Source organism: Melospiza melodia, chromosome 3, assembly GCF_035770615.1.
Source record: "Melospiza melodia melodia isolate bMelMel2 chromosome 3, bMelMel2.pri, whole genome shotgun sequence".
Classification (NCBI taxonomy): domain Eukaryota; kingdom Metazoa; phylum Chordata; class Aves; order Passeriformes; family Passerellidae; genus Melospiza; species Melospiza melodia.
The window spans coordinates 103,198,153-103,450,581 of record NC_086196.1 but is presented as its reverse complement, the minus strand read 5'-3'; the positions used below and the strand labels follow the sequence as shown (position 1 = coordinate 103,450,581).

General features: G+C 47.8%; 6 protein-coding genes across 17 annotated transcripts; 3 read left to right on the top strand and 3 right to left on the bottom strand.

Annotated features, from left to right (window-relative positions):
- The first annotated feature begins 433 nt into the window (after positions 1 to 433).
- Positions 434 to 25,506, top strand: HNRNPLL (heterogeneous nuclear ribonucleoprotein L like). Its single transcript, XM_063152402.1, has 13 exons — positions 434 to 726; positions 9,535 to 9,653; positions 9,767 to 10,004; positions 13,444 to 13,529; positions 15,378 to 15,474; positions 15,566 to 15,638; positions 19,561 to 19,632; positions 21,114 to 21,331; positions 21,500 to 21,621; positions 22,250 to 22,451; positions 23,332 to 23,389; positions 23,503 to 23,601; positions 24,732 to 25,506. The coding sequence occupies exons 1-13, from the start codon at positions 523 to 525 to the stop codon at positions 24,785 to 24,787; spliced, it is 1,644 nt and encodes a 547-aa protein (XP_063008472.1). The 5' UTR covers positions 434 to 522; the 3' UTR covers positions 24,788 to 25,506.
- Positions 25,507 to 45,640: 20,134 nt separating this feature from the next.
- ATL2 (atlastin GTPase 2) lies at positions 45,641 to 85,876 on the top strand. Of its 6 annotated transcripts, XM_063152396.1 has the most exons (15): positions 45,641 to 46,266; positions 65,395 to 65,672; positions 70,153 to 70,287; positions 71,913 to 72,017; positions 72,746 to 72,796; positions 74,881 to 74,937; positions 75,522 to 75,614; positions 75,871 to 76,009; positions 76,842 to 76,969; positions 79,091 to 79,147; positions 79,935 to 80,006; positions 81,669 to 82,100; positions 83,324 to 83,338; positions 83,449 to 83,559; positions 83,969 to 84,198. In XM_063152396.1, the coding sequence occupies exons 1-14, from the start codon at positions 46,137 to 46,139 to the stop codon at positions 83,554 to 83,556; spliced, it is 1,800 nt and encodes a 599-aa protein (XP_063008466.1). In that variant the 5' UTR covers positions 45,641 to 46,136; the 3' UTR covers positions 83,557 to 83,559; positions 83,969 to 84,198. The 6 variants fall into 6 exon arrangements, with proteins under 6 accessions (XP_063008466.1, XP_063008465.1, XP_063008470.1 ...); XM_063152395.1 differs by having other exon boundaries at positions 83,449 to 85,876; XM_063152400.1 differs by lacking the exon at positions 83,324 to 83,338 and having other exon boundaries at positions 45,643 to 46,266.
- Positions 85,877 to 87,821: 1,945 nt separating this feature from the next.
- Positions 87,822 to 94,465, bottom strand: EIF4A3 (eukaryotic translation initiation factor 4A3). Its single transcript, XM_063152394.1, has 12 exons — positions 94,291 to 94,465; positions 94,045 to 94,117; positions 93,214 to 93,280; positions 92,307 to 92,369; positions 91,740 to 91,872; positions 90,971 to 91,051; positions 90,532 to 90,673; positions 89,592 to 89,730; positions 89,018 to 89,133; positions 88,343 to 88,450; positions 88,130 to 88,257; positions 87,822 to 88,022 (listed from the first exon to the last, which is right to left on the bottom strand). Exons 1-12 carry the CDS (start codon positions 94,454 to 94,456, stop codon positions 88,006 to 88,008), a joined length of 1,233 nt encoding a protein of 410 aa, XP_063008464.1. The 5' UTR covers positions 94,457 to 94,465; the 3' UTR covers positions 87,822 to 88,005.
- A 152-nt stretch (positions 94,466 to 94,617) lies between these two features.
- LOC134416121 (ninein-like protein) lies at positions 94,618 to 110,215 on the top strand. 2 transcript variants are annotated; one of them, XM_063152392.1, is made up of 13 exons: positions 94,618 to 95,260; positions 96,240 to 96,314; positions 96,744 to 96,927; positions 97,078 to 97,427; positions 97,631 to 97,769; positions 98,827 to 98,937; positions 99,505 to 99,594; positions 101,521 to 101,617; positions 102,131 to 102,198; positions 107,311 to 107,562; positions 108,571 to 108,783; positions 109,409 to 109,525; positions 109,615 to 110,215. In XM_063152392.1, the coding sequence occupies exons 1-13, from the start codon at positions 95,157 to 95,159 to the stop codon at positions 109,801 to 109,803; spliced, it is 1,989 nt and encodes a 662-aa protein (XP_063008462.1). In that variant the 5' UTR covers positions 94,618 to 95,156; the 3' UTR covers positions 109,804 to 110,215. The 2 variants fall into 2 exon arrangements, with proteins under 2 accessions (XP_063008462.1, XP_063008463.1); XM_063152393.1 differs by lacking the exons at positions 94,618 to 95,260; positions 96,240 to 96,314 and having other exon boundaries at positions 96,806 to 96,927; positions 97,078 to 97,212; positions 97,290 to 97,427.
- Positions 110,216 to 110,993: 778 nt separating this feature from the next.
- GINS1 (GINS complex subunit 1) lies at positions 110,994 to 113,308 on the bottom strand. The gene is made up of 7 exons (XM_063152391.1): positions 113,231 to 113,308; positions 112,986 to 113,050; positions 112,782 to 112,877; positions 112,422 to 112,512; positions 112,124 to 112,240; positions 111,683 to 111,757; positions 110,994 to 111,446 (listed from the first exon to the last, which is right to left on the bottom strand). Exons 1-7 carry the CDS (start codon positions 113,303 to 113,305, stop codon positions 111,378 to 111,380), a joined length of 588 nt encoding a protein of 195 aa, XP_063008461.1. The 5' UTR covers positions 113,306 to 113,308; the 3' UTR covers positions 110,994 to 111,377.
- An 11,091-nt stretch (positions 113,309 to 124,399) lies between these two features.
- On the bottom strand, positions 124,400 to 248,090 carry SLC8A1 (solute carrier family 8 member A1). 6 transcript variants are annotated; one of them, XM_063152384.1, is made up of 12 exons: positions 247,934 to 248,090; positions 232,230 to 232,332; positions 218,287 to 220,125; positions 138,476 to 138,582; positions 135,931 to 135,951; positions 135,185 to 135,202; positions 135,061 to 135,075; positions 134,421 to 134,489; positions 133,472 to 133,602; positions 132,756 to 132,855; positions 128,960 to 129,235; positions 124,400 to 126,911 (listed from the first exon to the last, which is right to left on the bottom strand). In XM_063152384.1, exons 3-12 carry the CDS (start codon positions 220,116 to 220,118, stop codon positions 126,535 to 126,537), a joined length of 2,946 nt encoding a protein of 981 aa, XP_063008454.1. In that variant the 5' UTR covers positions 220,119 to 220,125; positions 232,230 to 232,332; positions 247,934 to 248,090; the 3' UTR covers positions 124,400 to 126,534. The 6 variants fall into 6 exon arrangements, with proteins under 6 accessions (XP_063008454.1, XP_063008456.1, XP_063008455.1 ...); XM_063152386.1 differs by lacking the exons at positions 135,931 to 135,951; positions 138,476 to 138,582 and adding an exon at positions 138,029 to 138,132; XM_063152385.1 differs by lacking the exons at positions 232,230 to 232,332; positions 247,934 to 248,090 and adding an exon at positions 229,858 to 229,934.
- Between the last annotated feature and the right edge of the window lie 4,339 nt (positions 248,091 to 252,429).

The following is a 252,429-nucleotide window of genomic DNA, read 5'->3' as shown; positions in this document are numbered from 1 at the left end:
CACCGGCCGCGCCGCTCGGGCGGACCGCAGCGCCGGGGTCCGCGTCCCGCGCTGCCCCATCAGCCGGTGGCTCTAGGAAGGAGACAAAGGCGGCGGGGACAGCCGGAGGCGGTGAACGGCAAGGAAGAGGCCCCGGGGCCAGGGGCGCAGGGCGGGCGCTGCGGGACCCTCCGAGCGTCTCCCGCCGCCTCCCCCCGACCGAGCCCTCAGGCACCGCTGCGAGGGGGCGGGGCCGAGGCGGCCCCAAAGCGCGGTGACGGGCACGCTCTCCGCCCAATAGAACCGCGCTGTTGCCTGATGGACATGCGCACTAACCAATCATCCTGGCCCGCCCGTTCCCTCCTCGGCTTAGAGCCAATCGCGGCGCCTGCGGCGGGCGGGGAGGCGGGGCCGCGTGCGGCGCGGGGCGGGCCGCGAGCGGGGGCCGGGGCTCAGAGCATCGCTCGGGCTCGGTGCCGCCGCCGGCTCCGTCTCTGCTCCCGCGTCGCCTCCCCCGCCAGCAGCCCCTTCCCTCCCGCGGACATGTCGTCGCCGTCGTCCGGAGAGCGGTACGAGGAGGAAGAGGAGGAGGAGGAGGAAGACGGCGCCTACGAGAGCCAGGCCAAGCGGCTGAAGCCCAGCGCCGCAGCCGAGGAAGGCGAGATCGAGTACAGCGGCGCGGAGGAGAGCGAGGGCCGGCGGGACAAGCCCCCCGCATCGCGCGGCGGCGGCGGCTTCTCGGGCGGGGTGAGGGACGCGGGGCCGGCGGGCAGGGGGCGGCTCCCCTCAGGCTGCCGGCGGGGGGAGGGGACCCGTCCCGCCCCGCCCCTACGGCGGGCGAGCCCGCGACCGCCCCCGCTGCTGCTCCGGGCAGGGGTCCGTGCTCGGAGGGCCGGGGGGCTTCTCACGGCCGCGAGGCCTTCCCGGGGTCGCGGCCCTGTGCCCGCTTCCCAGGCATGGAGGCGCTTCCGGCGGGTGGGAATGGCGGGGGCTCGGGGCCGGGTCCGCGCTGCCGCCGCTGCCGGTGTGCGCTCGTTCCTCACGGCCCGCGGGCACGGGCCGGGCCGGCAGCCCGAGGGAGCGATGGGGGTGAGGGTGCGGGGTCGGGATTGCCCCCGTTCCGCGGGCGGCTGGGCGCCTCTCGGGGTATCGCCGTTGCAAGTTTGGTGGCGGCCCTGTTGCTGAGCGTAACTATAGAAACGCCGAGCGGGGGGGCGGCGGCGGCGGGGGCTGAAAGCGCGGCCAGCGATCCTTTCATCCTCCGTTCCACCTTTGTTTCTGGCACCGCGCGGCGATAAGGCTGATCTTAAACCATTGCCTCCTTTTAAAATTAATTTCTAATTCTACTTTCTCCATCCCCACTGCTGAGAGCACGATGGTTCACTTCGGGTTTGGGGTTTTTTTTTGCTACGTACCTTTTTCTCGTGAATTTGCATTAACGTAGTCCTTGACCCATAAATTTGAGCTAACGAGACTTTTCTGTCTACTGTTTGATTCCTTATCTAACTAATTGTCCGTCTGATTACAACCATTTTTCTCCTTGATGGCTCTTTCCGTTTCTTACTTGAATAAGCCAAATCAAGAAAACATTGATTTAATGTCAAAGCTTGTTTTGTGGTAGGTTAAAATGAACTTGCTTATCACTGGGATGAGTTAATGAGGGAGCATTTGCTGCTACCATTTCTCTATCAGTTAAATCTACTGATAGAGAAGATGCCTGCCAAATTTATTGTCGTGGTTTGACCCTCTCCTGCAGCCAAGCACTGCGCTGCTGACTCCTGCCCGGCTGATGGGGGAGGGAATCAAAAGGGTACTTGTGAGGAAAATCGTGCTCTCCTTTCTTCTTTCCACATGCTGAGTGGGATTTCACAGGGTCTGGGATATCCCTTAGGTCGCTTGGGGTCACTGTCTCGGCTGTGCTCACGTGTGGAGCCACAGGAGAAGCAGAGAAAGCCTTGATTCTTACCCAGCACGAGGGAAAACCTCTGTATTATCAACACTGTTTCGAGCACGTACCCAAAGTATTGCCCATACTACTGTGGAGAAATTAATTTTACCTTAGCCCAAAGCAGCACATTATTACAAAAGTTTCCTGATAAACTGTAACAGAATAAATTTCTGGAGAGAACTGTTTTAACTCTCAAGTTTCTTGTGACAGAGCATCATCTCTGTTGCAGTCAAGACTTGGTAATGTGCTCTGTCTTAAAGGGCAGTGCTGAAAGAAATCCTTACACTTGCTTAAATTATCTGGGAAATTTGTCATGCAGGAGAGCTGAATGTCATGCAGGGAGTGTTTCAAGTAGAAAGGAAATTCTGCTTTTGCCTTTCTTCTTTTCTGCACCTTTATGAAATCAGCTAGTTCTTATATGTCTCCTTTTCCTTCTTCCTGGGCTCTGGCTCAGAGTGTCTTCATGATGTCTCAATGTCTCAGTTTATTCAAGTTTACCCTTCATGGTAATGACACCATGGGGCATCTGATTTCACCTTTTGCATCTCAAGTATGGCATGTGCTGAGGCTTGTGAGTAAAGAAACTGAAACAAATGTGCAGCAAGTGGAGAACACGAGGGGTTTTCAGCAGCTGGTTGTGGCAGTGGCAGTGTCATTGACAATTTATTGGCAAAACTGCATTCACAGGTTCAGTGTTGGGGAGGCAGGAGTTGTCTTGAGGCTGGAGATGGAACTGGTTTCTCAAACATAAGCTGTAACATCAAATGGAGATATGGAAAGTGAATGACCAAGTGCTTTTGTTAGTAATTCTATGTGAAGCTTTTAATAGCAAAATGCCAACTTCTATGAAGTGAGTTAGTTAATATAAAATTTCATTTTTTTTCTCTCTAACAGATACAAAAATGGGCAGGAAATGTACGTATTCTGTGAGGTATCTTACTGATTCCTCTGCAGGGAAATGTTCTCAGCTTATAAAAGTTGTATGTGGCTCAGACATACAATATGAAGAAGGTAGGCTGAGAGGAGGGAAGAGATGTCAGTGTCCTGGATTCCTCAGAAGAGAGCAGAAAAATAAGTAGGAGGAACTACAGCGAATGGGGAATTAGGGGGAGAAATGGGAAATGATGGTGAAATGATGATAGGGAGTGGATGGTCTGGGTAAGCAGTGATGTGAGTCTGGCAGCCATATGATTTGTTGGGTGGGGTTTTTTTTCTAATTATTTTTTATTTTATTTTAATTTATTTTTCCCTCACATATGCACTGAAATATCAGTCAACTGTACACTCATATGGGTTATATGCCCTTGTATAAAAGCTCTTTTGTGCTAGGACTCCTCTGGCAGGTTGGTGGGGTCACCCTCCTGGGCTGTATTTATTATTGTGGCAGTTTCCTGTTCAGGGATTGTTGCATTTGGCTGAAGAAGCCCTTCATGCCTCTGTTTTTTTGTTTTGTGTCTTTTGTTGTTGTGGGGCTTGGTTTGGTTTGATTTTTTGAAAAGGGTACCTAGAAATCTCTATGTGAGATCCAGAGGGAATCCAACATTTATTTTGCTCTTTGATTTTCTGTTTCCCACTTCTGGGGAGAGCTCTCATAAGCCAGAGGTGTCCCCTCTCCTTCATGGCTCATCTCCAGGCTGAGGAGCCAGGAGCAGACCAGGATGTTGACCAGGGAAAGAGCAGGATGTGTTCTGCAGCAGTATTCAGTGGGAGAGAGTGTGATTTGGAAGAATGACCTTTACAGAGGCAGTGTTGAGTGGTGGTGAAGCCCTGTCAGGGGAATCAGAATTGCAGTGTAGCAGAGGGTCAGGACACTGGGATAATGTGGGCTGAGAGCTGTGTTAGAGGGAATTTTGAGGCCCTTTCAGCTCCATCCCCTGTCCCTCCCTTAAATGCTGGTTCTATGGATTAATGTCATATTTGTACCACCTGCAGCATTCACCTCCCTCACTGTCTCTGACATACTCCTGAGCATTCTTGTGAAGTCAGGAAGATCTGTTATCTCTGTTCTTGCAGCTGGGGAAGTGAGATGTGGTGTCTGAATACACAGACAGCCATCAGCTGCTGCAAGGTAAAACAGGGATGTGATCTTGCAGCTTCTCAGCCACTGTCGAAAGCTCCTGGGTGGAGCTAAATGGAAAGCAGCTGTCTTTGCAACTGTGAAAAATGCCAATCACTTGTTTTTAAAATTTTAAAAGTTTTATAATAATAAAATGGTTATAAAAATAGCAATATAATTAGAGTAATAATAATTTGGACAGTTTGGATTAGGACAATATGAGACAATAGAAACAAAGAGTTACTGACGTCTGGGTTCCTCTTTCTGAGTAAAACAAGCCTGAAAAAGGACACCTGTTAACAGAGGATTAACCCTTAAAAACAACAGCCTGTTGCATATTCATGCACCTCACACATGATGCATAAATTCCATTCAAGCACAGGATTCTGTCTGGTCAGTGTCAGCTTCTTCCTCTGAATCCTAACAGCAGCATCCTGCCCGAGCAAGGTGGGAAGAAGTTAATTTCTTCTGATAATGGGGCAATAAATTCTCTTTTTCTGAAAGATTCAGGTGTCCTGTGGCTGCTATCTTGGTGCGAGTTACTTTTTTTAAAGAAAGATCCTACATAGCATAGTTTCTATTTTAACCTTATGTTATAACCTAAAACTGTATTTAACACACTACTTAGGAAAAGTATTACAGCGTAACTTATTAACATAACACATAATATTCATTTTAATATTTGCAAAAAGCCAATCATAAAATACACATTTTTCACACAACTCAGTTGCTTTGTGTCTAACACAGGCAGTGTGGTAACAGCAGCTAAATGCAATGCGTTCAGATCTTCACCTACTTTGCACTGACTTGTCCATTTCTTCAATGAACTCCTTCCTAGAAGCTGGTTTTGAGTAAATGTAAATAATTTTCCCTCGTTTGTCCTCCCTCCAAAAAAAAAATCCAAACTATTACCTTCAGGCTGGTTCTTCTTCCAGTATCTCAGGCTGAATCTCCTGATGTTGTGTGCTGTAGGCTTTTGGTTTGGGATGATGTTTGCTTGGTTTTATTTATTTATATATTTTAAAGGATATTCAGATTGTCATGAGGAGAGAGGAAAATAGAATAGACTGTTTCAGATGGAAGGGACTTTGACAATGATATGCTCCATACCTGATATACCTGAGCATTTTAGGTCAAATTCAGAGTTAACAGGAGGGGTCATTCTTTCTGTAGCAGTTGAAATTGTTGAAAGGGCACAGTGGTAGAGAACAAAGAGAAATGATACCTAAACTCCTCATCCAAAACAAAACTAAATTGCCAGATAACTTTCCAGAGTATGGGTGTGATTAATCTTAACCCCCTTCTGTGTAGCCCTGCCCCCCAGGCCCCTAAACCAACCAACAACAATTTAAAAAGCAGAAATCCAGGATACACAAAACCAATAGATTCTTCCACTGTTGTGGAACCTTTACTTAGTCTGCTTGGTTCTTCTGAGACACTTCCCCCCACCCACCACCATTCCTGTTGTATCTGTAAAAAGCAAATTCCAGACCAGTTAAGAGGGATTCAGAAAGAGGAGAAAGTTGAGAATGAATAAGATAATCTAAAAGGTGGGAAACTAAATATAGGTACTTGGCAGAGGGAATATGAAGGAGAAGTGCCATCCTTTTGCAGTGAGGGGAAAAAAGAGAGATGGAGGAGGTAAATAGTGAAAGACAAAGAAGCAGATGCTCAATAAAAAGTAGTACAAATTAATAGGGCTAATATGAGTGTACTGACTGGAAGGTGTCTGACTGGAGAAAGGATAAAGGACACATTTTTGTGCAAACAGTTGGTGAGGAAATTTTGATCTGGAGTTGGTGAGCAAGACAGGCATCATCCTACAGCCCATGATGATTTTCTTCCTTTTTGGAATGGCAAACTGTAATTAGTTGGCAAGGAACCATTGATATGTTTCAAATGTTGTCTAGAGGTATGTAGGTCACAAAAAATGGGTGTTAAAACGCCACATCCATTCTTTGAAGCTGCTTCTGTTGCAGTCTTAGGGATGTGAAGTCACTTGTTTGTACTTCATCTGCTTGAATATGTCAGTGCTTCCCTTTGTGTCTCAGCTTTGCTTTAGGGTAAGGATTTTTCTGCTCCTCGTTTCTTTCTTGAGGGAAACCTTTTCTGTCCTTGTTACTGGTCTTGAGCAGGAAGTCTGTTCCATTATTTGTTTAAATTACCTGCATTTTCTGTCCAGCCTAATGATTCTTCAATAAATCATTACTGAGGTTTCAGATCCCCTTAAGATATATATATATTAATGGTACAGTTGTAACATTGGCTACTCTGTTCTCCTGGCTTTGGTGGAGTGCAAGTGTGATGTTGGAGTTTTGCATGGGGCTTTTGTGCTCTGGTGGGAGCTGAGTTACTGAAAGACTCCTTTGTAGGCAGAGAAATACTGGTGGTTGTTAGTCAGTGTGTGAGCAGATGCTTTGATGTAACCTTTGTCTGTGTGCCAGCAGTAGCACATGTAGCTTTCAGGATACAGTAGCTGTGAGATCTTGGTCAGAATCCTGCATTGTTCTTCTCTGGGGAGAAATTCCAGCAGCACTTGGATGAGCTGTGAATGTTCTGACCTTAGCTGTGCACTTTACACTCTGCAGACACTTTGGATTTTTCATGTGGTCTGGTGGTTTTATTTTAATCCAGGGTCATTCTAGATTTGCCTGATGCTGCAGCTTTGTAGCTGCAGAACTTGTTTGACCATAAGATGTGTGTCTGCCCCTTGTGAAGACTTTCCTTGCACCTGTGTCCCCATCCTTCACCAGCCCATGTGCTCTGTGAATGTTGGTTTGAGGCTTGCTGGCTGATTTGTGCTTGGTTCTTGTGCTGCTGTTCACTGCTGCTGGCTAGGAACTGTTTGGAGTAAAGCAGAGACCCTGTGATTTGGCCACCTCAGTGGTTTTATGTGAATAAAAGTCGTTCTGAAATTCTCTGTAGGTAAGAGAAGTTCATGTCAAGTGGCCAAGATACCACTTGTTTGTGTTTGGGTTTTTTTTGGGGGTGGGTGGGTTGGTTTTCTGTTGTTTGTTTTAGGGGAGTTTTTTTTTTTTTTTTTTTTTTTTTTTTTTTTTTTTTTTTTTTTTTAATTCTATGCTTCTCAAGCTTCTGCACAGGTTGCTATAATGGCAGGTTTTGGTTCTTCCTAAATCTCTTGCTAAACCTTGCTAAAAGAAAGTCTTCTCTATGGTGTTCTGGGAGAAGGAAAATTTGTTTGGAAAGCCAAATATTGCTTTAACAATAACAGAAAGCAACATTTGTATTTGTTGATATTCTGCAGAAGTGCAGATGCCAGTACACGTTCATGTAACTCATGGATAAAGGATTTGAAGATGCAAGTGTAAAAGTCTTAATTTTTGAGAGAATTTGCACTATTAGAAAGATTTGTATCTACTAGTACCTGCTAGTAGATAAAAATACAAAGGGATGTGCATAGCAGAGAAGCATGAACTGAAACTAAACCAGAAGTTTGAGCTGGGAAGGGGAGGGAGAGAGAAATGCTTTTCTGAGTATCCATTCTCTGAAAAGCTTAATGTGATTTCTGGAGATATTCGTTCAAAAAGGCAGTAAGTAGCGAATACTAAGTTGGTAGTAACTCTTCCTTGTGGTGAGTCTGCTTCAATGAGTAAATCATTGCTTGTATTCACCATGTGATTAAACACAAATAATTTTAGATGGGATTTCTTGAGTGTATTAAAGGAACCTAAAAGGAAATGCATCCCCCTAGCACTAACTGGGGTCTTAATATAGTAGCAAGTATGCAGGGCAATGAATAATTGATGTAATCATTTTTGATTGTTCTGTAGACTGTAAATAAAGTAAAGGTGCCTGTTATTTCAACATCTTAGAGTAATAGGGTTTGCAGAAAAGAGTGGTAGTTATTGTTAGTTTTCTCTTGAAGATTTCCTCAGGTGCTTTTTTCAGCTTTGAAAAATGTGTATGTGGGTTAAGAACATACAATCTGAAAATAAAATGTCTCTGTAGTTCTGTTCTTTCTGCAATTGCCTAAGCATTTGCAGTTCAAAGTATTAACCTTTCCTGGCTACTTTGATCACTGCTCCTGCTGTACGCAGAGCTGATTGATTCAGGATACAAGGTAACTTATACAAATATCACAGTGGAGTTTTCCTAGCATTGCCTCTGTTCTTATTCAAAGAAATGTGTTTCCACTTAAAATGCTTTCCTACTGCAAACAAATAAAATGTAAGGTAACCTTAAAATATTACACAAGTGATTGTTCTGATGTGTGAGGAAGCCTGAAGTGCTGATTTTTGATTCAAACAGAATGGTCAAATCCTTGATTTAAAGAAAAAATCTGTAATTGTTCAGTGACATCTGTGCATGGAACTACAGGAGTTAAACACCAAGACTCAATTTGTAGTTATCTGGAATGGTTTTTTTTTCTGGCATCTGTAGTTCAAATGAACAGTGAAGAGAGGAATGTCTAACAGTAATAGCAATCATTGTGGTTACTTAATTATTGGAGCTCAATGCTCCTTTGTGCTGCAAATGAGAATCTCTGTCATGTTCCAGAAAATGTTGTGCTGCTGCTTAAATGAAAAATCAACAAGACTTGATCTGTTAGATGGGAACACATTGATGTAGTCACTAAATTTGAGTACATCAACTTCACACTGCTGTTATGAATATAAAATTTGGGTGCTGGGTATTTGCAGTATATTTTAGCGTGCCCTTTATTATCTCTAATCTTTTTTTTATAATCTCTCATTATTGGCTTACTGTTTTTTTTCTTTTACCCTTTGTGTCCTAGAATATTTAAGGTAAATTTCAGCCTTACTTCAGGGTTTTCATGGAAAGGGTTTTCATGATTCCAGCCCAAATTCTTCAGCTGCACAGAACTGAGCCTGTCTGAAAGTAGCTCTGAAAAATATTTATGGTGGGAGCTCTGTGTGCTAATGTATGATGTCTGGATCCATTAATAGTAGTCAGCCTTGGGGTGAAAAGAGCCCCATATGTGCAGAAACTGTGAGTTTTTAAAAATGTGTGTTCAGAATTAGAAGGGAAGTTGGATTTATTTCAACTGTAATCCAGAGCTGGCATTTTCTTGCATTGTGGAGCATTGGAAAAATTCTCAATTTGTGTTCAGTTTACAGTTGGGGGATGGCCCTTGTTTGTTCTTGCTTTTTTATTCTCCAAGCCTGTCTCAAAAAAATACCAGCATCAGCAAGCAGAGTGTCAGAAATATTTTAGCTGTTGGACATGTCCTAATTTTTTTTTTAATGCTTCTAATGAATAGGGTGTATGTAAGACCTCCTGCAATTCAATCAGCGTTAAATGGCTGCTTTTTTTTTTAATCCAAGAAAAATCCAGTGTGTGCAAACAGATTAATTAAGTCTGAAAAGCTTTGTATTTTAAGTAGACTTCAGCAACTGAACTTGGCAATCCATTTGGAAAGAAAAGTTAAATTATTTAACACTTGCTTAGACTGTGCATTTAGATGGCTGCTTCTGGGCCCAGTGTAGTGTCTACCAAGTATTTAATTTTAATTAATGATAGAAGTGTTCCTAGCTCTGTGTTGAATTTTAAAATGTCATTTTGTTGCTAGGATGCTGGGGGAAGCCATCACAAAGTCTCCGTTTCTCCTGTCGTCCATGTCCGAGGGCTGTGTGAGTCTGTGGTGGAAGCAGATCTTGTGGAAGCTCTTGAGAAGTTTGGAACCATATGGTATGTCTTTGTTAGGAATGATTTGGAGAAAAACATGTCATAAATGACCATCATGGGGCCTGGGAGCTGTTTTGGGTGAGCAGGAAACCTTAGTGTGATGTTTCCCTCACCAGCTATGTCATGATGATGCCGTTCAAGCGCCAGGCTCTGGTGGAGTTTGAAAACGTGGAGAGTGCAAAGAAATGTGTGACCTTTGCAGCAGATGAGCCTGTGTACATTGCTGGGCAGCAGGCCTTCTTCAACTACTCCACCAGCAAGAGGATCACTCGGCCAGGGAACACTGATGACCCATCTGGAGGGAATAAAGTTCTCCTGTTGTCAATTCAGAATCCTCTCTACCCAATTACAGTGGTATGTTTTGTCTTCTTCTTTTGTTTATTTTTTTGTATATTCACATAGGTAGCACACATATTCTTAAATAAAGACAATTCAGTCTCATGCAGATGTTTTGCACTATGTTTGAAGACTTTGGAAGTGAGGATTTTGAAATGTTTAAGTTGCTGCATGCTTCTGGAATACCTTCAAGTGTGTTGCCACAACATCAAGATTGTTATTGAGCCTTTAGGCTCTGAGTGGTGTATGTTTAAAGAGCAAGGATTTTTTAAAGTAGGGAGGGGTTATTTTATTGCAGTCCTTCTTAAGTGTTTCCTTTGCAGAAAGGTGAAACCTTTATCTTCTGATGATCAACTCCAGCTTGATGGAATCTTCCTCACTTTTATTTGGGCCAACATATTTTCCTTTTTCGTGTTTCAAGTTGTATAATTTATACAGTTGCATCTTAATTTATTGCCATTTATTAATAGCACCTGTACATGGTTTTTTAAGATACAAGGGTTTTTTGCTGTTGAGTGGTGTATGTTTAAAGAGCAAGGATTTTCTGCAGTAGGGAGGGGTTATTTTATTGCAGTCCTCCTTAAGTGTTTCCTTTGCAGAAAAGTGAAACCTTCATCTTCTGCTGATCAGCTCCAGCTTGATGGAATCTTCCTCACTTTTATTTGGGCCAACATATTTTCCTTTTTAGTATTTCAGGTAGTACCATTTATACAGTTGCATCCTAATTTATTGCCATTTATTAATGGCACGTGTACATGGTTTTTTAAGACACAGGGTTTTTTGTTGTTGTTGTTATTTAAGCATTTATGTTTTATCATGCATTAAATGCTTATATTTTTCATAGGAGATTTTATAGTAGGTGTTAAATTGCACAGAAATATTTCAGGAAAAAAATTAATTTGCATACTATGATACAAGTATGAGTCACTTTTCTTAGGGATGTAGGATGGTATGGATCAGTCAGAGTGTTTGGGGTGTGTGCAACCAAGTAACTTAATGCAAGCATTAAGTTTTATTTAATGTGCTGTATGTTATGAGAGCAAATTGACTGCAACTTAGTATTCCTGAAATAACCTCAAGTAGTCAGTTCCACATCATGCTTTCTCCTTCACTGTCTTGAGAGTATTGGTTGCTTTTTGTCTGTTGATTCATCAGTGAGTGATGAGTTTTGTTTTTCCTGTCAATTTTCTTTATAGAAAACCATGCCATGGTATGAGTTGCATTTTTTGGGTTTAAAAACAAACGTGCTCTGAGCTGTGTGAACAAATCCACTGAGTTAAAGTATTCTTTGCACATGACTGTAATACAAATTTTGGAAACTGTTTCATTCATGCATTTTAAATTTGCCTTGCATGAGCTGCTCAGTTAAAGGTGGATGCTTGAAGAAACTGGGAGCAGGAGCCTGGTTCTGGGCTAGGAGAATTCCATGGGAATTCTGAGGATGAAGCCTCTGGCACAGTAGCTCTCTTTTAAAAACAAACAACCCACCCCTAACCTCTTCCTTCCCACTGCCCCCAGCTGTTTCTTTAGCATATACAAATGAGTGCTGGGAGCAGGCAGAGTTCCAGAATTACTGGCAAGCAGCAGAGCTCATTGAAGGCAGCATAGTCTGGGGAGAGCAGCTGTGCCCATGACAGCTAAAAATGTGAGAAAAATACAAATTTTGCACTTGTCCAGTGGGTTAAAAACTAGTTAATTTAAGAATGCCTCAGGCAAAGTCTACATTATTTTAAAAACCCACCCCCAACAAAAGAAAACAAAAATGAACAACACATCCTTCCCTCTCAAAAAAAAAAAAAGACATAAAGCCCAATACTGCTTTTTCCTCTTCAACACTCTTCTTAAATTTGAACTACAGTGAGAAAAAAGAGATGAAAAATTGCAACCAGTTTTAAGTGGCAAGTCTGAATATCTGCAGTAAACTGTTGTAAAGTTTTCAAGAGCTTCACTTTCAAAACAAGATTGAGTTTTTGGAGAGAAATTGGCCTGTTCAAAGGCTTCTTTTGGCAGAATCAAAATTCTAAAGTTACAATTGTGATCAGCTTCTCTCTGTCACAGAACATTTTTGGTTTCTTTGAGAGCTGTAACAGCAAAGGGCAAGAAGGGCAAATTAACTGTAATTAATTCCTAATTGCTTTTCATCCCTATGTGATAGGGGGTGTTGGTGTTTTGAAGAGTTTTGCCCAAGATGTCATGTACAGGTCTTTGAAGTTCAGTTTCCTTGTTTCCTTACCTGGGGGCAGAACTTTTTCAGGGATTTGCCTGTTCAAAGAGGCTTTCCCACATGCATGAGGAAGGTGTGATGTACCTTGGCAACTGAATTATGATATTCTAGTGTGTATATAATACAAGTGCTTAAATTCTTAATAAATAGCCCTCATTACTGTGTCTGGTGAACCACTTGATTGATTTGGTAATATAAAGTAGCTGAATTATGAAACATAATTAAAAAATCCAGCTGTGAGTGTGACTGCTGGCTAATGACACTGATAGGGTTTTGAGTCAATCTTATGTTTTGAAAGACAATTCTTTTGGTTTTAATTAAGTGGCTATGAAGAATTTTTTTGAGGGACAAATTATGAAGGAAAGTCATATGAAAATTAATGTCACCTGGAGCTGGTGACATTAAGTTTCTAAGAATCTTTTCTCTCAAACAGGAGAGATGGTGGGTAGCCCTTTGTGCTGCCAAGCATGCTGTAAGTGATGTCACGGGTCTTATTTTTTATGGGTTCAGGCTGTGTGCACTGTGTTTGTTTTTGTTTTAAGAAATCCACATGCCCCCTACTCCTTTGCCTCCCAATTGCTCCTCTACTCTGCAAAACATAATAATAAATATTATTCCTACTTCCTTTGCCACTTCTCCCTCTTGACCCCCAAGTAAACCTGAGGATGTACACCAAAATCTTGGAATGATAATTCTGGAGGTATTTGGTTTAGATAAAAAGAAAGGAAGGAACACAGCACCCACTTGCTTCAGGTGGATGAAAACTCTTGAAATTCTCATTTTGGTAAGCTAAGTTTACATTTTGAACTATTCCCAGTTACTCCCTGAAAAAGAACATGAGCTCAGCTGCTGGAAACCTACGAAATGTGTTACAGCTATAAGTGTCACTTTGTCTCTGCTGTGGTAGAGCTACTGCAGGGCAGTGCTTCAAAGGTAGCAGAGCTTGAGACATGGATGCAGTTACTGGGTTTTGACACTTGTTAAACCAGTATTTGCTTGAGTACCTCTTATGGAGGTCTTTTCCTGGTTTTCAGATTTGATTGCCTGTAGCATGATTGATAAAAATGCCAATCATGAATGTATTAATTGTAGAGGGGAAAATAAGAAATGGAAAGTTAACAAGCCTTTTCTTTGCTCTTTGGCACTTAAATGCCACTGGAGGAGAATGTTCTGTGGACCATAAGTGATTGGAATTTCAAATCTGACTAAAATTTTTTTTTCCTTGTTCCTTAGGATGTTTTGTACACTGTGTGCAACCCTGTTGGGAAAGTTCAGCGCATTGTTATATTCAAGAGAAATGGAATACAAGCCATGGTTGAATATCCTTTTGGAGGGGTTTTGGTTTTGGTGGTTTTTTTTTTTTTTTGTTGTTTCTTGACTCCAAATGGGTTTAACATGCAAATATCAGAAAAATACCATGTGATTTTGAGACCAAATTATTTGTGTCTAAGGCATGGTATGATAGCTTCTAATTTTTGTATGTCTGTAAGACAAAATAGAACTTGCACATATCATCTTTTTAGGAAAATGGCATTGTCAACAGTGGTTGATAACCATGTTTATAGTCCCTCAGGCCTAATAATTGCAGACATGAATTATATCATAGATTGGACAACCCCTAATATGCACCTTTCTACACAAAAGTTTAATGGCTTCTGCCTGTGTTGATACTCAAGAAATGGATAGGGGATTGCAGAGGTGCAGTTTGTCTTCTTCAGACTCTTCTAAAATAGTCCCAGTGTGTACTGCTTGTCTTGCTATTTTGACTTCATAAAGCAAATGCCAACTTAGGCATCCTTGACCTTGATTCTTGGGCATCATGTGTTGAAGAAATTCCCTGCTCTATTATCCTACTGTTTACTCTCTTTGCAGCCTTAAGTCATTCTTGGATTGAATGTTCAGAATTGTACTGTGTTGCTGTAGTTTGTGAAGTCCAAAGTCTGATATGATTAGGCCTTAATTTATGAAACTCTGTTAGTCCTCTTCCCAAAGCTTTATTTGCATCCATTTTTGAACTGTTATCTGGACCAAATTTGCCAAATTATTTGGCATTATTTTGTGATTTCCAAAGTGGTGCTGCCAATGTGATGGCTACACTGATGATTTTCCAGGCAAAGCAAACTACCTAACTTCTATTAAATCAAACTAATTGCTATTTATCTATGTAGAAAACCTAAACTGTGTGGCCTAAAAGACAATAATTTGACTTACTGTATGTGTTAAGTTTGTCATAAATGGAATTGTCCCATCAGATGACTTGCACAATTGGGGGTTAGTGTTCATCTTGTGAGAGATTAGGGAAGTTGTGGGGAGGGTCCTTCAGAAACTACCATCCTTATGTCCTGTGAATTAAATTCTGTAGCATGGCTTTTATTGAAAATGAAATCAGCCAGCAATTGAAAGAAACCTCACAAATGTGAGTGAAGTAATGCAGCAGCAAGGTAAACAGTTGGGGGTGGTAAGGAAAGTGAGCTTCATGACAAGCCTTATCTGAAAAGTTCAAAAATTTGCTCAAATTGAAATGCTACTTGAAGTACCCATTATTTCTCCAGTTCTGGCCTTATAGGTCTGGGAAGCTTCACTTTGCTAAGTTTTAAGTTCCCCAGTGAACCTGTGTCACTTTGGAAGAAGCTGGGCTGCAGGAATGTGGTAAAACCAAGGCACGTTCTGTTGTTTCAGACTTTTTCTAAAATGTCACAAAATTATATCAAGACATGGTGCAAAAGGTCTGTTCTGCTGCAGAGTTCAGGCTTTCTGACACCATATGTTATTGAGTATGGGTGAGGTCATGGGTTGTGATGTGCCAAGGCTCAGGCACATTTTTCTGCTAATCACAAAACTAATCTTGGAGTATGAACAGCATATGAAATAACCTGGGTGCTGGAGCCTGGTGCATGCATCTGCCTGTTGTATTTTTTTAGGCAAGATGAGTATTTGTTCACTCCAAGTCTCTCTTTTAGTAATGTGGGGTTTTTGGGCTCATGAGCTAAAAAGGGTGTACACTTAATCCTTTTGATGTAAAGTAACTTCTGTGATGAGTCTCTGTGGAGTTCTTGTAGTGTATACAATAGTGAAATACCTGCAGGCTACAAAAGTAAAAAGGCCCTATCAGATAAAAGGGAGTGAATGAGACACCTGGGGAATAAGATCCTTAACATGATGTGTATGTTTGAATCAGTGTTTTGTGCCCAGAAGGCGAAGGCTGCACTCAATGGAGCAGATATCTATGCAGGATGCTGCACACTAAAAATTGAATATGCAAGGGTAATGCTTGGACCTTCTCTTTTAATTTTACTCATAAAAAAATACATTTAGTCAAGGCTTAACCTCTTTCACTTTTACTTTATTTGAACAGCCAACTCGACTTAATGTCATTAGGAACGACAACGATAGTTGGGACTACACTAAGCCATATCTGGGCCGCCGAGGTAGGTTCTGATCCATTCTCGCTGTAGCTCTTTGACTGTACTAATGCCAGCCCTTGACACGTGTCAGGCCGTGTGGCAGCAGTCCCTCCAAAGCAGGCCAGTGCTGCTGGAGGCTGTGCCACGGCAGGGAATTAACCCTGAGCCCTAGTGCCCCCTACTGCCGTGTGCTTGAGCCACTTAGTGCGACAAGGAGCCCACACCTCCAAGCACCTTCGCAGTTCTCAAGGACTTGCATTTCTCCAAGCAGCTCTCTCTCTTTGGAGGAGAGGAAACCTGGCACAGACTATTCCTTATAAACTACAAACTTGCACACTGCTTCTCCTTCGAAAGGACTCTTTTCCCCTATGTTGGACAAGGCATTAAGAAGGATAGAGGACTTCAGCAGGCTGACTCTACACTTCATCATGCACCACATCGGCATCAGCAAAAAAACCCCAAACAAACAAAAAAACCCTCTGAAAAACCTCAGACTTGCAGTTCACCTTGTCTGCATACTGCATGCACCACCACCACAAGTTTTTAAAGGAGGACATTTTCAGTACTTCAGATTTGTGTGGGATGAATAACATGATAGACTGTACCCATTCTGTTCAAGTTTGTATGTATGCTGGTCTTATTTCCCTTAAAATTACTGAAAAATTGAGAACCTACAACATTAAGAACCTTTTGTTGATATCATTGACATTGTAATCTTTTTATTACTTGCTGTATGTGAGAGTTGCATTCAGACTTAACAATGTAAATATTGTTTAGTAGTAGGGAAGTTCAATCCTTATATGCAGATAATTGGAACTGAGCAGTGCAATACCAGTAAGTCCCCTCAGCTATACTTAAGTAATAAAATAGGGAGATTCATAATTGGTACAGACATACTGTCTCTTGAGTACTCAGCTGTAAAATTCTCAGGGCTTAACTCATTGTCAGTGGAAACTATGATTATATATGTACAGTCAAACTGCTGTCTAGCCTAACTCCTGTGAAGTGTTTATTTAAAAATAACCAAAGATTTGTAACTATTGAGTGCAGTGTTCAGTAACCTATGTACAATATGTTCAATGTCAAGTTAGAAAAGTGAAGACAATGTGACCAAGATAGAATATCTACTTATCAAAGGCTACATGAGAACCAGGGCTTTGGCTGTCTCAAGAGATTTGCACTTTCAGAGTAATTCTGCAGAGACACTGGGCTTGTGAAACTGTTGTACAACTAAAACTTAGGGCTTGGCTTTTCAAAATGAAGTTCTTGTAAAAAGTTAACAAGGGAGCTACAGTATTGGTTGCAGCTTGTAGGTTATGACTATTTGTATTGGGATTCAATTTTTTTTCTCAAATTCTTGAGTCAAAGAAAAGGGATTCTGAAGAAACCCAAGGGCAAGAAAAAAAAAATCTAAGGGTTTGAATTTGAAAAATTGAAAGGATTAATTTGACCCCTGTATCTTGGGACCATTGCAGTGTTTGGAGGCTGACTTGTAACACTGTGCATCTAAATGCATGATGTAATTGGCCTGCAGATAGGTATGACTGTATGAACTGAAACTTCCCCAAACTTGAGCAAACAGTGGAAAATGAAAAACTTAGGATAGGTGTGGCTTGCTCTTTTCAAGAACTCTGCTCTTTTGTTTTTCTTTTATTACTGTCTCTATTCTCTATACATAGGCACCCTACTACACATAAGAGAAAAAAATTAGACTTGTATTTTATATATATATCTATCTCAATCATTACATATTTTATGTAGTATGATTTTTCATTTACTATGATCCACATCCATTTATGTGGACAATGGGAATACAAATTGTTGAATGAACAATAAAATGTACTTGACAAAACAGGCATCTAGAGCAGTTTTGCTCATAAAGTAATCCAAGAGTTGAGGTTTTCTTTGAAAGAGTTTATGTATTTGTCCTTCAGCTCACTCTTGCAAGAGCACTATTTGGGTTTTGAACATAGTGTGACCTGAGCTGTAGGGCTCTCACTGCAGCAAAGATCTTATGCCAAAGGAATTTCATTCCAAGGGCAGACATGCCAATAAATCCTTTCAGAATTTCACACCTGCCCTTCAAATGTTAGAAAGGAAATGCATTTTACTAATGATTTGTTTTAAGAACTGTTTTTAGTTCTTTATGGTAATAAATTGCCCATAGTCTTTCTTCACTAAAGTAAACTTCCTAACAAGTGCCTGCTGCTATGAACTCATATTGCATTAGATTGAATGAAATAAACCCACCTGATTTAGTATTCTACTGACCTTTAGCCAGAAATCTCTAATTGTCATTTGCAGCATTTCTTTTGGTGGTGATACCAGCTTGCTCAGTGACTCAAGGACCTGATGTAAAAACAAAACTAAAAATCAAGGAACTCAAGCTTAAAGAAGATCATAAAGAACCTTTCCTTTCAGAATTATTTTTAACACAGGTTGGTTCTTGTGTTTCAGTGCTTGTTTACACAAGTATTTGTACTGGCACAATCCAGGGGCATTGTTCAAGGAAGGAATAAGCATGGGCCAAGGAGAGACTTGCACCACCACGAGGAGAAAATATTTGTCAAACTTTTCTCACAGAATTCTTTATTTGAAGAATGTGATTCTTGACTATATTTTACTGTGGGCAGTTTCAAAGCATTTAGTTCCACTGATTGGAATTACAAAACTGATTTTTCTGAAAGATGATGACTGCATACAGTTTAAATGCTCAAAATACTTGATCTGACTGCTCATTTGCTTTTCAGAGCCAAGAAGCAGAGCTGTTACCCTGAAAAGGGAGTGAAAAAGTAAACTTGACAACAGTAATCTTTCTTCTCTATATTTGAAAGTATTCAGGACTTCTCTCTCTTCAGATTTTACTGCCAAAGTAAATATCTGACTTGGAACCTGGCCTCAAACTCCTGAGCAGAAAGGGCCACATGTGTTTTCATCTACCACTGTTGTGTAATCAAATAGTTTCTGTTTTTTGGGGAAAATACCTCCAACTGCATTGGGCTGGAGTTACTCTTTTCAGCAGTCATACTTCACTTTCCTGAGAATTGTTGCAAACTGATAAATGCCTTGCCCCATCTTTTCAATGTGGCTTTTTTTTTTTTTTTTAATTGTAAGAAAAGAATTGTTGCTTACCACAAAGAAATCTGGAAGTTTAGATTTTTTTTTTTTTGTCGTGCAGCATGGATCTGATTGAAAAATCCAGCTTTGGCTGTGAGGCATTGCTTCCCTCCATTAATGTAGACCCCTTGCTTAACTTTATATCCTAGAGAACTGGGTTTTCTTAAAGGATTGACTGTTGTGTGAGTGCATTACTCAGTGATGCTTTCCCTCAGTTGAACTGTTATGTGCTGCTGGTAATGCCACAATGTACAATCCTTTCAGCACGCCCATAAATCAGTAGGTGTTCTGTAAATATATATGTACACATATGTAATGCTCTCTGTTTACTGATTATGAAACCATGTAATACAGGTTGTTGTTGGCTTATGCTGAAACTTCTTGAAAGAAGCCCACTTTGAAAATGTGTTGCTGTTGAAGCTAATATTATGATTCAGGTACTGTCTTTCAAAAGTACTGCATTTCAAATTTGTTTTAAGAGACACATGGGTAAATCCTGCTGTATGGTGTTTTCTATACTAATGTGTGATGTCTGTTTAGGAGAACTATTGGGTATCTCCATAAACTTTAAATGTCTGCATCTCCTCATTGGCCACTGCCCCCAATCAACTTAAGTGCAATTTGTTATACAGATGGCAGTCTTTTAATTTTGGTGTCCCAGGGCTACAGCTTGTATTTTTAGACATAGAGTGAATGAGAAATTGTTTATAAAATTAACAAGGACTCAAATTACTTTTTCACTTCTTAACTAGAAGCTTTGTGTCTTAACTGGAGAAATCAAGTGCCTGGTTGTGCATACTAAACTGATTTCTTTCCCTTCCCACGTCAGACAGAGGGAAGGGCCGGCAGAGACAAGCTATTTTGGGAGAGCACCCATCATCCTTTAGACATGATGGCTATGGTAAGTAACATGGGGTGACAGCTGGTTATGATTTCTTACATGCTCTGTGGAATTGTAAATATTTAATCAATGCTTGGCTGTGGTTCCTTCAGCATGAGCAGTTCACCTGCAGTGCTGTCAGTCTCCCTACTGAAACACTGCTGGTTCAGTGAAATCCATGTGCGCTCATTGCCTCACCCCTTCCTGTCACCCAAAGCATTCAGCTCTACAGGTTTATTCCTTGGAAGAAAGTTTCCTTTCACTTGCCATCAGCCTGGCAATGGGTAGAAAATGATATCTGGATTGGGAAAGCAGCTTTCTTTTAGAAAATGGTAACATAGTGTGACCAGTAGTTTGGTACAACAGAGAGCTCGGATGTTTTTGCATGCAAAGCTATGAATTATTGGCATCTGCACTTCTCATTTAGGTGGTTCAGAAAAGGTACAGCTCTGTGATGTAGAGGAATGATGTTTTGCAATCAGTGCTATAAGGTGCTGTGTTTGTTACCAGTGCTCTCTATAAGGCAAGATCTGCCGTCACTTTCATGTCCTGAGCCAAGACCTCAGGGTGGAGAAACAAATGTCCCCACTCACATGTGACTTTTCTAGTTAGTTACTCTCAGCTGTCAGGTGCGATGTTATTTGTCTTGCCTCTTTCTTTGCAAAGGTATTTGTGATATTTTACAATGTAGGTTGACATCCTACCTACTCCTTCCAAAGGTTCTTCAAATCTCCAGCATTTCCAAGTCCCACCTTGATTCAGTGATGTTCTTTTTAATTCTTCTGATACATCCTTCTACCTTAAGTAATGTGTCCATCTCCTCCTATACCACTCTTTCTCTGTCATTACTGCTTTTTGCTGGGAAAAAAAAAGACAAAAAGTTCCTTTTATACTTGGCTTATGCGAGTTTCACACAAGCCAGAAAAAAACAGGGATCCTCCCCTTGGTCTGTAATACTGACATTTTCTATGAACAGAGGTATTGCTTACTAGTAGTGCCTCATCACTAAAAGGAAAAAAAAAAAGAAATTGTCTATTTCAGTGAAACTTGTCACTTTATCTATAGTGGAAAATAGGACCACTTCATTTTGCATTAGTGTGGAGGTTTAAGTGTTCCTGTTTCTTCCAAATGAGCATTTTGTAGAAAGGCAGGCTTCTGATTTAATCTCATGTCTCTGGGAAAAAGAGCTGTGTCATCTCCTGACCTCTGTCTCATTCCTTTTGGTTTATTATCCCGACCTTGTAATATTCCTTCTTGGTGCCACGTAGCTCTGTAACTAGATGGGAATATTTCTGAATGTTGATTTGAATTATTTCCTCTGATGCGTTTATGTTGAAATATTTTGCACGCTGCAGGGAAGATAATGATTTTTGTAATTAGTGGAATATCTGTAACCTTCTACCCCTCCTTTAAATATACATTATGTGTGCAGGCTTTGATGCATGATTAATTAGTGCAAATGATTTCAAACAACATGAAAACATGGTTTCTCATCTCCTCAGGCTCCCATGGTCCTTTGTTGCCCTTGCCAAGTCGGTACCGAATGGGATCTCGGGACACTCCCGAACTCGTGGCTTACCCATTGCCACAGGCATCCTCCTCCTACATGCACGGGGGGAATCCTTCTGGGTCAGTTGTCATGGTTAGTGGCTTGCATCAGCTCAAGATGAACTGCTCAAGGGTATTCAACCTGTTCTGCTTGTATGGAAACATTGAGAAGGTAAGGCATAATTGATTAGAAACTTGGAAACTGCTGTAGTTCTTTCAAATGCTTTGGAAAAAGCCTGCCTGAGGTTGTCTAAAAATATATCATAATGTTTTATAAAACTATTGGTTGAGTTCTTTGTTCCAATGTATATATATATTTTTTTAACCTTATCTGTCCTAGGTGAAATTTATGAAGACTATTCCAGGCACAGCACTGGTGGAAATGGGTGATGAATATGCTGTCGAAAGAGCGGTCACACATCTCAATAATGTCAAGTTATTTGGAAAGAGACTCAATGTCTGGTAAATATTTTTATCAGATTAAAAGTCTACCAGTGGGCAGATGGAATGAGGTTTCAAAGGGACAATATCACACTACTCTGTTATTATTGTTGGAGTTATGATTTCCAATTTGGGACTGTTTATTTTGGCTTTCAGCTGAAGGAGGGTGAATTTAGGTCAGATATTAGGAAGAAATTCTTTACTGTACTGGTACTGGCACAGATTGTCCAGAGAAGCTGATGATGCACCATCCCTGGAAGTGCTTGAGGCCAGGTTGGAGGGGGATTTGATCAACCTGCTCTAGTAGAAGCTGTTCCTGCTCATGGCAGGGGAGTTGGAAGGAGTTCATCTTTAGGGCCCCTTTCAACCCCAACCACTCTAAGATTTATTACTATTTAAAATTTTATTTATTTACATTAAGAAAGCATATTGTCATTGTATGGATTGGCCACTGATAAACTGTATTCCCTAATATGTCTTATCCATTCTTTCTGCATTCTTTAAGGAAGGTGTCAAATCCAACCCATCATATTCTTACTTTATTTATTTCAAATTATTATAAAGAAACATCAGGTCTTTTCTAGTTAGATAATAACCTGCAAAGTATGATAGCCCTAATGATTTAAGAAAATTTATCCTTAAATTCCAGTGTTTCCAAGCAGCACTCAGTAGTTCCAAGCCAGATATTTGAACTGGAGGATGGCACGAGTAGTTACAAGGATTTTGCCATGAGCAAGAACAATCGCTTCACCAGTGCTGGCCAAGCATCCAAGAACATCATCCAGCCACCCTCCTGTGTGCTGCATTATTACAATGTTCCCCTGTGTGTGACTGAGGAAACATTTGTAAAGGTAAGCACTTGGAGTGGCTGACATGCAGTGCTCTCTGGGCCCTGTCCTGGTTTTTCCTGGTGCTGCTTTAAAAAAGAAGTAACTGGGAGGCTTGTAGCAGAGCCACTGGAAGAGAGCTGTTCCTTAAAATATATTTATAGCCCATCTGGATATGTTTACAATTCTGGAGTTACTGTCTCAATTTTATTTATTTATATTCTTTTAATGTGAGAAACAAAATCTTGAAAATAAAGTTGAGGAGCTTAATGTGGGGAGTTTTTGGAGGAAAAGGAAAAGACACAAAGCCAAATACATGAAAGTTAGGATTATAACTCACAAAGGATTTACTGATTGCCTCTAATGAACTGCTAGGATGTTTTGGAATGGAGACAAGCATGCACCTGGGACCCTTGGCACAGTTGTATCCTAAATGAACTCTGGATGCTTAAAACATGCAATACTGGGCCTCTTTAAGTGGAGGCAGTGGCAAGATTGCTGACAGTTCAGTGAGTTCTTTTTCAGTTCCATGAAATATATTTTTGCAACTCTGTCTGAAAGTGAACTCTGGTTCCCAAGTGGTGTCCTTGTATGAACAACTTCAGAGCTACTGTATGGAGTAGGAATGCCAAAAAGGAGAACTTGTTATTATATTAATATGTTTTTTGGATATAGCAGTGATATCACAGATAAAAGGGCCTTGTTTTACATACTACAGAATGGTATTCTAAAGAGTTACCAATCTAAACATATTTTTTAATGATTTGCTGTAAATTCTTGCAAACTCTCTTAAAAAGTCAGAATCTTCCTTTTTGTGTGTCTCTTCCAGGAACTTGGAATTTTTGCTAATTTGTTTGTGTGCACTTTTGCTGGAGTTTTATCTCTTATTTTATTTTTGTGACAGTTATGTGAGGATCATGAAGTTCTCAGCTTTATTAAATACAAAGTGTTTGACCCAAAACGTAAGTAAAATTTGATCTTTTTGGGAAGTGCCTTGATTCTAGTTTTGATCTGAGTATCCACTGTCAGATGTTACTGATCCCCTCCTTTCCCTTTTTGTTTCTCATTTTGACAGCTTCTGCCAAAACACTGTCTGGCCTGTTGGAATGGGAATGTAAGACAGATGCAGTGGAAGCTCTCACTGTACTTAATCACTACCAGATAAGAGTCCCAAGTAAGTAAATTTTCCTGATCTTACTGCTGGAATTTTTTTTCTGTGGAGAAGGAGTTGAGGGTTCTGGTAGCCAAGACAATGATCAGAGGGCTGGAGCACCTCTCCTGTGAGGAAAGGCTGAGAGAGCTGGGGTTGTTCAGCTTGGAGAAGAGAAGGCTCCAGGATGACCTTATGGTGGCCTTTAAAAGTGGGCCTATAAAAAGAGGGGGAGTGACTTTCAACATGGGCAAATAGTCATAGGAGAAGGGGTAAGGGTTTTAAACTCAGAGAGATTTAGGTTTTAGATGTTAGGAAGATCTTCCTGACAGTGAGCTGGTGAGGCACTGGCACAGGTTGTCCAGAGAAGCTGTGGATGCCCCATCCCTGGAAGTGTTCAAGGCCAGGCTGGATGGGGCTCTGAGCAACCTGGTCTAGTGTGTGCCATCCCTGCCCAAGGCAGGAGGTTGGAATGGGATGATCCCTTCCAACCAAACCCTTCTGTGATTCTTTCACAATAAATACAGAGAAATCTGCAATGTCTGGAACAGAGGATCCTTTAAGTTACTCAGCTCATTGCTCTCAATTTACTGCTCCTGTAGCACGTTCCCTTTGAAGCCAGAAATTGTGAAGCCAAGCTGAATTTAGCTCCAAACTAGCAAGAATAGAGTGGGGTGAGTTCACCTGCTAAACAAGTACACAATAGGTCAGATCTGCACTGAACAATTAAGATAGTTTACTGAATTAAATGGAATCTTTCCAGGTGTTCCCAGAAATAATATTGAATCCAGGCCAGTGTCTAATATTATTTTAAACTACCTCCTCCTAACTGTTATGAGTTTGTCTGCCTGGGAGGTGTTAACAGGTTAAATCTTTTCTATTCCCCCACACATTTGGTCCACTTTATTAATAATGGACCTTAGGGACAAGATATTTTTGAAGATAGTATGGATAACACACTGTTCACAATTTCAGTTTTATCTCAGTTTGGAGAGCTGGTAGCAGCAGAAAAGCTTTCTCTTTCAATGTGAAAAGGCAAAGCCCAGTGGATGTGTGAGTGTGCAATACACAGAGCTGGTGAACGTGCCAGGGTGTGGAAGGTGGATCAGCAGGAGAGCTGTGCCCATGGTGTGTTCTGTGTTGTCTCCTCACAGATGGCTCCAACCCTTACACCTTGAAGCTTTGCTTCTCTACTTCATCCCATTTATAGAGAAGAGGAGAGCATGTTAAGAGCTACGTTCACCTGGATTTGCAAGTTAAAAACTACACTTCGTTCACAAAGCTCTAAAGTGGTTCTAATGTTGCCTTGTTTCAACTTAATTCTAATATCTTTTGTCTTGTTTTATAATAAATGGATGTTCCTTCATAAATACAAACCAGATTTTTTTTATTTTTGCCTCTGAGAAGTACATGTTGTAAGCTTACTACAGAGTTTGTATTTTGTTAGTGTAGTATCTTCAAATGTCTAAAGAAGCACCAGTAGGATAAACAAGATTGTTTCTTTTCAAAAAATGAAATATATTTGCATTTTCAAAATGTTAAAGATTAGCAAGTATTTTTCCATTTGTAGTCTTAATTGGCAGATAGAATTATTCTAGCAGATTTTTAAATGTAGAACTTGTTTTTCAGTATGTTAAGTAGTGAAGTATGTTGCAATACTAAAAAGGAGCTTGTATTTATAAAATGCTTTGATTGGGTTAATGTTGCACATACTGAACTTTTAGTAGTACAGACTTGATTTATAGTTTCAAACAGAGCTAATGTAGAAAATTATTAAGTATGTACACGTGTATGGTATGGATTCATACTTATTTAAAGTGCTTTTGTTTGGTTTTTTTTTAATCCTATTTTCCATTTGCATTAGCATGATGCCATCTACAGCTAGTCCCACCGTAGGGGCCTTCTAAAAATTAAAATTGCAAGCTTGTATCAATGTGTTCATCCTCATTTTCCATGATTTAAACTTAAATCTTTGGTGTTTAACATATCCTTTTGACTCCTTTTTTTTTAAAGCAGTGGTTATGACATACTAAATGGTAAAAGTCATGGGGGAGGATCACAATAGAAAACAAGGTGGTAAAATATTTAAACAAAAAGAAAACCCTCAACATATCCTTTCATACCTGGACAGTTAATTCAACGTTTTCTTCTGTCTGATTTACCGTAACCATTTATTATGACCATGAAAGAATTCATTGAGTGAATAGTCTTGGCTTGTCTTTAGCTTAAGATGAAGTGATCTCAGTGGGATTCAGGCAAAGTGACTGACTGTGTGATGTGAAATTACTGAGGTGAGAAATCTTTCACTTTGGAGAAGATGATTTGTTCTGTCCCAGTCCTTTGAAACCTCTCTTGTGGAACTGGATTTGTCTTGTTTGGGCTAAGCCCCCAGAAAGAGGAATCCAAGAAGTGGAGTCTGGGAGCTGTTGTCCTAGGCTCTGTGTGTGTTCTCCTTTCTGAATTTGCAGTGGATTGTTGAGGGCTTCTTTCAGGTCTGTTCTTAGTCATTGCAGAGAAGTTACTTTATCAGCTATTTTATGCTTTCTCCTCATACAAGTTATTTGTTCTGTCTTTTTGGATTTTATCTATATCGATCCTTTGTGCCAGATAATTTGTGCAGAGTGCTTGTCCTGTTGAAAGCGAAGGGAGACGACCCATCTTGTTGTTGATCAGCATCGACTCCGATTTATTGATCAAATCAGTCATCTTTTATAATAGTGTTAATTAACTTCATGCATATTGCAAAATCCGAGCTCATAATAGGTTACAGAGAAAACTCTAACCCCTCCTTTTGTTTACAATACCCGTGGTTGTTTATTGAAACCAAAATTAGTGATATGAAAAGTTCTCAAAACCTTCATATCTGTTCCCAGAGCAGCCAAGGACTGTTATGAGAAGACTGTCTGAGAATCCTGCTGTTTATAGAAAAGGTGCCTGAGAACCTAGTTATTTACAAAAGCAAGCCTGGGAACTGCTGCTTTACAGCTGCCTTTTACTTTTCCATCAGCTGTATACTTTCATGGCCTCTTTCTTTAAGCCATGCTTGAACCAGGCTCTCCACACTTCTCCCGTTTTTTTTTTTTCTTTTTGAGAAAGGAGGTTAGTTTGCCAAGTTTTCTCTATCATCCTACCAACCATATTTTGGATACAACTACAAAGACAAGGTAAAATAAGTAAAAGCATTTAAAAGCACACTCAGTATCTCTGTAAGGTTCCCCAGCCACGGTCTGAGCAATGGCTTTTACCCCAAAGGGTTAAAACCACCCCCAGCTGAGCCACAATGTCCCGCCCTATCAGGCATCGCACGCAAGGTAGGTGGTAATTGGACTAAGAAAAGAAGGCTGTTAGCTGTTTTCATTCATGCAAACCGGGAGAGGAGGCGAACGGCGAGCCTGAAAATGATCCTTTCTGTCCTTGAGATTTTCACATCCACCCTTTTCTTGGGTTTCTCAGAAAAGTTCAAAATCAGTTTTACAGTCTGTAATCCTTTAGTCATTTGGCTCAAATGGCATCAGCTGGGCGATTCTCAGTCCTTTGTTGATTTGGAGTGGTGGGAAAGTAGTATGCACTTAAAGCACTTAAAATATTTAAACTTAACAGACTTATTTGTCAATAATGTAAAATCACTTAAATCTAATAAAACTTTAACAAAATCAACTGACTTTAAATTCTACACAACTTAAACCAAATATAATTCAAACTTAACAGAATCTAACTTAAACCTAATATAATTTAATCTTAACAGTATTTAATATTTAATGGCACTTAATAGACAATCCAACTTCAACTACTTAACAACAAATAAAACTTATAAAAATAAAATATAGCATTTACTATAACTTACTTACAGGCCAGATTCTAAAATACTAAGCTAAAACAACTTTTTTCACATTTTTGCTGCAGCATTTATACCAAAAAGCACACTCATACAATCTCACTCATACAATCAATCCAACACATCTTAACATTTTTAAATTTTTCAAAATACAATTTTGGAGTCTGATGTTCCACCGATTAAAGTCTATGCTTCTGATGTTTAAAGTCTATGTTAATACAGGTGGTTTCAAGACAGCATAACCAATGCTGAGCCAAAATCGACCGAAATTTGACTCCCGCATTCATTTACGCTGATTTCTGTTTCACAGTCTGCTGGGAAGAACAAAAGTCCTTTTGACTTAGGTGAAAAACGTCCTGATAGCCTTTGGTCTCGTTTGTTTATTATCACTGGTTTCCCATTTGCAGCAGGGATCTTTTCTTTTGTTGACAGGAATCACATTTATTATGCTGTTAGGTCTCACACTGAAGCTTTAGCCGGCTGCGGAGCGGAGGGAGAAGCGCTCCCGCTGGAAAAGCGCTCTGGTCCCGCGGCGCTTGTGTCAGAGCGGGTGAAAAATCCCCCCCCGCGCTGGGCTGATTGTTTCGCAAGATTCGCCGGCGGGCTGGATCACAGCAGGCGCTGCAGACACCGCTGGTCGGGTCGCTCCCCCCGCGGCAGCTCCGCTCCCCTCCCGGGGCGGCTCCGCTCTCCCCGCCGCTGCCTCCGCTCCCGCCGCCACAGCGCAGCATTTCAGGCGGTCGCTCGCCGCGGCTGCTCGCCATGGCGGAGCGCCCGTGCCGAGTTCGGAGTAGCGCAGCGCCGCAGGCGCCACGAGCTGCGGCCGCTGTCTTGCACTCAGAGACATGCTGAAACAGTGCACCGTACATCACCCGCCATGGCTTGCTTAGCTTCTTGGCAGTTTTATCACTCTCTAAAGTAGCCTCCCATAATAAATCACCGAATTCACGCCATTCCGTTAACTCGTAAACCATATGGGGTTTAAGGAAAACCCCTTTACCTAAGTCCAAAGTCCTGTTAAATCCTTTTGCCAATCTACCCCCTTAATTTGCCTTTTTTGTAAAAAGACAGTCAATAATTCATATGCTGCTTGCCTTTCCATACCTAATTAATCAGCGCTGAATGCAGCCTCTTCAAGGTCGCGGCAGCACGTATCAGTCAGGCTCGCCTTTACGATCACCTGAGGCACGACGCGTCTTCAGCTTCTTTTTTATCCCTTTTATCGCGTTTCTGCCGTCCCGCTGCTTAGGACCTGACCCGTTTTCTTCGCTTCGTCGTGGTGCATTGCCGTATCACGTCCGGGAGGTCACCATTATGTTGAAAGCGAAGGGAGACGACCCATCTTGTTGTTGATCAGCATCGACTCCGATTTATTGATCAAATCAGTCATCTTTTATAATAGTGTTAATTAACTTCATGCATATTGCAAAATCCGAGCTCACAATAGGTTACAGAGAAAACTCTAACCCCTCCTTCTGTTTACAATACCCGTGGTTGTTTATTGAAACCAAAATTAGTGTTCTCACTGTGATATGAAAAGTTCTCAAAACCTTCATATCTGTTCCCAGAGTAGCCAAGGACTGTTATGAGAAGACTGTCTGAGAATCCTGCTGTTTATAGAAAAGGTGCCTGAGAACCTAGTTATTTACAAAAGCAAGCCTGGGAACTGCTGCTTTACAGCTGCCTTTTACTTTTCCATCAGCTGTATACTTTCATGGCCTCTTTCTTTAAGCCATGCTTGAACCAGGCTCTCCACATTGTCCTTAAGAGGTTATGTTGTAGGATGTTTACAGGCTGTGAGCATTGCACATCTTTCAATAGACTGGATTTTCCCCATTCTTAATTTCAAGGCAAATACTCCTTATCATACAAGGGAAAATGTGTCAGATGTCTTTCGGGTTTTCTCATCAACACTGATTCATTTTTGCCCTGTGTACCTCCATGTTGTTCATGTTTTAGGTATTCCCATCAGGCTTTTAATATGTCTGAACTGGGAACTGAAAACCAGCTGCTTTTTGGCAGGTCCTCCAGCACAGGGTTTGGAACAATCCCAGCCTCCTGTCTGTGAGGTAGCAATGAGACTTTCATTCTAGGGGCACTGCTAAGACACTTTCAGCCTCAGTGCTCGTTCCCCAGAAATTGCTTCCAGACAGCTCCAGCACAGAATTCCACGTGCCATATCTTGCTGCTGGTGAAATGCTCTGTGCTGCTTAGTGTTTTAACTGTAAAAGATCTCTCCCAGTCTCTCATTTCTCTTTTATCACCTTGAATGTTGTGTGGAACTCTGTTTCTTCTGTCACAATTTCCATTGCTGGTTGTGTTAATGTAGTTCCAGAAGTTGTTTGTAGTTGAGCATTAAAAATAATCTGTTTTCAAATTGCTGTGTGGGATGAGTGACCCTTAAAGCATTCAGGTTTCATTAAACAAAAAAAAAAAAAAAAGAAAAAGAAATGCACTTTAATGTTTTGGTTTCCTCAGTGGATCACAGCATTCAGTGCCTAAGATGTTCAGGTGAAAGGCTTCTTTCCTGTGTCTTCCCAGATCAAATGGAGCATGGTTCTGGGTGCATCATAGAGGACTTGATAGTAGCTGGAAGGCTCATGTGCAAAATGAGTAGCCTGTGACATGTAAGGCAGAAAAGAGAGGGGAGAGTGAAGAATTGTGCAAGCTTCTTTCTCCACAAAATAATCATCTTATTCATGTCTTCATGAGAACAGGAAAGATTTTTGTTGGTGTTTTGCTGTTAAAAGAAAATAATGTTTTCTCTTGGGCCTACAAGAGTGGATGCTTGTCCTCAGGAAGGAATGAGGTTGATCTTCCACACATGAGATCTGTGTTCACTTTTAATCTTGCTCTAGACCAGAGCCCAAACAGTGGGGCACATGGGGAATCAGTTGCTACATAGGGAATGAAGTTTGTCTCTCATTTGGCAGTGGTATTACCATACTTGTTAGATTGAAATTAAACCTTCAAGGTCTCTTAATGCAGGGCTTTTTCCTGTCTCTTTTGCCTAAGTCACACAAGTAAAACATTGAACATGGCTATGCACGTTCCCTGCTTGTAAGCAGCTGTCATTCACAATGCAATATCTTCATGTCTGTCCCACTGTTTGTTTTATTGGGTTCTGTTTTTTGATGATGTTTGGTTTGTTTTTCCAATTGATCACCTTTCATTGGGGGTAAAGGTGTGTTCAGGTGGAGATATCTTCTTCTTCTCACCATACTCTAATTCTTGTTTATATTTATTTTTCCTTATATGCAAGAAGTGTGAAGAGTTGTTTTTTGACTTTCTATACCACCACAGCAAGATAGAGTGTACTCCTAGGGTCATGAAAGAGAAGAGTTATAAGAAAACATGGAGGTTGTGTTTGGGTGTCCTGTTTTGTGAAAGGAATGATACAACTGGATGTGGTGTCACTAAGTCTGTCTTTTAGAAAGGGGTAATGTTTGGGGCAAGCTGGCTTGTTACTGGCTGAAACCCTTTTGATTTAATTAAATGCAACTTGCTCCTTTTCCTGCTGTGTGTTTTCTTGTGAACAGCTCTTGAACTTGTTTGAATGTGCTGGTGGCTTAGCAGGAGATATTCAGTCTCTTCTGTTCAATAATGCATCAAGGTCTGGGACATGAACACTTTTTGCTCAATAATTTTGTAGCTACATGTGGGTTTTTTAGCCATTCCAGGGGTTTGTGTCTATTTTATGTCAAACCAGTCAGAGAGAAGTATGCTGACTGATTTGTTGTGAAATTCAAATATCTTCTCAGTTGCACCATTAATACTGACACTTGTAGGGAGAGGTGATCAGATGTGCTTGCTCCTGTGATAATGTGATGTTTCTAGGCTGCCATTTGGTTTCCTTAAAACCAGAGTCAGATAAAAATAACCTGAACCAAATAGGTGTTCAGGCTTTTTGGGATGATGAGGCCCCCAAGTTCTACTGCTAAAGCATCTGATTTGATAAAGGGTCAATCCATTTCTAGACAGCTGCATGATCAAGTTAAAAGAACAAAATATTTGTGTTCTGTTTAGTCTCCTAATGCATAATGGCCTTTCTCTGTTAAAAATAGAGGATTTCTTCCTCCAAGGACTGTAATTCTCACAGGATGTGGGGGAACCTAATGCAGCCAGATTACTTGTGCTGTGCTTTGACCATGGCTCTTTGAAGGAAGTAACCTCAGTCCCTTTTCTTGTATTCAGAAAGCTTTATCTGCCCTGTGCCAAGCCTTCCTGTCCTGGCCTTTCCCAGGCAGCTCCCTGGGCTGGAGCCACACATGAATTCAGATGAGTTCCCTGCTCTTCCTTCTCACTGTTGCAGCTGCTGAAGCGTGGTCTTAATTTCTGGCATGATTTATTTAACTTTTCCTTCTCTGGTGTTCATGGAGCAGCTGCAGCCTGAGTGGGTCTTCATGCAAGGGAGTGAGTCCTGCAGGAATGTGCCAGGAAGCCAGCAACTATGGCAAGATAATTAACCCTCTTTTCCAAAGCATCTGGGATCCAGGAAAACAAATTAATCCTGGCAGGGGCACTGTAGCAATATTCAGAATTAAACACTGGAATGGGATTGTAGGATGGGGGATGGCTGAGGATGGCAGTTGAAGCACAATGCAGGATGTAATTACTCAATTTCATATAAGCCATTATCTGTTTATTTTCTCTTGCCATCTTTCCATTTGTGGTTTCATCTTTCTTCAAGCTACTAAAAAAATTAAATTGCTTGTGCTCCATTCAAAATTCAAGTGGGTAGTAGTTAAATAAGCCTCTAGAAGTTATTAGAGTGCTTCTTACTGAAAATCCTAAATTTTCTGTCTCTTAGGCTGTTAATACAATAGACTTTGGATGTGTCAGGAAGCACAGTTTGTATTTTGGTGATGCTTTCTCTATCAGCAAAGTGCAAACTTCTGGCCATTTTAAACTCAATGGCATGGATGCAGGGATTTGCATGTAATATAGATTATGCTTCTATTTTCTCTTCTGTTAACCACAGCACTGTAACTGCTAAATCAGATTAAATCAGTGAGCTTTAGATAAGCATCCTGTCAAAAGGCTTCAGAAGTGTCTAAGAAATAGCCTGGTCAGACAGTGACCTAGTAATCTTTTTTGAAGTTGCTGCATGGCTTCTGATTGAACCACAGTAACCTAAAACTTCAGTAGCTGAAGGTGGGAATCCCACTTACTGAACTTCTCGTTCTCTTATCTTTTTGGGGTGCACTTTAAATCCAAAACAAACTCCTGAGGACAGAGCTCAAACTGGAGTATGTTATTATACTTAAATGTTTCCCTTGCCCAAGATTTCTGTGGTGTTTTGTCCATCTCTTTATTGCTGTATGGGCAAAGACCTGTCTGTGCCTTCATAAGGATCTTTTATATGCCCCTAACTCCTCCTTTTTGTGTCCGTTTAACAGGAAGCAATGAGAGCTAGCCAGAGGATTCCAGGTTAGGACTAAGCTATCGATTTATTTCAAAGTAACATGTTCTCTAGTCTTGCTTTTTTCAGCTCTTTCATGTAGTAATAGTAATAATAATAATAATAATAATAATAATAATAATAATAATAATAATAATAATAATAATAATAATAATAATAATAATAATAATAAAAACAACCCTACCTGAAGTAGCCTGAAGGGCAGGCTTCCCTCATGAAGAAAAAAAGGTGATGACACTTCACCAGGTCTTCAAGTATGTGGACCCCAAGTTCACAGCTTAGTGCAACTCTGCTCTTCTTGCTTTCTTCACCACAGGACAATAACACATCATTCATGTTTGAGTGCTGCTTCAATCTGCCCCTGCCACTACCTCCAGTGCTCCTACCTTTGATGACCCTGGCATTGCAGGAAAAAAAAAAAAAGAAGAAGAAGAAGAAATTGAGGCTTTCCTCTTTATCTCCCATAGCTTCCAAACAGAGCTTGTTCTGTTTTCTGCACAATTTGAAAATTCCCAAGAAATAGGGCAAGGATATTCAAGGATGCAAGGACAACAGAAGCTAATCTTACTCTTTGAAACTGGCAGGAAGAAATGAGTTGGAGCTCCTGGCTTGAGACTGCCAGCACAGCCTCCATTTTATTTTATTTTATTTTATTTTATTTTATTTTATTTTATTTTATTTTATTTTATTTTATTTTATTTTATTTTATTTTATTTTATTTTATTTTATTTTATTTTATTTTAATTTTTAAATTTTAACTTTTAAAATTAATTTTGTTTTGCCATTCTATTTTATTTTATTCTTATTTATTTTTAGTTTAATTTAATTTAATTTTTATTATTTTATTTCATTATTTATTTTATTTTTTACATTTTAAATTTAATTTTTTATTATTTTATTTTATTATCATTTTATTTTAATTTTTAAAGTTTAATTTAATTTTTTATTATTATTTTTTTATTATTTATTTAATTTTTAAAAAATTATTTATTTTATTTCTGAAGGCAGATTCAGCTTTCCAGGAACTCCTCTTTGTGGACCTTTCCGGAGAACATCCGGCCAAGGACAAGGCTCCTTTCACAGGGAGGACAGAGCGGCTCCGAGGCCAGCATGGCACACGTTCATGGCTGGAATGTGTGGGGTGAGGCTCCCTGCTCCAAGGGGACACTTGTTTCTCTCCTGTGGCATGCTGCCATCCCAGCAGCCTTGGCAGGAGCCCTTCCTGCACTAAGCTGCTCATAGCTGACCAATGTTTGAGAGGGGCTCGTCTTTAAACTGCTTAAGCAGCAGTCACTTTCCATGTGAAGCTGCTCTTAAGCCATTTTGCAAGCACTTAAGCTGCTTCTCTCTTGTAGTCCTCTTGAGATGCTGATATTCCCCATTTCCCCAGTCACTGTGTGGCTGCCTGTACCCTGCATTAGCCTGGTTCCTGTTAAGGATTCTGGAGATCAGTATTCCAAAGAGTCACTCACTGGAGTGCCTGCTTTGAGTTGTGTGTGTGTGGTTTGAGCTTAGGCTTGCCAGCTGTGAGGTTGGCTCCTGAGCCAAGGAGGGTGGGAGTTTGCTCTTACATTTTAGGGCAAAAGAACCCTAAAAACACATTGCCCAGTGCTCCAGGTTTCACTGGGAGCTCAGACACTTGTCCACACTTGTCCTGCAGCTTTCTGAGGAGTCTGTTTGCCTTTAGCCAAGCACCCTGCCAATAACCCTGAATCAGCCTTGTACCCAGGGCTGTGCAACACAGAGGCCAAGCTGATAACAACTGCATTTTGCTTTGTGTCCTTTCCAAACCCAGACCAAGTTTCCCTGCTGAGATCTGGGGGAAGGGTGGGTGGAGAGGCTGAGCTGTGTTCACCTGAGAGATAACATTTTTATCTGCTCTGTGAACAGGGAGCTGAGCAAAGGAGCAGGGGGAACATGAGCACACCTTTGGCTCTTGGTTGTGGCAGCAGCACAGAACAGACAACAGTGCCTGTGCTGCTGGCCTGTAAAGCAGAGAAGCTTTCAGAGCCAGGCTGGTTGAGTTTACACACAGGTGTCTGGTAGATTGATTGCGGCAAAATGGATTTTATTTCTGCAGTTTAGATAGCTTTGGGCTCGGTACAAGGTAGCTCTGTGGCACCTGGCTTGCACATGATGAATACATGAGGCCCAGGATCTTTGAGTTCCCTGTTTTCTTGCCAGTTCCTCCTGGTTTCCTAATGAAATGGAGCAGCTTGCCCCTGCAACATGCCCATGCAGCTTGCTTGACCTTGGAGATTGCATTGGTCCTCACAGGTACACAGCCAAGTGCCTGTCCTTGTCCTCCCACAAGTCCAGACTTTGCTGGGGAATGTCACTGGACTGGTTGTGCATTGTGTGGAGGTGACACTGAACAACCTACCTGTGCCTGGGTTTTGCCTGCAGGGCTTTGTAAAGCCAGGGGTGCCAGTTTCTGCCAGGAATCTGGTGAGAGTGAGGATGTGAGCTCAGTGAAGTATAAGGCAGCTATTGCCACAAAGACATTTATCAACCATGTCTCCACAGACCTTTCACAACAGACTTCTGCCTCTCTTCCCTCTCCTGGTTCCTTTCATGGCCTGTAGTTCTGCCTAGAAATAAATGATACAATATTTTTAAAAAGAATGAAAAAATTGCCTTAGATGATGTGTAGTCACAAATTCCTTTTATGCCAGGCACAGCCCAGGCGATAAAATCCTGGGTTGCCCTGTTTATCTGAAATACAGAAGGCTGCCGTGGAGGAAAGGGCAGGGCCCTTCAGGACCAAGCACCTACAGCTCTGCTGTTGTCAGGTTTCTGCAGCATTTTACTTGATTTGCATCGCTGGACCATACACCTGATCATCCAAAATGTGTCCTGGCATCCACTCAACTTACTTTTCTGTCAACTGAAGCAGGAAACTTACTATCTCAAAGAAGCAGGCATAGATTATGTTATTATTATTATTATTATTATTATTATTGTTGTTGTTGTTGTTATTATTTCTTCCATGTCTGCAGCTGTCACTGCAGGGGGCTGAGTTAGCAGGGAGAAGCTCCCCTGTGGGCCTGTCCTGGCTAAGAGCAAGGTGGGCCACTATTCCCCAGGTCTGTGTCCTCCAGGGAGACAATCAGGCACAACTGTAGTTTTGGTGTTCTTGTAACCAGGAGAATCGGGACACAGAGACCACTGCTTTTGTGTTTCTGTTCATATCCAGGCTCTGGGTCTGCCTAGTGCTTCCCATGGAAAGAGGCCTGAGGGACAGGGTCAGTGGGTCCTGCTGTTTCCTCCCTGGATCCAGGCGGGGGCTCTGGGGCAAAGCTGGCAGGGAGCAGGGCAGGGCCTGCCCTGCTGATAGGGGACAGCAGGTGGCAGCAAGAAATCCACGTCCCTTGGGTCTGAGTTCAGCACGGGGACTGCTGTGCTGGCTTCTGCTGAACTGGGACAGTGAAATCTTAGACAAACTCTCTGAAGTAGATCTGACACGTGCTCGGGGGCTGTGTGAGGTCACGGGATGCTGTCCTGCACTGGATCACCCTCAAGGACCTGCCAAGACGTGCAGAAGGACTCCCAGGTGCTTGAGTTTGTACTCTCATTCACCAGAATGGCCACTCCAGAATTTGCTGAGCTGTCTGTGGGTGAGGAGAGAGACTACATAGGGCAGCGTGTAAGATTGTTTCTGCAGAAACCCATCCTTGATGTCAGAATCTCCTCTGGGTGACCAAGAGGCAGCCAAGGTGGAAAACTCCATGTCTGAATCTTTCCTGCAGTCTTACCAGCTCTGGGGTGTGAGCTGACATCTCCACAACCCTTTTCCTAAGAGGAGCATTGCAAAAGAATCCTACTGGATAATCCAGAAACCTGGGTTTGGTTCCACTTGTGTAAGCAATTTATCAGGCAAGAGGTGATATTTCATCCCTCCTCCTTGAGGGAGCTGGTGTGCTTCTGAACATGTGCAAATGCCTTTGATACTTCAATAATAATGGATAAATGGCAGCCTGGCTTAGCAAGAACAGATCTTGCAAGACAAGTGTGATTGCTTCCACTGGGGGGGACAGAATGGAAAATGATCCAACAGCCAAAGATGTGAGCAATGCTGCTCCTGAGGAGTAGTAATTAAATAAATGCAATGAGGCAGTGAAAGGCATGAAGAAGTGACTGCCACAGCAGCATAGGTGGAGCTTGGAGTATCCCCTGTGGGGTGAGACATCTGCCTCAAAGGGCTCACAAAAGAGATGCAGGGAGACGGTGGGACTGGGTCCTGTCCCTTTCCTCCTGATTTTCCTTTGGGCTCTGCTTCTCCCACTTCTCACGGTGGGGGTATCAGGGAAATAATGGCAGAGGTGGGGCTGTGTCTCCCTGGCTCCTGTCTGGCTGCTGGATGGTGCCACTCCTGAGCCATACCCTGCGGGCTCTGTCTGGAGCTCACCCCCACGCAGGGAGCAGCAAGCCCGGCCTACCTGATGAGCTCTATGGTGGCTTTTTTCAAGGAGGAGCCTGTTTTCAGATGGTCACGGGGTAGAGACACCCCCTCTCACCATGCACACAGCAGGAGGTGAGAGCTGGGTTGGAAGGATGATGAGACCATAGAGTGTGTAGGGGGTGGGGGGACCTTCAGGGACTTTACTGCCACTGACACATTGGTAAATCAAGTGGGAGATTCAAGAGGGAGACTGGGGTGGGAGGGAGAGGCTGTGGGCACATAATCCCATAATGATGAGCTGCAGAAGGAAGACATAGGTGAAGGAGAAGCCCTAACATTGGTGGAGGCTGCCATGGGCCAAAGCAGGAGTTGGGCAAAGTCTTGGTCCTGCCAGCCGTGTGCTGTCAAGCTCTGGCTGTTCTCTGGACTCCCTGGTGTTATCTTAACTCCTGGGAGAGGGTGGGAGCAGCTTCCAACTTGGAGACAGTCCACTTCTACCCAGAGCAAAACAGTTGTTTTGGTACCACATTAACCATGCTGGTTATTTTGGGAATTTTCCACCTTCTTTTTGTTTTCTGTCCTCATTACAAGTAAGAAAAATTTGCTTTAAATGGCGTTTCAGAACAGGAATGTTGCAAGAGTCATAGAGCAGCTATGTAGTTGTGCCTAAAGCTGTTCCTTTGCCCTCCCCTCTTGGCTTCAGCTGGGCTTGTTCCTGCAATGCTTTCCTTCTGGATTTGCTCCTTTTGGGTTCTTCTATTGTTTATGCTCCTTTCTTTCAGGCTGGGGCACATGTTTCCAAGGGTCTGCCTAGAGCCAGAGGTCACAGTCTCTTCAATGTTCAGCCATGGATTTTGTAACACTTGTGGGGAGAAGAACCAACCTTGGTTTGGTATTTTTGGCAGCCCTCTGTCACCAGACTCTGGGCTGCTCCCTGTGCTGTCCCTGCTGCCTTGCTGGGGACAGGAGTAGCCTGAAAATGCAGGGCAGCTGCTGGCATTCCCACTCCCACAGCTGTGTCAGGCAGTGAACTCCATGGTCCTTGTCCTGCTGGCCTGGGAGAGACCCGGGGCCCGGGATCTCATCCTGTTCCATGGCAGGACACCCCTGATCCTTGTGACATGGGGAACACACAGCGTGGCCAGCTGTCCTTGGGCACTGCTGGATCCATGTGATCAGATGGCAAAATCCACTGTGAGCCCCTGCCCTTTGAGCAGGGTAGAAACTCCAGCTGACAGGCAGGCAGCTGGAGGAGCAGCCTGGTAAACACAGCCCCGTGAGTGTGTGATAAGGGAGCTCTTGCCCCCAGGCACTCCTTGGGCAAACCCTTTGCCCAGAGCTGTCACCCACCCTGCCGTGGGCACCGAGCTCTGGTCCTTCACCCCCAGCCTCCTGCGCTGCCTCCCAGGCAGGTTTGCTGCCAGCTCTGCTTTCCTACTAAGGCAAAGTGCAAAGGCATCTCTTGCATCACTCCAGGGGGGTGGGGGCCAGGCAGGGCTGTGCCTGTCAGCAGCAGCACTGCAGGCAACAGGCAGGCACAGGAGGCTTCAAAGATCCACAGACCTGCTCCCATCCAGTTCCCCATTGCCTGTAAATGAAATAGACCAGCTTTGAAAAATAAAAATACTCCTAGGAAATGGAAGCCACTGCTTCCAGCTGAGATTTGTCTCCTCCAAGGGGAGGACAATTTGCCTTTGAGACAACCAAAATGTTTCCTGCATGAAAGGCCTGGCTCTCCTCTCTGTGGAAGCACTGGTATCTTGTGTCACCTGTTTGCAAGGCACCTTTGAATGTAACAGTTTATTTAACCTATTAAAAATACATTAATGTGCCTTCTTATTCTTTTCTTCCCTGCCAAGGAGTTGGTCAGACACAAGGAGTTGGTCAGACACGGTTTCAGGTGAGTTCTGAGGGCTGGTTGCTGCTGAAGTGTGCAGAGGGGTCAGACATGGAAGCAGTTTCCAGACTCAGAGTGGGCTCTGCAGGAACATCCCTATGCCCTGCTGCACACCCTCTCCCAGTGCTGGCACACACAGACCTCAGGCACAGCACCATTTTTCAGAGAGCATCACACATCTCTAGCCCCCTGGTTAATGGTTAGACCCACGTTGCAGCAGCTGCCTCCCTGGCCCAGCTGTGGAATGAGTCATGGATTTTAAATATTGGATTTTCTGATCTTGCCCTTTGGACTTATTTTTGCCGTGGCTGTTGGTAAACTGTGTGGTTCTAAGCTCAGGCTGCTGTGAAATGCTCTGCACTGCTGCACCCCTGAGCAGGTACATTTTGCTAAGTTGTACAGGAGCAGTGTCTGATGGAAGCTGCACAAATAGCTCAAAGCAGGAGGCTGATTTTGGCTCAGTTTGGTGTAGAATTGCCTCTCAAAGAAAGTGCTGGTGAGAAGGGGCCTGTGGCAGCCTCAGATTCAGCCAGCCTTTGGAGCAGGACTGTTGCCAAAGCTGGGTCAGAGCAGCTAAGTCTGGAATATTTGAAAGGATGGGAACCCTTCCACCCTGGGTCCACATCCCAGAGCTGCACCACCCTTCCAGGGAAGTAGCTTTTCCTAACATCCTGAACCAGCCAGGCTGATTTACCTCCTGGAAAGGCTTCAGCTTCATCCTCCCTTCTAGCTGCCAAGTCACTGTAGACTTCTGCTAAATCACCCCAACTTCCTCTCCTTCCCAACTAGCCAAGCCAGCTATCTCCACCTCTCCCTGTAGGCAATGTTCCCTGACCTCACCCAGCCTGGTGGCCCTGCTAGTCCTCTCCAGCTTCCAGCAGATCCATGCTCATCCTGGAGGGGCTGTTCACACCCACCCAGTCCTGCTGAAAGGGAATGCCTAGAGCCAGGACACGCTGAAGTCAAGTTCAGAAACAAGCTCCTTGTGTCTGCTCCAGTGAGGCTTCAGGAGAAGCTGGTTTTGATGGATTTCTGGATGAGATGGCTCTGAGCCACCTGGCACATGCCCAGCACTGATAAGCAAGGCCTGCCTGTGCCCATCTCCTTGCAACAGCACAGCATCCTCCTGGCCACTGAGGGCTACAGGCTACTGCCTTGAACTGTCTCCTCAGTGCCATGGAAGAGCAACACACTCTGGGGATATCACCAGCACAAGGCTGGCATGTCCTGAGTTCTGGACTATTCAGAGCAGCAGGCACCTCTCCACTGGCTCCTGGGCACTGTCCACCCCTACTGGAGTAGGTCCAAGGGGTTCAGCTGCTCCCAGATTCCAGAGGCTGTGTGGCTAGAACCCAGGGGAGCTGGTGGAGCTGGCTTGCCCTGCTAAAGGCCAGCTCATCCATCTTCACCTTGCTAAAACAACTCACTATGAATGGAGAGGCGAGTGTAGTGCTTCATTTAGATGGATAGCAGGGAGCAGAGGGACTTTGCAGGGTCATGTTGGGCACTTCAGCAGGGTCTGGGCTCCAAACCTGAGCCTCTGTGGAGCATTAGACTCCCTTCTCTTTTCCCTTCTGTGGGACTGAGAGGTGCTGGGCAGCCCAGAGCTACCTGGTCCCCACTGGGGAAGGATGGTGTCACATGCCTAAGGCTGCTCCTCTGAGGTCTGAAAGATTAGACTGGAAGTTTTATGGGTGGGAGATGTCCCAGGGCTGAGGTCAGAGACAGAAATGTAATGTCTGCCCTGCTCTGTTATACAATCTGCTATTAAATAATCACTCGGGGTCACTGCGCCTGCCAGGCCACTGCAGCTGGCAGTGGGGCTGCTGGAAAAACAGGATCACTCTCCACTGGACAAGAAGGACAAGGAAAAGCAGTAGCACACTTCTGGGCAGCGCCATGCTCAGACCCTTCCCAGCCTTGGGGTTCCTCATTGCAATGTGCTTTTCAGTGGCAGAGGCACTCTGTGAGGACACAGCTGTTTGTAGGATGGTGGCAGTGGGGAGGTGGCTGTGGCTGGTGTTTGTCTGTGGGATGCTGTGGCTGAAGTGTGCTAGGAGGGAACTGTGCCTGTCACAGGGACACTGGTTCTCCACTGAATCTGGGCAAGGGAAACATCCAGTTTCTGTCCAGCTCAGCTCTGTGCCCCCCAGCCCGTGACTGCTCTCTGCATTTCCTACACCTGCAGTGGAGCCAAGGCTGGGGCAGAGCCATGGCCTGCCACGAGCTGCCGACCAGCACCCAGGGGCTGGGCCAGTGCCACGGTGCCAGAAGAAAGAAGCTGAACTGGACACTTGGAGGACATCAGGGAACCTGTGGGAATGGCTGCTGATGATCTATGTTGGCTGCAAGTGAGCTAGATGATTTTCCCTGGGAGATACAGGCCAAGTCCAGGAAAAGAAACCATGCTGCTGGGGGAAGCTCACAAAGCAAAGCTGGGCAGCAGCCACACTGCACTCAGAGCCTGAGCACTGCTGTCCTGGGATTCCTGTCCTCCAGCACGCATTTACAGCTAGCTAGCCTACTTCTGCTGGGTAATCTCTTCCTAATAAGGGGTTTTGGCAGGTGGCTGTGCTCCCCCGAGGGTGAGGGAGAGCAGCTCAATACAAGCAACAAACTGGTGTGGAGCAGGGTGAGTTCTTTTTGATTTAACTCGCAGGGTGGCACTGAAATAGGAGCGCTGGATGATGACTGGATGGTGCTGAGGAAGATTGAGGTATCCCTTACTTGGATTTGCTGCCTGTGATCAGGGAGGCATTCTGGCTTAATGCAGCTGTTTTGTTATTTAATGCCACTTGATTTTCCTTTACACTTTCCCAAATGTTTTAAGCTATTCTTTGTTGTGTTTATCCAATTTTTAATCTGAGGTCAAATGATTGGATCTTAATCCCTGGATCTCAAATGAATTTGCCTTTTGGTTTCCAGCCCTGTGCTACAGCCAGGCTTGCTGTCCCCTTTTCCTCCTCTCATTGTTTCTCTATTTCTTGCAAGTTAGCATTACTTGAGAAGAACAAAACTGGTGATATTCCCCTGATTAATATTTCCAAACAATTTTATGTTTTTCCTTGTGATGAGTCCCTGGAGCCTTTTTTTTGTCAAACTACCTAAATGTGATCATAGCCAGTGCAATACTGTGCTTTTTGTGGCTGACTGGATACAAGAGACAGCTGTCATGGAGTAATCCTACAGGACAGTACCAAAATCAATTTTACAGTCTTCCTGGAGGAGAGGGGGCAGGACAGCCTCTGAATCAGATTCACAAATCCAAAGATGACAGGATGCTGACCTCAGCCCCACCCTCTGGCTTTTGCTAAAACTTGGTTTCTCATTCCATTGCAATTGCCTTGCGCTGCAAGTTTCTTGCTCAAATGTATGCAAAAAGTCTTGGAGGAAGATTAAATACAATTTTTCAACAGCATGTTCTAGATTTTATTGAGACGAGATCTAATTAAATTCACACATGAATCCAGCCAGATTAAATGGCTCATTCTGCTTTGTGTCCTTAGCTTGGCCCAGGGGCCAGACTGAACGTACAAACACAGAGCACAGAACTGGTCTTGCCCTTCATGTCTAGACTCAGACCCAGACTTTGCTTCAATACCTGAGACTAGATCCAGACAGTTTCATTGGTGTGTTAAGGATCACAAGCTACATCCAGGCCTGACTGGGAGCACAGGAGTGATCCCAGCCCTGAAGGGTGCTGCTGCCCCAGGTACCTTTTCATAAGCCCATGGTGCTGCTGGGGGAAGCTCAGGTCCCCGCCTCACCTGACTTTCCTGGGTGCTGCCATCACTGTATCCTATGCCAGCTCCTGATGGCAGCTATCTTCTCTTTGAGGCACCCAAGTCCTTGGCAATGGAGCCTGTGCTAGTCCAAAACTTCTCCTGAGATGGGTACAGCGAGCTGTGACCATGTGGTTTAATTACACCCAAACCCATCCTGTCCTGACAGACCCTCATCCAAGGGTGTGTGCGTGACCCCGTACTGGAGGGATTTGCCTTCCAGAAAAGGATAATGAGAGCTGCAGGTGAGATTCTGCTGTGGGAATTCAGCAGGACTCTCTTAAGCACAACTCATCTCTATGCAGCCAGTCTGGACTTGCATGGAAAACAAGCATGTGAAACCCTGGGAATAAACCACCCACTTCCTCGTGAGGACCTGTAAGTCTCACCCAGCAAGCCAGTCATGTAGCTGCAAAGGATGCAAATAAACTCTGCTGTGTAATTAGCACCCTTTGTATGCCAGGGCAATCATTCCTAACCCCGACATGCAACCAGGAGACAGGTCTGCCTGCACAGGGCTCAATCCCAAACACCCTCCCCAGGTGTGAAGCTGTGCTGCTTCCCTCAAATCAGGATCACATGGTGATGCTTTGCCCCATATGGGAGGAGCTGCCTTGTGATATGAGAGATCAGTTATGCTGCAAGGGCAAATATCCTCTTCCAAAGCCCACAGCCACTGCTGATAGGAGTGTTTGCTGATAAATACCTGCAGCATGCTGAGCTAATTAGTCTGATTTTATTACATTAAAGAATGAAATGTCTATGCAGCATTTTTCCTGGTGAGACTCTGAACTGCCACTGAGGCCTCTGTGATGGTGGAGTACTTTCCATCCCAAATTGTCCCTGGTAGCCTGATTTTTGCATTCTGCACCATGCAAACAAAGCACTGGTAGTATGAGCTGAAGCACAGTCACTGATCATATGGGGACTCCTCCTCCCTTGAGCCTTGCTGTTTGTACCAGAAAAACAGACACAGCTCTTGGAAGGAGGCTGTGTGACTCCAGGGGCTGGTGTGATTGTCCCTGCAAGACATTTGATGGGTGTCACAGTGACAGCTGGAGCAATGCTTCTTTTCCTAGGATGAGAAGTTTGGAAAATGGAGTCTGGGGGTGTGGGAAAGCTCTTTCTCTGTGCTGTCCTTGAAGGCCTAAAGGGTCATTGGGAAATGACACCAAAGGGATCCAAACCCAAGAGGTGCTTCTTATTTTTAGAGCTGCAGAGCAGGCAGCAAGTGGGTAAGCAGAGCTGGCCTCCAGATGAGGCTGGGAGCAGCGTGCTGGCTGTAGACAGGGGCATCTCTGCAGTGGGGCAGCCCTGGGGTTTGCAGGCACACTGGCACTCCAAGCAGCACTGCAGCCTTCACAGGAGTCAGTATCTAAGCCAGACTTTAAAAACAGCCTCGTCTTGTGCTGTTGCTTAAGAGTGAGATGGAAATCTCACTGTGTTTATAGAAACTGAAATGATAGGACTCCGCTTGAGCAAATGCTTGCAAGGAAAGATTCAGCTGGCTATGGAGCTTTGCTTCCAGGAGCAGAAGAAAACCACTTAGCCATTTAATCCTTTGAAGATTTCAGTCACCCTGATAAGATGTAGACAGGGCAGGACAAAGGAGATGGCTGTTAGGTGCCCCTGCAAGACTGTCACCTCCCCAGGCAGGCTGCATCCCACCACCCCAGGGAGCCACGGAGGCCAGCGTGGCTCCTGAGCCTGCCCACTGCCCTTTCCCCGGCTGTGACACAGTCCCTCGATTTAAACCCTTAATCCTGGGAAGATTGTGCAATAGCTCCTTCAGGCTGAGAATGGATTATGCCCGTTTCAAAGGTATTTGGCACTCTGGCTGCACCGTGAGAGCCCAATCTACCAGCCTGACCTCTCCTGCAAGAGCACCTGCAGGCAATTCTTGCAGCTGGTGCCTAGCAACTTGCTCTGAGCTGCTCTCACTGCTAAAATTCAACGTTATTTCCACCTTCCTCCCCAGAGGAGCAGCTCCTGGGTCAGCATCAGGGAAGAATGAGACGTTTCCCACTCAGCTTGCTATAAATTAGTGGTATGGGAGGGGCTGCCTTCTCTCTCTCTCTCTCTCTCAATTGTGTGTCCTGTAGCCAGCTAAAAAGGCGTCTCCTCTCAGCATGTGAGACCGCTTGAGGAGATTAAGTAAAATGTTTTTTTCCCTTCCTTCCCAATTTGTTTTCTGCTGCCAAATGCTTCTCCCTTCTTGCAGTTGTCTGCAGAAGAACCAGGCTTGGATTCATGCTGTGTCTCCCCTTGGCTTTGCTTGGGTGAGCCCCAGGTTATGCCAACACGCACAGGTAGCTGCAAGCCCGGGGCTGTGCTGAGCACTCTCTAATGACGCACAGCAACTTTCAGATCACCTGTGTGACAAATGAAGGCAGCCCTGAATCTGAGAGAGATACCCCTGGGAAATGGCAAGCACCAGAAAAAAAATGCATAGGAAACCAATTCTGCCTGTTTATGGCACTGAGATGTTTGCCGAGGTAGTGAGGCAAACATCAGCCAGCCTGGGCAGGACCGAGCAGCGTGTTCCTGCTTGTGGGCAGGGCACGGGAATGGGCGCTGGGAAGAGGGAGCCAAAGGGAGGATCCAGCTGCAGAGTGGGCAGGGGCTCGGGGAGCAGCACATCCTGCAGCGCCTGCTGGCACGGTGCAGAGGGAGGAGCGCTCCAGCTGGGAGAGTTGGGAAGCTGTGAGTAGAGAAGTCCATAAGTAGCAGGGCTGTGGTACGGCAGCCTGGGTGTTTTTCAGAGAAAAGCAAGACGAGGTGCCTTGTGGGGCATTTCCAGTCCCTGGGAGGGCACGTGTTTGCCTCTGGCAACAAGCCCGAGATCCAGGCGGATTTCCCAGTGGGAGTCTGTTAGGACATCTCAGACTTCCCTGAATGGCACAGCTCCCTTGGTGGGGTCTGGTGGGAGGGCAGCTGAGCACTGCCTGCCCTGGCTGTTCCCAGTGCTAGCGCTGGTTCACCACTGCAGAGCTGACCTCTCCTTGCCTCCCCAGTTTTATTCCTTGGGAAGCCCTGGGTGGTCCTAGCCACTGCTGCCAGAGGGTTGGAAGTGCCTCATTGCTGTGCACAGGGTGGTGTTCAGAAGAGCCACCTTTATCTCAGCTCTGTCCTCAGCTCCTGACTGCCTGCAGCACGGCACAGTCTGGGAGGAGGAGTGGGAATCTCCTGGTCACTCGTTTGGACTCGGCAGCCTGAAGCAGATGAGGAGAGAGGTTCGTAAGCGCAGAAGCACCAATGGAGACGTCTCCAGCTCATCCCAGGACCCTCAGCCCTCCAAGGTGGGACATGGCTCTGTTCCCCAGCCCAGCAGTGGTGCTCAGCATGCCTCAGGTAGGTGTTTAACTTAAGGATTTGTCATCATGCAGATTTCTTTAAACAAGCCCAACTGCATTGCACAGGCTGGCTGATGAGGATTGAGAAACACTTTATATGGAAAGGCATAAAGGACCCAAGTCTGATTCAGCCTTTCCTAGTGTCCAGTGGGTGCTTGTGGCCTGCATGGCTCAGGGACTGGCCAGTCCCCTGCCAGGCTGTGATGCCTGAAGGCCAGGAGACACTGTGGTGGCTCTTCCAGCCACAGGAAGGGACAGCTCTCCAAGCAGCACGGCTGAGCAGCCTTTGTCTCACTGCGTGGGTGACACTGGTGGTGTTTGTTGGCTAGCCCAAAGTGGGTTTGGGACAAGCTTGGGACAGCAGAGTTTTCAGAGCAGCATGGCCGAATCCAGTGCCTCTAGTACAAAACTGTGACTCTGGTGGCTGAAAGGACTACTGGCCCAGCCAGCACTCGTGGGTCAGGAATCCTTCTGCTCCAGCAATCCCTTCCCACCTTTGCACAGTTGTTCCCAAGCTCCTTCCAGCCCAAATCTACAACCAACTTAAGCAGTTTCAGTCCTAACTCCTTTCCTAGCCTGGCTCAGAGTAATGTATCTGGGAGTGCAGTGGAGATGGGGACCTTGCAACCAGGAGAAGACACGTTGATAGCAAAATCTTCAGCTCAGAAAATGTCTCCTTCCTCCCTGCAAACATAAGGGGACAGAATTAAGGCTGAGCTTTCTGACCTCCAAGTTCTTGACTTCTGCTCTCACGTTACAGCAGCAGCAAATCCTGTTGCATGAAGCAGAAATCCATCTGTCTGAACACGCACTATTTCAAACTCTTCTCTGCGTAAACTGTTCCAGACTTGACCAGGAACAAGGCTGTTTACTAACAGCAGAATTAGGAAACTTTCTTTAGTATTGTGGTGTTTTCTCCCCTGTTTTTTTAGTTTGCATATTGAGCTGCTGAAGCTTAAATTTGGCAGCTAACAGTGTCAATGTGTTTTACTTCAAGTTGTTTCCCTTTGCCCGATTGCCTGAATATCTCTGCAATACCTCTGTGTACAGTGTGCTCTGCCATCCTTCCAATGGAAAGAAGGTTTTTCCTTCCCTTGTATGAGATTTGAAGGACAAGCAATGATACACTCATTTTCAGTAAATAAATAGAGGATGTTAAACTGCAAAAGGCCTGTGGCAATATTTTGGGGTTTTTTTAACAAAAAGGTTGAATCCTGCTTCCATTTATGCTGACGTAAATCTACAATAATAAAGTTATTTTACAGAACTGCATATTTTATTAATCCAAGTGTCATAACTAGAATTGAATATGTGATAATAGTTTGATAATTGTATCCTTCTGCAGTTCTCACTTGCTATGATTGCAGCATCTTTTGGACATTTTACTTTCTTTTTCATGTGTTGTAGATATTAAACTTTCTGACACAAGGGCTGCCAGCGTAAGCACAGCAGGAGGTGTCATGAACCCCTGTGTAAGGAAACCCCTTATGTGCTACTTTGATAGTAAAGGAAAGCAAAGTTTGGGAAGCAGTTGTAGTGCTTCTGTGATAGGTGGTTTTTACTTTGAAAATCTCTTCTGAGCTTTCCCTCCACCTCCGTTTTGGCAGAACCAAACTCTGTTTGCTTTTAGGATTGCTGTCATTCACAAGCTGCCTCTCCAGGACTAAGTAAGTTAGCATAGCTAAAAACTGAGAAAAATGGTTTCTACAGAGAGCATTGCCAGGGTGAAGTGTGGTTTTGCAAGCCTGTTGCTCACTTCGCATGATTTATTGGACATTGTGTTCTTCTAACAAGTGACAAGGTCATACCAATTTGCCTGAGAAGGTTTACACAACCTTTAGCAACAAGAAACCTCACAGACTTAAAAACTTCATGCAGTAAGGGCAGCTCACTTTCACAGCTGGCCTTTTGAAAAGGATGAAGCAAGGTCAGTTCGGATGGAGAGGAGCAAGACTTGCAAACCCTAGACACAGCAGGAATGTTTGGTTCCTTGGGAACTTGTGCGGCTTGTTCTGATTTAGAGCTGTCCTGCGTGTTCTGCAGCAGCAGTGCTACAGTGAGGAGCTGGATTTAGGGCTGGAAATGCAGAGCGGTCCTATCGCTCTCCTGGCTGTCCCCAGGGCCCAGCAGGGTGAGGGCGCAGGGGGACACCACACACGGGTGACACTCCGGCTGTGATCTCTACAGGAGCGAGCTGTGGCCGAGGGAGGGAGGGAGCCCTGAAGGACGCGCTGCCTGAGGAGGTGTTTGTACGGCCTGGGGGCCTCCTCGCCCTGCGCCCCGCTGGAGCCCCGCTGCTCCAGCTCAGCGCACGCGGGTGCCGCGAGGGAGGCACTCAGCCCGGGGCCGGGCCGGGCAGCTCGGCCTGTGTGCATGCCGTGTCTCTGTGTGTATGTGTCTGTTTGTTTGTGTGTCTGTTTGTCTGTCTCGCTCTATCTGTCCTCTGCCTTCCCGCCGCCCAGCCCCTCAGCGCTTCCCCCGTCCCGCTGCAGCCCCCGGGGGCTCCGGCTCCGGCCCCGCCCCTCCCGGCGCGAGGACCCGCCCCGCGCGCCGCCGGCGGGCGATAAAGGTCTCGCGGCGGAGCTCTGACGTCACGGGGAGTTAATTTTAAACCCGGACAAGATGGCGGCGAGGGACGCGGCGCGGCGCGCGGGCCCGGCCCGCCACCGGCCCGCCCCGGCAGGTAACGAGGCCCGGCGGCGGCGCCGGGGGCGGCGGCGGGGCTGCGCTCGCGGGCTCGGTCCGGAGCGCGGGGCTGGGCGGCCTGGCGGCTCCGCGCGGCGCCGCGGGAAAGGCCCCCGTGTCTCCCCCCTCCTCAAAATGGCGTGGGCGGCCGCCCGCCCCCGAGGGGCGGCGGGGAAATCGCGGCAGCGGCCCCCGCGCCCGGCCCGCCGTCGCTCCTCGGCGGGGTCACCGCGCTTTCCCCGCTCCGCTGCCGGGGCCTCTCCCCCGCTGCGGTCGGCGGCCCGTGCCGGAGCGGGGGCGGCCCGGGGGCCACTGTCGGTGACCTTATTCCCCGCGGCGGAGCGGCCGGGCCGCACCGGGGGTGCCTCAGCCCCGGGAGCGGCGGGGGCTGTGCCCCGGGGCCGCGGGGCGCTGGCGTTGCACAGCGCCGGGAGCGGAGCCAGGCAACCCCGGGGGCGCCGACTTTCCCGGGGCCGCGTCCGCTGGCGGCGGGAGCAGCTCGGGGAAGGAGGTGACCGATCCCTGGCGGCCCGGCCCCCACATGGAGCTGGTGCGCTCCGCTGTCAGCGCTGCTCCCGCTGTAATGTATCCCCCGGTGGGGATGGGACACGGCTTTGGCTGGGTGCTCAGCCTCGGTGTGCCGGAGCCTGCGCACTGTGCTTCTTAAAGTATGGTTATTGCTCGGGAACGGCTTAAAATCTCAGCGCTCGTAGCAGCCTCCCTGCCGTACGCTTGGCGAGGGGGCACCTGGGATTTGTGAGGCTTGTACTGCCTCGAACGCTGAGTTTGGATCATGTGAGGTTTTCAGCGCTGCACTGGAACACTGAACTATTTTAACATCTTTGTTGTGTAACTCTCACTTAATTTGGAAGTTGAAAGATTGGACTGGGCACAGTTAAACAAAACCTAGCAGATGCCATGTGCCACGTTTGGTTTCAATTGCTTGATTTGCAAGCCAGCTAGAGATAGGGAAATCTAGCTGCACTATAAACTGGGAGATACAGAGTGACAACTCACCTGGCTTGATTTACAGGGAGGAAAAGGCAGTGCTTCTGAGCATCAGGAAAAGTTTGATTGTGTTTGGCAGCATTGCAATTTGAATAATTTAAAAGAGCCCAAGAGATTGAAGTTGAGGATATGATACTGCTTTACTGCTCAAGGGCTGGTCTCTCTCCCTCCCAGCACTGGTCAGCTTTCTTTGATTTCAGTTTTTCTGTGTTTTTGCCACTGTGTCATTTCATTATCTCAAAGCATTAGATTATTGCATAGTTTTCTTAAGGTCATAAAAGTGCCAGCACACCTGTAATAAATGGCCTTTTATTAGCTATGTCATCATTAGCAGTGGAAACATGCACATGTCACATCTGAACTTTAGTCATGGAAGAGCTTAGGTGATAGGGTCTGTGTGGATGGCCTGTGCCTGCCTGCAGAAGGGATTTCTGAAATCCCCATGAAATAAAGCAGAGGGATAGGTTGGAATAGTTACAAGAGCAGCAGTGAAACAGGAGAGGCCTTTAACTTCTCCTGTACCATTACTGAATGTTGCTTAACAGCTGTTACGTCCTAGCTTACCCTAAAATCAATAATCCTGTTACAGCACCTCCTCAATAATAGCACTAGTTTTTTGTTTTTTCAGCTGGAATTATTTTGAAAGCAGGGAGTGGAGTTGAGGAGGGCTGTATTCTTTCCTTTTCACGTTCACTTGCCTGCAAGTCGATACCTAGCAGAGAAATAGTTCCAGCACAGAAGAGTTTTACTTGAATTGTTGTGAAAGCATTGTTTTTAAACATGACAGTCTGTCCTGGTTTGGGAGGCTGGGCAGCTCTTGTTTGTGTTGGGTGCACAGGAATGCTTGAGCCACGTCTTACAAGAGTCCTAATACTTCTTAGGTACCTTGTGTCAACTGCAGTCCCTGTGGTTTGCTTGAATATCAGTGATTAATATTTGCTTGCTGGCTGTGCTAATGAAGTAGTACTGACTGGAGTGAGGTGCTGTGATAGATGAGAAGTTGTTTTCTCTTCCTGCCCTAATAATGGAAGGTACCTCATGCTGGCTAGCCTGGACAGAAGAAGGGGTTTTCCTCCAGTGTAATAGAGGAGCACTTCTCTCCTGGTGGCTGCATCACCTTGTCCCCAGCTTTGAGCTTCCCAAGTTCCAAGCCAGATGAGATGGGCAGGTGGGAATGCAGGTGTGAGTTCTGTGTCCCTGTTGGTTTGGTGGTGAGCCACAGTGATGTGGTCTGCAGCACCAGCATGGTCACAGGCTTCACTTCAGTGCTGCAATAACAGTACTTTTAACTTTGTGCCTGTTGTTAGCAGACTGCTGTACATCTTATCACAGTCCATGGGAGTTTCAAGGACATTCATGAGGAAAACTACGAAATTTCACTCAAATGTTACCTTACATAAGTTAGGTTTGAATTGGCTTTTGTTCTTGCATTGTGATTATGAACAGACCCCATCCCTGGGATGATTTTTATATTCATGGCAGTCTTTGAATTGGAAGATTTAAACTTTAAAATCAGGCTGAGTTGTTGCCTTGTCTTTTAGCTTACTTAATTTCTTTTTCTACTATTGCGGCATGCTGTGCCTACAGTGTGGTCTGTGAGCTGCCTGAGTGCATTTTTTCAACTTTTTGCTGGAGGCTGCATTTACTTCTTAAACTTACTATACTAGTTGTCAGTTTTTAGGTTTTTTCTTTAACCTCGACTATCTAAGATGAACAAGGCATAAAAAATATTTTCTAAGTTTCTGCAGTATTTGCCATTGGTCAACAACTGAAAAAAGTCAGAAATACTTATGTATGGTGGTTCCTTAGACTTTACCCTTGCTGAACTATGACTGGGTTTCTTTTTTTAAAACATTTTCAGCAACTTGATCTTCCTGAGATGTCCTGGAGGAAAGATAGAAGTAGCTTTCCTTGGTTTTGGAGGGTTGTTCTTGATGTGATACAAAGAATTGTTATCTCATCCTGGAGCTGATTTTAAGGTCATGGTGCTGCGTAGGGAGTTCATTTACGTGAATGCGAATACATTTCTGGGCTTGGGATTGGTGTCTGAAAGACCAGAGCCAGAGTTTTAGATACAAGTGGAAACATGGCTCACATTGATGTCTGCTGTTTCAGTCAACTGCTAAGAAATGACTGATAAGAAATAAGTGATGTCTTTGAGGATAAGAATTATAATCAAGGCATTTCTAGGAGCAAAAGAATACATAATAGGAACTTGTGTTTTGAGAGCATTGGTAACTAACTTGCCTGACCTTTAGCTTGTGTTCATTTCTGAAATAATATGTTCTGTATAGTATTCATTGCCAGGAAAACAAGACTTTGTTTGCTTGCCAAGCTTTTTGAAACATTTGAATATCAAACTTGGAAGGACTGTTGAAGTTTCTTCCTTCAGCTCCCCAAGCTGGTGTTTAACTGGAGTTCCTGCTCTGCAGCAAAGCAAGGAGCTCCCTGTCCCCTTTTGTGTTTGGGAGGGAGCCCACATCCCTGTTCTAGGACCATAATTATCTCTACAGGATGTGTAAGCATGTGAGCATCCTCCTAAAGTTATCTGTTCAGTTTGTCTGGAGTCTGTCACATGGAGACAGAGAATTTTGGCTGCTCCATGGCATTGTTACTCCTTGAAGTAACAAGACTGCTTTATATCTCAGTGTGAGAATAGTAGATCTTTGAAGCTGTACAAGTATCTCCTTCAATTAACTAGAGAGGGGAAAAAGAGAAAAGCTGTGCTAATTTAATTATGGTTTGTAGCTGGCTTCTCTTTAAGGTTGGAAAAACTTACAGTAGAATGTTTGCCACCAAAGATGCCACTACTGAGCATCCAAGGCAATCCAGAGGAACTTAGATGAGTAAATGCAGGTAAGATGGATGTTGGAATTCCTGTTTGATGCTCACTTATGAGCAGGACTAATAGGAAGTCAAGTATAAGGTGAAAGAGAAGTCCATTTGGGCCTTTGCAGAAATGATTTATGAAAATACAGCTTATTTTAAGAGTGGCCCTGCTCTTGTTTCTCATGTAGGAATAGGTGAGAGGACTGGCAAAAGTCTATGTAAAAGACTTTTGTGTAAAGTGTCTTTTAGGGAAGGGTTTTTTGTTCACAGCTTGGTTACTTGGCCTCTCTTTACCCTTTGTATGGGGGAAATTCTGATATGCTTTACCAGGATGAGAGATGTCCCATGTAGTTTGTTGTTATGGTTTTTTTTTCCTAAATGTATTTTCAGCTTTATTTTCAGTGCAGATGATGAGCAAATGATGATTGCATTTCCAGCCCTAGATATTGGTGATTTTTGCATGGCAAGGTGGGATTTGCTACTGCAGGTCATAGCAGGTTTCTTTTAAAGGAGTAGAAACCAAAATGTTGAAGATTTGAACTGCTGAGATGTTGTACAGATTGCAGACATGGAATGTAGAATGCAATTCCCACTGAATTGATATTTGATAGTAGAACCTAATTTGCTCTTACACAGTTGTTTTTCCAGTGACATCAGAATCAGGTTCCAGTCTGTAGTTCATGTCAAATTATGATGCATTTATTTTCCCACCCTCACCTCAGAGATAAGCATGTTGAATTTACAAATTCTTATTGGTCTCAGTAAAATATTTGGAATGTCTTTTTGAGCAATGTATTGGATAATGCCTCCAGTATAACAAGGTGCCTTTTTTTTTTTTTCACTTGGATTGAAAATTGCAGAAACTTGTTGGAGAACATGTGTCAGCTGCTTGTACTGAGGTGTTAGGACTGCTTTCCCTGTGTTGTGCATACTTGGAAAAGTTGTTCTCACCTCTTATCTCCTCCAGCAGGGGGGTACTGCTGAGTGGAAGACTAAGTGCTGTTATTTTAGCTGCTTCTTTAAACCCAATCCTGTGATAATACTGCCTGCAAACTTGCTGTCTTTCCCCCTCCTCAACCTCTTCTGCATGAAAGACAGGGTCTTCTGGCTTTTTCCTGTAGGTGTTAATTCGCCTTGGTCCGTGTGGTGTGATCTGCTTGGGGAGCTGTAACTTCTGGGCAATAAAAGGTTCAAGCTGTCAATCCTTTGCCTAATATGGGAATCATCACAGCCCTGATTTCAGGGGAGGAACAGTCACTTGAAGTATGTGAACTCCTGGGCATGGAGACAGAAGCTTGACCTCCTTTAATGTATTGCTTAGACATAAAATAGTAGTGAAAATAACTGCTGTAGAAAATGAGGTTAAGGCTCTTGATGCAATCAAATCGCTTTCTTAAAGCAAGAAGTCATCTTGCTTTTAAGAGAATTAAGTTGCTTAAATACTCTGTAATCCTGAACTGAGGAACTGTGTTTAAGATTTTAAACATTGCCTCGAAGCTGCCCTCAAAGCAGTTAACACTTGTCTTTCAGGGAGCAAAGTCTTAAGCTTGTCATTAGGATAGGGAGGGAGAGCAGTTCAAAATTCTTAAAAGGAAGTCTTTGCAACAGCTGCTATGTCAGGCTTGTTGCTAATAAATTGTTTGGAAAAGTGCAGTAAGTAATGATTTTGAGGGTTAGGACATAGAACTGGAGTATTTTCTAAAGCTAATAGTACTATGGAAATAGCTGCTGAAGACCTACAAGTTATGTGTTGAGATTTAAAAGGAAAAAAAAACCTTTCAAAATAAAATACTGCTGGTACAAACATTCAGAAATGTGACTTCTGCTTTTAAACCTAATTTTTTTCAATGGAAGAATGAACATACTGTGAACATTTGGATAGCAAATGTGGTTAAATGCTTGTAGAACCTTCAGATGCTATGAGAAATCTTGCTTGTTTGAGAAGACCCTCGGAATACAATTTGGTTCTTTTGAAGAGGTTGGAAGTTGGCTTGTGAAAATACTGAATATTATTCTTAGAGTCTTGCTCTAAGTACTTTGAGTTGCAGATATCACTGTGTCATTAATCAAATATCAAACTGAGTTGTTCTTTAGTCTAATCTTGTGTTGATTTATTTCTGTGGTGCATTAGGACTAGATTAAGCTTTAGTGAGCTTTGAAGAGGAGCACACTGCTGACTTTCTCTGTTCCAGTTCATTTTATAATCCTGCCCTTTCCTCCCCAGAGCCTACTCTGTGTACTGTAAGGAAAGATTTCATGGATCCACCAAATGAGGACATTAAGTGTGATCTACAGAGACTGCACTGTTGGTTGACAGGTTGTGCTAAAATGTACACACTTTGTAGAGTTGTGTTTGCCTCTTTCTTCTTCACCTAAGTGAAAGATGTATGTTAAACCATTGTGGTCTCAACATAGGGTAGTCTTGTAGAAAAGCAATTTGATTGTGCAGATGTATTTAGACAAGTTTGAGAGCTTGATGTGAAGAGGAGTAGTGAGCAGCCCGCTCTGTGTTTGTTCTTGTTGGGATGAGAAGTGTGGCTTGCCTTACACCTGAGGCTGCTGACTTCTTTCACTTCTATACCTCTAGGCTTCCTGGCCAGCAGCCATCAATGTACACATGACAATGGCATTTCCTGTCTCAGGAAAATGTGTTTAAAAATCAAAAATGCTTCAGTTGTTGAGACTTGTTTTGTAGCAGTGGCTGATGTTTCTGTGGTGACAAGAGTTGTGAATATGTTAAAAATTGTTAGGTAAGTGGGTGAGCCTTGAGCCCTTTGAGCATAGAAGGGTGCTTGCAGGGAGCTGAGCTGCTGGAGTCTGTGTTAGAATGTCCTTGGGACAACTTCACGAGTGATACTGAAATTAACATTTTTCTAATCTTCTCTGTAGCAGGCCCAGCTCTCAGAAGGTGCAGTGCATTCCCTAGGTGTGTTCAAGGGAATATTCCTCCTGTGCAAGAAGGACTGTGCCAAGCTCGAGCTCTTCCTACCAGCCACACGTCCTGGCCTGTAACACTGACAAACTGAAACCTGTGGCATCCTCCATTTGTAAGGGAAGGAAACCTTGTTCTTAAGTGAAGGTTAACAAATGTGTTGGCTACCCCAGCCTAAATCTGGACTTTATTCAGATAGAGACAAATCTTTGGCAACACACAGTCAGATCCAGTTACAGCCCAGTTGTCTACCCATCTTTGCAGTGTTATCACATATCACCAAGTCAGTTCCTACATGAATATGCTTCTTAACTGTACTTGTGAGTTTTGGGAGTCTGGAGAAATTTTCCAGCTGAACTGGGTTGTAGTTACAGAGCTGAACTTTTCTTTTGGCACTGGTGCCCAGTGAAGCAGTGTGTCCCTCCCCCTCAGCGGTGCTGTGTGCCTGTTTCAGAGGCTGTGGGGTGCAGAGCACATCTCTTGGTGTCCAAGATAAGCTGCTGCTGGACCTGGGACGGCAGTGCCAGCACAGAGGGCAGCAGCCCTGGGCTGCTCAGCAGTGCAGCTGAACTGTGCCCTGCAGAGGAGACTGTGTGCCTCTGCTGTTTGTCTTCAGTGCTAGTTCTCATTGAATTTCTGTTTGAGTTGATACAGTCTGTAGGAAACTGCTTGTATTGGGTTGCTTTTTCTGCTGGTTTGGCTTGGGTAGCTGACTTGACTCTGAGCAGTGTTGGATGAGTGGCAGAATTAGCAGGAAAGGCAGTGTGGTGCTGCATGGTGCTGGAAATGGGAAAGAGTGGGAGAGCCCCTGTGGGTGGGTGGTTCAGACTCAGCTGTGCTATTGAAACAGGCTTGAAGAGGCAACGGGGAGAGGGGAGGAGGCAGCTACTGGCACTGTCCTGTTGGCAGAACTAATGTACTTTGAGCTGTTGCCTTAACAAGGGATTTGTGTAGCAGCAGCAATGATGCCTGGCAGAGACTCAGCAGTTGTGGCAGTACCTGTGGGGCTTTGAAGTGGATGGACTTAGGTCCTGTATCAGTTATTAGGGGTTAATTGCAGGAAAGGCATATGGCAGCCCAGGCCTGTTTCGCTGCATGCTTAGTAGCAGGGACACTGATAAAAACTATTTTTGTTGTAGCTGTGTGAGAAAAATCTCTTCCTCTAGTGGAGATAAAGTGAAGGCATGCAGAAATGTTAAAAATTTTTTGTTTGTTTGTTTCAATTCTCTTTAACTGTGCCTTGTGTAGAACATTTTTCCTGTTTTGATTCCCATTGTTGATCTGGGTGTTAATTGTGTTGACGCATGTTTCCCCTGTTATGCTTCCCTTTCATCTGATGGCTGTCAGTGGCCCTACCAAGTTAAGAACAGTTAAGAAGGGAGAAGAAGCTGAAATATTTCATGGAGTTATCTGCAGGTAGTTACTGTATCAGTTTTGCAAACTGTGTGATCTAGAGAAGACAGTTTTTAAAAGAAACCTAGACTCTCTCTGTATGGCCCTTTGTTCTTTGAAATGAAATGTAGGATTCTGGGGTTCAGTGCTTAGAAAAACTGTCTGGAAAGCTCTCTTAGCTGCAGGAACTCAGAGATGGGAAGCTGAGTGTGAACTGAGGTTGGGCTGAAAGAGCACCTTTAGTTGCAAGCTGGGTTGAGTTGTTAAGGTTGGAAAATATCTCTAAGATCAGAGTCCAGCTGTTATCCTGGTGCTGCCTGTTCACCACTAACAGCGTGTCCCCAAGTGCCACATCCGCTTGTTTTTTGAACACTTCCAGGTATGGTGATTCCCCCACTTTCTGGGCCAGCCTGTTCCAGTGCCTGACCACCCTTCCCATGAAGAATTGCTTCCCAATATCCAGCCTAAACCTTCCTTGGCACCATTTGAGGCCATTTCTTCTCATCTTGTCACTTGTTACCTGGGAGAAGAGACCACCCCCCACCTCACTACAGCCTCCTTTAAGGGAGTTTTAAAGGTCACCTGGAGCCTCCTTTCCTCCAGGCCAAACTCTCCCAGCTCCCTCAGCTGCTCCTGATAAGAGCTGTGCTCTGACCCTTCCCCAGTGCCTCAGGGTCTTTCTTGCAGTGAGGGGCTCAAAGCTGAACCCAGTACTTGAGGTGTGGCCTCACCAGTGCTGAGTACGGGAGGTTGATCACCACCCTCATCCTTCTGGCCTCACTGCTGCTGCCATTCAGCTTGCTAAAAGCAAAAATGAGAGGTTTGAGCCTCTTGGGCTTGCTGTGTTTCCTTACACTGGTGTTTGTGAGTGACAAGTTGTTTATGCTGGAAATGAGTAGGACACCTGACCCTCTGGCATCTCTTCTGTACAGCCTAAGGAAGCACTCACTGCTTTCTGCTGAGCTCCTGTCTGGCTGTGGTGCAGATGCACCTCGGTAACTAAAGCACCTCTGACTGGCAATGGAGACACCAAACATGGGGTAATTGCAGTTGGTGTCTCTCACTTCATTCTTTTCTCCCTATTCTAGCTCAAAATACCAATTTAGGTTAGCTGCTCATTGTTTAAATTACTGGCTGCTGACATGAGGGCACATACAAGGCACATAGAACACAGTTATGGCCTAAACCAATTAGAAAATACTGACTCCTTGAGTGAGCAACAACCTTGAATAAAATCACTCTGAAATGCAAGCAGAAATCTGCCTGGTTTAAATGTGTGTGGCCTGCAAGGACCCAGTTAGCTTTCAGTGTTCATGAGGAGCTGTCACTTGCCATTTCCAGAGTTCATGGTGAACTAGGGCACTGTCAGATCTGGAGTACTCTCATTCCCACCCTCAAGAGCCTGCCTGATGGGTAAGAAAGGGGAGAAAAAGTGAGCAAGAGGCCTTTTAATGCTTTAATCTGCCCTTAGTGTTTTAGTACAGCTTTCTTTGAGGGGGCTGGAAAAGCACTGGTGAATCTTACTGTGGGATCCTGTTAGGTCCTTCAGTGAGTGTGCTATTAATAGCTGTGATTTTTGGGCAGAAGGGAAGAAGGATGAGAGGCATGTTTTGCCACTGTCCTTACCCTGCATGATTTTTCTTGTAGCTGTGGAGAAACATCTTTCTTACCGAGTTCATAATGTGCTTTCTAAAAAGCAGTCATTTTATATAGTTTTTAACTTACTGGGTTTGTACTGCTTCTGGCTTAGCCTCTGCTTATTGACATTTTCTTACTTGTATTGGTTGAGAAGAGCAGAATTTGAGGGTTGACTTTTTTTGCTGCACACTTTTGTTACATGAAGTTTCCTGCTTGCTCTTTTGTCCCCGTAAAGGGAGAACACAAAATGCCAGCTTATCAGTACTTTGTGCAGGGGGGAGCTGTCTGCTCCTGCGTGCATGCCGACCATTCAGCAGAGGAGCAATTTAAGGCACTTAGGAGTAGACAAGCCTATTGTTTGATTAGTTGATTAGCTTCAGAGGTATCTAGGTCATCAGAACATCATCTTTTTCCTCTTTCCTGACAGAATTGTAGCTTCAGGTGCTTCTCGCTTCAGCTCACAGTTATGTAACAGTTCTAGATCTGTCCCTTTAACATCCCATTGCCCCGAAGGAACACAGAGTGTTAAATGTGGCTTTCCCCCTGTACCCTGCCCCTACTCCTCTATTGGTCTTATTGGATGTCCAAACAAGTCTTTGGAACTTAGCTCATCAGTCCTATTTATAGCTGAAATATTCGAAACATTTAATTATTTCTGGCCTTAAAACGAGCTACTTGGCACTGTTTACTAGTCAGCAATAGGAAAGCAGCGATGCATTAAGGTCTGTGTTAGTTTCATGTGAGTTTATTGCATGGAGTAGCACTGCTGCAAAAACGGGAGGACAATTTTGTGGCTTAAATCTGGTGACTTTTTTTTTTTTCCCCCAGAAGATGTGTCCAAATAAGGTTTGAAGGTTAACATATTTTCTTTCTGTGCTCTGGAACTCACTTCACACATGCCTACACTTTCCTTCGTTCACTACATCAAAACAAGAAATGTTTAAGCAATTTGTCTCCCTTCTCTCCAAGGAAAATTTCCTACGTGGAGCACTGAGAGAATGCTTTACTTTGCAATGCAGTGCAGCAGTTTCCTCATGATAAATTATTTTAAGCTTTTGATTCAAGCCATGAACTCCCTCAGCACGTGGAGGTTGAACAAAATTTCAAGCAGGATGGCTTGAGCTTAGTGTAGCTCACTTCATTTTGCTTTTCACCGTTGAGGTGATGGTGGGGGAGCCTGTCAAGCATCTGTATTGAAATGTGAGCAGGAGACTTGAGCTGCTGTTGTGTGGAGGCAAATGGATTGTGCTGTAGAGCACCAGGAAAAAGAGTTCAGGGATGCTCAAAGCTGAGGGGCCTAGGGGTGCTGGAAGTCTTGATTTGAAGTTGACTTCTAGCAAAGTGCAGGTTTCTGTGCAGGCAATATAAGACTACCAGCCAGAAGATTTACTGCTTTATACTCTTTCAACTCCTTGTTGTGGATAGAGCAAATGGAAGTACTGATGAGGGACAGGTGCACTGATGAAAGTGACTTAAAACTAAAAAGCAAATGGGATTTAAAATATTTTAATGTTTTGTTGAATTTTTGGGCAATTGAGTTCGACTCGCTGTCCACAGAAGCAGTTACTAATTGTGGTTCAGTGCTTGTTGATCAAAAACCTTTACTGTATCTAAAACCAAATGAGTTTAGCAATTAGTATGTGCTTTTTTAAATGAAAGTATGTGGATAATGTGTTCAAAGAGTTCAAGCTGTATTTAGGTTGAAACTTAAAGGTAACTGTATTTTCTGTCAAAGTGCTTAAAGGGAAGAACTTGCATTTAAAGCAGGCTGTCTCTCATTTTCATAGTGTGCAGGTGTCTGAGTGTTTCATGCTGGTGTTCTTACACTGCAGCACAAGTAGGTCAGCTGCTGGCTGTGTACTTAGGGGAAGCAGGAATTGGCTTTTCATTTTACCTCATGCTTTAAGAAATGGGTTATTTAGTGGGGTTTGTTCGGTTGAAATACTGTCTGCATATACAAGAAGCTACTGTTCTCAAAATCTGGCTTAGTATTTCAACAAATGGTGCTTGTTCTGGGTACTTAGCTGGTGAGAATAAATAGCAGTCCTGCTGTAGTTGTTACTGAGTGGAATGAGGAGTTTATAGGGAAACTGAGTGGTAGGATCTTCCCTTGGCTATACTTGCTCCCATTCAAATCTGTCTGCTTCTGTGTCTTGCTGCATAGTGTTGCTTCTCTTGTGCTTCCCAGCCTGTTTGATCTGGGTTGGGAAGTGATCGTGTCAGTCAGAGCCATGCGTTAGCCCACAGGTTCTAATGGAATAATTCAGGTTGGAAGAAGCCACAATGACACAGGGACTGATTGGTGAACAGCCACAGTAATAGGTGTGAATGGATGGCAGAGTTCAAGGGCAAGTCCAGTTGATGATCTTTTTGCATCAGCTCCAGACAGAGCAGCAGATCTGACCTTAGTCTGGAGTCTGCTATTCAGTGCTACAGAAACTTCAAAGGTCAGGTGAACATCCTGAAAAAAGAAAAATATAGCTGTGACTTCCTGGGCCTGCAGCACTATGCTACAAGTTCTAGTACCATATGGTTTGACAGATGAGGACTCTTATGTATGTACTAAAAGCCTGAGGTTCAGATCCTCTGTGCACATGGGAGTTTCCAACAGCACAGTGATCAACCCCATGAGTGAGTTTGGTGAGTCGATCAGTCTTTAATCCAGTGGCAGGATCTCTGTTGTGTGTGCAGAACATGGAACTTCCCTCTGAAACACCCACTCCCTGTGTGAATGGGTTGTGTTGGTAACTCCATTACTGGTGTTCAAATGTACTATAAAAAACAAGCAAAACCCCCAAACCAACAGAAGTCTGTTGTTTTGGTTGCCTCTGTAGCAGTACTGAAATGTATTGTTATGGAGACCTGTGAAGGGATGCTGCCTTGAACTTTGCAAGTCCAAAGTACTGCCCAGCAGGCTAGGAAGTAGAAGTAGTGTAGTAGGAGAAGTTAGTGTGGAAGTGGCCATTCTGTGAATGCCACCTCTTCTAAAGTTAGTAATCATCCCTTTTATACTTGATTTGCTGGGACTGGACTATTGCAAGAACCTAGAGCAGTCTGTGGGATTTATAACAAATCAGATTAAATTCTGAGTGTTGAGTAGTACACTGTGACTGTGCTGGGGCAGGTGAGGAGGGGGGACAGCCAAGGGACAAGGCTTTGAGTTCTGAATTGCATAAACTTCTGGCCTGAGCTGACCGGACAGTGCAGTCAGCATGTTTATTATTATTCTACTTTGAGAATTTCCACAGTGCTCTTGCAGAAAACCAGACTGTGAAGGGGGATGTTTCTTGTCCTGACCTTTGTTTCCAGAGGCTGTACTGAAAGTAATTCTTGGAAGTGTAATGTGACCTCTCTGGCCATGAGACTGAAGCCTTCTAGAAAGGCTCCCTGAGTGCTGCCTGAGACAGCAGCTAGCCAGAGTGACAGGGTGAGCAGCCACAAGGCAGGATAAAGGATCACAAAAGGGTGTGACATCTGCCTGGGACACCTGACAAGGTTGCACATGCTGATTGTGCTGCTGGGACAAGCAGTGGCACTTGATCTGTAGTTAACATGCTTGACCTGTGCAATGTGTGTCCTGTTAATTGCCAGCTAGTTCAAAATCTTGAAAGGAGGGGTGTTCTCTGCCACTCAAGCACGAAGTTATCGAACCAGCTCTTCTGGATGGATCAAGTTGCTTTCACAGCTGTCAGCACTGCAGGTCTCCACCCTCTAAAGTGCTTGACTGATGGCCATGATGGCCTTTTCTGTAGGTAGGTTGGGAACTTTTAGATATATTAAGCTGGTTAGTCAAAGGAAAAAAAAAGCCAACAATCCAACTTGACCCAAACCAACCAAACAAACCCAACTTGGTGCCCTGGGTTTGACTTCCAATTTCTGCTGGTAAGTGAAATCCAATAGGAGTTGAGTAGGGTCTAGGATGAATCTTCTGTCCTGTTCCCTCTGAGCTAATGAGCTTCAGTGGTGCAGAATGCTGTTAACAAAATGGGAGCTTTTAATGGGCATATTTTGTGTAAGCTCTTGATAGTACTATCTCCTTGTGATAGGGAGAATTTGCTTGTTTATAAATAACTATTGCTAAAGGTCCATTCCACTTGTTTGTTCTGAAATCTCCTTGGCCTGAAGAGGTTTTGTGTGGCTGTGCTCTGCGCTGGCACAAGGATGCTGCTACAGCTTGAGGTCTTTGGGGTCTGACAATTTTTGATGACTTCCAGGTAGGACAGGATGGTTAATGTCAGGCTCCAAGTGAATGAAGAGAAGCTGCAGGTGTGGCTTCAAACCATTTTTCAGTCTGCGCAGTTTACAGACCCAGTCCCTTACTGCAGCTGTGTATTTAAGTAAAGTTTGTATATAAATAAAAGAATAGGAGGCTCTTCCAAGTAACCAAGTTACACTACCAGGGCCATACCTTGAACAGAAACTGTGAAACATTGTGTCAATGTGTTTGCTAAAGCACAGGCACCTCTTCTTGGAGCTATCTGACTTCAATACTTTTATCAGTAGAATATTCCCTTTATGTTGGTAGGCTGTGATGCTGGAAGCTTTCTTTCTGATTGTCAAAATCTTTGTCCCTCCATTCCTGGGCTATCCTCCCAAGTTTTCTGGCTTCCAAAGGATACTATCCTTTGCCTATATGAGGCAAAGCCTGTATAGAAGCTCTTTCAATAAAGAGGAGAGGGCTTATTAAATATCTGGTAATACAAAACCTTGAGGCCAAAAGAGAGAGACTTCCCTCTGAAGTGCTGACCAGTCAGTGTAGTTTGTATAGTTTGGTGGCCTGTTGACAGATTTTCTTTTAAAAGTGACTCCTTGCAGTTGCCAGGCCTGCTAGTGTAATCAATTTTTTGGCCTGCTGTATTAATCACTTTGAGCTAGGGTGATGCTGGGGACTGTTTTGCACACCCACTTGGATAACGTTGCAGTTTGGTTCTAGCTGCTTAGGATTTAAGCACTCAAGTGTACTTCCTGTTCAAACCAAGCACCATGCAAGCTTAATATATTCAAACCAAATTTTTTCAATATTTAATACCATTGGGCTTTGGGACAGCACAAGATTTGATGTTTGGAAGTGGAAACATTCTCTGTCATTTTGCAGCTAAATGATGTGTTGTCAGAGCTGGGTAAGGAGAAAATTGCTGGAGAAACTTCAGGGTCACTGTGTTAGCAGTTTTTCAAATTTATGGTGATAACTGCAGTGTCTCATTACATCCACAAAACTGGAGCCCTGCTCATAAGTCTTTTGCTGAGAGTGGTATCTCACATGCAAAGTCTGACAGGAGTGACTTGGCAGGTCCTGTGAGCATTGGCAGGTTCCCTGCCATGAGTGAATGAACCTGTGTGTTCCATGGTGCCTCATGGCTGCATCCTGCAGGGGAACACTCCTTGTGGGCTGCTGCCACGGGAACCTCTCTGTGAGCAGCACATCAAGGGATTGGGGGTGGCTGCTGCCTTGGCTTGGAAATGGAAACATGACTAGAAGGACAGTGTGCTGAAAATCATATGTGATAATCTCAGATAAGTAACTGGTAGGAAGGTGCCTTGGTCAGGTTTTTGCACATGGGCTTCCAACAGAACATGGCAAAATTTAAATTGGGAGTGGGAGGCAATTCAGTAAGCACAAAGAAGCTTTCCAGATGCTTGCCAGGAATGGTAGAGTTGATTTCTGCTGTGGGACAAACTTCAGTGTTGTGGTGCCTGAACAAGAGAGGAGACTTCACCTTGGACAGGGTAGTTTGGTTTTCTTTTAGGCCTCTGATCCAATTAACTCCTGAATTCTAAAAGTAAGGAATATAGGGTATTTGCACTGGTATAATGTGTGTCTGAAGGGCTGTGTTACCTTACATTCATTAGTAACTTTATTCTGAGTTATAGTTTTTCAGCTACTGTTTTGTCCTGAAAGGGTATTAATTGTTAAATTGTGTATGAAATAGTCTCTTAACTGTTTTTAAAGAGTTGATACTTACTGTTGCTAAATCTTGCTTAATAGTGCACTGTGGGAAGAAAATGAAGCCAGAAACTACTTCAATGGGCTTTTTTTGTTTTCTTATCCCAGAAGTGTTAGGGAATGCACATGTTCAGTAGTTTGTCTTGCAAATAGGGAATAGGTGTTCTGTGCTGTATTGAGAATTGAAACAGTGTTGGAATTAGAGAGGAGCATATTCATCTGGTGTTTGTTATCCTGAGTTTCCATGCTAGATCCATGGTCTAGCTTGTGCCTGTTGGCAAACAAACCTGTTGACAGAAAACATTCATTTCCCCTGACACCCTTACAACAAGAAGGTGGTGATATAAAAATGCCCTTTTTTAGTCCTCTTTCAAGCTTCTTTGAAATGATTTTTTTTTTTCCCCAGATAAAAGGCCCTTGACTTAAGATGCCTTTAAAAGGGGTTTTGAAGCTGAAAATCAGGGTTGGGGTTTTTTTGTGATTCCTTAATACATATCTGAGAGAGAGATTTGAAATATAGGCTACACACAAAGCTGATGAAAATGCACAGGGAGCTTCTGTTGACCTCTTGGCATTCCCAAGAACATCACCCTTGCTGCTGGAGATGTAAGCCCAGCTCAGGGCTTCACAATGAAAGCAAAAGTGTTGTTTGCCCTGAGCTGTGCCTCACTAAAGTGTTCTCACCTGTCCATTTGCAGGTAAGCTTTATGAAGAGGAAGAGGACGATGCCCTGCCGGACTCGGACGCCCTGCCCGACTCAGATGACGAGGTGGAGCTGGACAAGCCACGCCCCATACAGATTGTCCTTGCTCATGAAGATGACCATAACTTTGAATTAGATGAATCAGCTTTGGAAAAAATCTTGCTTCAGGAACATATTAAAGATCTTAACATAGTAGTTGTGTCTGTAGCAGGAGCTTTCCGCAAAGGAAAATCTTTTTTGCTGGACTTCATGCTTAGATACATGTATAACAGGGTGAGTAGTTTGGATTTTTCCTGCAGGAGAAAAGTGCTTTGGTATTTTAGTAATTTCTCTTTGTGTTTGTTAAATTGAGCATAAATATAGTCAGTCAAAATTTTCTGATACATTGGGGGAGGGGAAGTCAGCTACTCTGCTTCTACACTGTGAAGAAGGGTATTTAAGTGACAGTTCTTCTATGTACCCTGTCTTGCAGTTATCAAGGGAATTTATTGGTGTCCCAGTGTAAGTGGACACAAGAAGAACTTGAATGATGAAGTGTGATGGCCTTCTAATAGAGCTTTAGGGGAGGGCTTTTCCAGGTGGTGACTTGGAGGAGCCTTGCTGTGACTTTATCTCCTGAAATCGTATTATAGTACTCACTTGCCCATTGTTGCAAAAATAAAAGTCTTACCAGATAGCTAAATCTGCTTAAATATGATGTATGACAAAAAAGAGAAAGCTTCCTTTTTGCTGCTTGGAATGCATTTCTGAATGGAGTCCAGGAACTCTTAAAATCCTTTTAAGTTATTGATTGATTAAAGCCTGATCCAAAATTTAATTTCTTCTTTTAGTTTGTAGCTTTTGGCTAGTGTTGTCTTGTTTTGAGCCCTTGGTTTACATGGAAAAGGTGGAGTGGGATTTTCTGTGAACCATACACATCTGCCTGTCACAGTTTGTGGGGTGTTTGTTTTAATCTGCTTTATGAATATTGACAGGTCAGTGTTTTGTTGCTTTTTGAAGCTCTTAGAAACCCAGAACTGATTCCTTTTTTGTTCACTGTTCTTTGGAGGTAATTTGTGCTAGCTGGCTTGAGGGAAAATGAAGATGAACCCTGCATTTACAGGAAGCATGAGAGTACAGCAGAAAAGCTGCTGATATAGTTGGCAAATGAAGACTTCCTTCTCAATCCCAGTGGTGCCTGTTATTGAGTTCCTCTCCCTCATTTTGGAAGAGCTGTGGAAGAAGGACCCTGAGGATAGGGTCTCAGGGTAGGAGGAATACAGAGTAGCAAGCTGGTACTCCTGACTTCTTGAGACTCTTAACCTGGGGAGGCAAAAGGTTTCATTTATTATGGATGGTGTTCAAAATGAACCAAACAATAAAACCCCCACCAATCTCTGCAAACAAAGAAGAACAAACTCCTACATCCACTGATCTGAGCAAGGGGCTGGGCTGGGCAGAGGTAGTGTGAGTTTCCTTTTGAAAACAGAAAGGCTGGGCTTTAAACAAATACTCTTAATTTTCAGATAGTGAAATAAAACAAATGTTCATATAACAAAACAGATTGAAATGCTGTTTCAGCCTTGTGTATCAGGCCTCTCTGTTTCCTTTATTGTGCAGTCACTTTTGTCAGTTTTCTATAAACGTCCTTCAAAATAGCATTTGTTTCTCTTGAACTGAAGGTGAAAGCAAGCTTGCCAATCTACTGTAACAATTGTTTCTTACCAAGAGCAGAGAAGTCTTGCTCTCCATGTGCTGCTTCTGGCCAGGTATTTCCATTCTGAAGATGTATTCCTTGCAGACCTTTAGTTGAGCTGATCCAACTCTCTGATGCATCAGAAGACACTGCACTTTGCTGAATTGTTTTTCTGCCAGCTCAGTGACGTAAATTGGCTTAGGGAGGGAGTTTGACAAGCATCAGAACTGCTGCAAACTGATTGATGGGAGCTGGGGGTGATGGAGGATAAATGCAGCGCCTCCTCTTTGGAGCACTCTTGAGTTGTATGAAGTCAAATGATATCCTCTGCTTATCCAAATTTAGTACAGGAGGAGAGATCTTGGTATAGTTTTATAGTACTTAGTCTGAGCCCTCCATCTTTAGTCAAGCTCAATTGCAAGTCTCTATTTTCTGTGAACTAAATATTGCACAGAATACTAAAGCGACTGCATTCAGTTCAAGTGCCAGTCAAGCAAATTTCATGTGGACATTAACTTGCATAATGAAAAACTTGCCAATAAAACCTTCAGAATCTCATTTTCTTGTCTTAAACTGAGTGCCAGAGGTCGTGTGGAAAGTTGGCATTGTAACAATCTCAGTGGTGCCAGCTGAAGTCACAGGTATGATTTTGGCAGGGCAGAGGTTGATCGCTGCCTTCAGGGAGGTGGATGTGTCATTTCAAGCACTGATCCTTAGTGCTGTGATTGCTCTTTTGAAATGGAACAGCAGCACTTGTGTACTCAGCAAACTGCTACAAGGAGCCTGTGGTCCTGAGCTTTAGTAAGAGTTGGGTGCAGCAACACCTGTAAGTTTGGATGGAAAAGTTTATTTTTTTACAGGAGTATCACCTTCTTAGTTAGGGTGAACTGTGTATTATTACACTAAGCAAATAAAGCTGCATTGGGCTTTTCCTTAGTGTGGAGTAAAGTTAGAGATATTACCCTTTAGGGGACTGAGATAAAATTGTAGAGCAACTTCTAGCTTGATTTCAGGTAGGAGCCTTTTTTCCCTCCTCCCATCTCCTGAATGTCTTTCAAGCCAGCTTGATGGATGGATACTTAAAATACTGAGCTTTAGCTAAGGAAAGATGCAGGTAACAAGCCAGGAGTGTTTCAAAGTGATGCAGAGGTCAGTCAGAGGCAGACTTAAGTACATCATCCATGAGATGAAGCAGCTTCAGGTGAAGCTGAGCCTGTTCAAACACCAAAGTCTCCTGTGATATGAATCACTTGTGAAATCAAATGACTTCATATCTAGTGCTCATTGAGGGACTTGTCAAACTGTGTAGTTTTGATCTGATTTGTTACAAATAGGAGGAATACAAATAAGAATAATGTCTGGACCAAAATGGGCTAAAGTATTCTTGTACAAAGGAAAAATGGAACATGCTGAATAACAGATTCTTTTTGAAAAGTAAAAAGCTGCAGCCCATTGACAGGTACATGTGAGATATGATACAGATTGTCAGACTGTATCCTGGAGTGTGCTGCAGCACAAAGCAGGCTTGGAGCTTTCATTTCTCATTTCTAGAGTGGTCTGTGGAAGCATAAGCATCTTCTGGGATAGAAAAACTACAGGGAAAAGCTGTTCAGGTTTTGCTTAGTGTCTCTGGTAGAGGTGTGTGTGCCTGTCAAAATAAACAAAAAGGGAAAAAAACCCAAACAGCCAAACCCAAACAACTGTACAGACCTGTAGAACTCTTTACTTGCATACCTGTGTTCATTTTCTGAATTTTTGTCTGCTTCTCTCCCCTTTGTCTGAGCTAAGTAGCAGAGTTGAGTGGTGCACTGTTAGCATTTGGAAGAATGCTGGTGCAGAACTGCTGGATTGCCTGCATGCTGCTAGGCATGAGGAAAATGTGCAGGTTTTTTCCCATCCCCCTTTAGAAGTAAGCAGTTTCATTTAGTTGTTTCAAGTATTTTTATTCTGTGCAGTCCCTGGGTACTCATGCTGTGTTCTGAAATGTGAAGAAATGTCTTTAGCCATTATCTGAAAACTGCCAGTGTGGAGTCAGCAAGGTAGAGCCCAGAAGGGAATTGAGAAATCTCCACTTTGACCTTCTCAGTGGACTCTTTCCTGGCTGGGAATCTACTCTGAGTAGTTCAAGGCAATTCATTAAATGTCTCTTATGCCAGCTTGCTGTGTTCTAGCCTGTGAAAGAAAGCTTTGTATACACTGAAATCCTCCATGAAAGAAGTGGCAGGCAGACAACAGTTTAACTGATGAGGGGGCTGCAGAAAAACCTATCAAAGTGAAACTTCCTTGGGGTGCCTGCTCATCCTCCTGACTTGCCAGTGCATGAGCTGCATTTCTGGGTTAGATGTGCTCATATAATGGCTGAATTCTTGTGGGTGAGCTGCTGCTCTGTGCCTGTCCTTGAAGACCTCATTACAATTCCATCAGCCAGGAACGTTAGATGCCATCTGTGCTCACCTCTCAGATAGCTTCTCAGCTCTAATATGGGTGGGATGATTGGCATCTATCAAACTCTTAAACTGACCTTTTCTCTGTAGCTGGCAAGTATAGATTGTGAATCTGCTGGTTGTTGTCTATTCTCTGTGGCTTCTGCAAGATGGCATTAAGGGGCTGGTGCTGGCTTCTGTTAGTGCAGGGACTCAAATGCTTGGGCCAGCTGTTACTGAGGGGGAAGGGAGAGGATTAAGTTAAGATCAGATGTTTTGTCTCTTGCTGAGGTGTAGCTGTTCCTGAGTTGAAATATCTGCTGTTCTGTTTAAGCAGAGTTTTCTCAGCTGTGAGAGTGGAACTGGTGGACAAAACTGTGCTGTTCTCAATACCACTGTGTGCTGGAGACACAAAAACTGCACGTTTACATTTCAGTGACTGAAAAGTTGTGCAGCCACTCAAATACCATGGGGTTGCTTTGTGGATGATCTTGAAACACAGCAGAGTAGCACTGTGTTTTAATATTTTGTGTACTGTTGTCAGTTCTGAGGAAAATGTAATAACAGTGTGGAAGTCTACTGAAACATAGCATGTTACAGAAAAAATAGGAATCTCCTCCTTGGTTTTACATAAGTTTTTCCTTTTGTTTTGTAGACTTCTCCTTGTTGGATAGGTGGAAACACGGAGCCATTGACCGGGTTTACATGGAGAGGTGGATGTGAACGGGAAACCACTGGCATTCAGATTTGGAGTGAAGTGTTTGTAATTGAAAAACCTAATGGAACAAAGGTGAGTGCTTAACTTACCTTGATTTACTCAAGGTCTCCCTTGCAGGAGTTGTAGGCTTCCTGGTTTGGTAGTATGGTGGGTTGGTTTTTTTTTGTTCGTTGTTTTTTGGGTTTTTTTTTTTTTTTAATAAACCAGAGAGGCTGTGGATGCCCCATCTGGGAGGTGTTCCTGGTCAGGTTCAGTGGGGCTCCAAGCAACCTGGTCTGGTGGAAGTTGTCCCTGCCTTTGGCAGAGGGTTTGGAACAAGATGATTCTTAGAGGTCCCTTTCAGCCTAAACTATTTTTTGTCATTCTAAAACTTAAATAGGGTTTTTGCCTCTGTGTACACTTTTAATGTCATGGATTTCACGGTGGCTGTTTGGACATTGGTTGCTTTCCTTTGCACTGAGCAGCTGTGTAACATATCTGGAAACTGTTATCAGTGTAAGGATGGAGATTGGTTCTTACAACCCAAAATTCAACAATAGTCTCATTCTGAAAGTACTTTGTTTTGGCAAAATCTGCCCTGTCCAGGCTGCTGGGTGGGTTATCCTGGGGATGTTGTAAATCTGTAATGGCTATAAATACTATCTACAGAAAAATGCTGGGGGGAAAGCTCTGTAACACACACTGTTCTTTGAAGGGTGAGAATATGTTCTAACTTGTAGCTGTGTTCTAGTAAAGTGTAGTGCATGGCTATAAGTACTTCAGGGTCTGGAAGCTGGTCCTTCCATTTAATTTTAGCGAGCAGTCTATAAAAAATGACTAAGTCTAATAGTGAGAAAAAAAGCACTAACTTGATTCTTTTTTAACTCTCAAGTCAGTTTGACTGCAAAGTTTACTTGGAGGTGTTTATGCTGAAATGAGGTGTTAATTAATAAATAGTTACTCCACAATAGTGGTGGTGATCTTGAGCTATTTGTGTTCTAAACCATTGGTTTTAGGTTATTTAAGTTTTATACCCTTTGCATTTGTGAAGGAAACATCTGATGCCCAATCTGTGGGACATGGATTTTAAAAATAGTGGCTTACTGGTGTTTAACAAATTTCACAGCTAACCAAACATTTCTCTAGTTAAAAACCAGTTATGTGTGAATCTGCTTTTGCTTTGGGAACAAATCACTCACTTGTTCTTGCTTCTTAGTGGGAAGGAGAAGGGAAGTGTAGCAGATCCCAAAGATGGGAGTTGGACTGATAAACTTTTTTCATTAGTATCACTTCCTTCCTTGTTGTTCCAGCAGACAGTATCAATTATCTTGTTTTCTGCTGAAAATACTTATCTTTAGATATATATGTATTTATAAGTAGCCATTCTTCTCTTAGCTCTGATGAGCTGTGCCAGATCTGCAGCTGAGGCTGGTGTTCTTGCAGTGGAGGAGAGCTGTCAGTTGTTCTGCTTGGCACCCCCAGTGGGCCAGGGAGGGCTGTTTCTCTGGGACCAGGTGGCCAGGCAGGGCCAGAGGCTGATGGCAGGGCCCTCTGCTGCTGCTCACTCAGCTGTGGCTGTGTGCTGTCCCCTGGGCAGGTGACTGAGGTTTCATCAGCAGGCACAGGGCAGAGACTTGAAACAGAACTGACCCCAGTGGCCAGGAGTGTGGAAGGGCCCATGATCTGGTTAACTGCTGCTGTGCTTTCAAACTCTGCAGGTTGCTGTACTACTCATGGATACCCAAGGTGCCTTTGATAGCCAATCCACTATCAAAGACTGTGCAACAGTTTTTGCCCTCAGCACCATGACGAGCTCTGTCCAGGTGAGAATATCCCTGCTGGCAAATAATGGCAGAATCCTCCATCCTGAATGTGCAAAGAATATATCCTGAGCCACACTTGGAAAGTTCACCTGCAAATCTTCCTCCAGCTCTGATTTAAAATTCCATACTTTTTCTTTATTTCATTGTGGTACATAAACTACCCAAGTTGCTCGGTGGAATCAAGGTTATGCAAGGCCAGGCTGAGTTAAATTGCTGACAGAACTAGGAAATCCCCTTCCCCCCAAGATGTCAAAGTCGCAACTGCTTCTTTACAGATGTGTTACAGAATCTTTTTTAAGGCTGTAGATACAGTTTAGGGTGACATGCTGTGATCAGCCAAACTTAAAATTGCTGCTTCTGTTCAAGTGTCAATTAAACTCCCGAGAATTGTGCTATACTCAAAGCTACTTCTAAGCTTGTGCCTTAGAAGTGCCAAAAGTGAGCAGGTTTTTGAGGGGTGGCAAGTGACTTTCTTCAGACATGCCACAACCTAAAAGGAACAGGAGTAGGTAGAGCATTACTTCTGTCCTGTGGAGTTAGCTCTGGTGAATCATTTTTGAATAAGGAGGTGACTTTTGTTTGAGGTGTGATCTGTGACACCTTTCTTTCTACTTGCTGACTTTTGGGTAGTTACACTTTTTCTAGAGGGAGCAAATATACTCAATGTGTGAAAGAGACTATGATTGTAAGACAGTGATTTCATGTGACGCTGTAATTGTCTCTTGCAGGTATACAACTTGTCTCAGAATATTCAGGAAGATGACCTTCAGCACTTGCAGGTAGGAATATGGTGAATTTATGTTAAACTGCTTCTGAACTGATAGTTTTGACAATGTTCTGGAAGTTACTATTCATATAACTGACTTGGGAGCTGTTTGTTGTAAAACACTGAATTTGACCTGATACTAAAACTGGTACAGTCTGTAAAAACTGTGTTTGCATCAACTCCATGATGCTTCTGCTGTGCCAATGTAGAGATAAAATAGTATGAGCTTCTAATCTGGCTGGTTCTCTTAAAGTCTGTTCTCTGTATTGCAAGTTCTTAAATTCCTGAGAAAACGAGAAAGGAAAATTGTTTATGGAAATCCTTAATGGTGAAATTCCAGTGCTACATGTTTTTCCTAAAATAGGAAAATGGATGTTATTTCATAAGCAGTTTGTAAGGAAGTGCTGGAGTTTGGGTCAGGCCAGAAAGAGTCTTCTGCCCAGAAACTATCTCTGTTTTTTCAGCTGAGAAACTTCTGCAGAGTTTTATTCTGCTTGGAAATAAAAGCAGGAGAATGTCTTCTCTTCACCATGGGGTTTTTATCCTCTAATGCAACATTGTGGTCAAAGGCCACTGAATTATGGCTTCTTGTGAATGGTGCAAGAACATTATCTCCTTAACTTAAAACCTGTAGCTTTACAGAGTAGCTTGTGTATTGCCAAATGCCAAGGCCATGACCTTGTCACAGCTTAAAACTGTTCTGTGTGTCTTCAGTGCTGCAGCAGACTGGCTGCCAATGCTGGAAGTAAAAGAACACTAACTAAAAGTATTCTTATGAAGCTGTTCTCAATTAGCAGGGTTGTATCACTGTGTCCATATCCCCCACACCCCCAAAAAAACCCAACCAAGCAGTGAAAACAAAAATTATTAGAAAGCCAGGCTTCCCTCAAGACTTTGGTCCTTTAACAGGTTCAGTGTCATCTGAATAAAACAATCTATCTCTGTTCTGCTGGAGGGTGAGATTTGAAGGATGATAAATACAAGGATAAATAAGGATGATAAATACAAATACAATTTAAAGTTGCAGCAGGGAATCATGATCTAAGGGAAGGAAATTCTGAATTTCTGTTTTAATAGGAATTTGTATAATTGTGAAATACTGTTAGTCTCTGACTGCCTTTTATATTTAGCAGGGAAGTGAATGAGGTAAAGAGTTTGGGTCAAAGAAACCAGACTCTTGTGGGTGCTTGGCCACTTCACAGCTGCTTTTGCTCAGGGTGACAAGGGCTTGTAAATTAAATTAATCTTGTGACTTCCCAGGTGCTCTTGTGATCAACACCAGAACTGCCCTTTGAGCCATAATCTACCTGAGACACTCCAGGAGTTAGTTTAATGCAGAATAATGATTGCCTGGCACTGCAGAGTTCTGGTGTGCTTCCATCATCTCAACCTGCAGTATCTGTAAGGAGGCTGGCATGGATCAAGCCCTGCCAGTACTGACCTGTGCTGAGGCAGCCAGCACAGTCCCTAATTCCTGCTCTTGTGGGTGGCTTGGCCAGCAAGGAATGCTGCTGCTGCTGTTTTAAAGATGGTGAAAGCAGTCAGAGGAAGACAGCTGATACCAGCCTTTCTACTGGAGGGAAGGAACAATTATTAGTTAAGGTCATGAGCTGAAGCAGAGATCTGAGAAGCTGCTGAACTTGGCTTGTATTTAAATGTCTGATATACTGGCTAGAGCCAAGTTCCCTGGGATTTCCAGGAATAAACCTTTTGTGGGAAGTAAGGGGCAAATGTTAGTCAGGCTTACCTCCTTAGCCTAGGAAGCAAGTGTTGGAAGCTGGCTTGGTGAGAAATGCAGCTAGCTTTTCTCTGAGAATAGCCCAACAGCCACCCACTTAAAACTGCAGTGTGTTGACAGTTCAGGAATGGCACTGTGAAGCCTGTGGGAATCATGTCTCCTACCTGAATCTTATTGAGGGTTGGTATACTCATTATTGAGGATTGTTTGCCATTCTCAACCTGTAGTAAGGCATAAGATTGAAACCTATAGTAAGATACAAGATTGAATGATTTATTTTTTAGTGACGTAATAGAATATTTCACAGCAGAAAAATGTGTTTTCTATGTGGCACATCCTTACACTGTTCTTTCTCTCAGTTGTTTACAGAATATGGAAGACTAGCTATGGAAGAAATCTACCAAAAGCCGTTTCAGGTAACTATGTGTTAAATGGATTTAAGCAGTTGAATATGTAGAAAATGAGCTCAGGATAATTTCTGCAGATCAGTTAGTTGGGCTGAAGGTAACCAGTTCTTTGCAAGACTAATTTTCCTTCACTATTGCCACATGGCTTTGCAAAAACCCAATGGAAAAATGCTGGGTTGAGCAAGTATAGTTTTGTGCTTGAGTTATAAGGTATAAAAAGAATCAAAATGTCAAGTGATATGCAGGTGTTAAGGAGAAAAATTTTGTGATTTTGTGCTGCCTTCTTTTTTATTACTCTGAGATATGGTTGGTCCTTGCTGGTGGTAGATGGTTCTGAGAAAAGGTCCTGCTTGGTGGTGGGTGTTCTGTTTAGTTGGTTTTTTAAGCAAGCAAACACTTGCACCACAGAACTACAAGGCTGCTACATTTAGAGCAGCCAAATATACTCAAACATTTACATAGTATTCTTGCTTGTAATCTGTAATATATTTAGTTTTAGAGCAGCCAAATACTTAAAATAATTGCATGTGATAGAAATTTTTGACCTTAGGAATGATGCAAACCATTCACTGCTGTTGTTCTTCCTGTTGCAGACATTAATGTTCTTAATTAGAGATTGGAGTTATCCTTATGAACATGCATATGGCTTGGAAGGAGGAAGAAAGTTCCTAGAGAAAAGATTGCAGGTAAGTTATCTCCAGTAGTCCTGTTCTGATCTAAGTGACACTTTGCTGTCAAGACAATGATGCATCATGAGCTGGCTCCTTGTGCTAATAAAATACATTTGTGGTGTTTCTACTTATAGGCAAAGTTGACATTATTAGGTTCAGAAATAAAAGCTTAAACACACTTTTATGCTCTTACTGCTTTTAAGATGATGGTTAATCTTAACTGCAGTGCTGTAAAACTGGTAGCAGTTCTTAATGCCTTTTTTTCCTTCAGGTAAAGCAAAACCAACATGAAGAGCTACAGAATGTAAGGAAGCATATTCACTCCTGTTTCAGTAATCTTGGGTGTTTCCTGTTGCCCCACCCTGGTCTTAAAGTTGCAACAAATCCAAATTTTGATGGGAGATTGAATGGTAGGAAGCTTTTCATTTTGTGTTTCTTGATTCAGATCACTGAGTTTGTTTTCTTATATGATGAAAGTTAAGCACTGTAATGGTTAGCTATTGAAATGCCTGACTGGAAAATAGAAGGCTAAAAGGTGAAGCTGCAGAATTTAGAAATGTGTATTGTGTGCTCTTTTTAGTGGTTTAAAAGTAGAGGAATTAAGCAGGGAGAGGGAATGGATATCTTTGTGTCTAGCTGTTCATTGCAATCTGATAACTTGAGACATGCTTAAAGGTCATTTAATGGAGATTCCAAAGATAACTAGGGGCTCCAGAGGGCAGAATTCCCAAGATTAAAGACTTTATTTTCTGGAAAGGCTTTTCTCTAAGAACTTGCTGAACCACAGGTCAGCTCTGAAATGGCTGAGATAAAAGGCACAGGGTTCTGCTACTGCAGAATGGGAGGCAGTTGGATTCCTCCAAGGGATGTGTGTCCCCCAACAGAGGGAATGCATCAGGATGGCAAAGGCTGTAACAGTGAGTTGCAGTGGTGGGGTGCCAGCCCCTGCTGTGCTGAGGGCACACCATGTGAGGTCATTGGGCATTGGTGTAATTGGAAAAATGCATTTAAAATATTGAAAGGACTGTGGCATCTTGTTGTCCCAGTTAGGATTGGTACATTAGGAGTAGTTGGAATTTACTAAAGTTATATTATGCATGTAAGCCTTTAAATACCTTAAAAATGCAGTTCAAAGCTGTGATGTTGTAGATTTAGAAGAATTGGGGGCTATCAGTGTTCCTTTAGGAGATACAAGATTGAAAATTAACCACTTTTTTCTTGAAATTGATTGAATTTTACTAGATATAGATGAGGATTTTAAGAATGAGCTGCGGAATTTGATACCGTTACTGCTTGCCCCTGAAAACTTGGTAGAAAAAGAGATTAGTGGATCCAAGGTGACCTGTAGAGATCTTGTAGAATACTTCAAGGTAAGCAAATTCATACTAATTATTTCTGTTAATAGCTTAAAAGACAGTATTCTAATTTTAGGCCATGTTGTTCCCAGAGAAGATAAGATATCTAGGCTGACACTCACTGATCAGCTCACTTTTATTTTCACTTCATTACTCTGACTTTCCAGAACTGGCACACTACTTCCTAACAGTGCAGCTCTTTGCAAGCTACTGTTAGCAAAATTTGTGGGTTGGTAGCTTTAATTTTCCTCTCTGTGAGTAGGCTGAGATAGCTCAAGCTTTATTAGATATTTTTTTCCTACTTTGAAATCCCAGTTAGGTTTTTTTTTTGTTTTGGTCATGTAGTTTTTACAGATAGAAAAACAGCTCTTAAACTCATAGGAATGCAATGAGAATTTCAGATACTCCCTTCTGGATTTTTAACATGCAAGGAAGGTGCTTTCTAAACACTTGCATGTGTAGCACCACTGTGCTCTGAAATATTTATGCAGGATACTCACAGCTGTTAGTCTTGAGCTTTTTTGGTATCATGGTGACACCAGCAGAAATGTGATAACATAATCTCTGCATCACCAGGGATTGGTCTGGTGTGTGTAGCCTTATTTTTTTTTTTTTGGAATTGGAACGACTTAGACAGTTGGCTTGGTGGGAATGATGCCACTGTCTCCTAAAGACAGGAGTTTTGCATTGCTACTTTTGGGGTAGAAAAGTTGGGGTGATGTTACAAAACGAACTATGCAAGAAGGAATTTGAGACCAGAACTCATTTAATTTCACTTGTAAAACAAAGTAACTTTTTGAAGGAAAGACATGGTATGGGATGCAGAAGTGGGCTGTTCTGGCAAGTGTAAAATCAGCACGGAAACACAGAGGTTCACTCTCTGTTTACATGGTTGCATGCCACTGTGTGCTCCAGTTTTTCTGTGGTAGGACCCACTCAGGTACAGTGCAGGGCAAGTTCAGCAGCAGTTTAGAAAGGACTGCATCCTAAAAACCCAAGTGTAAAACCACTGCTGGAAAGCTGATTTGCATCCTGCATCCATTTGGGGTGCAGTGCTGGGGGGTGCTGCAGAAATGCCATGCTTATGTAACTAAAGAGGCCTGCTCCCTTGGGACTGTGCATCTGAAGCTGAGATTGTGAGGCCTGAGTTGGGAGCTGTAGGGCTTTTACTTGGAGGAAATAGCTGCAGGAGCAAGGAGGGTGTCAAGGGAACAGAGTCCTGTATAAAGCTATATGTTTTTGTAGGTTGTTCTGCACCCGAGAGCACTGAGTACATGGGGACCCTGATAACCTTGTTCTCTCCTCCCTTGGAGCAGAAAATCCTCAGGCCTGAGGCTGGCAGCCAGGGCAGGGAGGGAAGGCAGCAGTGGTGAGAAGAGAGAGGACAGGCTCCCCTCAAGGGGCTGAGAGTGGCCTTGCTGGTGTAACTTGCACAGCTTGTCCAAGGCCCTGGCATGGCTGCTGCTGCCTGCTGTGCCCCACTTCCCTGTCCCCAGGAGCTGTGCCAGGGCCCAGCCTGTGGGGGCTGGACAAGAAATGGAGTGTGTGTTCTCTTCCAGCCCCCTGGAACCCTGGGGACAGAAAGGACCCCTGAGGATAAGTGGGGTGGGGCACAGTGGGGTAGGCTGCCTGCTTAGCTTCTGGAAGTGTTTTGTCTGCTCAGCTCTGTCTGTACAAAGTGCCTTGATCTGTTTTTTTTCCTCCTACACTACAGTAGATCAAGGCATGTGGAGAAATGTACATATTGGTTCTCCCAGCACAGGGGTAAATTTGAGCAGACCTCTTGCCAGAAAGGCTGGGGTAGTCATCTCCACTCTTCTGTTGTGGGTGAAGATTCCCTGTCTAGCAAAGACCTTATGCATTTGAGGGAGTAGAAACCTGCTGTCAAAACCTGTCACATCTTGGGACAGTGGTGGTGTCTCCTCACGGTGCTCTGCTGCCCTGCTGGGCCCCAGTCTGAGGTGTAGGAAAGTGAGGGGGAAAAAACTGCCAGACTTCTGTGAAGAAAATTGCATAATTTAGTATTCAGCATTATTATAGAGAAATAATCTGAGCTCTGTCTTTATATCATGCCTCATTTCTTATTCTCCTTAAACATAAATGTTTAGAAAAATAAACTCTTTTTCTCTCTCCCAGGCTTACATTAAAATCTATCAAGGAGAGGAGCTACCTCATCCGAAATCTATGCTGCAGGTATTTTATTTTCTTTCAAATAACCTGACTATTAGATGATGTGTACTTTATAAGTTCTTTGCAACTGGATAATCATGAGTGCTGTGGGCCTGAGTCTCCCCCCCACAGCTGTAGTTCTGGAAGGATCTGTGTGCTTTGAAGGCCACCTGAACTGTGGTGGTTGGGTACTTTTCCCTCAGTTTCAGCAACCAAATGAAATTAAATCAACCACATAAAGCTGGGTTCTGTCTGGTTGATTGTGTTTTTTAGCTGCTTTACTGTCTAAGCATTGTTTTCCTGTAACTTGCTGTTTGGCTGGGAGATATCCAGAAAATGACATCTTGCAGCTTTAACTACAGTAATTGTCCCTGACATGACACAGGTAGAAAATAAGACTTAAATTCTTAACATACTTGACAGTTACAATTAAGACCAAAACTGTACGTTTATGATGTAGAAATAATCCCAGATTCCTTTTTTCCTCTTGGGTACTGGAAGTAATCCAGTGCCAGGATTAAAATATAATAGTTTAGTGATCCTTATGTGCTTATTAACAGTAGAGCATTCAGAAGAGATTGCTCATGATGAAAAGCCTGTAGGAGCAAGCTGAGGTTTGTTTGCAGCTGTGCTGGAAAGCCGAAAAAAGGCAGCAATATGTTTTAATGTCTCTTGCTGAACTTCACTTATTTCTGTGTGGCCTTTTCCTGGCCATCAGGAGCTGTGGAGGTTTTGGGGGTATGTTTGGAGTGCAGTGCTGTGTAAAACCTGGCAATGCTGTGAATGACACAGGATGCTCCGTGTTTTCTAGGCAACAGCTGAGGCGAACAATCTTGCTGCTGTGGCAGGAGCAAAAGACTTGTACAGCAAAGGCATGGAGCAGGTATGATGGCACAACCTTTCCTAAACACCTGCATGCAAACACAGGCCTTCAGCTTCCATGGTGCCCTCTGTGTGTGAGCACTTCAGTGGGGGAAGGTGACTCAGGGCCAGGACTTGTGTGTTTTCTGCTCTCTGAGCCTGGCTGTGATGCTGGGGAGGTCTGAGAATGGGTGTGTGTGCAGGGTTCCCACCTGTTAGTTCCCTCTGTGGCCCTTGACAGGCATCTCAAAACCCTGTGGCATGAATTGCACAAGCAGGTGAGCAGACATGTGTCAGGCTTGCACAGGGGTGGAGTTCTAGTTCTGTAGTCTCATGCTTCTGAATTGTGACCATTCATTAGCTGTAAAATCCAAGCATTGAAGTGATTCAAAAATTTAAAGAAACCCCTTTGAAGACAAGAATTACTTTGGAAGACCTATGTATGTAATTTCCCACTTGCTTCTTCTCTTGAAGATAGTGATCTGATATGATTCTAGGCTGAATGCTGGATGGATTTCATACTTTGATGTAGTGGTAGGCAAGGTTTTATCATAGGAAATTCTGAAAACCATTACGTGTCTCGTAAAGCTTAACAGGACTGTGCTTATTGTGAAACTGTACAACCAGAAAGACCAGTAGGTGTGAGAACATGCTACAAACATAGCTCCCCATTAATAGGCTAATTGTGGTCTTAATTGCTGAAGTAGTTGTTTTGAAATTAAAGTAAGACCTAGTGCTAGTGGCAGACAAGCCAGTTCCATTTGTTAGCAGGCTGTTTGGAGAATGCTCTGCTGGTTTAAGGGAACTCCTCTATTTCCATTTTGGAAAATGTCTTGAAATAGTAAATGTGTTGTTTATAATAAGTGCCAAGTCTGCCTTCCAAACTTGAATCTTCAATGGTTGTTGAGACTCTGTAGCAGTAAGGTTTCTAACTTGGGGCAGGGAATAAACAGAAACAGATGTTCTTTTAAACAGACTTTGTTTCCATAGTAATGCTCCCCAGTACTGTATATTTTTATATCACTGTAGAGATATGCACAAATTATGGAATAGTTTTTTATCCAGATGTCTCATATGATGTTCTTGATCTGACACAGCTCTGAAACTTCTATTTTTAAGAACAGAAGTGGGAACTCTTTGGATTTAAAACTCGATTATGTAAAGGTAGTTCTTGCTGCAGCTTCTGAGTTGTCCTCATGAACCAAAGCCCTCCTTTGCTGAGTGTGCATAACCAAAATACTGTCCTCCTAGTGACCTGAAATGTAAGGAACAACAGGTGCAGTGTCACAGAGGATAAGAAAACAGTGGCAGTTATTTGTGTGGTGGCCTCTTGATCCCCCAGCAGCTCCTGGTGTTTAACGTGCTCTGGGCAATGTGAAGAATCTGTTTTGAAGGGTGAGACTGGTAGGAATTTTCCAGGGAGCTTTGGTGGATGTGGAGGAAATCATTTTGGGGGAAAGCAGGGATGTGTGTGTGGCTGTTGTCCTGTCCTTCTGGGCTTGCCTGAGGAGAACAGAGGAAGTTGATTCCTGTGCTGTGGGCCTGGGTGTGGCTGGATGGGTGAGCCTCCTGCCCTGCCAGGACCCAGAATCCCTTTGGCTGGGCCTGGGGCTCCCGGAGCCGAGGGGGCAGCAAGGGGCAGCTGCTCTCAGGGTGTGATTCCATGGGTCTGCTTGTCCCTCAGGTGTGTGGGGGAGATAAGCCTTACCTTGCCCCGTCGGACCTGGAGCAGAAGCACCAGGATTTCCGCGAGAGCGCCATCCGCCACTTCCGCTCCGTCAAGAAGATGGGAGGGGAGGAGTTCTGCCGGCGCTACCAGGAGCAACTGGAAGGGGAAATTGAAGAGATCTATGCAAACTTCGTGAAGCACAACGATGGCAAAAACATCTTTTATGCTGCTCGTACCCCTGCCACTCTCTTTGCAGTCATGTTTGCCATGTACATAATCTCAGGACTGACTGGGTTCCTTGGCATGAACTCCATAGCTGCCCTGTGTAATCTCGTGCTGGGGATGGCTCTTATATCGTTTTGTACTTGGGCATACGTTAAGTACTCTGGGGAATTCAGAGAAGTTGGAACAGCCATTGATCAGATCGCTGAAGCTATATGGGAACAGGTTGGTATCTGTCTTTATTGCAAAATCTTGCTGTCTTGAGCAGACAAATCAAACAGCTTCTGTTCAGTGCTGAGAGGGAAAAGCTGCTCTAGACCTAATAGAAAATGCTAGTGCTGCCAAAGGGAAAATCTGCTCAGTAGTGTGACTGCTCTCTTCAGGAACAGATGCTGCACACAGGGAATGTTAAATAAGCTTAGGATATTATTGAAGAAGTGCTACTTGAGGTGCAGAAGGTTACATAGATGGCAAAGGGGACACTTCAAAACTCTTGCCTTATTCAGAGCAAGGAATTGATTAGTCCTTGGAGAGAACTGGCTGAGTGATGGCTTTCAGCAGCTGCTACCAGAGGGTGCACAGCAGGTTTTGTCCATCAGGGAGACTTGTGCTGTCTGTGACAGCTTCAGTGGGTGCCACTGCTGTTTGCAAGGAATACTCAACAAATTCCTGAAAGAAAAGATGTGAGTGTAAGGACAGCAGAGCTGGAGGAGAAAACTTTCTGCATAGAGATTTTGCTGCCTAAACTTAACTGTGCCAGTAAGGTCCATGCAGAGAATTTCTGAGCAGTAGTTTTTGGAGCATTCTGACTAGCTCTGTCCAGTGCCAGTAGAAGGAAAGCACTTTGCTGCTGTTGTTACTGGAAATAAAGGGCGCACTGAGCTTATCTGGGGTGACATTAAAGTGTGTCCTGTGAGGCATGAGCAGATAACTAACTGCAGCCTTCTGCACAGATGCTTGCTTCCACAGCTGGAAAATTCCTGTGTTCAAGGCTGATCCTAGGCACTGGTACGCTAGGCCTATCTGAGCAACCTGCTGAGGGTCCCAGTCAGGCTTTGAGTTACACTGGAGTAGAAAAAATGGATTCTTAAAAATAGAGAAATGAGCATCAGTAAATAAATTGGTAGCTAAATCTTGAGTAAGCATCACTGACTAGTGATTAAAATTGAGGCTCTCCAGTACCACTGGAGCTGCTGCTGCGCAGAAGGCTTGGTTTGGCTGCTGCCTTCCCTGGGAGGGGGAGAGCTTGGCTTATGCTGGCAGGAGCTTGCCACCCGGGGGCTGGAGGAAGGGGGTCTCCAAAAGCCCTCAGCAGTGTTGCTGTTAGAGCTGCGCATCACCAGTAACATGCAAAGCACTGCAGTCCTGTCTGAGTCACTCTGATTAAATACTCATTCTTGCTGTTGATTTTTCTGAATCTCTGCCTTTCTTTTCCCTCCATGCTTCAGAGGAATCCCAGGAAGGTGAGAAGTTACTGGCAATCAGGTTTTTTTTTTTTTGTTTTTCTGAACTTGATTGAGTTTCTGCTGTGTTGTGAGAGCCCTTTTTCCTAACAGCTGAATTCGTGTTTTAGGTGTTTTCCAAACTCTTTGAAGTCCTTAGACGCCGAACGGTTCGTCGTGCTCTCACATCAGTGCCGCGACAGCGACTCTCATCCAACAATAACAAGAAGAAAAACTAGCCAGTATTTTTAACTTTCTTTCTGTATCTGAAGTGTTCACACTTACACATATAGGACAATAAGCTGGACCGTCTGGGCCGGTCTGCATAAATGCTGTAACCATACCAGACTGATGCTGCATATGGGGTATGGAATTGCACATCCATCTTCTAGGAACTGTAAAGTGGTTTGAATTCAGTGAAATACTGCTGTGTAGGAGGGGTATCACTTGTGTCCATAGCATGTGACTGCTTTAACCTCATTACTCGAGCAGCAAAATTCATTTCTCTTTCAGTTCATGCCACTTTGTGTCAGACTTCATCATTCTAAGTTTTTTCATGATTTCAAATCTCATCTCTTTATATGATTTTATATCTTCTTTTCCTTGGTTACCTCATTTTCTTGTTTCTTTTGCACATCTCTCATTCCACAGGTGTTGAAGCCCATGAGTGATAATTTGATGGAGGATCATATGAGGCAGTCTGTAAAAAACTCTATCAAAGCAGGCCTGACCGAGCAGGTGGCTCACCATGCCAGACTAAAGACAGACTGACAGTTCGTCTCCTCTTCAACTCTGCCCTCTCATCCTAGACATGCTTGCTGTACCATGAGAACTCAATAATAAAAAAAAATAAATAAAAATAAACCAAAGTTTACAATCAACTGTAGAAGTAGTTTAGTGTGATTGGCTTCACAGATTGCTGCCATCACCGGGGAAGAGTTACATTTGTCAGTGCTCAGCTCTCAGACAAACTGGTGCCATGGAGCCCGCTGGGGTGGGAGGGAGCGGCTCAGTTTTACGCGTTTGGGGGAAGGGAGGGGGAGCTTCCCCAGCGTTGTGAGTCCGTGCGGGCTCTGGCTCACAGGGGAGCCCGTCCCCTGCAGCAGCTGACTTCAGGGACGTGTCACGATCAGCCCCATCCAGCTGTGCTCTCCCCGATGGCCCCAGCTCGGCACCACCCCCGGCAGCTCCCGCGAGCGTTTCTGTGCGCGGCCGGTGCAGCCGTCGGAGCAGCCCCTCCATTACAACGCGTCTCCTGCTTTCTTGCCTTGTCCCAGTGTTACACAGATGCATGTGCTGGTTCCTCACGCAGAACTGGGCTGTCAGGGAGGCAGTGGCTCAGCACAGAGGGTGCCTCGCCTTGAACTCGCAGACCTGGTCCCGAGGGAGGTGCATATCGGAACTGAGCTGTCTTTTTCTGCAGTTTAGCCTTCATGTATATAATATTGCCATTAATTCTACTGGGGAAGAAATTCCATCCAAAAATGTTGCCTACAGCTACCAAGCAATGAGTTAGGATTGTCTGTACAGTGTGTTTAGTTTTTATTTTTTAAGAAATCACAGATAGGGCATGTATATGAAATATAAATATATAAATACGATTTTGTATCAAAGTTTTGTAGTTTATGGCAAAACCTGGTTCTGTGGTAGCTAAGTGCAGTTCCTGTAAAGGAATGTTTGTGGCTCATGTAAATGTGTGAATGCATCAACAATTTGAAGTTTTTTGATATATTTGTGATATTTACCTGCCTTGAGCACTGCAATCTCTCACCCCCTTGGAAAAATCAATGGGAATGTTTGTTGTGAAACTCTTGTCTTCTGTTGCATTTTAAAGTTATTTCCTGTAATTTATTTTCAGTACATGATTAAAATCAGTTGTGTATATATTAAATGAAATCCGTGCTTATTTTTAAAAGATGTTCAAGTATTGTATTCTACTACATAAACTATGTCAAATACTTATCCTGACAATTATATGAACAGATTTGTTCTATTGTACTTCATAGCTTTCTATTGAAGCCGATGTTCCTCTCATGCTTGTCTCTGGAAGGTGACCTCTGTCCAGCTCATACCCCCTCCCTGTATAGGAAAACCTCCTGCTGTTCTTAAGCACGCTTTTGACTTGTGGAGTTGCTTGTCAGATTCTGCCTTCCGACAATTGTATCACTCTGAAATCTTGTTACTGGCTTTACTTTCATTCTTGGCTAAATCAGTATCAACTGTGTGGAGTGTAAAGGCAGCTAAACAATTAACTGCTGTAGTTTCAGCTGGAAATGGCTGTGTGCAATAGCTGGGTTATTTGCATTCCTAAATGGTAACAATTTTCATCAACATTTGAGCTTTAACATCTCCCCTCTCTTGAGTGAGGGAAATCATCTGTCTAGGACTAAAGCAATTGCACTGTGACTTTTGCACTGCAAAGAACTGCTGGGGAGTGGTGGTTACCTGTCCTCTGCAGGTGAGGGCTCAGCTCCAGGGGAATGATGCTAAAGATGAGGTAGGAATGTCGCATTTTATGATATCTCAACCTGTACAGATTAAATACTGTTATTCAAACAAGCCTGGGCTTTGGTGATTAATCTCTTACTAAGCAAATGAGTCACAGGGGGGCTCACAGGGCCATGCCTGCCCTTGCTGCTCCTGGTCTCCAGGAAGGTGCAGGTCAGATTTGAGGCTGTGCCCTGCAGAGATGGGAAAAGCAGAACTCTTCACAGCATGTGGACAAGGAGTTGGGAGGCTTTATACAGACTCTTCTTCAGGGTTTATGGGTGCAGTTCCTGAACACTGTGCCACCAAGTTGCAGCATGAATGCAAAATCTCCTCGGGCTTGTGGGAGGGAAGGGGAGGGGAGGGGTCACAAAGACTTCTAACCAGGTCTAGGAAACGGTTTGGAAATGGCTGGAGCGTGTCCTTGTATGGCCCTGTTGACTGTAAACCCCATCTCACCCTTCCCTGCAAAAGGGGACTCCACTCTGTGGGCACAGAGGTCAAAGTGCCAGGCACTGGAATGGGACCTGCACTTTGGAGTGGCAGCAGCCTGGAGTGAGGTTGTGCCACTTGAACAGCAAGCTGGATTTAGCCAGCAAGGAGGGTAAGGGAGCCAGGTGTGGGAGCAGTTCTAGGTCTGGCCGGACACATCTGTTTTTGCATGAGGGACAAGGTCTAGGCTGGTTTGGGGGCTGGGGGCTCCATTTTCATGTGTGACTGCCTCTGGGGGGGCAAGAGAGGCTCTGCAAGGGCCACTTGAGGGCAGACTTGTGTCTCAAGGCCAGCTGCTGGGAGCAGGCACTGTGGGGATGTCAGGGGTGCAGCTGGGGGCCATGTCCATCTGCTGGCTACTGGAGCAGACTGGTGATCATCCCCAGGCTGGATCCTGGATGAGCTGCCCCTCCTTGCCCAGTTCTGGAGGGATACAGAGCCTGTGTGTGTATTGTCCCCAACAGCCCTTCATGGTGACCATAGACAGGGTGAGGGTGTTGGTGCTGTTGTCCCAGTGCTGAAGACTGACCTGGAAGGATGGCGTGAGCACATTCCCTGTGTGCCCAGTGGGAATGCTGGCTCAGCCTTGCTGCTGTGGGGACATGAAGCTGTAGTGGCCTCACCTCCATGGGCAACCCCTTACAATCAGTATTCCTAGTAGAACAAGCTTAGCATTTCTCACCTTCTGTGTACTGGTAAGAACATCAGGTTGGTGCACGGAGTGGGTTTCTCGGGGAACTGAGGAGTTTCACAGGGCTTTAAAGGAGGTGGCAGCTGCCTTCTCTACCTGGGCTATTCCACTGCTACTCAGGAAAGGAGTTCTGAGCGCTGATCCAACTCTGTGCAAACTGTGGTGTACTCAGGCCTTGCTTGCCCTGTCCTTCCTGAGCATGCAAAAAGCTGAATTTAGGAGGAAAAGCAGAGAGCAGAAGATGGTAACTGACCTGTGGCCAACTCCTGCCTCACAGAGGGACACGGCAGAGTGAGGTAGGAAAGCTACATGGAAGATCCTACAGCTGGCAAAGTACAGCATTGTGCCAGAGACAGACACAGGAGCAGAGGTGACAGGGCAGATGTAACAAGGTACAGCAGCAGAAAGAGGTGGAGATGGTGACAAGACAGGATACTTGTTCCTTCTGTTCTGGAGTGTGTGCCCAAGTTCCTTGGGATAGAAAATCTCCATCTGGAGCACTACATGTGATTTCTGGCTCCAGAAAGACTCGACCAGCAGGAAATTTCTGGCTATCTCCTAAATTAATTTTCCTACCGCAGACTAGGGCCAGGCCACAGATTTTTCCTGTAGATGTCTGATCCCTGAAGGTTAAGTTAAGGAAACTAAAAGTACATCAGGTGGCGTGGCACAACAATAACAAAAGGGCAGAGAACAGGAAGCCCTGTGTTCTATGGACCCAGATATGGGCAGTGTCCAGTGTTTTGTTTCATTATGCCAGCCAAGTACAGCAGTATCTCAAAACTCCCTGCCTGTGCTGGGTTAAAGTAATTAAATACAGTAATTAATTACAGGTTATGGTAAAACTTCCTTTTTTAATTGAAAAACACGGGTGGGAGTACAGACAATATTTACACAAGTTCTCAAGTGCAGCTCAACTCAAGAACATATGACAAATACGATAAAAGGATGTGGGTCCAAAAGAGAATTATGGAGGGTACCAAAAGGTACAACTTCCTGCTAACCACGGACCTTCAGATCAGATCAGATCAGCAACTGAAAAAGAGAAAAGGCAAGGATTAGAAGCATTAACTGAGTGTGTGACTCACAGCCCAGCACTGCTGCCCCAGGCTGCCCCCAGAGGCAGGGCCAGCAGCACGCACCGTTCATGGGCATCTCGTCGATCTGGGTGGAGTAGTACTGCTCGATGTCCCGCAGGATGCGGATGTCGTCGTTCTTCACAAAGTTGATGGCGACGCCTTTCCGGCCGTACCTGCCCGAGCGGCCGATCCTGCAGAGGCACGAGGGAAGAGGGAATGGAGCCACTGTGGGAGACTTCCCCCAGCCCCAGGGGCCCAAGGGAAGCCCCAGCCTACCTGTGTATGTAGAGCTCTCTGTTGTTGGGCAGGTCGTAGTTAATGATCAGCGACACCTGAGGCACATCCAGGCCTCGAGCCCAAACGTCTGTGGAAATGAGAACTCGGCTGCAAAGAGAAGGGCACAGTCAGGACTTTTCTGGGAGCCCTCAGTCTGCAGCACAGAGCATCCCCTCTTTTCTGGGAACCCCCAGTCTGCAGCACAGAGCATCTCCTCTTTTCTGGGAACCCCCAGGCTCCAGCACAGTGCATCCCCTGCTATTCCATGCTCCCCCCTGCCCACAGCACACCAGCAGCATCTACACTTCTGCTGCATGGAAAGCTGTCCCTTGCACTAGCACCAAACTGCAGCCAAGACAGGACCAACACAGCTTGGATCTTTCAGAAGGAATAATGTTCCCAAGTGTTTAAAATACCGAGGATGCAGCACAAACATTTCTCCTTGAATTTTAAATGCCGCAACTTCCAACATCTTCAGCAAAATAGAACAGACTAATTCTACACCGAGAGGTATGAGTTTCCCTCCTTGGAAAATGGCAAGCTCTCAACCCTTCCACACCAGAGGAGATCAGAGTTCTCCTCAATCTGAGCTGAACAAAGCCTTGAGACAGAGGCATTAGGGTTTCCCTGCCCCGAGGCAGCACTGAACTAAGCAATGCTACTTGGGGCATTTACCTCGCGCCAGATCTGAACTCTTTCATGATGGACTCTCTCTCCTTCTGGGGCATGTCCCCATGCATGGAGGAAACGGTGAAGTTGGCTTCCCTCATCTTCTCTGTGAGCCAGTCGACCTGTGAACACAGCCTGGGTTAGCTCCTTGCTCAGACAGCCAAGCACAGCAGCTGAGCTCCAGAATGTTTGCTGATAGGCTGCCGTGGACTGAGAGACACCTCCACCAGCATTCTGAGACTAAGGGAAGTAAATAATCCTTACAAAGCATCAGCTGTGCGATACAGGGCTCCACAAGCCCTGAGAGGAAAGGAATTAGGAGCATTTATTCAGGAATTGTGGGTTTGCTCCAGGAATTATAAGCAGTTAGATTGAGCACATTCTTACTTTTCTAAAAAGGCAATTCCTGTCAGCTATCTCAGGTCTGCCTCTGTTGCTTTAAGTTAGGCACATCCCCAGGGTTTAATCTCTGGTCCTACTGAACTATTTCCAAATGGGGGAGCAACCAGACCTCTTAACTAATCCAGCATTGTTGGAGTCACCCTCAGGAAGCACCAAGCCCCTCTGATGGCCCCTGTACCTTTCTCTTGGTGTTACAGAAGATGACAGCCTGGGTGATGGTCAGTGTGTCGTACAGATCACACAAGGTATCAAACTTCCACTCTTCCCTCTCCACAGCCACGAAAAATTGCTTGATTCCTTCGAGGGTCAACTCATCACTGCAAGGAAGAGCACGACAAGCAGTTAGAGGGGCTGGGTGTGCTTCACCAGAGACCACCCTCTGCCCCATGTGCTGGGGGCTGCTGGGTCCAGATGGAATCCAAGTAGTTCTAGAAAGTCCTGGGAAAACTCAGCTTTAAGAAGAGCCCTGAATGTGACCTGTTCAGCAGAGACTGGAAGTGCTCTGCTCCAGCCAGCCAGCTCTAAAGATGAACACTTCTGTTCTCATCATTTTTACATTCCAGCTTTTTGACAAGAGAGATTGAAGAAAGTCTCAAGAAGCTCGAGTGTACTGAATGGGGCAGTCTAAGAGCTCAGGCAAGAGGGAGGCTCCTCCCAGGTCCCAGTGCACAAGGATCTGTGACACCACCCAGATGTAAATTGTGCCTCCGAGAACACCCAGGATCAGTTGCCTAAAGGGGGTTTTTGCCTGCTGTGTAATAGGAAATTTTAACAGGAAGCCTAAAGAAATCCTCCAGGGAAGCCCAGGAATTGGATAAGTGTGAAGGATAGATTTCCATGAGGAGAGACTGCTATCCATGGGGAGAGTGAGGGGACTCATTCCCTTAGGGATGAGAGAATGTACTGTGCTGAGCAGCAGCACACAGAAGTGGACAAGGACAAAGTCAGGGAGATAAACCATCCCCTGCTGGGAAACGGGACACGAGCAGAACTGTGGACACTCAGGAACGATGAGAAGGAACACAGAGACTCCCTGAACATTTAAATCAGTGATACTGTGAACTGCCCAGGGCTGCACCAGCTCAGAGTCCCTGCTCTCTCCAAGGAAACTCACTGACCGTTTCACCAGGATGCGGATGGGGTCTGTCATGAACTTGTTGGTCATCTCCAAGATTTCATGTGGCAAAGTGGCGCTGATCAGAACCACCTGTGTGGCTGGAGGCAGGTATCTGTACACATCATAAATCTGCTCCTTGAAGCCTGCAGTGCAAGTCAAGCCACACACAAGTTAGCACATCCTCTCCCAAATCTCCTCCTCTTCCACAATCTGATCTGGAATTCAGAACTGGGTCTATACTATGAGATTAACATAAATGTGTGAATTGGTAACATCAGACAAGGCTCGTTGTGTACCTTAACTAGCCTATACCTAACTGTAACAGTCTAACTTTTTAAACTTTAACATTTAACTTTTTATAAGTGGGTCTGCCAGCTGGGACACCCTAGAATCTCAAAGAAGCAAGAAAAAAGGAAGTAGAAGGGAGACAAATGTTTTACCTTTATTGAGCATTTCATCTGCTTCATCCAAAACCAGCATTTTGATGGCACGAGTTCTCAGACTTCTGCGACGAATCATATCTGTAAGATTTCACTTTGTGAGATGAGAATGCTCTGAAGGCAAGTGAGCCCCAGCACTGTCAGGGCATTTTGGTGGAGGAAGGACAGATGTGAGAAACACAAAATGCCAGGTGAACTTGATGTCAACAGAATCCACAAATCCTGTTTGAGAGTCAGCCCAGCTCAGCAGCTGCTAAGTTTTAGTGGATTTTTTTTCACTTGTGGGGACCAGTTCACGTTGTCCCAGTGACAGGAGGAGCTTGTTTAAGTGCTGTGTGTTCGTCGGACAGCCAGAAGATGGGAGCCTGAAGGCCAACACTGCCCCTGTGGTAACTGCATGAGCAGTAAATGCTAAACTCTTCATGCAGCAGAACCAGAAGGTACCAGCTGCGAGTGCACCTGATTTTACAAAGATGGAGCAACCACCAGGACAAAGAAAACGTGGGCCTAATTCTGGGCCCATTCATCAGGCCTGGCTCCTATTTCCTTGAAGATGCAGGGACTGTAATACTTTCTCCTTTTTCCAAAGCCACCACATAAAGAGCCACCTCAACAACGGAAAGCAAAGCATAAACAGAGAGAATGCAAATACCATCACCACTGATTTCCCCCAGTCTTTCCCAGGCACACGAGCACTAAGTTGTTACCTTGTTACACTTCCCCTCAAGATTACATTACCAGCGTTACAATAAATGCCAGGATTCCTTACCAAACACCCTGCCAGGAGTGCCAGCCACCACGTGCTGCCCATAATCCAGCTTGCGGATGTCCTCGCCCACGTTGGTGCCCCCGATGCAGGCGTGGCACTGCACGTTCATGTAGTCTCCCAGGGCGAGAAGGCCCTGTTGGGGACAAGGGAAGGGATTCACTGCCCCAGCTCTGCCCAGGCTGCCTTTGCCAGGAGGGGCAGGTCTGTGCAGCCACACTGTGGGCTTTTCTAAGAGATGTCAGCACAAGGATTTTTTAATGTCTGTTACCCAAACCTCCATAACAGCAGGCCTTAAAACACTAGGATCCCTGTGTCCTCAGGGATCACAACTGCTTTAGACGGGCTGGCCTTAAAAACTCAAGGCTCTGCAAAACCTCAGCCTGCCAAAGCAACGAATATAATGCCAAGGAGCAAACAGCCCTATATCAAATCATACTTTTTATTTCCCTCAGGAACAGAAGAAAAAGTGGAAGCTGTGTTTGTTTGCTTTGAGCTCTGCTAGAGAATGCCCAGAGCACGGCCCCAGGCCTTGCAAGGTTCCCCAGACAAGGAGTGCAGTGCTCCTACCTTCTGGATCTGCACAGCCAGCTCCCGAGTCGGCGCCAGGATCAGGGCTTGGGTCTCACGGACCTGGTGAGAGCAGGGAATCACAGGGATTAACCACAGGCACAGCCAGGCATGCAAGAGGTGATGGAGATCACAGAACAAAGCTGTGAAATGCCACAGCTGAAGGATTTAGCACAGAATTTTGGGCTAAAAAAAAAGAAAAAGGTGTGTACATTTCTTGCTAAATGGAACCAAATTTCAAGTCCTTCAGTTCTGTGTGTTTGGCTCAGATAAACACCTTGCATTGCTCAAGGACTCAAAGTTTTGAAGTATCACCATTAAAAGTATTACAAGCACTTAACAGAAATAAATCAAAAGCTGTCCTTTCCACTTAGAACATGCAACCTTAATTTTTATGTCCCCAGACATATGAGTAACAATCCCAGCCCACTGAGAACCACCCTTTTATTCAACTGCATCTGCACATCCAATTATACCCCAAAACTGCTGGATGGACACAATGCCCCTGAGCAGAACAAGGCAAACAGCTGTCAGTCAAAAACCCAGCTTGGATTCTGTGCAATGAATCAGATCACCTATCACCAGATGGGCTGATGATGCTATTGGGACTGTCTGGAGACAATTCTGCTTGCTGAGAGATTAATTTAGCCCTAACAGGTGAAAGAGGTCAGCTGTTAAAGACAACTTTATCATTACAAGACATCAGCTGAACTTACCAGACTGACTTTAACAGTTAAATTGTTACAGACTCTGGTGAAGTTCTCAGTCAGAATTCTGTCTGAGGTTCACTACCCATAATGAAAAGATTTCAAAGTAAAACTTCATTTATTCACTCTTAACACATTTCCATGATGAAGACCAGGGATTTAGTAAAAATTATTTTTAGCACGTGCTGCTCTGAGATTACCTGTATATCCAGGCATTGCAGAACAGATATGGAGAACGTTGCTGTCTTCCCTGTTCCCGACTGTGACCTGAGAAACAGATGTTTGGTGAATACTCTGCATGTCTGGACAAACAGCACAGGCAATTCAACACATTCCACCCTCTGCTCTCTCCCACCTCTCAGTGCAAAGAACTCAACAGTGCCAACAAAGGTTTGTTATGATCAGAGCCTGATCTGCTGTCAGGCAGCTGTGAGAGCTGCACTATCAGGGACAGAACATTCCAGGGTCCCCAGCTCTGGCACCTTCACTCCTTATCAGACCAGCATTTTAACTTTCTGCCATCTGCCACACATACACGTTTTTCATGTAAGTGAAAATAAACCAATGCAGTTTGCAAGGCCAGTGACTTGCACTGGTGACCAAGAAAGGATTTCTTCAGTGGGAGGCATATCCTTCTTTGTCTCTAAGACATATTGTTTACAGTAACTAAACCTAACAAACTTCTGGCATTAACTAGCAGAGAATCACAACAAGTTAGGCAATTTCACTGTTTGCTTGTCACACCACAAAACCACCGAGTAGTTTGAATTAGAAAGGAATTAAACAACATCCAGCTCCATCCCCCACCCTGCCATGGAAGGGACACCTCCCACCTCTGCATGGCCCAGAGCCCCATCCAGCCTGGCCTGGAGCACTTCCAGGGATGGGACACCCACAGCTGCTCTGGCCAACCGGTCCCCGTGTCCCGCCAGTTTCAGGTCATTCCCCACACCCTGCCAGGCACCAGCCCAGGCCGATCCCGCTTCCGGCCTCAAGGCAGGGAACGTGCCCGACATTCCCCCTGCACTCACTGGGCGATCACGTCCCTGCCCTTGATGATCTGCTTGATGGCTCGCTGCTGGATGGCCGACGGCTTCTCGAACCCTGCGGGGCCAAGAGACACCGTCAGGCCAGGCCGGGCCGGGCCGCAGGGCGCAGGCGCGGCCGGCCGCACATCCGGGCCCCGCCGCGGCCCCCGCACCGCTCCGAGCCCTCAGCCCGAGCCCGGCCCCGCGCCCCCGGCCCCGCGCCCCTTCCCCTCCGGCCCCGCCGCCCACCGTAGGCGTAGATGCCGCGCAGCAGGTCCTCCCGCAGTCCCATGGTGTCGAAGGTGGGCGTCACGTCCACCTCCTCGCTGGTCTCGAACTCCACCTTGGTCATGTCCTCCTCCTTCATGAGGCGCTTCCGCGCCGAGCCGCCCGCGGACCCCGCGGACCCCGCCATGGCCGCGCCGCCGCCGCCGCCGCCGCACAACGCCCGCCGCGCGCGCCCCGCTCCGCCACTGCGCCTGCACGGGGGGCGGGCCGGGAGCGGCGTGGCGCGCGTGCGCCTGCGCGGGGCGTGCGCGTGAGGCCACGGGGCGCGCGCGCGGGAGCACGGGACGGGCGGGGCTCGGAAGGGCCCTGAGGGGAGCGGCCGGGATGGGTCTGGAGTGTCCCCAGAGAGGGGGAACCTGTGCCCGTCCTTCCCTGGGCAGCCCGCTCCAGTGCCCTGCCACGCTCAGTGCAGAGAAGTTGTTCCTCATGCTGAGGTGGAACTTCGTGTTTTAGTTTATGGCCACCGCTCCTTGTCCTGCCGCTGGGCGCCACTGTAAAGAGCCTGGCACCATCCTCTTGGCACCTGCCTGTGGGATATTTGTATGTACTGACGAGATCCCCGCTCAGTCCTCTCCTCTCCAGAGTAAGCAAGTCCAGCCCCCTCAGCCTCTCCTCAGTCCCGTCATCACCTCATCGCCCTCCGCTGGAGCCTCTCCAGGAGCTCCTTGTCTTTCCTGCCCTGAGGAGCCCACAGCTGGGCATTGCACTGCGGAAAGAGCTGAGTAAAAAGGCGGCATCTGCTCCCTCCGCCTCCTGCCGCTGCTCCTCCCGATTCACCCGGGAAATACATCCAGGGCGCTGGACGGGGATGTGCGCGCGGCCTGCGCATGCGCGGGGTGTCAGGGCCGAACGGAGCCGAACCGAGCCGGGCCGGGCTGAGCCGATGCTGCAGTGCCTCCGTCCCCGCGGATGCACAACCCCGTTTCCCACGGTATGTCAGTGTCTCTTAAGCAGCCAAGACTCAGCACCTCCATGGGATGAGGTTTGTAAGAAGGATCCTGGTTGATGGCCTTGATCTGCAGCTCCATGAGGGGATTTCCACTAAGCTTGGGCAAGGAGCAATTATGTCCTTGCCAGTCTCCTACACAGGACAGTTCCTTTGTGTTTGATGTTTTAAAAGGATCCTGTAGGGAATCCAGACGCGAGTCCAGACGTCACACCCTTAGAAAGGTTACTCTATCCATTTCCCCATGCCCCCCCCAACAAAGCAAAAAAACCCCTACCCCAAAAAAAAACCACAAAACAACAAAAAAGCCACCCCAACAAAACCGAAAATAAAACAAAAACAACAACAAAAAAACCCAACAAACAAAAAACCCCAAAAAATCCCCCCAAAAAAAAACAGAAAAAGGAGACTGAACATCAGGGTTTACTGAGAATAATTCAGACCAAGATACTTCTTTTCACAATCTTTCGTGGTGATTCCATAGGATTCAGTCAGGCATCTGAGGGTGGTGATCTGAGGGAGGGTTCTTCACTTGCAGGACAGTTTTTAGATGTGATCTGTAGTGCAGCCACTGCATGGTGGCTGAAAGGCTCCCTTGGGAGCTCCCTGAGTGGGAGCAATCCCTGCCTAGGTGGTGTGGGATTGTAATGCAGAACAACAGGGGGCTGTTGAGCCTGGTCTTTTTATGGGAGGGAGAGGGATGCACATCCCAGGAGAGGAAAAACATCACCCCAGTTCTAATTCTGGTCTCAGAAGTGCTGATGTCTCTGCACCTCACATGTGACACAGACTGCCCTCTTTTTAGTGCATGGACAAGCTTCATCCGTGGGGTTTTTTTTGTTTGATGTAAAATACTTCTTTCTCCTTAGAGCATTCAGTTCCAAGGACTGGCAAGGCATTTGCTTTTGAAGTAACACCACGTGAATGTGCTAAGGTGGAAGTGAATCTCTGCTTGCCTTGACAGCCAGGACACCTCAATCCAGGATCTTGAGAAAGAAAAAAAGAAACAAGAATCGTTCTTTTGGCTTCAGACTTTGAGGTAACAGCTCTCTGAAGACAGGCTTCTTCCAAACCTGGTAAAAAATTGGTGCTTTTGGAAATGTTCTGAGTTCTGTATCAGCTTTCTGGGCTCTGCTCTTTGGTCAAATAAAATGTTGGCTGTCAATCCCCATTTGACAGTTTTCACAAGGCCCTGTAAGTGATACAGTTTTCAGTGCTGGTGTTTCTGTGGGCTCTGGGTGTTGATGGGTCAGCAGGGAGACCAAACTGAATGGTCTGTGCCTGCAGACCTGCTCTTGTGGCTGCCATGAGGGCAGCTCAGGACATCTCCCTCCTGGCAGCCTGGGGTTGTTTCTAAAATGTTCCTCAGTATTGATCTGGTCTCTGAAGTTTCCCTTTGATATTGAAAACCATCAGTTTTCTTCTGCCAGTTTGGCCCCACTGACTTATTCCTGCTGTTTTTCCTCAGCATCAGAGGGGAGCGCTCAGGGAATCAGCCTGTCCTTCTGGCCAAGCTGCCTGGGCCCACATCACTTCTCCAGCCTCAGCAAAGACACTGGATTTGCCAAGCCTCAACTTGTCACTGCCACCTGAGCCCTGCAAGAGCTCAGAGGAGATCCTCAGGGTCCCTGGTTCTGCCTGGATCGGTGCTGGTGGGTGAAATGGGTGATGTGATCCAGGCTTATCTGAGATGGGGGACATCCCTGAAAGACTGGAGGGTGGGCACATGGTGTGACAACAGGAATGCTGTTGGAGCTGTTAGGAGAGGGAGGAGGTGATCTCACTCTCTGCTGTTCTTGCAGAGGAGGAGCAGCATCACGGAGCAGCAGGTGAGCCTGGCAGGGCTGCCTGCAGCTTGGGACAGCACTCATGGTCCCCAGGAGCAGCCTCCAGCCTGCAGCTGGCACCTCCTACAGCTACAAACTGCAGTGCCTCTGGTAAGGGCTCTGCTCCCTGTGAGGGCCCTCTGTGGGTGCCTCTGGGGTGCCTCATGCCCTGCTGGCTGTGTCTGCAGGAGCCAGGTGAGGCACATCGCCAGGGAGAGGGACAAGGCAAGGCTCAGTTTGGAGAGGGCAGAGAGACACTGCCTGCAGCTGGGCAGGGAGCTGGATCAGCAGTACATCACTCTTGAGCACACCCAGAGCAAGCTCAGGTAGGAGGGGTTCTTTTGGTGGGGTGCAGAAAATGTGCTCACACATCCCTTTTGAATCTCCCCCTTGTTTTGCCAATGTGGCAGTGGCAGGAAAGCCCTTGAAGACCCCTCTCCACCCCTATGATCTCAGCATCCTTCCAACAAAGCTCTCATCTCCAGGATCATGCTCTATCTGTCCCAACCATGTTGCTTTTTTCCCCCAGGAATTTTCAAGCAGAAATAGAGGCAAAAGAGCTGCTTTTGCAGCAAGCAGTGAGTCACCAGGCAAAGCTGGAGGCTGCTACACAGCTCCTGCAGGGCAAAGAGGCCAACCTGCAAGGGAGACTGAACCATGTGATGAATGTAAGTACAACTGCCTTGGATGAAACACCTTCGCTCTTTCAGAGGTGGCAAAGCAGAGGTGGTGACAAATATAGATGGTTCACTTTGCACTTGTTGGGAAGAACAGGAATTTTATGGAGAAGAATCATCAGCCACATCCATCCAGTTGTATTAAACACAGAACTTGTTACCTTGCCATGCCATCACTAAACTGCTGCGTTGTCTGTTGGCAGTGGTTTGGCCCTTGGTAACACCTGCAAACACAATGGCCAAAGCTGAAATTGTGCCAGGGGCCATGTCAAAGGCAGAGATGTGTCTGCATGCCCAGGATTACCCCAGCTCTGGTCAGTGTAGAAGTGCAGATGGAGATAGCTCAGGACTTGCTGCCTTTGTTAACTGTGAGGGAACAATTTTGGGGAGCAGAGGTGGAGCTGATCCTGTGGGGCTGTCTCGCTCTTACTGTGCAAAACCCATCCCTGTCCTTTGGAGAGATGAGCCCATGTGGAATCAGCAATGTGCTGTCCTGTAGTGGTTTAGGAATGATGTTCACAGTTTAGTTCTCCTACCAATACTCCCCAAACCACACTGCTGCTTGCTCACTCCCCACTTTTCAATGGCTGGAGAGGAGAATGGGAGGCACAAAAGGCAAAGACCTTGGGTTGAGATAAGAACAATTTACTGGAAACAGCAGTGAGATAAGAAACAACCAGTGACAGCAACAGTATTAACAAAAGTGTACAAAAGAGAGGGTGATTTGCAAATGCTCATTGCAGGGCAGCCACATTTTCTCTGGAAGGCATCTCCTTCTCCCTGGAATTGAGAGAGCCTTCCCTCTGACCCCAATGAATGAGATGGTTCAGAATAGCATCTGGGCTTTAGCCACATCCCCTCCTGGTTACTGCAAAAATCTGTCCTGGCTAAAACCAGGCCATGTCCAGGGTCTCCTGGGAGCTGTGCTGTGTTTGGCCTGCTGATGTGCCAGTTGTTGTACAGCTCCCTGCTGAGCACCTGTGGCTGATAAACCCTTCCTGCCATGTCAGGACCCACTGCAGCAGGGAAATCTCCATTTGATCTGCAGGAGAACACACAGCTACAAAGCAAGGTCACAGAGATGGCTGAGAAACTGTCAGCCTCTGAGGAAATGGTGTTGGAGCTGCAAAAAGAACTCAACCACATTGTGAAGGATAAGGTAATCTTTCTCTGTTGCAGTCAAATAAGAACTTTTCAGGAATTCATTAAAAAATTGATCTTGCATATTTTGTGTCAGTTGCTACGGTCTCCCCCTGTGTGAGCTCTCCTGTGCTTTAACGACAACCTGGAAGCTGGGAAAGAAAAAAAAAAAGGTTATTTTTGAGGTTATTTTTATTTATATGAGGATATTTTCCAGTTGTAGAGAATTCTGCAAATCTGCAGTCTTCAAGGGAAAACTTACAGAGTTTGGTTTCCAGAGAAGTTTTATTTTTCACCAGTATTGAAGTAAAGGGCTTGTTTTAGTATCTTCCACTCCTAAAATGAATCTGGGGAAAGAAGTGAGTCTGTGATCTTGTTAGCCAGGAAAGCTTGCCTGTACTTTGGTGTCTCACATGTGGAGAAAATTGGTTTTCCTCCTTTTTCTGACCCATCCCACAGGTGATGGGCCCCTTAGGGAGCCTTCTGTTGAATGTATGGGTGTGCCCTGTGACCCCAGGGATTTAGCAGAGCTTTTGACTCTCCATTTGGAGCTGGTTTTCCTGAGGAGAAGTGTTTCCTTGTGCAGCTGGAGCAGGCGGAGCCCCAGAGCCCCGAGTTCCTGAAGCAGAGCGAGCGCTTTGCCGAGATTGTCCTGGAGTACGAGCGGCAGTGCCAGGTACGTGCGGGCAGCGCTGCCGTGTCACAGCGCTGCTCTCCGCAGCACATCCCTGGGCTGTTGGGCCTGAGGGAGTGCAAGGAGGCAGACCTGGTCTTAGGGCAGAGGGATCCCTCTCACCTTGCTCAGAGTGCTGTCTCCTCACTCCTGAAGCCCTCATGGGTTGTTTGCCATGCAAGGATTTTGGCAGGAGAGAGTAGGGGTGGATCGTAAATTCCTTCCTGCTTGTAGCCATGGACTATTTTGTTAGGGAACCATGTACATCTGATGTTAAGGACAGACCCTGGGCTCTGTTGGATTTCTTCTTGAGCACGAGGAGAAAGCTGTTCTCCTAATTTGGAAACCATATTAACAGCTAAAATCTTCTATATTTTTGTTTTTCCTTTCCTTCTTGCCCCCACTTTAAAAAAACCCTAAAAATCTTGTTGCTGCTGAACTCTGCTAGAGAGTCAAGGTAAGCCAGTCCAGATATCTGGTGTGTGTAATTGGTGCTGTGTGTATTGTAACTCCTGCAGGGTGCTGTGCTCCTTCCCAGAGCTTGGGGCTCTCTGAGGCATGAGCACAAACTCTGTTTCCCTTCTCCCATTTTAAATGTGTGTCTCTTGCATTTTTAACTAGTGTATCTTTAACTCATGCTGGGTGCTCTGTTGTTTGAGTCCTGTGCTTGTCACGTTGCCTGTTTGTTCCCAGGTGCTGTGTGTGGCTGGGGAGCACCCCTGAGCAGGGACAGGGACAGTCACATCCCCCCAGCTGAAATGCAGCTTTCAGTAAAGCCTTTCTGTGGATGCATCAGGCAGCCCTTCTCCAAGCTGCAATTAAAGGCAAACATTCTGAAGCACTATCCAGTGCAGCATTGCTCCAGGTGGCACCAGAGGGTTGAATATGCTCAGTGCTGCAATTTTTCCTCTCCTTTAGCAGCCCCAGAGTTGTCCATGAGAATGCTGATGGATGGAAAGGTTTGACCTTCAGGCTTCACTTGCCCCTGTGAAGGCACCCACTGGGGTTTATCCTTTACCCTCATTGAATGCTCTCAGCCTCCCTTTCCTGCTTAGAATGGAGATGAAGCAAACTGAGTTTGCATTTGTCTACATCTGCTCAGTAATATTTGTTACCTGGAAGTGTCCTAGTTCATAGTCTCTCACAGCACATCAGTTTCCTGGAGGCAGGATATGGGATGGAATTGGATGTCTGCTCAAAGTGAGCAGTCCAGAAGAAGGCAGGATGCCTTGTGTGCTGTACAGGATAGAGGATGTGAAGTGAAGCAAGCAGCTGCCCATCTCCAGACACTCCATGAAAGTGGCTCATTGCCCTGCTGTGGTGGCTCATTTCCTGGTGTTCAGCTCTGGGACTCCCTGCTCATGGAGATGGGATAAACTCCTGTGCTGGCCTTGGGCTGTCTCTGGCACCAGCAGGACCTGCCTTGTGCTGTGCTTCCCATGGGATCAGCACCTTCTTCCCTTGCTTTATTCCTTCTGTAGCCTGGAAAAGTTCCCTCCCAGAGGCCTGTGGGCTTTGCTTCCCTGTGAATCCTGTTGGTTGCCTTCTCTGCATTGAGTAGTGCTTGTTGTCCCCTGTGCCCACAAGAGAGTCATGAGGATGTAAACACAAACCCCTGGGCCTGTGCTGAGCCATGATGTTTCTTCTGTGTTGGATTCTGCCAGTGGTTATTTAGGTCAGGAGGGTCTCAGGAGGCTTTCAGGAGGCCCAGCCTCCTGAGGTGTTGGCAAATCCCTGGTTTTGTGTTCTTTTGTGCTTTACAGTATGTAGTGATGGTGATCTCGGAAATCTGGGATTATATTTCTTCTTTGGTTCCTCCAAATTCTCTAATGTGTTCCTTAGTTTGGGAAGGCTGTGCTGGGGCTGGGGGAGGCCCTGGCAGGAGCTTGGAGGAGCTCTGTGCTGTGTCCTGAGCAGTGTTTGTTGCAGGTGCTGCACGAGCAGAACGCAGCGCTGCGCAGGGAGCTGCAGGGGCTGCGCCTCCAGCTGCAGGAGAGCAGGGCTCAGGCAGGGCTGCCAGCAGCAGGTAACGGGCAGGAGGGCTCCGTGCTCGTCCTCTCAGCAGTTCCCTCTGCATCCAAGTCTGCATGGGAGCGTGGGGAGGCTCCTTGTGCCTGCACTACTGCTGCCAGTGCTGGTAATGGGTAGCCTTGGGAGGGAAGAAGGAGAGGATGGGTGGTGGGGAGGAGGGAGATGGAGGAGAAGAGGGTTTTCCAACTTCTGGCAGATTTTCAGTGCTGAATATGCTGAGGAAACAATGCAATAAGGAGGAAGTAGCCCCAAACCGTGGGTTGGAAAATTCAAGTTGAGCATTAGATAAAAGCTCCTGGCCAAGAGGGGTGATGCAGCCCTGGGTCCAGTTGCCACATAGATGGGGAATGTTCATCTTTTGGGGTTGTATGCAACCCCCCAAACCCCTTATGGACTGGATGAAGCTGCAGCCGTCCTGCAGTCCTATCTTGTAGGCCTCGCCTCACAGGGCTCCTCTCTGCCATCACACCCCTCTCCAAGCCTTCTTGTTCCTACTTCTGTGTTCCAGAAATGTCACTCCCAGTGGAGCAGCTCCAAGAGCAGCTGCAGGACCTGAAGGTGCAGCTGGAAACCAAGGTGAGTGAGGTGGGGGGAGATGTCCTGACTGCTTGGTACCCACAGCTGCTACAGAGTGTCTGATGAGACATCTGACATCTGCTTCAGTAGGGTGGCTGGAGACAGAGTTCAGGCTGGGGACCAGGGTGGTGCCTCATCACTCTGTGGGGTTATTTCATGTGCTGCTCCACCTTGTCTTGGCTGGCGGGAGGGTTTGGAGCCTTTGCCTCATTGGCTGGCAAAAAATCCCTGTCACCTTGTGAAATGTTTGTGTGGGTCTTGTGAGGAACCAGAGCTCACTCAGTGTTGTTGTGACAGTAAAAGCAGGGACAGGACCAAGAGGAGAAGCAGCCAGGTGTCTCCTGATGGTAGGGGCTGTATCAGAACCCTTGGCTTGCAGCACACTTCTAACCTGCTGCTCTGAGGTGACAATGTGAGCCCAGCCTCCTCTTCAGACAGCTGTGAATGCTCATGGGACAGGCCTCAGTTCCACATTTACTCCTTTTGCTGCTGAACTGAGAGGTCAGTGATGCTTGCTGGGTTTTGTGTTGCAGCACTGCAAGAGAAAATCCTAAACTGTCCTGCAGGTGACAGAACAGTTAAAGGAGCACAAAGCTGCCTACAGATCTTCTGCCTGCTTTATAGTCCTGCCTTTGTGCACATCAAATCCTGGAGTTTCTGGTGTTCACAAGGGAGTTGCGGGGAGCAGCAGCTTCTCACCAGCACATCCTGACCAGGAACCACTCTGCAGTGGAGGAGGGATATGAGGAGCAGTGGCAGATGATGCCCTGGCCTCTCCTCTCTCCTCTCTGGGGCTCCTTGCAGACAAGGAGAATGGGCAGAACTGTGCTGCTTGCTGGCAGCAGCTTGAGAGGGAAAGAATTGGGACCCACTGGATTCTGCTTGTTAGACACTGCTGCATGAGACTGATTGTTCAGCAGGGACCAGAACTGCCTGCAGAGGGTCCTCTGTTGAGTGGGACCAATAGATCAATGTGAATTGGAGCTATTGGAGGAGAGGAAAGCTCTCAGGAGCATGGTGCTAATATCCCAATCCTATCTCCTTCCAACAGATAAACTCTATTTCTTCCTCATAATAGTTTATGTGGAAAAACTTTGAGAGGGAGAGGAAGGACAGTGAGGAAAGTTTCAAGGCTGAGATGTGCCAGATGGAATACCAGAAAAGAGATGTTGAAGAAACAGTTGCAAAGTACTGGGTTATAATTAATGGGCTGAAAGAGCAACAATGGGAGCCTGGAGCTGGAAGGGAGGTTTGAGATGGAGCAGGCCAGGTGACAGCAGCACACTGATGACATTTGCCACCCAGGGCAGCAGCTGGACGAGGACAGAGAAGAAATAAAGACAGAGCACAGGGACAGAGTGAGCCTGGGGTGTGGCACTGTTCTCTTTCTGGAGCTAAGGAGGAGCTTAGGTGTGCATCTCCTGCTCATACCAGGGTAGGTTGGGCTGATTTTTCACAGGGCTGGAGAGCTGCTTAATTTGGAAGAAAACCTGGGCAGAATTGCAGGGCTGCAATTGTTTGAAGTGAGACATCTAACTCCCCTTACATGAGTGCTTTTATTTCAGGACTCTAAGTTTCCCTGAATGTTCTACAAGGTTGTGTTAGAGGCAGTGCCCAGCAAAGACTGTATCTTAAAATAGTGAGAGATATAAAAGAGCTTTCATTAGTGTTTTTTATTACCTCTTTCTTGGTCTTTCAGCAAACCTGCCTCTACTTACTAGATGATCACAACTTGCTATCTTAAAAGCAGTAAAAAATGTCTTAAATTTCTCCATATAGGTAAAAGGAACTGACTTGTGAAAGAAAGAGGTTGTCACTGAATAATTGTTTTATCTTCCCTTCCTCCTGCCTCTGCCCTGCTGTGTCTCCCTTTAGGATCAGTGTTTCCCCTTGGCAATATGCCAGGATTTTGCTAGGTCATTGTCACTGTTTTAGGGCTGAGATGTGGGGTAGGTGAGGGAGAAGGGAGGGGATTTGGCTGAAGACTGTGGTAGACCAGGGAAACAACCCCAAATAACAGGAATACAAGGCATTTAAGCTGTTTTATCTCTGGTGAATGGCAGATGGGCTGACTGCAGTGGGGAGCTTCCAGAGTTGCTGGAAAAGATGGGATTGGCTGTGTGTCTTTGAGAAGTGCAAAAGGTGTGGGAACTTTCTGTGAAGTTTAACAAATTGCCTTAACTTTGCAACACAGAAAACCCTTTGTATTGCATCTCCAGCAAATGTACATTCAGAGGCTGGCTGAGCATTTCAAGCTGTGATATCAAACCCAGGTCAGCAAAATGGTTTTTATCTTTAGGAAAGATGCAGAGGCTGAGCATAGCAAGAGCTGCCATGGAGTGAATGCCAGCATGAGGACAGCTGTAAGGCTTCATTGCAGCAGCACTGGTGTGAGAGGAGGTGATTTCCCAACAGTAAAGGCTCCAAGGTGAGGCCTTCAACAGCAGGGCACCCATGAGAGGCAGCAGTGGAAGCAGAAGAAAAAAAACCAAGTCTCTGTGGAAGCAGAGGCAGCTCAGGTCGTAAGAAAAGTTTAATGCCAAGATGTGAAAAATGCTGGCTGTTGGGTATGAAAAGATTAAAAAGGCACCAGGATGAAATGGGAGTAATGCAGAGACAGTGAAGCTGAGGGCTCTGCTGTTGGAAGGGACAAGGTATCTGGAGAGCTGTCCTCTGGGGGAAAATGAGCTGATCCTCTAAGACTCAGGTGAGCAGGCAGACCAAAATTTTCTGTTGCAATTTCAGCACTGAAGGAACAGGGAAGAAATGAGCAATTGTATGATGGACACAGCAGTGCAAACAGTGCAGATGTTTGTGTTGTAGCCTGTTCAGTCTAGCAGCTGGAGGCAAAGTGGAAAGCATTTGTCAGGGAGAAATGGAATCTTGATAGACAAGGGGATGTGCTTGGGAAGGAGGCAGAGTTAAATGCCATCAAAGAGCAGACATCTCAGGACATAGACCTGACCTGCAGGGCAAGAAGAGAAGGAAAAAAGCTCTGGGAGACAGAGGTGTAACAGCGTGGGAGGAAACCTGGCATTCAGGCTGTCAATACAGAGCTGAAGAGGAACAGGTTGAACTGGAGCTGATGCAGCTCAAAGATGTGATGCACTACTTGGAAAATGAACCCAGAGCTCAAGAGAGTGTCAGGTTTGAGTGCAAAGGTAGTTTGAAGATCTAACATGCTGCTGCAAAGAAAAAGCAGATGCTTTGTGAGACACAAGGCTGCTAAACGCTGTAACAGCAACTGTGTTCTCTTGGATGTTCCAGCAGCAGCTTTGTTCTCCTGCTCTCATGAAGTGGGCTATGAACTAGGATACTTCCAATTAATAAATATGACTGAGCACATGTAGGCATAGCTATATTATGTCTTTTACTGACTGTGGGAGTGTGGTCAGGGAGCTGGGATGTGCTCCTGTGGCCATGGCTGACTGCACACTCACCTCCTCTGCCTTGGACATGGATGCTGGAGATGCCACAGGAAGCACAGCATGTGAATCCAATGTCAAATTCCCAAAAGCAGCTGCACTGAGGTGAGCAAACACCACATAGCCCATGGACTGGTCCTTGTGCTTCAAGGAGAGAGGAAGAACTTCCTCACACAGCTCCTCTGCTTACCACAAACTGCAGTGCTGTCCTCCCTGCCAGGATGGATGGTCTGTTATCCTGCACCTTTCCCTGAGGGATTTGGGTCCTGTATGGCTCTGGTGTTTGGCAGCAGTTGTTGGAAGGACTGTCCAACACAGGACTAAGCTTCATTCCCACATGTGCCAGTATTCATGGCCTCCTGGGAGACTGGGAGTACCCACAGAAGTGGAAGGACAATGAGACCACCTTGGATTTGGAGTCACAGCTTTGTGTCCAGCCCTGTGAAATCACAGAGGCCTCACAAACAAGCGGATTTCTCCAGACCTGGCTTTATTGCAGTTGAGGGGTTGGCCTCACCACCTGTCACCCTGTAATGAAGTCTTGGTGTGTCTGGATGAGTCAAATCACTTTGTATCCACAGGACTGCCAGATAATTTTAGCCAGCTGGAAGCCACATCAATTCAGTCTGATGCTTTTTGTCCTTTTTCCTCTTTATTTCCCTTCCCTTGGAGACCTGCTCCTTCTCTCCTCTTGTCTCTTGATGGTCCCCACATGTTTTGCCTGAGTTATGGGAAGGTTTTTTCTCAGTTTTCCTTAGTCCTTAGCTGTCATTGGAAACCAAATTGGAAAAGATCAGGGAGCCAGCACAGAATGCCAGCCCCAAATGGGGCTTGTGCATGGTTTTCTCACTCTGCTGCCTCTCCTGTGCTGGCTGCTGGAGAACAGCTTGCTGAAGAGTTAACATGGGATGGATTTCTTCCTTAGGAAGCTTTATATAGGTACTGGGGTCACCCACTGAGCCATAAATCTGGGGAGAGACAGGTTTCTGGGGTGGATGATCCCAGTCTGCTAAACTGTCCCTCCCATTGTTCTTCATTCCTTGGATTTTAGGTCTCTGACAGCTTTGTAGGACTTTGGGCTGAGCAGAGTCACCTGCTGGGGCAGAGGCACCTGACTCACTCCTGCATCAATTCAGGGCCATACCTGTTTAGGCTTGGCTTTGCTTCCTCTTGCAGGCCAAACCCAGAGCCAGGCTGTCCTCTGGGGGCTGTGCTTTGCTGCTCTCTGCTCTGAGGCTGATCCTATCCCTCTTCCCAGTGGGAAGAACAGGAGTGAGTTGGGTAGAGAGAAGTTGGAGGAGCTGGCTAAAATAGCAGAGTTAACAGCATTGGTAAGGAGCCATCAACCCCAACTGGCAGGCTCTTGGCTGAAGGATTTAGAAGGGCGAAAACTGCACATATTCATAGAGAAGAGCAAAAATGTTTGTTTCAAACATTCAAACCCAGTCTTCCTTTGAAGAACCAGCTTTGTCTTATAACTTGTAAAGCAGTGAAAACTTGTGTGACATTGAAAGTCTTACAGAAGGGGAAAGTCTTTAATGACTTTTCACTACTTTCACTCTTTCTCCCTGAGCTTCCTCTCACTCCCAGTCTCACACCCACATGGCTCAGTCTCTCCTTGTTGCCTGTGTTCCCACCCCAAGCCTCCTGTGCATGATTTGCTGTTTCTTTTCTCCATCTCTTCCAGAGTGATGAGGGCAAGGAGAAGCTCTCTCACCAGGATGTCAAGAGGCCTCAGCTGGGCTGTGAGCCCCCTGAACACAAGGCTGGTGACAGTGCTGGCCCTGGCACTGCCCAGCTGCACAGCCAGAGCCCTCTGGAGGCCGAGTGGCTACGAGGGGCAGAGATTGCTGCCAGGCTGGAGCACCACCAGAGGCATGCAGCGTGCTGGATGGAGATGGAGCTGCTCCAACAGCAGCTCCAGGCCTCACAGGAAAAGGTGAGTGTCCTTTATTCAGTGGCAGGTTGCTGAGTGGGCTCTGTGATATTGGTTTTGTCCTGCCTGGGGCTGTGCTGGACACTCTCCTCAGAAGGGAAGGTGTCCAACTTACCAGGAAAAAGTCATCCTCTTCCTCTTTGGGGGACAAAGGATTCTCCCTCCTGCTCAGCTATGGCTGAAGCCAGTTCAGGTGCAGCTGGGGAGAGGTCCCTGCTGGCTTGCCCTGTGATGCCCCCCTGCCCTTGTCCTGTGCAGGCTGGCTGGGCAGAGGGGAGGTGGCTCTCACAGGGTGTCAGGAGCTGGGGTTCCCCATGGCTCAGCTGACAGAGGAGCTGGAGCAGTGGCAGGATTGGGTAAGGGTTGGGAAGGGATGACAGCAGCCAGGCAGGGCTTGGTGAGGGATGGGAAATGGGGTGGTCACAGCAGAGTAAGGTGGATCACCAGGACAGAGGGAGGAAAGCCAATGTGAGAAACCTTCCAATGGGTTAATATTCCTCTCCTGCATTCTGCCCTGGGGACTGGCTTTCCAAAGTACAGCTTACCCATGCCAGCCATCCCAAAGTTGGACCAGACATGCTTCCCATTACCAGTTTTGCCCTTTGCTGGTGACAGGAAGCAGAGGACATGTACAGGACATTGAGTACATCACAGCTAGCCTGGGATGTATCCAAGAACCCAAGTCAGCAGCTCCCTCTGTCTCTTGCTCTTGTGGCCCTTGGTCCTGGGACTCCCTCCCAGAGAATCCTCCTGCTCCTCACTACTCAGCAAGGGGAGCATCTCTCAGCAAGGGCTCTCTGTGTCTCCTCCTGCAGCTCTCAGTGCTCTCACTCCCTTGCTTTGCAGGCTGCCCAGTGAGCACCACTGCCATGGTGCTGCAGCTCTGCTGTGCCTGTGCTGGGGTGAGGGCTGAGGGCACTGTCTGACCTCTCCTCTCCCCCAAAACACAGCCTGGGCCTGTCCTGTTTGGGCTCAAAGCTGTAACCAGCTGTCAACCTTTGTGTGTTACAGCTTTTGGAAGCCAAAGCCAACCTGAGACTGGCCCAGGCTCAGCACACTCTGCAGTTGCAGCAGGCCAAGGCCCAGATAAACAACATGGTGCCAAAGAAACAGTTTGAGCAGCTGCAAAACACCCTGAGAGAGGAACAGTGCAAGACTCAGCAGCTCCAGGAAAGCCTCCAGCTGCAGGCTGAGCAGACATGCAGGCAGCTGGTCAGGATCCAGGTAAGCAGGGAATTGCAGGAGCTCAGTCAGGGGTACTGTGCAGGGAACACTGGAGGGCAGCTGTGACTGAAGGCACCAGAGGTTTGGGTGGAAGATGGTAGATATAAAGAACCACAAGGAAAATGCACTTAGCTTCAAATTCAGCTGCAACTTTAATTCTTCATGAATCCTCCAGTCACCAGCCTGCACTCAGACAGGTGGATTTATCTCCAGGGCACTGAGCAACCAGGTGTTGGGGTTTTGTGAGTTTGTGTCTGGGCAAAGACAGGACAAATTATAACCTAAGGAATGATAATAAGCAGGCACAAGGAGCCTTTGTCTCTCCTGAGCTTTCCAGGACATGGCTGGGAGAGGGGAGGCCACTGGCTTGTTTTTTATAGAAAATCTGCTGGAAAATCTGTGCCTTGTCTTAAACTGGTTGGGTGCAGACCCAGGGAAGGTTGTACTGCTCCAAACATCTGTCCACCACTGCTCTTTGCATCCTGCCTCTCTGATAAACCCCCTGCTCTGTCTAAGGAGCATGAGGCTCCATGAACAGGGCCTTGGGGAACTGTACAGTCCAGGGCTGCCAGAGGCCAGGACAGTGCTGGGACAACCCACACACAGACTTTCTTTCCCTCTGCAGGAGGAACACGAGCAGCTGCTGCAGGCAGCTGTGGAGCAGGCAGAGGGGCTGGAGCAGAGTCTGAGGAGTGCTGAAGCTGTGCTGGCAGAGAGGGCAGCTCAGCTCAGAGATGCCCAGGTGAGTGCAGAGGGGCTGGTGCTGTGTCCCTGCCCATCTGGTACCCCTGCATGGGATGCTGAACCTGAAGCCTCCTGTCCTTGCTTTAGGCCCAACTCTCCAGGAACAAACTGTTGATTGAAGAGCTCCGTGGAGAGAACAGGAGGTTTGCAATGGCCCTGCAGGCTGCTGAGCTGAAGCAGAAGAGCATGGAGGAGAAGAACCAGCTGTTGGAGGAACAAGCCTCAGCTCTGAAGCAGCTTATTGGAAAAATCACACCAGCATCTCTGAGTGGGTGATGGAACATCTGCAGTGGCAGCCCCTGCTCCTGGCTGGGGCTGGTCAGGTGCAGAATGGGAGATATGGCTGCGTTGGGAAATCAGCCTTGTCCTCTCTGGTCTTGCCAGGATTTTCCTGTGCAGAAAATAGCAGATGGGGAGCCTAGAGTCCTTTGAGGAAATTGGTCTTGTGGATAGCTGAATTTTCCAGCTGAAAGCAGCAGCCTTGGTGCCTTTCCCAGTGGCAGTGTGCTGTTATGTCATGTCTGTCTCAGGGCAGCCAGCTCACAGGATTTTCTTTGGCAGTTTAGTGGTGGTGCAGGTGCTCCCTCTCTGCAGAAGGCTGATGTTGGAGCCACAGTTACATCTCAAAAGCCAGGGCAGAAAGGCTTGCAGGACCCTGTGCTTGGTCACTCCAAGCAGGAAAGCTGAGTTGTGGCATTAAAATTGTGTAATGTTACAGCACCTCCTGCTTTTCCCAGTCTGCTCTGTATTTCAGTCACCTTCCCCAACTGCTGCTGAACATTTATTGCCAACAGCTCCTCTTACAGCCTGAGCCTAGGATCCAAACCCAACCAGACTGTTGTCTCTGCAGTGAGCAGGACAGAGCAATGCTGTAATGCCCCAGGCATTTATCCTGTTCCTGCCTTCTTCCCCAGCTGTTTGCTTTTTCAGCTCCAGCCTGAGATGGGGGCTAAGCAGACCTCCAGTCTCACTTAGGGCTGATGTTTTTGCAAGTGTTCTCCCAGACACAGTGCAAGAGCTGAGCAGCTCCACTAGGAAAAGGGAAAGCAACTCTTCAGCCTTGTTCTGGTTTTGTGCTACCCAGAATCCTTAAAACCCTCTGCTCCCCTTCCCACTCCTACTCCAAGTAGCCCATAGACCCAGCCAGACCAGTGCTCTGGGATAAGAGATTCTTCACAGGAACAGAGGCACAGGCCAAGCACACTGGGAAAAACCCAGGCCCACAGTCCAGACTGCAATGATCATTCATTCACACAGCACCTCAGGAAACATGTATGGGTCTCTGATGGGGACAAGGCTTCATGTCTAATCCTGGAAGGAACCTTGTGCAGCCTTATCTGACGCTTGGAGGAGCAGCTCCATTGAGATACTTAAAACGACCATCACACTGCAGGGTCAGGATGGGTTTGGCTGGAGAGCCAGATCAGTGCTGAATGAACACCACATTAACTCTTAAAAACCCAAGAGACTGAAGAAATTCTTTATTTTGCAACCAAGGAGTTTTCCTGGCTTCTAGAGCCCAGCCAGCTGGTGTCTTACATGCACAGTGTGAACAAAGAACTACTCCAAACAAAAATGCATTCACAAACCCTGGGTGTAGCTGTGGGGCTTGGATTATGTCCCCCCACTATCCTGGATTCCCAGGATTGCTGTATTACCAGCATGCACCCTTTGCTCATGAAGAGCTGTGGTTTTAAGGCATCAAAGGCTGTTAGGAGGAGTGGCAGGGTGCCACTGCAGAGGAGGGGATGGGTGGTGTAAATACTGAGGTCTCTGAAGTCCTGCACGCACCAGAGCTCAGTCCCCATCGTGGGCAGGTCACCAAGAGCTGTCCCTCCTGTCCTGCACACTCAGGACAGAACGTGCTCCAGGATTCCTTGTCTGATCAGCTGCTCACATTTCCAGCGGGGTAAAAAGTGCTGCACAGAAACACAGAAAAACCCTCCATGGATTTGTTGCTGCACACAACCAGCTCTGTTTGTTGTGCTGTACATCCAGTGCCTCATGGTACCAGATTGGGCAGAGCTGCACTCTGGACCATGCAGACAGCAAAAGGAGCTGTGTGTGCAGGGACTGGGACATGCTGCAAGGCCAGGGGGATGTCATGGGAGTGAAAGGGAAGGAAGAGAACAGACCACACTGCTGCCACAGGTACCTGGCTGTTCTTCTTCAACAGGATGGTAGTGCCATCATCAATCTCGAACTCCCCATGGTCTCTTAAACACCTCACCTGCAAAGTGGGAACACAGCTCTGTAAGAGTGCAATGAAAAAAACCAACCACCCCCTCCAGTGACAGTCCTTGGCATGGGAACATGCTTTCTAGCTGGTCTAGTTAAAGTTGCTGCAAAGACCTCCTACTGAATAACTCGCCCCACCACATCTCCCTGCAGACCAGAAGTGCCATCTCTCAACATGCTTTGTGCTCTCAGTAGAAGGGGTAAAATGCTGGCAGGCAGAGTAAAACACAGAAACCTGTGAAAGCTTTGGGACTCTGAAAGGTCTTGCTTGATGAGCTGACTTGGGGATGAAATGCTCGAAAAGAGATAGTCATGGAAATGTTTATTCATGGATAGAAGCCAGAAATCTTGCACTTACTTCAATGTACAGGCTTTTAGGAGGTTTGATGTCCTGTGTGAGGTCCAGCCCCTCCTCTCCTCCTACTGACCTCATGTATGTAGCCAGAGACTTTTTGTACCGATTGAACCACTCCACCTGTGGGCATGAACAGGGTTGTACCCACAGACAATGAATACACGAGTAAGAATTTACAGAAAGACATATTAAATGTCATGTTTATTGTGGGGGGAAGACTACCCTATTTTGATTGTACTAAATAATCCATCAGGAGGAATATGTGGGAAGGGGGGAAGGGTTTGAAAGGAGGCTGACTCACTTCCTCAGCTGACATGTGGAACTGGATGGTGTTGGGCAGAACGCTGCCATACTCCCACCTCAGTGCTCGGATCCGTAGCAGCCGGTCATACCTAGGGGAAGAAACGGGGCAAACCCAACACCTCTGCTGAGGTGAGTGCTGGCAACATCCCCAGGCCACGGTGGCATCCAGTAATCTAAACTTTCAAAGAGCAGGAGGAAGCAGAGTCTTCTCTTTGCAGTGATACCAGCAACGAACACAAGGAGAACCAGCTCCAGAGCTGCCTTGCTGCTCGGGGAGAAGCCACCTGCCCGGCCCGAGAGTCCCGCCACCCTGTCCCTGGGGACGCTGTGCCGGCAGGGATGAGCCCAGGGGACTCACAGGTATGCCAGGAGGCAGCGCTGGTTCCGGAGCAGGCAGCAGTGCCGGAACCGGATGAGGAAAATCAGGTCCGTCCGTCCCGCCTTCGCTTCGGACCTGGGGGATGAGGAGAAGGAAAAGGAGGAGTAGGAGCAGAGCTGCGGGCCGGGGAGCGCCGCCCTCGCTGTGCGGTGCGGGACGCGCCGGGAGCGGCGCCCAACTCACACATCCGCCTGGTTCCGCTCGTACAGCGCCCGCATCTCCTCCAGCGCCTGCCGCAGCTCCTCCGTCTGCAACAGCGGCACAGCCAGTGAGCGCGGGCCGCCGGCGGCGCCCGCCCCGTGTTCCCGGTGCTCACCCGGAGGGGCGGGAGGTGCCCGCCGGCGGGGCCCGCCCGGTGTTCCCGGTGCTCACCCGGAAGGGCGGGAGGTGCCCGCCGGCGGGGCCCGCCCGGTGTTCCCGGTGCTCACCCGGAAGGGCGGGAGGTGCCCGCCGGCGGCGCGGTGCAGCTCCCGCACCAGCTCCATGCCCCGCTCCGCCGCCATCGCGCCCGGCCGCGCGCGCGGGAAACCCGCCCGCGCACCAGCCAATGGCGGCAGGGGAGGGGCCGACGGCAGCCAATGGGATACGAGGGGCGGGTCTTAGAGACGGGACCACGCCTCCCTTTGGGCCCCGCCCCCGCGCTGAGCTGCTCTGAGCTGCGCCGGGCTCGGCGGCCGCGGTGGCGCCGCTGGGGCTCTCGGCGGCCGCCGTGACACTCTTGGGGTCACGCTGAGAGCCCCCAGGGGCTGGAGCAAAAGCCGGCATTTCTACCGCACACTCGCCTCTAGCAAGCCTGTTTCCCCCAGTCTTCTGGGCGGTTCGCTGGCTGCCGCACCGCGCTGCTTCTGGCAGCCTCCTCCCCATGCTCCCCCAGCCCTTCCCAGCGCATTTTTCCCTTTTGACAACCTTCCAACATTAAAGAGAAAAAAAGAGGTGGGTGCGTTTGTGGATGGGATGGGATTTTTTTTAGCACTCGGAGCCCTGGATAGAGATTCAATAACCCAGGACCATCACAGCTTGTCCTGCTCCAGGAATTTCTTTTTCTCTGGCCATGTGTTTTTTATGGTTACTAGAACTAAAAAGCGAGCAGCGTTTCCTGTACAACTGCGATCCGGGCTGGAACAGTGGGGGGAGCACGGTGGGGCTCACACCGCGGCTGAGACGCCTGGGCATGGTTCGTGTGCCCGAACCACCTCTGCTGCTTCTGCTCAGGACAGTGTGGCACCCGCTCAGCTGAGCAGGGACCGCGACTGACTCCGGCCAGAGTGTTTTAATGATCCCAACCACTGCTCTACTGGGGGCTTTAGGCATGGAAATGTCCAGAAACGCTCCAGTGGTCTGCCAGCTGGAGGTGGGCTCCTGGGGGTCTGCTCTGTGAGCCGAGCTGTTTCCTGTCTGCAGGGACCCCTCCCCTCCCCATCCTCCCTCCCAGCCCGGGCCTCGACGAGCTGCGGGGCTGAGGGAGGCACTGCGGGGCTGAATGAGGTGCTGTGGGCTGAGGAAGGCGCTGTGGGCTGAGGGAGGCGGTGCGGGGCTGAGGAAGGAGCTGCGGGGCTGAGGGAGGCGCTGCGGGGCTGAGGAAGGGGCTGCAGGGCTGAATGAGGCGCTGCGGGCCTGAGGAAGGCGCTGTGGGCTGAGGAAGGGGCTGCAGGGCTGAATGAGGCGCTGCGGGCTGAGGGAGGCGCTGCGGGGCTGAGGGAGGCGCTGCGGGGCTGAGGAAGGCGCTGTGGGCTGAGGAAGGGGCTGCGGGCCTGAGGAAGGCGCTGTGGGCTGAGGAAGGCGCTGCGGGGCTGAGGAAGGGGCTGCGGGGCTGAGGAAGGTGCCGCGGGGCTGAATGAGGCGCTGTGGGCTGAGGGAGGCGCTGTGGCTGAGGAAGGAGCTGCGGAGCCCCCGGGGTCCCCCGAGCGCTGTCGCTGAAGGAGCCGCACGTCTGGCTCATCATTCATCATCGCGTTCTGCTCTGATAATGGCCCGTCCGAGCCAGGAGAGATAATAGCAATAAACAGACATCCCCAATGCCAATTGTGCCTGCTGAAAATTGGTTGTTGCCTCTTGCCGAGGGATAGAAATGTAGCTGAGCCTTGATTGAAAAATTCCGGGAAAGTTGCCTTATCTTTTTGCTTTGCCAGATTAAAGAAGCCTCATACATAAAAATAGACCAAATGAATGAAGAATTTACAAACATCTATATTTTGTGTTAGGAATTGTGTTAAAATTAGGAAAACAGCTGAAGACACTGATTTATACAACTGTGACTATTTCAGGCAATGAAGGTTTACATATCACAGTTTAACAAGATAAAAGATCTCCCACGAAATACATAGATGACAGACAACTCATCTGAATTTGACATAACACAGCATCAAGTACACATGTAATGTGATGAACAGTGCCAGGTCATTCCCCAGTTAGGTAACATACAACCTCTTGAATAAGGCAATTCAAATATAACTCTTAATTCAAATCACAACATACCCAGGCAGCATGCAGGGAAAAGTCATTTATTTTGTATATTGAAATGACACAACTTGCAACATGTTTCCATTTTATGTAGTTAGAGCAACAGGATATAAACCATTCAAATAATATATATATATATATTTATATATATCTCAAGTCAACAGTTGTCTTTACTGGAATAAAGATTATCTGTTTTTGGTAAAAATAAAACTATTTGAATTCACTAATTAACAAAATGCACAGTGATCAGAAACCCAATTCTTCTCACCATTGTCTTCCCTGGCTCGCTCTGTTTCCCTGCGGCGCAGCAGCTGCAGAGCCCGGGGGAGCAAAGGCTCCCTGGCAGCGCTCCCCACGCTGCAGAGTGCTACCCACGGACAGCAGCCCTCCCACCACACCCACCACACCCTATGGCTTGGAAACTGCTTTTCCCACCTCCCTTCCCGATAAAACACGTGCCTGACCTTGGGGGAGTCAAAAGTTGAATCGCTTGTGGAAACACATTCGCTGGAACGGGGCTTTTATTTCTTTTTTTGCCCATTAATTCCTCCAGACCTTTATGACCAAGACATTTAAGAAATTGTGAATCTGCTCAGAAGGGAGAAAAGTCTGAGCCAAGAATCTCTTTGAAGTGGTGGAGCCTAACAGACATGGCTGAGGATTTATTTCCACTGCAGCAGACCTGGGGGATCACAGAAGATAATGAAGGCTTTCCCTAGTATTGAAAAGTCATTTCAAAAGGGAGAAATGAAAAGGGAAAGATTTCTCTCTACAATAATAATAATAAAAAAAATAGTCATTTCTCAAAGGCTAATCTAGGCAGCTTCTCCATGGTCAAAGGCTGTACTTCCCCCTGTTTAAGTGGATACCTGCAGGGATGGATCCTCTTGCCAAAGTCTCCCCTGGTGGCTGGGTGTGCCCTGCGCTGTCCCCACGTGAGGAAGGGACAGGTCTGGATGCCAGCAGGATTCCCTGTGCCAGGGGTTCAGGGCTGCTGGCAGGGTTGTGGAGGGAATGGCTTTGGGCTGAAGGCCCACAAAGCTCTGGGAGAGGGTTCCCCATGTGCCACAGGGCCTATTAAGGGACAATAAATAAATCATGCCCATAAATGATGGAGAGGCTAAGATTGGATGCAAGGGGATCCAAATGCCCCAAGCCTGGGGATGGGATTCTCAGGAGATTTCCCTCCTTCGGATAAGCTACACAGCAGCCACAGCAGCAGCAGCAGCCAAGGTCTTCCTGCTGGACAGCTGTCCCAGGCTTCCAACCCCATCTGTCAGCCAGAGGAACCATGGGAAAAACCGGATTCTCAGAGTGATTGTTACTGGATCCTGTTTGTCACCTTTGCAGAGTTGTCTCGTGCCTCCCTACTACTCTATTTACTGCTCTAGTAAAAAATCATTGGAATATTTCTTTGCCCTTAAAGATACAAAAAAAAAAAAAATCTTCAAAAGATATGGGGAGAAAGGTTCTTTCACAATGACATTCAGAGCAAAAAGAGAGAAACGACATCTTACAGATCATTAGAGAGCTATCTTTGGCAGAATATTTAAAATAAATTATTTTTACAAATATTTTCTGCAGTCATATATTTATTTTGAATAGTTCACTTTCAGCTATAGGGTTCACTACTCTCTATTGATAGGAAAACACCACAAATATAAAAATATATGAGCTCAGCACAACTTTTAGGCTACCACGACTGTGTCCAATAATTTCAAAAGTTGTTGACCGATACCACGGAAAATATGAAACAGGTTTTTTAGGAGCGTGTGTCGGGTTCGAAGGTCACAGCTCGTGGCTGCTGTAGAACGCGCCGGGGAGGGCGGCTGGCTTGGCTGGGAAGGAGCTGGAGAAGCCGGATGCTCGGAGCCAGTCTCTGCCTTCCCGCGGGGAATCGTCTCCCTGGGACCCCCAAGGCTCACGGATGTCCTGCTGGGCGGGCTGGGGAGCAGCTGGGTGACACCGAGCTCCCTCTGGGACCCCCAAGGCTCACGGATGTCCTGCTGGGCGCTGGCTGCGGGCTGGGTGACACCGAGCTCCGGATGGGCCCGGCTGTGCCCCGAGAGGGAGGGAAGGTGCAGCTGCTCCCGCTCCCAAATCCCAAAGCCGCCCCTTCCACCTTCGTGCAGGGAAAGCACCGAGGGAGCCGCAGGGCAGCCCCTGCCCCAGACCGTGCCAGGGCCCAGCAGGACGGGGACGCTGCTGGGAGCCCCCAGCCCCGGCCGTGGTGCCCCAGAAGGGGCCTTGCCTGGTGCCAGTCTGCCCCTGCAGCACCGAGTCCACCAAACATCGAGATTTACATATTTTGCTTTGTTTATACAGCATGTACAGAATATACAGCATCGGACAATTATTTCCCAGTAGACTGGAAATGTCTCCCAAGATGACCTCTTTTATCAACAAATATATATATAAATTGACAGTAATAAAAGAGTCATACCAACAAATATATTATGGCTTTTCAAATAGTGTAGCTGCATTGTGCCATTGAATTTGTGAGGAACTGTGACAGAGACAGAGAGACTGGGGGTGCTCCAGCTGCTGAGCCCGGGGGTGACCCTCAGCTTGGGGCACAAGCTGGGGCAGGGCCAGCCCGTGGCACCAAGCACGGCGCAGGTGGCAGAGGGAAGGTGGAGTTCAATTTATGACCCATGCTCTGGTTTCTGTCTCCAGGCAAACCAGCTCTCCTGCAAACTCTCAGGCCAGCTTTGGAATAATTTGGCTCTGTCCAGCTGGGGTCTGCCTGCCCTGTCCCTGCTGGGGGGACCAGGGGGCTGCTTGGGCTGGCAGAGATCTCTCTGTTTCTCTCTCTCTCTGTCAAGGTTTGCACAAGATGTCTGTCTGCCCTAGGGTGCCTTGTGGTTGGGAGGGGACACACACAGGGTGATGGGTGACAGGATGGCGGTGGCAGGTGGCTTTGGGTGCGTCAGGAAGGGTGGTCACAGCCTCCTCCTGCCTGCCTGCCCATGTTGCTGCCCTTGGATTGCTGAGCAGGGGCACATTGGAGCCTGTCAGAGACTGGTGGCTTCAGAGGAGAGCAGGAAAGGGAGAGCCATTCTTTCTGGAGCACATCCAAAATTCCAGAGGGCAACTTGCCTTGGCAGTGCTGTGCCCAGCCACCACCCTGGCATGGGGTGCCCCTGAGGAGACTCACCACACGCCTGCTGCCTTCCCCCATGGGCTGCATCCAGCCACCAGCTGTCCCCAGCGCTTCTCAGGCCCTCTTTGAGCTCCTGCCCTCCTGCATCCCACTGTTCCAGGGGACCCTTGCTGTGGGGAGTGTCCAGCAGCCCTGGGACAGGCTGTGCCGGCAGCTCCCTGCCCCAGTGTCCCTCTGCTCCCGAGAGGGACAGTGGGAGGAGCTGCTGACATGGATTACATCTCTGCCAAGAAAGATGTGCTCCCTTCTGAGATGATTTCTCTAGAAGGAGGAGCAGCTATTCAAGTGTGCAGAAATGACTTTTGAGAACTGGAGTGGTCATTCAAGCATCAAGATAATTGGGCCACTTCATTACAGCAGAAAATAAGTGATGGATCTAAATTACCCCTGCTGTAGGGGTTTTTAACTAATTCCCATCTCATTTATCTCTCCTTTGGAATATTATGGCCACTCCTTGCAGGCCTGTCTGGCTGATGCTCCCAGAAGGAAGCCCAGGTGTCTCCTTTGGCTGTGCCTGCAGGATGCTGAGCTGGGAGCAGCCCCTCCCTCAGGGCAGCAGTGTGGGGAGCGAGTGCCATGGGGAACCTGCTGCCTTTGAGATGGGAGAGGTTTCCCAAGGAGTGCCTGGCAGTCTGGCTGCTTTTGGCTGGGAATATCCCGTGGGTTTGTATTTGGGGTGGGAGGTGGGACGTGGTCTGTCTACTCCATGTCCTCTTTATGCTTGATCAGTGGTGATGTTCTCACGTGGTGAGCACTGGGTGTGCCAGAGACCTCCCTGGGCACAGGAGACAGCAGGAGGGATAAAGGTCCCCATCACTGCTGAGTGGTCTTCAGGAATTTCATTATTTGGATTTTACAGCCTCATGCCAGGTCTTCTTGGCACAGAGACCCAGGATGCAAAGGGCTGCATTTCACAGAACCCAGCATTTTGGGGGTTTTGCCAACATGGCTGTGTGTCTTCCAGCAGGAGCTAGGAGTCCTAGGAGAATTCACCACCTTCTGCCCTTCATCCACAAATAAAACTGCTGGATTGCTGAGCAATGTCCTCAACAGGTAGTCTTGAGAGCTGGACTGTGTGCAGAGCTGTGCCTCCTAACACTTAATGCATTATGGAAAAAACACGTAGGACAAGTACTGTCAGGGAAAAAAAAAATAACATTTTCCTCCTTGCTAACACAGTGCCTGCAATGTAAGAGATATTATTGCCATCTTTTGCTCTCTTGAGCTGCAGAAAGTAGTGTGTGTTTCCTGATTAAGGAGCAAGACAAGCAGGGCTCCTGCAAGGCTCCCTGCATGGGCACATTTTCCTCAAGAGCTCGCAAGATGAAGGAGGCAACATGGGGCCAGCAAATGAAGACACAGTCATGAGTTTGTTCTCATTTGAGCAGGGGGAGTTCAGCCAAGGGCCAGCTCATCACAGCTCCTACTGCAAGGCAGGGCAGGGCACAGGGCTGGAGCTGAAGCCAAGGGAGGCATCTCAGCATTACATGAAACAAGGAGAAATCCACGTGCACCTCCCTACATCCCTGGAAGTCCCGAAGCTGCAGGTTTGTGAAACCTTTCATTAATGTTCCCAAACAAGCTCTGAGACACTTTTGCACCACCAGGATCCAGCCTTGCCCGTGCCAGCACAGCGATTTCACAGGGACTTAGAAATTCTGCATGTTTCTAAGTATTTCTGCAAAGCAGCTCATCTGCCAGAATCTCCCATTTCTGTGAGGGAGGAGCCTGCCAGGGGCAGTGGGGCACACACTCCTGGGGATGGCAGTGCCATGGACAGGCAATTTCCATCAGGAAAGCAGAGCAAGGCTGTGCTCCATGCAGGTCTCATCCTCCCATCTCTCAAGAGACTCCTCTGAGCTGGAAGAAATGGAGGAGAAATAAATCCCACCCCCACAAAGAGGTCGGGAGGTGTAGGGACAGAGCCCTGTGGCAGTTTCCCACATGCTGCAAGGGTTTAGGAGCTCCAAGTGTGGATAATCATCCCAAGCCATTGCAACTTGCTGTACTTCAACTGCCCATTTCAAGCAATGGCAGGAAAGCCTTGAACCCCCAGATAAAGCAAATTAGTTGGTTTTGGAAGCATAGAGGGCATTTGGGTTGGGGAATGGAGGTGGAGCATCTGTTGGACTTGATAATGGTGGAAATTCAGCAAAAAATCTTCCACAGACTAATGAGTGAAGGACAGTGGCTCAATAAAAACTGTGCCTGGGGGCAGTGGCTGTGATGTGCCTTGGTGATGAGCAGGAGGGTTTGTGGGGTTTGTGTGGAATTTTGTCTGCTCCTTGGTTTTAGGGGCTCAGGTCCATGATGTGGGGTGGTTCATCTTTGCCTTGAGACACAAACAGCAAGGCTGAGCTAACAAGTGCTGCTGTTCAGTGCAGTGAGGAAGGAAATCTGTCCCACACAGGAAACCCCCAGCTGCGGGGCAGGACAGAGGGACAGAGGATGATCCTCTGCAGGGAGCCTGGGAGAAAATGGAATGTGAAGAGGCTTCACAGGGGAGGCAAGCACAGAGCAGGCTGCAGGCTGGATTGTCACTGAGTGTAGATTTGGGGACCTTGAGATGGCTCGAGGCAGAATGTGGAGGACCCTGGCACCAGGTGAGGTCACTAATTGTTCTTCCCATTGCCACCTGAACCTGCGTACTGGAGGGGCAGAAAGCTTTTCTGGTGCAGAGCAACAGGCCAAGGGCTGTTTTGACTCAAAGAGATAAAAATCCTGTCTGGGGTTGGTGCCATGGGCAGCCAGAGAAGCTGGAGGCTGTGCTGTGTCTGTGCAGAATTCCAGGTGCATGCCCGTGCCCCTGGCAGCCAGGACATGCTGTGGCAGTGCTTGAACAAGGTTTCCAGGTCTGGGTGGGAGCCCTTGGCACTTATCCCTTCCCTGTGCCCTCCGGTGCTGGGCATCCCACTGGCACACCCAGCTCCAGCAGTGCTCCAGAGTGGGAACAGTGGGTGCCCCAGTGCCCTCTTCCCCACTTGTGGGGAGGGCAGCCCCAAGCTGGCATTCCCTTTGGGAAAGGGGAAGGAGCCAAGGGAGGGTGCAGAGCCTGCAGGAGAGGGTGCTGAAACACCCTGGGGGTGCTGAGTCCCAGGGGCAGCACTGGCTGCTCTTGAGATGCTCCAGAGAGAGAGCAAGGCCCTGTGGGGACTCCTTGGATGCTCTCAGGGGCATCTCACAGGCAGAAAACCCTGCTGGTAGCAGCAAGCTCCTGCCTGTCTTTGCTGATAACAGCTCTTGCATGGCCAGGCAGGCCCCTTTCCCTTGCAGTGTCCCTTCCCTCCGTGTGAGGGGTGCTGCTGCCTGGCAAGAGGTTCTTGGCACCTCCAGTTCCAGCAGCAGAAAGGCTCAAGTCCTTAAAAGGTGAGGAATCTCTCTGTATTTATTGTCCCTCGGCGCTTTTTGCAAGAATATGGACGCCTCTGGACGCTGTCCTGTGCAAGCCAGTGTTTTACAAGATAAACAGGCTTTTCCAGACCTGTGCTGAGCATGGGTACAGGCATCAGTAGTTGGTCACTGTGTGCTCAGAGAGGCCAGAGAGGTTCCTGGTGCTCTGCAAACACGTTTCTCCAGGAGGGCTTGGGTGCCAAAGCTTACAGAAAATAATGCAAGGCTTTGTTCTGGAATTACATTGTCCAGCATTAAGTTTTCCTCACTTTCTGGCTCTGCTCAGCTCTGTCCCTCCAGGAATGTAGTTGAACTTCCTCCTGAGTTATGTATATGGCCACCAACGCCGCCGATTCTTACGTGAGAATTTAAAAATAGCTGTAACAATAACAGAGGGGCTCTGCCTCCCCAGTGCCTGCCCACAGCAGAAACAGAGCAGAGAGTTCACAGCCAGGCTCGTGACCACGGCGTGCTCCAGGCCTCCCTTGTCCCCTCTGTCCCTCCAGGGAGCAGGGATGAGGATGCACAAGGAGTCTTGTGATGGTCCCTCGGCCCAGAGGCACCAGGGGCTGCCTGGCATGGGTGACACAGGGACAGGAGCCTCCTTTGGCTGGAGATGAGGGGTTCACACCTTGGGATGGGGCAATCCCTGTGCTGCCCCGGCACAGGTGGCAGTCAGGGTGGGCTCAGCCACGAGGCACTGCAGATCTGTGGCTCTTTCCTTTTTCCTTGTGCCTTCTCCCAGTGTTCAGGTTGTGGCTGGGATTTGCCTCCAATGCCCGCTGAGCCCTGAAGAGCTGGAAACACAGTTTGTCCAAGATGGCTGGGGCTGTCACTGGTGTGCTCCTTCTGCTTGTCCCCACGTGCTTGGCAGTGTGGATGTCTCCTGTCTCTGAATATCCTTTGGACATGTGCTGCATCCTTTTCCAAGGAAAGGTTTGACTTTGGCTGGTGGGGTGATGAGAGGGGGTGAGAGCAAACGGGGCAGGGAAATGGATGGAGGCCGAGGGTTTGAGCTGCTGCTTCTGGCAACATCCATAAACCCAGCCCTGTACCAGAGGTGCTCGATGCTCTCCCTGTGGAGGCAAGGGTGGGAGGCTGGACAAGGAAGAGATGGGAGAGTTTTGGCATTGGACAGGAGATCCAGGGAGCTGAGCTGTGACAAGGCGTGACTGTGCCGGGGATGTGCTTCCTCCTGCTGCCTCCCAGCACTGCCAGCCAGTGTCTTCTCAGGGAGGGCAGCTCTCTTCCGCCTTTGGAGAGTGTGGTTTGAAGAGGAGACTGTGCAGAAGAGCAGGCCTGGCACCCTTGGGAGCACTGCTTCCCCTGGCTGCTCCCTGTGACCCCTCCACGAGCCACTGGGCGCACTCAGGTCACACTGGGCACACTCAGGTCACACTGGGCACAGCCTTGGTAAAGATGCCCAAAGCACACAGCTGGCAGAGGGCAACTGCATGAACAGGGCTGGTGTTCAGCCCTGCTGGTGCCTCAGCAAGCACTGCTCCATCATTCCCTTTGGAAAGCTCCATGAGCAGCAGAGTTATTTACTGTCTGCTAACCTGAGTGGCCACAGAAGTCCCATTTCACTTGTTAATTACTTCAGCGAAGGCAATTCATTCTGAAGAAGCAAATGATGAGGGGAAAACACCCACATCACCTTTCAGCAGATGCAATTACTGGGTCAGAGGAGCTGCTTTGCTTTCACAGTGCACTGCCCGGGAGAAGCTCATGGACATTGCTGGCCGTGCTCTCTGCTGGGAATGTTGAAGGCAGTGCTTGCCTGGGGCCCATCTCCAGGGCTGGTGTTTGAGTTCAGCTGTCAGAGCAGGACCTCCCAGGCATTGCAGGGAGGGTTTATCTGGGGACAGCTCAACAGATGCTGGATGAAACACAGGGAGGAGCAACATCCCTGGCCATGGGGAGACTTTTCTGCTCCTCAGTGCTGGCTGAGCTGTGTGGAGGCACAGATGGGTCTGAAATGGCCCATGGCACCTGGGCTGGGGCTTGGGCAGGCACCTCCTGAGAGCAGCCCAGCCTCGTGGGGTGCCCCAGATCTGCTTTGGCACCCATGGACCCGGCCCTGGCAATGCACCTCTTGCATTCTCCCTCATGGTTAGCTCGTGGTTTAACCCTCACAGGTCACTGTGAGGCTGTAGTGAGAGCAGGAGCAGTTCTATAGAGGACACAAGCAGAAAGGGCTGCTTGGTACCTTGGGGGCACCCCCACGGCTCTCCCCCAGCCTAGGGCAGGGCTTAACCCAGCACAGGGGCAGCTGCTGGCCCCAGCAGGGTGGGCTGCCCTGCACCTTTGTCCCTGGGTGGTTTCCTGCCTCTCCCTGAGAGTGGAGCAGGCTGTGAGCCGTGGCTGTAGCGCAGCACACACCGAGCCTGAGGCACCATGGAGATGGAGAGGGAGGAAGGGCATGGGATGGGGCAGGGGCGGCCGTGCCAAGGCACCACTGCCCCTGCCAGAGGCGGAAACACAGGGAAGGCAAACCAATGAGTCAAGGAGAAATGGCTACGATGAAAACAGCTGGAGGGGAGAGAAGGGTTTTCCATAGAGAATATGCAGGAGCAGTACTGGATCCATCAGGAATCATTACAAACTTTATTTCTCTGTGCATTGTGTACCATTGATAAGGATCATCACAATTAGTGGACTCACTGCCTATAGTGGTGGGCAATACACACAAAAAAAAAATGAAGCCAAACAGATGAAAATGAAATCATTGTACATAAAGGTAATCATAAACCTGACAACCTGCACCTGTGTTTGATTTTTCCCCCAAAACAATGAGAAACAAAAAAGAAAAACCCCAAAACAAATCAAAAGTGAAAAAAGGCTCGAGAAGAAAAAAAACCCAAAAACCACAACTTCATATTCCTAGAGAAAATCTTACAGCAGGTTAATTAAAATTTCCACAGATAGTTCAAGATGAGTACAAATACCCCCAGCCAGCTGGTTATGGTACAAGCATCAGACATGGTTTTCAGCTGAGTGTGAAGAGCTCACCATGGGCATGCAGGCTGGGAGTTTGCCTGGCTGGAATGTCAGGAAGCCTGGCAAAGGGCAGTGGGTCAGGAGACATCTCTCAACACCAGTGCCCAGTGTCTGCGCCCTGGGGAGCTCTACACCCACATTTCCCTGGCTCAGCTCTCAATCCCAGCCTGCACTCCTGGCACCAGGGGGTGATGCTGAGTCACAGAGTCACACCTCCCTGTCTCATCCTGTCCAGTGACTTGGGATTTGGAGAGTGCAAAACACGACCTTTTCCTGGGGGATGCGTCCTGGTCACGCTCAGTGGAGTGGGAGATCTCGTACGGCCCTTCAGCCCTGCCTCCAAATGGCTGTGGGGAAGGACCAGCTTTGGGGACCGGTCCTGATGGCTTAACACTCAGAAACAGGGGCTGTCACTACACCTCTGGGGGTACAGGCAATAGCAGGGGGCCAAGGGCTTTGAGGCAGCCACTGACTCAAAAGGCAGAAGCATGTGGGGTGCTGGGAGTCAGCCAAGCTTGCTCCCCTCAGACTGCTCACCCCACGCCCTGGGACCCTGTGTAACACCTCCTGTGGGCAGAGGAGGCCTCACACTGGCTTCAGCACATCAGCTGGACAGAGCCTGAAGGACATCCCTGGACACCCCTGAAGGCTCTGGGGTGTGGGTTTTCCTCCCCTGAAAACCTACAACTGCATGGCTGTTATTGCTTCTCATGGAGCCATGCCGCGAGCAGTGAGTGGGGACAGCTTTCCATCCTTTCCACCCCCGCTAAGAGGAAACAAACAAACAAACGAGCAAAACCCTATGGCAAAACCGAACTAACTAAAAATAAATAAAACCCAGTGAAAAGAAAACGCTTGTAATCTGCAATGCTCAACCCACATGGTTGGAAGGACTATCGCTATAGGATGCTATATACAGATAGATTTCATTTCATTCATGCAAATGTTACAAGTACCACGACAGCATGCCCGAGGAGGCGGAGGAGTGGGAGGAAGGCTCCCGCCGCTCCGCGCGGCCTCGGCTTGGGACACGGGACACGAGGCTGCGGCTGTGCACCCCCAAAGCACGGACAGGGAAAGGTGAGGGGCATGTGGGTGGGAAATGCTAGTTGTACACACGCCAGAACGAAACAAAAAAACCAACCCCAAAGCAATGACGAAAACGGTTTGTGTTCTATCCTTAGAAAGCTCCCAGTTTCCCCTTGTCTTCAGTTCGGTCTCTCGCTCCTCTCCAGCAGGGCCAGAGGGCCTGTTCCCGGGTGGCGAAGGCAGCTGGATGCGGTGGGAGATCAGAACCCTTGCTCTCCTCTCCTTCCCTTGCCCACTGCTCTGTTTCTCACCAGCTACTCTGGCCTTGCTCACACCGGCGCGCCCCGGTCGCCTTCTCATCCGTCTTCCTGGGGCCAGCGGGTGGGAGTCAGCCATGGATGGGGCTCGGTGGCCATCGGCCGCTCCTGTTGGTCGAGCTGCAGACAGGGCCCTGCCCCTGGCTCCTGGCTGGGGCCGCTGCCTGGGGAGGGGTCCTGCTGGCTTTGGGGTCCTGCCTAGTTCAAAGGATGCTCCAAAGCCGCTTTCCATCAGCAGGTGTGTGAACATGGCAAATCTCTTTTATTCTTTCTCTGTTCATTATACACAGCTTTATATCTATATCTATACCTATATATCGCTCTATATAGATATATATAGATATACACATATTTACTATCTCTGATTGTCCCTTTAGAAGCCCTTTATGTGGCAGTAGGCTTCCAGAGATGAGAAGAATATGTACAAGAGCCAGAGGAGGATAAAGAGTGAGGATGTGAGCAGCTTGGAAGTCCGCGGCCCGCCCAGCTCACCTCCGATCTCGGGTCTCCGCCGGTAGAGCAGCACTCCCACACTGATAAAAGCAAAAATGGTGAAGAGGGTGACGGAGAAGGCCAGTGTGCCAGGGGACACTTGGAAGGCTTGTCCGTGCGCCGCGTGGTAGATGGCCGCGATGGACCAGGCCACCCCGATGCCCAGGAAAACGTTCACGGCGTTGCTCCCGGTGACGTTCCCGATGGACGCGTCCGCGTACTGGTCCTGCGTTGCTGCTACTTTGCTGGCAAATGTGTCTGCAAAGGAAAGATGGGGAGAAACCCTCAGGAAACACCCAGGAAAAGAGGGCAGCTTGGGGGCAAATGTCAATGGCAACACCTGGAGAAAGAAAATAATGGGTAAGGGGATAGGGTACAGCCCCTTCTAATGGAAATCCCAGGGAAGCAGGGGACCATCTGACTCCTCTTGGATCATCAGGGTCTGGAAATGCACAGGGGGGAATCTCAATGGTCAGAAATACAGAGCTTCCCCCAGTATGGCCTCTAGCACCTTTTGCCTCCCTGAAGTCCAGTGCCTTGTGCAGGCCCTGACACCTTGGTAAACCAGGTCATCCTCCATCCCTTGGGAAGAAAAACTGTGTGGGTGGGTGCTTGCTCGCCCAGGCGCTCTGCCAGCTTTAATACCAGTGATAAAACTTGGCTGACCATTTCAATGGAAAACCTTCTGTTAGGCAGACCAGCATGACACTGCTCTGCACCACAGGGAGGGGCTGATTTTACATCCAAACCCACTCTGGATCTGCAGAGGGAAGGAAGAGCAGGAGGGGTTAGCCCGTAGGTTGGTTCAGGTGAGCACTCCCAGCTAACAATGAGAAGGTGAGTCCTGAACATATCTGCCCTCCCAGATCCCCTTAGGTACAGGCAGCCCAGTGTGGCCCAGGAAAAGAAAACAACAAGGTCATATTTCACGTTTTTATATTCTACAGAATTTGCTTTCTGTTCCTCCCCACCTGGCTCTAAGGTGAGATGGCAAAGTGCAGCCTGGCACAAAGATCCAGCTCCATGGAACAGGAGGGGATGGGCACATAGAAACACAGTGAGAGGGTCCATTTGCAGCAAAGAAATCAAAAGTCTGCTTCATTAAAAAAAAAACAACAAACTGTCATGGAAATGCACCTAAGGGAAGGAAAAGGCCTTGATCACGGTGCAGTGACAGACTTGACGGACAGTGCTGATGCCTCCATGGCTCTGCAGCCGCCACTGGGGGAGAAGAGCTGAGTATAGAAACAACCACATGCACTTCTGCAAGTTTGAGCTGCAGATTCTGCTTTCAATGCAGAGAAGGTCCCTGTCAGTGCTGATTTCTGTGCACCCTCCTCTGGTGCCTGCCCATCTCCTGGAAAACAGGGCTGAAGGAGCCCAACCAGCACCCAGCTAACACAGCATGGCCTGGGAGCCAACTGAAACAAGAGTAGCCCAATGTATTCTAAAAAAGAGCTGCTTAAATGCCACCTTATGCCAGCCAAAGCAGGAGGGAAGATTTTCACTGTCAAACATGTGAAGAAGCTCTGCAAACCTTCTGCTAAAGCCTCTACTGCCAGAGGTCTAAAAAATGCTCCTTCTTCTGTTCCTTGCCCTAGATCTGTTCTCTCTTGGTTCTGCTGCTTCTTGGCCTTTGCTAGCATTAGGACAATTTCAGGATCTTTGAGCATCTGGGTGCCAGTAACTGGAAATTTGAAGGTGGTGAGGGAAGGTGTGACTGATGCAAAGGATGGTGGGGTGGGTCAGAGCTCCTTGTCCAGAAATCAGGCTCTGCCTGCCCAGCACAGCCCATGGGAGAAGGGTGAGTGAAAGGCACACGCTGACATGGGAATCCACAGAGCTTCACAAGCTGCATTTCAAGCAGCTCCCCCAGCTCAGCAACCTCACCTTGATCCATCTGAACCTGGTCTCACACAAAGGTGTCCATGCTGGAAAGTGTGCCCTGAGTACAGACTCACACTTAATTCCCCCAGGAGCAAGGTGAAAGCAGCAGATGCTTAAAATGCAGGACTGCCAATGTTGGCAGCATTTTAACTGAAGACCAATTCCAACTCTGAAAGTGGATACCAGGGAGGCTGCCCACAGAAATAGATACTTCACAGTCTTTGCAGTGGGATGGGCCTTGAAATAATTCCCATGGGACTGAATCCACATCCTGGATGTGGATCCTGGTTCTATCCTTCAGCCCATCTGAGACTGCAAAACAATTTCCATCTATATCTCAAACCTGTGCTTTGGGATCCTGCAGAGCACAGCCCCAGCCCCAGCCCCAGCCCCAGAACAAAGCCCGTGGCTGTGCTTACCTGGCACCGATGTCCCCAGGGCGACAAACACGACGGCAGTGACCGAGTCCTTCAGGCCAATGGTGCAGCCAAAGTGGGATGCCAGGTCGCCAATGAAGGCTGTCAGGAGGCCAATCATGAGGATGGAGACAACGAAGCAAGCCCAGCCATTCCAGTAGTCTGTCGGGGGCACGAAGGCAAAAAGGACCTTCCAGAAGACGGTCAGAAAGTGCATCACGTAGTCAAAGCAGGAGGGCAGCTTCTCCTCCCCACATTCATCGTCATCGTCGTCTTCCCCTGGAGAAAACAGCAGTGCCTGATCAGGTCTGCTCATCCTGGGAGATGCTGGGCAAAGCTCCTGTGCAAACTGCAGTCCCCAAAATGCTGTGTCTCATGATGTGGGCCCTGGAAGGCCTTGACTTCCAAATATCTTATTTTCTGAGCAATCATCAGAGTGGCTCGATGGCCTTTCCTTGCCCCTTTCCACAGCACAGAGACACACCCCACAGGCAATGGTTGAAAAAAACAACCTGCACTTCAGAAAATGCAGAGCCTCGTGCTGGCACCTCTGCCTGAGTTTAACCATCAGTTGCTTTCTGGGACTCAGCTCCTGCTCAAGAGCTCTTCCCCCAGAAGGAGTGGGAAAAAGCCAAGCTTGTGCTGGCTGGAGCTGACTGGGCAGGCAAACCCACCAAGAGCAACTCCTGCTTTGTGGAGAGTCCCACAGGGAAGCCCCTTCTGAGCTGCTCTGAGCTGCTTTCCACAAGTGCCTGCAACTGCTTCCAACTCTCTGGAAAGGCAGCCGGCTTTGATGGTGCTGAGCTGCTCTGGTGCTTCACCTTACCTCTGCTGCAAACCGGGATCAAGTGATGGATTTTTGCCTGCTCTAAAGCCTCCCTGCTCAATCACTGCTGGCTGTGCTTCCCTGCTGCATTTCCCTGCCCCTTCACGTGCTTCTCTATAAGCTCTGGTTGCCCATTCCTTCATGTCTGGTCTCTCCTGGGTCGGTGGGAACTGCCTTTCCTGCTCCAGGCATTGGCACCTCACCTGTCTCTGCAAAAGCCTTTGGCATCCAGCCTGCAGGGAGTCCCCACAGGGTGGGGGTGACCCCACCAGGGAGCCCCTTGGGGCTGGTGGCCCCTTGCCTGGCTCCTGCAGCTCTGAGGAGCTCTCTGGAGAGCCTGCTGGCCAGCCTGTGCCACGGGCAAGCTGCATGGAAAATGTGGGGCTTCCCCAGCCTGGCACGGTGCACAACATCACTGCTGGGGCATGGTCAAAAACTCCTCCTGCTCACACTGGAACCACTCCCAGACTTGAAGGGGAGGTGACACTTTTCCAACTAAGCCAGTGGGAGCTTTCCTGCTGCCCTTAAGGAACAAGGATGAGTTTCTAAGTCACAAATGTTCAGGATTCCAAGGCTAAGTCGTGCTAAAGACATCCCTTGCATTTTGTCTGGTAATTTTCCACGTCTTTGATGCTTTTTATCTTCCTCTCAAGGATGTGGATCACCAGGTCTCCCTGCATGGCTGTTGAAAGAATCTCCTTAGCAAGGGAAAGATGCAAGCTCTGGAGCTTCAAACTCACTATGGTAGAAACAGCAGCTAATCAGTGTTATTGTTTTGGCAGATATAAATACCCATTCCTGTGCACTGTTGTGAAGATAAGGAGCAGTTTTCCAGCCTGGAAAGCCTATGTTGGCCTGTGTTTTCCCTCAATGTGCAAAAGCTGCTAATGGCAGGATACACCATGCTGTGCTCGAGCTGTAATTCTGCAGCAGGTACTGCAATCCTCTGCCAAGCTCAGGGAAGCACCAGGACTGCTATGGACCTGAATCTTTATGGAGATGATAAAACAGACTGAAAAATGAACATGAATGACACTGTCATAACACTCATCTAGATCTGCCTGTCATTTTGTTACGCAGCCATGATGTCTCTGTTTTGAAGAGCTGGCCAGATCTTGTGGAGTTGACTTGAAACACAGTATGGTGACCAGGGGTGCAGTTAGAAACAGGCCTGCAAGCCCCAGAATTTTTTTTGCTGCAGCAGAAGCTTTATAGCTTTTGAGAGCAGACTAAAGGAGCTGAGTGACAGGCTCTGGACAGCCCAGAATGGCACAGCACAGTGTGGCACAGCCCTGTCTGCACCTGCACTGCCCTTCCACAGACCTCACCTTCCTCTGCTCCATCCCCCTGCAAACACTGCCTTGGGTTGATCATTGGGTGGGAAATGGGGGTTTAATGTTTCTTTTCTCAGCTGGGATGTTACATTTTGAAGTGGTGACGGGGGACTTTCACCTGGTATCCAGAGTGAGCTGTGGGGGAAAAACTCAAACCCAACCTCCAGTGTTTAAGGCATTTTAACTTATCTGGCACAAAGCCTGAGGAGCTAAAGCCTGGGTACCTCCAGAGCTCAGAGACAAACTGCTACTGAGATCCACAACTGCAAGGGACAGCTCATGTCCACCAAAATACATCCCATTTATTAAATGCTTGTTAATCATCTGTTAGCTCTGATCATGGCTGTATATTCCAGATATGGGGGGCAACATAACTGCAGTCTTTACATGTGTCACAGAAATGGGATCCAACCATCAGTGACTATCTTTGCTTTAACATGGGATGCAATTACATAATTGGTTCTGGCATAGATTAGTTTAGCCATATTAGCTACAAAACCTGCAGCAAGGATTGTCTTGCATGATAAGTTCATGCTGAATACAAAATAATGGGAGGCTCTTGCCTGGAGGCTCTGAGAAGAACTGTGCTACAAGAGAGGGATCACAATCTGAAGAGAAAGCTGCTGCACAGTGTCCTGCCCTTGTTTTCCAGAGGCAGAGGGCAAATGGTACTGCCATCATTTTTAATTACCTGGTGCTGGGCAGAGGTTACCTTGTATAGCAGAGTTAGAGGTAGGAAGCTGAGCGCTCCCCCATGCACTTCAGTGCACAATTAGCCAGATGAGAGGTAATTGCCTTCCCCAGGGATTTAATTTAAGCTGGTTGATTTTGCCCTAATGTGCGCACACACAGCCCAGGCTGGGCTCTGGGATTGTAGCATCCAGCCAGTAAGTAACAGAGTTTCCAGCTGTTAAAACAACATCTGGAGGAGACCTTCTTTCTTTCTTCCTTCTTCCACATGTATGGGAATGATAATATATCCTGTACTGGTAAACATGGCAGTGGCACCTGCGAGAATGGCACAATAAGGCGTTTGAGGGAAAGGCAATTCTCCAAGGGAGGGAAGATAAGATCACACAGGATCTGGTTCAACCAGAGATATGATGTGCTGCTGCAGCTATTGGGCTGCTGAGCCATAATCCTCCAGCCACAGCTGGCTGTGGCAGCAGGAGTTCCAGAAGGCAGGGCGTGTCAAGGGAGAATTTTGGCTCAGAGAGAGTGACTGCCTTCAGGGTTTGCACCCTCACTACTGCGTTATCCTCACCACAGAGGTACAGGGAGAACCCGGGAAGGGGAGCACTGTTGCTTCACACCAGCCTTATTTATGCCACTCTGAATTTCCACACTGTGTTCTCCTCCCAGATCTCTCCCACTGAACTGACTTTTCCCCCCTCTGCCGTCTGCTACCAGCCAAGGTGTTGCTCTGCCTGGTGCTACAGACACGCTTCACGCAGAAGGTTTCCTACACATGAGACAAGGTGCCCTCACAAAAGGCTTTAATCAGCTGCCTTATTTATGCAGAAGCTGTAAATAACTCTGCCACCTGCTTTGCCTCCTGCTGCTCCACTACAGCCTGTGTTAGTGATGCAGCTGAGGCGAGGGTGATCGTAATTCACCTGGAGCTGCGGCCCAAACTCACCCGCGCTGACAGTAATGGCCTCAATAAACTGCTCCCTCCAGCTGTTTGTGCCAACCACCAGGGCCAGGTTCGTCTTCTTAATGAGCTTGTCCACCGTGTTCTGTGGAGGGAGATGCAGAGCACAGAATTAGGGGCTGGAGATACAGGGCTAAAGCCCACCAGTGCCACTGTTTATGGGTATGTGTTTATGATGGAACAAGCTCAGCAGATTTTAAGTTCAAGAGACCCAAATGTAAGTATTTGCAATTCCTTTTGCTGCTGCTAAAAAAGACCTTAGGAAAGCTGCTCATGGATGGGAGTTTAAACCCTCTCAGAGCCACAGTAAGGGTGGTCTGTTATATTTTTATACTACAGAGAAATGGAGAAGATAATGAAATGGGCAGTTTTCAGCTCTTGGCCTGGCACATGCATCCACAGCAGCTGAGCCACACAACCATTACTTGCATTTGGGGTTATCAGCCCTTTGCACTGGGAGTGTTGGGCTTGGGGCTCTCTCAAGGCTGCCTGTAAGTAGGAGCAGTGTGTAGAACTCACTGTGAGAGCAGGGTCATGTTTTAAAGCAACTTGCAGCATTTGGGACCCCAGCTCCTGTTTCCTGTGTGATTCCATGCACTGCCTTGCTTTGCTCCTATACCATCACCATGTGCCTCTCAGTGCTGCACAAACCCAGAAGGAGGAGGGGGAAGAAGAACAGGGATGCAGGATGTGAACAGTACCTTGAACTCATAGGATTCCTCAATGATGATCTCGAGTTTGGTGTGCTCCCCCAGGACTGGGCGCCCCATCTCTGCGATCCGACGCTCTTCCTCCTCCTTGCTGGTCAGGGGCTGCTTTTCCTCGTTCTCCTCTGCAAAGCAAAGAGCCTGTGGGTGAAGCAGGCCCAGCTGGGCACTCTGGATTTGGCCTCCTGTCAGAGGGGGAGGTCAGGAGGCTTCCAGGTGGGAGCGTGAGCGACAGAACAGTGGAGAAGGAGTTCATGAAGCAACAGACAGGATAGCTGTATGGAATGCTACCAAGAGGTCTGCGACTCATCCAACCTCAGAGGAGTCCTGCTCATCCTGGGGCTGGGGAATATCTTATTGCTTGGTAATTAACTGCTGCCTCTGCCACTGGGCTGCTGGGAAGGGGAAAGATCAGCACTAAGGCTGCTCCATTCCCCAGCAGTCCAGGTCAGCACTGAGGTATAGTCAGGGCAATTCCACCAGCCTGTTACAGCAAGAGAGCTCTGTCAGCAGCTCCTGGGCTGAGACACAGATGAAATCTTGGCTCTGCCTCTTTCTGAGCAGGCCTTTGCCTTGGAGAGGGGACTGGCAGCCAACGCCTGCAGTGATGGCGGGGCTGGAGGGAAGAGCACAGATGTAAGGAGCCATCCACAGGCCAATGCCTGGCTCCAAACCCTAAAAGAGGAGGCAGCAGAGGGACTACAAGATCAGTGAAGCAGGTCTGCACCTCCGCTGTCATCTGTGTGACCTCTGGGTCATGGGGACTGCAGGCAGCATGTCCTTTGTCACTGTCCCTTGTGCAGACCCCACTGAACTCCCTTCCAGTCCACCTGAGGGATGGGCAGGAGAACGTCAGGGCTAAAAAGGACTGGAGTTAATCTGTCAGTAGGCAAACACCCCAGTCAGTCCATGTGAGACTGACATGGTGCCACACCACAGGTACCTTGGATGGAGACCACGGTGCAAGGAAGAGGATGATCTCTAGCCTGGACCTTCCTGAAGACAGGTTTGCCTATTAAAGTGATCAGCAGGAGATCAGCAGGGGGGACTGCACACACTCTACAAGCTGTCCCCGTGCAGTTAGTAAACTCCACTCTTATGTCACACGGGGTTAGTGCTGCTCCCTTGCTGGATGCCCCTTGTCTGCTCAGGGGGCACGGAGCCCTTCTCCCCTCCTGCAGGCCAAAGAGACCCACCTTGGAGCCAGAGCCTCCTAAATCTCAATTATGTTTCCAGGGCTCTTGAGAAGCAATGTGTGGGATGCAGGACCTTCTTGTCCTGTGTTGTTCAGCTGAGGGAGGGAAGCTTGGCTTGCTCATGCCAGAGGAGCCATGGGTCCTGCCCTTCCTGCAGCGCTTGGGCCTGGGAAGTGAGGAAAGAGCCCTGTGCGCAGGGAGGGGACAGCTGGACCAAATGGAGAAGCGCACCCTGCTCCAAGACACGGAGACAGGTGATCTGTGGCTTGGGGGGTGACAGATGACCCTCCCTGAGGCTGGGTTAGGTGTGTGAGGCAGGCAGAGCACTCTGTGGGAGCACACAGGGTTAGCAGGACTGGCTGGGCCTGGCAGGCCGCGCCTGCTTACCATAGCGGAGTTTCCCTCCAGGACAGAACAAAAGCAAAGAGGAAACCAAGAGGAAAGAACAGGGTGAGCATATGGCCATTAAGAGAAAGGAACAGGGGGACAGGGGAAGAGTAGAAATCCATACCTGTGATGGTGAAGCCACCTAGACGAAACAAAAAATGAGAAAAAGGGAAAGAGAGAGAGAATAAATGAGGATTAGCATTTGCTCGTGAACAAAGACTTCCCTGCCCCACTGTGGACATGGGGTCTGCTCCCCAGCACACACCCCAGGGATAGTGTGGGGAAACCTGAACACAGGCTTTTTAACCCACATCTGCAAGCTGCCACCCCTTGGTCTCTGATATATGCTGTGGATAGTGTGAAATCTGTCCTGGGGCTGCAGGTGTGTGGGGAATGAGGATGCCCACTCCCCAGCTGCCCTACCTTGGAGGTGGCCAGCAAGGAAATTCAAAAGTTTCTCAGGCTCTAAGTCTCCCCAAGACAGGAGGTAAAGTTTGTAAAGGATTGGCCAACTTTCCTGTCCAGCCACAAGCATCTCCCAGTCACCAGGAAATCCTGTTTTGCCACACCAGTTTAGAGGTGATGGGTTCATTTGTGTGGCACAGGTTTGTATCTCGGGGTGCTGGCTGGTTTACTCTGGCTGTAACAGCACCACCCCCCCAAAAATGCTGCTTGCACCACCTCTTAATATTGGTGACTTTGGGGCTCTACTCTAAGGAAAGATGGGGCATTAGGTACCTGAGCTTGCTTAAACAGTGCTGACCCCGCTAAAAGAGAATGCTGTGAGCAAAGAAAAACATCAAGCAAAATCGACTGTCTTCCAAAGATATGCAAACCAGAAAAATGGAAAGGAAAAATGAATGCGCTTACCAAGCTCATTCAACAACAGGGCTGTGAAGGAGACAGAGACAAACACAGAAGAAGAAAAGTAAATGAATAATGAAATCAAAAGGAATATCCACAGAAAGACACCAGATCCCAGGGCAGAGATTTCAGATCTGTAAAGCTGCAGGATACCATTAGTGTTAAGAGAAAGACACTAAACAGAAATGTTTCATGGGATTGTGGATTTAAAATAAAAACCACTGCAAACATGAGGTGTATATGGGATTAGAAGACACACTCCAAAAAATTCATTTTTCCCTTTTGAATTGTATGTGCAAGATCTTCCATTGGTCTCAGAGGCAGTTCTGCCCCGGGGGGGGACACAAGATGTCCCATGTGCAGCAGCTACTGGCTTTGACCTCCTCCAGCTGCCTGATGGGGAGCAATGGCTCCGGTGGCAGCTGCACTTTTGGCACAGACAATGAGAGAAGAAAAGTCTGTGGCAAGGCTTGGCTCAAGGGTCTTCTTGCTTAATATTTTAGATATCCAAAATAAAAGAAAAAGCCTCTCCCTTAGTGCCCTGGTGGCTCTTGGGCCCCACCACAGCCCAGGGGTGACATTTCTGAGATGCCCTTGTCTCTCTGAGCATACTGCTGTACTGCTCTTCCTGCCTCGCTGCTTCTTGTACCAAACCAAGTACAAATAAACAAGTTTAAAAGAAAAAAATATTTAAAATTGCATGACCAAAGCAGCAAATAGCTGCTTTAAATAGTCCTTTAAAGTTTTGTCTTGCCTTCCACTTAGTGAGCCGGCAAGCCTGAGCTTCTCTCAGGTTTCCCCGGTTATCTTTGTGACCAGGAAGAAAAGAAATTTTTTCATTTTATTTTTAGATAAAAATTTCATCTGGGATCTTCAGAGCTGGGGCCACAATTTTTAAACCTTGGATCTGGAAAGCATGTTTGCTCCTGCTGGACTTGCAGGACTTGCAAGGCTGAGCCCACACTGGCCCCTGTAGGCAAGGACGGAGCTGTTGAGTTGAGTCCTCCATGTGTAACTTAATCCTGGCTGTACTGTCCATGCTCCACAGATGCCACCAGCACCATTTAATGACACAGACTCCACCTGCAGTGCCTGAGTCATGCCAGTGTCTGATTTTTTAGCCCAGCTTTTGTTAGGTAGTCACGTAAACCATCAGGGAAACTGATGGAGGGGATGATGCAGCTGACTTAGCACCTGAGCTGAAGAGGAACGCGCTCCCACTCAGTGTGGGGACCACTGAGGGCCATCTCTATTCTGATCAAAGAAATATTACAGCCCAATGCCTGCTGGAGGGAGAGCTGATGTCCCAGAAACTAGAAAGCAGCTCCAAGGCACACAGACCGAATCTTCTGCAGAGGCTTTAATAATGGTCCATCTCTTAAGTAACTCTAAAACTGCTCCTTGCTCAGCCACCAGTAGTGTGCAGAACCAGCTGTTGCCATTAATCCTCATTTAATTTTCTAGTAGAAAAAAAACAGCATGGGAAAATAGGTGAACTCTGTCTTTTTGGGAAGTTTGGCATTTGGTTTAGAAATGTGATGAAAGAGGAAATTGTTTTTATTATTCCTGTGAGAAGCTATTATCCAATGCAGAGCCATGAAACTTCATTTGAGCATAACCTGATTTACCTAAACTGATTGCATCTCATGATATTACCTACTTGGGCTGTGATTTTCGTCTATTTTCGGATCCTAGTGCCAGTATAAAAAGGCTAAAATTACTGCTCTGGCCATGCATTTTATCTCAAGTGAAAGCTGTTTTATCTTCTGATAAAAATGATGCAGCGCTGCCCTTTTTACTTGTCGAGGCTGGATGTTCTCTTGGATTAAATGAAGGCACAGCAGGGCAGCACTCCCAAAATGTCTCTGGGGGCTGGTGATGCTCCTGCTCCGGGGTGTGCCAGGAGCACTCCTCGCTCCCTGGGCTGGGATGGAGTCCTCTCCAAACGAAAGAGGGAAGAAAACAGAGCAAAAAGGTGCAGCGGCCAAGCTTCAGAGGAGGGAGGGCAAAACGGCCAAAAGTGCGAGGAGAAAGGAGTGTGAGAGTAGGGAGACACAGAGAAAGCGGCAGCGCCTCGAGAGCTGGTCTGGTTTTACTCTCACACCTTTCACTCCTCGTCGTAGCCACACCGGGTCCCCAAGCACAAGGAAGAAACTGCACTCTTTCTCATACTCCTCACGGTCAAGTACTCTAAGGGTAATGAATTTCCTGTGGGAACACAAGACAGAGGCAAACACATGATTGGCATCGCACACACATGCAGGTCACGTCCGCCCGGGTGCTGTGGTGACAGAGATGGTTGGATGGAGGAAAGGGGCTGCACATCCCCGCTTTGGGGCATATGGGGAAGGGCAGGAGCATCCTCACCACCTGGCCCAGGTCATGCCTTGCTGGCCTGGGGACAGGCTGTGCTCAGGGGGACAGGGAGTGGCCTTGCTCCTGCCCTTTTCCATAGGCACCGGGGATGTGAGCTCGGTGTTGCAGGTGCCAGACATGAGTGAGCCAGACAGGGACACACAGGCTGGGCTCAGCCCCGGAGCACATCCCCCACCTTTCTTCTCACTCATCTCCACCAGCCGGGGCTCCCCGATCTCTAGGTAGAAGGTCTTGTTTTTCTCATACTCCTCATCATCTATCACCTTGATTGATATCGTTTTGCTGGAACAGAGAAGAAGAAATAGAGATTCAAGAGTAAGGAGGGAAAAGGGAGGAGGAGAAACAGGGAGCAGAACAGGAGAAGGAGAAGAAGGTAGAGGAGGAAGGTGGAAAGAGCAGGAAAAGGGGGCTGTGGACAGAAAACAGTGGTTTTGGTGGCACAGGCTGGAGGGACAGCACAGTCAAAAGCAAAGGGCAGGAGCCAATAGGCCAAGCTTGTCTCAGGATGGGCATGGACCACAGAGCACCAGCAGTCTGCAGGTGCCATCCTCCCTGGCATGGCCAGGCTGGGCCAACCTTCCCCAGAGATGTCTTGACAAGACATGTCCCTTTCCAAAAACCTGTGGTGTAGAACAGCCCCTTGGCAGCTTGCACACGTTGCATGGGCACAAGCAGTGGGAACCAGCACAGACCAAGCCCCTGGAAGCATGATGCTCAAGCTTGGGCATGGAAGGGGCTCTGTCTCTCCAGGCTCAGCAGATTCATGAACAGCATCATGATCAACTGCTCATTTTGGGCTTTGGAGGCTCTGATTTACAAGCTTGAAAGGGATGTTGGAGTTAGGACTTTTTCTGTGAAGGGAGAGCAAAGGAAGAATGGCCATTCTGGTTAGGGCAGGCACATGGAAAGCTTCACTGACGGTAGGATTTTGTTTCTTAAATTTTACTTTACAAGCAGCCCATCCTTTCCCAAGCCTTCAAGGCTTAGTCCTCTCCCATTGGGAGCTGAGCAGCAATGCCCTCTCACATGACCCAGGGGTTGCTGAATTTGCCCCTGGAACACCATCAGGACAGGCCTGAAGGCAGAGTCATGGCTCAGAGCACAGCCACAAGCACATACCAGAGAAATTGAAAGCCTCACAGGAGGCTGCGGCCACCGGGACAGATATTTGCTTCTTGAGCCACTCAATGAAGTAAAAATTGCTCTTCCAGAGGACAAAAATTAGCACAGAGGTATTTCAGCTCTTTTCAGGGACTCACAGAAACAGCTGGTTGAAAGCTGCTCACCAGAAGGTGGCCAAACCTGGGGTACAAACATGGGGTGGTGGACCTGTGCTACTGTGGTCCCTCCTACAGCAAAGCCATTGCAAAGACAGCACAGACAGAAATCCAGCAGCCTCTGCTCCTCCCTGGAGGCTCTGCTCACTGTCCTGGCACTGCTGTGGGGACAGGACCTCCTCCTGGCTCTCATCTCAATCCAAACAAGGAACAGCACCAAACAAAAAGCCAAGGCAGTGATTGTAGTCCTGTGTCTGCTTCTGGCTGGGTGTGCTTTCCCCCCACACTCACCTCACAGCACTGCCCTCCTGTGAATGTTTTTATCTAAACCAGCTTTCCCACTGTTCTCTCCCTGCCCAGCCTTGAATGCCCTGTCCTTCACAGAAATGTTTCCCATCCCACTCCTGGCTCCTCTGCACTTTCCACGGGCATCCAGCAGAAGCTGAAGCAGCCCCAAGGCTGCTCCAAGACATGATGAAGGAGGTTCTGCTGTTCCTGGCAGGTCCCAGCACTGAAACCCATAAACATGGACGAAAGCCACGCTCTAGGGGAGTGAAATTGAGGCCACACTGCCATGATTTCTGGCGTTCTCCTCTCCTTGCACATCTGCACTGGCCACCCAGAGCCCCTCTGCTAAGCTGACAAGTATTTGGCAGCAGGGCCAACATTTTCTACTCATTCAGGGTAAACACCTCAAGCACTCAGAGGAACAGCCAGGATGATTTCTTGTGCTGTTTGCTGTGAGTCAGAAGTGTATTAAGTTTGCCCTTCATGCTTTTAATGAAACCATTTACTCAAGAGCAAGTGATGGCTGTGAAAAGTGTAACAGTGCAGCACGGCTCAGTGTAATTGTATTTTATAATGAATATCTGTAATAATTTGTTCACTTTGTAATTATTGCTGCAATAGGTTTGTACACAGGAAAAATGGTTACCAAGCAGGCAGCTGATCTTGCGTTGCGTTGATGAGTTAGGGGAAATTATCATGTATTAAAAAACTAATGAAGGATATAAAAATGCTCTCAGTTAAGCTTTCAAAGACAACCTGATAGAATTACCAGAATGGCACAATTTCAGAAACATTACTAATCAAATCAATAATTTTCCTGACAGCTCCCATTAAAATGTACACTGCATCCTGGCCTCATGCAGGAAAAATCCCCTCAGGAAAGTTAATTAAGAGAGGTGCCTTTTTAAATTCTGAGGGCAGCAGAGACATCAAGACATAAACTTCTTATGGGTGTACTCTGGCTTGCCATGTGTGGCACTCCTCAAACCCCACAAAATAATTCTCCCTCACAAAAAGAAATCTGTGTGCCAATTAAAAAAAAATAAATCTGATGCTTAGATACAACAGCAATAGGACTTCACAGAATAAAGCAGATAACGAGGCTTTAAGTGCCACTGCCAGGAGGTGGTGGTGTTATGCAGTTTTCCAAGTGATCATTCCAGGGTGTGAACAAGTGCCCTGTGCTGGGCAGACTTGTGTGCTGCTGCTGTTTCTGCTGCACAAGGCTGCTGGGAAAATGGGTAGGCAGAACAAATGGCAAGTCTGCTCTCTGGGTGAATTTCCAATCAGCAAAAATTGCTGAGGCAAATTTGTCCCTGGGATGAGACTGCAATCCTGGAGGAAAGGATTACCTCCTAATGGTGTTTGAGAAACAGCAAGGATGGGAAAATAACACAGGCTATTGTTAGAGAGTGCCTGATCTCCATCCCAGCCTTCTGCCTGCCACAGAGCCCCTTCCAGGGTCCTGCACACACATGGCAGGGCTTGGGCAGTGCAGAGGAGGAGGCCCAGACAACAGCACCTTTTATCCTGCATTACAGTAAGGACTGCTGGCTACAGCAATCTAGGACAGGCACTGGTGTCCCCCTGCTCTGCTGGACCCTTCCACGTGGTCCTTGCTTCTCACTCCTCTCCCAGGTCCAGGATGTGGTGGGAATGAGGTGGGGCAGAGCCAGGATGGCTGCCTGAGGCTCACAGAGTAGCCACAGCCCTGCCTGCAGCATCTGTCCCTGCATTTTCCCAGCTGGACACAGCAGCATGGGGAGACCAGAGCCCCCAGAGCACAAGTACCTGCTGAAATTTGTATTTTAGATCTCTGTCTCCTGTGCCTCAGGGGCTCTTCCAGAAAAAGCTATGATAGCGCATAACAGAAAAGCTCAGGGACACTTATTAGCACCCTGAAACCCCTCATGCTGTGTGAGTCCCAAAGCCACAAGACAGAGGGAAAAAAACAAGGGATAAAAGCAGCCTCTAAACCATTACACATTTTCTTCACCTCGTGGGAATCTGGGGTTAATACAGAGGGTGTTTCCAAGCTGCTCCTTCTGGACAGAGGACAAGAATCAGCTTTGATTTGGGCTGGCAGTGGTGCTTTTGCCATAACCTAACATCTCCTGGAGCTGAGTATTTAAACCAAACACTGAAGATCCCACGAGTACATGACACCACAGCCTTTGGAATGGCTGGATTAGTTTTCCCTCTTTTGACCCTCAGTCGTGCTGCAGGTGGGAAAGAACAATTTCTGAAGAATCACAGGGATACAGGTCCTGTGTTGACATAAATCACCAGTCTTGAGACACCTCCCTGTTCCTTCCTCCAGTGATACCATGGGGCAAGTTAGCAGCAAACCAGGGCTTGTGCTGCTGGGTTTTCCTTGCACTGGTGCTGGGTCCATCTCACCTGAGCTAAGGAGCCCTGCTCTGCCATGAGGACTGAGGGCATCCATGACCCATCTGTGCCAGAAACTGCGCCTCCCTGAGTCTGCAGCCCAAGCAATTGCTGAGGGAATGAATTCCATCCCATTTCCATTTACTGGAAATCAAAGAGTAAATAAGTCTTGCAGAATTTCAGCTCCAGCTCTTCTCTTGCAGACACCCAGTAGGAGAGGGGTGGTGACTTTGTGGAGGTGTCATACAAAGCTCTGCCCTCACTCCAAGTCCAGTGCTCTCCATCAGGACTTACTTTTCATTTCAAAACACGCTATTTCATTCAAACCGAAGAGTTCTTTTATCACAGCATTCCCACACATAACCCTTAGTTACCACAACCCATGGGAAAGTCCTCCTGGCTGGTGATGCTCTAGGGAAGAGCTGCTACAACAATGTACAATGGCAAAAGCAGGACAAGAAGAGAAGCAAAGCTTAGAGCAAAATGCCAGCTGGGGAAGGCACCCTGAGAGCAATCCCATGAGTGTGCAGGGACAGGTACATATGCAATGAGCTAGAACAGTGTGGCACAGGGTGCCAGGAGCAGGACAGAGATCAACAGCAAAATATTTCTCTATGAGTATTTTTTTGAGCACAGGAGAGAAGATGGGCACAGCACAGGGCAAAGATATAAGGATCTGGGACTCCCAGCTCTCCTGTCTGCACTGGACTTTCCCCTCAAGGGATCAAATGGCATCAGAAATGATTGGTGAGGATCTCCATGGATCTTTGCATTCCTTTTGAACCCAAACATCTGCACAGTCATGACACACCTGTGAAAATCCTGAGTGTATTTGCAAAAATCCTGCCATTGCCAATCTCCACTGCACTGCTTAGCCCAGTGAAATGGCAGAAACTCCTCTCCTGGCTCAGACAGGCAACCAGCATTGCAAGTACCACGGGAGCCTGGAGGGCAGCAGCAGCCAGCTCTGGAAAGATTCAGGCAGGACATGCTGGAGGACAGGGGACATCATCCAGGGCACTGCTTGGCAGGGCCAGATCTCCAGGAGCAGAGATGTCCCAAGTCCAGCGCTCACTTCCTCAGCTCTCTTCCAGAACCACAGCCATGCCAGAGCTGGGATGGCCCAGAAGTTCTGCACACAGTCAGTAGTGGTGTCTCCAGTGGGCCAGGAAAACAACAAACACACAAGCAGCTGTCAGAGCAGGCAGTAACAAGCCTGCCCATGAGAACGTGGCACGCTGCTGCTGTCTGCTCAGACACTTGTTCCTGAATCAACAGAGGGAATGATGCACTTCTGCAGCTTGTCACCCATCCAGCTTCCACTGATTGCCCAGGAGAGCCACAGGAGTAGCTTGGAGGATGTTCAGCTGCAGATTCACAGCTACAGCATCCAGGCTGGGCAGCCAGAAGTGGTTGTGCTGCCTAAGCCTGGTGCTGCCAGCCCTGGTGTCCCAGCAGATCAGCACTTCCCACCCAGAGGGCCATCAATTAACTGAGGAACAGCCATGAGGGACACATGTTCTGGAGGTGACATTGCAAAGCCACATCCATCGGTGCTGCCTGTCCTAGCATGGGCTCCCAGGCTCCCACAGAACCCTGCCACATTGATTTCTCATACATCTGCCTGTCAGCCACTTACTTAATTAGCTGAAGTTAGAGCTTGCCATGGGAGATGGGCTTGGGCAGCTCCCAGCCTTGCACAGGTCACTGGGCAGTGACTCTGCCTGTGCAGAGGGGCTTTGGGGCAAGAAAAGTCCCAAATTATCATCATCATCATCATCATCATCATCATCATCATCATCATCATCATCATCATCATCATCGTCAATCACAGCTGGGCACCACCTGAGCCAGAGGGCAGGGCCACACAAATGGCCCCCAGTCACAGTGAGGAGCCTGGACCAGACCCCTGGGCATGGCTGGAACAGAGCACCAAGAGCAGCTTTCCTGCTCAAATTCCTGACAGATACTTGAGGAAGGAAGTAGCTTGTTGCTGGGAAGAAAAGGAGATGATGGGGCTTTTCTTTCACCAGTTGACAACAAAATTGCACCTTATGGTGAGGAGGTGGCAGCCTCGTGTACAGAGAGGCACCCAGGTCCATGGTGGAGGTGTTTGTGCCAGCCACAGGGCGTGTGTGTGTGTGATGGGGGACACAGGTGAGGCAATGGGACACCTGCTCAGCCAGCACAGGGACAAGCCTTCCTGAGGGACAGAAGAGGGGCAGAAATGGGCCACATTATTTATAACTCCTTGTGCCACACCTTGTTCTTTTAGCTGCTCAACAGTGGTCTTTGGCAGGAGAGGGTCTGTCAGGGTTTCTGTCCCTGCTGATGGGTTCCCATCTGTGTAAGATGTCCCATGAGTCACCCACGCAGGATCCTTTGCCAAACCAAGCCTTGCTGACACGAAATGTCTGTACTTAATGAAAATTCTGCCTGCAGCACTCTGCAAACATGACAGGGAAGGAAAAGGAAAACCTGCCTGAAACGAAGCATGACGCATGCTTTGGGAAGTAGGGACGTGAGCTGATCTGATGTGGCAGCTTGGTTTGCTGGTCCAGCAGCCCAGGTCTGCACGGGGCTTCACACTCCAATGCCTCCCAAAATGATTGAGCAAACCAGCCTGGACACAGGACACAAGGGGAGGGGGAAGTGGAAATGGTCCCTCTACACCTTCCCCCCACCTCTGGAGCCAAAATTCATCTGGCTACTCTCATTTTCTTGCGTGCCCTCCACCTCCTTCCCCACGGTCTCCCGAATCCATCAGACCGCAGGGCTGTTTTGTCATTTCCATGTCTGCATAAACCAACTGCTCCCCTGGCCTCGGGATGTGCTGAGTTTAAATGACAACATAAGGCTCAAATACACAACACCGTCCTGCTCCAGAGCATCACCACCAGGAAAACCCTGGAACAAGATCCAGCCTGCTCTTCCCTGGCCTTGCAGAAACACAAGGCATGAGAGGTGGTCTGCAGAGACAGGAAGACTGAGGGCTGCTGCTGCTTGAATAGCTGGGAGATGACAGGCACAGCTGATGCTCAGTGTCTCAGAAAATACTTTTTAGGAGCAACGATTGCCAGGTAAGATGATTTCACATGCCAGACTGAATGCTGCTTGACTCTCCTCCTAGGAAGACCATATTGAGAAGGATTTGTCAGATCAGAAATGTTTTTCTGGCAAATCCTCAATGTTTGCTCTGATGTGACTGTGAATTCTGTGCTCTGACTAATGCACTTCTTCATCCATCTGCCAGTGTCACATCTTGCAAGGGACCAGCTGGGTGAAGATGAATGGGACTCTCTTCATCTGCCCCAAACCGGTGCCTGAGCCTTCGGTCATGCTGAAATGTTTCCACAGCTCCAGCTGTGGCCTCCTCTTCCATGGCTCTGGATGTGGCGACACCAGGAAAAAGCTGTTTTCCTGCTTTTCCCCCAATCTCATTGCCATGCATGTCTAGTGATTATGATCCACATCCCTTAAAGCTCCCAGAGTGCCTGCTGGAGGCAGGAATCAAACAGGAGACCATCTAGATCAGTATCTGCAGCTCCAAGGACAGCTTGCCCAAAGAGTGCAATACCACTGATGACTAGGAGGGAAAACACATTTGATGTGAATTTGATCAAGAACACCCCCAGCAGCAATTACTTAAGGTACCCAGGAAAGCTGACAGAGTGGAAATAACTTCTCCCCTGGCTGTGCACAGCCCTGCCCATGCCAGCTGAAAACTGCATTAGTCCTGAAAAATCCAGCCTGTGCTGCAAGCAAAGGATTGACTGCCCAGGGCTCAGCCCAGCCCAGCATCCTTGCTCAGAATAAAAGCCTGCAAATCCCACTTCTAAGCCTACAGGGTTAAGAGCCAAAATCTGGCATTTCCCCCTGGTCTGCCTTTCTGGGATTTTCTCTTGACTGACCTGGCTGGGCAGTCAGGTCTGAGGGTATTCCAGGCAGGTAAATAAGGGGACAGAAACTTGGCACACAATTGCTTCTTGCACCCAAATACACATCCAGCTTTTCTCTGCAGCCAGGTTCCCCCTCATGACAATAATTGCTCTCACCTTTCAAATAAATATGACTTGCTCTTCCCCGTGTGCACCTGGATAGTTGCCATGACAATGCTCCTCAAACAGAAGACATCACTCTTATTTATATGGCTTTTGGCCTCCACAAAATGAATTTCAATGAGCAACTGCCAGCAAAACAGGACATTTTTGCAGTTCTGTAAATCATTTAGCAAACTTTGCCGAGTTCAACCTGACAAAACAAAACAGTGGCAACCACCAGAAATAATAGGTCAATGTCTAACAGCATGGCTTCAGCATCAGGAATCAGGATTCAAGGAAGCCCAAAATACATATGCTGTGCATGAACTGCTCCAGCACTGCCACTACAGCAAGACTTTTTATCAATCCTAGCAGTGTTTCCCTGCCAAGGAAGGCACATTTCAATTCCTGCTTGCCTGGGTTTCAGGGCGAGGGAGAATTTCCCTTCTTATTTGGGAAGACACTTGACAAGGAGTCATGATTGTGCCCTGCCACTCTGCCAGGGCTGCTGACAGCCAGCTCTGCTGCTGGAAAAGCAGCTGTACATGGGAAAAGAAGGAGACGATGAGGAATGCTCAGTGACAGCAGAGGGCATGCCACAAAAATTCAAATGGCAAACATCAATACAGAATGTGCAGGTCTGCTTTCAAGAGCAGCATCCACCGTCATTTCAGCTCCATGCTCAGCCAGGCATGAGTCTGACTCCTCTTATTTGATGGCTGGCCCCAAAGATCAGGCCCTGCTTTTCCAGATACTCCTCTGAAATCCTTGGAGTGGTGACCCAGCAGCACGATCAAAGCCTCCTGACGGTGTGGCAGGAATAAACACTTGGCCATCACTGCATTCATCATCCCCTGCCCAGTGAAGGATTTCAAGACTTGGACAGTGGACTCACACTGAACTTTTATTAAAAGAAGTTGTAAGTTATCCTCTGCCAGGGTTCTAGGGAGACTCAAGTGGAATGCTCACAATTCAGCATTTTAAGTGACTGGATGCAGAATTCACCGCTGGTCCAGATTCCCTTTGGCAAGTCCCCTGTGCTGGGACAGTATCAGAGGTTACCTGATGCTATAAAAGACCAAGTGAAGTGTCTGGGTCCCAGCACATGAAATGTTGTCATTAAATAGGCTTGAAACATCAGGGATGCTCATTTCTGAAGACCATCACCCAAGCTGAGAGCCACACCCCAGTGCCTTGCTGTGCTGTCACTATGCCACAAGGAAAGCACAGTGAGGGATGTGATGCAGATCCTGCATTTTTGTCCTTTCTATCCAGGGTGAGGCCAGCAAGCTCAGACCATGTCCCATAAAGCAGCAGCCATCCCCAGAGAGGGGCTGCTGCTGGGACAATGCTGCTTTAAGCAGGGACACTGTTTGGACCATTAAGTCAAGAGGTGGCCCCAAAATCTCAAGTCTGCACTAATGGTGCTGCCTCATGTATTCACACTGCTATTTTCATCCTTTGGGGATGGCTCTGGCCAAGGAAAAGCATGTGCTAGGGTTGAGTACCAGCAGTGGAGTTCCTTGTCTCCAGCCCAGCAAATCTGCAGACAGCTTGGTAGTTGTTTGGTTTGTTGGTTTTCCCCCCTCTTCCTTTTCAAGGACTTCCATCTCCAGAGCTGAGATGAAAAAAGTATGTCAGTTGAGAGGGGATTTTTCCCTTGCCTTTTCAAACACCTCCAGGTCTTTAGGAATTGCCAGGAATGAATGCCCTTACCCCACAGAAACAGCTCCAAAAAGACCCAAACATCCTCAGCAGGAGTGTGCAGGGCTGTGGGACCTGGCTGGAGGGTGCTGCCAAGCAGGAGCCATTCCCTGCCCCTGCTGAAGGGTTTTGCCACTCTGGTGGCTGCAGCATCCTGACAAGGGCCATTCCAGTGGAGCTTCCCTGCTGCTGGACACTCTGGAGGTCAGGAGCATGCAGGCAACTTTAGGAGTCACCGTTCACACTGTGACTGACACACCACCTGTTCACTGCCAAATGAATTCAGTTGTGAAATACATCCCTCTCAGCTGAAACTCTGGGCACAAAAACCCTTTGAAAGAGACACCAGATATCCTGAAGTCCCCAGTGATCCATGGGGTTAAAGCCTGTGGTGGGAACAAAAAAGCAAACACAGGTTTGCCAAGGATCCCTCCCAGCGCTGAGATAGGCAGGAGACCAATCCAGTGAGGAGAATGAAAAAATTCTGCTTCTGTCTCCAGTTACCAAGGAGATTGTTCAAACAAAGCTAAAATAAGAGGAACCAAGTGGCCAAGAGAAACGTGAGAGTGGAAGAGCCACTTGAATGCTTTGTGATGGCTTTGCTGGGCAGGGTGCCTGTGATGGGCTCAGCCTCGGCCAGCAGCTCTTTCCCTCTTCCCAGGGGGAAACCTCCATATTTTGGTTTGCAGGTACCTGTGTGAAAATGGCCAAGAGCTTTTAAAAATGGCAATTGAGAAAAGCCCCTGCCCACAGAGATTTCAGCCATGTGCCAGCCCCGTTTATGGCCGTTGTGGCAGCAGGACACAGCACTCGGTGGCCTCAGCCTGGACCTGTGTGTTCAGGCTCTCAGAGCAGATCTTCTTCTGGGAGCAAACTAAATCCAGCTCCATGAGGGGCTAAAAATTCCACCCCTTGTGGCCAGCTCAGCAGCTCCAGTGTCTGTCTGTAAGATCAGAGGGCTGGCAGATACATGGAATATGGGATGAAAAATTCCTTCTGCAGAGCCCCATGGACACACATGTGCTGGATTTGCTCCTGTAACAGCCACAGGATCACAGAATCATTTAGGTTGGAGAAGACATTTAAGATCATCAAGATCCACCACTAAAGATCAGAAGACAAGCACCACACCACCACACTGTACAAGAAGACAGGGCTCTCTCCAGCCCCACCTCATGCCAGGGCTGCACAGGGGCTGCCTCAGGTCCAGCTGCACATTTCTCTTGTGCTGGGAACTGCAGATGTTACATGTAAGTGGCAATTCCCACACAAACCCCAGAGCCTGTAAGCTGCTTTCCATCCCTCTGCATCCCTTAGTTAAGACAAGGAGAGGGAAAAGTTCCCAGATGCTGTTTCTCCAGCAGATCCTCATATCTTACACATGCTCATCCGGATGCCTGATGCAGTCAAGGGCTGTGAGTTAAAGGCAGAGCCTGTTGTTGAGCCTGCCCACGACTTTCCACTATTTTAGAGTCTGTCTCAGCTGCTTGGTGCTTTGCCAGACTTTAGGCATTCAGAATGAAACTTTCCATGTAGAATGGCCACTGCTGAGAGAGTAATGAAAAGCCCCACCGTCTCAGCTTTGGAAAAAAAAAGAAATGCTGCTCTGCCCATGCAAACTTTTTTTTTCCCAAACACTATATTGAGTAATTCTCTCTTCCTTATGCTTTGCTGCAGAGGACAAAACTTAGCAGAAGGATCTCTCTCTAGTGCTCAGGATGTGCCAATTTGCTTAAATTAGACCAAGTCCTAAGACTCTAAAAACTTGCAAAATGCGTAGGCTTCTTCAAACTGGCAGCTCAAAGTCTTGGAAGATTTAATCTGCTCTGGAAATGCTCCATTCTTTCCCAGTGCCAAACCTGTTTTTGCACAGGCTGTGCCCTCAGCAGGGCTTTTCCTGTGCCTTGGAGCTGCTGGGAGCTCTGGCAGCAGCAGGAAAGCTGGCTGGCCTGGGTACCCATGGCAGGGGCAACCACGGGGCCTGAGAAATCCCACAGCAATTCCTCCACTCCTCCTCCTCCTCCTCTTCCTTCAGTGCTGGCCTCTGAGCCACCAGTGTCTCCAGGCACATAGACTCTGCATCACAGACCCTGCATCTTTGCTGGGAGGATGACAGCCTCTCTGCAGTGTTTTCACCAGCTTGTGGAGGGAAATGATGAAGCTTGCTGGGACACAGACACTTGACCCCTCATACTCAGCCTGGGATCTGCAGGGGATGATTCTCCTTTTCTGTCCTTTTCTGTCCTGATCCTGAGCTTGACTTAGTGAGCCAGGGCTGCTGGGGAAAGCTGGAGTTTATCTTGGCTGGGTCAGTAGAGCCTGCTCCCTGTGCTGTGTTCTCTGGCTGCAGGTGCAGTGATGCTACCAAAAATCCCCTGCTGCTCCTGGGGAGGGCAATTTAATACCAGGAGAAGCATTTATAGCATGAAGAGGTGGAAGCTCACCTCAGTATTGTGCTCAGGAGTTTCTCCCTAGTGTGGGCCTGGTGGAACCACTGGGATGGTTTAGGAGCTGTTGGGTGCAAGGAAGGCAGGAGGGAGGCCAAGGGGAAAATGGTTTTCCAAAGAGTCCTCCCAGTGCAAAGAGATAAAAGCAAAGCCAGCACGAGCTGCCTTTGGCTCCAGAAAGCCTCCCTAGTGATGGCAGCTGCAGTATTGGAAAAGTAAAAGTAGCTTTTAAGAAGTGCTCTGAAGACACTGTGAGGATTCAAGGAAACTGTAGTAAAGTGGAGTGAGAGGAAACCAAATTGACCAAAGCAACCAGCCAGGAAATACAAGCTGCCTTTTGTGTCTTGCCCCTTTTCCTCTCTGAAACTCATTTGCTTTTCCTTCAAGCATGGACAAGTGCTGTTGTGGGACTAATAACGCTTTCAAAGCAGAGAATGAAATCTCAGCTGGAGGCTCCATTCAAAGGCAGGCTGAGGTGCCCTTCCAAGTGCTCTGCAATGCAGCCCCCCTGCTGTCCTTCATCACATCAATTCACATCATCTCATCATGATACCTAGCCTCCCATCGAATATCAGGATGCCAAACTGACCATGAGCATATTTATTTATTTACTGCAGTCATGTAGGGATCATCTGGCAGCCACACACAGTTAAGTTTTATTTCCTCACCAGTGTTCACATTTTAAAGCTATTTAGGTTAAATTAAACCCTAACCTCAGCAGGGCTCAAGCATGGAGAGTCAGGGTTCCTGGCCATGTGCTGGAGTGTGATGGGGCAGAAGCTGCAAGTGCACCCAAAGACTCAGCCTGTGGTACCACCATGTGCAGCAAAATCAGTGAGGACCCCAACCAAGGCTGAAGAGAGGGGCTGTGAGCCCACACAATCCAGTCAAATTTCCCCCTGCTTCAATCTGCAGCAGGTTTTGACTGCATTTCAAAATGAATGGGGAAAATCTCAGCAGCAAGTAGGGGATGAGTCCCCAGAAGGGCTCTGAGTGTGGCAGCACCAGGAGAGCTGGGGTGAGCCCCAGCTCTGTGTGCTCAGGGCTGGGTTCAGCTGAGCCTTGGGGCCAGGGGCAGCTGCAGCAGCCTCGAGCTCTCCCTGGGAGGGAACATTTGCCCATGGCTGCTGTTTCCCCAGAGGCACCTGCACAGAGCCCCTTAGCAAAGGTCACTAATTTTATTGGCACTACTCAGGGAAGATGTCATGGCATGGAAAAAAAACAAACCCCAAAACCGTAAGAATTTGGAATGGTGCTGCATGCATTTTCTGAGAGAGATTTTCAATTTGCTGCCTCCTTTCCTGAGAGCTAGACAATATATCAAAGAACATATTTGGGGTGGGGTTTTTGTGTGTTTTTTTTTTGGTTTTGTTTTGTTTATTTGATTTTTGTTTTTTTTTTAAGAACCCTCTAGCAATGGTCTTTATTGTTTTCCAATTCATAGCTGCCAGAGAGCCTGGAGGATTATTCTGCACAGAGCTATAAATGATGCCCCATATTAATGATTGCTTTCACTGATCTTTGGAGGAAAATTCCGGAGTGACTCGTGAAGATGAGATTTCCATTTCTACATCTCACATAAACAGCTGCATGTCAAAATCCTAGAAATAGGCAGAAAAACATGTTTCCCAGCTCCCAGAAACCCAGATAGAAATGCCCAAGGTATATTCCAAGTGGACAACGATCTGTGTGCAGTGGAAAGCAGGGAACAGAAATGATTTCCAGCTGAAGAGCAGAGAACCCTGCACCACATACTCGGACAAGGGGGACACCGCAGCTTTTTCAGAGGGGCAGAAAATGCCATTGTTTCCCACCTGAAACAGCTGTGCCATGAAAATCATCAGAGGGAGGCTGGTTTGAAAGCTGGAGATGGTGAGATTTATGTCTGATTTGTAGAAGATCTGGGTAGAGGCACCGACTCCTCTGGGTTTGCCATGGGGCAGAGCCACTCCCACACCATCCCAGTGACTCCCCTGGCACACACCCTGTCTGTGTCCCACAAATAGCAGGGCCATGTATATTTAATAGGCACGCACACACACAGAGGCACAGCCTGGAGGCACTCAGCCCCAGCACTTGCTGCTTCCTTGCTGGCTCAGGGTGCTTTTGCCTTTTTAAGTCGGGAGCAGCCCCGTTTCCCTGCTGCAATTCATGGCCAGCAGCCAGGCACAGGTAAGGGCTGCTTTCCCAGCACACTCAAACCCTGTGAGCACGGTGTGTGCAGAAGGGCAGTGCCACAAGCAGCACAAACCTGTTTGCTGACCTGATGGGACTTACACACACCACGAATTTTGTCCTTTATTAGGTCTCCTCTATCCACTCTATTATTCATGATTCCAGCCTTGTTTTCTCTAACTGCAGGGAAAGCCAAGAGCTAATCAGGACAAATAATTTTTGGGCTGGCAGCCTTCAGCCACCAGCACATCATGGAGATACACTGGGTGCCAGGGGAGCCAGGATTTCCATTCTAGGGTTGTTACAAGCTCTAGAAAAATGAGCAATATCCAGGCAAATCAGGACCAGCTGGGAAAGCTACAGCCACTGGGAAAAATTTGACAAGCCTGTAGGGCTTCCCCTTTTCCAGCATGGTGATAGCTACAGGAAACAGACACTTTTTAAAGTTTTCACAACCGGGTTTCAGGAGGACCCATCAGCCTTACTAAATATAATATTTCACTCTGTGAGCCATTATTTATTTATTTCTCTTGGCCCTGCTGTCTCCACAAAGCTGCCTGGAAGTGAGGAAACTTGGCCTCACTGCATTTCACACTGAAGCAATGCTCTGGATCTGCAAGCCAAGGGAAAACAGGAATCAAGTAAAAAATATGCACATATTTTGTGTATTTATATATATTTGTGATTATTCTTTGTGGCAAGGGGTTGGGACTTTTTTTGCTTTTGACAGAACTGCAGGAAGGCCCTGGCAAAGAAGAGAAAGAAGGCTGGGAAGTGAGGGATGTGCAAGGACTGTTTGAGCTGCTTAATAAAGTGCTTGTTTAATAAAGATCTTTGCACAAGACCCGTGTACTGATGCACCCAAACTAGGTGCCACCCAAATTTGGTGAGTGCATTCTGGTGCCAGTTGATTTCCCACTCTCTCCACACTGTTTGCTTCAGCTACATGCTTGGATCACAAGTGGGTTTGTCCAGCTCCTCCACGTGAACATTAAAAGTGTCCAAATGCCTCAGAGGAAAGAAAAATGCCTGAGTTTGGAGCTGGCTGTGCACACCAGCCATTTGCACCAATTTACATGAAATTTGCATTTCATCACTAATCACTACTCAAATGTGTGGAAAATATGGTTTTAATCAGCTGACTGTGGGCAAACAAAATAATCTCTCTCCCAGTTTTAAGCCAGTGACCCAGCATCAGAAATGACACAAATTGCCACTTGGACGGCCCAGGCTTCTCCCAGGCAAGTCAAGCCAGCCTGAAGACACCAGGACATGCTGCTCTGCCCATTCACTCTCCTCTGGTTCCCTCTCCCTTGCAGTGATAATTTCTTCTAGGAAAAGGGGCACATGACTCATCCCAGTGCTTCCAGAGCCAGTGGATTTGCTCTCAGCAGCATTTGCTCTCAGCAGCCCCCTCCATCACTGGACAGTTCAGAATGTCCAGGGAACAACATTCAGGCCGTCATGAAGCCAAACACAGTGGATCACCAATGCACACTCGTTTTCCTGCCTTGCCTCCCTCCTTCCCCTCTCCTTGGGACATCCAAGGATGGCCTAGGCATTTTATTTCAAAAATGCATTTTGGCGTAGTGTTCTTATTAGACATTAGAAAGCTCTGGCCTGCCAGCAGAGTTCTGGGGACAGGAGTGGATGTTCGTGAGCCCGGGGCCGAGACATCCAGCAGAGAAATCCCAGCTCCGTTTGTGACGGACTCTATGAGGTCTCAGGAGAATGAGCCAGGCCAACATTTTGTTGCAGCCTTTGGAGGAGGATGCTGAAGTCACCCAGTCAAGTTGGCCCAGTGCCCAGTGGCCAGTGTCACCCTAGTGGGCAGCGGGCCAGTCCGGCAGCGCTGCAAACGCAGCCTTTTAACAAAAGTATTGAACTGGATCGGGATGTCTGGCCTTAACAAGCCCAGATTAACCAAGGACTGACTCCACTCTGCTGCTATTTTTAGCTTCCAAAAACAGTCTGACCGTGTGCTGCCCTACCATTTCTGCCTGTGAAGGCTCTCAGCCTGGACTGAGTCACAAAGGGGCTTGACATGAGTGTTCCTGTCTCTGTTACTCATCCCCAATGTTCCCACAGTGCTGACCTGCCATCTCCCCCCATGCCATGCCCACCTCAGGCTGTGTTTCCATCCACACCATTGAGTGGGTGTCTCCAAAGGTTGGTGCAGTGCTTCCCCAGAGGTGCCTTGGAGCAATGGGAGCCAGGCCCAGTGGGATGCTGCTGAGCAAAACCACCCCGACACGCCAGTGGGGTCTCCTCCGAGCCTTGGGGGCTTTGCTGATCTAACAAACTGCTGTGCACGCTGCCTCTCAGCCTCCTCTTGCTGAAATAATGACAGAACACACCTCTGCAAGCAGCAGCTGCTTGGGCTCACGCAGCAGAACACCTCAGCAGGCAGGAGACCCAAGGGACTGAAGTGGCTGTGAGGCAGGAGTGGTGTGGCCACGATGGATCTGACCGAGCAGCCTTGGCAGGTGCCAAGTGAAATGTCCCAGCCAGCTGGTGGCATGGGGAGGGCTGCTGGCACATCAAGATGTCCATATCTGCCTGGAACACGCAGGAGAAGTGATGTCCTGCTGGGTCCAAGCCAAAGAGCTCCAGCTGCCTTTCTCTCAACACCTCCAAGGCAGAGTGCTGGCACACCGGGCAGGAATGCCATGTGCCTCTTCCCAAATAGGTAAGGCACTGCACAGGCAGAACTCTCTGATAGTGAGGTGTGAAAGCCAGCACTCAGCCCATGTTTAAAAAGCAAAGGTTCTGCAAGGCTCCTTACCTCTGCTGCTCCATGAAATGCAGTCAGATGAAGACGTGAAAAAGAAACCGTGTGGTTTTTTCCCCTCCACTTGTGATTCTCAGAGGAAGGCAGGGTTTTTAAAAGCATAGGCAATTGCTAGTGGTCTGCCTCTATTTTTTCCCAAATCTCAGTCCATCAGAGAAGACAATTAAATTTGGATCTAGATGTCAAAATCTACTTGAAAAAAACATGCTCAACCCAACCCTGAAACTCTTCAGCGAGAACTTAAATTCCTGCTGGACTGGGAGCTGCTCTAGCTACTGGATTTTATAAGTGGAAGGAGAAAGTTTTTTCCACTTGAATTCAGCAGGGTTGGTGTTTTTTTTTTTTTATGTTTTGGGTTTTTTTTTTTTTGTGAGAAGGTATAAGATGTTAATTTATTACAAGTATGCATTTCCTGCAGAACAGATGGGGCCCTGTTGTGCAGATCTGAGCACTAAGCCTTTTCTGCACCTCCCTTTGCAGCTGTTGACTGTAACTCCCCAAGGAGCAGTAACACACAGCCCACACCTGGACACATCTGTCTCCTCCTGCTCAGGACTGTGGTCAGCAGTGGGCTGCACACAGAGAAGCTCTGCTCTGGCTCAGCCTTGCAGGGGCTGTCCCCAGCTCTGGGGTTTGGCACTACAAGTGACAATGCCCTCACTGACACTAAAGGCTGGACTGGCTCTGTTACCCCTCCCATCCTCAAAACCTTCTTGCTCTGGAGGAAAAAGATGCTGAAGGATGGGAGATCACCAGAGATTCATTTTCTCAAATACAGTGTTTGTGATCCCAAATACGTAGATGCCTCTTTTATTAAAAATGACGCATTTCCCTATGTCTGAGGATCCATTTAATGTACCTTATGCTGTTGGTATTGCATAAGCTGAATGCAATATTTATATTGCATTTGCATTAATATTGAGCTTATGCAATATTGGTATTGCATAAGCCTAAATGCTTATGCATTTACTTGATTCATTTACAATCTTACTTTCCATGTTTGTAATCAAATAGAGGCCACAACATTCCTATGAACACACTCAAAAGCTCCTCAAAATGACTGAAACTCTCACTTCTATGGAAGCAACTTCCCAGTCCTAAATCCAGCTGTCCTTATATCCTCATTAAACCACACACCAGCCCAGCAGATCACAAAAACTGCTTGGCCCAAGTGACTGATCTGCAATGCCTCTGCTCACATCCAAGGCACACTCTGGGACTCCCATTTGTGTTGCACCACTCATCCTGGTGGTTTCCAGCTCCACCCCTCTTACATCACTCACTAATCACAGATGGACTCGGCAATCGCAGCCAACAGACATGAACTGAACTCCCTGATATGACCAATCCTCTAAAAATACTGCAGTTTCACAAGAGGGAGGGCCTGGGTGGGAGAATGCCAGCAGTTCTGCTCTGGCACATTTTGCTCTGGCCCTGCTTGGTTCCCAGCCCGTTCAGCAGTGTGGAACAGTGATCCTGCATCCCACAGTTAAACAGGAACCACTCCCTCCTGCCATGGGGAGAGCGTGTGTGAGATGGATCCCCTCCACGCTTGCCATCTCCAGGGCACCTGCACAAACACTCAGCAAATCCCTTTTTCTCCCCAGCTCCTGCCTGCTGACAGCCTGGCTTTCAGGTGGGAATTGTGTACAGGAGGTCTGGGGACACCAGGCAGGAATTTCATGCCCCTGTGAAACCGGAGGGAAATGTGCTGCCAGTGCCAGGTGTGACAGTGCTCCCAAGTCCTTCCTCACAGCCTGTTCCTGCCAAGCACACCCATGCCACTTGGCTCTTCATTCCATGCCAAAAACAGGCAGGCAAAGGCTGCTGGTGCTCCAGGGCTGTGGGCAGCAGGCAGCACCCGTGGGTGTCTCAGACCTTGATAAACTGGGCATGATTTCCCCTGAGTGAGCAGGATCAGCCATCTCACAGAGTGCTCATCCATCCCCTTGAGTAAAACCTTGGTTTGTTATCCCTGTGACCCAGGCACAGGGCAATGCCACTTGCCAGGTATCATTCCATAGGGAGCAGGAATGACAGGGGAGGGGAGCCCCTCTTTGTACCCCCTTCCCCAGCGTGCTCACCACCGAGCACCCCGAGCTGAGGCCACTCCTGCTCCCTGCATTTCCCCTGCAGGAGCTGCAGGGCAGCCCTGACCCCTCTCCCGGGAGGGGATGCTGGATTGTGCCAGAGTCAGCAGCGAGTGCTGCCTCCTTGGCTCATCCCTGAGTCTTGGTCTGCGCCAAGACAAACCCAGGCTGGTCACAAAGGGGCCCTGGAAATGTGTCCAGGTGCTCTTCTCACTTATTTCCTCTGAGCCCACACCTGATGGAAACGAAGTAAGGAAGCCACACCCTCTCTGCAGGTACATCCCACATGCTGGCCCTCCACAGAAAGAATAATGAAATGTAATTAACACCTCGCCCTTTCTCCAGGGTTGACTTTTCCTTCTTGGGAGAAAAGGGAAAGGGAGCTGTGTGATAGCAGCAGCCCTGCCAGTGCAGTGAAGGTGCTGTGACACAGCTGAGTCTGGGGACATGGCAGGAGCTGGCCCAGGCTGGCTGGGCAGGGAGCAGTGCCTATTAGCCAGATATTGTAACTGTGCTGTGCACACTTAGCCAGATATCCTGCCTTCCCTGCTTTCCCTCATTGCTCCAATGCTTTTCCTGCAGCAAGGAAAACCCTTCCTGCTCCTGCACCAGCTGTGAAGAAGGAGCAGAACTGCCTCCAGGAGCAGAGAAGGCCAGAGTGGGTCTGTGCTGCTGCAGGTTTTGGCACAGCAAACACAGGAGGAAACCATCAGGTCACAGAGCAGCCCCAAGGAGGGGATTACAGAGCTCCTGTTGCACGAGGGACTTGACGTCCAACATAGTTAATGCCTTCTTAATCACTCATAAGCCATTCTGCTCTGAAAGAAAAATAATAATGATAAAAAAAACCCTCTTTAGTCTCTTTGCTTTTTATTTTTCTGTTTGTAAATCCCAAGGCCTTCAAAACGCTGTCCCTGATGAGAGAACTTAACCATTAACCTACAAAGAGCCAACAATGATTATGCCTCTGAAAATAGATTTTATCCATTCCCTCCACTTGCCTCTACTGATCTAGACACAAATGCTTAGTGATTGTTACTTGGCAACCATGGTAAAAATGTTCTGAGCCACACGTGGCTACAAAGGATGAAATCACTGTCATGAAATTTCCAAAATAAGTACTGTAATACCAGAACACTTATTCCTAAGAGGAACAAACAAACCTCTGCCTTATATATTGTTGTTGCTGGTGTGTGTTTTTTTTTTTTTAATAATTCATTTTTTATGAGCAAGGCACAGTTTTTATTCTTGCTTCTTTGTGACTTCATTCAGCCTGTTTTGCTGTAGTGAGCGTCACATATGTGCATATATGGACACACAGCACTCAGGGAAGCACTGACACCCTCTGCTGAAGCCTGGACAGAAATACAGAGCTGTAGGAGGGCTCAGAGGTCAGGGCAGGGACCTCCAGAGGTCTTTGGCCAAAGCAAGGCCCACCCCCAAGCAAGGGCAGGGTGCTCACGTGGGTTTCTGTATAGGTGCATGCAGGTGCACACTTTCCAGGCTCTCAGAGCACAGAATAAAAGGTGAATCCATCTGAGACTGCTTTAAACTAGAAATCACTAGTGCAGTGAAAAGCTGGGGTGGATACCAGTTATTGATTAATCAACTGCTTGGACCTACAGTTGTCAAATGTCCAAATCAAGTCCCTGTAAATCCATTCTTCTCCTATGGCTAAGCTCCTGTATCCAAAGCAAGACGGTCCCACAGGCTACCAAAACCAAGATGCCACTTGCAGGAGATCTTTTCCACATACCAAACATCTGAGCTTTAATCTTTGATAAAATATTTCCCAATGGGAAAATGTTTGTGTCGTGGCTCTCCCAAGGAAGAACTCTGTGCCTTTAGATCTGATTGAAAGCTGTCCTGGGTAGCCTTTGATTAATACATGTTTCTCTGTTGGTCTCTCAATAAAGCAGGGAAGAAATGGATGGTTTTGCTTTGCTCAGAGGCCTGGGGCTGGGCCAGCTTCTGGGCAGACTGAGCTCCACACAATCAGAAGGATCCGAAACCAACGCACGCCAAGCTGAACCTTTCAAACAGGAGCCTCTTGAAGTTGTCTAACTTCTCACCAGGGAAATTTTTAATTTCAGAGATTAAACACTCTGTTTGGAGATTCAAAGGCAAGATGCAATGCTGATTAGCATTTGTCTCAAAGCCTGATTATTCACACTGTTCCTCTTTTAGGGAACATACTTCTTTCAAGCTCGCACATAAATTTGTGCCCACAGATCCGCTTTCTCCTCTGATCAATACCCATTAGCTGCAACTTTTCCTAGATTTGAGCAGCAAGGGCATCTCCTTCTCCCCAGACCAGTGATTGGATCAGGAGCCTGAAATCAGATTCACTCTGGTTTTCAACACAGCTCACCCCCTGAGCCCTGCATGCTGCACTGGGGCTGCTGGTGAGGACAAGGAGCACAGAGAGGTGCTTGTCCCTCTCTGCCATGGGAAAGGCTGCAAGGGGCTCCCAGCTCCTGCACTGGGAATATCTGCTCAGCTCCCTTCTGCCTCCTTGAGTGGAATTTTATTGGCAATGGAGAGACCTGCACCATCTCTCCCTGCAAGCAAGGGCTTGGTGAGCAGGGTCTGTCACCTCCCTGGGATATTTCCAGGCTGGTGAAGGCACTGCAGCATGCTTGCACCATGCCATGGGTTGAATGCTCTGGTTTGCAACAGAAAAACCTTTCCCTGCTCTGCTGCTGCAAAGGAGTGATAAGCCCTGGTGGCAAACACTGCACTGTGAGCCCCACAGGGGTCCAGTGTGATATCCATGGAGGATGCTCCCCTGGCACAGCAGGGCTGGCTCAGCCCATCACAGCTGGGGCTCTCCCTGAGCCCTCTGCACCTTCCATGGCTGAGCCTGGTCCCTCTGAGCCCTGCCTTGGTGGTGTGGGCTACACAAGGAAACCCCTGAGCCCTGGACAGACCCTTGCTGACATCTCCAATCCACTCTCAAATGTTGCTTTCCTGTTTTTCTGTCTATGACACAAGCACAAACCTAAAAAACATCCTCCCAGCCTTCCTTCTGCAAGGGTTTGGGAAGAGCACTTTGAAATCTCTATGAAGCCCTTGCAGACCGTGAAATGGTGGTGACAGCAGCTTAACTGAGTGAAATGAGATGATGCCAAATAAAAATCACCTTCCCTCTTTCCTGGGTTCATCCTCCCCACCAACCTAAGCCTTCCCCCTTACACCTGGCCAGCAGGCTCAGGTATTTGGGTCAGGGCTTTCCTGATGGATGCATGGCCCATCTTGCTGGGATGTTTTCCTAGGCAAAGCCAGGATGGAGGCTTCCCAGATCCACCTGGTTATTTCATGCCCTCTCTCCAAAGCCTTTGAGAAGAAACCAGCCAGAAATCCCAGAGACACAGGGAAGAGCTCTGGGGCTCCCTAGCTCAGAGGAAGATGCTTTCATCTGTAAAGTGAAATGAAACAACACTAAGAAGGGAAAAAGATCCATGCAAAGAGTTTTAACTTCCCTGCCCCAACCAGTGACACAAAACCAGACTTAGACAACCCCATACCACAAAACCCACACACAGCATTTTGCATCTGTTTCTTGAAGCTGGGCTCAGGGTTAAGCTGGGCTGTAAACTCTGGCAGGAATCATTTCTGTTTCCTACTGGCACTTTAGAAATGGGTTTGAGCACTGGCTTTTTAATGGGTGAGAGCTGCCAAGCCGTATCAAGTTTTCCATACTTAAAAGCTGATTTTTCCCAAGTGCACTTTTAAGAGATTCTTCATAAAGAAAATTAAAAAAAAATCCTTGCTAAATTGCATCTGCTTTCTAAACTCACAATGCAGACATGCAGAGCTATGGGTGACTAATAGGTATTTAAGCTAGTTATTATTTTCTTCTGCAAACAGTGGCAAACCACAAAAGCTAATAATCTTGGATTTCATTATCTTGTGTGCTGAACGCTTAGTGCTCCAGACAGCTGAAAGCAAAGGGAAAAATTCAAACTCTGTATCTCAAAAATGCAAACTGTACAAGAAGTGCTTGGAAGAATCATGACCTCAGCCCATTTCAGCAGGGTTAACCTGTTAGCATCCGCTGGCTGAGAGATTCCTGATGAGTGGTTTGTGGAATTTAATGCTTGGATTGCCCAGCAGCAGGGCAGTGTGACCATGCAGACACAGCATTGCCCCCATGGCCTTCTCAGTGCTGCCTTGCCTCAGGCAAGTGCCCTGATGATTTCACACCATATTCTCAGTGGCCTGGCAGTCTCTGCACTGCATGGAGTGTGCTGAGAGCTACCTGTGCACACAAGTGCCCACGGGCAGGAAAGCAAAGCTTGTCCCTACAACCTTCATTCTGTAAAAATTCACCACAAATCTGATGCTCAGTGTTCCCATACCACACATCCAGCAGCCAGGTGTGATGGTGCTGCCTGCCCAAACCTCTCTGAGCACACAGCAGGGCCAGCACATGCAATTGAGAGCTCCTGGGAGAGCAGGAGAGAAACAGTCCTTTTAAACCATTTCCATTCTGAGCTGCCATCACTGGGAGCATTCCCAGCTCAGCATCACTTCCAAGATTCAGCCATCACTAAAACACATTTTTCTGGCTGACAATATTGGCATCAAAGCTGAGCCCTGCCTGCCCCTGCTCTGCATGGACAAAGAGCAGGGGGAAGGAAATATTCCTTCTGCCTTACAGGCAGCAAGAGGAGCTGTTTCTGTATGATTTTAGATGCTTAGGTTGTGTTTTCCCCAAACCTGGAACAAAATAAAAAATGTTTCCCATTTTAATTCCCCCAAAAGCTGATGACCTCCCTGTCTCTGGGTCAGCCCATTCCCCCACCTGCCAGCAAGTGACAGATTAAAACATCCACTTTCACTGCAGCACTCCAGTCTGGGAGCTTTTTGAATCAAAATGAGACAGGCTATTTGCCAATTCACTTCTACATAAAATGTGGCTTTCAGCAGGGCAGGAGGACAGCTGGGGGAATGGCAGCTCTCCTGGCTCCTGTGCTGTGCTGGCAGCCTGTGGCTGGGGCACATCACACCGGGGAGAGAGGCACAGCAGGCATGGGGCAAAGAGGTGGCTGAGCTGTGAGTTTTGAGAGGGTCCTGTGTCCACCTTCTTCAACACATCCATCCTGCTCCCCCTTGGTTCCTCTCTGCCCTCCTCTCTGCCTGCCTCACTTTCCAGCTCTCTCAGGCACCGAAATCCCAGCAGGCAGCCAGGGCAATGTGCTTAAAGAAGGTGGACACAGTGCAGCAGCAGCCATGGGTAGGAGGGGGCTCCTGCTTAGCCAGGACAAGTGAGGACCAAATCTCCTCTGCAATGGGACATGGGCACACAAGCCTGACCAAACCCTTTTGTGCAGATGCCCTTCTCTATTGGGCCACTCTCTGTCCACCCTTTTCCCTCTTCCCATCCACTGGAGACAGCATCAGGCCATTCAGGGAGCCTAACAACCCATCCCCAGCCTGTGTGTGTGTGTCCAGCACAGGAGCCCTTATATATCCCTTAGCTGAGCCAAAAGAAGGCTGCCAGAAGAAACTGGTTATAATTTAATATGGTTTATGATTTCCTCATGAACCTGGCAGCCCAGAGGCTCTGCTCAAGGCTAGCTTAGCAATTTATCTTTGTGTATGGGACAACATCTACAACAGGTGATGAGCTGCCCCCATCTCCACAGGCATCCTGGGATGCACACAGACAACAGACTAAAAAATATGTAGCCTCAATGGCTCTAAAACTGCTCAGAGATAAAGAAAGATGTGAAGGCAGGAGGTGTTGGGGAGGCAGCAGCTGCTGGAGGAGCCAAGGGATGGATTAGTTTGCATAATTCATTCCTGCACTTCAAGGGGAGGCTCAGGAGCCAAGGTCTCCTCTTGCTGAAGTCGCTCTCCTCCGTCAGCATGCAGCAGAGACACGATCAATCATGGCCACTGCAGCTCCCCAGTGACATTTCCAAGTGCTCCACTGAGCAGGGATGATTAGAGATGGCCATGATGCAGCCGTGGGGTGCCCAGGGCTCTCTCCCAGACCCCTGCAGCCACTGAGCATCACCCTTGCTCTCCCCTCAGCCACATCTCCTGAGACAGATGGGATCAAGGAGATAAGGCTTGTACATGGCTGCACCAGACCTGATAACAAGCCATTAACAAGAGGCATTTTCATGCTGCACTGCTCCTCACAGGAGACTGACAACTGCAGAGTAAACAGCAGCCTGCAGATAAGCCCCAAGTGCCTCTGTGGCTGCCCCAGGTGCTGCTCAGAGCCCAGGGCAGTGCTCAGCCTGCCAGCCCCTGTGTGCTGGGGAGCTCTGCTCCAGCACACATCACCTCTGTGCCAGCCTCACCGTGACTGTCCCCTACCTCTGGGACAGCACGAGGCCAGCCAGGTTTGGGAAGCACCTGGGGCACCTAAAACCTGGAAGTGCTGCATGAGACTCTGCATGTCGCTGCAAATTGCTGAGCTACTGCAGATTGGCATTGATGGCATCCTTGGGTGGTGTATGGGACATGGATGGCAGCAGGACCAGCTGGGATTTGGCCTCCTGAGCCTAAAGAAGCTCAGGATTTCTTGTGTGACCATTTCAGCCCTGTTGGTATCAGATGTTCCTCAGTCAGCACAAGAGAAATCCTTTGCCAGGCAGGGTGCACTCCCCAGGGCTGCAGCTGCTCTTCACCCTCTGCCTGTCCAAGCATGTTGACCTCAAGAAGAAAGCCCTGAGCTATGACACATTCCCTCCCAGCCCTCCTTGGAGCCTCAGCTCCTGCAAGGAAAGAGCCAGAGAGCCACAAGTGCCTTTGCTCCAACAAGGCAAGAACAGCTCCATCCTGCTTGTGACATTCCAGCCTCTGCCCCAGGGATGTGACTCTGCTGGGCCATGCTCCCAGAGCCAGGCACAGCTCCCAGCTCCAGCTGCCTTTTCTTACTGGGTTACTGTTTGTACTGGGTGATGCCTCTGCAGGTCACACAACCTTCCACTCTGTGTCTGCCCAAGGAGCCATCCATGCGCTGGGCAGTCCTTTCCACATGTGCGAGGGAGGCAGGGAAGATTTCAGGAAAGAAGGATTCCAGGAAGAAAGAAAAGCAAGGAAAGAAGGAAGGATTCCAGGAAGGAAGGAAAGGAGGAAAGGAAGGAAGGAAGGAAGGATTCCAGGAAGGAAGGAAGAATTACAGGAAGGATGGATTCCAAGAAGGAAGGAAGGATTCCAGGAAGGAAGGAAGGAAGGAAGGATTCCAGGAAGGAAGGAAGGAAGGAAAGAAGGAAAGAAGGAGAGAAAAAGAAGGAGAGAAGGAGAGAAGGAGAGAGAGAGAGAGAGAGAGAGAGAGAAGGAAAGAAAGAAAAGAAAAGAAAAGAAAAGAAAAGAAAAGAAAAGAAAGAAAGAAAGAAAGAAAGAAAGAAAGAAAGAAAGAAAGAAAGAAAGAAAGAAAGAAAGAAAGAAAGAAAGAAAGAAAGAAAGAAAGAAAGAAAGAAAGAAAGAAAGAAAGAAAGAAAGAAAGAAAGAAAGAAAGAAAGAAAGAAAGAAAGAAAGAAAGAAAGAAAGAAAGAAAGAAAGAAAGAAAGAAAGAAAGAAAGAAAGAAAGAAAGAAAGAAAGAAAGAAAGAAAGAAAGAAAGAAAGAAAGAAAGAAAGAAAGAAAGAAAGAAAGAAAGAAAGAAAGAAAGAAAGAAAGAAAGAAAGAAAGAAAAGAAAGGAAAGAAAGAAAGGAAAGTAAAGTGCTAGGACAGCACAGTTTGAATGTGGTGCTTTCCCTTCATCACCTGTACCTCCATTGCCCCACCTGCCTGGGGGAGCTTGAGTTCCCACCATCCCTACCAGGGTCACAAATCTCCTGCCTGAGGCCCAGAGCACTGAGGAGGGCAAAGGGGAGATCTGGCACTGCTGATGTGATGATGGCTGGAGCCAGCTGTGATCCCACCTCATCACCCAAGCTCAGAACAAGCACAGACTGGCTCCAGACTATGCAGAAGACATCTCCCCACAATTCAGGTGCCAGTGAGTCCCTGCACATGCTGGGCTGGATTAGGGGTCAGCATGCCAGGGTGAGTGGGAAGGCAGGCAGGATCTCAGACTGCAGGGTGAGCACAAGGGCTCTCTGAAGCTGACAGAGGGAAGGTGCTCCTGCAGGAGGCAGCAAGGTGTGAAAGAATGAAGCTGCTGAGTGAGGAGGTGATGGTGGTGCTTGTGCCTGCAGTGGAGGGCAGCAGCTGCAGTGGGAACAGGCACTTCCCAGGGATCCATGGACACCTGGCCCCGGCACCAAGAGCTAAAAATACCCTGCTCCCAGCAGAGGCCTGGGAAAGGCCATGGGTTTCCCATGGCACAGCCAAAAGAGCAGAGGGCATGCAGGGTGGCACAGTGGCACCAGGGCTGCTGTGCAGACCCACCACCATCCCTGTGAGGGAGCTGGGCTGAGAAATGGATAAAGCAAGGAGGAAAATGTGCAAATGGTTAGTGACTCCCATCCAGTGGAGAATCCAGATGCTTCAAAGACAGGTCTAGCCCTGACACCACAGCCTCAGGTTTGAGCTTTGATTTATTTTGTTTATTTTTATTATTTGTTTTATGGCTAAGGTTTGAGCTTTTGTTTATTTCCCACTGGAAGACCCTGTCTGTTACCAAACTTTTACTGCCATGGCTGGAATGTGCCCAGGCTCAGTGTCAGCCCTGCATGGGTGCTGCTGCTCGCATGGCTGGATGGCGCAGCGCTCCAACGCTGCCCAAGAGCAGAGCCATGGCACACTGTGGGGTGACAGAACAGAACACCCTCCTGCAGCTCTGCTCTCAGCCCTGCTTGAGGGGGCGAGTCCTTGCCTATTCACGCAGCCACCTGCCAGGTGGGGGATTTAAATAGATTATGTGCCTTCAACAGGGGAAGGGGGTGTTGCTTATCAGTGCAGCATGTGAGATCCAGTTTGTCACTTGGAGAAGTGCAGGTTGAAGTCACAGGCAGTGGCACTTCTGAGGCTGCTCACCCGCCTGCTTGGCGTGAAGGCACGCATGCCATCTACGCTCACTTTGTTCAGAGGCAATGTTCTTGCCAATCTCAGCAATACAGGGTGATGTAAGGGTATCATCCATTATTACCATTTTCACTCTTGACACATGGAAAAATTAATTTTCTTTTTAGAAGTGATGTATGAAGGGCCCAGATTTGCCTGAATAATATACGAACCTATAATCTGGCTGCTACCCTTTGTCTGAAGCATTAATATTAGCAGAAGGCAATTTAGGATGATTGCTTTTAAGTTGTAAAGCCAATGTTCAATTAGAGCATGAAATGAAAGACTTATCGCTAGTACTGGCATAGAGATTTATTCGCAGAGTATTTATTTTCAGCCACAAAGATGCTGGTTTTGTCAAAAGTGACATGTTTAGAACAAGCTGCTTTTGTCTAATATTACTATGAAAAAATGGTTTGGAATCAAACATTTTTATATTTAGGATAATGACAGCATTTTGTTGAAAAAATTCAATGCCACGCTTTGAATTTCAGTCACTGAGTTTGGTTTGAGGAGGTTTCCATTCCTCTGCAGGCTGCAGAGGATACTGCTCATATTCTTCTGCACCTTTTGCTAGGGTGAGGGTAGTGGAAGCAATACCAGGAATATTTTAATAACCAACCAGAGCTCCCAGCAGTCTCCCACAAATCTGAAGCTTTGTTGGACCCCAAACTGAACTGTGAATGAAGCCTTTGTGATATGCTGGTGACCAGAACCATAGGCAGCCTTCCCTCCAGCAAGCAAAGAAGTAAATATAAGTCCACGGCTGGTAAAAAAACCCAAACGTGGTTTGGTACCTGCCAGCACTGCCAGTGGCAGCACAGGAGCTGGGGAGCCCTTGTCTGTGTGCAACCCCTGGGGCTTTCAGGCTGCTTCAAAATGGAAATTCCCATTTTGTCTGCACCTTTGGATGGCCGAGACTCCAGACTTTCTAGCGAGGCCTCAAGAGAGGCATGGGAATGGATGGGTTTGTGAAGATCCAGCAGCTCCATCAGGGAAATCCGCACACACAGCGCAGGAGGTTTCCCATGGGAGATAAAGGGAAGGCAGGGACGAACAGCCTGCTGGCCTGTGACATCAGCACACAGCAGCTGCTCTGTGAGCTGCAAGTGACTGCTTTGTCCCAGGTATTGCTGATTTTCTACACACAGTGCTCCCCAGGCCCCCTGGAGTCCATTTGTCCCTGTGCTTTCCAAAGGGAAGCGGTTTGTGGCTGCAGACTGGGGGCTTGCACTGGATTGCTCCAAGAATAATGAAAAGAGGGACTTGGGTGCTTGCTGTGCCATGAGTGCTTGGAGGGAATGAGGCACAGGCAGGGGACAGCCGTGGTTGGGAGGGTTTGTGCCACCTAGGGCTGATGGTGGGGGATGGAGAAGGCGCACATCTCTGCACATCTCTGCACATCTCTGCAGGCTGCCTGTCCCTAACTCCCAACATGACCAATCAATGCGACCCTTAAGTGGAGCTTAAGGGAGCTGGGGATGCTGTGAGAAAGCAAGGCCATCAGGGCTGAGCTCTGCCTGGGAGAGGGGAGCCTGTCTCTTCCCCAGCTCCCCTGGAGGGACAGCCAGGACCCACCTGGTCCCAGGGAAACTCGCCAGTACATCTTGTTCCTGCTTGGCACTATTAATTTGGCTAAGGAGCCAGAGCTGGCATAGGGTCTTGCACAGAGTCCTGCACAGAGTAAAAAGCCCCAATGCTGAGACACAATTCAGGGCCAGGATGGTGACCTGCTCCTCTCCTGGCACTGCCCTCCATGCCTGTGGCTCTGTCACTAGCACACCCCTTGTCCCTCCAAAATGCACCACTACCTCCCAGTTTCCCCTCCATTTAGAATCTGTGATCCAGCCTAGAGGTACAGAGCATAGTTTAACCTCTGGAGATGGCAGCTCCCATTGCTCTCTGATCCTCTTGCAGCATTTGTGTAAACAATTTGCATTCAAGCAGCAACACACACAGAGCAGCTCTCTGCCAGCACAAGATGGCCAAGTGTGCTCAACAGAGAGGCACTGATTTTTTCCAAGGCAAAGGTCTGAACCTGAATTGCCACCAGGACTTTCTTTTTAGTGGATGAAGAATGGCAATTAGAAATGTTATTCATGCATGCTTTCAGATGGGTTGGCAGTTGTTTAGTTTAATGGTATGAGATGGTTAGTTAGAGCAGGACAGCTGGGTATCTGCAATTAATCTGTGCTCACAACACATTGAAAATGAGCAATACAGTCTGGCTGGGTCTTAGGTTGCTGATATGGAAATCCCAGTGGAAAGATTAAAGGAGTGAAAGGACATATCTCTGAGAGAAGTTTATTCCCACAAAAGAAATCTCTTGGTTCATTTACACAAAGCTGTTTCTCAAGGCTTTAGCGATTATCTCCTTCCTGAGATATTTTCCAGCTGCACTTTGCAGCGGGCTGGATGGATCTGAATTACACCTTGGTTCTGAGCAGCCTCTGGCATAAGTTTACAGCATCAAGAAATGGAAAAAAAAGAAGTACTAGAAAGTTTCTTGCAGTGGGAACATTTGTCACTGAGATGTTTCACGGAATAAACCCTGGGCACGAGACCAAGAGAAGTAATTGGACTGGCCACGCTCCATGTTTTAGATACTTGTCTTGGGCTTTGCAAATGTGCAAAGAATATCACTTCTTTCTTCCAGAGAGAAAGGATGAGAGGGGTTGATGGCATTTGTTTCTTCAGCTTGCACATCCTCTAGGCCTTTACCCCAAAGTCACGCTGCTTTGTCCCTTGAAACGCTGCCAGCACGAAAACCTGCTTTTTACTGCTGTCCTGAAAGCCCTGTGATGGCCTGAGCTGCCTGCACAGGCTGCCAGAGCAGGCAGGAGCAGGCAGGAGCTGCCACGTGGGAGTCACACTGCGGCACGTGGTGCATCAGCCCCGGAGTCGTGCAAGGACAGCGTCCCCAGAGAGGCACCTTGCCACATGCCTGCAGCTCAGCAGGGCCAGGGGAGATGTTTGCAGTGTGCTTTCTGCTGGCATCTCCCCCAGGCCATCCATCTGCGACCTCGGTCCCAAGGGTGCCTCCAGACTGCTGAGGAGCAGATAAATCCCTGCCCTTGGTGCACAGCCCCCATTCCTGACAGCTGGGAAAGGGAGGGCAGGGGACGGTGTGAAAGGCAGGGTAGAGGAGGCTGTGCCTGGAGATGTCCCCTGTGCTCTCACACAGCCTGGAAAGGTGTTTGCTCCCCCACTCCATGCTGTGGATGAAGCTGGCACGTGTGATGGGCCCTGCGGCCTCCTGAGCTGGGCACCCAATGGTGTCACCTCAGAAATGACCCTTGTGAGGAGATCAGGCCACATGGATGGGCCCAGCAAGAGGAGGTGGAAAAGAGAGAGGAAAAAAGCAGAGCCCAGGGTCAGGATTCACCTGGGACAGCCCTGAATTTATCCTTGTGCAGGCAGCCCCTCCCTCTTGGTCTGCTCAGCTTGTGCTGGTTTTGGGAATGCAGCTCCTGTTAAAGGTGTGAGGAGGCCTGGAGGTGGCAGGGGCAGGATCCACCCAGGAAATGCAGGGTCCTACAATGCAGGGTCCTACAGGTCTTTGGAAAGACTGTCTGGTCTGGGCAGGAATGCAGCTCCCCCAGCTCCCTCTGCACTTGGGAAGCTGCTCCTCACTGTGCTAGTCCCTCAACACAGCGGCTCCCAAAGCTCCTCTGGCATCACACCACCTTTCTCAGCACGGATTTGCTTTTTAATTTTATTTTTTTTTTAGTTAATCCTCCATACTAATCGTGCCTGGCAGGTTTAGAAGTAAAAGGAGAGCAGCAGAAGGCAGCAGCTACTGAAGCAGCTCCGCAGAGGGAACGGCAGCCCCGCAATTCCAGCCGTGCTGCAGTCCCTGCTGGGGTAACCCAGGTGCTGAGGGATGGTCTAAGGATCAGCTTAATAAACACTGCAGCTCCCTGTATTGCCAGCTAGGTGAGTACTCAGGCACAGATTAATTGCCATCCTCAGGAGGTAATTAAAGGGACTGTGAGCCCCCTCTCCATGCCAGGCAGCACAGACCAAACAGCTCGGCCGCGGCTGCAGCTCTGCCTCCAAAGCGTGGCAGCCAGAGGAGATGGATGGATTTACACAATCTCTGTTTGCCAACAGGCCATCCACCATCAATATTTAAAGCTGAATGAGTCTCCAGAGTGGGATGAGGAGAGCTTGATAAGGCAGCATCCATCATTTTGGTTTTTAATTTTGCGCCTGCTCACTCAGCGCACGGCATTATACACATATTGAGTAAATGAATAATGGATAAATAATTCACCAAATGGTTCAGCCTCTTGGTTCTCCCAGCCATCATGGAGCTTGGGTGCCTGGCACAGGGATCCTGAAGTGCCAAGTGCAGGGAGGTGCTTTTGGGGGGTAGTACCATGGTGATCCATTACCCAGCACTTGTGGAGTTCCTCTGCCAACAGCTGTGACTCCACAGCTGCCCAGCTGGTTTACAGAGGTGCTTCAAAGCCTTTGCTCACCCAAAACTTCTCAGAGGCTCACTGGAGTCCCATCAGCCCCACAGCCATATCTCTGTTGACTCTGCCCATGCAGTGGGTGCGGGACATCCATCCCTGCTATTCCCAGTGTGCTGCAAGGGTGCCCATGGGCAAAGTGCCCAGGACCTCCTGCTGTCCCTTCTTTATGCTCCTAGGGCAGCCAGAGAAATCCTGGTCCTCCTGAAGCTTGTGCTGAAACTCTGCTGGTCAGGCAGAAACTCCAGCCTCTGCTGCCATTACTGAATAGGGAGGACAGGCTTTTGTCACCCCAAGGGGCTGTTTGGCACAAGCACTGGGACACTCATGTCACAGCTCTCAGCAGCACCTTTAAAAGTGGCACTTCAGCTGAGGGGAAAAAGGACAATGATGGCAGTGTCTGCTCTAGGAAAGGCAATGAAACCAAGGATGCAACAATTTCAGGAAGCCCTCCCCACATTCTTGTGAGGCCACAAGCTGGCTGCACCCCACTCCACATTTATTCCTCCTGTCCCTTCCCTGTAAGTACAGAGGAGCAGAGAGCTGCCTTGGAGCAGAAGGGACCTGCCAAACCTTGGTCAGCAGCTCTCTGCTGACCCTCCACTTCCCAGAAAAAGCATCGAGGTCTGCAGGACATGCATGCCTAGTTCAAATATTGCAGGATTGCTTGCTGGAGCACCCAGAAGCCTTACCTGCAGGAAATGCTGACAAATGCCTAGCTGGATGGTAAGAGCATGGCAGGCATGGGAGGGGCTGTGCAGCAGGGATTTACCACGTGTAACTTTTCTGCCAGGCTCTTTCAGGGAGCAGACATTGGTCCTTAGCTGCCCCAAAAGTCACACTGTGGAAGATTTTCATCCAAGAGACTTTCATCTGCTTCCACTTGGTCTCAGCATCAACCTCTCAGTGCCCAGCTGCCCACAGCTCTGGCTGCAGCTCTGTTCTGTGGTTTTAGGCTCAGGCTGGCCAGCCTGCCCCAGTGCACCACCACAGAAACTCAGCTCTGCTGGGAGAGTCCCTCAGGACCCTGGGGGAGAGGGACCTCTCAGCAGGGCTGCAAAGCTTCCCTGGTCAGCTTCTCCTTCTGGCCACCAGGCACACAACTCATTGCTTGGGACAAACTTGGGAAACACCAAGCCTTAATTTATGGTGGCAAACAGAAAATCATCTCCAAGTGTTTGGTACAAAAGGTTTGGCAGTTCCTGCTGGAAGATGCTGGAGTGGATTCTCTCCAGTGGCAATCAGCAGGCTCTGAACCTCTGCAGAGCAGTTTGCTTTGTGCTGAAAGCTTTACAGATTCACCAGGGCTTCTGCAAATTCTGGTCCCAGAGGGGTGTGCAGGCAGTGTCACCTGTTCCAGAGCAATCTCAGCCCCTCTCTGCCTGCAGATGTCCTGACCTGATGTGATGTGATGTGATCCAGGTCTGCTCTGGTTTCACACCAGTGCTGTGTGAGAGCTGCCTCCTCACAGCTCTGTGCATTTCTGGTCTCCACATGAGAAGTTAGAACAAGCCAGTATTCATGGATATACAGCATGCCTTAAAATTCAGCAACCAGATTCCTAAAACATGGATCCTGAAACATGGAAAACAGCTTTGGCTTTCCTGCAATAAGGTTGCAGTGAGCAGCCATTTCCCAATGCCCAACCACTTCAGCCCATGCCTGGGAATGCTTGGCAGGGTCTGGCTGAAGCCATGTACAGCCATGGGTCACGAGCACTCTGTGACATGGGGCAGCAAAGGGACACACAGAGATGCCTTTGGCTTCCTCTGCTCCTCTCCTCACTCCTCTTCTCCTGTATTTCTCCCAGGTGTCACACAGAAAACTCACTGAGGCAGTGGAAGTGTGGCTCAGGCTCAGCAGGAAGCATATGCAGGACATCCCTGGAACACCATGCACATCCAGGCAGGGGCAGGGGATGGGAACAAGCCTTTCCAAAGCACCTCTACACAAAAAGGCTCCACCTCACCCCAGTTCCTGCTGTGCCCCTGCAGTTTCAGCACCAGTGCTTGCAGGGGACACAGAGGTGGAATTCCCAAGGGGTCAGCACTGGGATCTCTCAAGCTCTGACAAAGCCTGGCAATAAAATCTGACATTTTGTGGGGGGAGACAGTTTTTATTACTTTTTTTTATTTTTAATAGCAACAATAAAAGTCAGTCTTTTAGCAGGTGCCTGGAGCTGTGTTTTGCCAGATGAGAAATGGTTCAGCATGTGATAGCTGAGTTCATGGGCTTGGAAGAGCTTGGCAGAGCAGTGGGATGGTGTCTTTTATACACTTCTTTTAAGGGGAAAATTCAGGGAGGGGCAAATGAGCAGAAAGCCAAAGGAAGTGGTGTAGGAGACCCTCTGCAAGCCCCTGTGGGCAGGGTCCAGGTCTCTGGCCAGCTCTGTGCCCAGAGTGAGGACATGGGAGCACAAGGGAAAAAGGGCACTTTGCTTCCATTCCTGCTCCCACCCCCAGTCCAAGGAAGAGAAATAAGAGCAAAAAGCAAAAAGCAACCAGATCCCTCCCCTTCCCTGGTTCGTTTTGAGCTGACCTTTAATAATTGCAGAAGGGAAAATGGGCTGGTCAGTTTGCATTAGAAATTCACTGGAGTGGCTGGTGCATTCTCCTGCTCATCAAATCCCAGGCACTTGGATAAGCCCTGTGAGCAATCAGTGCTACAACCTACAGCCAAAAAATTTTACAAGTCCATGTGCATATAGTTAGGAAAATGTTGATTAATTTGTTCTGATACACTTCAGAAAAAAAAAAATTCCCTCAAATAGCATCAGGGAGCTCAGGCAGATTATAAATTGCCTTGCTCAAGATTGTAAATATTGCATCCATGCCTCCCTGTGTGTTTTAAAGACATTTTCATGGGCTGTGTCTGTGTGGAAGAGATTTGTTTTAATATTTTACTAAGTAAAGCATATTTCATCTGCGTGGTGCTTGCAAGAGAGGGAATTTTTATTTTGAAAAGCTTCTTCAGCTGTGAAGGGAGCAAGTGTGGACGACACACAGACATGCCACTGCAATAAGGCAGGACACTGCAGCTGCCCTGAGATGTGATTTAAAATGCACAGGGCAGATGTGAGAAAAAAAAAAAAGAAAAAAAATGGAGATCAGGAAAAATAGAGCAGGCACGGAGCTTTGAGCCTCTCATCCTCCCAATTCCAGGTGTGCAGGGGGCCAGCCCAGCCTGGGCAGAGAGGGATCTTGGAACACTGACTGCTGCTAATTCAGGGCAATCACCTCTTGCCATCAACAGCCAGGCATCTACTGATCAGGGCTGGCATGGCATCACCATCAAGGGATCAGGGCTGGCATGGCATCACCATCAAGGGATCAGGGCTGGCATGGCATCACCATCAAGGGATCAGGGCTGACATGGCATTACCATCAAGGGATCTTATTTGCATCAGGGGATGCCCAGCACAAAAAAGCTACTCTATTTTTTTGCAAACATAAATTTCACCTTGTACAGTCACAGAGGAAAAGCTGGAAGTGTGGACTGGGTACAACGTGGCAGCTGCCATGACCTATACAAGCACCCTCCTAAACCAAATGTTTCATTCAGGGCTGCTCTGACCCTGGGTTTTCTTGCAGCATTAGGGCTGCCTCGACTGATTCTCCTGTACTGAGCCATGCAAGCTCCCCCCTGGAAAGTTTCTGTCTCCTGCCATGGGCACACAGAGTTCCCTCTAAGAGTTTGCTGGGGGAAGCAACGAGGCTGAATTCTGATGCATTTGAAGAGCAGAAAGGATTCCCTTCCCACCCACCCAGCCCCACCTCACCAAAGTCAAGGATCTACCTGATCAGAGGGTTCCTCTTCTCAAACTGACTGAAGAAACATCCCTGGCTTGGCACTCCCAGGGAGACCATCACACTGGAGCTGGAGGGTGACACAACCCCAGGAGACCCTGCCACAGAGACAGCTCCAAATGCCAGCAGAGCTGCAGACAGCTGCAGGACTGAGGAGGGAGAAAACAGGGCCCATTCTGTGCAACAAGCAGCATTTAAGGGAGAAAGTCAGGAGGATAGACTGAAAGAGCTGCTGTTCAAAGAGCTGCTAACATTTCCAGCATGCCTTGAAGAATTTTGTCTATTTTTGTGCCGCGAGCTGAGCTCTGCTGATCTAAATCCAGATCAGCTCCGCTTCACAAACGCAGCAGCTCTGAATTCAGCCTGGTTTAGCTCTGGTCTTTTATCCTTGGGAAACATGGCTCGCTCTGAAGATGGGAGGAAGCACAATGCTATGAAAAGCACCAGGAATTCAGCCCTGGGAGCCAAAGAAGCAGGCACATGCTGCAGGGGGTGAGAGCCACGTGCAGCCAGCCGCAGTTATCCTGAGACACCGTGAGCAACGAGCTCAGCAGCCAGCCCGGCCATCCAAGGCAGCCAGGACACGGAAAGACCTCACAGAAATAAGGGCAACTCTCTCCCAGTGCTCCCAGGGGTGGGTTTGGCTTGCATGGTGCTAAAGGTTTGCCAATGACAATCTGCCACTAACAGCAAGATGCAGGATGCGCCGAAGACCTGGACCAGAAAAAGTTCTGTTTTGTGCCTCTGAGACCTCCCCAACTTCCAGCACCTGATCCTGTGTGCCCTTCTGCAGGGCTGCACTGGGCACTGGCAAGGTTTCAGAGCAGCACAAGCACCGAGCAAGGCCTGTGTGCAGCTGCAAAGAGCCTGGCACGTTGATCCTTGGTGCATACTCAGACCCTCCTCTAAAAACCCTCCATGGTTTTCACTGCGCACTGCTGTGGGGTGGAGAAATGCTCTTAAACAGAGAGCAGATGTGAAACACTGCCAGCAATTGTCTTCTGCAGGGGTCAGGACAGACCTCAACACCCTCAGAGCTCTGTCCTGACATGTGCCAGGACATCCCTCTGGTGACTTGCTCCTGGTGGAGCTGCTGGCCTGCTTTCAAGTTCTCTGCTTTCAGCCGCAGGACACCAAAGCAAGGCAGAGTGCTGCTCCATGGTGGAGTGTCTCCAGCATGCACTGGAAAACAGCATTCAGAATGCTCAAAAGGCACCTAAACCCAACTGCTGATGCAGGAACAGGAAACATCTTCCCCTGCTGCACAGCAGCTGTCCCTCAATGACTCTTCCAGGTACTGGCAGCTTCTCTGGCACACATAATCTGCCTGAAATTGTCTGCATTTATCACTTTTGCCATGGTGTTTGAGCACCTTGCAAGCTTTACCAGCTCTCTGCAATACAGGGAGCTGCTGCTGGCTGCTGGAGCAGGTGGGGAGCTGGTGTGGATGGCATGTGTGATGTGTGGATGGCATGTGTGAGTCCTGGGGAGGGGAGATGTCCTCCTCAGCCCTCTCTGCCAGGCTGCACAAAGCTTGCTCCCCTTGCCTGCAGAGAATGACTCTAGAGCGTGAGCATCTGACTTACCCTGGGGTAAGCAGCAAAGACCATGAGCTTGATTTCTGCTCCTCTTTTAACCTAGATTAGATTAAAAAAAGCCATTCAAAGCTCCCTCTTCAGCCTGCTTTTCTTGGCTGCAAGCAAAAGCCTGCAGGCACAGGAAGGACAGCAAGCAAGCACCCCGAGGCACCCACAGCAGCCCTTGGGGGACACCAGCAATGCCCCCAGCCCAATGGGTGACGGTGACCAAGCCTGCCCCTGCCTCTGCAGAGCGCGGCCGCCCCGAGCTGTGCCACCTCCAATTCTGTGAGAAGTCCTGCACAGCATCTGGCCACAGCTGTCTGGGCACACACACCCTGCCTGGCCTGCAGCAGCCAGCCCCGAGGAGACAGGGAGGAGAATTGCTGCCCCAAACACAAAACCTCGTGCCTGGATGCACAAGGGACGTCTCCAGCAAAGGGCAGGCACCACGGGCATTGCGCTGCAGTGACCCAGGATTTAGTTGTTGCATCTGCCTCTGGTTTCATCCCTGTCAAGTGGCATAAACAATCAAATCAGCATTAATAAGGGCATTTGGTGGAGGCTTTTAGGTTCTTATCTTGCTTTTAATGATTCATTCAGCTTCCCTCGGCTCTTGCAACCCAAGCCCTCTCCATTCTTCCCGATCAAAACCTGCCGGGAGCCACCCCAGCACAGGCTGGATAAATTAAAGGGACCGGGGCTGCAAGGACTAAAGGACTCATAAGGGGAGGATGAGCTCTCTGTAGAGGCACACAGAAATAAGCCACATTTGCTTGAGCTTATGATCCCTAATTAGCAGCTCCACGGCTGTGTAACCACCATGCTGCTGCTGCCACACGTTCAGCCAGGCTGCATTTCCTGATGGGATCATCCCTGGCAGCCTCAGCCCTGTTCTGCCAGTCTGCTCTGGCCCTATGACCACACCAATGCTCTGCTGTGGTCCTCCCACCACAGAGGGGACAGGAGAGCAGAGAAGGGATATTTTTTCCCCACACTGCACCATTTTCATGTCCCATTTTTGTGCCCCACACTTCTGTATCAAGCAGTCTGAGCAGCTCTCAAGCAGGGCAGAGAAGGCCTCCATCACATCTCACATCCATCAGGCAGCTCTCCCTGCCCCTCGATGCTGATGTATGGTCTCCTTGTCCAGCTGCCAGAGGGACCCCTTAGATCAGATAGCTTTTATCTCAAAATAAGCCCTGGAAAAATAACACAGGCTTTATTTGTCATTTACTCTGGGAAAGTTTTGAGCTAATAAATAAAGTGAAGTTATTTTAAAGAGCAATAGCTTTCTTAAAAACTTCAGTTCAGGGTTCTGACAGAAATAACAATACCTCTGGTGCCTAAAAACCCATCAGCTCGGCTTCTGCAAGATTTGGTTTCTTTGGCTGCAAAGAGCAAAACTTTGCAAATGAATTTGCATCACACTCATGTAATTAGCAGTTAGCTCCCTGGTGGAAAATGATTCCCCCACACAATATTTGGGTGAATCACACCCAAGTGCGGTTTTTGTAACTAGTTTTGTGCATGTGCACATTCATAAGCACAGAGGCACATCAGAAATCTTGGGCAAATTCTTCCCTTTGATCTGCTCTTCATTTCAGTGCAATTGAGACCAGAGGTCTCAGCTCTTAAACCACAGGAAACTTCAAGTGTGAATGTTGGTATTAGCAACCCCCTGCCCCACTGGCACTGACAGTCAGAGATGGGCCCCTGCTTCCTGATTTCAGCCCAGGACTCCTGAGGACAGCTCAAGAATTCCTGCACAGTTTTGGGGAGCTATTCACAGTGCTTGAGTAAAGAGGTGAGAGTGTAACTCCCCCAGTGGAGTGCAGACACGTGAGAAGCACAGTACCATGCAAGACAAAAACCCTTTGCCCTAAGCTGGATTTTGGAGCCTCATTCTCACATTGATCAGGGCTTGTCTTCCTCTCCTGCCCCCAGCTCACATGTGGGACAAAAAGTTCCCAACCATTTTTTTCAGGGTACAAAGTGGCTTTGTGCAGTAACTGAATTAAATTTAACTCACTTTTGCCTAAACCTCGTGCAGCAGGCTTGGGAGACGCCCCTTCAGCAACAACCATATTTCTCCATATTCTCCTTTTCCTGTGGTGGCAAACATGGCCTTTCATCACTTGCCCAGCTGGGTAGATTGGCAGGATGATGAAAAAATGAGAGAGCCTCAGTAAATTCAGTCAGTGATGTTGGCCAAGTTTGATTGAGTCCCTCCTGCCGAGGACACTGACACAACCCAATCACTCATTGAGGCATTACCACCACGTACATCCATGCCTGCATATGTATTTTCATAGAACAGTTCTGTGTTGGAAGATGATCTAATTTCAACACCTCTGCCATGGGTGGGGATGCCACCCACTGGAGCATGTTTCCCGGGGCCACTTCCAACCTGGCCTCCAACAATTCCAGAGATGGGGCATCCACAACTTCTCTGGGCAACCTGTGCCAGTGTCTTACTCGAGTTTATGAGGGCAGGTCATGTGAAGATGGGCTTCAAAGCCATTGAAACCCTTGGGTAGGTTCAGTTCCCAAATCAGCAAGAGAAAGAGCCTTAAGGCTTTGCCCTGATAGGGAAGGTTTATGTACAATTTGGGTTGAATCCAGGAGTCCTTAGTCACTTCTTAAAGGTATAGAAATCCCCCTGGCCTTGCAAAGCAGCAAGGCATCTGCACCCATGAAGGAAATGCAGGATGGGAGCCACAGGGGGGTTTTGCCTCCTTTTCAGCCAGAGACAGGACCTATGGGAGCAGTGGAAATCCACCTGCACCCAGTGGGGAAAGCAAACAAGGATGATCAGTTACGTGCAGAGCTGTCCCCGGGCTTCATTCTTGTGCAGCCTGCACCAGCCCATCTCCTGGGTTGTTTCAATTCACAGCTCAACCAGAGCTGCTGACTTTAGGCCTCTGCTGGTATTTCTCCTTGCAAAGTTCATGGGGTAGAAAGTGTTGCTTTTTTGTTGGGACTGGTTTCCCCATCTGAAGGGAAATGAGCCTTCACTGAAAAGCAACCATTCTGAAAGCTCAAGGATTGTTTTTATGTTCTCTTTCTCCTCTATACTGTTTAACATTGTTTCACAGACACTCAATAACAGCGTGCATGATACGCTCCATTTCTCACAGCATGGGGAACCCAAATTTCATGTATCAGAGAGCCGCTCCCGTGCTGAATGAGACACCAGGCTTCACTGGAGTGGAACACTCACTCGCCCCTCGAATTGTCACCGGGAAATTTGCCACAAAGGTGTTGGGATTAACATTCTCTGAACCTGAGAGAAGCAATGAGAGAAGCAGAGAAGAGAATGATCAAAACAATTCTTCTTTCATTTGTTGCTCCTGTGTTGTGCCAAAGGAGAATGCAATATGGAGATTGTTTACCCAAAGTGATGGGGTTTTGTTTTCTTGGCCCACCAGGGCCAAGTGTGTGTGTGTGTGTGTCAGGACTGTTGGCAGATAGTCACGAGATTCTGGGCAGTTGAGTGCTTGAACACATTCAGTTTAGATGTAGTGTAATATAGTATAGAATAATATAGTATAATAAAGTAATTAATTAGCCTTCTGATATCAATGGAGTCAGATGCATCATTCCTCCCGGATGTTGGGCAAAAATATCGACTTTTGCCCGATATATGCCCAAATACCGATACAAAGGGACTCAGTGAACATGAGGTTAGCTTAAATTAAAAAAAAAAAAAAGCCCTTCATAAAATGAAAAAGGAATCTGGCTCCTCTTAAGGTGGGTCTAGAGCTGAAAGGCTACAGCAAAAGCAAGCATGGCAGTAGCTCTCCTCGTGTTCACCCAAGAGGATGCACCACTCATCTCATTTCAGGATGGAGAGGGGCCAGACAGCCTCACTGCCTTATGTAAACCTTGTTCATGTTGTTCCTGGCCTCCTGAAGGATTCCCAAGGAAGCTGTCCATCCTCCTCTGCTGAGGGAGGCTGCCTGGATCTGCAGCAGTGATACCACTTCATGGCCCAGCTGGAAAACACAGAGCCTGGCCCAGGTCCTGCATGGACCTTTCACTGGCTTCAGCAGGCTGTGGTGACTGATCCTCTGTAAGGAGCTGGCTGTATTGCTGGATGGGAATTAGATTTGATTATGTGCTGGCTTATTTGGGTTTCAGTGCACCAAGAGGGGCAGCTGCTGTGTGGGGTGAGTGGCCAGTGGCCATGGATGTGCCTTGCTGGTTTGCTGGCAGAGCTAAGAAAAGGCCTTTGACGTTTTGTCTTCCTCTCCTGCCCCCAGCTCACGTGCGGCACAAAAAGTTTCCAACCTCTTTTTCAGGGTACAAAGTGGCTTTGTGCAGTAACTGAATTAAATCTGAAGAGAAAGTGAGCCATCAACCAGAGGTGTCTGGTGTCAGAGCAGGAAATTTGAGGATAAGCATCTAAGAGCACTCTGTGCGTATCTTGTGCGTAGTTCAGATGGCTTCACCCTGGTCCAGCTCCCATGAAAGGACAGCAGTGAAAGCCACTGACAATGGCTAAGGGATCTGAGAGAGGCTGAAGCTTTGAAAATACCTCAGAAGTGGAAAACAAGGAGGAAGAATAAGTGGTCAGTTTTCAAAGGAATGAGCTCACCTGTGGGGCGCGTGGGAGGATGTACAGGGCTGCAGAAGGCCTTGAACAGGCTGAGAAAAATGTATGGATGTACACACATACAGAATCACAGAATCACAGAATAATGAGGTTGAAGAGACCTCTAAGATCATTGAGTCCAACCTGTGCCCTAGCACCTCAACTAGACTATAGCACCAAGTGCCACGTCCAGTCTTTTTTTAAACACATCCAGAGATGGTGATTCTACCACCTCCCTGGGAAGAGCATTCCAGTACTTTATTATTCTTTTGGTGAAAATCTTTTTCCTAATATCCAACCTATACCTTCCCTGACATAGCTTGAGACTGTGTCCTCTGGTTCTGTCAGTGCTGCCTGTGGAAGAGACTGACCCCACCTGGGGCTAACACACATGTGAGTGCACATTTAACTCCAGCTTAGAGAGAACTGTGAGAGCCTCCAAAGGCACCCGAGGAGGACAAGGGAGTGGGAAGATGAAGAAACTAATGCAGAGCAGCACACATACCAATGGCAAGAGACCCAAACTACTCCTACATGCCCTACACTGTAAATCAGCTGAAGCTGCTCCTGAAAATGACTTCCCAGCAGCCAGCCCGGCGAAGAACTCTGACATCATAAAAACAAAATACAACCTTTTGCTGTGCAAACAGTAGATTGGAAAAAATAGTATCCAACCAGCACAATAACATTCAGTAAAGCAGCTGCAAGGACACATATGAGGTTTCTGTTATTCCGCTTCAGAAAGGGAGAACATCAAGTAACAGGGTGACAACTGATAAAGGAGTGCAGAGATTTCCATACTAAGCCAGGCTGCTGCACACAGAGGATTTGTTTAGCTTAAAGATAAAGCAATATATAAAGGTCTGCCTGACACTTCTCATTTATTCTTCCTTGACACAAGAATAAATGATCTCGGTGAAATGAAAAAGCAACGTATTTCAAAGAAACAAAAGGGTTTTTATCTTCTTACCTACAGTGCACCAAATTGTGGCACTGACACGTTGTTGAGATCAGGAAATTAGCATGATTAAAGACAGAATCAGATGTTTAGGAGGAAAATACATTTACTTTAAAAGAAAGTTTACGAAAAAACCCATGCAAGCCCCTGTGCTTTAATGAGAAAATATTAACAAATATGCTTTCTCATTCAGTCCTGGCCAAACAACTAGGAACAAAGAATTAGTCCAAAGATGCTGGAAGGTAGCCCCAAACCAGTGATTCTGGAAATTGTGCAGATCTCCCTCTACTTCTCTCTGTGTCCTGAGCTGGGTGCATCAGAAAGGGAGATGATGATGGGCAGGGAGTCAGGGACACCACAGCCCAGCACCAGTGAAGCCACCAAGAGGTCCTTCAGTTCCCATGGCCACCTCAGGTCACCAGAAGGTCCTTCAGCTTCCATGGCCACCTCTCAACTTGGTTGTTCAAGGCCCTGGTAAAGGCTGAAGAGCAGCTGAGGTCTGGAAAGCTCACCTGGCAAGTGTAGACCCAGAGCAGTGGTTCTGGCAGGTTCTGCTCCTTTGGGAGAGTCTGACCTAACCTGCATGGCCAACAGCACAATAATAACGGGATCCTAAGGAATCCAGATGATTATTCATCCAGATGATGAAACATATAACTGCATGAAGTAAGATGAACAAAAAATTTTTGCTGTGTCTGTAGAAAACAAAAAGGGTTGAATTTACTGGGTAAGGGGAGTAATTTAACTCCCTTGTCTCTGAGCCATGCAGGACTCAGCAGAACCCAGGATGAAGGTTTCCCCTGGCTCTCAGTGGATAGGATTTCAACCATCAGCTGTTTTTATCCTACAGCAACCTCACTTCCCTATGCTCCCTCCCTGGCCTCCTTTCAACCTTGTGCCTCACGGCTGAGTGCCTGGCTGGAAGAGAAGGGTATGGAAATGAAATCACTGCAAGATGCAGAGGGCAAACAGGCAGCCCAGGGTGCAGCCCCAGAGGTCACATCCTCCTGTCCTTTCCTATGGGAAAGTGCTCTCTAGGTCTGCTCACACCCTTCCCCAAGAGTTTCAGAGCCCAGAGCTGACCACACAGCCACAAGCCTGAGATGTCTTTCTCCAGCTGGGCACCCTGGGCAGGGCTGCTCTGCTGCAGGAACAAAAGGCTTTTTCCTCTCTCTGTCTTTGCTGGCACCTTGATGGTGTCCCCCAGAGTCAGAAATGACTCTCCCTGAGAAGAGAGTGAGCAAAGAGGCTGCTCCTTATCAGTGGCAGGGTACAGAAAGGGACAAGATCTTCCCACAGTGGGCTCAGCTTTGTGGTGGGAATGGAACTGCAGCTCCTGGCAAGATCCACAAACCAAGCCCAACCAAACCACTCACTGTGGTAGGGGGATGCTTGCAGAGTGAAACAGCTTAATTGCTGATCCTTGTGTACACCCTTGGACACGCTGGTATTTTCTTCTTGTGCCATAGATCACTGACATCTTCCATGTAGAACAGCTCTGGGATGTGGAGAGGGAGGAGAAGCCACACAGGAGCAATGTATTGACTCTGCCAAGGCCCTGCTCAGCACCTGGCCGGGGCGCAGCACTGTCTGCTGGGGGCTCTGCCCATCTGGGCCCCTGAGAGTGCTCTCCAGCAGTGACTGCCTCTGGCTCAGGGCTTTCCAGCCACAGGAAAGCATGGAGCTTTGCCTGGAACTGAGCAAGTGCAGCCAGGGCCTGGCATGGTGCTGCCTGAGCAAAAGCAGGGGTGCACAGAGGCCTGCTGGTCACTGGAACTGGTTACTGCTTCCCTTTCAGTGGTCCCACCAAGGGGAAAAAGGACCCTAATGCTGTTCCCAGCCTCTGCTCTGACCTTGGTGAGCCTAGTGGGCCATCACCTCTTGTCCTGTTTGCCACAGGGTGGTAAAGATGGGTGACATGTACAAGCCAGACTTCTGGGACTGCTTGAGCACACAGGCCCACAGGAAATCTCCACTGCAGGTCTCCCCACAATCTCTATAGGGAGGCTGGAAAGGTAACACCCATCATTTTATGCTGCTGCATTGCTCCCAAAGGCAGCATGGTCTACCAGAATGAGGATATCTACGTTTGCCCAGGTTGTCTGCAAAGTGTTGGACTTGTTGGACTGTCTTCATGCTGTTTGCCAGCAGCAGGCTTAGACTGGCTTTCAGACAATGTTGGTTTGTGATTTTCTTCCAAAGGCATCACATGAAAAATGTTCAGGGGTGTTTAGCCCCAAACAGTGCTGCAGAGGGGCTGGGGGGTTTCCTGCTTGCTCCCCATCGGGGCTGTCCCACCAAGGGTCAGGGGGAAATTCTCCAAGTGCCTTCCCTCCCCTTCCATTGTCCCTGTGAGACAAACAACCCCTTGGTATGGCACCACACAAGGGGAATCATGTCTGGCCAAGACCCAGTTCCACCATGGCACCAGGGCCAGGAGAATGGATGCAACATGGCCCTGTGCAATTTAATTGGGCTTTGGGAGCTCCCCTCATCCCTGGAGGATCCATGGAGAGAAACTGGACTTGGTTGATGGTAAAGGGAAACTCAGAGCTGGACCACCATTGAGACAGAGCAAAGGCTGTGGGTTATGCATGGGCAGAGAGGAGGCGCCCAGACGCACATCCAAGGAGGTCAGCTGGGCAATCACACAGCAGGGAATGGCCAGAGAAATCACTGCCACCAGTGGCTTCAGGGTCCTCCCCACCCCATAAAACCCTCTCAGAAAAGCAGGAAAAGGGGGTGGATGGCAGCAGCTGGTAGGAGGAAAGTGCCAACACTGAGAGTCTAGGACTCATCTGGGATGTACAGAAATGCAGCTGGGCCTGTCTCTGGCACCTCCCCAGCAATTCCCCCAAAGCTGGGGATCAGACAGCTTTAACATAAGGAATCTTGATCCTTATAGAAGCTCCCACCCTACACCAGAGTCCTTTGGGAAATGAAACCAACGATGACAAGTCCCTTCCCTTTGGAGCAGGAGCAGGAGCAGGAGCTGTGGCTTTGCATCACTAAGCACGTCAACACACATTGGACATGCTCTCCTGCAGTCCCAGCTACTATTTCTGTCCCTGGGTTTCCACAGCTTCTTCCAGAGATGCCAGTGTGGTATCCAATTAACTCATCAGTCACAGTTCCCCGAGCTTTGCTGGGTGCAGACTCTCAACCACATAAATAATAAATAGGAAAACTAACATCTTGCTTCTGTTCCTCTGCTCCTTTCAATTGCTAATCTGGAGCAGCCACCTTAGTGCATGCTCACACAAACACACACACACACACATGCACACAGAGACACCAAGTGCCTGCACTCCACTTTGATTAATTGTGCATTTGGTGACGAGTTCAGCTTGTGGCAAGGCTGTACACACGACTAGAAAACAAGGCTGGCTTTAATAGACCCAATTTTCATTAATCTTGTTGCCTCTCTCTGCCTCACTGCTGAAAGGAACTGAGGTTAATCAGAAAAAAGGAGTCTCTTTTGTAGAGCTGGTGGGAGGTTGCAACAGGGCTGCATTGGTTATTTTCCATACTCCCCTGAGGCTCATGTAGGAACAGACATTTAGTCCAAACTATATTACTTGGCTAACAAGATTTACAAGCAGTTTGAGATAATGCAATCATTTCCAAAATTAAGGAAGGGCATTCTCTAAAAAGTAAAGCTTGGGAGGAGGGGGCTGAGGGCTCATTTTCTCAAAATTCATTATCTCCAGCCTGGGTTTTGCACATGTGTGTGTGTGCTGCTTTCAGACTATGACGACTGAAATAAAGGCCAGCTCTACAGATTCAGAGCTAGCTTTGTGTGCAGCATCATTTTTCATCTTCATCCCGATTTTTCCCCTCCCTCTGCTTTCCATGGATTTTACACAAACAAACAAACAAACAAACAAACAACAGCACCTAAAAACCCAGAGTGCCCAGCCTTGTCTCATCACCCTGTGTGTGTTACCCCACGCAGCCTTCGCTTGCAAGGAGCAGCACAGGAGCAGAACATGCATCAATACCAACAGGAATGCTGAGCTAATGCAATAATGCACTCCCAGATGGATGCCTGCTTTACAGTGTGCCACGTCCCCAGGGAGCCTGCCTGCTTCCTTATTCACCTGAAGCTGTGGAGTAATGTGGTTAGCTTTCCAAAATGATCGATGGTCCTTGGGCCACAGAAATCAGAGGTGGAAAAGCCAAGTGCATCTTGCTGCTGTCCACCACCTCACCTGTGGATGCATCCATGCCCATACACACAAGCTCCCTGCTGCCTGTGCAGGATCCCTCCCTTTGGATGGATGAGTACATTAGGATTTTAATCACTCCAGAGGAGGAGTTCCCAGCCTGTCCTGGAAGGCTGTGAGCTAACCATGCAGACGTCACCCACTGTACCGACAGTCCTTCCTTCCCAAATGACTAATTTTCTCTTGCTCCATCTCCCTTGCTCAGCTCCAGCATCCTGCAGAGTTTCCTGCCAGTAAACAGTCTTGTCTTGGTTCCACCAGGCTCAGCACACACACTTCTGCTGTTTCACCACAAGCAAATCCCTCAGGCTTTCTCTGCCCGTGTCTGTGGTCCTCCTGGGCTGTGAACCATGCCCATGTAGGCAGCTGGGGTTTTAGTGCAGAAGGGTGAGGAGATGTGGGTATTGTGGTTGAAAGGGCAGGATAGCCAAGGCAGAGGAACTCTGAGGACAGTGGAAGCTGCACTGAGGTGTAACTGGAGCAGCAGAAGGAAGAGCAAAGGATCAAAGGATCCTTGATCCCTACCCCCCAAAAAAGAATGGGGCACACTAGAAATCCTTCATGGCTGTAAAGACAAACCACCTTCATGCACTTCATCTGCCAAGTTTCACGTGCACAGCAAGGTCTGGTAAGTGCACAGGATGTTTAATATTAAATGTACAATTCATTATTTACACCACAAAAAAAGAGCACACTGAGGAAGCTCTTCTGAGGCGAGCAACGTTCCGAGCCTGGCCCCAAAAAACGTCCCTGGCTCCTCCCAGCAAGGCCAAGGGGAACAAACTCTTTAGAAGTCTGGGAATGCATCCACCAGCAGCAGGGGTGTATGTAGGTCATGGTGATGCAGTGGAGCCTGGGGCTGGGGCCAGCGCTGTGGCTGGGGCTCTTTCCCCACCCTCCTCCTGCCAGCCCGCTCTGCCCACAGAATCACCAGTGCCCTCCATGCCATCCCTCCTTACCCAACCCATGGGGAAAATGTCCTGCCCTTGGTCTTTTCTGATTCCACAAGGTGAAGGCAGCAAGGGGGGAAATAAACAATTTCAAAAGAGGACTGTGACATCAACACAGAAAAGGGATGAGAGAGGCAGCACAGGGAGCTCAGCAACACAGTGTGAGCTCAGAGGAACCCTGGACTCTGGGAAGGGAGCAGGACTGTGAGGCTGCAGGGAGGGATTCTGGCTAGAGCTGGTGGGGAAAACTCCAGATCTCTTTGGAAATCCCTCTCATTTCCCACAGTAACAAAACAGAGCTGGGTTTCCAAACAAATACAGGCAAGTTAAAGCCAAACATACCTACCAAAGCTTTAGATCCAACCCCAGGCAGCGCTTCTTTAAAAGAAGAACGCATTTTTCTCTTAACCGGTTAATAGTTCAGACCCTGGCCAAATTTGTAAGAGCCCACAGAGAACCCGAGGATCAGCTCACATTGTTGATGTCTGCCCATTATCCTTGTGCTGCTGCAGGAAGCATAGGTGGACCCTGCCTCCTGTGGCAGCTTTCTCTGGGGGTTGTGCCAGGCTGCCCCAAATCCAGCCCTGCCATGCCCAAAACCACCCCATGGCTCAGGGCTAGGCAGGCAGGCTGCCCCCCCGCCCCCTCCCAATATCTCTGGAAGTCCTGGCTGTTTTATTTTGGAAATATTGATAGCAGGAATCGTGTTCTGAAGCAGAGAGTGAGCTCCTGAATTATGCCACCAGCAAGGCTTGTCTCCAGCATGCCAGCAGGATGGCTGGGACATAAACAATGTTTTCCAGGGGGGTTCGTGTTGATGCATCTAGAGTACCTCCTTGCCCGCCTCCCAGACTCAGGAGCAGTTTAGGAGACATGACTTTTCAGAGAAAGCAGCTGTGGTATTTTCCTCTTGCACAGAGCAAGAGAAAAAAAAACAAAAACAAAAACAAAAAGGGAAGAAGTTTCCAGCAAGAGCCAGCAGCACACAGTGTAAGAGACTTTCAGCTGATCCCTTTATTTCCACCACACTGTGATGAGCCAAAGTTGGACACTTTCATATCAGTGCTTCTCCAGCAGAGCTTCCACCAGAACCTTCTCCAGCACTTCAGTGCTTTCCATTCCTGCACAGACTTGTATTTGTTGATGAGGAAATGAAACTCAAAACCCCAGAAAATGTGTGCAAAATCCTATTGCACCCAAACTCCATGGAGATCAGACAGAGAACATGCCTCCTCAAGACCAGTGGCTGCATGCTTAGCAGCAAAACACAACAGAGAGCTGGAGAAAGTTCCTTACCCAAATGCCACCATGCTGAATATTTCCAAGTGCTCCTGTTGGAAGCCCTCACCCTTCAGCTTCCATGCTGAATATTTCCAAGCGTACCTGTTGGAAGCCCTCACCCTTCAGCTTCCAGGTTGCAGTGGATTGCACAGTGCACTTCCAAGCCACTCACAGTTCCTCAGCAGGGCTGAATGGCTCTGAGTCAGCAGAAGCTGCCTGAGACACTAAAGCTGCTCAGAGTTCAACGTGATGGAAGAAGTAGCAGGCAAAATCCTGTAACTCATCAGACAATGTAAGATATCATAAGTAATAAGCAGCAGTGGCAGTCTACAAAGTGGTTTATAAAGGGCTTGATGAGTAACTCAGCTGAGCCTCTGGATTACACACAAGAGGAATCATTTCATTTCTGTCATGCAGCAGCCCATCTGCAGTGTGCAAGGAACCATCCCTGCTTCTCATATCTCAAGGGCTTCGGATAAAAGGGTGAGAATCGCTGCCAAAGTCAGGAAACACGAGGCAAATTTTTCACTTGCTCCTGAAAGAGACGAGTGCCTCTGTATGCCAGATTTCTGTAATTGGGGAGCACTTGATGTGCACAGATGTGCAAAGCCTGACATGGACACACAACTGGGAAAAGTTCAAGAAGGGGGCCATGGTGGTTGATTGCTGCTCCTGAATTCAAAACCAGATTTGGCTGGAGCCACTGTCTTACATCCTATAAAACTGCACTGATTTCTGCCCTGTGCAATACTGCTGAAATTCAGGGGACAGAATGCCTGCAAGGGGGACCCCGAGTGAAGCTGCACACTGTGAGGTGCAGGAGCTACAAGCACCCACTTCTCTGATCCAATCACCACCTCCAGCATCAGCAGTCTTGCTTCCTCAGCAGAGCGTCCCTGGCTATCTGCCCAGGGGATCCTACTGCTTCAGCTCTCCTAATCTCCCTGCCTTTTCCACCAGACTGTCTCCATTCTGCCTGCTCACAGAGGGTCCCTGAGTAACCTACTCTCTACTTTGAATTGCTTGAATAATTCAGAGACATGGAGAAGCCAGCAAAGAGCTTGCCTAATTCTCCTGAGAGATTTGAGTCAGCATCTTTGCATTTACCTGCAACAAGGAAGCCTCCTGCACGTGCAGCATGTGTGTTACATCCTAGGCACGTGCTTCCTTGCAGGTTTGCCTGGAAATGCACAGGCAAGGCTGATGTGGCCAAAAGGCACTTGGCTCTCTGCAGAGCACTCAGACAGTCAGACTGATAGTGAGCATCCACCCAGGACTAGCAGGACTTCAGCCCTGGCACCTCTCTGAGACAGCGTGGGAAGGAGTGGGCAGCTGAGCATGAGCCAGCTCATCCCCACACTCCTTGTGAGTCCTGCTTGCTTTTAATTCAGCTTCTGCTGGAGGGCAGGAAGGCTCTGCAGAAGGATCTAGACAGGCTGAGGGGTCAAGGCCATTGGTAGAAGGTTCAAAATCCCTGCAGCACTACAGGCTGGGGGAAGAGTGGCTGCAAAACTGCCTGTCAGAAAAGGACCTGAGGGTGCTGGTTCACAGCAGCTGAACGTGAGCCAGCAGTGTGCCCAGGTGGCCAAGAAAGCCAATGGCAGCCTGGCCTGGATCAGGAATAGTGTGGCCAGCAGGGCAGGGATTATTTCCCTGTGCTTGGCACTTGTGAGGCCACACCTTGAGTGTCCAATCCTGGACCCCCCAATTCAGGACAGACACCGAGGTGCTGGAGTGAGCCCAGAGGACAATGGAGCTGATGAAAGGTCTGGAGCACAAGTGCTGTGAGGAGCAGCTGAGGAAGCTGGGGGGCTTTAGCTTGGAGAAAGGAGGCTCAGGGGAGACCTTATCACTTTCTACAAATCCCTGACAGGAGATTTGACCCAAGGTGAGGGTTGGCCTCTTCTCCCAGGCAGCTAGTGACAGGACAAGAGGAAATGGCCTCAAGCTGTCAGACTGGACATCAGGAAGAATTTATTCACTGAAAGGGTGGTCAGGCTGCCCAGAGAAGTGGTGGAGTCACCATCACTGGAAGTGTGAAGGTGGCACTCAGTGGTGACATGGTGGTGTTTGGTCAAAGGCTGGACTTGATACCAGCGGTATCTTTGGAAGAGAATGATGATACCAGGTGGTATCATTGAGTATCAGTGGTGTCATTGAGTATGATACCAGAGATAACATCTCTGGTATCATATCCAATGATACCAGAGGTATCTGGGAAGAGGTCTCTTCCAATCTTAATGGTTCTGTGATTCTCAGCAACAATGCACTCCTGGGCTCTTGCCAGCAGAGCCAAATGGAAAGACATCAGGAGAAAACATCTTCAAAATGCTTCAGATCACTGCCTTGCACTTCAGCCCACTGTGCTGAGGGGGAGCCACCCCAGCCACCCTCCCTTCTGCATCCCTGTGTGCAGTGGCACCACTGCCACTGCCTGAGAAATGCCCTGGTTGGGCTTTGGCACGGCTGACATGCCTCAGGCAGGGTGACAGTGGTCCCAGCTTACCCCAAGGACGGCCATTTCCTGAACTCATCCATCTCTCACAGCTCTCTGCTGCTTGGTGCAGCACAGACAGCACCCTCCAGCCCCCACAAGCTCCTCTGCTCCTGCTCAGGCTGCTGGCTGCAGATTCCAGCAGCAGCCCCAAATGCAGCTCTCCATTCTCTGACATTTGCAGGCAGCCCTGCTGTTCCAGCACCTCTTGCTCTGTCTGGTTTGGCACTACCAGAGCTGATTTTAAACCCTGAAGGGTTGGTTTTCACTGTGCCATAGAGCTGGGTGAGGCACAGTTGTGCAAGCCAGGCTGGCTGGGTGTGAGACCAGGAGCACACCAGGCTGGCTTGGGGAGCAATCTGGTTTCCCAAAGCTTGGTGAGATAAGCACAGTCCAGCCTTGCCTCCTAATTCATAACCATGAAAAATCTGCGCTTTCCTGCCTTTGTCCATCTGCTCCAAAACAAAATCCACATCTCTGATGGCAAAAAACAGGGCAAGAACAGCTGCCCTTCACCCAAGAGCACAAAAACTACCCAGGGAAGTGTGCAAACCTGGTTTCTGCTGCTCTGCAACTGGGGGACTGTCAGTAAGGAGATGGGAACAAGCCCCTTCTGGCTGAGAGACGGCTTCCAAGAGGGCTGTGCTGAGGCAGAGTTTCTATTCTGAGCCACATCTCATAAGGTCCCCAGCACACGGCTGCTTTCCCAGACCTTGCTTTAACTTCTCTGGAATGATGGGAGGGCAGGGGCAGCCATGGAGCCCTCCTTTCTGGGGGGCTGTTTTTGGCACCATGACAGCAGGCTTTCAGTTTCTAGGGGCACACAAATATGCCAGAGTGCTGTGGGCTTTGCTGTTAATCAGTTCAGTACACCTAATTCTGCAACATCAAATGTGTCAGGGTCTCCAATTCTCATTTCCTAATTTATTCTCCCAGGCTGAGATGGTTGATTTGTGCCTGTGCAGCTCCTCTACAAGGCAGATTCAGAGACTATCCCAGCTGGGTAGTAAACCAGGATAACAGTGCTTTGCAGCAGAGGAATTAGCAAATGGAAAGGAAAGCAGAGCGAGGGGATGAGCGTGGATGAGAGCTGGCATGAGCCAACACATCTGCAGTGATTTATTTCCAATTTCACTTATGAAAACCTCCCTGGGTACAGACTGCCTTTCCCCACGTCGTCTTCATTATCACTCCACCTTGAGGCTGGGTGATGTGGGCGTTTGATAGACTACCTGGAAGCCTTGCTTATTTCCCTGGTGTTTCCCCGTGGTGGGATGAAACCTCTGCTTCAGAGAGCTGTGCCAGCCACGCCAGGCAAAGCCCTTGCTGTCCCCAGGGCAGGCCTGTGCTGCAGTGCCCTGAAGAACAACTCTGTGCCCCCCTTTGAGGCACACCCCAGTTCCTCACAAGCAGAGAGTCTGCACACCAGCCAGCACAGGATCTCTTGGTGTGGGAAGCAGAATCAAGCAGGGATTTCCCTGTCTCACACTGACAGAGACCACAAGCATCTCCCTTGCAGGTGGCAAGCTGCCGATGACTCCCAGACGTGCTGCGGCCTGGACCATGCTCAAGAAAGCATCTCATCACATTAACAGCATTATCACTTATCAATCAGCTTTTTTTCTCTCCTGCCTTCTTGGTCATCAAAGTGTTGAGAGCTGGTGTTGCTCCAAAGAATTGGGTTCCTTCTGCAAGAGCTTTGCACCCATCTCTTCTTCCCAAATTGCTTGTGTCCTCCATGCCCCTATGGGTTTGTGAGACCTAATCAGCCAGACCCAGCAGCACCTGCCATCCTGCATTTTGCACCCTGAACAGGACAAACTGCAGCAAAATTAAACAGAGGGCAGTGATTTCACAAGTGAAATGCTTCTTTGGAGCAATGGAAAAACACCTACTTCCCCTGTTAAACCAGGATTTGTCCATCTGCCTTCAGCGTCTCGCACAAGGAATTATGGCTGCCTCATCGGCAGGATTTAGAGCTGCAACCAGCTCAGGAAGATCACGAGGCTGTGTTTACTTCCTGACAGATGTATGGCTTTATCACATCCTCTCCTTTGAACACATATCCCCTCCAGTACGTAGACCCAAGGTGTCTTCGGGCAGAACTCCGACAATACAAGAGTGAGAAGATCCTGGCTTTTTCCTGGCTTAAGCTCCCTGTCCAAGCACAGCAGGACTGATGGTACCAGGCGTGCTGGGGAACGTGTTTCCTCACTTGTGCATGTACCATTTTGGGTCTAATTCATCCTGGCTGACAGCTACTAATTTGACAAGTACTTTAACCAGACATGTTTTTAGAGTGCTTCCCTTGCTCATGCGTGCTGGGCTACGCGATTGCACACTGTGATTGTGCATCTAAAATTATGGTAGCTGATAAACTGAAGGCAGAAAAGGCAGTTAGAGCTCAAGCAGAAGCCTGCCAAGTTTCTAATAAAATTCAAAACACAGCAATATTTAAGAGCATACACGAAGCCAGCGTTTGTCTGTGTTTCAGTCTGCCTTGAAATCCCCTGAGCAATCAGCCCACATGGAGGCAGCTTAAGGAATGGAAAAATCAGTCACTTCTATTTCTCATGTCTTTTTTAGTCTGCAAAGTACAATATGCAGTGGGAAAATAGGACCCAAACCACTTACTCTGCAACAAAAGTGATTTTGGTTGTGTTCAGCTTGAGAAAACCAATGGTAGCACTTCCTAAGGCCTGTCATGACAGAAGTCCATATGGATGCCTGATCAATCACCTATCCTCAAATATGAGGCTTCTTAGCAGAAACCCCAAGTCCCCAAATGATCCTTTAGTTCCATGGGCACTAAAGAAACTTGCTTACAAGTCTAAGTAACAAAAAAAAATCAATTCCTCCCACTATTACTACTGCAATTCTTAGCTATTTAGTGCCCCATTGCCAAGCACAGGTTTTTAGTCACTTCTTGTTAAATCTCCAGAAGGAAAGAGGCACTTGTGCTGCATCTGTGGTTGTGTCCTCCATCTCCTACAGACCAGGTTTGGGAGATCTCAGCAGCCAAGGTTTCTGGTCCCCCCTAGTCCTACAGTGAAAACAGAGGAAACATCTCTCTGCTGCCAGAAATGCCTCTCAGAGGTCTTATCCAGGCCTAGATGGATAAGATGGATAGCTGGAGAAATCTTTATGAAAGCTTTCAATAAACAATGCCAATGGCCTTGGGTTGCAGGTGACATTTCCTGAGCTCTGACAATGTTAAGTTGCACGCTGGTGTTTGGCATAACCCCTTAAAATCACCACCTTGTGCAATAAGATCATTTTTATAAATATCATAGGTGACATTTTAGCTGTTTGTTTTACCTACTGGAATTCCAGCTCACATGGTATGAGTAGTGCTCCACAATGAGAAATACCTTTGTTTGTGAAAATTTTGGCTCTAAATTTCACATCTGAAGTATTAATTGCCCTTATGGTTGGAGCCTTTCCCAGTTTTCCTTTTGAATATAAGGGATCTCTGATCCTTCAACAAGGCAGCATGAATCACTACATTTGAGTGGAGGCCACTTGCAGCTCAGGCTTAAGGAAAATCACTTTATTTCCTCCAAATGTCCACAATTCTCATTAGAAGAATAATATTTACCATCAGACCTTCCCAAAAATGTCTTGCTAGAAGTTTTTTCCCCACTCAAAACTTATCTTGGAACTATTTTCTGAAAATGTTAAGCCCTCTCTATTCCTCAAACAAAATGTTTGAGCACATTTCCCCTGACTAATTTTTACAGTATTATGTTAGTGTTCTTTTTAATTCCTATTATTATTATTATTACTATACCTATTTCTCTGCCATCACTTTACATCCTCACTGCTGCTGAGTCCTACCAATTTCTCTGACTTTCAGCGTTTCATTAATTTTTCAAAACTGTCAAAAACTGGAGGGGAAGAATGACTGTTGTCTTAATTATCTTTGCTAAACAGTTTTCTATTGAAATTATGAAATGCTACAAGTTACCATTGCTGTGGTTTTACTTTTCATTTGCCATATCAGAGATTTCTTCCCATAAACTCAGGGAATTCTGGGAAAGATGGAGAGTAGAAAAAAAGATGTTTAAAGAAGAAAGTAAAGGAAGAATTTCTTCCCAACCCCTCCCAGGGCCCTTGACAGTCACATATGGTCCTATTTGAAAAGATTGAATAAGAGCCAGAAAAGAAAGAAAAGGCAATGATTCTAGGTTTGGGGTTGGTTTAGGGATTTTTTCTGGATTAATCCAGCATTTTCTTATTTCAGTTCTCTGAGGTTTTGTATTTTTTCAGTTAAATTTCTTTTCTCCCTCTTCAATGAGAGACTATGCAATTCAAACTATGCAATAACTTTTCCTATTTAATATTTCACCAGCTCACCTGGTTTTTGCCTCCAGAAATAGGGCTCAGCACTGATTATCTCTGGTTATGGGGATCATTGACTCCCCACAGTCAAACCTGTGCTGTGCATTGTGTCCGACCACAGTTCTGGGATGCTTTGTGAACAGAGAGCTGCCGGGCACAGGTGACACATCCCCTGCCCTGGTGGCTGCTCAGGGGCACCCCAAGGCTGTGTCCTGGGGAAAGGCTGTCCCCAAGGGCTGTGTCAGGGCACCCCAAGGCTGTGTCCTGGGGAAAGGCTGTCCCCAAGGGCAGCCCAGCCCCAGGAAGCCCAGCACAGGCAGTTTCCAGGTTAAAAGGTATTTGTCTGGTGAGATGGCACAAAGGCTCTGGGCCTTTATCAGCCTCAGTCAACACACACCATTAATAATCATTACTGCTGCACTGCATATTGCCTGGCACCCTCGGCCAGATTTAGCTCTGCTTTCTGCATCACATGCTCATTACCACACAGTTTACAAACAATGCAATTACTTGGGTGATTATTAAAGCTACAGATTATGGCAGAAAGGCTTTTTTTAATCTATTGAACCATCAGAAAACCTCCGGGCAAAGAAAACCCCATGGCCATAAACCAAAAACCAAACCTAACAATAAAGTGATTGTTACGGGGATTAAATTATTTTTTCCCCCATAATTGTTTGAGTGTTTACCTTTTTCCTGGTTACTGGTTATTAAGGATATAATATATTTGCCCTATCCATTCTGGCCCTGTTTTCTGCGGTGAGAAGGGGAGCAGAGGAGTGTGAGCAGGTGGGTGCTGCTGAGCTGGGGAAAAGCAATTCAGGACAAGTGACCAGCTCAGACAGGGACAGAGGGAAGCACTGCCCCATAATTGCAAGGCTTCAGCTATTTTCAGAGCACAACTAAGGCTGTCTGCTTTTAATTCTGAAGCATAACTCTTGGAGTCCTTTAAACTGTCAGAATTAAGAGAGGCAAAAAAAAAAACCACCAAAAAAACCAAAAAAAAAAAACAAACCAAAAAAAACCCAAAAAAAACCCCCACCAAAACCTGGAATAAAGGCAAAGCAAAACAGAAATTAACATTCAGAGAACACTCCTGATACCTTTCGATTTCTCATTCTGGAGAGAAAGATAAATGCTAAAATCTTAAGCTCTTCTATTGCAGCAAATCCCGCCTTTGCAGGGGAGCACCATGGATCCACACTGTTTTGGACAATGACACCATGCTCCTGCTGCCCGGTATCCTGTCCATCCAGCCTGACCAGATGTGCCCTTGTTTGAGCCACCAAATCAATGCTCTTACGTTTTTTGGAAAGCCTTGTGTCTCCCAGGTACACGGATCAGGACCTCCAAGCCACGAGCAGCTGCCCTGCTCTTCCCTCATAATGCACATTCAGGGACACAGAGGGACTGGGAGGCAGGGGCCAAGGAATATGAAAGACCTCAAGGAATTAAAAAAAACCAAAACAAAATAAAAAAAAACCCCAAAAAACCCCAAAACAACAAAATAGCTGTGTCCCAAACCCATGAGGTTCCAGTCCAGTCTGAAATGCAGTGTGCAGAGCTGAAGCCAGCCTTTCAGCCCAGCGAATGCTAAAGCACATCAGAAAGCCTGGGAAGGCCTGGTGGTTTCCCTCAGGAGACACCCAACTGAAGCCAGCAAGAGGAGGCTCTGAACAGGGCACAGCTGCTGTTTTCCTCCTCCCAGCAGACCCAGGTCCCACCTGTGGGCTTGTGGGCTGCTGAATTTCTGAGAGCTCACCCCAAAGGCCCTGGGCTGCCAGGGGAGCTCCTGCAATGCTGCAGGCTGCTCCCAAACCCCACTGCCTCCATTTCCCATCTGCAAGGGCAAGATTTGTGGGGGGTTTAGGTTTGTAGAAAGTCTGCAATGTCCTGTGAATGGGATGGTGCTGGCATGGCATTGGATGTGGAAGTGCTGCTCCATCACCTGAAGGAATAAGCTCCAGTGGGAGCTGGGAGGTGACCCAGGCAAGCTGGACATGCTGGATGCCACACGCAGCAGGGCAAAGATTTCCCCCACTGACCTCAGACACCTATTTTTAAACTATTGCATATGTTTCCTTTCATTACCAGTCATACTCATTTGCTTTGAAGGGAGGTTACAAATAAGGAGAAAGTCCCTGGTTAATTGACTGGATGATTTATTGCATCCTCCCTCTCTTAGCAGCCACACAGGCTTAAAAGCTGCGTGAGGAATGGCTGCTCAGCTTTTGTTTGGAAATGAGCAGGGTGAAGGCTAAGGTGGAGGAGATGGGAATGACCCCAGGCACTGCCTGCCTGGTTTTTAACTGCAGACAGCTCTGTGGTGGGGAGGGGTCCCCAAAAAGGAGGCAGTCCCTGCACTGTGCTGCTCACAGGTCAAAATCTGTCACACTGTTGGCAGCGTGTCTGGCGTTTACTCTGCAGCATCAGAACTTGCCCTCGCTTGGCACTTCTGAGAGATGTAAATACAGACAGGATAAGTAGACAGAGATTTTCTAAAATCTTATTTACAGGCACTTTTTCAATGCACAGAAGCACCCTTACTCTCTACTAACCCAGAGGGCAATTTGTGATGTCCTTAAAGTCAGTTCCAGCAAGTAATTTAGCAAACAGCTTTCAGAAAGGCCAGAAAGCACCATGGAGAATTGGGCTTCCCTGGCAAAGAGAGAAGGGGAGGAAAAAGGTAAAAAAAGTCTCAAGGAAAAAGAAAAAGAGTATAAGGAGTAACATAATGGAATGGAGAAGGGACTAAAGAAGAGAAAGTGGAAACAAAGTTTAAAACAAGCTTAAAAAGCCATCCAGGGAACGGAAAATAAAACGAACCCCTGATCTCCAACAAGGTGTTCAAATGTCTTGGTTCTGGGTATGAACAGAGGAGCTTGGACAGGCAGGCTAGAGCAATGTTATTTGGAGCAGCTTGCTGGCTTTCCCTAGAGTTTAATAATAGCAACTGTATTTATACGACTAAAATGTTTTTGTTAAAAGGCTAAGTACTGGTATGTCATGCTAGTCACTTTAATTTAAAATAAATTCTAAAAGTTCTCACTGGAAAGGCTTGCAGCTAACTATAAATATATGCAATATGCTGATGGATTTTTTTTTTTAAAGCAATTTTATTCTTCTTCAGAGGCACTAAATTGCACAACTGTGCAGCATTTCTGTGGCACAAATTTCCAGGGGCCCCGGGAGTCAGGATTTCTAACTGATCTAGCTGCAATTTTTTTTTTTTTTTTTTAGCCCTACTGCAGGTAGTGGCAGCTCTGGCTGGTTTGATGTGGGTTTCTGATACATGAAGAGATTCAAAGAGATAGGTGAGAGAGAGAGATAAAGGGAAAAACGAAAAAGGAAGAGTCCTGGACAAGGTGACAGCACTTTTCATCCCTATTACTCTGAGCATTTGGATGACAAAAGTCCACATTTTACACTTCCTTCCACTGGGAACTCATTGCTGGTGGCCAACAGGGAGCAGAGCCCAGGTGAACCCTTTGGCTGTCACAAAGTGAATTGTGCCAGTCCCACCTCCTGTGCCCGGTGTGGCCACAGCAGCAGGCTGCCCTTGGCACTGGGCACTCCCATCTCCTTTGCAAGCCTCAGGATGTCCCTCAAGCCCCAGCTTCTGTAAACCAGCCCAGCCCTGGTCACCCTGCCAGCAAGGAGAAAGCAGCCAGGCAGGATGAGGGCTGCAGAAGCAGTCCTGGTGAGCCCCTCAGCCAGCAGTCCAGTCCCAGTGAGCTCTGGTTCGTGGTGTCCGTCCATCCATCCATCCATCCATCCATCCATCCATCCATCCATCCATCCATCCATCCAGCCATCCATCCTCCTGGGGCACCCGGAGGACGCGCTCCATTCAGCGGCCTCTGCCAGCAGCGGTGCTTCCACTGCAGTTTGGTAAAGGATAATTATGGCAAATTCCTTAGAAGGGGCTGAAGTCAGCCTGCTACCAGATAGCAGGAAATATTTATAACAATCACTTCCAACTGCAGCCTTTCATCTGAAATCTAAACAGAAAGCTGAAATCCCAGGCCTGTAAGTTGATACCTTGGCTATATATGGTCAAAGAACTCCATGGGGGAGAAAAAGATGCAAAGTCCCCAGCACTCCTCACACACAGGGCTCCAAGAAGATCCATTAACCTCTGTAAAATTAGCAAGCCCGTTTCGTCAATTAGCTTTGAAGTATGATTGTCACGCTGTTGCATTAAGAGCTCTGCTCTCGCAGGGATGTCTCAGCATGTCACACTCACAGCCACGTGTACGGCAGGGAGCAGCATTCTCTGAGTGCTGAGACCTCGTGTGCCTGCGACAGCAGCTGGGAATTGAAAAGCAAAAGTTATGGGGTGACCCCCTGCACTCCTGCAGGAAAGCACTGCCAGGCAGAGGCAGGGCGTTCTACAAGACACAGGAACAGAGGAATGGTTCTTTCTGGTATTCAGGCTGGCAAAAAACGAGAGCAAAACCAACTCCTACATGGAAAGGGACCTAGAAAATCACAAGGCACTGAAATGCATTGCTTCAGACTTTACTAGTCCTAGAAAATCACAAGGCAATGAAATGCATTGCTTCAGACTTTACTAGTGTTTATGACTTATCCTTTCTGAAGGAGTTCTTCTGATAGCAAAAGTGCACATTTTACACTTTTTTTTTTTTAAGAACTCCCACCACACCTCCTTCTGCAGCAGCAGGAAATGAACTGCAGAGCTTTACTCACATTGTGTCCCTCCTGGTGCAGAGCACAAGGTCCTTCTTTCCACCCTGGAGCATGGGTGGGATTGAGGCATTTCCTCGTTGCCCTCCTCTGCTTTTACCTGAGCATTTGCTGACAGGGACAGAATGCCCAGAGGAGCTGTGGCTGCCCATCCCTGAGCGTGTTCAAGGCCAGGCTGGATGGGGCTCTGAGCTACCTGCTCTAGTGGAAGGAGACCCTGCCCACAGCAGGAGAGTATGACTGAGGTAATCTTGAAGGTTCCTTCCAAAGTAAATCATTCTATGATTCTACAGTTCTATGATGTATGTTGAAAACCAGACAGGCCTGAAAAACAGCACTGCAGGCTTTTCTTACAGGGGGAAGAACAGGTTCGTGGCCCCTGAAGAATCAACAGCTTTGACCCTGTGATTTTAAAAGCTTTTTCTTGCTGAGACACTGCTGTTCAGCACAGAGATGGCACCGTGCTCAAAAGCAGGGAGCTGGCATTCCTGCTCTCAGCCTGCTGCATGCAGGCTTCTAACAGCTCACCCATGTTAATCTCAAACCAGTCAAGTGAGTTTGCCAACATGTCTAAGCCTTGAGCTGGAGCTCACAATGCTTGGTCCTCATCAAGACATCAGCCTCTGCACTGGACATCTCATAGAGCATTCTGACAGGCATGTGCCCCTGGGGCAGCCTTTCCTTTTCATTGCAGCTGAATGCCTTCCCACTACTCGCAGCTGAATCTCAAGAACACAGCAGTGAACATCTCAATTAAAAAGCAGAGATTATAACCAAAAAGTCACGTTTCCTTTCTGAGATCTAACATACTGTCTCAACCTGCTTATTGTTATTAAGCAAACAGCAGCAATTCCATTTCTGCATATGTCCCTGCCATATGGGGTGTCAAAACCATGAGAACCACTTCTATTTCAATACCAACCTTCTTTGTTTCTCTTTCTGTAACTCACACTGCATTTCACAGGGTGTGATCATGAAACCACCAAACAACCAACCAAATTTTGGTCTGTCTCAGTGCGAAAGCAGCAGTAACACCAGCCAGCTGTGACACAGCAAAGGGTGAGTTCCCAGGGTGGAACAATGCCTGGACACAGAAAGGCAGTGAAGGCAAATAAAGATATACAGGTTTGAGAAATACAGTTTGAAAGAGAACCCACCCCCAAGAGGAGGGTTGTGCTGGTAGTTATTATTTGTGCTAGTTTTTATTGTGTGGGCTGCATCAGAGGGCACTGTTGGGCTCATCCAAGCAGTGCTGGTGCATTCCCACAGGAGCTGATCCTGCAGGCAGCACCAGGCTGGACGCACATGCACCACCGCACATCCCACTGCGGCCCGGGGCACCTGAGGGCACCGGGGTATCCTGATTTATATCCCAGGAAAACACAGCTCATTTGTTCATTTGTGGCCTCTGAGCACTGGGCCTGACAGACAGACACCAGTCCTCTCTGCAGGGAGCCTGCAAGGCCAGGCCAGGAGCAGCGTTTCACCTGTGTGGGTAGGCAGAGCTCATTGTAAGGCAGGATGACCCATGGGCTGGGGCAGGGCACAAGCCTCTTAACCCTGGGATCATCGCACAGAAGATGAGCAGAGGAAGCTGGAATGGCAGGACAGAGGGAAGGATGAGCTTGAAACAGGGGCACTATGATGAAAGACAAGAGGTCTCTGTGGAAAGAAGGGGTTCTCCAGGCTCAGAGGAAGATTAGCTGTAGTGAGGAGAGATCTTGATGCCTGCTGCCTTATGTGAGAGCCTCTTTGCTGCCAACCCTCACTCCATGTGCCTCAGAAGCCTCCCCACCTCTGTCCCCCGTGCACACTGCTCCCTGCCTTGCGTGCCACAGCCCAACACGTGCTGCTCCAAACACTGCGCAGGGACAAATCTGAAAAGAAAGGCACATCTGCCAGATATGCCCAAGCACCAGGCTGGAAAGGAAAAGGAGCTGTCCCCAAAAGAGCACAGTGATATTTGCATGCAGGCTCACTCTCCCCAGCTGCAGGAGCAGCCGTCTCCACTCTTTCATGTGAATACGCGGCGTCCTCGGTAGAAATCTGGTACAAATATTTGTTGGATCTTCTCTCGACAATCTCAATAGATATAACCCAGGGGTTTAGCTACTGGGGAAAACTCTGCAGTCTTTTATACTCCTCTAGACTTCAGAGATGCACCGCCTTTGCAGCTGGGATTTTTGAGATTTCAGAAGAGCTCCTTTGCCGAAAGAGCGGCCGTGGAGCCTCCCGACAGGATCAGTGGCTAGGGGATGAGCCCTCCTGCTCCCAGGATTTTCAGCCTCAGCTGTGGCTCAGCTGCCTTCCCCCTACCAGGCTGCAGCCACCCTTACATCTCTTCTGGCAGAAAGGGGAATTATCCTCCCTTCACCTGGCAGGGGCTGCCCCCCAGGCCCCAGTGCCCACATCCCCAAGGCAAAGGCACACCGTGCACCCTGCCAGTACATTCCCCTTCCTCCTCTTGGCCCAGTCAGGGCTATTAACAGGATAATGAGAAGAAAGAAGTACAAGCCGGAAAAAAGCATCTCTGATGGGAGCATTTCAAAAGGCAGCCAGTTTCCAGAAGGCAAGAACGATTCTCCACGTCAATTATCTACAGAGATGCAAGAAACTGGATGACAATGAGAAATTAGATAATAAAAGCTCTGATTTAACTCATTAAATTATGGCTCCAGGTATGTGTAGTCCCAGTGCATGCCAAATTTTATTTATGCCTGCATTGCAACCACCACTGGAGAGCACTGCTACAAGGCACAGAGCGACCGAGGAAGAAATTGAAGGTAATTTTGTTCTGTAGCTCAAGAAATGTGAGCCATTTCCACTGTCACAGCACGCAAGCAAACCTCCACCTCCCTCTCAATGGAACCTGGAGCAATGTGACTGCACTCCCACAGCAGGACAATGGCCCAGGGCCCTCCCAGCATTGTAAATCTCTGCAGGTCACTCATCCTTAGTGTTGCAATACAGGTTTCTGTCATCAGCCACTGAAGGAGGCAAAAAAGACATTTTCTTTCATACCAGGTGTTTACTCTAAAATACAAGCAAACAACACCTCTAAATCTACATGGTTTCTCCTCCTCCAGCTTTTTTAATGAAAAGCAGGTATGCTTCTGTGGAGTTTCCAATTTTCCTAACTCACTGAGGGGAGAAAATGCAGCAAGGTACTTGTGGGGAAAATCCTCAACCTAACATTTCCTCAGTTTCTGCTGTTGTAGGAATGACAACCAACAAACATATACAACCTCTGTCCCACAGGGAGGTAAGCCAAATTATCTTCATAGGCCATCCCCAGCTGCTTTGGCATATGTAGCTATATTGCATTTGCACTTTAGACAAATTTGAGATGAAGCCTTTCTCCAGAGCCTTTTATGTTATAAACTGATGGCCTCCATCTCAACTAAAACCAGCTGAGACATCCCACAGAACAATGAAGAAAACCTTGCTGAAACACTAAGGTCACCCAGGCTGCTTGGGCTCACCAGCAGGCAAATAGGCCCTCAGAGACCCACTTCACTCCCCCTGCAGCATGCCCACACCCCTGGGAGCATGGCCCCGAGGGAAGGGCTTCCCCTTATGGCGCCTTCCAGCCTCCTAGGGGTTTAAACTCACCCTGCTGGTGCCAGCTTTGTTACAGGTGTGACATAAACTGCTCTGTCCCAGATCCTGCTTAGCCTGCAGCAGATTCCCCCCGCCCTGTTGCGTTAATGACACGCTGCTCTTTCTGTGCTGGCAGTCATTAGTGCAGTGGTGTTGGGGAGATAACTGCTGCCAAACCAAGGCCCCTGCTCACAATAGCTGGTGCAAAGAGAACATCATTTTCCTTCATTTTTAATGACCCAAATGCAAGCCTAAAGCTACCAGCGTTCAAATGCGTTAGCTGAGCTCACCAGCTCTCCTCTAATTAGTCCATGAGCCTCAGCTCAGAAAGAAAGAAATGAATAAAACTTATGCCACAAATCAAAGTGCCTGCACCCAGGCAGGGCTGGAGGGCAGGCACTGCTTCCCCATGGGGGTTGTAGGAGGTCACTGTCACGTTGATCTCCAGGTCCAAAACTGGCACAGGGCTCTGCCACTTCCACCTGCTCCTTTGCAGGATTTCCCACCACATAACTGGGGTGCTACAAGCAAATCCTTACTTGCAAAGAGCTGTTGCACAAGCTGCCTGACAATCTATACCTTCCCAATGTATGGGCTTTCACAGAGAAGCTGAGGTGCTGAAGTGTTGTTGCTTCACCTTCTGTCACAGTTGCTCTTAGCAGGGTTTCCCAAAACACTTGGCCTGAAATGTATCCCCCTCCTTCAGTTTCACAAGTCAATGAAGGAAAGTTTGGGTCAAAGTGCAAAATGAATCTTCTGTGAAGGAAGAAATAACTAAAAAAAAATAAATCTGACAATCTCAGACTTCAATTAATTTCTTTAGACTTCCAAATTGTTTTATCCAGGTTGCAGATTTCCCGAAAGGTAAATCTTCCTTCCCTAAATAATAACACTCACACAGATCAGTACATTTTCCTTCACATACAGGAAAGGTATTTTAAACCTCTGCTCTAGCTGGGAGGGAAGAGATTAACACAATATTAAATATGGAGCTCTTCATCTTATCCTTTTTCCTTCCTCTCTCACATGCACTGCGTTGGCACCAAAACACTGATGAATAGCAGGAAAATTCAGATCAATTTAGTTCTTCCTTTCCCAGACAAGTGATTTTTCTTGGCAAGGCTAGAAGTACTCTCTTTTCCTCATTGCTTTTACCTTTGATGCCTAGTGCCAAGCCAGGGTTCTCTCTGCAAACACACTGAACATGACACTTGACAGCTTTTTCAAAGTACCTGTTGCCAACGTGAGCAGCACAACCTTGCCCTAAGGTTTGATGAGACAGGGGGGGACCAAGCACTTTGCAGCTCTCAAGTGCTTAGCAGCAGCTAAGAGGAGGCATTCATAAAAACCATAATGATTTTGGCTCTCTTTCACTTTTTCCTTCCACTCCTTTTCCAATTATTCATATTTTGCCTTAGCCCACCTCATCCCCCCAGCTGCATTTCCCTGGTTATCCTTTCACCCACCCAACTGCTGAGGCATGGGCAGGTGCAGCCCTCAGGTACACCTGCACCTCGAGGTATTTGCATCCCTTTTGGAGGTGGCTGCAGCTGCTGCCTGAGCCCATCCACTCCCACCCAGAGGAAAGGCAGGAAAGGCAGTGGTGTGGATTAGCTGTCTGAGCTGTGCAGTAGCTGCAGGTGACAAATGAACTGTGCCCGTGAGGCAGAGCACTGGCTGAGCAGTGCCACACTCCCTCTGATATATAGGATTTATAGGATTAAGTGCCTGTTTTTCAAGCCCTGGGAGTGTGGCTGTGTTTTCAGAAGGTCTCTGGTTTATACCACGTGTGTGGTTAAGCAGGTTGCTGTGGCTCTCCCTTGTCGCTGATGCTGACTCTGCTTTTCTCCATTTCACACCAGAAACCCCAGCACAGTATCAGCGTGCCTGGCCCTGAGATTACAGTGATTGAGGGAGGAAATCAGTCCCTCTTGTGCCCCACAACCACAGAAAGAGAAGTTATTCTCAATGTGAGCTAGCCCCGTGCCCATGCCCACAAAGGCAATGGGCACCTCCTCTCCCAGGCTTCCTCCCAGCACTGCCAAGCCTCTGGCCCTGCTCACAGCTGGCAGCTAACAGCTTCCCAGCATCTCCCCTCAAAATGCACTCCTTCAGCAGGGTAATGAGCTCCCCAGGTTGAGTCTTTTACCGACTCCCCACAAATCACTGAAAGGACAGACTGCTGGTTTACTTCATTAGCAAGTGTTTTGTGGAAATCTGTTTGTGTATTTGCAAGACACCAACATGCTCATTCATACTAATGCAGGAGTGCTTGAACTGAGAAGCAACTTAAGCCTTCCACCTTTCCTTCCAGCTCTAGAGGACTGGCAACACAGAGCAATTCTTCTCCCAAAGCATGGCAGCTTCTTCCCTGGCACACCAAGGACCAGACAGGACACACTACACATTAGTCAGCATTTTTCTTATGACCACAGCTCTTGGAGCCCTGGGATTCAACAACAAATTCAATTTTCACCTAAAACACAACGAGTGAAGGATGCCCTGAGGTTTTTAGCTCTTGGCACAGCAGAGGAAAACATCACCAGAAAGGCTCAGACAAATAAAATGAGCCTCAATGGCACAGGCATCACTTTTGGGTCTTGTAACATTTTAAGCAGCTGTATCACCAGGGATGGAGGCTGTTTGTGACAACATCACAGATGTGACTCATGGGCTTTGCACATTGAAAGGAGCAAGGCTCTTTGTGGGCAAAATGTGGGAACAAAGGCCAGGCAAGAGATTTCTAAGGAATCTCTGCTGTCTGACCATTCAGGAGCCACTCTGGGAGTCACAGGTGCACCACCCAAGGCTTCCCCTGCTGGGACCAAAGCCCCTTGGCAGCAGAAGGCTCCAGTGAACCCAGCTTGGCTCCCACCTCACCCCACTCACACTGTCAGATTCTCTCACTGTCTCAGTCCCAGGTTTCCTGCACATGTCTGGTTCTTTTCATTTAATGGAGGTGCAGTCACACAGCAACAGCCTGAGCTGATGCCTCCAGGGTCAGTGAAGGGATCCCTGGGCTTGTGCGCCCTCACAGTCTGTGCCCCCATTCCCCTCTTGCTCTCTATGCCCCTTACACTTGATATCTGTTTGGGGTCTCCTGCTTGTTTATTTGGGTTCTGTAGAGTCTCCAGGGGACTGGCCAGCCCCAGGCAGAGCTGCAGGTCCCTGTCCCCTTTGTCAGACACAGGGTTGGTGCCAGGTCACGGCCCTTTGCCTGAAGCTCCAGTTCTTTCCCCCACCCCGGGCACAACCTGCAGCTCCCACTGCAGCTGCACAACAAGAGACCTGCCCTAGGTGTGCTCCTCAACAAGAACAGGCGTCAAGGATGCAGGAAAAGGAGCCCTAGGCTTTCACCCGTGCTTCTCAAAGCTGCCGCCTTCAGAAGGCAGAAGCCCTCTGGCACTTTAAATTTACAAATTAAAACAGGAACCACTTCCTTCGGCAGCCAAGGCTGAACTAAAAGCCTTCCTTAAGGGTTTGAAGTTGCTGAGGAAGAGGAATTTTGGATAACTTGAGGCTGGTTCTGCAGTTCTAATCTGTCAGATGACATGAATCCATCCAAGCTTTCCCTCGTCGTGATTCTGCATTAACACCCAGCAGCAGCCATGGGATGAGAGCTGCTGCTGCTGCAGTCATGGAGCTTTCAGCTGCCTCAGCTGCCAGGGAATGTTTGGGCACAAGGCAGGGAAACCACTCTGCGGGGAAAGCAAACTGCCCTCCTGGCTTGAAGTGGACAGGTGAAAGGATCAGAAGTCAGGGACTGTATATGGGATGCAGCAAAGGAGCAGCAAACTGGCTGCTTTAGTGGCTAGGACAAACTCGTAGGAAAATAACCTAGATAACTTTGCAGGATTTGTGGAGCAAAGGGGAACATTGGCATGGTGTCCCTGCAGATTCTAGGATACCCCTGGCTGGCAGGCACAGGGGCAGGAGATTTTTCTCCTGCACAATGGGAGAAAAGGGCACAAAGGTTGTTTCTCAGACCAGGTATTTACAACCCTCTCTGACTTCCCCTGCATTCTCAGGTTTGCCTTTCCTTGTGTAGGTGCCTGCAATGGCATTGCTCAGCTGCATGTAAGAGCAGAGCAATCTCCCTTTCTGTTCCCAAGAACTGGATTCCCATTACCTGCTCTAGGAGAGGGAGGACATCGTGCAGCAATAAGGAGATGGTGGTCCAAGGGAATTTTCCTAGTTCTTCTCTTCAGGTGTGTTTCCCAGGTAAAGTCTGATAAGCACAGCCCCTAGCCTACCTCTGCCTTGAGATCTGTTCAGTAGCACCTCTGGGAGGGTTTTCCAGGACTGCCAGTTCTCAGGGGGTTGAGATACGGTGTTTTAATTGTATATAATTAAATACTGCTCCCTTATCTAGATTTCAAAGTTTACTGTTGGGGTTTCAGTGCCAATGCTCTCTTCTCCTCTAATTAGCTTCCTTAATGTGTGCAGCCTTGCTGCTTCTCCCACGGGGACAGGGCTCTCCTGCAGGGAACCATGGATTGCATCTAATTATTAGCAAAGGAGACAGACAGCAGCACTGCCCCTGCCCCAGGTGTCCCTTGAGAGCAAGGGACACAGAATGGGTGGCCACAGGGAAGCTGTGCCATGTGTGCCTGTGGTCTTTCTGCTCCATCTGTAGGTGGCTTTGCATGTTATCCCATCACAGGTTCCTGGCAGAAGACCCTGCAGGACCAGGGGCCGCCTGGCTGAAGTGCAGCTCACATGAGGAGCATTTCTGCCTGGCTAGCACATAGCAAGAGGAGAGGAGGAGTTCCCAAGGCCTCATCTGACCCAAGGTGCATTGAAAGAGACAAAACACCTGATACCTTCAGTCAGTTTTTGGGCAGTGCCTTCTAAGCTGTTTCCTGCTGTTGACAGAGGCCACCCACTCCCCCAGAAGGGAGCCATGAGGATGGTTACCCTCAGCTTGAATATCTTCAGGATACATCACCTGTCTCATTCATTGCAAGAGCACAGTGTTCTGAGCTCAGATGTGGCTGCCAGGTCATAATGGCGCCTCCTGACTTGGTTGTTCCCCTCCCACTTGAATTTGTGTTTATGACTGTTCTTACACAAGCACTTTACAGTGTCTTGCTTCTGTTCAGGCTAAATCATATCTCTGTAAAGCCCCATCCTACCTCTGATAACACTTTCAGACTATTCTATCTGCAAGCTAAAACACCAATTTTCTCTTTCCCATGCCCAACAAGCTCCATTTCCACACAAGCACCTACTGAACACCTTCTCACCCCCATCCAGTGACACATTTCTCTTTCCAGACAGATTAGCCCCCTTCACCCCAGTGGCCCATTTAGCCATGGCTTGCTTATGACAGTGCTAAACAAGACAACATTAAAAGCCCTTCTGAAGCTCAGTGATATGACAACACTGCTTCTCCTTTACCCAAAAGGCTGGCATAAAAGGAAATTAGGTTGGCTTGATAAGATTTATTCTTGACAAATATATGCTGGCTGTTATTCATCTCCTTGTTATCTTTGAGGTACTTACAAATAACATGTTGATTTATTCTAGGCTCTTTTAGGTACAAAAGCAGACCTAATCTGGCTCAGCTGCTTTTGAAGGCAGCTTCTGAGCTTGCCTGCACATGTCACCTATTGGCCAGGAAACCTTCCAGAGGGACTGCTAAGAGCCCCCCAAGCACTCCTCTTACAGCACAAGGCCAGATTTCTATGTCTCCTATTCTGGGGACAGGCAGACTGTGTCATCTCTGTCCTACACCTCAGGCCTCATGATCACAGACATCACTGAGGGACCCGCTTCTTAGCAGAAGCTGTTGTTCAGCTCCCTTCCCCTTTTCCCTCTGCATTGCTAAGGCATGAATGTCCAGAATATCTCCTTCCTATCTAATTCTTGTCCAGTTCATACTCTGCCTGATTCTGACCCAACCCTCCCACACTTCTCTGTTACAATCCTCCCTACTAAACTGACCCATTTTCAGATTTTTGTACGAGTCTTTCTGAGTTCCAGGTCACCAGAGAGCTCATGAGTCAGGTAAATCTGCTACACTTCCCTCCTTATTCCCAGGATGATATGTGCCTGGGGCATTGATACTGACTATGTTTACATTATTTTTGCCCTGTGTATGGGTGCTATCTTATTCCCCTAGGTCCTGTCACATACCCAGTCACTAAGAAGAAAGATAAATTTCAATAACTGAACCTAAAGTGTGAATGGAAATCTACTGAACCAAGCGAGCACTTGGCTCCTGTGCAGGTAAAACCTGCTCCCTACCTGCCTGAGCCAAAGTAACAGGTTTTGTTTCAGATCAATCCTCCTCTTCTCAATGAAACCAGGGCGTCTCTCCCCTGCTCTCTGCAGCTCAATTCATTCCAGACTCCCTGCAGAACTGGCTTTTTTCCTGCCTTACCCGCTGTGACAGGGCTGTGAATTTCAGTGAGGGCTGTGCAGCGTGAGCACGGTGGCACTGCCGAGGGCCGAGCGCGGCTGTGGCTGAGGACAGACACACAACTCCTCAGAGCACCGTGTCCACAGGCTCCAGACAGGAGTGCTGCCTGCCCTGCTCCTAAGAGAGAACTCATCTGCTGCCTGCCCTGATCCAAAGGCGTGCCAGAATAAGGCATCTGTCACAAGGCTCCTGCTCAGGATGCACGGGGGAGGTTTTGGGGCAGAGGTGGCACGGCCACGGCCACATGAGCAGTACAGAGATGGGAGGGCAAGCACCAGGGAGAGAGCCAGGCAGGGGGATGCTGAGAGCCTGCTTGGCACTTTTGGGGGCTGCTGAGTGCTCATGGATCCATAGATTTCTACTCCAAATTGTTTGCAAAAACCCACGTGTAGCTATTTTGCTCTTTAGGATCACGTGTACTGACAAATTAAACCGGGAGCACGCAAGCACATCTCAAAATGGGTTTCTTACTAGGAAGCAAGCAACCAAGTTTGGAAAAGAACTCTGAGCAAATCAATCCCTTTTTGTCTTCATGTCCTTCTTCTGTCCCAGCCAGCGAGACAACAGCTTTGCCACCTGGTGACAGTGCATCTGGCCCTTGGGACAAGGGTCTCCTGCAGGGTGTACTGGGCTTGTGGTTGAATTAGAGCCATATTGCATGGCCCCAAAATAGCACAGTGTGTGACTAGCACACATCAGTGTTTTAATGTGCAAATAACCAGAGGAATCACTCAAGTCCTCAAAATAAGGTTCCTGATAACAATGCCATAGAATTTAAACCATTCCTTGGAAAACTCCAAAGGTAGTGTCTCTGCACTGGACTCCACTCAGTTGTGCTCTATCCCTGCCCCCAGCCATCTGCACTCAGGGGACCTTTCCCTGGAAAGGACTTTGCTCTGGGGGGGCAGGCATATGTCATCAGTTCCATGTCTCTCCTTCCAGCACCCAGCTGACAGCCATGCCCCCCATTCTTTGTTATTGCTCTGTTTCTCACTGCCACACACATTTGATTGTTACTTTGATTGTGTAGGAAGCAGTCCAGACATTATGGAAATGGAACCATATAGGGACTGGGCAGAGGAGGCTCATGCTGGTCACCCTCTTACTTACACAGCAGTGGGAATATTTTCTCTCTTACACTAAGATATTTTTAAAACAGAGAATGCTGTTACTGTTTGTTGTCACCCAGGATCCAGCATTGCCATTCTTGGAAACCAGCACAGGGCTTCTAATGTCATTGTTAGAAACTTTATTAGTAGAGTTTTTGATATCTCCCAAGATGTCCTCAGGCTAAGTGGCATTTATGACTTGGAGAGGACTGACCCTAACTCCAGCCATGCTCAGGACTGCAAAGAGGAACACATACCCCATAGTGCCAGTGCAGAGAGACCATGCATACACCATGGCAAACACTGTGGCTGTGAGAGGCTGCTAACCAAAGCTCCTCATCCAAGAGTACTGGGAAACACAGGTGGGTCAGCAAGACCAGACTGTGAAGGTTAAGCTAAAACAGTTCCCCTGTGGTGCTGGAGAACAGGGGAAGGAGCAGAGACAAGGGACAGGATAGGTGACTTTCCCCTAGCAGGGCAGTGGTGTGCATGTCCTTGATAGTGGACACATGATTTTGTCCCTGGTGTGAGCAGAGCCAGTGGAGACACACAGAAACCAGCTCCAGACATGGAAGACTGCATCTGACAAGGGCAGGGCAGCATCACATCCCCCTGAGAGCAAAGAGCTGGCTGATCATGCTCACTTGCCTGCAGCATGAGGGATGCTGCCTCCTGGCTCAGACTCTCCTTCTGAAGAGGGGCTGCTTCTGACTCACTCTGCCAGGTCTAGCTTCTCCTCTCTGGCTTTGGATGGCAGCAGATGTTTCTCTGCCCATCTGTACAGATGCTTGGATGCTGGCCATGGTCAGCTGTCTGCCTTTTGTCCTGTCACTCTCATTCTGAGCCCACGGATTCAGCCCTGCTGTTGGAAGAATACCGAGTGCCATCCTCTGAGTTAAAACCCAAGGGCAAAGTGTCAGAGGAGAGAAGTCTACTCCCAAGGCAAATGCCCAACTTGAGCTCCAGTTCCATTGGGATCCGGTGCAACAATGAATTACCCCTGCCTGCTCAAGGGCTTGCCACAGCCATGGATCTCGTGTGCACAGCTGGGAGAGGGATAGATGCCTGTTCTCTTGTAAAAACCTGCTGGTGCCAATGCTGGTCCCAGCAGTGCTCAAGCACAGGCCAAGGAGAGAAGGGGCTGCAAAAAGGAATAGGACTCCTCCTACCTCCTATTCTTGTCTCCCCATCAGGGAGCCGTGGAGCAGTGCTTCACTCTGAGAGAACTTCCCTGCGCCAACAAGCTTTGCTAGGGCTGTTGTTTTAACTTCTTAAAACAAGACTAGATCCTGCATTTTGTGAATCACTACAATGCATTTAATAGGTAGCCTTTTCATAAGGGAGCGTAGCGGATGTGTGCACAGGCCCTGATGAAGCTAATAACTACCTCTCAATGGCTTTCAGGGAGTTATTACATATTTAAGATCCAAGCTCCCTTAATCAACCACAGAGATGCAGCTGGCAGCAGTAAATTGCCAACAACAGTTCATTACAAATAAGGAAACATTGGTTTTTCAAGGACAAAAACTGTGTCAGTTCCTCAGCTAACTCCTGTCCTCACCCTTCTCCCCCCGCCACTCACCCCCAGTGATGTGCTGGCACAACTTGCTTTGTCCAATAACACGACTTCACTGCCTAATCCCCTCCACAGGGGACATCATGCAATCAAGTTCCTGGATTTCCTGACTTATTTGGGCAAACAGCACAGGCTGCATCCCGTGCTCTGTACCCTTCCTGAGGGAGCCGGGGGCAGGACTTGTCCCACACCACCACGGTGAGTGCCACAGGAGCGCCCACAGTGGCTTCATCCTGGGGAGCAAATGAAGTCATGGGACACTTGGAGACACAGCTGTGAGTTTGCCCTTGAGGGGCTTGAGACCTGATCTGGCATTTGGGAATGAGTTTTTCAGCACCTGCCATGTCCTGGGCACAGCACAAAGGGGAAGGTCTGTGGACATCCCATGGCTTTATTCCCTTGCTTTCTCGTAACAGAGATGTGGTTGACCACGCAGCTAAGGCAGGAGCACAGCACTTTAAGAGAGATGCCCATGCCTGGGAGATATTAAGGTCAATATTTTAAGTGTTCAGGAAAGACCAAACATTCTTTGAATGAAGAGGAGAAAAAGAAAAGACAGCTGACCCTGTAAGAGCTGTATCTTCCCCTCTGAAGAGGCAACGACCAGCTTTTGGACTTCAGGAACCAAAGAAATTACACATTTCAGGCCCAGAGAGCTTCTCCTCCTAAAAAGGGAAACAGGCCCCATCCATGTCCCAGCATGGTGCAACAAACCTGCTCAGACCCCTGCTGTGGGCCTTGGCCAGGGCCAGCTCCCCAAGAGGAATCTGTACTGGATGGGCCAGGAAAACTGGTTGCTTCTGCCAAGGATCCAAGCTGGCCATATCTGTACTGCCTACAAATCCCACTGGAGCAAGGATCCAAGCCCCAGATCCACCTGGCCATATTTGTACTGCCTGCAAATCCCACTGGAGCAAGGATCCAAGGCCTAGATCCAGCTGGCCATATCTGTACTGCCTGCAAATCCCACTGGACCAAGGATCCAAGCCCCAGATCCACCTGGCCATACCTGTACTGCCTGCAAATCTCACTGGACCAAGGATCCAAGGCCTAGATCCAGCTGGCCATATCTATACCGCCTGCAAATCCCACTGAGCCAGGCAAGACTTCCAGGGGTGAGGGGAGAATACTCTGCAAAGCCCACGCTGGGCCCTGGAAGGAGGCCAAGCAAGAGTTTAATCTTTGTTTGGTCTCCTTTGGTACCTCACAGTGTGCTGCCAGACATTAACCCTGTGCAGGCTGGGGCTGTGGAGTCAGGGGATGCACACTGGCCCAGAGGAACAGAGCGGGACCACAAAGAGGAAGAGAATGTGCTCAACAGTGAAACCTGAAAAAGGGAATGTTTCTTTGCTTCCCTTCCAGCCTGGTTTACAGATTCTCTCTGCCACATCAGAAGACATCCTGCTCTTCAACTGCATCCTATTGCAAGACTGCTCATGCTGGAAGCTTTAATTTTTTCCTCTGAAGCTGCAGGCTACAGATGAAAACCTGATATAGCAGGGTTCCAGGGCTGAGTCGGGATATTATTTTTGCTGTTTCTTTAGAAATACCTGACCCAACTTCTTTTTGGGGAAGAAAATAAAAGGGGCACTTAAAAAAGCAGTACCACTTGGTTCCCCTCCTGCCACCATCTCTATTTATTGACACTGACATTTTTAAAGGGCTCTTGGGAAGGAGCCTATGTGGTTTCTGAGGACACTTTCCCAAAAAAAAAAAAAAAATCAGAGAATGTAGCTGATGGTTTGTGTCTCTTTTAGTATTCAGCTCCTAAATTTATGCTTCCAGAGAAATGCCAAAACTGACTTGGACAAGTAAAATTCAGTGGGCAAAGAGTGTCATTTCCTAAATCTGCAGCAGGCATGTTTTATGAAAACAACTATACTGCATATTATGAACAGCAAGACCATTTGACATAAGATTTTCCAAGCATTTACAGGTGTGACTGCATAGGTGAAATATGAGTTTAATTGGTTGTCCATATGTACCATCCTCCTCACTGATATTAATGCAGTAAAATCTTTTCTTTTGGGGTGTGTGTGCAGACATCTGGAGTGCAGATTGTAACAGATCTCTAGTTGCAATGTTATCCCTAGAAAAACTGTGTTTTTTGAACATGAAAGAACACACTGTTTTCAAAGGGCTTTGCAGTCACATCTGGAAGAAGTGCTCCTCCTGATGATGAGACAGAAAGGAGAAGAGCTGATGGGATATCAGCTGAGGGAAAGCTTGCTTCCTCCTCTAATATAGGAAGCTGGACTTCTTTTGAATTATTTAGCATTCAGTCAGCAGATAAAAATACACTGCCTGGATGAACCAGTGACCTCTTCTATAGCTGTAGTAGCTGGGGGGGCAGGAAGGGCTACAAGTGCACATCTTTTCCATGTTCTCCTGCAGAAAGCTTCCATCATTGATGGAGATGCAAGACAAGGCTGGAACCACCTTGTTGAGGCTGGGCTCAGAGAGAAGGCTCTCTTACACTTTAAATCACAGCACCCACACTGATATCTCAGAGCCCCAGGTACCTGTGCAGCATCACTGAGAGTGACCTTGCTGACACCCCAGCCAGACACCTTTCCCCACGAAGCTTGGAGCAACATGCCATGCAAACCCCTTCTAAAAGCTGCTTATTTCACCTAACATGCATCCATTGAACACACAAGCTGTGCTCCAGGAATGAGGAGCAGAAAAGCACCACTCCAAGAGGCAGTGCTGGGTTAAATGTTCCACAGGAGGACCAACGTCTTCTCCACTACACATCTTTTTTTGGTAGCATCAGAATGAGATGTTTGATTAAATGCACAGGAGCAGCAAAGCTTCAGCAGTTAAACTGCTATTTTGTGTATTCTGGGAAGGGGGGACATCAACAGATTGCAAAATGGGAAAGTCTCTCTGGACACTGCAAACAAACAACATGTTACGTAATTAGGCCTTTTGGGAACCAGAGGAAGGTCTCCAGAAGATCAGGGCCCTCCCAGCGCTTTCTAATTTTACTGGGACTTACCAGCAAGCCAGCCCTCTAATAATAGAGGCTTGTGCATGCTTTTCTTTCATCTTCACGTCTCCCTGTACTGCCCTACCTTTGTTATTACTGCCCCAGAAAAACACATCTTACTCACTTTTATCAAGCTGATTCATTCAGACTTGAATGGCAGAACTGAAGAGGCACTAAAGACCTTTAGAAAGGGCAACAAAGACATCTCTTGGCCATCCGAGCATGAGAAAACCCGGAATTTTAGAACTTTATTGAATCCAGTGTGCTAGGGAATTGCACCATTCCACATAACCGTGGCTTAACTGAAGTACAGCACTATCAAGCAATGACAGAGCAAAAAGTCTTCAGCTCCATAATCCACATTTTGTGCTAGTATATATTTATTGGAGCAAATTCTTCCAAGGGAGCATGCCTGTAAGCAGCAGCTCAGCATCAGGAGCCCTCTGCCTCTGTGTTGTCCTAAACTCGTGTCCAGGCAAAGCATGGACCTGGCAGGAAACCTGCCAGTCAGACTGTACCACCCAGCACCTGAGCATGGACTGTGGCAGCTGAGCTTTAGATTAATAGCTGAGCTTTACATTAATACTTCCTTTCTGCCCATGGATAGATTGGAATGTGTACCATTGGTTTCATTCTGTCAATGTCCTCTCCCACCTGAATGGAGAGAGCCTCTTAGTGAACATCTGTCCCTGCAGTCACCACCTCCTTACACTTCTGAGGTACCATCACTCACTGTGATTCCTGGGAGGGACACTTTAAAGACAATAGAGATACAATGGCAGGCTTGGGTTTCTGAGAAAGCTGCTTTCCCCTGATTCTTGCTGGCTGTGCATATTCTGGCAGCTTGTAAGAAGAGGAAGGAGGAGGCTTGCAGCCCTGGTGAGGGCACACCAGCACAGATCCCACAGGATGTGGTCAGCTGGCTTCCAGCACACCCCTTGGTTTCTGGGCTGCTGACAAAAGTCAGCAGTGAGCAGCTCAGAGGAGGGAAGGCCACACCAGGCACAGCAGTGCTGGGGAGAACACCTCACCTCATCACAGCCCAGCACCAAGAGGCAGCACAGACACAGGTCTTGGATAAAAGCACAGAGATCCTGGCCACAGTGGTGGATCCAAGGCAAGGTGCAGCCCAAGCCCCTCTGAGCGCTGTTACAGAGCCTGTGGCTGTGTGTCTGGCCTGCCATGTAAACATGTCACATCCCATGGGAGCTGGGCACAAATGGCAAAGGCTAACTGCCACTAGCCCAGTTTTGGTAGCGCTGAGTGACCTGGATAAAAAGCAAAGAGCCTTTGGGAGATCCTTATAGCCTAGTTCATTGCATCTCTGCAGACAACTCCCTGCTTCTCCCAAAATGATAAAAAAAAATTTCAAATAACTGCATTCCTCTCTACTGCATTTACCATTCAGGAGTCAGGAGCCTTGTGCTCTTGACCCTTGTGTGAGCAACACGTTTGTTGTAGCCTCCAGAGCTACAACATCGTAGAGTTGTGAACTTTTTGCTCAGTTTTTCCTGGGAAGTCAAAATCCCAAATCACATAAATCCTGCCTGAGAACTACAAATCACCATTTTTCCCCCCTGCCATCTACTTCAACAAGTTTTATGAAGAAGCTTCATTCTCCCTATGCAGACACAGCAGATACAGGAGACAGACAGAACACAAGGACCACTCTGGGCACTCACCATGGTTTGTTTCAGCTCCTGGGAGACTAGCAGCACAATAAATAACACCCAAGCCAAAATTTCGCTCTCCCTTTACACAGCAGTGCCCTTTACCAGTTACTTTTTTCAGTTCTAGGCAGTGTTTTTGTGCTACAGACCTTAGTCCCTGTTCGCTGCACAGAATTCACTGTAGAAAGAGCCTCAGGCTGGAAAAACAGAGCTCCCAATTCCTCCCAGAGCACCAGCGGGGCAAGGAAATGTCTTCATGAAATACCCAAGGATAGGTGTTTTCTACCATGATTTACTGAGCAAATTATGTTCTCCACATAATGTAATAAGGCTATAGCACTAATACTTTCCCCACCATCCAAATAGCACCACTCAGGAGTAGCCTCCAACAGCTTTCAGCCTCCTTTTTTTACTCGTAAGGAGCCGAACGTGGTTGCGGTTCCATCCTAACCATGAGGCTTCCCTGCATGACAGCACTTGTTCAAGACGTGTATTGGACAGTGACCCAGGCCTGCACCCTTTAGAACAGGAAGAGGTGAAGCAACCTTCACCAAAGCCCTGAGCAGAGCATCAGTAGGACAGCTGTGACCCAGTACTGGAGGATCTGAGCCTAAGCAGGAAACAGGAAGCAGGTACCGCAATTCACATACTCAGTTCAAGCCCTCTGCAGTTCAGGCCCTTGTGACTGGGTGGTCACAGCCACCTCAGGTTTGTTCTCTGCTCTACTGCAGAGCAGTAGAAGCTGCAGCAGAGGCTGTAGAGATCTGCTCAGTGCATGGGTATGGCTCCCAGATCAACTCCATCTCCCTGCTGCTGGAAGGCTGGAGTGCCCCTGACCAGGCATCACTCTCCAGTCTGCTGGCAAGGCAGGGACACAGCAGTGTTTCAGGCTCCCCACAGCACCTGAGGCCACTCATGGCTTATTGCAATGCACTGGCACCCAAACACCTCCAGTGCAGCTCTGGGAGCTAAGTGTATTTCATTTCAGGAGAAACAGAAACTGTAAGAAACAAATAAAACCTTGACTTACACTATCTCATCATTCTGGAACTCCAGCTCCCCGCAGGTGTCTTCAAAGTCCTCCCCTCCACCTTTGGCCGTGCCTTCAATGGTTTTGTAGGGCACAATAACATTTCCTCGTGCTCCAGAGGTTCGCAACACTTTCACTTCCATGGTTCCTACGCTTTCACTGATGTGTGTTACTGGCTCCTCGAAGGTGAAGATGCCGGCGTGGTCATCGTCAAAAATGGTGACGGTGGCAGTAGATGGTGATCCCAAGCAGGCGAGTGTTGAGACACGGCTGGCCTCAAGAACGCCCTCATCTGAGGCCTTGGTGCTCACACGGACGTTGCTGAGATGGACCAGGAAGTTCTCATCCTCCTCAAATATGTCGTCGTCGATGATGCCAACGCGGATTTCCTTCTGGGTCTCTCCAGGCTTGAAGACCACCGTCCCCTCAGTGAACTCGTAGTCAGAGCCGGCGTTGGCCGTGCCGTCCTCTGTCCGGAAGTCGACGTACACTGTGTTGGTCAGGTCTCCTCCCCGGCGGACGATGGTCAGGGCCACAGTGCCGCAGTTCTCCAGGCACTGGTAGGTGCCCTGCTCGAAGTAGAGCTTGCTGATGGGATCGTTTTCGGTCACCTCGCTGTTGACCTCGTGCATGCTGACGGCCTTGCGGGCCTGGTCCGCGGCGTGTCTCTTCAGGATGTTGCCGGCGCCGGTCATGAGCCGGGTGGCCTGGATGCGGTAGAAGGCCCTGCTCTTCTGCTGCTGGCTCAGGACCTGGTAGTTGGCCAGCTCTATGAGCTGCTCAATTTCCTTGTCTGGGTGCTTTTGTTTCAGCTCCTTCAGGATCCGAGCCATTTCCCTCCTGGCTTCCTCGTCATCCTGGTCTTTCTCGTCCACCTCCAACACCAGTGTCCCATCCAAAAAGTTCTCCACGTGAGAGTTAGCAACCTTTCCATCCATCTCGATGTCGGCCTTGGAGGAGGGCCGGTCACCCTCGTGCTCAATGATCATGCCTCTCTGCTTGCCGGCTCGGTATTTCTTGTAGACGTACTTGTAAAATAAAAGCCTCCTGTCAGCTATCCAGGCAAACACCACACAGATGGGGAAGAAGAAGAAGGTGAGCAAGCCTTCCCAAACCTCCACAATCCCAGGAGAAGACACAGATAAAATAATGTAAAGCCAAGTGTAGGCAAAGATGCTCCAGGCCGCTGTAACAAAAAACACTCGCAAGTGCTTGATCTTCCTTATCTCTCCATCTGGCACCACGTACACACAGATTGCAATGATGACAAACATGTTGAAGGCAGCACTCCCCACGATCGTGCTCGGCCCCAGGTCCCCCGCCGTGAAGCCATGGCCGCACACCTCGATGACAGACAGGAGGATCTCCGGAGCAGACGAGCCCAAGGCCATGAGTGTGAGGTTGGAAACAGTCTCGTTCCAGATCCTCACAGTAGTTTTGCTGGTCTCGCCGTTGGGCTTCTTGATGGTTATTTCCCGCTCTTGGGACGTAATGACTTCGATGGAGGACATGAAGCGGTCGGCTATGATGGACACTCCCAGGAACATGTACACCATGGCTACAAAGTACACCGTCGCCCGAGCGATTTTGTCCCCAAACGAGGGGTCCTGGGGTTCCCATATTGGTAAAATCACTCCCTTCTTGCAGATGTAGGAGCCAGCGCACTCCTCGGTGTCATTGGCGGGCAGTTCACTGGGGCTCTCAGCACGCGTGGCCCCTGCATGGAGGAGCAGCACCAGGACAAGGCTCAGCAGAGGGAAGCTCCTCCCTGGGGAGGCGTGTGTCGGAGTTACTCGCGACATGGCCGCTTCCACCAGACGGGTCCCGAACATCCTCAACCTGAAGAGGCAAAAACCAAAGATTAAGTGAGGCCAACCAGAGATAAGAGATTTTCCTCTCCGAAGATATGATCAGGTTATCCCGTTACTCAAGAAGATGCAGCTGATGAGCCCATTTTGTTATGATTAGTGATGTTTTCCCTGTAGAAATCCTCTAGTTCAGTCATCTGAACCAGGATGGATTCAGATGGTACCAGCCAGCTAGCACCTACCCCCTTTAGCTATCATGGTGTTTCTTTCTCTTTGTTGAAAACCTATTTGTTCAATTGCATTTTCTTGTTCCTCTAATCTAATTAAAGCCCATCGTTCTGCTTCACAGCTGGCAGAAGTGTTTCCCATTTCAAAATTACAGTGCAATCACTCACTTCACTGGAATTCGGGGTAAGAGCAGGAGAGGACAGGAAAATCTACTATCCTCTCATCATGCCTAAAAAATACTTTTGTACTTTTTTAGTCACTGTAAGCTATGTATTTCACAGTCTTTTGTTGCTCACAGTCCTCCCAAGCATCTACTCCACATTGGAAATCTGCACAAAGTGAGCTTGAGCCCTGGCAAAACCTTACTCTTAGCAGTAACTTGGTCATAAGGTGCACCAGAAGGGCAGCCTGTAATTAATGATTTTGGAGCCATTCCTTCCACAGTGCATCACTTTGCACCTTCCCAAAACTGGAAAGAGCCGCATATGCATCGAAGCCTGGCTCTCTTGGCATGCTTCTAGAGGAAACATGTCCCTACGCTCTTTTCCCACTAGGTCAGCTTTGACGGCTTCCCCTTCAAGGGCCTTTCTCACTCCATTTACAACATCACTCATCAGGCATGACAGCCGTTCTTGCCCTTGTCCTGCCTCAGGATTTTCCAGCAATGTAGAGGAGCTGTTAAAGAGGTTTGCAGTTAGTTAACAGTGCATAAACCGACAGAACAGATGCCTTTAAGTACAAAGAGATGCTCAGTGAAAAAAAAAAAAAAAAAAGCCTGGGCATGCTCAGTGTTACATTCTCAAATTTACTAGCCAATAAAGCTAGATCCGTAGTTATTAAAGCTGTATTTTCTCCTCAAGGAGAGCCTTTGCTATACCACGCTTCTCCAATCCAAGTTAATTTAATCAGATGGTACTTAAAAATGTTTCTATGAAGAGAGGAAAATGAGCATATCAATACCTCGACTTCACTGGGAAATACAAAAAGCTGAGCTGATTTTCCTCAAAAAAACCCCATACCCCTGAAAGCAAAAAACCAACAAAGCTCAGCCATGAAATGTTTTAACTCCTCGTTAGGGCAGGGGCATATCATGGAGGGAAAGAGCTGTGTGCAAGGGAACAAGGCTGGAGGAATCATGGGGTACCATCCCATACCATGTTATGGGATCTGCTCCACTAAGAGACACTGTAATGGTGGATCAAAGCTCTCTCCTCCATTTGCTTTTATTTATGGATGCTGTTGCACTGCTATTGGTCTGGGAGGCTAATACTGAGAATTTATCAAGACAGTTTCATATAAACGGCATTTTCTCACCAGGAACTCTTGGTCTGCCTCCAACCCCCTCCTCCCTGGTATTGCAATTAAGAAAATAAAAAGATACATAGTGGAGGAAGTGAGCAAATCAGAGAGCTGGGTGATAAGAACAGATGAATTGAACAAGAAAAAGCAAGTCTCTTGTAGGAAGCCAGATTTAAAATAAAGTTGTTTGCATTAGGAATCCTGCTAATGCTACAAAAAAGCTCTTACTACCAGACTCATTGCCCCCTGATTGTAGTGCCTGGGCACCCTCTGCTTCCCCAAATGTGAGCTCTAGCCACTGCTTACAAGCCCAAAGTGAAAAAAATGCAAGCATGGTGTTTGCAAAGAGGAGCACCTTGTTGCACACCCTTCAGTGGATGGCTAAGCTGAAACAGATGTGCATTCATGGTCATTGAAATTTAGCTGAAGCATGAATTAGTCACCCAACATCTGTACTGCCGTGTTTCACACTGCTCCAAACCAAGTCACTGAGACATTTGATAAAGGGGCTGTCAGAACACAGGCTGACTTGGTACCTACTCTGTTAACCCCAGATAGCTCCTAAGTGTAGTTTTGTTTCCTTTTTAAATATATGGGCTTAAAAAAATTATAGTGGGCATAAAATATTACTCAGTTTCATGGTTCTTCACCCTCTCCTTCTAAAGGGTAGTAGTTTCTTCAGAAAACTCAAGAACATCCACCTGTTCTTGTTCAGTTAATTTTTCTCCCTGTGGCAAGTCATATCCCTGCACATGTACAATTATTCAGAGCAATCAGGCATTGTGAAATCCCCTTGGCAAGAAGAGAAAACAGATGGTTCTAGAAAAAATATTATGCTTTGGGTCACTGATTTAGGTCATGAAGAATAGGAGAGTCCCATCACACTTTGGACCAACTCTCCAGCCTTAAAAGGATTTGGGTACTGGAAGTCTCATTCAGAAAAAAAAAAAAAAAAAAAAGACACCCACGAAATCAAATTAATAAGTAATTTGAACTTTATTTACCCTGTGTTTCCCCTTTCTAACATTCTAATGTAAGTTGGGTTTTGTTTTGGTTTGTTGATTTTGTTTGTTTGTTTGTTTGTTTGTCTGAAATCAAGTCCCATACTACTTTAACCAGGAGGCAAAAAGGCCTAGAGGCTTGCATCTGAGCAATCCGTATTTCTGGCATTCCCAACCAGCACTCCATGTACAAATAACATTTTTTCCTCAGATGTCAGGAGGTAAGAAATGTGGAGCTTTTCTGGAGAGGGATAAGAAATGGCTGGAGCTTTGGAAGAGACATCCACCAGGCATGCCAATGTGCATCCTTTGGGCAGAAGCAGCATCCCCCAACTCTGCTGTACTTCCTCCAGCATTTTGTGGTGAGGTCACCAAGCAAGGCTCACACATCATGACCAGCTTTCCTATTTAAACCAATTCACAGCAAGGCTCAGGAATTATGAAGGGCTAGAAAATGTTTGGCTACAACATGCTAGTTACACACATGCAGCCAGAGCCTGACACTCAAAATATCCCTGAGAAGCACCTGCTATTAAATCATCAGCATTTCTTTATTTGTACAATCCAAAATAAACAGCTTGGTCCCCAGAGACCCTCTTGCTCTGCATTTGCCTACAGTCTCAGCTCACAGTCAGCACACTGTGGCATAGTGTAGGAATATTCCCAGAAAAATAATTTCCAACATGCTGCAAGGGGAAGCAAGGCTACCTGAAGAGCAGCCCTCCCTGCAAACCCAACTTTGTTAGCTTTTCATTAAGGTCTCAGTTGCATTTCCCGTCCTGGCCATCAGCAATGACAGTGTGTGCAGCAGCTGATGCACAGTGCCAGGCTGGCAGCCCTGGCAAACCCTGCCTGCCCCGGTGCTCATGGCCTTGGTGGCACTACCACGGTGCTCGTGGCCTCGGTGGCACTGCCGCGGTGCTCCTGGCCTTGGTGGCACTGCCCCAGAGCCTCTGGGGACAGAGGGATCAGGGCAGCACAGGGCAGGGGCTCAGGCTGCCCTCAGGCTGGGTGCTGGCCATACACACGTGGTGAAAAATGCCAGCCCTGCCCTGCCCACAAGCACCACCTGATGCCCAGGGACAGCACCCTGAGCCCTTCTTACCACTGCAGCAGGGGAACTGTCCTGGTGCTGCTGGAGAGCTCTCAGGGACACCTAAAAACAACCAGGAGAGCCAGAGCCCAGCCTGGGTTCTCCTGAGCCCCTTTCCCTCTCCAGACCAGCTCCACAGGGGTGCCAGCAGGTGTTTCTGCACTGCCAGGGAGGAAAGCCTGGGAGAGGCTCCAGAACAAGCTCAGCTTAGATGGAGCTCTGGCCAAGGGCTGTCAGTCCAGCCTTTCTCCCACCCCTTGGTGCTGCCAAACACCAGGAGGGCAGTTGCTGCCCACAGCAGGGCTGGGAGGGTTGTAGAGATAACTTGCCTTCCTGCTGGACATGGGAGCTCTAGGTTTTACAAATTGGTAGGAGAGAGCTCCTGCTGACAGCTCATGCTCCTGCCCCCCAGCTGAGGAGCTGCCAGATGGGGAGGAAACAGCCTCTTAGACTCTGCTCTGATCTTTCCCTGGCAGCATCGATCCTTCAGGCTGACTGGCTGCCGCATGCAAAGCCAGCCTGAAAGCTGCTCTGCATTTCAACAAAGCACAGCTTTTTCTTTGCAGCAGCCTCCCAAAAGTCCCATCTCCATTGAGGCACTTCAGCTTTGAAATACCCACTGTAAGACCCTCCCTGATATTTTCCTAAAGCTTTGAATCACACAGGAGTCTATGACCACTTGCAACACACTAGAAGCACCATTAAGAGCACTAAAAAACCACTGCTGGTCCAGACACTTTAATTACAGAAGGACTGGGCAAGGAAGGAAATGGCTTGGGCTCAGGAGGAATGAGTGGCTACACAAAGAAAGAGGCTTTCCACATGGAAATTTTCTCCCAGCATCCCACAGGAAACGTGCACAGAGCAGCTGGCACACAGCAGCGTTCACACCATTACAGCCCCCAACGGTGCCCACCCCACTGCGACACCATCATCTTCATCACGAGCATCGTTCCTGACAATTCGCTGCCAGCTGGGATGGGAGGTGTCCCCACAGCTGTGTCACCAGCGTGCAGGAGGCTGGAGCAGCACCCTCTCCCCACAGGGTGCCTGGTTGCTTGCTGGGACCAGTAAAAGTTTGCTCTTCATGTGAGAGCGGCTGCTTTGTGGGAGCACAACCAGGAGCGTGTTGCAACACCACGGGGATTCCCAAAGAGTCTTTTCCCATCCTACAGTCAGAGCTAGACAAGAGCTTTTCCTAGCAAGAGTGTGATAGGGAAGGGCAGGGAAGGCAGCTCAAGCCACCCTTTTCTGGTGTCACAGGCTGGAGAACGACAGTGTGCCTTCAACCAGAGGGGCCAAAAACTGAGGGGGAAGCAGCTAGTGGTCACTGCAAGGAACAGCCAGCCTGCACAATAGAGAAACAGAGGCTCAAAGCAGCTCAGCTGCTCCCCACCCTGTCCCAGGGGAAAAGATAGCAAGCCCCAAAAAGACAGATTCTCTGTCAAACCTGAAGTCCCCAGGTTACAGCACCTCTCCCCCAGTTTCTCTTGCAGGAGAAGGAGAACCTACTGCAGTCTTCCTGGGAAGAAGCACTGCATGCCTTGCCTCCATGCAGGGCACTTGCAGCCATGGCCCCATCTCTGGGGGAATAGGGAACTTCTCCTCTGCTGCTGGCCCTGCCTGGCTGTGCCCAAGCCTGTACACCTGTGCAGCCTCACTGGAATCAGCAGCCTGATCTCCAGCAGACAGCTTGGGCAGAGCCTGCTCTGGGATAAGATATGGCTGTAGGGAAAAAACCAAACCCAAACAAGCCATCCGGTCTGTGACCATCACAGATCCAGCTTCCTGCAGCCAAGGGACACAAAAGGGATGCCAAGAGCCCTGCAAGGAGGTACAGGGTGCTTGGACATCTGTCTGGGCAGACACAGGCTCCGCTGGCTTCACGTCTGATCTCGGTGCTGACCCCGTGGCGCAGCTTTGGTAAAACTGAGCTGCTGACAGCTGTGAGATTCACCCATCAGGGCAAGAAAAGGACCCTTCTGCTGCACTGGCACATCCAAACCATGCAGGAGAGCTGCTGAGTCCTGTGCTGCCACTCGGGGCTGCATAGCGTGACGGTGCTTTAAACACTGCTTGGAAAACCCTTGGCTCGCTTCCCTGCTCTGGCTCTGCCTGGCTCCTGCTCCCTTTCACCCAGCTCTGCCACTCCAAAACAGGCACAGCCTGTTGGCATCCCCTACCCATGACCCTGGAGATCTCCACATCAGGAAAATGATTTCCAGGCCATCAGCATCCTGATTGCATCAGTACAAAAAAACATCAAAACCTTTCCAAATATAGTCAGAGGCACAAGCCCTCCATGAAGCCGATCAAGTAAAACACACATCAGGCCATCCTGGTTTCTGTAAAGGACATTAAAAAGTAAGAATAATTATCAGTCTGCAACTGATTTTTCCAAGTATCCTATCTCTTCAATGAAACATCCAATCTCCTTCCACAATTTCCCCAGCAACTCTCCAAAATAAACGGACAAATAGAGAAAATAAAACATCCCTGATAGAAAATTTCAACCGCATTGGATGAATTTGGGGGCAGCTTGCAGAAAATGAGCTTGGAACCGTTTGTCAGGGAGATTGCAGTCTTGCTTTTCACACATGGAGACCAAGTGTCAAGTTGTCCCTTTCTCCCACGACTCAAGATCTCAGCAAGGAATATGCCAGGAAATAAGAAGCAAGGGGGAAATGCCACATTTCTCTGGGACTAGGTTTTTTTTGTTTGTTTGTTTGTTTCTCTTCTCAAGCAACTGTCTTCCTACTTGCTGCTGTCTTCAGACCATTTCTTTACCCTTACCACCTGCCTTTGGTCTCTTCTTTATCAAGCAGCATCAGGCTCTTCCCTGTGATTCCTCTTGGGTTGCTGATGCCTTCCTCTGTGCCTGTGCATCTCCCTTGCTGATTTCAGCACAGTCTGCCCGTTCTCCAGGAGCTGGCCCCAAGGCTGCCTGGCTGGCAGACTCCCTGTGTGATCTCAGGGCAGCCCAGCATCTCCCTGAGCTCCACGGCTCTGTGTAACATGGGGAGGGCATCTCCCGTGAGTGCTGGGAGAGTAAAACACTGCAAACGAGCCTGAGTCTCTTGGGCAGCCTGGGGAGGAAGTATCTGCCCAGAGGCGCCCCAAAGAGGCCAGAAGGGAGAAATTAACAGGCCTATTGCTTTTCCCTATGCCTGTGTCCTCTCTTCCCTCTGGGACTGTTTTTGCACTGGGTTTGTAGCTGTGTCTGGGTCTTCTGTGCAGCGGGATGCTCCCCTGGGCAGGAACAGAGAGCTTCCAGGGAGAGGAGATAAATCCCCATCCCCAGCTCCCTGTGAACATCCAGGGATGAAGAGATGGAGATGTCCATGGGGATGGCTGTGGGGCAAGACCTATGGAGATGCAGGTTGTTGACCTGAGCAATTCAGGCACGGTGCCAGGCGGGAGCTGGGCAGGCAGGGCTGGGCTGGGGCTCACCCTGGCACGCTCCATCCATCTGTGTGGCTGCTCCTGCCTGGGGAAGGGTGGGAGCACCTCCCCGCAGAGGCACAGCTCTGGCACGGCTGACTCTAGAGGGAGCTGGATGCTAGTGCCGAGCAGAGGGACAGCTTTCAGACCCCCAGACCTCAGGCAGGGGATTCTCAGCCCAGGTGTGTGCCAGCCCTGCTTTACCTACCTCACACAGGAGGTTAGCCACTGCTTCCTTCTCCTCAGACTTCCCCGCCTTCTCTGTCTCCTCAGGAGCTCTTTGCAGCACCAAATCTCACTTCTATTTGTAGCCAGGTTTCCTTAGGAAGCCAGGCACATGAAATCACAGTTTCCATGTCTGTCTGTCTGTTCACATGGCTCTCCCCTCTTTCCAATTTCAGTTGAAATCACCAGAGGGATAGAGATAACAGCAAAAGCCAAGTTCCTCCAAGGTTCCTGAAAGCAGCTGGAGAGATCCCACTCACACCCTTGGCAAGGGAAAGCCCAGCCAGGAGCTCAGCCCACGGTGGATGCCAGAGCACAGCAGCCTGCAGCAGCCCCAGGTACAGCCAGGATTTGCACAGCTGTGTGCGCTGATGGCCAGGAGCTGGGAGCAGATCCCAGCACTCTGAGCTTGGACAGATTTCCAGGTTGTTCCCCGTGCCAGTCACACTGTCACTTGTGCTGTCTGTGACCAACCTGTTGGTTGATTGCCCAGCGATGCTTCTATCTTGCAGGGCACTGGGCTTTTTTACAGGATCTTTCATTGGGATGCTGGAGAACAGGGGCTTCTTTTTCCCCAGTGAGCAATCAGGACTGTGTCCCCTCAAAGCCACAGCAAAAACCCAAATTCTGTCCCAGATGTAACACCTGAAAATCACAACCCTGAGCGCCCTGAGTGTATCAGGACACTACAAAAGGCAGAGAAGTGGCTCTGCCTACACAGCATGATTTAGAGACTTGCTGTAGAGACTCCCAAGAGCGAGGACAAAAACCAAAGTTGTGCCATGTCATGTGCAGTAGTGCCAGGTGAGAAGACCAGGCGCAGCCTGGGCAGGCACAGGACAGTGAACATTTAAGTTTCAGGAGCTATTCACAGCCAGTAGATTACAAAAACCTTACAGAAAGTGAGGGAAGGAGAAGCAAGCGAAGTTTCATCAGGTTAGAACTGTGCTGCTGCTGACACTCAGGGGTGCTGGACACAGAGACACAGAGAGCGTGTCCAATGTCCTCAGGCATCTGGAATGCAAAGCCTGGTAGAGAGGAAGCTTTGACCCATGTGGCTCCTCAGCACTGACTTAGGAATTGTCCATGTCAGCTGGTGAGGTGAGCTGGTGGGGGTGTGAGAGGAGCCAGACAGCTTTCCTGGGAGCTGGTGGTGGGGCTCATGGCTTGGCTGGCAGGTGACGCTCCTACAAATGTCACATTATTTCCCTGTTTGGCCTTAATGTCTGCGCTGGACAAAGGGCAAAGCTGCTATTGCAGAACTGATCAAAAGGAAAAGGGGAGAAAGAAACAGCTGATAGACACTCCATAAGGACCACAAATGCCTTTCTTTGATGATAGCCACGTCCCCAACCAAAGCCATATGTCACAGCTCATTTTTTCCTGGATGCCACCATCACATCAATACGCAAGTGTCCCAGCTTCCCTTTTCTAAACAAAAGCACACCCCTTCCCTTTGCGATGGCGACAAACAGCACGTGAATTCCCAGGCAGGTGCCAGGGGAGCACACAGAGAACCCCAGCCCCTCTCAGCCTTCATTTCAATTGCCTGACTTGCGGATTTGCAACATCTGGGACTGGAGGAATGAACAGGTTCCCGCAAAGCGCAGGCGAAAAGGAGCCCTGAGAGCACACGCTCGCACCCTCACACCCGTGACCTTGTGATTTTACTACAGCTTTCATTTTCAGACTCCAGTCCTCCCTAGTGCTTGCTGCATTTCTGCAACATTTTGGCAGTTTGCTCTCGCCTTGGAGACAGAGCAGAGTGTGGAGTTGTTTTGCACGGCTCGGCGGGGAGGGAAGCAACAAGGCTGTGAATAAAGAATTAAACTCAAGATGACGGAGGAGCCCCAGCCATGCTTCCACCTAGACAAAGCCTACGTGATGAGCGCTGCTTAATGCCAGCCCTTAACACCGCACGCTGCTCGAGAGGAAAAGGGGAATTTCGGCGTGGCTGCAGGTGCCGCCGAGCACTCCCCTCGGGCAGCGTTTCGAGGCAGGCAGAGCAGTGCCCGGCGGCACGCACAGCCCCGCCAGGCGGAGGCACCGCGCCCCGCCGCGCACGGGGATGCGCCCCGAGCCCCCCGGGAACGGGATCAGCTCAGCCCTGCCCGACCCCACCTGCCCGGCGATGCCCGGCGATGCCCGGCGATGCCCGGCTCCCGGGCTAAAGGAGAACCGACCCCCGCCGCAGCCGCGCCTCCCGTCGCGACATGTCGCGATTGGCCGCCGGGGGAGGGCGGCGAGCCCCTCCGCCCGCCCGGAGCTGCCGCGGCGGGGTTGCAGGGAGCGTTCCCGGTGTGTGCGTGTGCCGAGTGCCAGCATCCCACCCCCGCCTCCCCATCGCTCCCGCACGGCCCCGGTGCCCCGTGCCGCCCCCCGGCAGCCCCCGCCGGCGCTGGGATCGCGCCTGGGCAGCAGCGTGGGGCTGGGCAGGGTCGGGGCGGGGGCCGGCCGCTCTCTCGCTCGGTCCTACCTGGCGGGCAGCGGAGCGGGCGGCGGCTCAGCAGCGGCGGGGCATCGCGGCGGGGCGGGCGGCGGAGCCCCCGTGCGCGGCTGCGGCGGCGGGCGGGAGGCAGAGAGAGAGAGAGGGAGGGAGGGAGGGAGGGAGAAGGGAGGGAGAAGGGAGGGAGGAAGGAAGGGAGGGATGGAGGGATGGATGGAGGGAGCGCGCGCGCACACACACGGCCGGGCGCGCCCGGGGATGCGCTCAGCCGGCCCGCCCCGCAGGCAGCCTCCCCTCCCTCCGCATCCCTCGGCCCCGGCCCTGCCGCTCCCGGGCAGCAGCTCCAGCGCTCCTCCTCGTCCTCCCGCTGCTGGAACTATTTCCCGAATTCCTCCTCGGATCGAGGGACTTTGAAAGGCAGGGCTGGTTGCGGACCCACCCCCAGCAGCCCTGCCCTCCCTGCTGGGGGCAGTCCCCAGCCCTGCCCGCCTGCCCCTAGCCCTACCCGTGCTGCCCGGGACAGTCCCCATCCATGCCCTGCCTGCCTCCAGCATAGCCCACCCCACCCTGGTCGGTCATCTCCTGCCCGCATCCTCCGGCCGACCTGCAGCCTGCCAGGGCCATCCTGAACCCATCTGCTCCCCTCAGGAGGGAGAGAGCCCTGGGGAGGATGGAGAGAAGGGAAACGTGTGTGTGTGTGTCTGTGTGTGTGTCTGTGTGTGTCTCTGTGTCTCTGTCCGTGTGTCCGTGTGTCCGTGTGTGTGTGTGCCTGCGTGTGTCTGTGTGTCCGTGTCTGTATGTGTGTGTCTCTTTGTGTGTGTGTGTGTGTGTGTCTGTGTCTGTGTCTGTGTGTGTGTCTGTGTGTCTGTGTGTCCATGCGTGTCCATGTGTGTCTGTGTGTCTGTGTGTGTACAAGGAATGCCTTGCCGTGTCTGTCCCCGTGCCCCACAGTGTTGCCCGTGGCAGCTGTGGGGAGGCAGGAGGTCAGGAGCATCCCAAGGGGCCCTGGGTTGACGTTCACCCCCCTCTCACATCCTCAGAGCCTGGCCAGGGTCAGCAGGGGACGTGGGGTGACAGGCAAGGAGCATATGGGTCAGCTGGGACCCTCATGGCAGCTGGCTCAGCCCCTGAGCCCACAGAGTCCCCTGTCCCCACAGGAGGCTCCTGCAGGAAGGCAGCAGCCTGGCACAGCAGGACTTGCTGCACCTCAGGCTGACCAACGTGTCCTTCCTGTGGGCAATTCCCCTTTCACCATGCCTGAATGACTCCTCCACCCTTCGCTGGCTCCAGCAAGGAGCAGATGAACCCATTGTCCCACCCTCCAGGCAAAACTCTGTGACTTTGGGAACTTAAAATAGGACCAGAGCGAATAGCTCACACACTGGTGTGCAAGTTCCCAGCGACCTTGATGAACCCTCTGTGCCCAGATCCCCAGGTGCAACAAGAACTGTGGGCAAGCAGAGACATTGTTCTAGCTCCTGCACCCTCTCACATAGCAACCCAGAATTTTACCTGTCAATTTCATTTGTGCTTTTATTTCTTGCTTTCAAAAAAAAAATTTTTTTTAAAGATTTTTGCACCACTGTGTCTTTCAGCAGAGTTGGAAAACTAAATTTCTCTGTTCAACATGAGGGGTAGGACATGGACACTGTCACAAAACTCCTTTGTAAAGCACTTTGTGATGAGCTGGCCAACCAACAAACCAGTTACTTATAATTAGTGTTGCAGCAGTTATGGGTGTTATTTAGTTTTGGTCTCACTCTAAGAGGTGAGATTGCCTGTATATGGAATGAAAGTCATTTCCATATAGGAATTTGGTTTAGAAAAAACCAGGATTTTGTATCCAATAGCTAACTCTGATTTTCTGCCTCACCTCTTTTGATTTAAAACTCTTTAGAGGAGGGATAAGTTTGCATCCGGCCATGTGTGGTACTTTGATGGTATTCAATTCTTCCAGCAGGGCCATTGATATAAAATGAGCCCGGCTAAATGTGCAGCATGCCCAGTGCTGTGCTGGGCTCAGGAGCTGAGCAGGGCAGTGGATGTGGATCAGTGGCATTTGGTGTGGCAGGGGCTGCAGGATGCAAGGCACTGCCCAAGCTGGCATGGCAAAAGGATAATGTGAACAGCAGAAATTGGCATGGGTGCAGCAAACACAGTCCCTGCTGGTGCATTTCACCCTGCACACTGAAATCCAATCACTGCACCGGTAAGCAGTGGAACTCAAATTTTAGTCATGGAGTTCTCCCTAAAACTCCCTAATTGCCTCAGTAATGTTGCTGACCTACTTCCCAGCTCTCTCAGTGAATGCAGTACCCAGCTCCTCTGGATCACCAGGGCCGTGCTGATGGCATGCACTGGTGAGCTGCTCTCTGAAGAGCCAGGCTCTCCTCCAAACTCACCTCTCTCTGCAGCTTGCAGTGGTGCTCCTGTCTCCAGTGCCTCCTGCTGAGCCCCACAGAAAGGCTGCTTCAGCTGAAGGATTTTTGTGACATTCCAGGGGAGCTGGAGGAAACAAAGAGTTGGTCAGTGTTGGTGGTGATGCTCATCAGTCCAGGAGCCCTTTGTACCCACCCAGCCCTAATGGCACTGGGACAGAAAAGGCAAAGCAGCACTATCCCATCTGAACATGGAGCAGCTTTGATCTGGCTGCTTCAAAAGTGACTGGTTAGGAAGAACATGAGGCTGGGAGGCTTGGAGAAGATGTGCCCCACTCCCTGGTCCCTCACACACCCCTTTCCAGGCACATTTAGACCTTAATTTCCTACAGTCTCCAAGAGAAAGATGGAGATGGGCTCTGAAGGAAAGAGTGGAAGTCAGGGAGTGGGAGAGACAGTGAGTCCAGGTGCTGTGTTCCAGCACTGCTCCCCAGTGCAGTGGCCATGCTGCACCCTGCTCTTTCTCAGCCAAGCTAGCTGGAGTGGTGGCTGTGACAGAATGAAGCACTGCATGGGCTGTGAGATCTGCTGGGCGAGCTGAGCAAACCCTCCTGCTCTCTGCCTGGTGCTCCAGGCAAAAACCCAACAGGACTGCTCATGTCCTGACACAGCAAGTTCTGTCACCGTGGGGGCGCATCCGTGCTTCAGCACTCCAGACTGCAGCCTGCTCTGGGCTGGGAGAGGCAGCTGCTTGCTCCAGCCACCTCTACCTGCCTGTCACTCCTTGCAGCCGTGCAGGAGAGCACCTGCCACTGCAGCCATGCAAGAGAGCAGCTGCCACTGCAGCCATGCTTGCAGCCATACAGGAGAGCACCTGCCACTGCAGCCATGCAGGAGAGCGCCTGCCACTGCAGCCATGGTTGCAAGATAGCACCTGCCACCGCAGCCATGCAAGAGAGCGCCTGCCACTGCAGCCATGGTTGCAAGATAGCACCTGCCACCGCAGCCATGCAAGAGAGCGCCTGCCACTGCAGCCCTGCTTACAGCACAGGTTCCTCCTCTCCAAATAATGGAATTCTCATGCCAGTAGTAGGGAGCGGCTCATTCATTCCCTCATTCATTCATGCCCACCCACAGCTCTCCCCGACAGCAGCCTGCATCCCTCTGCAGTTGCTGGAGGAGGTTTCTGGGTATTGTCTGCATGTGCAGAGCACAAAGGCAATTCCTCCTGGCAAAGAATGGGGTTAGTGGGCTGTGGAGCCCTGAGCACAGGACAGAACAGTGCAGGCCAATTCTCTGTGCTGTGCCTTGTGAAAAAAGACATCTGAACTGCTGCACAGTTTAGGGGAGGGGGACACAAAGCCTCAGGCACTTTTTGCTTGAAAAAATTCTGCCTTGTATTCCCTGTCAGAGACAAGAGGTCAGGACAATGCTCAGCCCAGCCAAAGCATGTTCATCTCCGAGGAGCTGTCCTACCACCCTTTCTTGTCCCTCTTTGGAGCATCTCCTCAGTGGAATGCTTTGGTCTCAGATGATGCTGGGATAACCAGTGAGCCTGCTTTGGCTGGTTATCTCTGGCCATGGTTTTCCTCGAGTCCCTCAGGAGGTGCCAGAGAGGTCCTGCAGAAGCAGATGGGTTGTCACCTCTGCTTGCCATCCATCTGCCTTTGCTCCTTGCTGCAGCAGGCTTGAGCATGCGCTCCCTGAACATTCTCTGGCTCTCCAATGCATGTTCTTGGCAGAGACCTGGAGATCCCTGGAGAATGGTGTTTCTAAAAAAGATGCTTAGAAACATCCTTTCCAGCAATTTGAGCACTTCCTTTCACTGACACCTTCAAACCAGCCTTTGCTGTTGGGAGGATAAATCAGGCCTTTAGAAATGTGGCAGATGGAGTGGGACACAACAGTGAGTAGGAAGGGCAATTTTGTGTGCTGGACATCAATATATTTCTCTTTGAGCTCTCTAGATAGTGCCTCTGTAGCTGTTTCCAAGCACCTGGTGCAGTCTGAGCCCTGATGGTCCCGTGGAGGTCTGATTGAACCACCGTTGTCCATCAGCCAGCCAGGGGGCTTGGATGTGAAAGGTGTCTCCTGCCCTGGAAAGATGAGAGTACAGACTGCACCCTGGGGAGGAGGCAGGCTTTGATGGAATGTTTGGGCACACCTGTGAAAAATGGGCAGTGTGTGATTTGCTGTCCCTCCCCTGCTTTGAGAGTCTCCAGAGGTAAATGGAGAAACCAAGCTTGTGCCCCTTTAGAGCTTCCCCCCAGATATTTGCTCTGTGCTGTGTTTTATGCATGTTTAAACAATAAATCCAGAGCATAGCATTTAACAGCTTGGGAGAGAGCTTTCCTGGAAGAAGCATTGACTGGCCAAATTTTGCAGAGCCCTGCTTATGTGTAACAGACACAAAAGTACAATTGCACTGGAAACCACCTGCTGCATGGGGACTGAAAGGAGTAGTTAGAGGGGCTGGACTTGAATTTAGGAAGCTTGGAAATGGGGAGAGTTGCACATATTTTGCAAACATCTAAGCTGAAAAACAAGATGCTTGTTCTTCTCTTCAAATTCTGCTTCACAGTCGTACTTTTCTTTGTGGAAAAAACTGGTTTTCTGGTCACCAGGAATGTACAGGAAAACTTCAATATGTGCACAGAATGACTTCAGCAGCTGGGCTTATTGAGAGAGATGTACAAGGTGCAAACTGTCTCCTCACTCTTCTCAAAGGGGTGGAAACAAAAAAGCCTCTTGGCAGCTGTCAGTTGTCTCAGCAGCAGTGCATGCTAACACCAGCATCTCACTCCCACTTCTCAGGCAAAAACCAGCTCCAAACTGGAGCCACTGAATCACTGGAAAATGAGGGGCCAGATGTCCCCTGCTGAACTGGCCGTCCCTTAGCATCTTTCCCTAGCAGAACCATGACACCAATGAAGTTTTGTTTTGCTGTTCAAGCCTTCAGACCGCAGGGACTCAAAATGCAGATGCAAGGTTGACTGAAATTTGTTTCCCAGTGAAAGCCACAGCCCAGTGACTCTGCTGCTTCCCTGCAAAGGGCCAAGGATGTGCAGTGTGCCAGCTCTGGGGTAGCACTGCCATCAGATAGGCATTAGCAGTCTCCAGCTGACACTCCAGCCCTCTTCACCACCATCCCAAGGCCTGGAAAAATTTTAGTTGAAAAAAAATATCCCCCATAAGTACAGAATTATAAAGTAACAAATAACATGTTCTCTGGATTTGTCTTCTGCTCTTGAGCCCTCGAGTTTGGTGCTTTCCAATTTACTTGGCAACCATAAGCAAGTTTAAAAAACCATAAGAGTGTTGAAATAGTAATCACATGACTCCAGGAGCTGGGATTTCCAGAAAAACAGAAGTTCAATTACCACGTGGCATCGTCTGGGAGCTGCGTCCTGCAAACTGGGGATTGCGAGGCTTCCCCAGCAGCTCTGGCCCTATTCCTCCTTTGATCCATGAGCAGGGTTCCCATAGTTACCAGTGGGAGCACAAGGCAAATCAGATGTAGAGCATGGTTCTGGCTGTGGCTCCTGGTTGTGAAAGTAATTTGGCCTCCTCTGTATCATCTGTTTGCCAGCCTTCAGCAAGGCTGGGTATTCCAGGGAAAATGGCCTTTTTTGTTAAAAGTGAGATGTGGCTGGCCTGAGCTGCACAAAGCACTGTATTGATATTTTATTTATGTCTTCTAGATCAAGAGGGCTGGAGGAACACCTTGCAAAAGCCAGGCCCATTAGGTGAGAGGCTGTGCAATGATTTCTCCTGAAGGGAAATTTTATTCTCTGTAGTGGGCTTTGATCTCTGATCTGCTGTCCTTGAGGGTGGTCAGAAATGTCCCCTGACTTCTTGGTGCTTTGAGGGTGGTCAGAAATGTTCCCTGACTCCTTCCTTGCTGCTTTGCCTTTACCAAGCTCTGCTTTGTTTCACCTCCAAGTGGCCTTGCCTGGCAGGTGTCCCTCCAGCACAGAAGAGCTCTGCCAGAGATGAGTCCTCGAGTCCTGGGGACAGAGGGACATGTTGTCTGCTGTTATCAGTCAGTTTTAGCCACAAGGACCCATGTGGTTGGAATTTCTGTGCTCCTTGGCCTTCCCAAGGCACCTTGCAGAAATCCTGTGTCCTTGCTCCTGGTTGACTTTCCCCCTGGGACAGCTGAGACAGCAGCTGGGTTCTCTTCCCAGTTTCCTTCCCCACAGTTCAGTCTGTTGGCCAGGGACTCACACTGGTGCATGCACAGATTTTGCTGTTTGGGCACAGTCTGCTCCAGTTCTTCTGGTTTTGTCTGAAGATGGATGAACCAAAAATGCTCATCCTCTCTATGCTGCCTGCTCAGGCAGTACTGAGCAGAAATCACTGCTGCATGCCCTAAATGTAGGAATTGAAGCCTTGCATGTAAATAGAATTTACAAAAAAAGAAAAAAAAAGGAAAATGAAACAAGAAACAAGAAAAAAAACCACACGTAACTTCCTGATTGCTTAGTGGTTATGGGGTTGGGGGTTTTGCTGGACACTTTGGAGATATGAAACTGCACCCTTTGTAAGACTGGATTCTCCTTTCAAATTTCCATTCTCTCGTGTGCTGTTTCCCCCTTGAAACTTCAAACATGGCCTGTTTAAAAGCTGCCCTGAGCTGAATGCTTTTATCATGTCTTTGTGGATTGTGATGATGCTTTAAAATGATTGAAGATGCTTCTTTGCCACTTGCCTCATGGTTAGAAATCCCCAAGTCCCTTAAGGAAATCTTCTGCTCTTAGGGGAAGCTGTACCCAGCTTCTCTGAGATCTGTTTTGGTTCTGAGGCTTTTGCTGGTGTGCTTGGTAGGGCAGTGTCTTACAGGCCTGATGGGAATCCATGCTTTCCTTTTTCACTCAGCTCCCTTCCATGTGCACCTCAGTCACTCAGAACCCTTCTGCCCCCGCACCTCAAGATACCAGCGTGGTGTTTTGTTCATTGTGCCAGGGCTGCTAGCAGTACCTGGATTTCATTTGTCACCAGTGGATTCCAGAGTTCACAGCTGTATTTATGTGGCCAGTGGCATCAGGGAAGCAGAAAACAGCTGCATAAGAAATAAGAAGGGTGAGAGGTCTCGAAGACATGATTCAAGAGGAAACATTGCAGGAATGCAAACTGACAAGTCAAGAGGAGACATATATCCTTGCACATCTGAAAGAGTGGATGCTTTCCATTCCTCCTGTGGATGTGATAAGAAGTCAGGGGGTTAAACTATATGGCAGGGACACTGAAGTTTGGCACAAGGAAAAACTTTCCATAGCCATGAGAGGAATGGTGTGGGCAGATGGGCTGTGTGTATAGGGGGAGTAGTGTGTCTTTTATCACTGAAAAGTTTTAAGATCAGGATGAGCAAACCTCAGATCAGGTGTAGGTGACCTAGTTCTCAACATCATTTCAGCAGAAAAATTTGAGAGATGAACAATCAGAAGACAGTGAGCACATCACAAAGAGAACACCAAGGTTGTGATTAGGCTGAAAGGAAAGAAGATGTGCCTTTAGGCTTGGGACAAAAATTTGGTGTCGTTGAAGAGTCAGAACTTTGGAAATTAGTCCATGCTGGGAGAACATAGCAAAGTCTAGGTGGCAAAACTATCCAATTTCACCCAATCTGGGAGCAGACCAACCTTCATTGCAGCATGGCAGCCAATTTCCTGGAGGGATGAGTCACTTAGCTCACAGGACACCAGGGAAGAGAGCTGACTCTGCTCTGGAGCCCATGGTGTATCCACTGGTGTTTTGTCCTGTCAAGGTTTGTCCAGGCTATTGTGGTTTAGTAATGGTATCCCACAGTTTAATACTCCACTAAAGCCACGTGCTGCTCCCACTCCCCCTTCCAACTCAAATGGCAAAGATCATGGGCTGAGATGAGAACAATTTACTGGAAACAGCAGAGAGATAAGAAAACGAATGGTAACAGCAACACTATTAATTTTAAAAGTGTACAGAAGAGAGAGAGTGATTCACATGCCAATATGCTCATGAGAGAGCCATTTTTTTGCCCAGGCAGATAGTGATAGAACAATGCTGGTTGTTTTAAACTAAAAGACAAGAGATTTAGATTAGATGCTAACAAGAAATCCTTTACTGTGAGGGTGGTGAGGCACTGGAACATGTTGCCCAGAGAAGCTGTGGATGCTCCATCCTTGGAAGTGTTCCTGGCCATGTTGGATGGGGCTCTGAGCCAACTGGTGTTGTGGAAGGTGTCCCTACCCATAGCAGGGGGGTTGGAACTGGTTGATGATCTTTCAACTCCCTTCTAACCCAAACCATGCTGTGATTTTATGATTCTATGAAAATAATATCTTTTGTTAAGCCTGATTTATGGCTGTCTAACAACATGAAATAAAGATATGAGAAGCTACCAGGACCTGCAGATTGTAAGAAGAGGGGTGATGCACATGCAGCTGACTATGTCTGATCAGTGGCTGCACTGACTAGACAGCAGCAGGAAAAATGGAAAGAGAAACATTGCTGATAACAAAGGCAGGGCACCAGCTTAATCACTGGCTTGTCTGGGGGAGAGGGACTGGACAAAGAAGCAGAACCCAGGAAGAAAAAAAGAGGCAAAACCAAAGTGTGAGGTAAAGGAAATGACACAGCCAGACTGATCTGGGGCCTTTGGTCAGCTGTGTGCTGAACTATGGCAACGTGACAAATGAGCAACTGTGGTGGGTTTGGTGTTGGCCAGTTGCTATTGTGCTCATTGGAATGTACTTACTTGTTTCTTATTGTGGAATAGGATTGGGAGAAAGGTAAAGTAGGTTTAAAACTTTAAAAGGGTATAAAGAAAAATTTATTAGTAGTAACTAAGAGAAAGAGTCATAAGAATTAGAACAAAACTTTTAGGGCACTTCTCCTCACAACTTTTTCTTTCCTAATGACAATGTAAAGAAAGGATGCCTAAAGTTTCAGATACTTTAGTACTTTTAGAATAGTCTTTCTTCAGTTTGCTTAGGGAGAGAAGTCTTTTTTGTTAATGTTATGGAGACTTCTCCACAAGAAAACAGTTCTTTTGTGGCTATTAATTTTCATGAATAGCAGCTGCCCAGGTAGATTTGTAATCATGAAATCCCTCCCATTTTCTGTAAGCTTTTCTTACAGCTGTATTTATGGGTTATGCCAACTTATGGGGTATTGTTTTAGGGTTTAAAGGTAAAACTTCTCATTATCTATCTCTAAAATAATTTTCATCTTTAGGAACAGAGATCTTCTCTTTCTTGGGGTTACAGGACATTCATTACTCCTCTCTCTTTCTTTGTTCAAACTTCTCATAGGATTACACTTAGTTTAATATTGGCTTACTTTAGCATGGAGGCCTTTGTTTGATATCTATAATTTGAACACTTTTATTTCCTTATACCTTCATGCATTGTAAGGAAAAAGAGTCTTTCGTCCTGTTTTTACAAGAGGATTTTACCTTAAAACTAAAGGCATTTCTTCATCCTTCTTATCTGGGACTTGACTTCTTCTTTACTGACTTCAGTATGTTGTTCTTCCACATGTCTAGATTTTATTATTTTCTCCCACTCAAAAGAAGATTGAAGCATTTAAGTTAATGTCTCACCCAGGGCTTACAAATAGTCACTTAACCCTAGCTGGGCTCAATACCTTACAGATCAAAGTTACAACTAAAGAAAAGTAACAAAGATCTTAGTAACTAAACTAAGACTCAGCAGTAACACACTAAAGAAAGAAGCTGACAACTTCTCCTCTCCCTTTACTCAGGAACTAATAAGAAAAACCCAGCAAGTGCTCACAGCAGGGGCTGCTCAGCCTAACCTAACCAAAACAAGGTCTGGGCCAGCCACGTTACTTCTTTACCAACCAGAAAAAAAAGGAAAAAATTCACAGGTTTCTTCCATCTTTAACGTGTATTTTTCACAAAAGCATATACAACTTCTTAGTAGTTCAAACAGATTGTCAACTGCACAAAAACTTTACATTATAATCCATAAATACTTCCTGTACAAAACCACCATGGCAGCGTAGGTGTGAGGCTGAACCTGAAGTCAGCCAGGTCACCAACATCTGCCACATCCAGCACACCCCCAGCTCCTCAGAGAGCCTGACTCAGCACAGGCCTTCCCTGCAGATGGCTTTGTGTGCCCAAGACCCTGCTGAAGTGCAGTGTCTGCATGAGACACTGCCACAAAGGAAGGGACATGCGTCAAATGACATCCACGCCAAAGGCAAGAAATGAAGTTACAACTCAGGATGAAGGCAGGGAGTCTGTGCTGGAGAAACATCAACTTTATTAAGGTTAGAGCCTTCAAGCTTGTCTTGCTGTGTGATTTTCGGTAAGCTGCGTACATCAAGGCATGTTTCAAGATAAGCAGAATGTGTTTCAAAGAGAAGTATGTTAAAATTTGGCATGTTCTTATCAACTGGGACAGAAAATATCTAGAAAACAATGGTAGTGGCACAGCTTGTAATGCCTACAAACTTGTCTTGTTTTGCAGCAATCTTCTAGGTCTGTGCCTCAAGGCATGCTCAAAATAGTCTGCCTGGTTAGTTTTAAGGTAAGAACATTGAAATTAAGGGTAAGAGGCTGAATACTTTTTTAGTTCATTATTGTAGAGGTACATCTTCAGGCATTTTAACACCTTAAGGCCCTTTCCAGGTACACATGAAGATGGTGCACAAATAGACAGACTTGTCCTGGCCTCTAAAAATGCAATGACTCTCACCAAATTATGGATCCTCAGGTGGGTCTTTGGTGATTTATTTTGGAGGTTTTAAGCATCTAAAAAAGGTCTGAGTAATTTTTCTAAAATAGTCATTATTTGTCCTGACTCCTAACTGGTGATTGACAACTTAACAGACAAACCATTGCCCACTAAGCAGATTTTCAGTGGCAAGCAGTATGAAGATTTCTCTTCTCTGACAACGAAAGGTTCACATCCCACACATACCATTCTCCTTCACATGATCCCCACACACATCTCCATGGTCCTTGTACACACCCACAGCAGAGAACCTTCAAGATTAACTCTTTTGTCAAGATTAATTTGGACACATGTCACACTTCAGGGGAAGGGTGAGGTTATCAGCAAGGCTCTAAAAAACTCTAAGTGTCAGTTACTCTTGCTCTCAAAACTTCACTTTGGATCACATCAACTCAAGCCAAAAGGCAAATCTCTCAGTTATCAAGAAAGATGCTTTGTGGAGCATCTCTTTTCTTCAACCAGTGGCTAAAAAAGTAGGATCACAGAATGTTTTAGGTTGAAAAGGCCTCTAGGATCATGAGTCCAGTTGTTAACCTAACACACCAAAGTCCACCACTCAACCATGTCCCCCAGCTGCCACATCTACACATCTTTTCAATACCTTCAGGAATGGTGATTCCACCACTTCCTAAATAAATAAACAGGACTCGTCCTGATACTGAGGCCTGGGGAACACCCCTAGTGACAAGAGAAACTTTTTAATGTGTTTGTTTTCCAAGCAGTGCTGTGGGCTAAGCCCAGGATAGAACACAAGGAACACAAGGACACTGTGGTGCTGGACCTTGTTGGGTTAAACCTTTGAGTGATGTAGCCAGAGAGTGAAGTGAGGACACCTCTCACAGCTGCATGTCTCTCTTTTTGCAGTATTTTTCTCATGAATTAAGGCTACCAAGGAGATTTGGAAAACATACTAGGATTCCACAAATAATTGGTTCATCAGCGACTTGGAAAAACATGCATAGGAAGTAAATGCTGGAAGTTAAAATTATTTCCTTGGTCAGGACAGAGCTTCTGCCCTGTGCATGTGGCTTACATCTGAAAGATGTCACAGCAGGCAACAGAGCAGCAGTAAACATCACTGTTGTGGCCACTCAATAAAAGTGGGGACCTGCTTATCCAGATAAAGAGAGGGCAATCCCCAACATCTGTCTTGCTCCCGAACTGGGTGTTTTTCCTGGCGGATGCTTTCAGAGCCCTGCTTCAAGTAGCAATGTTCTAGATCTGTGAGTTCATCTTTAAATAATAGTTGGCAGCCCAAAGCCATGTAACGTTTAGCATGCTTTAAAGGACCATATGGAATAAGTTACACTGGAGTAAAACAAACACCAGTCTCTCACATCCAGTGTTATTGTTAACAACTTACTGGGCTCTGTGTGTTTTTCAGCAGCGAGGATGACTCACTAAATAACAGGATAATACCATGGATCACTAGCATGTTGTGGTCTGTGGCCACAGGAAGGCTTTACTTTTATTGTGTACATGTTGGCAGTCTCAGCACAGCAGCAGCAAATCCAGAAGTTTATTGCTGCGTCTCGGGCAGAAGCATAAGATCTCCGCTTGGAGCCTTTCCGCAAGCCAAAGAAATAACACAGGCTAATTCTCCTGTCCTGCTTGCCAGGCTGAAGCTAAAGTAGCGAGCTGGGAATCAGAGGCTGGGAAAGGAGTTGTCACCTTGGATTTACTTCCTTGCTCCAGTGTGTGGATGTGGCAAATGCGGATGCTGGGAGGGGGCTCTATCAAGGAGATGGGATCCCCATTCCCAGACTGAAGCCTGGATGCATGGCTCCCTCTTAGAAACAGCTGTCAAACCAAGTGGGTTTGGAAGGGTGAAGCGGTTGTAGGGCAAGAGATACATACCACAAATCCCCAGGCCCCTGCAGAAACCCTGAGGGTGGTGAAGGCTGCCTTAGGTGGACATGCACATCCCATCAGCTGCTTCATGACTCCTCCATAACTTCTGTGCCTGAGGCTGAAACCATGCCCAAGTCTCTGTGGGCCCCTTCATCACCTCCACTGAGCTCATGTGCTGTCCTTTGATTCCTAAGGCTTGTCGAGATGGGAGATCTCCCTGTAGCCCAGGAGACCTCGGTACCTGCAGGGGTGTAGTAGCCAGAAGGCGACACGGTTGGGACTGGAAGGTTATTCCATACCCCCTCACATCACTGCCAGGAGACAGGGGAAGGGAAACTGTCCTGGGCACAAGGGGTTCCTCCTGATGGAGAAAATGTGGCTGGGGGAGCCATCAGATACTGCTGTTATCAGGGGGGTGGTTCTACGTGAATTGTTTCTTTCCTTATCTCCGCTGACATTCAGTATTATTGCTGTTATTGTTCACTCTCTTATCCCATTGCTGTTTCCAGTAAATTGTCCTTATCTCGACCTGTGATCTTTGCCTTTTGTGCCTCCAGTTGGAGGGGAGAGGGAGTAGCACAGAGTGATTTTAGTGGCTGTATTAAACTGGGGAATACCATTCCTAAACCACAACAAGGGAGCATTTCCTGTGTGTTTCCAAGAGGGACTCAAGGAAACCTTTGCCTGGAGGGACATAGAAAGGCAGCAATAGTTTTGCAGGTCCCATTCCTGCACTTTCCATGTTTTGTTATTTTTACATTTTTCTCTATTTTTCCTGCTTTTTCTTATATAAAAGGGCAAAAAACTCCAAACTGATGTTCCAGTGAAAGAAGGAACATTTCCCTGGAAGAGCAGGAAATGATGCATGGTGGTGTCATGCAGGATCAGTCTGCAACCTCCAGGGCACACTGTGGTCTCTGGGATAACCTGGGAAATACCACAGGGACAAAACTTCTGGTGAAACTCATCCTGAGCAGATCTTGAGAGCCCTGGGGGACTGATGGCAAGAAAAGGATTTTATATACTATTCAGTACACTTTATTCCTGTGGGGAGTAAAGCAACCCAAGTGCTGAATCTCCTGCTTGGCAGGGGAAAATCTATACCTGAACAGCTCTCTGTTGCAAAAGTTCCTAAGCATTTGTGCTTTTTTGTTATTTAGAGAAAAGTTATTAATCATTGTTAAGCTGAGTGGAATCCAAACTGGTCTTCCCACTGTACAGGTACCCAATACTCACATTTTGCAGAATACCAATTCTGTTAGCATTTTCCTTCTCCTATGCCCACCTTTCTCCATAAATAAACTGATGTGGAATCCTCCAGAGTGAAATGTTCTTCTCTCCTCTCCTCTCCTCTCCTCTCCTCTCCTCTCCTCTCCTCTCCTCTCCTCTCCTCTCCTCTCCTCTCCTCTCCTCTCCTCTCCTCTCCTCTCCTCTCCTCTCCTCTCCTCTCCTCTCCTCTCCTCTCCTCTCCTCTCCTCTCCTCTCCTCTCCTCTCCTCTCCTCTCCTCTCCTCTCCTCTCCTCTCCTCTCCTCTCCTCTCCTCTCCTCTCCTCTCCTCTCCTCTCCTCTCCTCTCCTCTCCTCTCCTCTCCTCTCCTCTCCCTCTCCCTCTCCCTCTCCCTCTCCCTCTCCCTCTCCCATGTCTCTGGAAAAGACTCAGCTGGAGATATCACAAATGGAAACCTGCATTTTATGATAGCAACGTCAGAGTTCAGCATTCCAAGGATTTGGGAAAGATCCTAAAAACAAACATCCCAAACTCAGGAGGAAGTTCAGCATTAAATATAAGAGAAATCCAAATATATTGAAGAATGGAAATCAAAATAACTTAAGCTTTGCCCTGCAGTGACCCCGTGCAATGAGAATCCATTTATGATTAGATAGCAGTGATGGCTGGAGCCCTAAATAGGAATAAACTCAGTTTTGAAGATGTCCAGATTTACTGCATTGTTGCTGTTTTCCCCCTATATGCTGCCAGAATAATAGTGAGCTTCCCAAAGGATCAGCTCTGGAATGAATGTCCACTCATAAATTCTCTGCTTTACTTGTAAATTGTCAGAAAACACCACCACTACTAAAAGCTGTCATGTTGTTTCCTCTTCCTGTAAGAATAGGAAGATTATGTTTTTGTGAGAAAACCAAAGAAGAGAGCTGGACATTTTCAGATTTTTTTTTTGAAGAGACCTCAATTCCTGGACCAAATCAGATTTCAATTGGCAAATGGGTCTGCAGGTTTCTAGGCTGGGAGCAGGCAGAGCCACTGCACAAAGCCCATTTTGCTAGGACATGGGCAGGAATGTGTATCTGGCCAGAGAAGTGGATCAGTCTGTCAGTGTGTCCTCAGAATGTGCTTCAATCTTCTGACTTCCTAGAGAAAAGACAGAGATGGTGTCCAACCACCATCCTTCCATAAAAACATTGAGGTGTCTGGAGGAGGAGAATGTGCACTGTGCTTACTTCAAGTCAGAGCCAGTTTGCAAAATCCTTACTGAGTGAATTCAGGGTGTAGCTCGCCTTGCTGATTTCTCTTTGGAGATGCTCTCTTCCTGGGCACCCTGTACACCACAAAGGTGGTTTTGCCTCCTCACACAAAATCTGAATTCAGGACTAACTGTGGATGCCTGGTGCAAAGACTTTCTTCAGATGTGTTCTCTGAAACCCAGGTGTGTTTGGCTTTGTTTTTTTTAAAGCCACTAAGGTGTCTTTAAAGACACAAGCCACCAGTGCATCTAGAACTCCTGTGTGCCTTGGCTCCTTTCATGAGACACAGAACAAATTCCTGCTCCCTCCAGGCGCCACCGGGGCGAGGACAGCAGCCCTAGGCACAGGGCTCAGCTTTGCCCTTGATCCTTCACTGCCGGTGTATGTTCTGCCCCGAGTGAGACGTGCTGAGGCTGATGGTGAGGAAGAGCACAGCTCCCCCTTCCCCCTCTCCTGCTGCACTCTGGCAGAGGATGGAGCGTGGGAGGACCTCGGGCGGATGCTCGGAGGCTGCAGCGCTCCCAATGACGAGTCCCTGGTGAGAGATGTTAGTGATACCATCACCGATGCTCCTGGGGCTCTTTGTGCTCACGCTGGGGTTTCTCAGTGACATCCCACCTGCTGCACACAGGGGGATGAACACACCCCAGCGGTACCCGGGATAATCGATAGTAAATATTAACAGCAGCCAGCACACTGATAACAGCAATAAGTATTACAGATAACACTAATGCCTGCAAATGCTCCTGACAGAGGGAGGGGGGCACAAAGGGCAGTCTGCCTCGGGGCTGGCAACCAAGAGATGACTCATGCCACCAGGGCTTTGTCTGCCAGGCCTCACTGCCCCAGGCCCTGCACCGAATGGAAACAGCAAATTAAATAAGCTTTCCCAGCTTTTCCAGCTTCATCCTGCCATCCTGCTCCTGGCCTGCCCAGCACAGCTGTCGGGTAACACCACACACGGATCAGCTGGTCTTTGTGTCTCTTGGGGAAGGGAAAGCTCTCAATCTGGGGAAGGGAGGTGGGGAGAAAAAGGAAAAATTGAGGAAGAAATTTTTTATATCAGCATATTTATATTCACATTTATATTCACCGCAACCTATGAACCAGGACCATATGCAATAGAAAATGGAAGCAATCTGAGTAAGAATGAAATGCAGAAATGTTATTTCATAGCATTAGCAGCTAAAAGGTTTATTGGTTGGTGACTCACTAGCAATTTAAAAGCTATCTATTGACCCCAATTATTTAAAGATTGATTTCTGTCTTAGCATTCCTGCAGGCAGGTGGCACGTGTTTAAAAGGAACCTCTCAAAAGAATCAAAGTTTGCCTAGCACAGACAAAGGAAACCAGACAAAGACAAGATGTGTATTTCAGTGAGGGTGAAAGCTGAGGAAAGTGGGAATATCTATGGAGATGCTGGCCAAATAAGGGAAGATTAGGGCATTGGCCCTTTCAACTACAGACTCTACTATGGGGTTACAAGCAAACACTTCCATTATGTTCCTCTTATGTGAGGACAAGGGAAGGCATTTTCATTCATGAGTGGAAATGTTTATGACATTTGTGGTCTAGTGATTTCCCTTTACAATCATCCTTCATATCTCTGGAAATCTCTTACAATTTCAGTAATACTCCTGATATTATTTTCAGTTCTTTCTGTATAATTTCACTTCACCTGCTCTGGTGGTTTTTTTCCAGTCTATTAACCACCTGAAAAATGACAATGCTTTACCTAGAACTTTGCAGTGGGACTATGAATACAACATTGTAACACCTGAAAACACATGAAATGTTAACCCAAAGCCATTCACTAGCATTTATAGAAAAACGTAATGTTTAACTGTACCACCATATACCAGCCAGATTTTAAGCCATGGCTGTTAAAAGCTTTCTTTGGGTTCTTTTTAACAAAATACTTGCAGAAGAAAGCCTCTCTGCCAAGGCTATGCTCTGTTTTTGTGACAGTGCCCAATTCCCAGAGCTGACACATTTCTGTGCTAGTTTGAAGGAGACCTATTACTTCAGTACTTTGGAAATATTCACAACAGCACACAGCTGTTTTCGCTGGAGCTGGCTTTCACAACACTGTAATGGCAGTTAAACTGAACCAAAAATCCTTGCACAGGATGTAATCAACCTCAAATCTACAGAGAAACATTGGGAAACTGCCTTTAAGTGCCAAGAAAAACAACAGTCGTTTACAACGAGCTCTTCCTAATGTCCAGTCAGCTCAACCCAAGTGAAACATGTTTCTCAAAACGAAAGTAGCACAGAGCAGGGAAGAAAAAGCCCTTGACTTTTGAAATGAATTTTTTAAAATAGAAACACAGAGAGACTCTGACACTGGCAACCGCCACTGATCCTTCCTGCCCACTGAAGCTCTATCGTCACCCAGTCTGTGAATCCACTTCTTGAGTGATAAAACTCTTGTTTTCCAACATTTTTCTCCGGCCTCCTTCAGACCCTTGGAAAGTTCCTGTCCCTCCAGCGGCAGGGCTGTTACATGTCATGTTTCCTACTCAGAGAGCTTAACCATTATCCAGATCTTGGAGCCATCCCATCGCCCCAGATTTACGGCTTTTCCCAGGATGTCAGTCCAACCGAATCCCCAGGTGTTCCCAAGAAATGCCTGAGTCGCTCTTCACTTACCCCAGCCGAGGCTCAGCAGTTGTGGGTCATGCAGAATGGAAAAAAGCCCTCATATGATAGTGTCTCTATATTTACCAGAAAGAAAGGAGCTGGGGTGCTTGTCCTTTAAGTGTCTCTAAAGATGGTTTGCATAGCTGGATCTCAGCTTATCTATGCTTTTCTGCTTTCGCTTCCATACATGGATCTGTTCCCAACAGTAACTCCAAGCTGTCGAAAAGGAGCTATCTGGCAGCTTTCAGCTTCATCTGACACGTAAATGAGCGCGAATAAATAATTACATTTGCTGCCGTCTCTCCTTTTTTTTTTTTTAATTGCACCTCAGGACACCTTTTCTTTTTTTCCTTCTCCCCAGATAAACATTTTGCTATTTTTCCCAAAGTTATTCCTAGGGGAAAGCAAACAGAAATGACCCAGGCAGATTTTGCTCTCCCCTTCCCGCAGGCTCACATAATTTCATTCTCATAAATATCTTCTTTTTTTTTTTCCATTTGCTTTGCTTATAGGTCAGAGTTTTGCATGTTTGCTACTTGGAATCATGTCAAAGCAATATACATCATGTCTGTAGCAAAGGAAGGTTAAAAGTCAAATTTTTGGAGAGAGAGAATACAGCTGAGCCACGTGACTGCTCCCAGATTAGCAGCAGTAGCAGGAGTAAGCATTCCTCTGATATTACAGTAGCCACCGTGGGACATGCCTGAAACTCTGAAGAGAGAAGCTGCAGTTTGGAAGCTTCCTGCAGATCTATTTATGATTAAATCACTCCTTGCTCTTTTCCCTATCTTTCTAGGTACTTTCCTGCTTCCTCGATTTCAGTTTCAGAAAGGGCTGATAAAGAACAAAAATGGGAGGCAGCCCTGTGGCACAGGTCAGGAAAGAACTCATATAATTACCCTTAACTCTGCCCTTTGTAATCTTTGCTGTGCAAATGGAAATGTTAAGGGCTCCAGTGAAAAGGAAACACTAAATAAATGTCTTTATTATTGTTTGTTATAGTGGCAGCTGGGAGTAGAAAAGATATTAATGAGCTAATCAATTTCTTCATAGTCAGCTCTCTGGATGAAAGAAAAGTGGTAAAAGTCACATTCAGAGAGACTTAAGATATCTAAGGCTGAAGTAGGTACCCCTATTCAGGCACTTGCATGGAAAATGGCATCCTCAAACATGGTGGCTTTGATTCATTGCAGGAGATGGAAATTCCTTGTATATTCCCACACACCAATGACCTTGACTGTTTGAGATTTTTCCTAAACATCTGTTGAACACCAGGCGGAAGACAAGTTTTTAAAAGAGCTCACCAGCTCCACCTTTACAATTAATGATAAACTACATTTTCTACATTAACAAATTGCCCAAGTAGAAATGCCTCTTCAAGCGTCATATTTGACTCCTGCTGTTTGCTGTCTCAGAAAGTGGAGGGAATGTGCATGGGAGTGTGTGTGTAAATGGGGATCTGAGGAGATTCCCAGCATCTCCCCAGCATCCAGAGCAGACAGCTTCCCTGGGAGCACATCCCAGAGCAAAGTGAAGGCCAATGGAAGCATGCAACAGGCAGCAAAAGGAGTCTTTTGGAAAAGATAAGTAGTTACAAAGGAGACCCTGCAGTTTTCAGTACATTTTCCAAGTGGCTGTATTGCATACAGACCCCTGTTGTCTGGGGTTGTGCAGAGGGATGGGATGAGAAAAATTCCTTCTGGAAATCTGCCCTGGAGTTTCTCTAGCCTTTCAAGAGCAGGAGCCAAGCTGATCTTAGGAAGGTGCTTGAACAGGAATATTGCATGTTAGACACACCTGGTGACTCAGGAGGTCTGTGCTCTAATGCAAATGAGAACATGATTCAGCAAAGTGTTTAAATTCCTGTTTAATTTTAAATATTGAATAATGCTTTTGATTCCTCTGGGGTTACTCATGTGATTTTCATTCTATGCTTTACTAGGTTGCCCTCATATGGACATGAAGCTGCCATGAAGCAGCACAAGAAATAAACAAGGTTTGGCACTCACACGTGAGTGTATTTGCATCTCACAAACGTCTTGACTTTAGGTATTGCTCCTTGGAGGTCTAAAGGCCAACAAAAAATGGGCTAAGATGAGAAAAACCTCAGTTCATTGCATGTGTCCTCCTTTCCATGAGGGAAATATTGAAAACCACAGGTGTCTGTGGTTTTCAGTGCCAAAGAAAAACCTAGGTGGCTTTGAGAATAACATGACAAAGCTGCACTCAGAATTTCAGTAGCTACAAGGACAAGGGAGTAGGCTGTTTTCTGGCTTTGATCTGCCTTTTGGCACAGTGGCCTTGTCACCCTCCAGATGGGTGACACCACCCCCTTTAAACTTTGCTCCCCACAGAGAGAGGCCAAAGAGCTTCTCAGATTTTCCATGAGAGGTTTTTCCATTCTTCCCTGCTGGGAGAGGTGAAGTCTGTATCAGGGTGGTGATAAGGTGAAAGGCATTTTCCTGAAGCAAAAGAAAGAGCAGACAGCAGTGTTGCCAAGCACCGAGAGGGCCTCAGGGAGATGGAAATAAAGCACCTTTGACCTCTGTGCCCACTGCCTTCCCTCCTCCTCCCCAGAACAAGCAGACCAGGGGGATAAAGTCCATCTTTGTGGTGAGACATGCAGGGGACATCAGCAGCTCTGCTAGGTTTGGCACCAGCTGGACTTGCAGGAATGCTGGTGGATGCAGGGCCGGACCAGGACCCGTGTCTCTGCCAGGCGAGGGTGGTGGGGTTCATCTGCTGAAGCCTGGAGAACCCCCCAACACCTGAGTCCCATCCCAGAGCCTCCCCAGGCTCTTCCATAGCATTTAGGTGTTTATTGTCCAGGATTGTGCTCTAGGAGGCTGAGCTTTTTTGTGCTCTTTGTCCTCTCTGCCTGCCACTATCAACGCTGTAGCCACAAAATGAAAGCAGGCCTTGGGCCTCAGAAACACGTGTGCTCTTCCCCAGGCTGTGTGCTGCAGTTTGGAGCCACCAAAGAGGTGTTGAAGTGTCTTTTATGAATATCAATGTGGATTTCGTAAGAGTGATTTAAATATAGCTGCCTGCTTTCCTGGGAGACCCTGTAGCTGTATTCTCACTGCAGCAAAGGCTGCACCATCTGCCCAGCATTCACAGCCGCTTCCCAGAGACCGCCAGGGACTTGTCATCCTGCATTTGCCTTGCACAGGGCTCCAAAATGAAGGCTTTCTGGGGGAAAAGGGATGGATGGGCAGGCTTCAGCACATTCAGATGTGTAGCTCAGGTGCATTTATGTGGCATTATGCACAGGGAAAGCTGGACACAGCTCTGAGCAACCTGATCTAACGTGGAAGCCAGCCCAGCCCTGAGCAGGGGCTGGACCTCCAGAGGTCCCTTACAGCCTTAATTATCCTGTGGTTCAGTGAGAAATTCAGTTCAGGATATAACCATATGGTAGAGGAGTAGCAAGGAAATCTGAACTCCTAGGGCACCTGTGACATTTTCTGTCTTCCTCTTGTTTCTTGTGGCTACCTTCAAGCTCTTTGAGTGTGGTTCAGCTCTTTTTCCACATTCATGGCTTTTTTCCAGTGTTGTTTGAACCTTACTGCTCTGCAAGTGAAAATCCACTACTTACCCCTTTTTTTTTTTTTTTTTTAAAGCACAGTGATTAAAATGCAGTTGGGCCTGTGCCCAGGTAAAGCACAAGAAAGTCAGGCAGTCATTCTTTCCTTGTGTTAAGTATGTAAAGTTTTGCAAGCAAATAAGACTTTTTTTCTGTTTAGGGTAAGCAAATATGCCTTGAACCTGGGGAGTGTCCAATTCTCAGTGATTGTTTATTTCACCAAGGCATAAATTACTGTGCCTTCAGGACAAAGCTAATAGAAAAAATGCTAATTAGTGCTGGTCAAAAATTTTCCAGTGGAACATTTTTCTGTCAGAAACTCTCCTGATTAGTCAAAGTTGAAATGTTCCAGAGGAACATGTTGATTTTGCTGAGCCTCAAATGCCACGGGGTGAGCTGAGGTGGGGTGGGAGCGAGGAAAGAGGGAATCCATCAAAACCCTCTTGCTGATTCCCTGACAATTCATCTGCTTGGCTGCCAGCCTTGTGGCACTGAGGATCAGAGTTTGGGGCAGTCTGCCATGCAGAAAACGTGCTGAGGAACAAGTTGTGAAAATCCCCTTTTCCTGGATGGGAGCTGTAAATACAGAAGTCAGGGAGCCTCTCTCACCTCCCCAGCTCCCTTCCACTGGACACCAGCCTGGGAACGTGCTTGCAGAATGGCATATCAGCATTCCCAGATGAGATACCTCAGGCAGCTGAGTCAGACCTTCTCCTCAGCTTATAAAAGAGAAGGCATGAATTTTGTTCTGGGCTTTCTGCTGGGAGGAAAGGACGAGCTGCTCTGATATTATCAGTGTTCATTTGAACTTGGGCTTCTGCAGGTGCAGCTTTTCCAGCTGTGACATGCCAAATCCACACGCAGTGCTTTTTTATATCTCACACTTCCTTGTGTTCTGACAGAGCTGGCTCTGCAGGTG

Bases quoted from the DNA above. Each gene is read 5' to 3' on its own strand.
- HNRNPLL (XM_063152402.1), top strand. From the start codon at position 523: ATGTCGTCGCCGTCGTCCGGAGAGCGGTACGAGGAGGAAGAGGAGGAG. The intron at 21,332-21,499 runs GTAAGGCATAAT...TATCTGTCCTAG, and splicing joins TGTATGGAAACATTGAGAAG to GTGAAATTTATGAAGACTAT. The intron at 22,452-23,331 runs GTAAGCACTTGG...TTTTTGTGACAG, and splicing joins CTGAGGAAACATTTGTAAAG to TTATGTGAGGATCATGAAGT.
- ATL2 (XM_063152395.1), top strand. From the start codon at position 46,137: ATGAGGAGAGAGGTTCGTAAGCGCAGAAGCACCAATGGAGACGTCTCC. The intron at 76,010-76,841 runs GTAGGAAGCTTT...GAATTTTACTAG, and splicing joins TTTTGATGGGAGATTGAATG to ATATAGATGAGGATTTTAAG. The intron at 80,007-81,668 runs GTATGATGGCAC...CTTGTCCCTCAG, and splicing joins ACAGCAAAGGCATGGAGCAG to GTGTGTGGGGGAGATAAGCC.
- EIF4A3 (XM_063152394.1), bottom strand. From the start codon at position 94,456: ATGGCGGGGTCCGCGGGGTCCGCGGGCGGCTCGGCGCGGAAGCGCCTC. The intron at 93,281-94,044 runs GTGAGTGCAGGG...TCTGTTTCTCAG, and splicing joins GGCAGGGACGTGATCGCCCA to GTCACAGTCGGGAACAGGGA. The intron at 91,052-91,739 runs GTAAGGAATCCT...GAAATCTTACAG, and splicing joins CACTCCTGGCAGGGTGTTTG to ATATGATTCGTCGCAGAAGT.
- LOC134416121 (XM_063152392.1), top strand. From the start codon at position 95,157: ATGCGCGGGGTGTCAGGGCCGAACGGAGCCGAACCGAGCCGGGCCGGG. The intron at 96,315-96,743 runs GTAACAGCTCTC...GTTTTTCCTCAG, and splicing joins TTTTGGCTTCAGACTTTGAG to CATCAGAGGGGAGCGCTCAG. The intron at 107,563-108,570 runs GTGAGTGTCCTT...TGTGTGTTACAG, and splicing joins TCCAGGCCTCACAGGAAAAG to CTTTTGGAAGCCAAAGCCAA.
- GINS1 (XM_063152391.1), bottom strand. From the start codon at position 113,305: ATGGCGGCGGAGCGGGGCATGGAGCTGGTGCGGGAGCTGCACCGCGCC. The intron at 113,051-113,230 runs GTGAGCACCGGG...CCGCTGTTGCAG, and splicing joins GGCACCTCCCGCCCTTCCGG to ACGGAGGAGCTGCGGCAGGC. The intron at 112,241-112,421 runs GTGAGTCAGCCT...TCATGCCCACAG, and splicing joins TCCACATGTCAGCTGAGGAA to GTGGAGTGGTTCAATCGGTA.
- SLC8A1 (XM_063152384.1), bottom strand. From the start codon at position 220,118: ATGTTCGGGACCCGTCTGGTGGAAGCGGCCATGTCGCGAGTAACTCCG. The intron at 135,952-138,475 runs GTGGGGGATGTG...TCTCCTTCACAG, and splicing joins GGAGATGAGTGAGAAGAAAG to CCCTGTTGTTGAATGAGCTT. The intron at 126,912-128,959 runs GTAAGCACAGCC...TTTCCTTTGCAG, and splicing joins CCTGGGGACATCGGTGCCAG to ACACATTTGCCAGCAAAGTA.